Genomic DNA, 284,365 nt, shown 5'->3' with positions numbered 1-284,365 from the left:
ACTGTCCTCGTGTTCAGGTATTGACATTGAAATATCACCTTTTGCAGTTGCGGAGTTTTCATTATCTGTAGCATTGTTTGTTGGGTAAGGAGTGTTTTCCAGTGGTGTGAGAAATGAAGGTATTGGCTTTGAGCTCTTAGCAGCTGCTTCACTCATTTGTTTTCGCTGTCTCTTTCTTGCACCACTTTCAAATCTCCTCTTCATAGTGATCTATCTGGTCAATCTGTAACCTATCCACACTTGAAATATTCTTCTGTAAATAAGTAGCTTATCTACACTTGAATCTTCTACTGTAAACGTACACAAATACTGATTGGTACACAAAAGCTGAAAAGACTTAAAACGAAGGAATACTAATTAAGAACACAAAATGAAACAGGTTATTATCCTTCTCACTGAATCAAAACTCAAGCACACAAGGTATAATATAACAGGCTGAGCTGAAGACAAAGGGATGACATATATATATATATATATATATATATATATATATATTAAACACAGACACAGATACAGACACAGGGATAATGTCCAAAAATGTAAAACATGTGTCCTCCGAAACTCACTGTTCAAGACTGTCCTCACAAATTTTTACCTTGAAGCTGGGCCTATAGACTTCAAAAGCCTATGATGCTGGCTACCAAGCCCAGGGCTCAACCAACCAACCAGTCACCTCTCTTAGCTACCATATGAAAATAATAATGAGTATTCTCACACACAAATAATTCCTTAGTCAACTAGATGTAAAACTATAAGGACACTAAAATGTAACAATTCTCTACCTTTCAACACTCACTTGATCCAGCACCAGCCACTAGCAGTGGTTTGTTTATATAATCAGCTGATCTGAGAGGACACGTTCATCACGGTCTAACCTTGTGCCATCAGAACCGATATATTTTAATTAATATTTATGAACATTTTTAACTCTTTAATATGACACAATCTATATCAGTTAACAAAATTGTCTTTTACCAAATCACATCTCTTATTTGCTTAAATTTGCAGCTCTGAGCTGTGTATGTGTCACATTTTGGTCCGATAAAGATGGGCATAAAAACAAGTTGTGAAACTTATCAAATGCCAAAAAATTAACAAGTGTCTAAATTTGAGGCCCCCTTTGAGCTTGAGGCCCAGGTCAAATGGCCCTCCTGGCCCCCCCTCTGATTGGCCCTGGATCTATACACCTCAGAAAGACTCTGGCAGTTAGAAATGGGAACAAGTCTCCAAACAAACTGTTGCTTTCTCTATATAGTGATTCACCCTGCGTTAACTCAATCAAATCACTTCCAAACCCATCAGTTGCAAAATCTACCCTGAAGATTTTCCTTTTCATGAATCTTTCTAAGTAACAACTCATTTTTCACAGAAATTCTGCCCTTATCCTTTTCACCTAGGGCTTGCTCTAAAGGAACATTTTCCTGAGCAATAACAGACTACTTCTGGGTTTCACTTAAATCAAGAATCCCTTCTGACCCATCAGTAGGATTTTCACAAAACCCCCTTTCAGGTAAACTGCTCGACTTCGTAGTCAAAAGATTAGAAGTATTCTCTTCCTGTTACAAGTTTCCACGCTGTCAGTGGGTAACATAATCAAATCACCTTCATGTTTTTCTTGTGCCCTGGCTATGATATCACCCTGATCAGGCAAGGTTGTCATATCTTTACCCAGCAACAGGCAAAATAGAAGCACCAGAATCACTTGGTCTCTGGGAGCTATTTATGACCTCAATTGGATGCAACCTAGTTGCAATGTCATCTTCCCTAGCAGACACAAATTCGGGACCACTTCCTTCCTGGGCTTTAGTTGTATCCAGAATCAGGCCTGGGTTAACAGATAAATTTTCAACCATCATAGGCTGACAAACTTTTTCTGTCTGCTCTACAAACAGAAAAGAGATGGAGAAACATTCCCCTTTAACAGACAAAATACCTTGGGATATCCTTTCCTTTGTTCCAGCACACATGGCTGTTCACAGACAATTGCTTGGAGATTAGGGTAGCTCCCTTCATAGGCAAGTCATTACCCCTGACAGACACAGGACCGTTTCCTTCACTGTCACAATTCTCCACAGTGCTAACAGGTAAGGTATAGGGATACTCATGTTCCACTAACCTTGCCAACAATCCATCACTTACCAAGAATGTACCCTTTCCTTCCTCAGTTAGAGCTTTAACCTGATCACCAACTTTAATTTGCTCTAGAGAAACATCTTCCTGAGCCTTATCTAAAGCCAGATTCACTTCTGAGATACCAGACAGACACTCAGAAATTTCTTCCACGTTTGCACTGCTTCTTTGCACAGACAAACATTTGGAGAAACCCTCCATAGGCAAATCCTTGCCCCAGTAGATACAGGTTCAGGAATATTTCTTTCCTGTGACTGATTTATGTTAACCTGACTGAACAAAGCTTTAGTCTCATCCCCAATCAAAAGATCCTTAGGCAATAACTTCCTTACACCAGCTATAACTTCATGTTTAACATGGATTCTGGCTCAAGGCACACTTACAGTAAACTCATAGAGGATTACAATATTCGCACTCTTATCTGGTAAATAATCTTCCTCTTTGGACAAAATCTGTTCTAACAAGAGTGATGTTAGAAGCTGTAATTTGCTCTAAACAGCTTTTTCCATTGACTTTTACATTCTCTGCACAACGTATGGGGTTACCTTCACCTGAGCTCACAGTAAAAGCATTTACATAAAACGTGGCAGCGTTGGGGTAAATTTGGTTACACACAGACGACTGCTTAGAGTCAAACAAGGTACGAACATTCTTACAAACTGGATAGATTCTATCCCCATCTTTGCTGTTGAGAGGAGCTGGCTTTCCAGAATGATACAGTTCCTGTTGTTCCTTTATTCTCTTCAGTTGGTGCTTAAGTCTGTCCACTTTTGCCTTAGCTTCCACTTCCTGAAATCAAATATATGTCATTCTTTGTTCATGTTCAAAACACTGGTGTTCTCTTTCAGCAGGTTCTCCTTCCATATAAGCAATTTTTTCCTCATTTCTGGTTTCTCACTGCAAGCATTTTCGCTGGGTCTGCTTCCTTATCACTGGCAATTAACAGATTTCTCAGTTCCTGCTCTGGGATCTTTTTCTTAAGACAACCCCCTCTGTGAGTACAATTCTTTCAGGCTTTTTCTGTCAGGATCTTGATCATGGGTCACTCACTGTAACTGATTTTTAACCCTTAAACTCTCCAATATCAAAATAATATTTTGACAAACGTGTGGTTCTGATCCAAAAACCTAATTAACCTGTGGTAATGTATATCCAAGCACGACTATGCCACTGTGACCGGGGTCCTAGTGGGGAGCCAGCTGTGGTCAATTAATTAGGGCAAACCCCAAAGAATGGGGCAGACAATCCCCATAAAGCTGGTGGATATTCCAGTACTTAGATTTACCAAGCTAGCATGAAACAGCTTCTTTATTACCTTACTGGTTGCTCAGAAGTCCAAACAACACAGTTCCCTTAAAGTGATCCAGCCTCAGGCCTCCATCCTGGTACCCACATCAAATATGATGAACATTTCTGTAAATTTTATTTCATCATACAAAAGAAAAGGGTCTACCATCCCAAAGGATCAGACACATTACCTCCCAGGTTAATGCATGTTTCAGATCCTACCCAAATACACAACCCAGCCAATTCTTAGTAACTAAACTTAAACATATTAAAAAACAGAGAGAGAGAGTGAGTATGGTTAAAAGGTCAATATACATACAGACATGAGCTCAATTAATTGAGGTGCAGATTCATAGCAAAGATGGTGAGCTTTGTAGTTGCAAAGAGTTCCTTTAGAATTCAGTTCATAGGTTACAGTCCAATGTCCAAATCTCATATTCAGGGCATACCAGCATAACTGGGACCTCAGTCTTGTGACTCAAACTTCCCCTAATGAAGTCTAAGCAGATCTGAGATGACAGAATCAGGACCTGTCACAGACTCACAGGTCGTGTCCACTCTTGGCCTGGGTGGTCCATGGAGGGAACCCCCTTCAGTGGGACAGCCCTTCTCGGGGGTTCACTCTCTCTTGAGGGTTAAGCCCCTCCACCTCCTGGAACTGCACCTCTCTGAGCCTTAGCACGCCTCAGGGAGAGTCCACTCGCTCCAGACCCCCGGGGCCTCCACTCCCAGAGGGAATAATGCAACCCTGTTCTCTAGACTGGAGTGACTCTCAGCCAGCAGAAAACAGCAGGGTTTATTGAGTGTCTGAACACAGCATAGGAAACTCTTGGGCCTGGCCTCCCTCAGCACAGTACATCTAAGTCTCTCCTGCATCCAGGTGGGCTCTGCCTGCTCCCTCTCTTCAGCCAGAGACCCTGCGCTTTCCAGCTGGGCAGATGATATCACCCCCCACAAACCCCACCTCTGTCCATTGTCTTCTATCCAGGTAAACAGAGCCACCTGGGCCTCTTCTCCTCTCAGCCAACCTTTGTCCTCCTTTGGCTGGAACCGGCTGGTCAGGTCACCGGGGTCCTCTCTTCGCAGCCCATTGTCCTCCCACTGGCCAGAACCTGCTGTGAATCCCGAGCTGGGTCACCAGTCACTGGGGTATCCATTCTCCAGGCCGTTGGCCGGGGTCCCAAGTTCAGTCACTGGTCCTCTGTAACAACAAAAAGAAAAGGAGTACTTGTGGCACCTTAGAGACTAACCAATTTATTAGAGCATAAGCTTTCGTGAGCTACAGCTCACTTCCTCAGATGCATATCGTGGGAACTGCAGCAGGCTTTATATATACACAGAGAATATGAAACAGTACCTCCTCCCACCCCACTGTCCTGCTGGTAATAGCTTATCTAAAGTGATCATCAGGTGGGCCATTTCCAGCACAAATCCAGGTTTTCTCACCCTCCACCCCCCCACACAAATTCACTCTCCTGCTGGTGATAGCCCATCCAAAGTGACAACTCTTTACACAATGTGCATGACAATCAAGTTGGGCTATTTCCTGCACAAATCCAGGTAATTAGGATGACTTTGAAGGAGGTCCATCACCGGTACTTAGCTATACGAATTAACATAAGGCCATTTGCTTGTTTGTCCACCATTCACAGTACATTTCAAAGAGAGATGAATACTGAGATGTCCCGTGTTTACAATTCATTTACATGATAGGATGTTCTTTTGACCTCTGAAATATCAGAATACAGCATAGACAGGGACTGTTGATTACATTGTCCACTCAGACATGTAAATACACAAAAATTATCTCCCCACATGTCTTCTGTGGGTTACTTATTTTGCAGGATGTTTAACCCTTTCTTGCCAAGCGTCACACCCACCCAAATCCAACCAGCCAAACATACAGAACCTTCAATCCTTGGGCAGACCAGACAGTGGCTGCTCAGCATTCAGCAATGGAAATTAAACACTCCCTGATCTGATTTTTAAGCGGATGCTGAGCATGGTGGCAGCTGACGGTCTGTTTACTTCCTCCCCCAGAAAACTTTAAAACCACAAGTTCATACTGAAAACAGAAATTGCACCGTGAGCTGCAGCCATGGCAGATGGCAAGACAGGAGGAGCCGGGCAGTTTGCAAAGCAGGTCCAAAAGCGATTTAGCCGAGCCCAAGAGAAGGTACGCTTCACTCATTTGTTACTGCTTTGTGCCTTTGCAAGGAAAGCTCAGAACGTAGCATCCCCTTTCAGTTGTCCAGCTGCTTCGGGAGCTGAGAAATCATGCTATGAAACAAAGTGAGTGAGTGGGAGGTGTGTTCTGAGCACTAGCCTGTGTGTGTGTGTGTCTAATTCCCAGTGCTTTTGCAATCGTTGTGGAATTTGTAATTCAACGGTAGTATGAAAAAATGATGCGCAGAGACAGCTGCTTTGATGATAGCAAGGGTGATGTCCTGCTCCCAGTGAGCTTAACTCTATGTTGACTGGAGCTCTTTGTAACAAAAATAATGAGAGAGAGAGAGAGAGAGAGAGAATTAACTCCGTATCTGTGTACCTGGCTTAACTTCCATGGAGTGCTACCTAACGTTACTAGAGGGGGGCTTCATTCAACCTATCTCCAAAGGTCTCTGAGGAGGTGAGTTGCATTGTTTTCCTCCAAACCTTCCCCCAAACCATCACCTTGTCACCCAAAGTGTGTCTGCCACGGACGATGATGCCGAGTGGCAGTTACCCACAAGTACTGCGTGGCTGAGGGCAGTTCCTTTGGAAGGAGAGCAAGCCCAGAACAAGGCAGAGGGAGGGCTGGCAAGTGGAGTGAACTCCAGAAATGCTAGCTAGCCTAAACTCTCTTTTTATGAACTGTATCAGGAAGAGATGGGGGCTGGGCTCAGGAAGTGGGTAGAAACAGAGCTGGCCTCTGCTAGTTCCTCTAGTCTTGGTATTTCTCCCTTTTTAAGTGCAGCATCTCTGAAAGCAGAGGATTTTTGCCTGTTTTCTCTGGCATAGGATTAACCAAGCTGTCCTCGTCAGGACAGACCAACACCATATCTCTCTTTGACCAAAGCACAGAAATCCTTAGCGGAATCTTTCACCTCCGTGTCACTGATGTTGAATCTCCCCCTTAGGTTGAGTGACATTTGATGGCTGGTGGTGGCCTGGGTGGAAATCAGTTGGGGTGATCTCCAGCTGGTTTCCAGTGGACAACTGTCTTAGAAGAAGTTTCTACGGTGCTCAGCGTTCTGGGGCTCTGACCTGTTAAAGGCTGCTCTAGGTACTACAGCAGTAGAAATTATGGCTTAGCTCTGATTAGCTACCTTGAGCCTCATCCTATCAATCCTCTCATGTGAGCAGCCCTAACTGGCCTCCATCTTTCTATAGTATCTGAGTCTCATTGAATGCGGCCTACTGGTCACAACAGTTTTTCCCAGCTGGTAGTCTCAGTAGGGAGCATGGACCTTAGATGAATTATCCTTCCATTCCAGTGGTCTGTCTACACTGCAATCGGAGGTGTTAAGAGGCAGCAGGTTTCAAACAAACAAAAGGAATATTTCTTCACACAACACACAGTCAACCTGTGGAACTCCTTGCCAGAGGATGTTGTGAAGGCCAAGACTATAACAGGGTTCAAAAAAGAACTAGCTGAGTTCATGGAGGCTAGGTCCATCAATAGCTATTAGCCAGGATGAGCAAGGATGGTGTCCCTAGCCTCTGTTTGCCAGAAGCTGGGAATGGGCGCCGGGGGTGATGATTCCCTGTTCTGTTCATTCCCTCTGGGGCACCTGGCATTGGCCACTGTTGGAAGACAGGATACTGGGCAAGATGGACCTTTGGTCTGACCCAGTCTGGCCGTTCTTACGTTCACTGCAGCACACGTAGACATACCCGAGCTAGCTTGGCTCTAGCTAACTCAGGTACCAATAGCAAGGAAGCCACGGCAGCATGAGCTGTACAAGCCCATCCAGGATCCTGGGTACATAACTTGGGTGACTAGCCCTAACGCATGCTATTATGGCTTCACTGCTATTTGTACCCAAGTTAGCTAGATCAAAGTTAGCTTGAGTATATTGACATGTGCTGCAGTGATATCTCTGATTGCAGTGTCGATCTACCCAAGGTAAGAATAGAGGCAGGGTGGGGAAGGTTGTCCATGCTGTACTTGTTCTCTGAGATAACCAGAAGGCTCCGGTCTCCAGGGCTGTCAATCTGACGCTAAACTGCAACCAGTTTCTAGTGCTAAATTTGCATGCATGCACACATAGGCATCTGGAGCACCGTCTGCAAAGTTATTCTGGGGAAGCGCAGTTTCAGATTTTACCATCCTGTAAATCGCCTTGCCAGCTGGAATGATCTTCATGGCCGTTTGCAACTTTGGGTAGTTGTCGGCCTTAGCTGCTGTTCGTCAGCTACACCCACGTAGCGTTGGCTCTGCGCCTCCAGAATTCAGATGTGTGAACATGCAGAAAGGCGTTTGCCCTTGTCTGACCACAAACGCAGGCAAGAAACTTTTGAGCGCGCCAGAAAGTGGTGGTGTGCTTAACTATGAGAACATGGATTTTCATTTGGTATCTAAGAGAAGAGAGAGGAAGTGGTTTGGAAAAGCCTTTGGAGACTAAATTATTGTGTATTGTCCCTTCTTAGCTTCCCTTGAAGTAGATTCCCTGCTCTTCCACAGAAGTCCTGGGTGACTTTTGGCAAGCCCCTTAGTCTCTCTGTGGCTTTAATTCCCCATCAGCAAAACGGGGATGCTAGCACTACTCCTAGGGGTGCTGAGGATAAATACATTAAAAATTGAGGCACTCAGATCATGGAGGCCACATAGGCATCGCAGACGTTTGAATTCTTTCTGTGCTCATTGGCTGGAGCCCTCTTCTCTTGTAGATATTTCATGTAGTTCAATAACCTGGATAGAATTTCTACACATTGCCCAAAACATCCGGGGCCAGCTACCCTCTGAATAATAGGTGCAGATCCTGCTGAAAGGGACTGTCTAGATGTGGTCCCTTCACAGGCTTTCCTGGGGAACCCTCTCTTCCTGATGAGACGCTAGGCACCTACCTGGGGAGCAAATATTTGATAATGGGCCCTTCAGTCTGGCAGAGAAAGGTACAACACAATCCAATGGGTGATGGTGAAGCTAAACAAAGTCAGGCCAGAAATAAGGCATACATTTTTAACAGTGAAGATAATTAACCATTAGAAAGATTGACCAAGGGTCGTGGTGGATTATCCATCACTGGCAATTTCTCAATCAAGACTGGAAGTTTTTTGTAAAAGAGATGCTCTACTTCCAAAGGAATTATTTTGGGGCCGTTCTAGCATAAGTTGTACTTTATCCAGGAGGTCAGACTAGATTATCACAATGGTCCCTTCTGGCCTTGCAATCTACGAAACACACACATCTCTGATGCTTAAAGAAACCAATTTCTGCAGACCAGCCTCCTCCTGTGTTCTGTATTTCAAGCTCCTCACCATTTGGGTTTAATCTCCCAGATCTTCGCTCTTCGTCCAATTGAAGCTATTTGATTTTGGGGCGGGGGGGGGGAGGATTCTTTTCAGGAGGAGGATGATTTTGTGAGTGATGATGGGAAACTCCAGAGGAGAGAAGCTCTGAGGTGCAGATGTTCTCTCAGAGGTTGGGCATGTCACTGACTGGCACATGTTGGCGTGAGGAGAAGTTAGCTGACCTGGACTCCAGATGGGCTGCTTCCCCTTTAGCAAGTACAGAGTGACTAGTTATATCAATTCTTCATGATGTTACCAACCATATTGTCTTCTGAACCATCAGACAACACCGGGCTCAAAATGATTTAAAGAGAAAACTGAGTTACAGAAATGGCAGCCGGTGCTGGATATTTTGCTCTGGCTTGGCCTCAAGTCACGAAAACATCTCTGTTTACCTAAGCACTTACGCACGTGCTTAAGTTCCTATTTCTGAATGTGAAGGCTTAGCCAAGTGCAGTACACGTTCGGCTGAACCCCTGAATTGATTGTCACTGGGCGCAGTGTGCCACGCTGGAATGGACACGTGTTACACACTTCTTTTGGCTGAGGAAGTCCCTTCTGAGCCCCAAGCCAGCTCAAATCTCCCTACAGGCCCCCACTACATCATGCACCTGGGTGGGTTGTCAGTAGCAGGGATCAGACTTGGAACCTCCGGCTCTAAGAGTATGAGTTTCTACTCCCTGAGCTAGCCAAGGCTGCAGCAAACCTCGTCAGTCTCTATGAGTGGCCCGGGGGCGCACAGCACCGCACTGGGCACGGGTTCCATTTGTTTTGGCGTGTCGTCGATGCAAACGGAGGAAAGGGGATTTTGAAATTCCACGGCATGTTGTCTTCCCTGAGTGGCTCAGACCTCAGCGAGTTTAAGCTTTTGCCAAACAGAAGCCTGTTTTTCTTCAAAGATGAACTAATGTTGACCTTTTAAATCTGCATCCTCGGTGAAATTCATTTGGAAAATAATTACACAAGATGAAGATTCAAAATAGGTAGCAGGATCTATTCAGGAAATGCTGGGTAAAATTCTCTGCCTTGTGTTGTACAAAAGATAAGACTAGATCATCCCAATGGTCCTTTCTGGCCTTAATCTATAAACCTACTTGCAGAATTGAAAATTACTAATAGTCGCGTGTTCCAGTTGAAAGGGGACTAATTTTTAAATTATGAACATTCATACACTTAATAGCACTTAGATGCCTCAGCTGAGATCAGGGCCCCTTTGTGCTAGGTGCTGTACATAGAATGAGAGATTACAAGGAAATAGCTTTCAAATGATCAGTAATTGTTGTTAATTACAGTAGTGGCTAGATTCTCCATCCCCCGTTGTACAAGGTGCTGCACATCGCGAGAGATTAAAATGGGAACTTCACAGCACCCCTCGTAGTTTATTAAGAGTTTTTCTCAAGGAGATTTTTTTTTTAAACTTGGTGTCTTTTTCTACCCCCCAGGTGTTGCAGAAACTGGGCAAGACGGTAGAAACCAAAGATGAGCAATTCGAGCAAAGCGCTTACGATTTCCAGCAGCAACAGGTTGGGTCTGACTGAAGGGGGCAGAGGGGAGAGAAGACAAGATCCCGAAAGACATAGGGGCAGAGGGTGGGGGAAGGGTCTTCTAAAATATGGGAGGGGCAGGGACATGGGAAGGTCATCTGAAAAGTGTGGGGGAGGGTCACTGAACATCTGGAGGAGGGGGATTCTCCTGAAATGTGGAGCAAGGAGCGGTGGTGGGGGATCTCCCATATAGCGGAAGGGAAGTAGATCAGGAACTAGCGGGAGAGGGTGTCTGATGAGATATTGGAGAGTGGAAATGGGGCGAGAGAGAGGCTGGTTTTCTTTCAAAGTCACTCTCTGGTGTAACCAGCCACTGCTTGAACTCCAGCAGGGCAGACGCAGCCAGCCCAGGAACTGGAGCATGAAGGTCAAATGGGTAGAAAGGCTCCAACAAAAAGAAATGCAGGTTTCTGATTAGCTAGAAACCTGCTCCATTGTCATGAAAGGTTAGGAACAGGAAATATGCCCCATGAACCCACACCTTCTTTGGAGCCGCTCATGCTTGTACACATACCTGTCTGGATACAATATGCCCTGCCCTGCCCTGTCCAGCTCTAACTCATCTGCAAGGTTTACCTTATCCCATCTTCTTGGTTTCTCCCACCACCACCATCCGATGCCCCTTGATTACAAGGAGGAGGGAGAGAAATCGTTCTCCTTAACGTCTGAGGATAGGACAAGAAGCAATGGGCTTAAATTACAGCAAGGGCAGTTTAGGTTGGACTTTAGGAAAAACTTCCTGTCAGGGTGGTTAAGCACTGGAATAATTGTCTAGTGTGGAATCTCCATCATTGAAGATTTTTAAGAGCAGGTTGGACGAACACCTGTCAGGGATGGTCTAGATAATACTTAGTCCTGCCATGAGTGCAGGGGACTGAACTAGACGACCTCTCAAGGTCCCTTCCAGGACAATTCCATGATTAGAACTGGCTGGAAACTGGATTTTCCGTTTTGTGGGAAATCCCGCCATTTTGAATTTTTTCCTGTTCTGAAGTGGAATGAAAACCCAAAAAAATTTCAAAATTTCCTCATGAAACAAAATTTCAAATAAAACCAAATAAAATCATGTCAGGTGCATCAAAAGGGTTTGCGTTGCCGATATTGAAACATTTCATTCCGGTTGCCACCTTTTAAAACCTTTTCATTGGAAATGTTGGAACAGGACAAAGCCGCATGTGACGACAGCATCCAAACGCTTTGTTTTGGGGGTTTTCTTCAATGAAATTTGGTTGAAATTGACATGTTCTGATCTCTACGATAATGGCATATTTTTTGTCTGAGGAAACCGTTTTGACAAATGTCCAGCCGTCTCTACCCTTGATTCTTCGCTGGATTTCTTTGAGCCTACTCGCACCCTTTGCTCCATTCACCTTCCCCACTGTGGCTGATGTGGCGCATTTCTGCCTCTGGCTGTTTTGTAATAGAAGTGCAGAGTAGAACGCCAGCTGCTGACGCAAACCCTGGCTGTTGCTCTTCTTTGCTTTACAGATTGAAGGCCAGAAACTCTACAAGGACCTTAAGGCTTTCCTCAGCGCTGTGAAAGGTATGAGACCCCAGTTCCTTCTTCAAACTTACCTTTTGCTGCTTGGTTCCCTGCCACATCGCGACTGACGCGCTATGTGGCCAACCTCGAGCCTTGAAAAATCATCAGACTGGCCGAAAAATCGTGAGAATTAAAAAAAAAAAAAAATTGAGGTTTTATTTAGCTTCTGAATCTCTAGAGCCATGCTTGGATCACATTGTCAAGCCTTTCTCTGCAACCATGAGGTCTCAGAACATGCTTATTTTATTTTATTTTTGAGATTTACACCTAACCACATGACTCCAGGAGCTGGGGCTTTAGGGAAAATATCAAATAACTCAGGACCTGAGATAAAATTGCAAGAGTTGGCAACACTTCGGTGCCTCATTTGTGTTAGTCAGATAACTGTGACAGTTTTTTTTAAGCTCTCCAAACCAGGTCTGGGAGCCAGGCCACCACCCTGTTCTAATCCAACCTTTTATACTAGCTCCCTCTGTGGCTTTGGACAGTTGTTTCTCTTCACTGACCCTCTCTGTAAAATGGGTATCTATCTAAGTTTTTATATGGCCCCCATCAATGTAGTTTCTGAGTGTTTCACTGCCCTTAATAGGCTTTATCTTCCGAGTTCCCCTATGAGGTAGAGCAGTGCTATCCTCTGCATTTTACAAATGGGAAACTGAGGCACAGAGAGACTAAGTGTCTTGCCTGAGCTGGGTGTACCTAAGTCTCCTGAGTCCCAATTCCACTACCAGACCACCCTTCCTACCTGTATTTGCCAGACCTCCCAGTGTTGGAAGGCTACGGTCTTGGGGCTAAAAGAAAAGGAGTACTTGTGGCACCTTAGAGACGAACCAATTTATTTTAGCACTAATGAGCTGTAGCTCACGAAAGCTGATGCTCAAATAAATTGGTTCGTCTCTAAGGTGCCACAAGTCCTCTTTTTCTTTTTGCGAATACAGACTAACACGGCTGTTACTCTGAAACCGGTCTTGGAGCTGAAATTTTCAAAGCCTCCCTAGGGGATTTAGCCACACATCCCATTCATTTCAGTGTGGAACTGTGCATCTCAGTTCCCTGGGAGGCTTAGAAAAGCTCAGCGTTTAGAAGAAGAATTTTAAACCATTGGCATTGATTCTTGAAGCTCCCTGCTATCCAGTGGCCTCCCACCATCCAGTGTCTCTGTCCGAGACTGGAGAAGTCACTCCTGGATCCAGTCAGACAGCTTTCCCCTTATCCCAGACTTGCTGGCTCACCACGTTCACCTTGGGTTTTATTCTCTTGGGTGCCTGACTTCTGTTAATGTCCTGGTCTTTTATGCCTACGGGATGTGTGTAGGTTTCACAGGGAGACTCCAATGGTAGCTCTAAACCTTAATGATGCAGCCGGGAAGTTGGCTTAAGGGGTGCTAATGACTCTGAGGTGGTAGCAGGTTTGCCACATGTTGGGTTGTCTCTTCCAGTGATGCACGAAAGTTCCAGGAAAGTGGCGGAAACCCTGCACGAAATTTACCATGTGGAATGGGATGGACACGGGGACTTGAAAGCCATTGCAGAGGTAAGAGATGGGATGAAATCTCCCTTGGGCAAGAAACACTAACTAGAAAATCTTCATTCAGCTGAAGGGTGGAGTAAGAAGACAGCTCGTCCAGTTAGGGCACTAGCCTGTATTTTGGGAGAACCAGGTTCAAGTCCTTGCTCTGCCACAGACTTCCTGGGTGACCTTGAGCAAGTCACTTAACCTCTTCTGTGTCTGTTACCTGTCTATCCCCATCTTTGCTGTTGAGAGGAGCTGGCTTTCCAGAATGATACAGTTCCTGTTGTTCCTTTATTCTCTTCAGTTGATGCTTAAGTCTGTCCACTTTTGCCTTAGCTTCCACTTCCTGAAATCAAATATATGTCATTCTTTGTTCATGTTCAAAACACTGGTGTTCTCTTTCAGCAGGTTCTCCTTCCATATAAGCAATTTTTTCCTCATTTCTGGTTTCTCACTGCAAGCATTTTTGCTGGGTCTGCTTCCTTATCACTGGCAATTAACAGATTTCTCAGTTCCTGCTCTGGGATCTTTTTCTTAAGACAACCCCCTCTGTGAGTACAATTCTTCCAGGCTTTTTCTGTCAGGATCTTGATCTTGGGTCACTCACTGTAACTGATTTTTTTAAACTCTCCAATATCAAAATAAAATTTTGCCAAGTGTGTGGTTCTGATCCAAAAAACCCTTAACCTGTGGTAATGTGTATCCAAGCACGACTATGCCACTGTGACCGGGGTCCTAGTGGGGAGCCAACTGTCCTCACTCAATCAGGGTGAACTGCAAAGAATGGGGAAGCCAAACCTTAAAAAGCTGGTGGATATTCCAATACTTGATTTACCAAGCCAGCATAAAACAGCTTCTTTATTACCTTACTTTCTTACCTTACCTTACTACCTTTATTACCATACAGGCCTCCATCCAGGTACCCACGTCAAATATGATGAAAATTTCTGTAAATCTTATTTCATCATATAAAAGAAAAGACTCTACCAATCCCAAAGGATCGGACACATTACCTCCCAGGTTAACGAATGTTTCAGATCTTACCCAAATACATGCTACAGCTAATTCTTATTAACTAAACTAAAATGTATTACAAAAACAAGAGAGAGAGAGGATGGTTAAAAGATCAATATACATATAGAGTTCAATTCATTGAGGTGCAGATTCATAGCAGAGATGGTGCGCTTTGTGGTTGCAAAGAGTTCTTTCAGAAATAGTTCATAGTTTATAGTCCAATGTCCAAATTTCATTTTCAGGGCGCACCAGCATAACTGGGACCTCAGTCTTGGGACTCAAACTTCCCCTGACTACACCTAAGCAGATCAGAGATGACAGAATCAGGGCCCAAGGCTCTTTTATACAATGTCCTGTCTTTTGACGAGTTGGAATTCCTCAGGGAACAAAAGGTCATTAGGATGACTTTGAAGGAGATCCATCACTGGTACTTAACTTTACAAATTAACATAAGGCCATTTGATTGTTCCTCCACCATTCACAGTATGTTTCAAAGAGAGATGAATACTGAGATATCCCATATTACATGAAAGGATGTTCTTTTGACCTCTGAATTATCAGAATACAGCACAGACAGGGACTGTTGATTACATTGTCCACTCTATGCAGACATATGTAAATACACAACAATTATCTCCCCACATGTCTTCTGTGGGTTACTTATTTTGCAGGATGTTTAACCCTTTGAAGCCATGCATCACAAGGGATAATAGCTCTGCTCTGCCTCCCAGGTGGGTTGTGAGGGGAAAAAGTACATCAAAGAGCTTGAGATGCTCAACTGATAATGGGGGGGGGGGGATATAAGTACCTAAGATTTATAGAAAAGGAATAATAGGCAACTTTCACTTTGTTCTGGACTTTCCCTAAGGTAGCTGCATGTGGATGGAGGCATGGGTGGTGATGGCTTATGCAGTGACGTAAATTATTATATTTATATTGCAATAGCCTATCAAAGCCACACTCAGAGTGAGTCTTGTTGTGGTAGGAGCTGACTAGACAGGCGGTGGATGTTACAGATAAGTGATTAGAGAGACAAAGTGGGTGAGGGGGATCTCTTTTATTGGGCCCTCTTCTGTTGGTGAGAGAGGGGAGCTTCTGGGCTGACACAGGGCTGAAGGGGGAAAAAGCCTCTTTTTCTTCAGCTCTGTGTCAGCTCGGAAGCTCCCCTCTCTCACCAACAGAAGCGGGTCCAATAAAAGAGATCCCCTCGCACATCGTGTGTGTGTGTGTCATATCCTGGGAGCAACATGGCTGCCCCAACGCTGCGTGAGACCAGGGGCTGTCCTTTTCAAAGCCAACTCCGAGGCTTAACATGAATAGAAGCTCTGTGGCTGGAGCCTCCAAATCCGCCTGGAACATCTCGCCAAGTTTCTGTGCTCTAACGGGTTTACTGACAAATTGAAAACACAAATGGGCACACAGACCAAACACCTGCGCATCATTTGGAAGGATAATAGTTTGTTTTATAATGAAGCCTTCAGTGATCCACTGACTCGAAAGAAGAGCCTGAGGCATTAATTGTATCTAGTCGTACTTACGATCACTCGTCACTCCAGTACCCGAGCCATCTTTAAGGTATTTATCCTCACAACGCCTCTGGGAGGTAGGCAACCGCCACTCAGCTCACGTGTAAAACTGAAGCACAGAGATGCTAAGTGACTTGCTCAAGGTCACACAGCCTGTGGCAAACAAGGGGACTGAACCTGGGTCTCACAAATCCCAGCCTAGCGCCCCTCCCCAACTGCTGAACCATCCTGACCCGGACCAGTCTAGGGAATGAAGCGTGGAGGCATGAGTCTAGGGACACAGCAGCCCTTCAAATGTCCCCCATGTGTGTGTTTCCAGAGCAATGACCTCCTGTGGGAAGACTACGAGGAAAAACTAGCTGACCAGGCGGTGAGAACCATGGAGAACTACATGGCTCAGTTTGGTGAAATCAAGGTACCGGCAAGTGGAAACATAGGCTGTATTTTCAGAAAGCCGCACCCCAACCCCACTACAAAATAAAGTAGGGGGCTTTGCGTTTATGGTAAGCGGCACGGGATAGGCCCTGGGCAGCGATGCAAACAGATACCGCTCAGATTACTGAGTACACAACACTCTGGTAAGGGCAATGCACCGTGTGCTAGACACAAGCTACATTGCACATGGGGTGTCCCAGGGGTTCAAGGTACAGTATGACTGGGTGACGTGTGCAGCTATAGGATACAACACCCTTGAGCAGGGCTGTGGGTTGATTCGAAGGTACAGAACACCCTGCTAAGGGCCCTCTCCTCCTGAACTAACTCACCTTCCATGCGTTTGGTTTCTGACCAGGAGCGAATTGCTAAGCGGGGGCGGAAGGTGGTGGATTATGACAGCGCCAGGCATCACCTGGAGGCGCTGCAGAATGCCAAGAAGAAAGATGAAGCTAAGATTGCAAAGGTAAAGGCTAACTGTGCCGAACAGAACCTAGGAGGGCCCATGGTTTTTGCGCCTTCAATGCCGAATACTGGGTTAAGTCCCCGATAAGCACCTCACGGGGCCTTAAAGCGGGGCTGTTGCCAGTCTCTGAGACTGGGGATTGGCTCTAGCTGTCCAAGTGACTTCCAATTACCTAGCATATCTGGAGCGCCTGTGTGCAAAGATTCTTGCAGCTCCGAGTTCGGATCTCACCTCAACAGCTCAGCTCGTCTGTTTTGTTAATGCCTCCTTCACATTGCTGTGTCTGAAGACAGCTGTCCCCTTCCGTCACGCAGGCTGAAGAGGAATTCTACAAAGCGCAGGCTGTGTTTGAGGATCTTAACAAAGAACTTCGAGAGGAGCTCCCGGTTCTTTATAACAGGTAACGTCACATCCCCACCGGCTAAACCAGCCGGAAAATCACTCCGTTTTAAAAAGCAGCATAAAAAGGGCAAGTTAAATCTAGGAGAACTTGCATGTAGTCAGGAGGACTCTGGGGAGCCAAAATGTTCATTTCCATGGCACAACAGAGCATCTTATTCTTAATTCACAAGCAAAATGCAGCCTGCCACTGCCCTGTGCTATGGCAGAGACAGGTCATAGCAAGGGTGCAGAATGGCAGAGAAACCTAACTGGGGAATGAGCTCCTTTATGCCACTGGTATATTTGCCTGATAGGCAATAGGGTTTAGTGTTAATATCTAGATTGGAGGAAAGTATGAGTAAATCTTTGACCTATACGCTAAACTCCTTCAATTCCGAGGTTCTTGCTGGGAATTAAGAAAGGCAGAGTAACTTGTCTACAAAAAAAAAAAAAATTAATCTGATGTGAGTTAAAAACCTGGAGTTCTAATCAGTATGGGTCCTTGTTATCCTCCTAGCTTCTAACCCTCAGCTTCTCAAATCTTCCCTGTTAAAACCACATCCTCTCTTTCCACCCCACAGATAGCTGAACTGGGTGGAGGGTGTTAATCACAGTTCTGGCTGCTGCCTGTTTTGGGGTCAGGGTGGATGGGGGAGACTAGATGAAGCAATTCCACAGCCAACGCTAGTTAACGTCTTGTCAAGCCATGGAACAGTGTGATATACAATCCAATTCAACAAAGTTGTACACACAAGCAAATATCTCCTCTTGCTTTAACAAATAATTGTGTCCGAAGGAAAGATACTGGCCAAAATGTTGCACTCTGAGGCTAGACACTGAACTCTGCATTAAGACTCTTAAAATTAAGTGTTCCAAAACAGAAAACCAAAATTCACGGCCAAATTTGGAAAATGTTCCCTTAACCTCACCTTCCTTTATCCCACTGTAGTGGGAATAATAAGACACAGAGCGCCCTCCCATGACAGTGCTTTGAGAGCTGGGCCTGAAAAATTCCGATGATTAATGACCAAAAGATGGCAGTAGAGGTTCACAAACAAGAATAAGAGGAGGAGGACTTGTGGCACCTTAGAGACTAACCAATTTATTTGAGCATAAGCTTTCGTGAGCTACAGCTCACTTCATCGGATGCATACTGTGGAAACTGCAGAAGACATTATATACACTGAGACCATGAAACAATACCTCCTCCCACCCCACTCTCCTGCTGGTAATAGTTTATCTAAAGTGATCACTCTCCTTACAATGTGTATGATAATCAAGTTGGGCCATTTCCAGCACAAATCCAGGTTTTCTCACCCTCCGCCCCCCCCAACACAAACTCACTCTCCTGCTGGTAATAGCCCATCCAAAGTGATCACTCTCTTTACAAGGTGTGCTGGAAATGGCCCAACTTGATTATCATACAAATCCAGGTTTTCTCACCCCCCCTCCAAAAAAAAACACACACACACACAAACTCACTCTCCTGCTGGTAATAGCTTATCCAAAGGAGAGTGAGTGTGTGTGTGTGTGTGTGGTTTTTTTTTGGGGGGGGGCGGAGGGAGAAAACCTGGATTTGTGCTGGAAATGGCCCAACTTGATTATCATACACGTTGTAAGGAGAGTGATCACTTTAGATAAGCTATTACCAGCAGGAGAGTGGGGTGGGGGGAGGTATTTTTTCATGCTTTGTGTGTATAAAAAGATCTTCTACACTTTCCACAGTATGCATCCGATGAAGTGAGCTGTAGCTCACGAAAGCTTATGCTCAAATAAATTGGTTAGTCTCTAAGGTGCCACAAGTACTCCTTTTCTTTTTGCAAATACAGACTAACACGGCTGTTACTCTGAAACAAACAAGAATGTGGCCGATGTACTGTGTAATAATACTATGAATTACATTTGTATGTTTCAGAGTAACAGCCGTGTTAGTCTGTATTCGCAAAAAGAAAAGGAGTACTTGTGGCACCTTAGAGACTAACCAATTTATTTGAGCATGAGCTTTTGCGAGCTATAGCTCACTTCATCGGATGCATACCGTGGAAAATACAGATCTTCTGTATTTTCAAATAAATTGGTTAGTCTCTAAGGTGCCACAAGTATTCCTTTTCTATTTGTATGTTTCTTTGTTTGAAAGGGGGACAATAAAAGGTTACGCAAACTGGAGCGAAACCATATGATCTATCAGTTAGCAAGAGCTCTTGTGCGAGCCCCCTGTCATCCTGCAGTGCCTTTTTGATACCCAACTCCCTGCCATAACAATGACTTTTAGAAATTATATTAATTTACCGACATGTTTTACTCATTTTAATTTGCAAGCAGTTTGTATTGGAATAGAACCAGGGCAAGAGCAGTTGTTAATGCTAGTTTCTATCATGGTCTTATAGTTAAGACACTGCACTACGTCTCAGACACTCTATTCCGTATAAGTTCTTATATTGTGCTCAGATGTTACAATGATGAGCACTGTATCAGAACCTATATAGAATAGAAATCCCAGTATTCTGGAGAATGACCATTCCATTTCATAACAACTTTCAAGGTTCCGAAATTTTGGGTTTTGCCCCACAGTGGAACAAAAAGAAAACCTTTCAAACATGTTTGTGACAACGGAATTGGGTTGAAATGTCCATTTGGGATCCAAAAAAAGTAAGGTTCTGTCTCTCTTCTCCCCTGCGTCAGAAAGTCCACTCTGAACCTGAGCAGCCATTCCGTCGAAGGCCAGTCGAAATCATGGTGTTTTCACAAAAATGTTTTGGCTGCAACAAAATTTCATTTTTTTGACCAAATTTTTTTTTTTTAATTGACAAAATTTTCCAGCCAGGTTCTATTCCTGGCTCTGCTATAGACTTCCTGTATGCCCTTGGGCAAATCACTTAACTGCTCTGTGCCTCGGTTTCCCTACCAGCAAAAGGGGAAGGATGATATCTGTGATCTATATTCTTAGATTGGGGGCCATCCCCATACTATGTGAGTACTTCAATAACATATCCGCACACCATCCCTGTCAGGGAAATATGGTAATTCCCATTTTACAGATGGGGAACTGAGCACTGTTACATGCAGTGTTGGTGAAGCCGTGCCAGTCGCAGCACATTCAAGAGACAAGGTGGAGCAGATAAAAGATATTACCCAGATATTACCTCACCCAGCTTCTCTCTCACAGTGGACCAGTCAGATGTGCCATTTTACTTCTGCCTACCAACCAGTTCCACTGTAGCTTTTGCAACAGTGCTCTGCTCAGACAATCTGCCAGTTCTCCAGCTCAATTCATTAAGTCACATGGAGGACATACCCAGCTCATGTAGAACCAAGTCAGCTGGGAAAGCCGGTATACTCGAGGGGTTAATTTAATGGACAGGGAATCAGGATTCCTGTTCTCTATTCTTAGCTCTGCCATACACCCACAAGACATGTCATCTCTCTGTACCCCAATCTATAAAATGGCTACAGTAAAGCTGAAGCTTCATAGTGCTCTGGATGTAAAGTGATGTGAAATCTCGCACAAAAAGGATCGACAGCTGTGCAGAGTGATTAGCATTCCTAGCCATAGATTTAAAAGCCAGAAGGGATCATTCTGACATCAGGTCTGACCTCCTGCATACCCCAGGCCAAGGAACCTCACCCAGTAACTTCTGCATTCACTCAAACAGAAGTTAGGGTCTTAAAGCATCTCTTTTTAAAAAGAGACCGTCTTGATCTCTAGACTTCAGGTTATGGAGACTCCATCACAGCCTAAGGTAAGTTGTTCCGATCCTCGATTACCCAATCGTTATTCCAGCCTATTCTCTTCATTTCTTCACCTTCTGTTCCTTTCATTGCATGGCATGATTCAATTTGCTATTTATTTATTTTTGGTTTATTTCTGAACAGCCGCATTGCTTGCTACGTGACCATCTTCCAGAATATTTCCAATTTAAGAGACATCTTCTACAAGGAGATGAGTAAGGTGAGAGACTGGCCCTTAAAATATAAGCCTGTTAAATGACGCACAGAAGATGTGTTTTCCTAGTAATGGGGTCTCAATTGCTTTAAAAACTGTTCCTTTGAGCATTAGCAATAATTGCCCACTGCTGCCACCTAGAGGACAGTTAGGAAGGTTAAAAAAAATAATCCACCCACCACCGGTCCTTTGTTTCCCCTCCTCCCGCCATGACTGGAAAGGTCTTAACAGACCACTTCAACTTGCATGGTTATTTGAAATATGAAATATTCTACCTTGTATTTAGCTGCGACACTCTGAGTACCTTTCCCAGACCTGAAGAAGAGCTCTGTGTAAGCTCAAAAGCCTGTCTCTCTCACAAACAGAGGTCGGTCCAATACAAGAGATTCCCTCACCCGCCTTGTCAGATTATCCAAGGAATTTGTGTTCCCTTGAAATGTAATTTTAAGGGAATCCATCTAATGTTGCTCTCTTGTTGGTCGGACGACCTGTGTTAACCAGACTAGTCCCTAGCATATCCCAGTGCTGCCAGAAGAGCCTTGTGAGCTGGGTTTTTATAGATAAAGTCATAGATTTTTAAAGGGACTCTTAGATCGTCAGTGTTTCCAACCTTTCCAGACTCCTGTCCCCCTTTCAGGAGTCTTATTTGTCTTGCTTACCCCCAAGTTTCACCTCACTTAAAAACTACTTCTTACAAAGTCGGACATAAAAATACAGAAGTGTCACAGAGCGCTCGTACTGGAAAACGGCTGATGTTCTCATTTTCACCATATAATGATCAAACAAATTGACTGGGATATAAATAGTGTACGTACATTTCAGCGTGGTACTTGAACCTGTTTTTCACTTGTGAGCCTTGTCTGAAGCCCAAGCCCACCACCCGAGGCTGAAACATGTAACTTAGTTTCGTATGGCTCCCTCTGCCCTGGGGACCAGGAGCAACTGCCTTGCTTGCCAACCCTTAACACCAGACCAGTACTTGTAACGCGCTCCCCACCCCCACCCCCCAAACCTGTCCCATGACCCCATCCGAGATGCAACCCCCAGGGTGAGAAACACCAATCTAGATCAGTTGAGTATCCCCTGGAAGACCGCTGCATCTCCCCAGGGGTACACGTACCCCTGGCTGAGAACCACAGGCCTGACTCCTGCATTGCACAAGCCAGAGAGTTTCACCCAGTTACCCCTGTACTGAGCCCAATAACTTGTTTGACTAAAGCATCTCAGAAAGACATCCAGTCTTGATCTGAAGACCTTGAGATACCACTTCCTTGAGTAGTTTCTTCCAATGGTACGATCACCCTCACCGTTAAAAATTTCTGCCTGATTTCCAATTTTAAATTGTCTGGCTTTAACGTCCAATCATTGGTTCTTGTTATGACCTGGTTAAAGGGAAGATTTGGAGAATGTGGGGGGCAGGAAATGCAGCCCCAAATGAAGGGAAGGGAGAAACACAGAGGGCTTCTCATGGGCGGCGAGTGAACCCTGGGCTTGGGGAGGCTAGCCCCCAGCCCGCCCTGCCCCTCCTGCCTGAGGTCACGCCCCTCCCGCCCCAGCCCAGAGAGCCCCCAAGCACCCCCAGGCCTGGAGCGCCGAGTGTGGTGGTGGGCAGATGACACAGCCCCCCCCACCTAGGAGTGCAGTACTGGGAAGGAGGGGGTCTGGGGGCAGATCATGGACAGGGCCATGCAGGGATGTTTGGGGAGGCTCAGCCTCCCCCAGCCTTTGATACCCACCCATGGGGCTCCTCCAGAAGCGACTTCCTGTCTTGAGTCATGTAGATCAGTGTTTCTCAACTACCGGTCAGCGGCAGTCTCCTTGCCAGTCTTTGAGATTTCCCTGAGACAGTTTAGGAAGGCAGTAAGCCAGTCCCTGGTATCAAAAAGTTGAGAAACGCTGGTCTAGATAGTCCATGTTACAGTGGTTCAGACAGTGGGTGAGCAGAAGTCCATGCTCACAGGGCTGTGAAGAGAAACCATGTGAACTAATTCTCCCTGATAAAAGAAGAGAAAGCTGTGAAGTATCATCTCATTGTAGGTTCTGATGTTTGCTTCTCTCCCATTGTTTTCAGCTGAACCACGACTTGTATGAGGTGATGAGCAAACTGGAAAAGCAGCACTCCAGCAAAGTCTTTATCATTAAAGGGGTGCCGAGGTAAATGGCTTTCCAGTTCTCATGGTAGATAAGCTCTAGAGGGATGCTAAATCTCAAACAGGGGGAGCGCTGGGTGCCATGTTAGATCACGGAACATTTCAAAAGTACCTCAGTGAGTCAAGTCCCTATTTCCCATTGACTTTTTCGATGGACCTTAAGCTTCTAAGTCTCTAATGCATCTACGCTGCCTCTCTGCTGACCCATCAACGTCAAATTAAATGCTATGCCTCTTGCAGAGGTGGAGTAATTAAGGCGACATTACAGGAGTGTTAGGTTGGCAGAAGGCAGCTGGTAGCGTAGAGACATGTTATTAGTTCAACTTAAGGTGGCTTCCGTCGGCCTAAATTTGTAGCGTAGACCAGGCCTTAGGAGCTATGGAGAATGTTCTCCTATGCCTTCAAGCCCTGATTCTCTGAGGTTTCCTGTTTCTTTAAATGAATGTAAATAAAATGCAGTGAATCAGAAAATAATGACGTGAACGTAAAGTTGACTCTGACCAAGATTTTCAAATCTGACTATGGATTGTGGGAGGTGCCTCAACCCTCAGAAGTCTGGGCTGAGGTTCCTCAATGGGGCCCGATTTTCAAACTGTGCTGAGTGCCTCGTCTCTGAAAATCAGAGCCCATAAATGTGTCTCAAATGTTGGCACCTTGGAATCATTAGTTTACTTTTTTTTTTACTCACCTCCTCTGTCTCTGGAGCAGCCTCCTCAGAACCCCTGGCTAAGATACCCTTGGGTGGAACTCCTGGCCGGTTGTACTTTGGTCAACGTGTGGGTTTTTGATACTGGTTTTTTATTCCTTTATCGCTGGGAGTGAAGAGAAATCTAACTGGGTATAGTCATTGCCTCAGTGAGTCTTGGAGTATTTAAAATCCAGCCTCCCCAGGAGGGCAATCTCACAAATTTCAGCCAATATAACCCACTGGTTAATGTGTGATTTAGACCTCACACCCCTACCCTGGGCCTGACCCAGAGAGAATGAGTCTGCTGCAGTTCAAAACTAGGGAAGTTCGTCCTTTAGCTCAGGCTATAGAGGCTCATGCTTTAGCTGTGGAGATCCCTGGTTCAATCCCTGGTGAAGGCCAAACTGACCGTCACTACACTGGGATTAGTTAAAGACGTCTGGTATCTAGGAAACACGCATTTGGTTGTTGCAGTCTGTCTGTCTGGAGCCTATGGCCAGTCGTACTCTTGCTGGGATTGTATGTATTGGGGGGATTAACGTTGGGTGGAGTAGGTGCAAAGTACTTAGATAGGTGACGTGTGTCACAGAGAGAACACCCTATGCAAGTAAAAGCACTGTCTTCTTTAATGCAGTAACAGGCGCTCACTGGTCATCTCCTCCCCGGTGAGTAGTCCTCCTGTCGTTTTCACATCACTGGGAAATTCTGCAGATGGGACCTCTGAGCTGCCTCCTAACAATTCAACGTGTCATGCGAGAGAATCTGTTTCTTCAGCAGCAGAGGGGGAGGCCGCATCCTCCGGTGGCAGCGAAATCCAGGATGAGCGGCCGGCATCTCCTGCTGCTGTTTTGACCCCCGACAAGAGAGAGTCCATGTCAGCAGCAGAGGTGCAGTCCGGGTCCTCTGGTGCCAGTGAAATCCAGGATGAGACACCCACCTCTCCTGCTGTTCTGATGCATGACAAGAGAGAGTCCATGTCAGCAGCAGAGGTGCAGTCCGGGTCCTCTGGTGCCAGTGAAATCCAGGATGAGACACCCACCTCTCCTGCTGTTCCGATGCATGACAAGAGAGAGTCCCTGTCAGCAGCAGAGGTGGAGTCTGTGTCCTCTGGTGCCAGTGAAATCCAGAATGAGAATCAGACTGGGACTCTGGAGGAACCCAGCCGAGTGACAGAGAGGTCATACCGGGGAGTTGAAGATATTGCAGCAGCTACGGCTGCAGAGATTCTATCTGCCGCTATAGCTGAGGCTGTGAGCAAAGCCAAAACGTCTCTGCCGCCCTCTGATGGTGCATCAGCCCAAACCCAGACTCCAGGAAGCCTGGAGGCCGATGCTAGAGACCTGCAGGGGGGAAATGAATGCTCTGTACTCCATGCGAGCAATGAAATCCCATCTCTGCAAGCACCCCCTTCACCTGACTTGAGAGAGGAGACCAACCCATCAGGAGATACCCAACCCACAGCTTCCCAGCAAGAATCAAGTCAGCCAGGAAACGGGATGCCCCTCGGTGAGGTTTTAGATTGCCCTGAAAATGCCACGTACCCTCCTGATGAAGACACTTCCCCTCCCACCCCAGTCCATGAAGTCCATCAAGACCCAGCCAGCACCCGTGGCTCCAGTCCACCCAAAGCAGAGGAATGGGCCAATGGCCAGAAGCAGCCACAGACAGAGACTGAGCGGACCATTTGCCAGCCAAGCCGGGAGGCCGAAGAGGACCGGGGCAGCGAGGGGAGCATGGAAGAACTAAACATTTCCCCAACGGTGACTGAAACGCAGGTAAGAGACAACAGAATGAATGTGGGACAAGGGTTTGGCTGCTGACCAGTGGCCTGAAGCAAAGTCATTGCAGGTATCTGCTGTAACATGGGAATAACAAGCAAGCGGGTGCATTGAGGAGATGAAAGGGGGGCTACTGGAGAAGCGGGGCGGCAGGTGCTAGGACCCAGAGAAGAGACCTGCTTGAATTGTACTTGTCCTTGCCAGAAATGTTACTGACAACCAGGGCCTTTACCTGGGTCTGTTGCCTACACGAACCTTTGCAGCTGAAAAGCAATTTGCTCGTGGCAAAATATATTGCAAGTTTTCCAACTTCCAATGAACTTGCAGGGCAGTGGGGGGGAGGAGAGCAGTTCCCAGCAGCGAGGAATTGGTCACTCCATGGAGAATGCTCTCCATGATGTGGTTTGCTTTTTCACTGGGGATGAATAGGAAACTATTTGCTGAATAAGACTCGTTTCCTCCTCCTTTTGTTCCAAACCCAGTTGTGTTTGGATAGTCATTAAGGTGTGTCTGAAAAACCCAACTTCAACCAAGAAACTGCAGGGACAGCAGTTAGTGTTCATCATTATTTCGACTGCCGCAGGAGGGTGCATCGCATTTTCCGAATAGTTGCTCTTCTGCACGCCCAGCTTTTGCCACTCTAACGCTGGGACTTGTTTCTCACACACCGATACGTTCTCTGTGGCTCCCTTATATGCCTCCAGCCCTCCCAAATGGGAGGTTTTTCCCACATCCAGAAGTGCTCACAAGTGCCCTGAAGATCAATGTGTATTTTTAGCCTCTCCCTCACCCATCCATTTCCCAGGCTCATAGAATATCAGGGTTGGAAGAGACCTCAGGAGGTCATCTAGTCCAACCCCCTGCTCAAAGCAGAACCAACCCCAACTAAATCATCCCAGCCAGGGCTTTGTCAAGCCGGGCCTTAAAAACCTCTAAGGAAAGAGATTCCACCACCTCCCTAGGGAACCCATTCCAGTGCTTCACCACCCTCCTAGTGTTTCCTAATATCCAACCTAGACCTCCCGCACTGCAACTTGAGACCATTGCTGCTTGTTCTGTCATCTGCCACCACTGAGCTCCATCCTCTTTGGAAACCCCCTTCAGGTAGTCGAAGGTTGCTATCAAATTTTGTTGCATGGTAAGGCTGGGATTTTCACAGGAGCCTAAGGGATTTAGGCACCCAACTGCTGCTGGGTTTGTGCACCTCTTGTCCCAAAACCACAGCAAAAGGCGTTTCCAGTCAGCACGCGTTTAGAAACAAGCATGCTTGTTTGGCATGGTCGTGCTCCTTGTCATCAGCCATGAAAAGGGGAGAGCCTATCTGGGAGGAAACAAACTGCATCCAGTCGCTGTCATTGTACAGCACCTTGCGCAGTGGAGTTCTGGCCCATGACTGGGGCTCCTAGGCACTATTTCAGTACGAGTGATATGATGATGATAAAGCAAAGTTTAACCAAAGTTTGTGGCTTTCCCCATGAGGGGCAAGTGAGTCGTGCTGTGTGCAAAGCTCCTCCTATGGACATGAAGCTGCTTAGCGTTCTCTATTAGTGATCTGCACCTGTGAATCTCTTCCTTGATAGGAGGTGACTGAGTTAATAGAGTGGAAATGTTGAAGGGTCAGCTTGTCCTATCCTGACACGCAATTGTTAGTGCTTCACTCTGGGTGTAGTCCAGGAGGGCTGCTGGCCGTGTCAGAGTAGCAGCATCTGGATCTAAATCAGAAGATCTGGGAATCCACTGAAGGAAGCAGGGACTCTGGGCTGAAAGGCCGGATTAGTTCCGGTTCCCAACTATAGTCCTACATTGTATTTTCTAAAAACTATTTTGCAACGTTGCTTTCTGTGTAGTCTGTGATGCCACCAGCAGCCCGAGGGCCAGCCAAAGGGATAGTTCTGTGCATGGGCAAAGAAGCTAGAGTAACCGGACCCATCAAATGTCCTTCTGATTTCAGATGATGATTGGCTTCACTCCAAATGGTGAAACAGGCAGCAGCAGCCATGAGCTGCCTGTGGGCTTCCTCTTCAAGGTAAGAAGACAACTAAGGGGGGATATGATTGAGGTCTATAAAATCATGACTGGTGTGAAGATCATAAATAAGGAGGTGTCATTTACTCCTTCTCGTAACACGAGAACCAGGGGTCACCAAATGAAATTAATAGGCAGCAGGTTTAAAACAAACAAAAGGAAGTATTTCTTCACACAACAGTCAACCTGTGAAACTCCTTGCCAGAGGATGTTGTGAAGGTCAAGACTCTAAAAGGGTTCAAAAAAGAACTAGGTAAGTTCATGGAGGATCGGTCCATCAATGGCTATTAGCCAGGATGGCCGGGGATGGTGTCCCTAGCCTGTTTGCCAGAAGCTAGGAATGAGCGACAGGCGATGGATCACTTGAGGATTACTTGTTCTGTTCATTCCCTCTGGGACACCTGGCACTGGCCACTGTCAGAAGACAGGATACTGGGCTAGATGGACCTTTAGTCTGACCCTGTATGGCCGTTCTTATATTCTAAGAAACGCCAACTACCTGCTGTACCATAAGGCTGAGCAGAGGTGGCCTAGTGGCTAGGACACTGGCTGGGGAGTTGGGAGACCAGGAATTCTGTTCATTGACCTGATGTGTGACCTTGGGCAAGTTGCTTCTTGTCTCTGTTTCCCCTCCCATCCTTTGTCTTATTTATTTACACCGTATATTCTTCATGGACCATTTCTTCCTATGGGTGTGAACAGCAGCTTGCACAGCGGGGTCCTAATCCCAGTTGGTCCTAAGTGCTCCTCTAATACGAATTCCCAATAATGACACAGCTGGGGTTGATTCAAAGGCCGACCTTGAGCAAAAGAATTTTGCGTTTCGCTGGTACCAGAGGGCTTGTTGACACTACACAGGCTATACCAGCAGTGCCTCCTAGTGGAGACACTGCTTATACCAGCAAGAGGAGTTAGTATAGTTAAACTGCAACAACAGAAGCCATACCAGCAAAAGGACCCTCTTTCTGGTACTGTATAGCTGCATGTAGATGGGAGGTTTTGCCGGCATAACTGTGTCAGTCAAGGGTGTGGTTTTTTCACACCTCTGAATGACAGAACCATGCTGACAAAACTCTGTAGTGTAGTCCTGGCCTCTGTCAATATTAATACTTACTATGATTAATCATGCATGAATAAGTGCCTAGGGATCCAGCCGAGACTGGGGCCCCATTGTGGGAGGTGCTGTACAAACACAAAATAGTGTCTGCCAGGAAGAGCTGATAATTCTAGACAATGCAGATGACAGATAGGGGAAAGCGACACCACACACAAGCAGAGTGAACAATGTGATAGCAATCAGCTGTTTGATACAATCAGCAATTGCTGGAGGGGAGGTGGTTGTCCTCCTGAGATGTCACCAGTAGCAGCCCTTTGCGTTCACATTTTAGGGACACACAAACTTTGGATTTGCAGGCAGGATAATCCCAGGGGATCCACGTTCTTTTCTTGCCTGCCTATTCCATCGCTACTTTAAAAAAATAGGTCCCAAGGGCCAAATTCTGCCTTCAGATGCATACTTCTTTGGCTTCAGTGCCCTAAATAATGTAAAGCAGCAGTTCCGAGCAGTATTCCCAGTCTGGGTCTATGAGCTGCTCCCTGGGGTGTCATCTGAAAGGGACCTGCTAATTAAGCAATGACACATGGTATGGAATGTGGCTATCAAGAGACAATTGCACCATTCTGACAGAACCTGTGTATCCGAATTCCACCATGTACCATCCCATCCTGCTGGTGGGGAAAGAGTCAGTGATTCCAAGGAAAGTAACTTCTCACTAATCCCATCTTCACATTCCAGGCTCAAGCAATCCAGACTCACATATCAGACGATGAAAATCATCTGCAGTTCAGGGAAGGGGAGATAATTCTGGTGGTAACCAACTCTCAGGCCCAGGTAACAGCGAGCCACCATCTCTCATTCCCGAGCGGGGAGGTGGTTTGTGGGATTTCTGACGCTTCCAAAATTTGGGTGAAAAATTGGTAAAAAAAAAAAAAAAAAAAAATACGAATAATTGCTTTTGTAAAACCCGGGAAAGTTTCAGTAAAAGTCGATAAAAACTGAAAACAAAGAGCCTGACTATTTGGTAATGGGGGATGGGATGTCTTGGCAATTTCCTGTTGCTGCATACTATGTAGGTAGGACCTGATATGATCCTGTTGCAGTCTCTTCTCTCAGTATGTAAGGGCTTGTCTACGTGGGAAAGCTTCACACAGTCTAACTTTAAATTGTATCCGGTTTTTAAAAAAAAGACAATTTAACTGGTACAAAAGGTGGTGTACAGATGCTTTTATTTTGGTTTAATTAAACCTGTTTCTAATTGATGAAAGCCAGATCTACACTGAAAACTTTTGCTGGCATAGCAATGTCAGTCGGAGATGTGGTTTGTGACCAATACAGCCAGCAAAAGCCCCTAGTGTAGCTACAGTAATACCAGCCAAACTGCCCTTTTCTCTCACTGGGGTGGAGCGGGGAGGGGGCACTGGAATAAGTTACACTGGTGAAACCAAAGTTTTGTTGCATCCACTCTAGGAGCACTTTGCCCGTCTAGTATATTGGTACAGCTAGAGCAGCAAAGCCTTCAAGTGTAGAGCTAGCATGGAGCTAAACAGAAGTAAACCACTCTTAAACTGGATTAAGGGTTTATCTACACACAGACAAGATGTACTGCTTTAACTATACTGGTATAATTAAAGGAATACGACTCCCGTTAGGGTGAGTGCAGGTATACTGTACAGGAAGAGGAATAAACCATATTGATAGAACTGTAAGTCCACACTAGGGGTCGTACTGGTAGAACTTTGGGTAAAAAACAAAAAAAATCCTCCACACCTCTAAGAGACGTCATTTTCCTAGTAAAAGAACTGTGTAGACCAAGTCTAAAAGTGTCTGTACAGTGTTTGCGCCGATTTAAATTCACACCTTCAGTTATACAAGTGCAACTTTCCCATGAGCACAAGGCCTAATAAAATGCAGGCATAGTGCCTGCAATACACATGTGTCTGTTTATCATTTCTCTTTCACCTTAAGTAGACCTTCAGTCAATCATTAACTGATCTCCCAGCTCCTTTCTCCTCTTGCTAAACTATTTCCTTGGTGCTGACAAGTCACTTCCTGTTGCTGAAGAGATTTAGAGGCAAATTGGTAGAGCAAGCTGGGAATTGTCTGATGAAATGTTTTTTCCATCAGAAAATGCTGGTTCACAGAAACAAATTTTTCATGGGAAAAGGTTGGTTTTGACAAATCTAATTAGAAAATTTTGTGGGGGAAACTTTAAAATTGTTAAAATGACCTGTTTCAGTGTTTTCTAAATTAAGTGTTTTGTTTTCTGGTTCAAAATAACTTTTCGTTTTGAAATTTTCGTTAGCTTTTACTAAAAGCTTTTTTATTTTTAAAGTCGAAATCTAAATTAAACATTTTAATGGACTTGATGGAAAAAAATTTTTGGACTATCAGGTTGCAAAAATTTGAGCTTTTGACTTTTCAGCCTGATTTGAGGCAGGAAAAAATATCAAAACCTCAAACTCACAAGATAGGAAAACCATTTCCCACCCAGCTCGTCAGTTGGTTCCTTCATCTGCACACTTGAATCTGTGTACTGTCTCTGTGATGAAGATGCTGTCACAAGAGGGTAAACCTAAGGAGAGGTGCAATATTAAAGCTGAGATTTTTTCAGAGCTGTCTAATAGACGCAGATACCCCAGTTAGAATTAGCGGGAACTGGGTTTCCACACCTGCTAGGTGACTTTAAAGCAAAGAACTCCTCTTTGAATCATGAAATGGAAAAGACTGGATAGGTTCCACCCAGTCCATCTCTCTGGACCCAATGCAGGATTGTTCTGTACTGCTGCATCTAATCTAGTTTTAAATGTCCCAAGCCATGTCTCCACCCTGCAACCTTTGGGAAACTTTCACAGTCCAACAGCTCTCACTGTCAGGAACATTTTCCTGCTACTCAGCCTTAGAAATCCCTTTCCACTCTTCCTACTGGTCCTGACCCAGGTTTGTTTTTTCTCCCCAGGAAGAAGGATTTCTGACCGGCTTCAAAGAGAGTGATTGGAAGGTGAACCGGGATCTCCTACAGAAGAGAGCTTTCCCCCAAGATCTCATCAGACCCATCTCCTCCAAATGAGTCTAGCGCATCAAAGCGGCTGGAATGGAGTGGGAGGGAAACAGGATCTATTTATGACAGGTTTCAGAGTAGCAGCCGTGTTAGTCTGTATTCGCAAAAAGAAAAGGAGTACTTGTGGCACCTTAGAGACGAACAAATTTATTTGAGCATAAGCTTTCGTGAGCTACAGCTAACTTAATCCGAAAGCAGTAACATTGCCGTTGTAACCAAAGAGTGCTTTGCCACATCCATCCGATTCAGAATGTCAAACTGCAACGGGACATGTGGGGACAGGAGACAAAACCTGTCACGTTCATTTTGTTTTGAGAAAGTGGGAATTAATGGAGCTGCACCTTACTGGCTGGTATATGAACAAGCTTCAGTTTGATTCCACAGTGCCTGCTGCATGCCCCTTAGAAAAAGCACAGAAATCTGGTTTCAGAGTAACAGCCGTGTTAGTCTGTATTCGCAAAAAGAAAAGGAGGACTTGTGGCACCTTAGAGACGAACCAATTTATTTGAGCATAAGCTTTCGTGAGCTACAGCTCACTTCATCCGATGAAGTGAGCTGTAGCTCACGAAAGCTTATGCTCAAATAAATTGGTTCATCTCTAAGGTGCCCCAAGTACTCCTTTTCTTTTTTCACAGAAATCTGAACACCCCCCCCCGCCATAAATATCAGGGAATTTGCTGTCACAAATTGTTTGGCAAAACCAAAAGTGAAGCATTGGTAGAAGACACTGCAGCCTAGTTGGGGGTGTTTATCCCTATGCTTCAATCCCCCTGCATTTACGCTCGGTGAAGGCCAGGTTCCACAGAGCACATGGTTAACTTTAAGCACCTGAGTAATCCCAATGGAAATGTCTGCAGCTACTCATGTGCTTAGCTTTAAGCATGGGCTTCTGTGCTTTGGTGGATCAGGGCCTTAATCCCTTAGCAACTAGGTTCCATGAGACCCTCCATCCAGCTCCTTCCTGTAGACCAGGTGAGCCCTTGGAAAGGCCCAGCTGCCTTGGGGATGCTTTTCAGGTAGGGGGCTGGCTCTGTCCACTCGGGTTTGGAATCTGGAGGGGCGGGAGTTATTTTGTGGCTCTGCTGGTCATGGGTGGCACGTAGCATCAGCTGGGGAAGGCTGTGCCTCCCCAAACAGCCTGGCGTGGCCCCACCCTCACTCCTCCCTGAAGCCCTGTTTGGCCCCAGTGCAGGCAGGCTGCTCCTCTTTAGGGAAGCAGCATGCTGGGGCTAGGGGGGGCGCTCAGGGGTGGGAGACAGGAGGGACTGGGGCTGCCCTCCCATGTTTGGGGACCCGGGGGGGGGGCACATGCCCAGTGCTCCAGGGCTTGGGGGGGGCTCTGGCAGGGGATGTGGGGGCAGGGTCAGCTGGGGGCTAGTCTCCCACAGCCAGTGGTTCACCCGCCACCCATGTTGCTGGTCCTGTAAATGCACCATTCACTGGGGCTGAATCCACAAAAGATTTGCTTCCCTCACTTCCTTGGCAACGCTGTGACTTCTGTCTGCCACCTGCATGGTTACTGGTGATTGTCCCCAAGGCACATGATGGTGACCAGTGCCGTTGTTAGCCCACTGGGGGCCCTAAACCAGAATATTTTTGCCCTTCCCCCAATACTAAAAAGCTAATGGGGGGGCTCCTTGAGCTGCCTATGCCTAGCACGGGCTCTGACGTGACAAGGGTTGATCCCTGGGGTTGGCCTCAATATCCTGTTATTCCAGGAAAGGCGTTTCACTGGCCCTCCCCAGAGAGGAAATAGCAATAAATAACTCATGGCATCTTCTTATCACTAGAAATTTGGCCACCGTTTTAAATCCCAAGATATTTCAATAAAGACACCGTGCTGAATAATTCCTAACCCTTGCATATGTATCTATCACTTGGTGAGAAGGTCTCACAACTGTGGCCTCTCTTATTTGGTCTGTTTCTCGCCTGCCAACGAAGAGTTAACAAGGGCAAGGCATTTGGCTGACTATGCCTTTTATCATCAATGTGGGGAAACTGGAAAGGTGAGGCGGAAGGGAACGCCTTAGCCTCCCAGCGATTTCAGGACCTGTGTGAGAATAGATGGTGGAAGGGAACTCTGCAAACACCTCATGCTGCTGGAGCGTTTTACTCTGATGACAGGTAAGGCGGGGTGGGGGGTGGGGGGGGGAGGGTTTCCCCCGGCAGCACAGTGCTGTTTTGGGGATAGAGACTTACTTTCACAGTCACCACTGGTTCTGATCCACTTTACAACCCATGTCCGCTCATCTGGGGTGTCTATCAACTCCCAATCCAGCCCTACAGCTGAATATGGTCTGTGGCGTAAGGGAGAGACAAACCAGGGAGACCCTGCTGAAGGCTTGGTTGGGGTGGATTAACTCCAAACCCCACAGGGACAGTTTTTTGAAAGAGCTTAGCTCCCATTTAGGCCCCTCAGTGAGAGTTGCTGGGTGCTTAAACACTTATGAGAATCTGGCCCATTGGGTCAAATCCTGACTGGTTACTGCCCTTGCTGGTGCTTACAGGAGCTCAGCACATGACCGGTCCAGGCCCAGAGTCAGAGAGAGGGTTTTTAACTTCTGGACTGCATTGGCAGCAGAGGGAGGATGCAAAAGCCAAAATGCTGCCCCCCTTTGTCTCTATTCCTCTTTCAGAGTTTCCCTTTAGAAGTTGCCTCGGCATCCGTGCTTTCAGCAAGGCGCTGTGTTTTCATTTGAGTTTAAATTCAGCAGACTCGTAAAAGCCTCTCGAAGGTGCGGTTGAATTGTCAACTGGCCTTCCCTAGGAAGGCGCAGGAAGTGAAAAATCCTCCCCAAATAAACAGATGAAACAGAGCACGCAGACTACAAAGCAGACACGAGAACCAAGCCAGAATATGATGGGCTTGTTAGAGTCAACTCTTTAGAGGGAAGGAGGACTTGTGGCACCTTAGAGACTAACCGATTTATTTGAGCATGAGCTCTTTAGAGGGGAGACCCAGCTGTCTAGTGTCATTGGCAGCGAGAGATTGAGCCTTTAGGTCACTGGTTGGAATCTAGCTTAGGTTTGATCATCACATTGCTGTTACAAACTGAATTCTGGGGGTCTCCATCCCACCCCTACTGTGCGGGCATCCCTGACTGTGGCAGTGTGACTTGGCTGGTAAGCTCTTTGGGATAGGGACCATCTTTTGGTTCTGAGTTTGTACAGCACCTTGCACAATGTGTCCTGGGGCAAGACTGGGGCCCCAGCTGCTTCTGCAATACAAATGGGGCTAGCAAGAGAAAATGACGCTCTGGGATGTGGAAGGCCTGAGTTCCAGCCCCTCCTCCAAGGAAAAATCTATCGATATAAAGTGGAACAGCTTCAACAGAAGAAAGAGATTGAAACCCCCACCACAACATGCCCTATACCCAGATGGTTCAGACACTCATGTGGGAGGCTGGGTTCAAAGTCCCTGCTTCAGAACGGATTCAAACATGTGTCTTCTATGTCCCAGGTCGGTGCATGCTCTAAGCACTGGGGTAATGGTTATGAGGCGTTAGCACCATCATCCTTCCCTTTGTGAATGATTGCCTTTGCTTTGATTTTAAAAATGCCTGAAAACTAAGTGTTTTGGGTCAAATGAAACATTTCATTCAAACCCAAGATGACTTTTTTTTTTTTTTTCACTTTTTCAATTGCAAAAAATGTTGGTTTCTTTTTCACAATGGCCAGTGCACCAAAACCTTGGTTCCATGCACAGCTATTTGCAATGCCATGTCGCTTTAAAAACACTTACAGATGAGTAAATATCCAGTGTGTTAGGGAAGTGAGTCACTGGCTGGGGAACTACACCCAATCAGCAAGGAGGCTGGAGAGGAACCAAGCATTAGAGACTAGAGCCTCCCAATATCAGAACTGGATTCCCAAAGGAGTTGGTGGTGGTGTTCGTCCTTTCCGAGACTGGCCCTAAATTAGGACTCAAGTGCCTAGTCCCACTGATGTCAAGGGTGAGGGTGCTCCGCACCTTGCAGGACTGCAGCTTCAGAGAGGCCTGTCTGAGTCAGCACCTTTGTAAGGTAAACCCCTTGCTGGGCCTCTGCTTTGCAACACACTCTCTTGCCTTCTATAGCACTTTTCTCTTCCCTCCAGTGCTTGGACTGAGGTTCACGGCCCAGCCAGCAAGCTGGCAGCATGCTCTCCTCACTGGGGTTCTCGTTCCACTCCTACAGCAAGGGTGGGCAAACTATGGTGCGCGGACTGGGCCATTTTAAGCCAGCTTGCAAGCTCCCACTTGGGAGCAGGGTCTGGGGCTTGCCCCGCTCCAGCGCTCCAGCCAGGGCGCCGGTTCATGGGGTGCTCCACGTGGCTCCTGGAAGCCGCAGCATGGCCCCATTCCGGGTCCTACGCACTCCAATGGGAACTGCAGGGGCGGTGCCTGCAGATGGGGCAGCGTGCAGAGCCGCCTGGCTGTGCCTCCACATAGGAGCCGGAGAAGGGACATGCTGCTGCTTCCGGGAGCCAATTGAGGTAAGCCTGCCCCTGAACCTCTCCCCACGCCCCACCCCTGATCCCCCCCACCCGCTCTCCAAACCCCTCAATCCCAGCCTGTAGCACCCTCCTGCACCCCAAACCTCTCATCCCCACCCCACCCAAGAGCCCGTCCCCCCAGCCAGAACCTGCACCCCTTCCCGCACCCCAACCCCAATTTTGTGAGCATTCAAGTCCTGACATACGATTTCTATTTCCCGATGTGGCCCTCGGGCCAAAACGTTTGCTCACCCCTGCCTTACACTGACTTCATTATACACTGTCACTCCTAACTTTCCTGGTTCACCTAGGCATCATGCTCCAGTACTGCCTTGTAGCATCTGAAGGCAATGGGTTCAATGGAAGAGAAAGTATACAGGCTTCGTTCACGGATTCACCCTGTTTTTGCAGGCACGGTGTACTTACCTTTAACTGCTGTCTGACTGTCATTCTGGAGGTAGAATTTCTTTCCAGCCTCTCACTATGGCATTAGTGTTTGCAGATCACAGTGACTCCTGGATTGCTCTGTAGCCGAGTTTTGTGTCTGTTGTAGCTAGGTGAGTTTTGTGCTCACATTTCAGTGTGCAGCTCAATACGGTCCAAGCAAAATGCCCATCATGCAGGAGTAAAATTATAACCAACTGTTCCATACTTTGTTGTAACCACTCCACTGCATCATGCTCCAGCCTTTGCTAACCATCATCATATTAACCAGTGCTTCCTCTTCCTCTCTGAAATCCCTAAATCAGGTTGCCCCCAAAATCATCTGACTGCCGCTGAAATGCCCTTACTCACTGCATTCCTCCATGCTAAACACCATCTTTAAAATCCACTAAGACACCATGACTGAAAGCACAGTTGACAATTTCTTTACAAACCCTGCGAGGCTTGTAAAATCACAAGCTACCTTTCCTGGCTTTCACAGGGGCAATTATCTTCAGGAAGTCGGTCACTTTCCCGTTGCTTGCTCAGGTGCACGCTCACATTCTGAACATCCAGGGATGACATTTTACCTTCATATAACTTGGCATCACACTAGGGAAACACTTCTAAAGCCATATTGTCGAGTGACTTAGACTCAGATACTGACATCAAAAACCTTTTTACAAAAGGTATGACTATAGCAATGTTTTCATGAATCCAATTCACTAGAAAGGCTTTTTAGTTGGATTTCAAACCTTTGCTCTGTACCGTTTGCAGCTCTAGGTGGCAGCACTTAGCACATGGTGGTGAGTGCAGTATAAAAGCTTACAAAGTGGTAGGCGTGTTACTCTGTATCAGCAAAAATGACGAGGAGTTCTTGTGGCACCTTAGAGACTAAACATTTATTTGAGCATAAGCTTTCTTGTGCTACAACCCACTTCATCAGATGCATGGAGTGTATTTTCACTCCATGCATCTGATGAAGTGGGTTTTAGCCTACAAAAGCTTATGCCTAAATAAATGTGTTAGTCTCTAAGGTGCCATAAGGACTCCTCGTTTTTATAAAAGCTTAGCAAGAAATGATAGTGTCAGTGACACTATGACCAGTCTATTTCTCGTGTTCAAATTAAGGAAGTGTGTTGTCTCACAATTTGGCCTGTGTAAGACAGTGTGGCGCTCTAAGAGCAGATCATGGGACAAACTGTGACTCAGAGTCACAGTTCACTGGTTCCCCTTTTCTCTAAGAAGTAATCTGCTACTGGGTTAGACCAGCAGTGGATTACTTCCCGGCTCAGCTAGAACGCATTTTTGGAAGGGAAGAAGGGGCGGGGGGGGGGGGTTCCAAATGAAGTTTCTGCCCCTGCCTGCCTACCTATCTACAGGGGTATGAGAGAAGCTACTGGTCTTCACTGTGCCCTGCGCTGGGGGTTGTCTTCCTCTCCTTTACTCCCCTGCATGGCTGTGCAGCCTCCCATTAGGTGTTACAGTAAGATCTAAGAAAGAACAGTAAGATCCCTGAGTGATTGTACGAGGCACTGTACAAACATGTAGCAAAAAGGCAGGACCTACCTGGACAGCTTAAAATGCAGGTCTAAAAATGAGAGAGAACAGGTGGACATAACACATATGGAGAGAACATAAGTTGATAATGAGCTGGTTAAAAAGAAGATACCATCTGGCCCTAAGTCAACCACAGACTAAATTGGAGTGTAAATAGTGGAAACTAATTTGGATCTTTCAGTTTCAGTAGAGAACATCTGGGTTTACAGCCTTACACTGTGCCATATGCTCTTAAGTTAACAAGATGCTTTTAAATACAGAGACTGATACTGAAGTAGAAACTGTAGGACACTTCTCTGACCCCATTTGTGTGTTGTTGAACTGCTGTTTTAAAATTTATTTTAGCCTGACACCTAGTGGTCAGTTTCTGCACAGCAGCTGAGGCACTTGATTGGAGTAGGGAAGCTGCTGCTAATTTTATTGCAAGTACTTGGGTGAGTCATTTGCTATGAGGCAGGCAGCCTTGGGAACAAGGGGTGTGAGGCAGAGCCCTGCCTAATAAAATCCACAGAGATCTAACTGCAACTGCCATTAAAACCAGAGATGCAGATATGAGGGCGGGTCCACTGACAATGTAGCTGAGAAGAATCTTTACAAGAGTGTGGAAGTAATGCATGCAGCCTTTTCCACATGTTTAATCATTGAGATCCTGTTTTTAAGTGTGGGGGGGTGGCAATGTGAATGCCGGGCATTACTACTTTGATAAGCAAGACATTTGGACTTAAGCAACACGAACTGCCATGTAGCAGAATGAGGTGAGACATCTCCGCTTGCTTGGGGTAGAGCCAGTTGTCTCGAACTCTTTATTTTCTCTCATGTTAAAGGCTTTATTGTTCCTGTTCAGAGTTTGCTTATGCATGGAGATTCAGAGTTATTAGATTTTAGAAACCAATCAAGTCTATTAATAGAGCAAGATCACACAAAACCCCTGTCAAATTACGTGCTCTTGTAATTTGAGTCTAGAAGTTCTCACCTAACTCTTCAGTCTCTTTGTATACATGTACTTAGCCACTAGGGTTACCAGCTGGCTGGTATTTGACCAGCCTGGCCATTTTTTTTAGTGGATTTGCTAGTTGCCAGAAAAATTTACTCTGCCGGGTTTTTTTACAAGGGTCTAAAGATTTGCATTATCACCATCATATACTGGAATACCTAATGTTAAAAATTTGCATCCCACTAAAGATGCTGCAGTGGTCCCCACTTCCACAGTTTACATGGGAACAGATCAGACCTGTTGAAAATACAGCAGCTGACTGACTGCCCACCAACACACAAGCACACTTAGGGTGACCGGATGTCCCAATATATGGGGCTTTTTCTTATATAGGTGCCTATTACCCCCCCACCTCCTGTCCCAGTTTTTCAGATTTTCTATCTGGTCACCCTAAGCACACTGCATGCATGTGAGAGAGGGTTTGAGTCCCGGGAGAGTGAGGAGACCTGCAATATTATCAATCTTACCCACCCAGACAGCTCCATAAGAGTGCTCCTGATCAGAAGAGTGATGGCAAAGGTCAAATTGAAAACAGGAATCCTTAAGTCTAGCAGTATGAACATAGGCCCAGAAATTCTAAACTGATACTTGAATCCAAAGTTTTCAAAATAGCCTCCAATTGAGGGTGCCCATCTAGCTACACTGGGGGCCTTTTTTTCAGAGGGCTGAGCACCGACCACTCCCAATGAAGTCAGCAGAAGGTGTGGCTGTGCCCAGGACCCTGGAAAATCAGGTCCCGTGTGGCTGATGGGAAGCACTCAAAACTCAAGCCCCCAAAATCAAAGGCCACCTTTAGACATTCTGGCCTTAAGATATCTGTGCCTCACTGTCCCCTTTTATGACAAAGAAAATTATATGCATAACACAGAAGTTGTAAGGACTTACTAATTAGAGTGCATGGAAAGCATTGTGAAGGTGTAAAGTGTCATGTGCTTAAACTGAATCAGAGAACAAATGGCACGTCTAGAGACAATTCCCCACTTCATCATTGGTCTGCTCTGATCCTGGCTTAACAAACAAATAGAACAGGACCTGCTTGAAGATGCTGGATAGTCACCTAGGCTTTCCAATCCCTGCTTTTCTTAAGTTGCTCCTGCATTGACCCTGGGCTCAACTATTCCAATCAGGTCTGCACAAATTAGACTGTTTTGTTTTCTTCTCAAAGTAAGTGCTGCTTTTGATGGTGGGTGACTGATCACAAGTTCAGATTCTACCATAACTAAGCATGAGGGTAATTAGCTGAGTTGCACTCTCCCTTGTGAGACACTAATAAATCTAACATCACTTTTCTGGCTGTTTTTGTAGTTCTAAAAGATCCCAAAATTTAAAGTGGAAGGATAAAAACACCTGCAACTCAGCTAGATCCATGGCAGCTACTCCACCACCTCTGCTACCTACAGGTAAGAAGCGCTTGAAAGTTTGGCAGGTCGCAGACCTGGTAAGGAGTCAGTAAATCACAGCTTGGTTTACTAGCTGGCAAGGAAAAGCAGCACCTCTTGCATGATACAAAATGAAGAGGCAGGTTTATATGTGGCCTCATCTGCCTCTCCTGCTAAGATGTTGTATTGTAAGAAGTTTATAGTAAGCCAAACTGTAGAAGCATTTGTGAATGCAAGTTTGTTAATGCTGAAGACATTGCAGGAAAAACACATGCTTCTATTTTTTTCCTGGTTTCCCCTATCCAAAAGGCTCCTTTATAACTGTCCCACATGAAGACAAACCCACATCCCTAAACAAATAATCCCATCCACTCTTGAAGCAAAACATAGCCAGAAGAAATGGTCTCAGATTGAGAACCTGTAAGACATTTGTAACAGAGCTACTGCCAGACCATTCCTGCTGGTAGCACGGCAGCTTTTTATAACACGATGTGCAAGGAGACAGCCGATTCCATAATGCCATTGAATGATGGGAAAGATGCTGTTAAACCAGGTCTTGGAGTCTTGAATTGAGCAAAACTCACGGATTCCAATAGGCATGTTGCACCATTAAAGTCCACAGATTTGGCCAAAAGTGTCAATTGCCTCTAGGCTGCTAATGAAGGCCACTGCTCTAATCATTTAATTAAGGGGACAGCTGAGCAGCTGCATTACTCCAGCAGCTGCTACACATTGAAACCACATGTTGGTTTCAAAGTTTCCAGACTTCACTCTCATTCGAGGGTTCATCTGTGGTAAACGACAGAATTGGTCGGAAAACTGATTTTCCATGCTGTGAGAAACTGAAATTTCAGAACAAAACATTTTGACTCAAATTGGGACAAATCCAAAATTTCAAAAAAAAAAAAAAAAATCAAAATGACCTGGAAAAAAAAAAATTATTTCAGGTCTATCAAAACATTTAATTTGGATTTCAACCGTTTTTAAAAAAATCTCATGAAGTAAGCTTCAAACCAGTCATTTTGCCAAGAAAAAATCAAAAAACTTTGTTCTAAAAAAGTGTCACACTGGATTGTGTTTACATTTTTGAAACTATTTTTTCTAAACAAAATTGTCAGTACAATTTCACTACCAAAAAAAAAAAAAAACTGGTTTTGCCAAAAGGGCATTTTCATAAGAACAGCCATCCTGTCCATCTAGCCCAGTATCCTGTCTTCCGACAGTGGCCAATGCCAGGTGCCCCAGAAGGAATGAACAGAACAGGGAATCATCAAGTGATCCATCCCCTGCTGCCCATTCCCAGCTGCTGGCAAACAGAGGCTAGGGACACCATCCCTGCCCATCCTGGCTAATAGCCATTGATGGACTTATCCTCCATGAACTTATCTAGTTCTTTTTTGAACCCTGTTATAGTCTTGGCCTTTACAACATCCTCTAGCAAAGAGTTCCACGGCCTGATTGTGCGTTGTGTGAAGAAACACTTCCTTTTTGTTTTAAGCCTGTTTCCAAACCCAAAACTGTTTCAATGAAAAATTTTCAACCAACGCTACTAAACAAGTCTTAGCATAAGACCTATTCTTGTGTAATTAAGTGCCTTGAAGATGCTTCAATAACAGTGTCACTTACATTCATTCCTTCCCTGCCGTTCTAAAGAAGAGCTGACCACCCCTTTTCTGAAGAGGATAAATACGCCGTCTCTCCAAGAGGAAGCCAGTGTGGGTGTCATCGCAGGTAGGACATTACTATCGTTGCATATTGATCCCAAGCAGCACATAGGCCATCACTCTGCTCTGTACCGTGATACATAGGGATATAGACACTTTCTGGGGAAAGCTCAGAGCCTAATCAAAGTAGCTCACTGTACAGGACCTACTCATCTTTCTTCCACGCTGAGGCGTTAATGGTTCTTTTCATTGCTGCGAGGGGCCATCTGGCAACTTGGATGACCTTGGCAGTTCCCAGCTAACACACAAAATTTCAGCACTGACCTCGGTAAATATGCACGCCAGGAATGCACCATACCGAGGGGTTATAACAGCGCCTGAAGCTAGGTCACTTTTATCCAGCTGACAGCTGCTGAACTTTTCCAGGCGGAGGAGTTTAGTAGCCTCGCAGTCCCTTTTTACTGAGAACAATTCTAGATTGACCCCCACAGAGATGGCCTACATGAAGCTAAAGCAACAGTGAATTTCACCCAGCCCAGGTTCTAAGCAGAGAGGAGACAAAAGAGATAGTGTGGATTTTCCCCCAGCCCTGAACTAAGAGAAAGAAGAGAAAATGGGTATAGAAAAAAAAAAAAAAAATCTATGGATTATATAGCTACTGACCCAACCAAATCAATGCCACCTCCATCTCTGTCCATGCACATAAGGTTAGTCTTGCCTCTTAGCCAGTCTCCAAGCCTTGTCATAGGCTGCTTCGATAACCTTATTTCCAGGTGTGACACTTTACTACAGGTGCTGTTGTCTGAAGCATCTCTTCAGGGTATACTGTGTTGCTGGTTAAGAGCGATCTGCCTGCTAATGGCTGAATTTCCCATAACAAAGAAACCAGTAGCCAGTATTACTGCTGATAAACTGCTTTTTCTATCACCTTAGCATACATCTCAGCTGCTTTACTAATATTCCATAAGCTATTCTATTTAAAGATTAGGAAAAAGAGGAGCATCCTAGATCATTTCTAGACACGACAAATCCATCTTGCTTCTGAAGTTCTCAAACATCAATTGTTTAAGCTTCTCAACAGCAAGGGAGATATTACTGTTATTTTATGGGTAGGGAACTGAGGTACAGAAAAGAGGAGTGGCAAGTCCAAGACCACAAGTCAGGCACAGAGCCAGACATGAAACCCACATCTTTTCCTGTGCAGTCCTTGCCACACTGCTTCCCCAAATTCATGCATGAATATAGTAAATGATATTACAGTACTATATGGTCCCCATCAGCATAGTATCTGAGCCTCTCACACTCTTAACATATTAATTCACACAACACCTGATGAGGTCGTACTTTCCTATTCTCTCTATTTTAGAGATGAGGAACTGAGGCATACAGACCAAGGGATAGATTTTTAAAAGGTATTTAAGTGCCTAAAGATTGTGGCAAAATGGCTGATGTTGGGATCTGTGCTTTTCTTGGCAGGGAGGCTAGACGCCACCCCTTGCCCCTGTTCTTGGGGCACCGAGGGCCCCGCTAGTGGCCCGGAAAGGTGGTAGAGGAGGGAAGCGGGGAAGGGGTCTGGGTTTGCTCTGCACTCTGAGCCCCAGCCCATGTGGGTTTCTTACCCTCTTCGCCCTTGGGTAGGGTTACCCTTGGTCCTTGATGTTGGGGCAGGGTGTCCCTTCCTCCAGTTCTCTGGTCTTTGAAATCTCAGCAACACACCTCTAAATCCCAGTCTTCTCTCTTTCCTTGCACCATGCTGTCTGCCTCAAGCAGGGTGTTTTTATTAGTTTCCTGACAGGGCCTTAATTGACTACAGGTGCTCCAATTAACCTGCAGTAACCTTCCCTAGTCTACAGGGAACCACACCTTAATTAGCCTTGGGTTTATATATCTCCCCTCTCCCACTGCTCCCTGGCCCTGCTGTATGACAAGATAGGGACCTAGTGGGATTTTCAATCTGCATCTTTAGGAGCCAAAATGCTTTTAAAAATCTGGCCCCAGAGAAGGGAACGGAATCTAGACTTAAATCCCAGGCTAGCGCTGTACCACTCTGTACCTCTTCCTTGCCCCCTACAGTGAGTTATTTTTTAATATACACTCTTGTACTGTTTTCCCAGTTTGAAATAAATATAGACCTGCTAGCATCCCATTTTGTTCTGCTGCTCTTCAGACCAATGCTAGTATTATTACAGATCAAGCAAGCTTTCTAAGTGAGCAGCTAGAGGCTGACCTGGGCAAGGCTATATCCTAATCTGGCTTTCTTCTTCTTCTTCTTCGGAAGGCGTCATCACGGTGGTTTTCATCACACTACTGACAGTCCTGGTAATCATCATCACATACCTGTACAAGAATAAAGGTAGCTACCATACCTATGAGCAACCAGAAGCAGATGTGTCTGTAGAGATGGAGAACCTCCCTTCGAAAGGAGAAAAGGAAGAATATTTTATATAACCCATTCAGTGTGGCTAACAGCTTCTACACCATACTCAGGTTTGACGCTAAGTTACCCGTATTTCCTGGACTCAGGATCTAGAGACTTTTTCCCCCTAATTTATGAAGTTAATCCAAGAAGGAAAAGTGTAATACGTGCACAGTGCTAACCTCAACCATCATTCCACGGCGTAGAATTCTGGTTAAACTGAAGGCAAGGATCTCCAGCTTAATAAAAGTGATTGGGTTGGAAGCACTACACTGTAAAAGGTGCTATCATCCCAGCTAGCAACTTCTTTGTCTGGTTTGTAAAATGGACTGCCGAACATCTACAGTTTCTCTCCTCAAGCAAAGAATGTTGGGGGGGGGGGGGGGAGAGACACAGATTAAAGGCCAAAGTTAATCAAGTTGTTATTTGTGTTACAATAAAGCCTAGAGGCCTCTATCATGCTAGGCTCTAATACAATTGCCTAGTGAGTCCCTGCCCCAAAGAATTTAGTTTAAAGGGCCACCAAGCAGGAGGGGAACTGGAAGCACAGACAGGGGCAGTGACTTGCCTAAGGTCATACAGCAAGTCAGTGGTAGAGCTGGAAGAGAACCCAGGGCTCCTGATCCCAGCCCAGTGTCTTAACCCTTGGAGCACACTGCCTCTCAAAATGAGGACAGCCATTAGCTGACAGAGGCCAATTAAAGAAACTTGCCTTAGGAGTTGATTATTCAGTGTTGTCCACTACAGGGTTTCTTGCACTTTGAGGTGTTGCATGTGGCACTGGCCAGTGTCTGAGACCAGACAGATCCATGCTCTAATAAAGCACAATAATTCCTATTACGTCCTTACAAGCGGTGAGGCTAGCAGCTTATTTCATGTAACCAAAAGTCACTCAGCATAATAAAGTCATGCCTCTTTGTGGTGTAGGCTGTTGTATCACTGTTCTGCACAGTGCCTTAGTCTGGTGTCACTAGTGCCACCACCAAAAGGAAAAACACCCATATTTAGGGCAAGTTACGTGATCTTAGGCTGAATCAAGCACTAAAATTCAAAGCTCTTTACCTCGATCAGCAATAATTCCCTGTTAGGGATGGAAAAAAGGTGCCTGAAACTACATTGCCCTTATGTTTGCTGTAGGCCATCAGCGTTAAATGACTGAGCCCCTCTAGTCTAGATGACTCAACATGCCCTGTGTTGCTTAGCTTCTGAAGCAGTATGCCAGTGTCCAAGAGACTAAAAATCCTTCAGTTTGGCATGACCCTCTATTGTACCGCAAGTCCACTTACCCATCATGCCATTCTGTGATATCCTCACACAGCAACAGAACAATCTACTCAAATTTCCTTTCATCCTTCCCTGTGTTAGGTTAAACTAGTGTGAAATGCTCTCAGGAGATCTACAGGGTTCTCCTCACCTCTTAAGAAAAGTTCCCCTTTCACAAAACCTGTTTAAGATGAAGTTTGCAAGAAGGCAGGAAAGATGCAAGCCTTTAAAACAAAAACAAAAAAAAACAACTAACGACTGAGCTGAGTAACAGTCAGGAGTTCTTTGTGAGGTCTAATGCAACTTTGTCACTTTATTCAAATTTTCAAAATAGTCTTTATTCTACTTTTTTTAGTATAAAAAAAAATCCACAAGTTAAGTGCACCACAGTGTATACAGAGAGAGACATAATGCTGAACTTCCAGAACAGTCAGTTGTACGGTTGAACACAACATAGAATACAGAGATTTAGATTCAACTGAAACCTCAAGATAAAATATATTCACCAAATCTGATTTTTTTCTTCATAAAACAAAAACCAAAAGATTGAGGATCCCTGAAATATTCTTCTTAACCCTAATAAGACTTCATTATACTCAAGTCATTTTTAAAAGGATGCATTCATAAAACAAGCCATTCACCAAGCTAACCTGTGTTGATTGACAGTTGCTACACACTCAAGCACAGATGGAAACCCATCTCTCTGTTCTGAGTAATATCCTTAAGTTTTGCTGTCAAGACACCAAGTTGCTTTTAAAAATGTGATTTTGTTATTAAGCTGTAGTTTTAAAAGTCTAGTTTGCATTTAATGAAACGTTCGAACAGGAGTTGCACTGTGTTTCAGGCACCAAAGCATGGCTTTGATTAGACTCAACGTGCAAAGGAGTCCCAACGCTACTGGGAATGTATCAAAAGAACATCCCATGTCATACCCAAGCTGCATACCTTCCTGGAGAAAAATGAAGAGTGAATGTGAGCACAGAGAGTGCTTCAAGGGATCCATTCTACTGTGAAGTCGCGAGGGAAAAAAAAGCCCTATTTGGCCACCAGAGAAATTAATGTGCTGGCTTTCTATCCAGCACCATTGATTCTATGGAAGGAGAAAGAGGATGCATGAATCTCACTCCTATTGATAAGCAATAGATTTGAGATTGAGCTGCAAGAATTATAGTTTGATACTTTGAAGTCAGATTTCTTTCCGACCCTTCTCCTCCCACCCCCCACAAGTTATAGACAGTTGATTAATAAAAGCCAAGAGACAGTGCTGCAGTATTACTCCAGTGGAATTAAAGGAAGATCTGTGGGGCTGCTTAGCTCACATTCATTTCATGAATTAACCCCTCTTTAATAGAGGCACTGCTACCATTACATGGTTTCTTATTAAATTTTAAAAGTGCCTGAAGGGTTGGGCACCAGGAAGACACCCCACCGTTATGTGTCTAAACTGCAACTTCAGGTTAATATGACTAAAGCAGTTACATTGTGAGAAGTGCTGACAGTATGTGATGTCTTTCCTTACACAAACATCGCCTCTGTGTTCACCAGATAGTGTAGCCACCATCCGAGCCCCCCATGAAGTAGCTTCCCTTCCGTTGCGTCACTAACACATTGGCACCCTGCATGGCTGCCAGCTGAGCTGCATTGGGAGGGCAGCCAGGAGGGGGTGGCTGAAAAACAAAGAGAGGATTACGTAAGAGGATCAGAGGGCAACCTCCATGTCTTGGATTACAGTGAACCAGGCACTCCCTTTTGTAACACAGAATAATAATTACCATCAGTGCACCCACAGTTATCTACTTAACTGCGATCACCCGTAATAGTACACAAACAGATGGGCAACACCCTGATCACCTGGTTTGAACCAGTAGAGGAGTCGTCGCTGCTCCATTCATAGAAGGACAGAATGGGTGAGGCAACGGGACAGGACAGAATTAAAACTATGAATGCCGCCTTGGCTTTTTTTATCCACCCGAAAGCCAAGTAGAGGCGTGATGGCAGAAAAAGACGGCAGCAGAACATCACGAGCTCTACAAGCACAGGTCGCTCACACCGGTTCTGTCCTAGTAGCTGATTGTTCCTAAACAGGGACACAAGCACCTTCTGATAAATGCTTAGAGGTTGAGGAATAGCCTCTATTGCCTATGCTGTCAGCCTCCCATGTGACTCTGAAAGTGAGACATACAGGGTTTCCACAATACATTTATACTTACAGGAACACTACCAGTAGCACCAGCCCCAAACCTTGCTCCGGCATCAAAACCACCTTCAACAAGGACAGTTGACCCAGGAGGGTAGACGGGACCGACAGGATAATATGCCATTGGAACTGAAGAGCCCATTGGGCCAACAGCCACAGACTGTGCCATGGGTAGGTACAGAGAAGTACCAGGATATGCAGCAGACACAGTAGGTACAGTGGCAGCCCCTGGATGCACAAAGCTTGGACGATAGAGCTAGAACAAGAAACACAAGGAAGTTACAAGATTTTCCTCGCCCCAGAACCATTTATGCAGATTCTCTCTCAAAGCTCTGATAGTATGTCATAGGGCTGCCACCCTCCCCCAAGTACAGAGGTAGTCCCATTCCCTTCCCTGAAAGCACAACTCCATCTGGAAGGAGAGAGGAGTTTGTTCAGATTATGCCACTTTGAGGCACAGTGCTTCTCGATTGTCTGCCAGAATCGGTCCAGGAGAACCATCTTATTGGCTTTTGCCTACGCAGGTTAGCTCTAGTGGCAACTCCAAGGGAAGCTTTGACTAAAGTTTCTGGCATTTTAAATGGATTTGGGAAAGGAAATGTTATTTGTGGATTTCAGCCAGATCACAAAACAAGTATTTTTTCCCATTTCAGAACAGACATGTTGTTTGTATCCATACATGAAGCCTCTGTCAGACAGCAATGTCGATTCGTTTTTACTCAATGTTATGCTTGAGCATTTAGCCAAAGCTATTATCTAATGCTTTACTGATTTCTGAAGGTGGGGGAGAGAGAGAGAGAGAGAGAGAGAAGGATTTTGAAACCTGAAACAGCTTCCAAAGTGCATAGAGCATGCTTTTCTAATTAGTAGTCAGAATGGCATGCCCTAACTCAGCAGATTTCTCACTAGACAGAGCTGCCAGACTGATTGCTGCCCAGTCTTGGGAGGTGCAAATGGTCATTCCAGGCTAACAAATGCAGGTATTAAGTATTCATTTGTAACCAGTTCAAGTTTACTTTTCAGGTGCAGAGCAAGAACACAAAAGGAACATCTTGCGTACCTCAGAGTAAGCAGGAGGTGCATCAGTATAAGGTGGCGCTTGAGGAAGAGGTATTGTCTGTGGGTACACAGAAGGATTACCAGGAGGTTGCACTGGGTAGGATGGCTGTGTCGGATATTGACCTAAGAAGCAGAAGAGAATTAAGAGAATGTTAACTGAATTGCCATTATGGAAATGGGACAGGAAGTTGAGTTTATGGAAAGCCCCTTCTTTAGGGATCAGAGAGAGGGGACCACAAGGGATTGAAATCATGGATGTTTTTACACACATAGCCAGAGGCAGAGGACGTAAGAGGGAAGGGAATGCAGCTGTGTCAGGTACTGAGTAAAGTCCACTCAGTCATGTTCAGGCAATACTTGCACTCTGGTCAGAATTTAAAGCAAAAAATAATTTCTGTACTATTAAAATCCTTTAAAGGAACGAGGCTACTGCAAAGTTAAATTACCTTCCTGTGCAGAGTTGCTTATTCAGAGTTGGGCATTCCACTCCTTAGACTAGCATCACAAAATTTTGACTCTCTGCCACAGATCTACGACAATTACTGGGACATCAACAGTACTAGATCCTGTATCATTTGAAGCTAGTGATAGGTTGTTATAAGTGCAATTTCCAGAGAGCATCTATTAATTATCTTAATGTTTACAATTAAACACTGTCACTCCATGTGCCTCAAGTCGCAGAAAGCAGAGTTCACAGAAAAGATAACTTGGTTTCAACAAAAGAGAGGGGGCATAATACACACTGAAGTGAGAAACGGATATTGTCCCCAGAATAAGAGAGGGCCTGCTCCCAATCCCAGGCTCTCCTACGCTAATTACTCTTCCTTACCCCTTTATTAATTCATTCAAAAGTTGACATTCCATTAAAGCGACATGCATCTTAATGTATCAAAAGTAAGTAGTTGTACAGTAGCATTGCTCTTAAAGTGAAGGCCAATAGGAAGTCCTGCTTAATATCTTGGTGAAATTTTGAAGGAATTACTATTAATCTTTACCGCAGTTAGCTCTACAGTTTGTTTTTCTCATCAGGTCAACATCATGTGTTTAAGATAAATAATTTCTGTGTGTTTTTCCAGCTGCATGTAAGATAGCTAGCAATGGAAAGGAGATGTGGCTTTAAGGCGTCACCATCAGGTCAAAGCAGGACTCTTGTAATGATTGTTAAAAGCTCTATCACACCTAATGCCAATATCAATGTTTCTATGAGAGTTACAGATTCAACACAGCATTAAAGAGGGGGGGAAATATAGGGACCTTGGAGGGTTTGTAACTTGAGTTCTAGTCAAGCTTTTATAAGATGCTCATCCCCAGAGTGCCCCAGCCCCAGGAGAGCATCCAAAACTAGAGGGAGCCACTGCCCCAAGGAAAATTCAGAGAAAAGAAGAAGCTTTGTTAATGGCAAGTAACCAAGATTCTTGAAGCGATTTAAAGATTGTGATCCCTTGGGAAAAGCCAGAGCAGCTCACATTACTCGAGGCAAATTATGAACCCGATCAACTGGAGTTATACAAATGTGCATTAACCCCTAAAGTGACACCCATCAATGGCGTAGACCCCACCACGACCCCCAACAGCCTCCCTCCCCCATGACTGGCATATCCACCTCCAGGATGCTGCCCTGGCACAGCGCCATCCCGCAGACACTGCAGCTCTCTTACAGGAAGCGTCTAAAGGGAGACCTCGTGACACAGTTTAGGGATTCCGAGTTAGCAAATCAAGGTTCAGGCACTGAACTGTTGAGCTAACCGTTAAATATAGGCCTTCCACCAACGCCTCAGGCTCCCTGCTTCTTCAAGACGACAAGGAGCCGCCACAACTGCCCTCACCCTCTTGTCCCAACCACCTCCAGCCCCCACCCGCCCCTGGTGCCCTCACAACTGCCCTACCTTGATCCATGACTACCGGCTCCTACAGCTACCACCACTGCCACTTAGCTGGGACAGGCATCCACCTCCCAAAAAAAACACCACCCCTCCCCCTCCTCATGGGGCACATCCCTCCCCCTTGGAGAGCACCCCTTCTCCTCCTCCTCCTCCCCCCTGCACCCCTTCCTCTCCTCCCCCTCCCGTCCCCACGATGCGCACCCCTCCCCCTCCCGTCCCCACGATGCGCACCCCTCCCCCTCCCGTCCCCACGATGCTCTCACCCTCCCCACTCACGCCAGCCGCCCCCCCCGCCTGGGAAGCACCCGGGCCTCGGAGCCCGCCCCCCACACAGCGGCCGCGCGGCACCCAAGGGGTTAACGACTAGGCCCAGGCGTGCGGCGCCATGGAAACCGAGCCCCCGCCCCCCGCCGCGCTCCCACTGGCCAGGACTCCCCGCCCATCACGGGCTCGGCCTCACGGTAACCGACGGCGACGCCCGCTCTGAAGGGGCCGCGGCCCGGGGCCCGGGGCCCGCCGACTGGCGGAGAGGGGCCCCGGGCTCCTCCCCCCGCCCTTGCCTTTGCTGTTCATGGCGGCGCGGGGTTCGGCTCGGGCTCGGGGACTCGCTGCGGCCGGTTCCGGACCCGTCCGCTCCGCTCACTTCCTTGTTATTGTCACTGCGGCGCTGGGAAGGGGGCGGGGGAGAGGAGGGGAGATGACGTCTTACGTTCGCCGCGCGGCGTCATGACGTAACGACGCCGCGCCGGGGGCTGCGGGAGGGAAAGAGAGAGGGGTCATGGGGGGCGTGGCCTGGGCGTGTTTGGGCAGGGGCGGGGCTACCCCCGTTCCGAACGATGAGCCCCTGCTGGGGGAGGGAGTAGTTAGCCCCGCCCCGGACTCCCAAGTTCCTGCGGTGGGGGCTGCTTATCCCAGCCAAGGAGGAGAGGGGGAGCCGGGGGGGGGGCCGCTTATTCCAGCCAAGGAGCCGGGGGGGGGCCGCTTATCCCAGCCAAGGAGGGGAGGGGGAGCCGGGGGGGGGCCGCTTATCCCAGCCAAGGGGGGGGGAGCCGGGGGGGCTGCTTATCCCAGCCGAGGGGAGGGGAGGCGGCGGGGGGAGCTGCTTATCCCAGTCAAGGAGGAGAGGGGGAGCCCGGGGGCGGGGGGGGGCTGCTTATCCCAGCCAAGGAGGGGAGGGGGAGCCGGGGGGGGCTGCTTATCCCAGTCAAGCGGGGGGGGGGGAGGCTGCTTATTCCATGTATGAATGGGGGCTTTGGGCAGGCTGCTTATCCCAGCCAAGTAGTGGAGGGGAGCTGCTTATTCTAGCCAAGAAAAGGAGGGGCAACTTTGGGGGGCTGCTTATCCCAGCCAAGGGTAGGAGTGGGGCAGCCACCTCTTATCCCAGCCAAGGAGGAGAGTGGGGGGTCTTCCTTCTCCCCCTATAAGTACCAACATGTGATAAGATTTTTGATAGTAGAGGGCTCTTTAATCAAGCAGACAAAGGCATAACAAGCTCCAATGGCTAGAAACTGAACCTAGATATTTTCAGGCTAGAATTAAGGTGTACATATTAAATAGGCTAATTAACCATTGGAATAACTTTCCAAGGGAATGAGGCTGATTCTCCATCCGGTGAAGTCTTTAAATCAAGACAGGATGACTCTAAATAATAGGCTCTGGCTCAGCCACAAGATACAGGCTTGATGCAAGAATCACTGGCTGAAATTCTCTGGCCTGTGTTATACAGGAGGTCGGACAAGATGATCGTAAAGATTCTTTCTGGGCTGTATTTTCCACTGAATGCATCCGATGAAGTGAGCTGTAGCTCACGAAAGCTTATGCTATAATAAATTTGTTAGTCTCTAAGGTGCCACAAGTCCTCCTGTTCTTTTTTTCTGGGCTTACAGTCTATGAATTTGTGCTTCGCTTTCCCTATAAGGAGAACAGGGACAGGATCACCGTAAAATGAGGTTATGAAGCGTAATCCTTCAATGTTTGTCAAGAGCTTTGAAGAGGGAAAGTGCTAAATATTGTTACTAATGAATTCTACCCCAATTGGCTAATGCAACCTTTTCATTTACACCCAATCTTGGGGTACTCCTCTTTGGAGCATAGAAAGCCTGAACCCTGGGTATAGAACAGGGCTGTAAACAGGCAGTTGAGCAAATCTGAAAAAAAAATATCCATGTAACCTTCCTTTTTTTTTTTCCTTCTGAATTGGACGTAGAAAAAGCAGCCGTTTCTAAGTTCATGCATAAAAGATCAATGGAAACAGCTGATAACCTCCAAATATTTTTAAATTTAATTAAGGCTTAAGGCTGGTAAAATTTCATCAGGCAGTAAGTTCTGTTCATTAGCACCAGCTAATGCTTTATTAGTTATTTTGTCCTGAGCTTTAGGATATGTTAGTTATTTTAAAACATATCCTCTTCGTTGTTATAACAGGAAGTTGGTTCCCCAGGCGCCTGTCATACACCCTCATGGGACTCACTCAGGAACTGTGACCCCACACACACACACACATAAATGTCCCCAACCCCTCTTTATAAGGTGATTGCAGAACCCAGAGGTGGAACACACTTGCATCAATGTGATCGTACACAGGCAAATTTTTAACTGTGAAGGTAATTAATTATTGGAACAACTTACTTAGGGACATGGTAGTTTCTCCATCCTTTGCAGTCTTTGTCAAGATTGGATGTCTTGCTCAGTGATAAGCTATTGCTCAAGCAGAAGTTATGGGCGTGATGCAGAAATTATTGTGGGAGGTTCTTCTGAGTTATATAGGAGGTCAGACTAGATTATCATAATTGTCCTTTCTGGCCTTATAATCTATGAAATCCTGAATGTTTTGAGGGTGAGCATCCCATGGGAAGCAGCTATTCCCCAGCCAGTCTCTGCCCAGCTATGCCCCTTTATCCACAACAACACAGTCTCAGTAGGGGCCGCTAGGAGATGATGCCTCTTTGATTCACGCCTCCTCTCCGCTTCTCACTAACAACAGGCCCATGTTTGCAGAAATGCAACAATTTTTGGTCCACATTGGAATTTTTCAAAGGGCGGGTCCATCCTACAGCATTAACTGAAACCTTGGATCACTGCCTTCGAGGTAGCCTATCACAAAGGAGAGTGGCCACACTGCAGTATAGCAGTTGAGTTCTGTAGGCGTTGCTTAGATATTCTGCATCCACAGTGGCTCTGAATTCAAGCATTTGGCACCAAGACTTCTGGGGTTATGTACGAGCGTGAGTCAGTGGCCTGGTGGAAAGGAACAATTGGGAGCTGTAATACAAATGATAATCAAATGATCTAGGAGAGAGAAGCTCCTTTCAAATGGTCCCAGATGACCACAGCTATATCATAAGGTCCCTCCAGTTTGGTTTTGTTATAGTCAAGCTAAAGAACTGCAACATGCCAGGAAAGGTGGACTCTCAATACCAACCATTCAGCCAGTTCTTATCTCTTCTCCCAGCTTCCGTGTCCAAAGCCTTGATTATGCACTTGTCTGCATCTCCCAGAAATATCTCTATGTTTTCTTCCATGCTGCTTCTTATGTATGGTCCAGAGCACCCTTGCCGAATTGAATTAGGCCCTCATTCACCAAAGCACTTAAGCACCAGCTGTACTTTGCTGAATTGAGGCCTGAGACCCAGATCCTTTGGTTCTGAGTGCTTAAGGCCTGATCCAGTGCCCACTGAAGTCAATGAATGGACAGAGTCCCAGTTGAGTTCAGTGGGCTTTGGATCAGGTCCTCCTTTATCCATAAGGCTGCTCCTCTTTTGTGCTCCTGATCCAACGAAGCAGTTAAGCACACGCAGAGTCCTGTTACCATCAGTGGGATTCCTCATGTGTTTAAACTTAAACATGCACTTAAATGCTGTCTGTGTTGGGTCTTGATCACACTGAGATGAACCTTGGGACATGAGAAAGCTCAGCACCTTCAAAACCTAGAGAACTGAAACATACCATGTGCTCTGAGGATCAGCTATTGTGCGCCTACCTGTTATCATAACTCTGGTCTGATAGTCACAAAGTCAAAGATGCTAGAACAGAATTTATAGTCAGAGGCCCAGGGGTAGGTGAAATAAAGGGCTTGTAACTATTCTCCCTTAATATGACTATTAGATGCCACAAGTACAAATCTTGATAAGTACAAGATTTTGTACAAGTACAAAAACAGATAAATATTTTATATTGTGGGCATGAGTAAAAAAAATGCCACTTTCTGTCTTGATAAATACAAGATTTTGTACAAGTACAAAAACAGATAAATATTTTATATTTTGGGCATGAGTAAAAAAAATGCCACTTTCTGTCTTGACTCTTATATGCAAACTTTCCTGATGCAGTTTGCTTTGGGGTGAAAGCCCCCACTCCGCCACGCACACACCTTTTATCAAGCTAATTCTTAGGCATCTCAATCAACAATTGCATTGCTTTCTCACTGTTTAAGTGAACTTCTCATGAATAATGTACATGGCTACTGATGAATATGCACATCAGTTGCTATGCCTGTGAGGGCTTTATAAATAATTTATGAGCATAAAATGTTCTTCACCTTGTTACTGTACAGGAACTATAAAAAAATATTTACCCTTTAAAGTGGAGGAGAGATCTGTGTAGATAGCTTGAAAGCTGCCTGTATAAAATAGCCCCAGTTTTACAGTGTTAAAAATGTAAGCGGCAAGAAAGAGCGAGGGCGAAAGAAGGAATGAGCATCTCCATCAGGAGAAGTGGCAGGTCGTTTTCCTTTCGGATACTAGGAAACGGTTTCTGAAATGGTGACTGAGTTCTGTCGTCTCTCTGTGAGGGCCCAATCCTGCAAGGTGCTGATTAGAGTTGAAAGTGATGAGTGCCCCCTATGCACACTGAGATTAGTGAGAGAGCTCATCACCTGGAAGGATCGAACCCCAATTTATTTGAAAGAGCGTATGTTATTAATCCTGTTTCTGCTTGCCAGATTTCATTATACAGGAAAAGGGAAAGCGTGCATTCTTTTGGAGGGGTTTTTGATTTGGTTGGTTTGTTTTGAGTAGCCAAATTGATAAACTTTGAGCCTGATGTTCAGACTCCAACTGATGTCACCCGCCCTATAAATCAGGCCCAAAGGGTTTTGAAAAACTGAAGCACTTAAAATCAGAGTCTACTTTTGAACATTTAGCTGTGTGCCAGAGGACCATGCTTCCTGCCCTGGGTAATTCCAAATGGCAACGGGACAGTTTTCCTAGCACAATGATGATACAATACAAATAAAATGCAAAATAGATGAGTATAGGTTCCGTTTGGTTTTGGCAAAGGATAAGTCCAGACCTGAGCTAGAGTTACTTATCTACTTTACTGGATAATATTTAACACTGGCGAACAGTGACACTGAATTGGACTGTTTCTGTTGTTTCTACTTGAAAGAAAGAAAATCATGCCTGTGAAATCCCTGCCCCTGCAAACAGCCATGAGTGTATCTTTACTCATGTGAGTAGTTGAAGGTTAAAAGGAGTTGAGGATACTCAGTACCATGCAGAATTAGGCCCCTAATTAGTGTAAAAATAATTATAACAATACAAATTAATTGTCCATTGCCTTATGGCACCTCCTACTTCCAAAGGACAAAGGGCAAAATTCTAGCTCCATTTAAATCAGTGGGAGTTTTGTCATTGATGGCAATAGAGTGAGAGTTTCACCGCACATGAGTAAGCTAAGCCTCAAAACCAATGAAGTAGGGAAGTATCTGAAACTGCAGTGCAAAATCCTGATCCTATTTACTGCCCTAGAGGAGAAAACTGAGAAGGGCTTGATTCAGCAAAGCATTAAGCACGTGCTTAACTTGAAGCATCTGCTTAAATCCCTCCCTATCCAGCAAAGCACTGAAGCATGTGCTGAAATAGCAAAAGTGCGTAAACCCATGGGATCTTTGTGTTTTGATAAATCAAACAGAAATGCTGGTTTTCTGTTGCTTGGATTTTGTGCTGGCGGGGAAGGTAGGCCTCCCCAGAACCTCTGAGGGAAATCGGTTTATGGCATGATAGTCATCATTTGTGGAACTGAAGGCCTTTCTGTAGAGAGTGAGATATGTCAGAGACCACATAGTCAGGTGCAAACACTGATCTGGTCCAGTGCTGTGTGTGGATAGGGAAGCTAAATCCTTAAGTCAGCGAGAAAGGAAAAGACAAGAGAGGTAAAATATTAATTTGGTCCTCTGTCATGCGTTCCTGTGGCCAGAGAAGGCACTGGAGGAAAGGGCATTTGACAATGATCAGACAGACAGAATTTTATTCCCGCCAGCTATTCTTATCAAACATATGAATATAATTTTTTTCCCCCTCTAAACAAGCTGTTTTCCAAAGAAATAGTTCTGGAACTCGCAAAATCAATTCATCTTCAAAATAAATTAAAAATGCAATGTGTACCCTTTCCCCATATGTATTATATTAATAGTATGCCAATGTATGTAAATGAGTCTGAAATTCAACTAGATGGAAGTATTTAAATATTCATAATCACGGTACAGCATATGCAAACCAGATTCTCAACAGAATTGTACTGCAGAGTCTCAAATAGCTGTACTGAAGCAGAGCCATTTTAACATAACTGATTTGGTTATTTTAAAAAATGTTGTCACCATTGGTTGTGCATTTGTTAATATCTGTGCATTGGTATTAACATCTGGATCAAGCCTCAATTCAGGAAGCCATGTAAGCGTGTGCTTAATTTTAAATCCATCCTTAACTCCTGTTGAAGTCAATGTATTTAAGTGCTTTCTTGAATCAGGACCTCAGAAAGAATTGCTTACATAATATCATGTTTACTGAGTTCCTCTACAAAACAGATTTGTTACTAATTAGTACTAAATATCATGTTATGCCAGTAGAGATGGGATAGTCTAGTTTAGCTTATTTTCATTCGAGAAACATTTTTGTATACAGAAATAGGATGCAGAATAAAGGGTAGCCCCCAAAAAAATTACAAATAGTATTTACACATTTTAAAAAATGAATGCATCTCTTGTAAGTTGTGATATATATAAATTCACATATATCCTGAAATGTATTTTAGAGGCACAGTTTGAATATCTTATGGTGAACTCAGAAAGGTGCATTTTAAGGCAACAATTTAAAATTAATCCAATAGCTTCTCTGTGAAGAGAAACAGAAGCTGTAATTCTTTCTAATTGATCCTAGATGTGAAAGAATGAGGTAAAAATAATTCTTCATCGGACCATTTGTTGTTTGTTTTTAAGAGGCACCAGCAACTGAGACATGCCTTCTCCCCCTTACTTCTGCTTAAAGATAAGAAAGAACTTATAATTTATCCAATTACACATTTTAAAACATGCACAGTGCAAGATAATAATATACTTTGTGTTCTTTTGTAACGAGTCAAAACTAGCTGTAATTGGTCCATAAGTTGGCTTGTTTTGAAAAACCGCAAATATTGCATCTGTGCTTTTAATGAGGTATTCAGTTAAAAGAGATCTTTGTGTTCCTTTTATCTGCCTCAAAATTGGTAGGTTAGATCTGAAATGGAGGTAGAATTCTTGTACAAAATTTGAAGTGAACTGGACAAAAGTTTCCTGAATGATCACACTCATAAAATACAGGTGCTCAATAGAATCCAGAAAGTCGTCTTTTATATATATATATATATATATATATATATATATATATATATATATATATATATATATATATATATTGCCACTTCAATAAAAGTAATCAGTGCATCACTTTCCTGAGTATGATTATTATCTATTCACTTGATGATGCCCTTGTTGCTGAGCAAAACAAATAAAGACAGTCCCTGCCTCATATAGCATGCAGTCTCAAAGTCAAAATTCACACCTAAATTGAATGACTGTGAAGTAACATTAAGAATGAATTTGGCTCCATGTGGATTAGAGGTAGCTTGCTATTTTACTAAGGTGCTTATATGGTCACCATTACTGTAAACATGCCACAATCTTCAATGTATTACACAATACCTCTGTGAGGTCAGTTACTATTACTGAGGCTCACAGCAAGGAGACTTGCCCAAGGTTACACATAAAGCCTGTAGCAGAGGTGGGTGGATGTTGAACCCAAGTCTCAGGTTTGCAGCCTAAGCACTGGGCTGAGCCAAGCTATAGCAATGCACTGAGTTAACAACCCAATTCCTTATCCCAACAACTATTAATCCCTAGGGTCTAGCTCCAAAATCCTTGAAGTCAATGTGACTCATTCTACTGACTTCAAGAACTTTGTCTCAAGCCCTAGGAGAAAGCAAGTAACCTGGACAGCTAAGGAATGCAGGGTTGTTTGGCAGGCACATGTCATAGAAGCATAGAACTCAAAGTGACCTTGAGAGGTCATCTAGTCCCGTCGCTTACACTCATGGCAGGACTAAGTATTATCTAGACCATCCCTGACAGGTGTTTGTCTAAGCTGCTCTTAAAAATCTGCAACAATGGAGATTCCACAGCCTCCCTAGGCAATTTATTCCAGTGCTTAACCACCCTGACAGTTAAGAAGTTTTTCCTCAAGTCCAACCTAAACCACTCTTGCTGTAATTTAAGCTCATTGCTTCTTGTCCTATCCTCAGAGGTTAAGAAGAGCAATTTTTCTCTCTCCTCCTTGTAACAACCTTTTATGTATTTGAAAACTGTTATCATGTCCCCTCTCAGCCGTCTCTTCTCCAGACTGAACAATCCCAATGATGCACAATGTTTAATTTCCTCGGGACTGCATTGCTTGCGAGGAGTTGATACATTTTATTCTCTTCACCAGGCTTTTTAAGTACACGCACAGATCTCTCCAACAGCACTCGCTGTGTTGGAAATCAAAGCGTGTATGAGCACAGGTCTGCCTCGGGGCATTTAGGCCTGTAGGTAGGTTCAAGAGGCCAGCCAGGATGGCCTTATAAATAATGGTACAACAGTGATACTCAGACAAGGTTGAGGAGCCGCAAGTAGTTCTTTAATGTGTCTCCTGCAGTGCTTTGCAGCATATGATATTAAAACACCCTGTGCTTTAATTATTAACCAATCTAAGTTATTAACCAATCAGGATGTTTTTACTATATTCTTGTTACAGTGTGTATGGTAACACCCATTGTTTCATGTTCTCTGTGTATATAAATCTCCCCACTGTATTTTCCACTGCATGCATCCGATGAAGTGAGCTGTAGCTCATGAAAGGTTACGCGCAAATAAATTGGTTAGTCTCTAAGGTGCCTCAAGTCCTCCTGTTCTTTTTTACTATATTGTTAACCATGTGTAGGATACTTGATCAGTCTATATAAATAGAGAGAGAGCGACTACTGTGGTTCTTTTGGGTAATGATCATGAAGTTGGCTCCAGAACTATAATAGTCAGGCCTTGTAGGGCTCCAAGTGGAGGGACAGCCAGGCCACAAGCTGCTTCTGGTCCCACTAGGGGTCCTCTGATTGACTTCAGGAACGGATGATAAGAACCACAGTTAGTATGGCATGCAGGCTTCTTTGCCTTCTGTGCTTGGAGAGTACTAGTGTTGAGAGTAACAGTACCATTAGCTCTTGCAACATTACTCTTGCAAAGTGCGGAAGGGACCTGCAATAACTGTGCTATTCCTCTCCTAGCCAAACCCCTGCTTTAACGTATATCTTCAAGGTTTCCAGTGCCCTTAACAGACACCCTGACCCCCGACTGCTAACTGGGCTGGCCCCTTGGAACAGTTTTCATGGTACGGTATAGTTTTGCTTTTATAAGAAGGGAGGGAGGGAGGGTTGCTAGCTCTGAGGTACAAAAACCAGGACATCCGGGAAGATCCTGATCCGGTAACGCTGGACTGCTGGCAGTGTGCACTGAGGACCCTGACAGCGGCTGTCAGATTCGAAAAAGGAACGATCCTGGGAACACCTGGATGGGAGGCAACCTTAGTGACGTGCAGATTTCCAGGTCCAAGCTATGCCCCCTGAGAGAGCCAGATAAGGTGAGGAAACAGTCAGAGTCCTTTGTCCTGTCCCCAGGTGGCTCATGTGAATACTATTCTTAATGTATTAATTTATTATTATGAAATGCTGCATTAGGGTTTTGATGAGCTAGTTGAAGGGAGAGGGGGAGGAACGAATCAGCAAGTCAGGCCTACTTCGCCCGGCTCTGCCGGTGGTGACTTGCTGTATGACCTTGATGGGGGGCAGTGGTTTCACACACCCCCCTCCCACCCAGGCCTGAGATTCCCCCCACTGGGCGTCATGAACCAGCTCATGTTTGCCAAGTGCTGGGAGGGGAAACGCAAAGTGTCTGATACCAAAGGGGCACTTTTCAGGTTGGGGTGGTGGTGGTGGTGGGGGGGGGTTATACAGGGAGATTTGGGGGGCGGAGGGAGGGTTGTTACAGGAGGGGGGGTCCCTGCGCCCCCTCGAGGCCGCGGCCAGCTCTGCAGCCTGCGGGATGCGGCAAAGGCCTTTGCATAAATTATGTTCATGACGCAGCAGCTAAAAAAAATCCAAGTAACCAAAAAAATCCCCTTCCCCCGCCGCAACTCCCCCAGCGGGGGCCCGGGGCTGAGGCGGCTGCAAGCGGGGGTGGCCCGGCGCAGAGCCCCGGGGATCTCGGTGCAAGGGCTGGGCTGGGCAGGCGGAGTGGGGGGGCTGCCGCCTCCATCCCCCCCCCTTTGTGTGCAGCAGACTCCGCTCCGCTGCTGTGAGATGAATTGTTAATTATTCCCAGCAAAAAAGCGGCTCGGAGCCCCGGCCCGAGCGGGGGGCGAGCGGCTGCCGGCGCGGTGAGTGCGGGGCCCGGGAGAGGGGGTGCGGTGGGGCGGGCAGGGGGGGCGGGGGGGACCCGGTTCGGTGAATATGCAATGGTCTTAATTAGCATAATTTATATATTTATGATAAAGAGAAAAACCGGGGCCGGGGCCGCTGCAAGCGGAGGAGCCGGGGCCGGGGGAGCCCGGGGAGCCCGGGTCGTGGGGAGACGGGGATTGAGGGGGCTGCTGGGGTTGTGGGGGGGAGACCGAGGAGCCGGGGTTAAGGGGAGCCCGGAGGTCAGGAAGCCGGGGTTGGGAGCCCCGGGGATCGGGGCCCCCAGGGGTCGGGAGCTCAGGGGGTTCTGGGGTTTGGCGGGGAGACCAGGGGAGTCGGGGTGGGGGGGAGCCCCATGGATCGGAGCGACCTGGGCGTCGGGCGCTGAGGGGACCCGGAGATCGGAGGAGCCAGAGGCTGAAGGGGATTGGGGAGCCGGGCTTCGAGAGAGCCCCGGGGGCTGGGGGTGCTCCGGAGATCGGAGGAGACAGGGGTTGGGGGGACCCGGAGATCGGAGCAGCCCCGGGGATCGGGGGCTGGGGGGACCCCCAAGGATCGGAGCCTGGGGGACCCCTGGGGATCGGGGGCTGGGGGGGACCCGGGATTCGGAGCGGATCCGGGGATCGGGGGAGACAAGGGTTGGGGGGCCCCGGAGGTCGGAGCACCCCCGGGGATCGGAGTCTGGGGGACCCCCGGAGATCGGGGGCTGCGGGGACCCGGGGTTCGGAGGGGACCCGGAGATCGGAGCAGCCTCGGGGGCTGGGGGGACCCGGGGATCGGAGGAGCCAGGGGCTGGGGGACCCCCGGGGATCGGGGGCTGGGGCGGACCCGGGGGTCGGAGGAGCCAGGGGCTGGGGGGCAGCGGGGAAGGGACCGCGGTAGGAGCTGCCCGGATCGGGCAGCGGGGGCCGGGCTGTGCCCGCCCCGGGGGGCGCTGTGCTGTAGGCGGCGAGCAGACGGCGGGGCCCGGGGGTGGGGTCTCAGGCTGCACTGGGGGCTGCCGAGGCGCCGGCCTGGGGGAGCAGCTGCCGGGGCCGGGCCATGGGGCTGAGCTGCCTGATTGGGAGGGAGACGCGTTGCAGGGACTGGGGTACCGGGGCTTCTCCTCCCTGCCGGGCTGTGTCTCATGCCTGGCTGGGTGGGGTGGGGCTGCCCCCTGCCTTTGGGCCCTGGAGCCCCCCTGCGCTGGGGGCTGGAGCCCCCTGGGTGGCTGGGGAGGGGCTGCCCCTGAGGCTGAGGAATATGTTACTGGGGCTAATTGCCACAAACTGGGGGTTTGTATTATCTCTGTCCAGGACCCCTTTAAGCATTCCCTGAGCTAAGTGCCCCTGTAGGGAGAGGGGCTTAGAGTCAGAGAGAAGAGTCTCCCGGGGAAGTGCCTCTATGCCTAACTCTGCTACTGCCATGCTGGTGTCCTTCAGCAAGTCATGTCACCTCCCTGCCTCAGTTTCCCTGTCTGTAAAATGGGCACAAACGATACTGACCTCCTTTGTAAAGCACTTTGAGGTCTACTGATGAAAAGCGCTAGATGAAAGGTGAGTATTATTGCTAGTGCTAATTTGCACCAGAGCAATGGAGGATAATGGTGAATTTGATGGCACCCCAAACCCACAGGCTGGCAGGCACCCTGGACAGCAGTGGTCAGCACGACAGACACCCCAGTAGCTAAATATGTGTCCCTGATTTTTTACTGGGGTCTTTAGGCATTACTCCGATACAAATAAATAGGAATTACCAAAGGGAATGGAAACAAAAGATTCTGGAGTTGTCTTAAGGCTGCATTGGCTGGGCTTTGTATAGGGAAAGCGGCGAGCTCCATGTTCTCATCCCCTCAGGATGCTAACCTGATACAACTGCCACTTCTAATGGTAACGATTGTACTTGCTTGTGACAAGGTGTTAAGACGCAGGTTGCCCTTCCCCCAGAGACAGCACTTATATGTTTCAGAGTAACAGCCGTGTTAGTCTGTATATGTTAGAGATGGAAAGAAGGAGCAGGCTGACCCAGAGGCTTATTGAGTAAACGGACTTCTTTATTGCAGTACTTGTTCCCCTCGACCCAGTTGTCGAGTAAGCCCTGAGTTAATCACGTCACACTCTTTTATCTAAGTTCATATGTAAATACCCACGTTTACTACAGCGCCCCCAAAACCTTTATTTAATAATATGAACGCCCATATAATGAATATTAATAGTTATATACTGAATATAATTATACCCTACCCTGTTTACCGTTTACAGCATTAAGCATATTGTACAGACATGTCTTTACCTTGAAGATACCTTTCTTTGCAGTAATTGTAGCCACAAGTTCCCTTAATCAGCACTTCCCGGGGGAGGGAGGAAGAGGTAGGGTGACCAAACAGCAAGTGTGAAAAATCGGGATACGGGGTGGGGGGTAATAGGAGCCTATATAAGAAAAAGACCCAAAAATCGGGACTGTCCGTTTAAAATCGGGACATCTGGTCATCCTGGGAAGGGGCCGTGACCCTGAGCTCGTTTATGTAGCTGGGAGAGGGGAGATAACACTTCTTCACACAAAGATCCTTCAGACAACCATATTTCTCAAGCAACTGCAAGGCTTATCTATCCTTAACAAGCAGAAGGGAAGGGAAAAGGACAGCAGCTTTATCAAGCGAAGAATCAGTGCTTGCATGTGCCTCCCTCCCTATTACCATGATAGCGGCTACCCAGGTCTTTACTTAACCCTTACATACCCCAACATTATATATTAAAGGCTTTAAATACTAATAGACCTTGGTAGTAAGAGTTGCTTGACCAGGAAACACCTGTTGAGACAGATGTCCTGCCAGTGGGGGGTGGGGTGGGGGGGGCGCGATCAGGGCCATGGAAATGCCCGGCAATACCGCATTTGACGCACTGAGCAGTATGACCTTCCATCCTTGTCTCCAAGGAGCTGGCTTTATTCTCTGTCTCACCTTTTGCAGTCAAAGTGACCAAATGTTTTTGGGCATGAAATATTAAGAAGAAACCAGCCGATTTTTCTCATGCATTCCCATCACAATTACGCACATGGTGGTGGTGGTTTTACCACCCGAGCTACATAGGTATTGATTGGGGAGGGAATGTTAGGTTTCTGCAGGATTACTCAGGTGCCACCCTGTTGGAAAGCTGGGAGATGTGCATTTTTTTAGGTTAGGCTTGCTTGGTAAGTGACATATTTTTATGTTGGCAGGACCTGCCGGAATCAATATTATGAACTTCCTTCACAACTGATAGACTGAGTTTATGGTTAATGTACTGGACTGGGATTCAGGAGATCTGAGTTCTGTGCCTGGCGCTGCAGTAGGCTTCTCACCTGACCTTGGGCGATTCACTTAATCTCTCAATACCCTAGCTGTAAAACAAAGATAGTAATACTTCCCGCCCTCTCAGGAGAAAGTAACGAATGTGCGGTCCGGAGATACTTGTAAACAAATACGGCTTCCAAGACCACACTGACCGAATTCAGGAAGATGTCAAGCAAACATATTATTAGGATTTGTATTATAGTAGAACCCTTTGTGCTGAGTGTGGTACGAACCCATAGGGAGAGAGTTTTTGCCCTGAAGAGCTTACAATCAAAATAGACAAAGGGTGGGAGGGAAAACAAGCCACGGGGCAATTAAGTGATTTGCCCCAGGTCATCCAGCAGGTCGAGGACAGAGCTAGGAACAGATCTCCTAATCCAGTGGGTCGCACTGGCTCTCTAATAGAGTATCATCCTTATTTCGAAGGTTGCAGTGATTGTAACAAGGGAAAAGCAGGGAAAACAAACGTTTATTTTAAAGGTACTAACAGGGTTTGGCAAATAACTGGGAGTTAAACCCAGAAATTGGCAGGAGTTATTGAGTCACGTCTGGCTTCTTTGTTTTTTAATGTATTTAGTAAAATGTTCTGGATGCAGATGAAAGCTCCCTGTTCGTTACTCACTGCTCCGCTTGCCTTGAAACGGGAATGGCAAGTGTATCGGTAAAGGGATTGGCAGGTTGTCTCTGGCTTTCCTTGAAGTCCCAGTTATGGCAACAGGTTCTGGAGTCTGCCCATGAGCAATCGACTGCAGGATCAGGGCTAAAAAAACTGCCAACCAACTACTGGCAAATGCAAGTGACCTCTAGTTCCTTTGCACAGATGCCAGTAAGTACGTCAACGTAAAATAAGGTTTCAGAGTAACAGCCGTGTTAGTCTGTATTCTCAAAAAGAAAAGGAGTACTTGTGGCACCTTAGAGACTAACCAATTTATTTGAGCATAAGCTTTCGTGAGCTACAGCTCACTTCATTGGATGTGTGAGCTGTAGCTCACGAAAGCTTATGCTCAAATAAATTGGTTAGTCTCTAAGGTGCCACAAGTACTCCTTTTCTTTTAACGTAAAATAAGGCATTCTTGTGGGTGGGAGGTGCTCTTTAAAGTTTGCAGAAGCTGCACATGCTTTGCAGACATGAATTCCCTCTTGTGATTTCTTCAGTCCTGAAACTCAGCTTGAAGCCGCGGTTCATTACAGGCAGCCCTACGGCCCACTGCTATTTGTCTCAAAGTACATTTAACAGTAACCAATTTGTAATTCTTTCTGCTGACGAAACTGTCATCTTAGGTCAGCAGAGCAGACTGATCTGATGACAGCCCACTTTATAGCAACTCAGTACAGATTTTCATAGCTTTACGGTAACGTTGGAGCGGCTGTCCTTTATGTGTCACAAATGAGTTTTCATTGGCTTGGCTGGTGGAGTTAGCTGGCCCGGCCCAGCCCTGGCACAAGCTTTCCAGGAAAGAGGCTCACTCCTCTTGTAGGAGATAGTAACCAAGAGCTTTGGGGAGCGGCCGTATGTTCCAAAGTTATCCTGGTGGCAGAAATCTCTGTCTTCGAAGATAGTATCAGAGGGGTAGCCGTGTTAGTCTGTGTCCACAAAAACAACAAGGAATCCGGTGGCACCCTAAAGACTAACAGATTTATTTGGGCATAAGCTTTCGTGGGTAAAAAACCCCACTTCTTCAGATGCATGGAATCGAACTCTGATCAGAGGCTGTCTCTGATTTTTCATTACCCCTCCCCCCCATCTTTAGGAGTTTAAAAATAGCCATAAAACTTCACTCTGAAACGTGCCAAGCAGGGTGCATTCCCCGGGGAGCAAATGCACATTTTCAGAAACATTGGATAGGCCATTTTGAAGCTCCCAAGCACAGAACTGAAGTTTCCCCCTATTATATAGAGTGGATTTTGGTTGTGGTTTTATTTTTACCTTCAGAAGGAGGAATCCGGTTTTGTTTCAGCAAACAGTTGGGGGCTGTCCTATGATGGTTACTTGTAGACCAGTTGCACCCTATGTCTGATGCTCAGTTCACTAAGACCACTTTGCACTGTTCTGGTGCAAATGGGGATTTCAAATGAGCATATGTTACATTTACTTGCCTCCTTGGAGAGCCACAGTGATGGGAAGGGGCATTACTGTAAATGAGAATCAAGCCATGCCCGTTGCTCTGGGAATAACTCTTGTGCTACATTAAGGGATGAGTAAGGGTGCTGGAAGTTTGCCCTGCTGTTGTGCCTAGATGTGTGTATGCATGTTTCTAGCCTTTAACCTCTTTGCGAATCCCAGTCCCAGGGCTCTTCTTAATCACGAGTAAACGTGATTTAGAGTAGTTGAGTTGGGCAACATGCTGCAGAGGAAAGGATGGGCATGCTGTCCACTGGTCATATGCTATTCCTGGCTCCGCCACTGGCCTGCTGGGTGACCGCAGGCAAGTCACGTCACTGCCCCCTGCCTCAGCTTTCCCATCTGTAAAATGGAGATAATGATACTGACCTCCTCTGTGAAGTGAAGATCTGCTGATAAAAAGTGCTGCAATATTATCGTTGTTTTATTATATTAGAGTGTGGCTGGAAAGGACTAATTGGATAAGTACCCAAAATGTGATTTCAGTGGGAGCTAGGTGTCTAAATACCTCTGAGAATCTCAGCCTTAAGTGCTGAAGTCACTTTTTAAAAATGGGGCTTGTGCTCCTAAATGACTTAGGAGCTTTGGAAATTGTTGCTCATAAATCCCCATTTATATAGACTGTAACTGACATGAGCATCTGCCTTCGAGCAAGATTGGCTTGTTTATTTTTATGAATATTTATTTAGAATTACACTAAACTGGGATTTAAGACTGAGGTGCTTTTTCTTTTCTATCTGGACACTGCTTCAGACTGTAAGAAACAATGTGTGATTCAGCCATACTAAATGGGGGCCTGTCCTCTTAGGGGTCTGATGCTGTAATTGAATTTTTCTCTCTGGGGACCTGATTCCAGGATCAGAGCCTAGATCAGAACTGTAGGAAGAATGGGCGAGTGGATTGAGAAGGAGCCCAGGGTTTGTGTGCTCCTGAGTGTTAGTGTTCATTCTTCCAGTGATTCACTGTGCGATGCTAGACAAGTTACTCCTTCTGCCTCAGTTTCCCCTTCAGTAAATGCAGTTGGTAATATTTGCCTTCCTCTGAGAACATTGTGACGTTAATTGTGAAGTACTTTGAGATTCCCAGAGGAAAAGGTTTGGTCAAAATGCAAACAAAGGTTTAGTGTTTTGTGGGGGAGGCTGTTGGGGGGAGGAATTAATTGCAAAACCAGGTTGAAATGTCCTTAATATTCTGAAAACGAATATGAATGGAAAAGAGGGAGATTAAACATGAGGCACAACATTTGTGCTTGGACCCATGTGATGATGAATGGCTTTTTATGATTAAATGCAGGGTTTAATTTAATTAAATTGCAGTTTAGACCTTTAGGTAGCTTCATTGGAAAAGCAAATGTTTGTGGTCTTTGTGAGTTCAAGTTTGTCCATTTAATTGATCTCTCAAGAGATACAAGTGCAACCAGTCTGAAAGATACAACAATCCCTGCAGACCACTTAAAGTCTTAAACAGTGAGAATAAGGACTTGTGTACAGGGAGAAACTGACCAGAATAGCTATTGTGACATAAACTACTCTACAAAAGCAGTTGTGGTCAGTTTCCTCTTGTAGACAGGCATTTAGTCACATACATGTGAAGGAGGGGAGGGATAGCTCAGTGGTTTGAGCATTGGCCTCCTAAACCTACGGTTGTGAATTCAATCCTCGAGGGGGCCATTTGGGATCTGGGGCAAAAATTGGGGATTGGTCCTGCTTTGAGCAGGGGGTTGGACTAGATGACCTCCTAAGGTCCCTTCCAATCCTGATACTCTACGATTCTAAGAACCTTTAACTCCATGAATTTTGTGCTGAATGGCTTTACAAATTGGGAATACTGATTTAGTTGGGGATCGGTCCTGCTTTGAGCAGGGGGTGGGACTAGATGACCTCCTGAGGTCCCTTCCAACCCTGATGTTCTATGATTCTATGATACTACAAAAATGAGAGGCAGGTTTTCATTTGGCATGAGTCAGCATAACACCACCCAAGTCCGTGACACAATGTCACCCTGCACCAGCCCTAATATGAGCCTGAGTGACTGCGAAATTGCTTTATGGGCTCGATCCTGCAAGATGTCGAGCACTTTGTTCCCAATCTATCAGAGCGCTTCAGCACATGCTTAACTTTAAGCATATGAAATCACCCGCCTTGCTCAACGTTAAAACCACATGATGTTCTTAAGTGTTTTGCTGTATGGGGACCAGAGTGCATGATTGAACCCCTAACTCTGGATGGCAGAAGTGGGAGGCTCAGCAGTCTCAAAGCTTCTGATGCCTCATGTCTTAGTCTCCTCTTGTGCTATTAACCACTGGTGCAGATATCAGCACTGTAATTTCAGCCTTTTGTAACGGGTAACCTCTTTCCCTAGCCCCCTTAATACTGAGCCCCAGTGCATTGTGGCTGCCCATTTTCCATTCAGTGTGTGCATGATCTAACCCACAGTTGTACTTAGGATACACTCCCTGATGGGTTAGCACTGGTGTAACGGGACAGGAAGTGGTGGTCAGCAATAGGGTAATCACAGTCTTGCCTTGGCCTAGTGAAATGGTGCAGTGTCCCAGAAGGTTGGGGCTAGTTGCCTTACAGTAGAACCCAGGATCCATTTCAGATTGGTAGGGAAGATGGTTCAGATTCTCTATGCCTCAGTTTCCCCATCTGTCAAATGGGGATAATGGTGCTGACTTCCTTTGTAAAGTGCTTCAAAAGCTATGGCTGACAAGAACTATTATCATCATTCGTTACTATTCCCTTTGCTTGCAGGCTCATGGGCCCCTTCCGGTGGGGTCCAAACTTGCTCCCATCGAATCAATGGGAACTTTGTCATTAACTCCAACAGAAACAGAATTTAGTTGGTAATATTGACATTTCTGTGGCACTCCCCACTTTAGTACCTGAGCATATAACACACCTCAGTACAGGAGCCCTCACAGTACTCCAATGAGGATGGGCATTAATTTTTCAAAGGTATTTAAGGCACCTAAAGATGCGGATGGGTGCTTAGTGGGATTTCTAAAAGGCTTATAGCACGTTACTCGTCTAATTCCCATTGATTTCTCTGGGAGTTGGGGGCCCAATTAGCTTAGGCGTTTTTGAAGACAACACTAGGTACCTATCTGTGTCCGTAGATGCCTAAGCACCTTTGAAAATCTGACTCTTCGGACTTCTCACCTGTGGCATGTTTGTTCAAAGTGAGATTCCCACTGGAATGGTATCCAGGCCGTCACATCTCTGACTCATCAACACTAGTAATTAACACATCAGTTATAGTCACAGTGAAAACTGGAGCTTCGTAAATCATCTTCTCCCTCTCTTTTCCAATTCTTTTTTATTATTAGTAGTATAATTTAGTGCATTTCAGTTTCTCGTCACCATCTGTTGTGAAATGGCTGTTTTCGTGCTGCGTGCGCTCAACACCACCATCTGGGCACATGATTTGTCCCATTGATTGCAAAAATGTGCGAAGAAGCAAAATGAAATGGTATGACACACTCGCAGAATATCTGCTCAATGAGCACCAGCCCGTGAGGAAATCCAAGCCATGCCACGGAACTGCACTGAGCTTGACATTATGAAATGTCTGTTTAATCGTCCATCACGCTAATGGGTCTTTTTGCACCACACTGAGAGAGATCTCGGCTTCTCTTCTCTGCCCATTATTTGACTCTGCTGCACTGGGAAGGCCTGAAAAGATGGAAGTATCCTGCTCTGATAAATACAGTAGATAGAACCTGATTAGTGAGTCTTGTTCACTCTTGTTAGACTGTACCTGAGATTCTGAAAGTGGCTCTTCATCTTGTTTTGTTGCTGTAGATCTGTGCAGAGATAAACTTCCCATAAGCCGCAAGTATGTTTCCCGTCTCGAGCTGCTCTTTGCTGCAGTTTTTAGTGTAACTTTGATCAGCAAAACTCCAAGGCTCTGTTGAAAGAGCCCTTTTTTTTTTAATCCTCTGCACACTTTGAAGAAGGCGTCTTGCACTGAACTTCATTCTGATTTACACAAAGGCCATTTTATATCTCTCTGGCAGGGCAAAGGCACCTTAAAGTGTGTGTAACTGTAAAGGCTTATGCTGCTTTTTAAACACTCCATTGTGCCCAGGTGCCTCCTTGGGAAAGCGCATGGGATTTTGTTTGTTTTTCACCGTTTCCTGGAGACGTTCCTAAAATGCACAAACAGGAGGGATGTGACTGGGGAGCAGATGAATAACCTTGGGAGGACCAAGAGAGCTGGGGCATTTTCAGCACCAAGCTTTTTTATTTTGCAGCACAGCGAGTGAAATCATAGAAGCTGATCACGCTGAAGCATTTGCCCAGCTCCCTATGGGAGACAAGTGCACAAAACTCTCCCGACTCGTCCCAAGATTGTGCTTTGCCCAAAGCCGAAAAGCAAATGAGTACCCAGCATTAGAACTCAGAATTTCCTGGGTTCTACTCTTGTGATTTTTCTAACAGACCAGCTAATAACTGCTCAGTCCCATCTCCTGCCAAGAATGACACTCACTCAGTCACTAGAGAGTGTGTTTGGAATTATACCTTTCCTTAAACAGCTGTTCCTGGTGTCAGCGTTCACTGCAAAGGAAAGTTGCAGTGAGGCACAGATGTCTGGCTATTTTTTAAATATGCACTGGCTTTTTAGGAATGTGTCCACTGAATATCAAGCAGTCTCCCTGTGGGTGCTCAACACTGCCGCGATTTTTACCATTTTGTTGTATTTTTAAAATTATAGCAATCTTAAATTTTGAAATGAAAAGTCGTTTTGACAATTTCAGAACTTTTTAGTCGAGTGGAAAAATTTGTCGAGACTGGCCCCCCTTTCCTGTGAAAAGTTTTGGCTTCTTTAAATGGGCAACTTCTGATGAAAACGTTTTCCATCAAAAAATTCCCCATCAGCTTTACTACGCTGTGAGATTCACATTACCTGGCTCTTGATGGCAGACTCCCAGTGAGGGTTCAGCACATGAAGGAAGGCTCACCAGGAATCAGCAGCTGCATTTCTTTAGCCTCTGAGGGGGTGTCTACACTGGTATAATTTCCAGCTCCAGCAGACACCCCTGCACTAGGTCTGATCAAGCTAGTGACCTAACAATAGCAGTGTAGCCGCGGCTGGGAATGGGCTAGCCGCTCTAAATGCATACCTAGGATTTCAGATGGGATTGTACTCAGGGGGCAGCTACACCGCCCACGCAGGTGTGGCTATGCTAAATGCTGTTTTTCCTACGCGAGCTAGATCATAGAATCATAGAATATCAGGGTGGGAAGGGACCTCAGGAGGTCATCTAGTCCAACCCCCTGCTCAAAGCAGGACCAATCCCCAATTTTTGCCCCAGATCCCTAAATGGCCCCCTCAAGGATTGAACTCACAACCCTGGGTTTAGCAGGCCAATGCTCAAACCACTGAGCTATCGTGGGTGCCTCTGGCCAAGCTACAAGTTACATCTCCAGCTGCAGGGCAGACACACAATAAGGGTCAGTCCGCACCCACGTTTTTTACCGATTTAACTGTATCGGTTTAGAAACAGATGTCGTTAAAGCAGTAAAACCCTTTCGTGTGGGCACAGTTATACTGGTCCAAAGGTGCTAAAAAAGGGCTTGTTCAGGCAGAAAAATGATGTGGCTTTATACAGGTATAATTAAAGTGGTACAACCCCCTTAATGTACATGCAGGTCTAGTATAAATGTGTTTCTACCTGTATAGTTGGGTCCCATGCGGGAAGGGAACCGGGAGGCCAGTATACACTACATAAGCTCTGCCGTATAACTGTATTGGCACAGCCTTCTGGATGCAGCTTATACCGGCAAAAGGACACTTGAAACCACCTCCCCAAGAAACATAAACTATACCAGCAAAAGGACACTTACAGAGATGAGCTGCTTTCCACACAGGGGGATTGCTTGTGTGATGTTTTTACAGTCTTAATCAACATAGCTATGACAGCAAAGATCTGTATAATATTATAAAAGATAATATAATATCTGTATAATATTATAAAATATATAATATCTGTATAATATTATAAAAGATAATATAATATCTGTATAATATTATAAAAGATATAATATCTGTATAATATTATAAAAGATCTGTATAATAGGTTATACATACCAGTATATTAATCAGTTTAAAAAAACCAACCCTTAAATGAAGTAGTTAAATCAGTATGCAAACTGTGCGTAGAGCAGACCTAAGGTAAAATGACAGGAGTAAGCTTTACAGGTGTGAGCATCTTTATATTATTTTATGTATTTGTGTTACCATAGCACCTGGAAACCGCAGTCATGGCTCTGGACTCCATTGTGCAAGGTGCTGTACAAACACAGAAGGAAAAAAAGACAGGCTCTGCCCCAAAAGAGCAGACAATCACCAGTATTACCAGATCCCGACCCAGGGATGATCCCACTCTAATGCTGTTGGTGCACAAGCATGCCCCAACTCTAAACAGGGAAACGGGTACGCCTGTATGTACACCAGGCTGAAGTATTGTGGACGGGATTTTTAAAGGCATTCAGCATTGGATGGACCCCGATTCTAATTGAAGTCAGCAGGAAAATTCTCAGTGAGAGCAGGTTGAGTGAATGCTGAAAATTTCCACTCTCTGCTGCTTAGGCTGATGAGGTGATACAACATTTCAGGCTGCTTTTAGAAGGTATTGAACAGAAACCCTCCATAAACAGAATTTGTGCCCGGGCAAACAGTGAACAGCCCAGCTAACAACATCCTTAGCCCTTTTATTTTTCAATAGCTAGCTAGCTAGCTCGATACAGATGTTCCTGCTGAGTTTGTTCAGAAACAGCTTGTTAATTGGTCTCTATACGCAGCAGCCTTGGTATTGCTCATTGCTGTTTATTCACGTCCTGCGTTTGCAAAGCTGGAAGATTTTACTGCAGGTTTCATTATGCCTGTGTGCAAAAGATGTCTCTGTCAAACAGTATTATTTAGTACAGCCGCAGCAGAGAAAGCCGGGACAGGGCTTGTCTTGGGTCTTGTCTGTACGAGCAAGCTGAATCTTTGTAACGAAAGGGGTGAATATCAATCACGTTGATGGTGCCAGTGTAAACCCCTGTGTGGACTGTGATTTTTGGTTGAAAACGGGCTTATTTCGGTTTAGCTTAAAGGAATTTAAGGAGTTTAGACCAAACTGTTATAAACCACTCTGAAACCAAAACCGGAGTGTCCAGTTTAACAAACCAGTTTGAATTTGCGTGTAGACAAGGCCTGATAAAAAAGATCTCTCCAGTGGACATTTCTCTGCCTTGACTACCTCCTGGGACAAACCAAATTCAGCCCTGGTATAAACAGGCTGAGTTTCCATTGATAAGCATGAGAACTGTGCTGAGTTATTCTGTACCGGGACTGAATTTGGTCCGATGCCTTTAAAAACATTGCAGCTTTAGTTATGAAACCTGTTCTCTAATTGACGGGGGGGCCGATGCTGCCCCCCTACTCCAGTCTCTCTATGCCTCTCCAGCAGCATGGAGGGGTTGTGAATGAGCCGCAAAGGGCAGAGGAGAATTCCCCCAGCAAAGAGCTGCCATGTGCATAATTGTGCTGTTCCCCTCTTACCAGCTCAGGTGCAGGAGACAGAAAGGGGAAGGAGCCATAATGCTCAGTGCTAAGGGGATCCCGGGTGGTGGTACCACCTGAGAAAGGCTGCTTGAGGATAGAACAGCCCCTGGGGCTGCTCTAACTTATCCAGAGAGCCTTTTTGTGGGGTCAACGGTTATTTACGATTTGCATTATAGTAGAACCTGGAAACCCCAGGTGAGATAGTGACCCTATTGTGGTAGGGTCTATAAAGTGAAGGATAGTCCCTGCCCCAAAGAGCTTACAGTCTCCTCCCAGAGACACACAGCAGGTCTTACCGCTGCCAGGAGACCAGCAAACCAGTCACTAGCCACCACCCTGTCCAGCTCACAGATCTTCCCTTCCTGCTGGAATGACTGTACATTCGGCTCATCTCGTCTCTTCGTCACAGGAGGTTTTGCAGCTTTAGTTCTCTGCTTTTTCTTTCCACCGGCACGTCCCTGGCGCAGCAAGTGTCCCTCGCTCCAACTTTTCCTGCCGGTTCCTGTGCTCTGGCTGTAGGAGAACTAATTAACTATTAATAACGCCAGATGCATCGAAGAGCTACCTGATGGCCCCTGACTCTGTTCTCTGTTGCACTGGAATAAATTGTTAATTAAAGCAGGCACCGGCATCCCATGGCGTTTGGCTACTCTGAAGTCAAAGCGAGATTTAAAAACTTTTATCAGATATTACAGATCAGTCACTCGGCTGATCTCAATCAGTTCAGTCGCTCAGGCAGCAGGGTCTAAACCTATTAAAAGCCACCGAGCGTAGCGGAGAAGACGGCATTGGTTCTGGGCCGCGCCCCCTGGGATCTGTTTGAATGTTTAGGTTGTGATTCTCAGAGCCAACTAGGGGGATAGTTTTAAAGGGAGCTGGGCAGCTACATTTACAGTTTAGTGTGTGCAGCAGCTAGGAGTTGCGTAGTATCCCTTTAAATAGTTTGTGAGCCTTCTAATGGTGCTCACTGGGTTTTATGTTTCAGAAGCCAACAGACTACTGCCAGTAGCATGTATATGTCTATAGGTTGCTTGTTGTATATAGTTAGTAAACACAGTTACTCGGACTCCGCTGTGTTTCTGTGAGGTTCCTTCCTGCAGTAATAATTCCACACACTGTTTAAAGGGACACTACCCAGTTACTACACACTGCATATTGTAGCGGTGTCATTTTGGCCTCATTGCTGTTAACGGGCCAGGATTTCATCCTATATTATTAAAACATGAGTGCACATCATAATAACATGCACACCCAACGTCTGCTCCAAAGTCCCAGTGCTAATCTTTAAAGCCACCTGCCGATCAGCTGTTTGGTGGGCCCTACCGATCAGCTTCTCCCTTTCCCCCCAGCAGCTCCCGCCTGCTGCCGATCAGTTGTTCGGTGGTGGGCGGGAAGTGCTGGGGAGGAGAGAGAGGTGTGAGGGTGGGAAGAGATGAAGTAAAGGCAGGGCGCAGGCAGGGCGTGCTCAGAGAAGGGGTGGGGCCTCGAGGGGAGGGTGCGGGAAGAGGCGAGCGAGGGTGAGGCTTTGGGAGGAGGAGTGGAGTGGGAGTGGGGCCTCGAAGTGGAGCAGAAGAACATAAGAACGGCCATACTGGGTCAGACCAAAGGTCTATCAAGCCCAGTATCCTGTCCTCTGACAGTGGCCAATGGCAGATGCCCCAAAGGGAATGAACAGACAGGTTATCATCAAGTGATCCATGCTCTGTCACCCAATCCCAGCTGCTGGCAAACAGAGGCTAGGGACACCATTCCTGCCCATCCTGGCTAAGAGCCATTGATGGACCTATCTTCTGTGAACCTATCTAGCTCCCCTTTGAACCCCAGTATAGTATTGGCCTTCACAATGCCCTCTGGCAAGGAGTTCCAGAGGTTGACAGTGCATTGTGTGAAAAAATACTTTCTTATGTTTGTTTTAAACTTGCTACCTATTAATTTCATTTGGTGGCCCCTTGTTCCTGTATTAGGAGAAGGAGTAAATAACACTTCCTTATTTACTTTCTCCACACCAGTCATGATTTTATAGACCTCTACCATATCCCCCCTTAGTCACCTCTTTTCCAAGCTGAGAAGTCCCAGTCTTATTCATCTCTCCTCAAACAGAAGTTGTTCTATACCCCTAAACATTTTTGTTGCCCTTTTCTGAACCTTTTCCAATTCCAATATATCTTTTTTGACATGGGATGACCACATCTGCGCACAGTATTCAAGGTGTGGGTGTACCATGGATTTATATAGAGGCATATATTACATATATTTATAAAAATATGATATTTTCTGTCATATTATCTATCCCTTTCTTGATAATTCCCAACATTCTGTTCGCTTTTTTGACTGCTGCTGCACATTGAGTGGATGTTTTCAGAGAACTGTCCACAATGACTCCATGATCTCTTCCTTGAGTGGTAACAGCAGGAAAAGCTGAAAGTTGGCATCCATGCCGTCTTGGACCGTCTTAAAGGGACCCTGATTTTCAGAAAGTGCTGAAGGCCCCACTTTGGAAAAGAGGACCTTTTTAGGTCTCTCATGTTAGGCACCCAGGAAAAAAAATCACTAGTCCTTTCAAGCCTTGAGGGTCCTGTGCCCAGGGAAGAGGCAGTGTTCTCTTTGGAAACAGCTGCTCTTTAAGGCTGGAATTTTCAGCGGGTTTATGGGAGTTAGACGCATAACCCCCACGGACAGTGGGAGAGGAAAATGCCAGCCTAAAGAAATGTGTTGGCATGAGTCTGGTTTTCCAAGGAGTGGGAGAATGGTTTGATCCTGAGGGGTGAGTTTCGCATTTCTGTTGGTGGATTCTCATCTCCTGGGATGATTTCTCCTCCCAAAATCAGTAGACATTCTTGCACTGATCCATTGCTTCGCTTGGGGTGAGGTGGCGCTGGGTATTTCTAGTGGAATCTCCAACGCCTCTTTCTTCTCTCATTGGCTGTTCAGCCCTTCCACTTTACTAAGTGAATCCCACTCGCGCACAGACACACACGCCTTGTGAGATATGATCAATATTAGCTCACCCGCCTCCCACACCCAGCATAGAGAAGGGGACTCTGACATACCAACCCCTTCCCAAGGAAATTAGTGGTAGAACTGGGAGTAGAACCCAGGAGTCCTGGCTCCAAACCATAGCCGCCAACGGTGTGGGTGCTCCGGGACTCAAGCACCCATCGGGGCCACCGATCAACTGTTGGGCGGCTGGTGAGGAAGCGCTCAGGGGAGGACGGGAGACCTCAAGCAGGGGGCAGAGCCGGGCCTCAGGGAGAGGGGCGGAGTGGGGGTGGGGCCTCAGGGTGGAGCCGGGGGGTGGAGCACCTCCCAGCACTTGACCTTCCATTGCCCTGCGTTTGTTGCAGTCAGTGACCCGTCGCAAAGCGGAACTGGTTCGGAAGAGGAGTGTTTTAACACCCGCTTTGCACGGGTGTGAACGGCTCCACAAGGCGTAGTGGTATGGAGAAGCCAGGCTGCCTGTGTCTCGCTCTGACAGCTGCCCCACCGTGCAAAGGGAGGCTGGTCTCGGGACAGTTCCCGTGCGGCTACGGCGTGTGAAACGCAAGGGTGCATGTTGTTTCAACTCTCCCAAGATTTGACCCCATGGCAGTTGTGACACCGGTTTAGTAGCAGACGCTCTTGTGACCATTGTCTTCTTGCTTGCAGTATGTGGAGAGTCTGAGTCCACCCCACTCCGCCCAGCGCGCAGTGACCAATCATGGACGTGCAGCCCCAGGAAGCTTCCCTGACGGTTAACGAGCAAGTACGTTGGTTTCTTTCCACAGGTTTGTGGCAGCTGAGCCTGGCGTCGGGCTTGGGACTATCCTGCCGTTCTAACACTGCGGGCGTGTGCAGGGCCAGATCCTCAGCGGGTGTAAACCAACATTGGCTCCAGAGGCGCGTCACTGATTTACACCCTTTGGGGCTTCGGCCCATTGATTTCAATATAACGGTGCTGATTCACACCAGTTGAGGGGCTGCCCCGTTGAAGTCAGCAGAGCTATGCCAGCTCACACCAGCTGGAGCTGTGGCCCGGTGACTGATGGAGCTACAGCTGATTTACACCAGCTGAGGATCTGGCCTGGCTGTTTGTGACTAACTGGAATGGTGATGAAAAAGTTACAGCTGAGCCTAGTGTAATTAGACGGACAGACAGATAGATACGGGGGTGGCTGGATAGACAGACAGATGTGTATGGGGATAGATAGAGATAGATAGAGGGGGTGCATGGGTTAGATAGATAGAGGGGGTGCATAGATAAACAGATGTGTATGGCGATGGCTGGATAGATAGATTCGATAGATAGATAGAGGGGGTGCATGGGATAGATAGATAGATTAGACATGGGGATAGTTGGATAGACAGATAGATAGACAGATAGATGATGTGTATGGGCATGGATGGATAGACAGACAGCTATATATGGGGATGGATTATGGATGGATGTGTATAGGGATGGATGGATAGATAGATGGATCCAGTCTAGCTCTGCCTTTTGCTGTGGATGGAGAGTGTGAAGCCCAGAGAATCATGCCTTCTTCTTGTTCGTCTCTTTCAGGGTTTGTGCCCGTTGAGATCTTACTTACGCTTTGCTGTCTGCTTCCAGGTCATTGTGATGTCGAGTCATGAGACTATCCGAGTGCTGGAGGTGGGAGTGGATGCCCCACTTCCAGCAGAGGATGATGGGAAAGCTTTGGAACCAACAGCTGGAGAGGTCGCAAGCAGCTGCCCCGTGGAAACAAGTGAACCAGGAAGAGAAGATGTGCAGGCAAACCTAGAGACCACGTGTGGAGGGACAACTGGTACGAGGTCCTCTACACTGTGCTGTTTCACTGTTCCCCCACCCCACACCCATTGATTAGGGCAAATGATTAGGAAAATGCCCAAGACCTAGAAAACCTCCTGAGTCGGCCAAAAGCTCCCCTGAAAAATATACCCCCAATTTCAATTCACTTTCTAATCCAGTCCCCAGCGGTGGGCAGCCCCAGCCACCCTAGCCCCAGCCCCAGCCTGCTTCTCTGAAGAGGAGCAGCCTGCCTGGGCTGGGGGCAAGGGGGAAGGGCAAGCAGGAGGGGGCTTCTGAGAGGAACATGGGCGGGGCCACGCTGGGCTGTTTGGGGAGGCACAGCCTTCCCCAGCCTATGCGACGTGCCGCCCAGGAATACGTGGGATCAATACACGCTGGTTGTGCAGAAGAAAACACTTCTGCATACGATGCTTGCACCTTCCCAGGTTGCTGCCTGGCTCTTTGTGGAGATCCAAATCCAGTCCACCCCTTTGACAGTAACAGCAAGGAACGCTCCTTGATGTAATCCATAAAAAGGGTTAGAGGGAGTCTCTTTTTCTCCATGTGCCATATTCTTTACCATCCGGACCTTAGAGAGGAGGGTGGGCTGCGGCTTCATCTGCCTCCACACTGCAAAATGACAGGAATTGGACCTGAGTCACAGTGGGACCCAAGCAGCGTCTGCGGAGCTGTCGGTGTCCTGAGGGCTTGCCTGCCCCAACTCACACTGATTTGTGTGTGCACACAAGAGGGGCTTGGGCTCAGACCTGAGTCAGAGCTTGGGCTTAGTATGCAGTGTAGACATACCCAAAGCAAACGGCTGAAGCAGTGTAGGGGTGCGGGATTTTTCTTCCCTGCCTGCCCTAGGATGTTCTGGAGTGTTGATATGTGCTGATAAACAGCTTCTGCGTCCCACCCCAGAGGTGGCTGCCTTTCAGTGGTGGGTGAAGTATTCTTGGGTTTCAGTTTGGTAAGTTATGATTTTGGGCACGGCTGCAAAGATAGTGTTGTTATCCTACAATCGTCAGCTCCTTTGGGCAGAAAATGACTTTGGCCTTAGCGTCCAAGGTGGAGGAGAAGGAGGGTGCATGTAATGTAGCTGTGATGCAGTCTTTCTTACCCAGGGGTAGCAATGGGAGGGTGGTGCTCACTAACGCAGTCTGTGCCAAAAAATGTTGGTGCCTTTTCGGAACTCTACTGCCGTCCCAGGTCACAGAATTGCAATGCCTATGTCTGGCCACAAGGTGTCACCTTGCCTCCATGCACGGCTGAGGTGGCCAGACCAGGGTGGTGGTGACCGAGACTCAGAACAGTGGGTATGTTAGGCATTACCAACTGGGAGGCAGGATGGCCTAGTGGATAGAGCGCCGGCATGGGACTCCGAACGCCTGAGTTCCAGTCCCAGTTCTGCCACTGAGCTCCAGAGTGACCGTGGGCAAGTGGTGTCCCTGCTCTGTGCCTCAGTTTCCCCATCTGCAAAATGGGGGGTAAGGATCCTGATCTGCTTTGTAAAATGAAAACACAAGAGCCAGGGGTCACCTGATCTGAAATTAACAGTCAGCCAGTTTACAACAAACAGAAGGAAGCACTTCTTCACACCACTCATAGTCAGCCTGTGAACCGGGGATGTGGTGAATTCCCAAAAGCATAAGTGGGTTATAGGACAGGTCCATCGATGGCTATTAATCAAGGCGGTTGGGGACCCAACCCATGCTCTGGGTGTCCCTAAACCTCTGACTGCCAGGAGCTGGGACTGGATGACAGAATGGATCACTCGATACATTACCTTGTTCTGTTCATTTACTCCGAAGCACCTGGTACTGGCCACTGTTGGAAGACAAGATACTGGGCTAGCTGTTCTGATGTTCAGCTTCTTTTGGGGTAGGGCAAAGGTTCTCAAACTAGGGGTCGGGACCCCTCGGGGGGCCGCGAGCTTATTATATGGGGGGGTTGCGAGCTGTCAGCCTCCACCCCAAACCCCACTTTGCATCCAGCATTCCACTAATTTGCTAAGTGACCTTGGGCAGGTCATTTCCCTCCCCCCCCCGTGCCTCAGTTTCCCCATTTGTGAAATAAGGGTAATGATGCAGCTCTGGATATCTGTAGTTGAAAAGCCCTATATAATTGTTATTGTCATTACACTTAAGTGACAGGGTCACTTGACGTTGTGTTATTTCCTCCTCTCAAGGTGAAGTAAAGTCACTGCCTGGAATAGCTCCCGCCAGCGTCTCATCTGTCACCACCTTCAGCCCAGCAACGAGCCAGCCGACCCAAACCCTAACTCCCTTGGCAGTGCAAGCCGCGCCACAGGTAACTACCCGGCAGTTACGCGGATGGGCGTGGGAAGGGAGCAAATGCGGACGGCGAGCAGGGGGAAGAGCGCGGGGTATTTCTCCTGTGTCCTACATGTGGGATTCACACACGCTCTTCCAACGCTCCCCGGCGTGTATTGGTTGTTAATGGTCCCTGAAACAGCGCTGTGTGTTTTGCACAGAGACTTGCCCAGTGGGATAGCACCCGGTGGTGGGGTGGAGTTTGAATGAAACAACCCGCCTAGGCATGGAGTGTAGGTTCTGTGTCCTGATCCATCCCTGGCCACTCCTCCGTATAGCGCCCGCCACAGAAGGCCGTGGCGTTGAGCTGCTGCTGGAAATGATTCTGTAGGGTTGCACTAAGGAAAAAAAAAGTCCCCCTCTGGTGGTGATTTGACAACCAGCCTCCCGGGGGGGCTCCACTCAGCTGGAACCCAGCTGCTAAGACGGGAGCGATCCCATGCCCACACATGGCTCAGGCAGGCTCCCCCTGGCTGGGGCAAAGTGTGCCTTTGGAAAGACCGCGTGCGCTCGCTAACGCGGCTGGTGCTGTCTGGAGTGGCGTTGATTTTTTTTTCCTTTTCTTTTTTAAATCTTGTTTACTTTTGCAGGTCTTGACTCAGGAAAACTTAGCAACAGTTGTGACAGGAGTAATGGTTCCAGCAGGGGCAGTTACTCAACCTCTTCTTATCCCCATCAGTATTGCAGGTCAAGTGGCTGGTCAGCAGGGGCTGGCTGTGTGGACATTTCCTACAGCAACGGTCGCTGCCCTTCCCGGACTGACGGCTGCTTCTCCTACAGGGGGAATTTTCAAACCACCTATAGCCAACTTGCAAGGTAACGGCCACTCCTCTGCCTTAGAGCATCCCTGGTCGTGTCAAATGTCATAGAATACCACGGTTGGAAGGGACCTCAGGAGGTCATCTAGTCCAACCCCTTGCTCAAAGCAGGACAAATCCCCAATTTTTGCCCCAGATCCCAAATGGCCCCCTCAAGGATTGAACTCACAACCCTGGGTTTAGCAGGCCAAAGCTCAAACCACTGAGCTATCCCTGTTCCATGGCTTGTGCTGAGTCAAAGTCCACCTGGCCTGGGAACAGTGTAAAGCTGCAAGCCCCGGGCCTGAATCTGCTGTTCTTTTGCAGGCAAAAGCTCCCATTGGCTCCAGCTGGCTTTGCATGCATAAGGACTGCAGGCTCATGCTGGGCAGGGAAGGTTACACTGATTTCTCTGTGTCTGGGAGGAAGCATGGGCCAGTGCTCTTGAGCACAAGGCCAGGATCTGCATTTAAATTCTGAGTCTACTGCTGGGTCGGTGGGGAAGCCATGCTTGCTCTCTGGGTGAAATCCACCGCGCGCAGGGGGCCAGCATGAGGTCTAGGCACCACTTCAGTCCACACGGCTCGTATACCACGTAAGCCAAAAGGCTTCAGCAGTGCCGAGGCCTCATGCTGCCACAGGGGTGAACGGTGCTCTCTTGGTTCATCTGGTGCAGAGCTAGGAGACTAACGCTGACCTGTCTCCTGGTAGAGCCGTGTTTAGCTAATGTGTCTAATTGCTTTGAAGCCCCGAAGGGCTGGCTCCCTCACGCTGCCTAATCCTGCAGTTGGTGCTGTGCGTGTTCTCGGCCCGATGGCCAGTTTGGTTCCCTTTACAGAGTTAAGGGTGGATCCAGATTGGACCTTTCAGGCTCTGGGGTTGTTAGACAGACCAGGGTTTTTGATCTTTGCCAGCTCCCTTCCAAAAAGGGGTGCAGGGGGGACGAATCTGCCTCTCAACAAGAAGCTGCTCCTAAATGATGGTCTGGCAGAGAAGGCAGCAGATGGGGACTCTGCGGAACTGGGTTCACATCCTGGTTCACTCATGGATTTCCTGTGCCTTGGTCCCCCGAACTGTAACATGGGGATAATACCGCTGTCTTCCCTCACAGGGAGTTGTGTGGGTCAGTGTGTTACAGATTGTGAGATGCTCTGACACTAGGCTGTTGAGGGCCATCTGGATGTCTGGACAGGCAGCACAGAGAGAGGGGAGGGTGGCGTGGATCGTACCCAAGCCATATGCCAGTTTTGTTGGCCTTCTAGTCGTTAGAGATTTTTTTTTCCCCTTGTGTTGTGATGGCTGTGGATGGAACTCAGGTGCCCTGCACTCCTGGATATCCGTGCAAGCCCTGCCCATGGTCACGCACAGGCCTCGATACAAGAACTGACTTGTGATATACCTAGAGCATTGGGCTGGGACTCAGGACTCCTTGGTTCTTTTCCTAGCTCGGCCGCTGGTTTTCTGGATGACCATGGGCATGTCACGTCACTGCCCTGTGCCTCAGTTTCCCCATCTGTAAAATGGGGGCGTGATGATCCTGGCCTCCTTTGGGAAATGCTTTGAGACCTACAGTTACAAAGCGCTAGGGATGTTTCCCAGCTTCTCTCTGCAGCCGCGGGGGCTAGAATCATACGTCCAGTTTCTTAGACGAAAGCTGAGATTCTTCCGTAGTTCCGTGACCCCAAGAGCTGGGGCTCCATGGGGTGAATACCCTAAATCATGAGACGGGTGATAAAGCCACCAGAATTGGCAACTGGTCTTCTGCCAGCCCGCCCTGTCCTGGATTCCATGCACCCTTCTCCTTTGTCCACTTCGAGTGCCAGGCATCCAAAGGACGGAACAGAGGCCAGGGCTGGTGGGTGGATAAGAAGGGCTCGCGTGGGACCAGTGGGGGCTCAGTTTAAAGGCTCTGCATGAGGCTATGTATTACGATGATGATTTGTTGCAGGGACGGGCAGTGGGGGTGCAAAGAGAGAGGCATATTACGGCTATTCAGTGTCCCCTGTGTCTGCTCTGCTTTCAGCTGCTGCGGTGCTGAACACGGCAGTGCCAACCCCCGTGCAGCCTGCCCAGCCACTGCAGGCTCCGCAGACGGTCCAGCCGCGGCCCTCCATCCAAACGCAGGCCGTGTTCCAGCCGCAGCCCTCGCTCCAGAGCCCACCGGCCATCCTGCCCCAGCCCGCTGCCGCCCCACCGCCACCCGCGGGAAAGCCGTTGGAGACGCAGACGCAAATCACAGTCCAGCCTGCGGGATTTGCCTTTAACCCTGGCATAGTAAGGAGCTGGTGTGACGCTCCAGAGAACCTCTGGGAGCCGAGCTGTCTGTCCTGCGTGGTCAGGAATCCCTGCCGGCTGGCCTGACGTCGGGCATTCTTTATTGACGGAGCAGCTCACAAAGGGGCCTGATTCTGGCCCCTTGCGTCATCATTTATACCTGCCCAGAACAGGAGGCAGTGTTGCCTAGTGGATAGAACAGTGGACTGGGAGGGAGGAGAGCTGTGTTCCATTCCTGGCTCTGCCACTGACCTGCTGGAGGACCTTGGGCAAGTCGTTTTGCCACTCTGTGCCTCAGTTTCCCCATCTATAAAAGTGGGGCTGATGATACCCCCTTTGTAAAGCACTCTGAGAGCTACTGGTGGTATGAGCCAGGTGTTGTTATTAATCATTCTGACGAGGATTTTTCCCATGCGGGTCGGGAGAAAGGACACGGGCTCTGGTAGGGGAGCAGCTGCTGGGCTGGGCCGGCTGCCGTCACTGACGGAGCAGAGGCAGGCTGGATGGTGAGACCTCCTTGAAGGATGGTACCTGGAAGAGGAAGGATGGTCTAGTGGTTATGGTGCTAGCCTGGGACTTTGCAGGCCTGGGTTCAATTCCTTGCTGGCTCCCAGGCTTCCTGCCTGACTGTGGCTAAGTCCTTGAGGGCACAAATGAAGCGGTGACTGTCAGCGTGCGGAGGTGTCCCTGCGCCAGCTTTGATCTAGCTAGCACAGTAATAGTGACGATGAGGCCGCGTGGCCTAACTGCTGAAGTACAAGCCCGCCGGGAACGCTGGGTACAAATTCAGGTCGCTTGCCAGCCCCAGACTCTGTCCCGCTGCTACGGTTACCCGGGCTAGCTAGCTTAAAGCTAGCCAGGGGTATGCCTCCTTGCGCTACAATTACATCTTCGTTTGTGGTCTCTGGTCTCTCTGCACCTCAGTGCCCCATCTGTAAAGTGAGGATAGTAGCACTGCCCTGCCCCCCAGGGGTTTGTGAAGATGAGCACAATAAAGATTGTGAAGTGTCGAGATACTTCCATAATGGGGGCCAGATAAGTACCTAAGGCAGCTAGACCATTCCTCCCTCTAAGAGGGAGCCAGAGTGGGGTTTCCCCACTGAACGAGGCATGGCTGAGTGCGTGTGTTTAACCTCCGACTCCTGTTTTCTCTACAGATCAGTGCGGCTTCTCTCGGCGGGCAAACCCAGCTCCTCAGCTCGCTGGCCGCCGCCCCGGTGATCGCGAACACCATTCCCAGCGTCCAAGGGATAACGAGTCAGATCCTGACCAATGCCCAGGGACAGGTATGTGGGGACGGGCTCCAGAAGACAACAGGAGGATAACCTTCCCTTGCCACTCGTAAAGCCTTCCTATGGGCACCCTCTCCCTTCCCGAGAGCTGTCACTCAGGATAGAGTTAGTCACAGAGTTCAAGGCCAGAAGGGACCACCAGATCAGCTGGTCTGACCTCTTGTGCATCACAGACCACCCAGCACCCGCACGCTCAACCAGAATTAGATCCACATGTGGCAGCCCACAGGTGACCCAACTGTGCCACCAGTGCCCAGGGCCCATGCGGTGGCGGGGAACCGATTAAGTGAGGTATGCCCAGATGATCCTAGGAAGTGACCGGGCCCCGTGCTGCAGAGGAAGGTGAAATCAAGGTCACCTGGGGGAAATTTCTTCCCGACCCCTCATATGGCCATCAGTTAGACCCTGAGCGTGTGAGCATGAACCAGCCAGCCAAGCCCTTGAAAGAGAAATTCTCAGCACCACCCCAGAGCACTGGCCCACCCCATCCAGTGTCCCGTATCCAGCCTCGGGAGGGGGGAACTCCATCCTGCAGGACGGGAGGTGGGGAAGAGTATTGGTGTGCCACGCACCCAGCTTCCGTTCTTGTCTCCTCTGCAGGTCATTGGGACGCTGCCCTGGGTGGTGAACCCGGCTGGGATCACAACGGCCAGCGCCACCCCAGCTGTTTTGCCAGCCCAGAACCTGCAGGTGCAGGCGGTGACCCCGCAGCTGCTGCTGAACGCCCAAGGGCAAGTCATTGCTACATTAGCCAGCAGCGCCCTCCAGACGGCGGCCATCAGGAAACCCAGCGCCCCAGAGTCCCCAGCAAAGAACGAGGTGAGTTCCGAACAGCGGGTGACGGCTGTCTAACAGGCACCTTCTCGGAGAGCCAGCCGACTGGTGTCTGTGGCTGGCCAGCAGCTCCCAGAAGCCTGGGGAGGTTGGTGACTTGGGCACTGGCCCTTTACAGATCCACGTACTGTGCATTAAACAACGTGTTGAAGCCTCCGCCAGGACCTAGCACCCTGCTGAATTCTCCAGTGCCTCGTTAGGATGTTCAGAGACTGAGCCTGACCTCTCCCCTTGGAAGGAGTCGAGGTGGCAGCTCCATCCAGAGGTTGCCCCAAGGGGGCAGCTCCCGGATCCAATGCCAGAGGTCACTGTTTAGGACACCAATTAGCCAGGTCAGGCGGCCCTGGCATGTTGGAATTGAAGAGACATCTGCTTTGGCTGCAGTTCACTTGTGCAGATTGCCTGTCTACGGGCCAGATTCTGTCCTGCAGCCAAGCTCCATTCAGCCCAGGGGAAGACCGGAGATCCAGTCTGTGCCAGCCGTGACCCTGGCATGAGTTAGAATAGCATGGGGGCAGCTTTACATACGCCACCAATGCATGGGCCATATGCCAACGGGGAATCAGCGTAGCAGAGCTGTGCTCTGCCCCCTATGTGAAGGCAGGGTGGGTGGCCAGGGCTTTACCGCAGCAGAGAGCTTGCCACAACACTCTCCATCCGTCTGGACTATATGCACTTATATGGCCCTCGTCTGAGCCTTGTTTTTTGCTGTGTTACCAGATTCAGCCAATCCAGCCTGCCCCTGCTCTGCCCCAGCCAGCTGTGGTCATCGCAAACCCAGCCCCTGCTGCTAAGCCCTCTTCCGTGCCTGTTCCCATCACTTGCTCGGAGACCCCGACAGTGAGCCAACTCGTTTCCAGTAAGCACCTCTCGGGTCCTGTCCATTTCATGCTGGTTGCGGGGGGGGGAGGGCAGGCAGCTTGCACTCCCTTCGCAGGAATTGGAGAGTGTGTGATGTGACCCCTGAGGTTTATCCCTTCCCGGTGATTGTAGGAGAGGAAGCAGGTTCTAATGGTGAGAGTACAGGACACGGAGTCAGTGTTGTGCGCACACACGCTGGGTTGTTATTGTAGGGTCGCTGGCGTGCTGGGTGAAACTTCCGATTTGTTAATAAAACAAAGCAAAGTGGAAGCATTTATTTTTGGTGGGGAGGAAAAAGCCTTTAAAGAGCGAATCAGACGTTGCGAAGCAGTGCAATGTTAGTATTGTTATTTCTGTAGCGACGCCAGTGCCCTGCATCAGGCAGATCCCAGCCCCGACGAGCTGCTGCACGAGACACAAAGCACTCTGGAACGAGTCAAGTCGCATGTTGGACTTGCTTCCCCTAGCATGGCAGTATGGCCCTGCGGATGTGGTGCTGGTCTGAGCCTTGGGAGACCTGGGTTCTCTTTTAGCCTCCTCTGTGCAAGTCACTTCCCCTCTTTCTGCCTCAGTTTCCCCTTCCACTGCTTGTCTATTTAGACTGTAAGCACCCTGGGGCAGAGACTGTCCGTCAGCCCAGTGGGGCCCTAACCATAGGGTGAGGCTACCAGAATGCCGCCAGTCATGGATAGTGTCTGCTCCCACTTTGAGATCTCCCTGGAGGAGAGAGGAGATGGACTGTGGCTGGAGGTGATGATACAGCACTGCGCTTCATAACGGTATTCCCCTCCCTACCCCAGAGCCTCAAACTCCGAATACGGGCATTGAGGAGGATGGAATCAACCTAGAGGAGATTCGGGAGTTTGCCAAGAACTTTAAGATCCGACGTCTGTCTCTGGGGCTGACGCAGACGCAGGTGGGTCAAGCTTTGACGGCTACGGAAGGACCTGCCTACAGCCAGTCTGCCATCTGCAGGTAGGCGGCTGTGTTCGGTGCCGGCCCTGTTACGGGGCTCAGGTGTTTGGGGCGGACACTGGCTAGGACGCCGCTCGGCTGTGTAGCGTTTAGGTGACTCCCTCCCCTGAAAAAGCAAAGAGGAAACTGAGTCAGCCGAAAGGAGAGAAAGCGTTTCTGAACCCACTGACTTCACTGGGAGAATCCCCTGAGCCAGGACAGCAGCACCCGGCCCTGCCCACCCCAAAACCGGTGTTCATAACACTCTCCTTTCAGCCAAGCACTAATGCCCCCAATAGAGAGGGGAACTAGGCACAGATGGAGTGACTTGTATAGGTCGCCCAAAGCCAGATATAGAACCCAGGAGTCCTGACTCCTGGGCCCCTCTGCCTGCTCTAACCACTATACCCCGCTCCTCTCCCAGGGCTGGGAACAGAACCCAAGAGTTCTGTCTCTCAGTAATCTGTACACCCCAGGCCCCATCCAAAGCTATGAATAGAATCCAGACAGCCTGACTCCCACTCCTTTACCAGTCCTGGCAAATTAACTCAGGATTCACGACTCCCACTCCCCCCTAACCTTTAGATCACACCAGGGATGCTGGGCTGGGGGGGGGCGCCATGGCCCCCTGCTTTTTTCCAGCCATAAGGGCAAGCGACACAGGGAAGAGGGGGCGGAGAGGAGTGTGGGGGAGGGTGGGGTCTTGGGAGAAGAGGCGATGTGGGAGCAGGGCCTCGGGAAGGGGTGGCGCAAGGGATGGGATTCGGGGAGAAGGGGCGGGGTGGGGCCTCGGGGGAAGGGCGGGGTGAAGGCGGGGGATCAGGGAGAAGGGGCAGGGGCATCGGGCAAGGGGCATGGCGTCAGGGGGAAGGGGCGGTTTTGGGGCGTGGCCTCAGGGGGAAGGGGCGGCTAAGGGATAGGGCCACGGTTTGGGTGTCAGTGACCCCACCCCTTCGCAGAGCTGGCAATAGAACCCCGGAGTCCCGAGTCCCCATCCCCACTGCTGTGACCACTCTCCACCCAGAACTGGGGAAAGAGCCCAGGAGTCCAGTCTCCCAGCGCCCTGCTTTGGCCCCTCTTTGTGGGCAGACCTAGATTCCTGAGGATCCCCCAGAACCATGCGTCCATGCCTGCATCCCGTTTCAGAGTCCTCTTTTCTCACTAGCCTCCGTTGTCGTGTTTGTTACCGTACCACCGGCACGTGACCACATAACCGGCTTGATCTTACGCCCCTTCCACCACCCCACAGAGTTTGGTCACTGCTGCTTCTGTCTGTGCCAGACCCCTGGCGCAGGGCGGGACCCTCACGCCTTCTCTCCCTCCCCGCCGCCCTGCCTGCAGGTTTGAGAAGCTGGACATCACCCCCAAGAGCGCCCAGAAGCTGAAGCCCGTGCTGGAGAAGTGGCTGAGCGAGGCCGAGCTGCGGAACCAGGAAGGGCAGCAGAACCTGATGGAGTTTGTGGGCGGCGAGCCCTCCAAGAAACGCAAGCGCCGCACCTCCTTCACGCCCCAGGCCATCGAGGCCCTCAACGCCTACTTCGAGAAGAACGCCCTGCCCACCGGCCAGGAGATCACCGAGATCGCCAAGGAGCTCAACTACGACCGCGAGGTCGTCCGGGTCTGGTTCTGCAACCGCCGACAGACACTCAAAAACACTAGCAAACTCAACGTCTTTCAGATCCCCTAGGGGGGCAGGTGGGAGGAGAGAACCCTGCCCGGCTCAGCCCGGCCACCCCCAGGATCCTGCCGTGAGCACTTTGTGACTAACTGTTCCCTAGGCCTTGCCCCTGCCCACCTCCTCCCCCAGCCCCACTAGCCCAGCTTCGCTGACTGCAGCCGGGCATTATTTCCCCCCCGCCGTATGCATATATCCGTGCCCTTCATCCTCACAGGATCTGACCATGTACACGTCGGCCATCACACGCCTAGCTCCTTCCTTCTCTTGCTCCTGAGTGTAACATGTAGTGAGTGCTAGAGCTGCTCATGTGAGTGTCCCCAGCCCCCCTCTGCCCCCAGGGGCAGAAGTGGGGCAGGGCACAGGGAGTGCTGTGATCCGTGCATTTCTGTGTCACACAAATATGTCAGCCACACGAACGACTTTCTTCTTTTCTAGAATTTCCTGTTTCTCCAAGGTAGCGTCAGGGCCTGCCAGGAGGCCGGTTGGGTCCGGGAACAGGCAGATGTGAAGCCTGCTTCATTTCAGTCCCTTTTTATTTCGGAACCCTGGCTGTCCCGTGTGAGACACAAGCTCTTGGTATCTAACGGTATCTAGGCAGAGTAGCTTAATTTATATCCCCTTCCCTATGAGTACAAAGCACTATCCATCAAAAGACTTTAAAAGGAAGTTTCTGCATATGATTAGCTGCTAGGGCTTGGGATCACGTGTAAAGAGCCAGTAGGTAGCTCTCTTACTAACCTCATTTGCCAGAGGAGAACCGGCCACCTGCGTCCTGGCATCTCCCCTGCCACCCTTGGGAAACGGAAGGTTCAATTGCACTAAATGGGATTGTTTCTAGAGGAAGAAATGGACAGAACCAGCCGGGCCAGGCAGCTTCTTCACCAAAGTGAGGCCTCTGAAGGTGGACAGGGTGTGAGCCCTTTCATTTGCTCCATCCTCTTTCTTTTTTCGCATTGGCTCCTGTTGAAGTCAAGCGTTACACCTTCCCCTGCTAGGGCTCGAGCCTGGGGATCTAAAGCATGGGCCTCTGTTAGCTGGGAGGCACAAACCACTCTAAGTGGTCTCACCAGGAGAGGGGGACCAAAGAGCCATGCCGTGGAGCCGGGGCTCTACAGGGTACATTTACCTTCCTCCTGCAGGGTTCTACGCTTACCTTTTGAGCGTGGCTTTTCTGAAGGGGGTAATCTGGAAAACGAAAGGACGGGCCGACTCTTGCTAAGTGCTGGAAGGGGGATGGGGAAGTGGCAGCAGCTGTAAGAGAAGAGACCATCAGCTGATTGTCTTGTCGACTTGCCAAGTGAAGGGGGGGCCGACTCCAAGCCATCAGCGCCACAGCACTTTCCCTGTGGGAAAGTGGCCAGGCAAAGGACTGAGACTCTTTACAATGGAGACGAACCAGGCCCGGGGTGTGTGTGTGGAAGGAACAGCCTTCAGCTTTGAACTACAAAGTCCCTCCTTGTGCGGCTCAACAATCAGGAGACGCTCTCCAGGGGGCGTCAATGCCTTCTTTAACCAGCAGCCTTTTAGAGCGCGTCGGATGTCGCCTGAACGTGTCGTCCCCTGCCACCGCCTGTGTGGCGTCATGGCAAAGCGCGCCAGAGCCCAGCTCTCAGGCTGGATGCAGGCAGGTGGGATCCGTCCCGAGATCTCTCCCAGGTGCCCTCTTTCTAAGCTGGGTTCAGTGCAAAAGGGGAATAAGTGGAGGAAGCTGTGTGTATTAGGGTCCTTCAGGGAGGGTGGGGCCAGCCTGTTCCTGTCTGTATATGCACTGTGTGTCTTTAACATAAGAAGGGAATGGGAGGTGTGTTTTGATGTCATGTGAAAGCCAAAATATATATATCTATATACAAATGATTTCACAATATCCCTTAACTGTAAACCCAGGAAAAGGTCCTATTTGGTACTGCCTCTTCTGCTTATCTTAAAGAGACAGTGCTGGTTGCCTCGGGCCTAAGCATTTAAAAAAACCAAACCAAACCAAGGTCTAAATTTCAGTCCCAAAGCAGATCATCAGAAAGTAGCTTCTGCTGCTAAGTGGAGTGGGAGGTTCTGTTTGCCTGCATGGTAATGAGAGGTGGTATCAGATCCTGGCACAATTTCATCTGCAGCCAGGGGCCCACCTACGGGCTAGGAAAGCGTCAGGTAGCCCATTAGGATGAGAATCTGGTTTCGGTGTCAGCTGGCCCTATGCTTTATGGGAGCTTCCAGTGTCCCACAAAGTTCTCTTTATCCCAGGAGATATAGGATGGTTATGGGTCTGACATCCTGATCTCCAGGACACATCCCAGAGGCTAGTCGTTATTCCTAGAGGAATCTCAAAAGAGTCTGTGTCCTAGTTCATCGCCCACCTTCCGAATGGCAGCAGGAGTGAGCTTTCTGCTCCGGAAGGGTGGCGCTGGGGGTTCAGCGTAACTCGCTGCCAGGCAAAATGTTTATACGTCACGTTGATTTGGGGACAGCCGACCTGGGCGGGATGGGGGTCAGTTGAGGGTCTTGCTGAACTCAAAAGCTGCTTCGGTTTTACCGGGCAAAGACGGCGTTCCACAGATCTGCCTGCAGGCTGAATGGAGCGCGAGTGTCACCAGCCCAGGACCATGAGACTCAGCCGGGAGAGGAGGAACAGGGGAAAGACTAAGCAGATTAATTTGGAAGCAGCTGCTGCCCCCACAAGCAGACTTCAGTCCCAGCATCAGCAGGGCGATTCTGCTGTGCAGTAGAATTTCTTGGCACCTTCCCCTTCCAATCAGGCTTTCGCTAGCATGTTTGGGTGGTCCCCTGCCCTGAGTTGATGCTGCTGTTCCCAAGATGCTACAAGCAAAGCTAGCCATTCCGTTGGCTGCCTGGTGTGGGGGGTGATACCAATGCCACACTGGCATTGCTGATTCCCCAAACCTCTGCCCCGTTCAGAGCAGAACGGGGTGCTCGAGGGGCGCATCTGAATCTGTCCAAAGAAGGTTTCTTAGAGGGAGGGTTGTGATTTTTTGTTTTTCAGGAAGTACCTTTCCGGATCTGCTGTCCCTCCACCTCCGTTTGGAATAGCTAGGGCAGGGTTGGCAGGCAAATTCCTCCCTAATAAAGGTGATCCATCTCCCTCTTTCCCTGCCCTAAGAGATGAGTGTTTCAGTGATTTCCAGACACAGCCAGAGTGGTGGGCAGGACTGGGAGCAAAAGCGGTTTCATTATCATCCTTGTAGCAGGAGGTGGTTTAAATGCCGCCGCCCCGGGTCAATCAGAACCCAGCATGCTATCACCAGTCCTGTGTCTCCAGCTTCCAATCTCCAGGGCTCCCCGCACTAAGCCAGTCCTCATTGGGCGGGCCATTCCCCTTTGCCTCAGTTAACACCACTGCCTAGTTTCAAGAGAAGCTGGTGGATTTCACAGAGTGCCGTGTGAGGTGGTGTAAGTTGTACAAGGAGGGAGGGACAGGCTCCACGGGGGTGGGGAGCCGGTCTGGGGTCTGGCTGTCTTGCTCCGTTAGACTGATGCACTTGATGTAGTTGTGTGAAATAAACAGTATTTTTTCTTTTTCTTTTTTCACTTTCTTTTGTAAAAACGTGTCGTGTGGCTCCCGGACGGTTTATTTATTTGCAATCTCAGGGGAGGAGAAGGGGCATGCGAGGGCGGTCCAGGTGAGGACTGCATGGAGCAACTTCCAGCCATGCTGAGCTTCTTCTGCATCTGCCAGGGTGAGGTAATTGGTTCCTACCTGCTCGGTCCAGGCTGTGATGCCCAGCTCACTGCAACTCCTACCACCTGGGATAGCAGAAGTCAATTCCCAGTTCAGCCAGCTAGTTGGTCAAGAAACCCATGAATGCTGAGTGAGTCCTCAGTCAACTTATGGAGCCAATCTCCATTCTGTCCTCTAACCACAGGCATAACTCTTCAAGGAGTTAGGGTATGTCTACACTATGAAATTAGGTCGATTTTATAGAAGTCAATCTTTAGAAATCAATTTTATACAGTCGATTGTGTATGTCCCCATGAAGCGCATTAAGTTGGCGGAGTGCGTCCTCACTACCGTGGCTAGCATCGACTCACAGAGCGATGCACTGTGGGTAGCTATCCCAGAGTTCCCACAGTCTCCGCTGCCCATTGGAATTCTGGGTTAAGCTCCCAATGCCTGATGGGGCAAAAACATTGTCGTGGAGGGTTTGGGGTACATGTCGTCAGTCTCCCCTCCCTCCATGAAAGCAACGGCAGACAATTGTTTCACACCTTTTTTCCTGGGTTACCCATGCAGATGCCATAGCATGGCAAGCATGGAGCCCGCTCAGCTCACTGCTGCTGTTGTGAGCATTGTAAACACCTTGCGCATTATCCTCCAGTATGTGTAGAACCTGGCTAAGAGACGCCAGCACGAGGACGATTGTGAGGAGGACATGGACACAGACGTTCCTGAAAGCACGGGCTGTGGCAATTGGGACATCATGGCGGCAGTGGGGCTGGTTGATACAGTGGAACGCCGATTCTGGGCCTGGCAAACAAGCACAGCCTGGTGGGACTGCATAGTGTTGCAGATATGGGATGATTCACAGTGGCTGCAAAACTTTCGCATGCATATGGCCACTTTCCTTGAACTTTGTGAGTTGCTTTCCCCCACCCTGAAGCATAGGAGTACCAAGATGAGAGCTGCCCTGACAGTTGAGAAGCGAGTGGCGATAGCCCTGTGGAAGCTTGCAAGGCCTGACTGCTACCCGTCAGTAGGGAATCAATTTGGAGTGGGCAAATCTACTGTGGGGACTGCTGTGATCCAAGTAGCCAATGCAATCACTGACATTCTCTTATCAAGGGTAGTGACTCTGGGAAATGTGCAGGTCATACTGGATGGCTTTGCTGCAATGGGGTTCCCTAACTGTGATGGGGTGATAGACGGAACGGATATCCCTATCTTGGCACTAGATCACCTTGCCCACCAGTACGTAAACCACAAGGAGTACTTCACAAGAGGTGCTGCAACCACTGGTGGATCACAAGGGATGTTTCACCAACATCAACGAGGGATGGCCGGGAAAGGTGCATGACGCTCGCATCTTTAGGAACTCCGGGCTTTTCAAGCAGCTGCAATAAGGGCCTTACTTCTCAGACCAGAAAATAACATTGGGGATGTTGAAATGCCAATAGTTATCCTTGGGGACCCAGTCTACCCCTTGCTCCCATGGCTCATGAAGTCTTACACAGGCAGCCTGGACAGTAGTAAGGAGCAGTTCAACTATAGGCTGAGCAAGTGCAGAATGGTGGTAGAATGTGCCTTTGGACGTTTAAAAGCTCGCTGGTGCTGTTTGCTGACTAGGTTAGACCTCAGCGCAACCAACATTCCCATTCTTATTGCTGCTTGCTGTGTGCTCCATAATATCTGTGAGAGTAAGGGGGAGACGTTTATGGTGGGGTGGGAGGTTGAAGCAAATCGTCTGGTGGCCGATTTTGAGCAGCCAGACATCAGGGCGATTAGAAGAGCACAGCTAGGTGTGCTGCGCATCAGAGAGGCTTTGAAAACCAGTTTCATGACTGGCCAGGCTATGATGTGACAGTTGTGTGTGTTTCTCCTTGCTGGAAACCCACCCCCTTTGTTGATTTTAATTCCCTGTAAACCAACCACCCTCCCCCCTTTGATCACAGCTGGCAAAGGAAATAAAGTAACTATTGTTTTGAAATCATGCATTCTTTATTAATTAAAAAAGAAAGTGAGATAACTGACAAGGTAGCCTGGGTGGGGTGGGGGAGGAGGGAAGGACAAGGCCACATTGCTTATTGTAGCCACACTACAAATCAAAACTGTTTGAATGACAGCCTTCTGTTGCTTGGGCCATCCTCCGGAGTGGAGTGGCTGCTTGCCTGGAGCCACCCCACCATGTTCTTGTGTGTCTGGGTGAGGAGGATATGGAACTTGGGGAGGAGGGCAGGTGGTTATACAATGGATGCAGCGGGGGTCTGTGCTCTTGTTGGCTCTCCTGCAGCTCCACCAGACGCCTCATCATATCCATTTGCTTCCCCATTAGCCTCAGCATCGTCTCCTGCCTCTGCTCTTCGCGCTCACTTAATGCTTTCCTGGCCTCTGCCACTGAATGCCTCCATGCATTCAGCTGTGCCCTATAAGTGCAGGAGGACTGCATGAGCTAGAAAAACATGTCATCGCGAGTGTGGTTTTTTTTGCCTTCTAATCTGCGATAACCTCAGGGAAGGAGATGATGGGAGAGCACAGAAACTTTTGCACCTGTGGGGGGATAAAAAGGGAGAGTAAAAGTTAAGATGATCCTTTTCTTCTCAGAAATGTGAGACTCTTTCACAGTGAATCAAGCAATTCACAGCAGACAGCACATGGGCTTTAGGTACAAGGTCGCATTTTGCCTTTTATATTGAGCGCCTGCCAGTATGGTGACACATCACACATGGCTGGGCAACAGAATTCGGTTTCTAGGCAGCCATGGTAAGCCAAAGGCTATGCGGGTTTGGGTTCTAATGCCTTCATAACTTGTGGGAATGTTTTCAAACTGCAGTGCCCTCCTTTCCCATAGCAAGCACTGGCGGTTGGGTTTGCCATTTAAAAGGAGCGGGGTGCAGTTTTCGGGTGGATGTGCAGCACACATCTCCCCGCACCCTTCCGTGTGGCTGTTTGGGATGATCCCTTCACCCTTCCGTGTGGCTGTTCTCAGGGATGATCCCTTTTAGCCAAGTGCAAACAGCAGCATGAACGGGGTCCTTTTACTGTTCCCTTACAAAAATTCCCCTATTTCAACCAGGTGACCATGAATGATATCACTCCCCTGAGGCTAACACAGAAAGATATAGACCGAATGTTGCTTGAACGTGACCAAAACCCAGGACCATTCGCTGCCATGCTTTGTGCTGCAATGATTCCAGACTACTTGCTACTGACTTGGCATGATAAAGTGTCCTACTGTGGAGGAGGAAATAAGGCAGCCCTCCCCAGAAACCTTCTGCAAAGGCTTTCAGAGTACCTCCAGGAGAGCTTCATGGAGTTGTCCCTGGAGGATTCCTGCTCCATCCCCAGACACGTTAACAGACTTTTCCAGTAGCTGTACTGGCCACGAATGCATCCCAAGTCTTAAGGGCAAATTAAACACGATTGCTTTTAAACCCTGTACTGTAGTTACAAGTGTGCACTCACCAGAGGTGCCTTCTCCGCCTTCAGGGTCGGGGATCCCGCCTTGGGAGGCTATTGGCTGCAGGGTGAGGGAAAGGTCCTGGCTGCCGAGAACAGATTTCACCGCTTGCCTGCTGTGCATTCTCCTCCTCCTCTTCCTCATCCACAAAATCCTCTTCCGTGTTGTGTGAGACTCCCCCCTTGCAGGTGTCCACGGTCAGTGGTGGGGTAGTGGTAGGGTCCCCCCTAGAATGCCATGCAGCTGATCATAGAAGCGGCATGTCTGGGGCTCTGACCCAGAGCGACTGTTTGCCTCCTTTGTCTTTTGGTAGGCTTGCCTGAGCTCTTTGACTTTCACGCGGCACTGCTGTGTGTCCCTGTTGTAGCCTCTGTCCATCATGCCCTGTGCAATTTTGGCATCTATATTAGCATTTCTTCTTTTTGATCGGAGTTTGGCCTGCACAGATTCTTCTCCCCATACAGCAGTCAGATCCAGCGTCTCCCGTTCACTCCATGCTGGAGCTCGTTTGCGATTCTGGGGGACTGCATGGTCACCTGTGCTGCTGAGCTCGCCACGCTGACCAAACGGGAAATGAAATTCAAAATTTCCCAAGGCTTTTCCTGTGTACCTGGCTAGTGCCTCAGAGCTGAAAGTGCTGTCCAGAGCTGTCACATTGGAGCACTCTGAGATAGTTCCTGGAGGCCAACAACGTCGATTTGTGTCCACACTACCCAAAATTCGACCCAGCAAGGTCGATTTTAGCGCTACTCCCCTCGCCGAAGAGGAGGATTTTAGGAGAACAGAAGTTGATTTTAAGAGCCCTTTAGGTCGACGGAACGGGATTGCTTGTGTGGACGCATTCATTATAAAATCAACCTCATGCGGCTAAATTCGACCTAACCCTGTAGTGTAGACCAGGGCGCAGACACACCCTGTCCCTGTCTTCAGAGCACAATCTGCCAGCGAAGAGCTCTTTAGACCCCTTCTGCTGAAGCATGGAACTGGGCGCGGGGGGTCCACAGTCTTATTTTTCATAAGACTTGCCAGTGGGCCAGGGGGCACAGACAGTGAGTGGTTTGTGCCGTACTATCTCCCCATGCTAGCTTATCCAGTAGGCTCCCAACTCTCAACACATACACATACCGGTCAAGAGAATACTAGAGATGACAGATGTTTGAGATAAAATTGACAGCAGGAACACAGCTGCTTTTGCTGAAATGTATGAGGAAGACCCAAAGAGCCATAGTACCACAAACATAAAGAATCCAAGGGGGAGGTTGATTCTGGATTCAGAGCCTGCCGTCTAAAGGCAAAATGCCCCTGAATTGCCTACCTGGAGCGGTGCTGGATCATTGCTGTTTCTAAAAAACAAACAAAAAACACATACATTAATGTAGATTTGAGGGTGAAATTTGATCTCCTGGTGCTGACAGACAGCACAATGCCTATGGACCACTTAAATTCACCGAACAAACAGGCCAGCATGCCTAAATTTCACCTGAGGGGAATTAATTTGCTGATCTTTCTGCCAAGGAAGGTGTCGCTGTGGTCCAGAGATGCACACGCAACATTGGCACAAACCAGGCAGCAGGATTTTGGAACCTGCTTTTTTATTTCAGAGTCCACTGATGATTTCCAAGCCTTTCTGACTGCAGAGCCTGGTGGCCGCCAGGTGGCATTGTTTCCCAAATCCTGCAGCTGCAAGTTGCATAATGGATATAAAATTAGGCCCCCATAAACACCAATTAGGAAGGGCTGGACCGGGAGGGGGAGAAGAGTTTGCACTTGCTTGATGGTTCATAGGCTAGGAGGGCCATGGGCCAGCTACTTTTAAGCAGTGGTACTGTACTAAATATGTCAGAGGGCTGCCTCCAGGAACTATCTGAATTGGTGCCACTGATTGAAAAGTTCAAAATGTTCTACCATTAAGAACACAAAATGTTTTCCCCGAAGCTGCCGGGAATAGGGCTCAGGCAGTGTGTAAGGGAAATAATATGTGCTAATCCTCTCCTGCATCTGGATGAGAGAGGTGCAAGCCCCATTTTTCTGGGAAGAATACGGCCCAAAATAATGGGGAACGAATTCTGCAGGGAGAGAAACTTTTATTGTAAAGGATGGAAAAATAGACAGGTTGAGAGCGGAGCTAATGTGAGCACATGACTGACTGTAAATGCTTTGGTCCAAGGAGTGTCTTTTTGCTCAGTGTTTGTACTGCACCTTGCACAGTGGGGTCGTAGTCTGCGGCTCGGGCTCATAGGTGCTATGGCAATACCAATCATAAATAATAGGTAGGAATTTCCAATGCATATTAATTTTATTTACTCTAGGAAAATAATACAGATGGCGTTAATCATATGTTCCTCCAGTTGGGGCTGAAAACTGATTACTAATGTAAACAAGCCTGACCCCATTTCCAGCAGACATTGGGCTGAGTTTTCATTGCAGCAGGGCTCTCGCCCACTTCCTAGAACAGCAATGCCGGCAGCCATTGGAAATCCACCCTATGAAAACAAGCCCCCCACCCCAGCTTGAATCTATCAGTGCTGATGGTTCCTGGGAAAGAAACTGCCACGCAAATTGTAGGGCAGCAGCCAGCCTGCCATAGTGGTGGGAATGCCAGGCCCCCCATCTGCATGCTGAGGGCTGTGTTGATGGAAGATTCTGTCTGTAGCATCTGATGGAGTGGGGGAACATTTCAGTCAAAGCCTTACTTTTCTCATTTGAAAAAAAACCAAGGAGTACTTGTGACTAATAAATTTATTTGGGCACAAGCTTTCATGGGCTAAAACCCACTTCATTGGATGCATGCAGTGTTTGAGATGCATTTGAGTTCTAGATCTACCCTGAAAAGGGCATCCAGCAGCCATATCACCTGGAGAGGACCAGCAGGGTGGGGTGGCGGGGGGAAGCTATGCACAAAGCTGGAGTTCTCCTCTGTTTGCTACAAACACTCAGCTAGCTCCAGGGTTATGTTAAGGCTTAATTGATCCATCTGCAAAGTTGGTGTGTCGGACTGGAAGGATTTTGTCAGGTTTGTACTAAGTTATTTTAAGAAACTCGCTATTGGTTTACACTGGTTTTGCTTTTCCAGCCCATTGGCTGCAAAAACTCAGCAGCTGTTCAGTACATATTTATTGTAATGCATGAAATAAGCAAGTGCACTATTTGCCTTTGCTCCTCACTCAAACCCTCTATTTTTCTTGGAGTCCTCCAGCTCCGCCAATGCCCTTTAGATCTCACCTGGCATTCTCCCTTCCTGCTAATGCCCCCTCAGTCCTTACTTGCAGCCCCCTGCTATCCCAGCCCTGGGCTCATCCCCCAGGACGGTTCTGCCACTGCCCTTCAATCCCAATCCACGCCCCCCACTATCTCTGCCCCCTCCCTCCAGGTCTGCCATTGCTCTCATTCCCGACCCAGAGCCCCCCTGCCATTATCCAGTCCCCTAAGATCCAGGCTGAGTTCACCCCAACTCATTGCACTTAATAGCCAGGGTCAGGAATCGAACCCACAGCCCTCAGAAGCACTGGCCTGAGCCAATTCCTACAACGGGAGAGGGAGAGGAATCCGGACTGTACCACGCCGAGCGGTTCCTGCGCCTTAACCCCGCTAGTCCCGCCCCGTCCGGCGCGCTCAGCCTATCGCAAGGGTGCTGCCGAGGCGACGGGCCCGCCGGTGAGAAGTGATTGGCTGGCGCTCGTTTCGGGTCTGGAGGGGTCTGGGAGCCGCTATTGGCCGCGAGTGAGTGAGGGGGCGGGGCTTGTTCCCGGCTGGGCTGGAGGAGGGGGCTGCGGCGCTGCCGCCGCCTCCATATTGCGGGGCCGGACGACGAGGTGGTGGGGTCGTGGGTCGCGCTCGGGGCCGGGCAGCCGAGGGGGCCTAGGTGCCGCTGAGCGGGAAGGGGCGGGGCGGGGCTCTGGGCGAGGGGGGTCTCTTGGGGGGGTGCTGTCCCCTGGGAGGGGGGGACTCTGGGCGAGGGGTCCCCTGGGGGGGTGCTGTCCTCTGGGAGGGGGGACTCTGGGCGAGGGGTCCCCTGGGGGGGGTGCTGTCCCCTGGGAGGGGGGACTCTGGGCGAGGGGTCCCCTGGGGGGGGTGCTGTCCTCTGGGCGAGGGGTCCCCTGGGGGGGTGCTGTCCTCTGGGAGGGGGGGACTCTGGGGGGTGCTGTCCTCTGGGAGGGGGGACTCTGGGCGAGGGGTCCCCTGGGGGGGTGCTGTCCTCTGGGAGGGGGGGACTCTGGGGGTGCTGTCCTCTGGGAGGGGGGGACTCTGGGCGAGGGGTCCCCTGGGGGGGTGCTGTCCCCTGGGAGGGGGGACTCTGGGCGAGGGGTCCCCTGGGGGGGTGCTGTCCCCTGGGAGGGGGGGACTCTGGGTGAGGGGTCCCCTGGGGGGGTGCTGTCCCCTGGGAGGGGGGGACTCTGGGTGAGGGGTCCCCTGGGGGGGTGCTGTCCCCTGGGAGGGGGGACTCTGGGTGAGGGGTCCCCTGGGGGGGGGGACTCTGGTGAGGGGTCCCCTGGGGGGGTGCTGTCCTCTGGGAGGGGGGACTCTGGGTGAGGGGTCCCCTGGGGGGGTGCTGTCCTCTGGGAGGGGGGACTCTGGGTGGGGGGGTCCCCTGGGGGGTGCTGTCCTCTGGGAGGGGGGACTCTGGGTGAGGGGGTCCCCTGGGGGGTGCTGCCCCCTGTGAGGGAGTGACTCTGGGTGAGGGGGTTGCTGGGGGGTGCTGTCCCTGGGGAGGGGTGACTCTGGGTGTTGGGGTTCCTAGAGGTTAGTATCCCCTGGAAGGGGGTGACTCTGGCTCTTGGGGTCCTTGGGATGTGCGGGAGTAGTGGCCCCTGGAAAGAGAGTGTCTGTGGGTGTTGAGGTCTCAGGGAGATAGTATCCCTTGGAAGGGGGTGACTGTGTGTTGAGCCCTCTGGGAGTTGGAAATTGTGGGTCCCTGGTGGGGAAGCAGCCCCTGGAGGGAGCTCCCTCACTATTAGGGTACTATAGGGGGAGATTGTGGGTTTTGGGTGTGCCTGGGGTATTTCTCCTGGAAAGGGTGACTCTGTAGTGAGTACCCTGCTTCCCACTGATCTTGGAGGGGGTGGGGGGTTGTACATTTGCCACGGGGCCTGAGCCACAAGCCACTGGGTGAGGATGGCGTGGGCTCTGAAGCTGCCGCTGGCGGACGAGGTGATCGAATCGGGGCTGGTGCAAGATTTTGATGCCAGCCTCTCAGGCATTGGGCAGGAGCTGGGCGCTGGCGCCTACAGCATGAGGTAGGTGAGAGCCTCCTGAACATCTTGTCCTACACCATGAATTGAGAAGGGTGATGAGAGTAGAATATGGAGGTTGTGTTTGGACCACCGCGGGCTGGGAGACTGCAGAGTCCAGGAGTAGTTGGATATTCCATTGGGCTGGGCTGAACAGACAGCACAGTGTATCACAGGTCTTGCATTTAAGGGCAGATGACTTTCTGGTGGGCTGATTGAAGCCATCACTAGGTTGGAGCAGATCAAGGGGCCATTTAGTGCAGTATCCTGTCTTCAGTTGTGATCCGTAATGGGAGTAATGTAAGTAACGGGAGGACACCTTCCCCCTTGTTTGCTCTGCATGCTGCATTTTTGAATATGAAAGATGAAGTGAAACCAGTGGCTGGGAGATTTGGACAGCAGTATAAAACGCGAAGATAAGGTAGAATTTAGAAACAAGATGAAAGTGTGTCACTCCCTTCATGAAGTTGGCTTGAGGAGTTAGTGGTTGCTGGGAGTCAGAGTTAAAATTTAGCCACAGAACTCAACAGTCAAGAAGGATAGTTTTATGAGTTTTGTAAATCCTAAAATGGGAGTAATGGGGACTCTGTGCTTGAGAGCATCATCTAAACTCAGGGTCAGGAAGAATTTACAACACCTGCCTTTCAGCGTTGCACAGCTGGTTAGATTTGGGGCAGTTCACCCCCTCTAAAAATCAGGTATTGGCCATGGTGGGAGGCAGGTTCTCAGGTGGTATGGACTGTTCAGCTAAAGGGGATATAGCAAATCCATTCCTCTGGAATTTGTCCTCCTGCTGTTGTCAAGTTATGGATAAATCATCCAGACTTAGGGTATGTATATGCATACAGTGCTGCTGTACTGTTCTAATACAGCTACAACATGTCTGGTGAAGATGCTATATACTGACTGGAGAGAGCTCTTCCGTGGGCATAAACAAACCACCTCAGTGAGCAGCATAAGTTATGTTGGCGGAAGCAGCTCTCCCACCAACATAGCACTGTGCACATGAATGCTTATTGCAATGTAATTTATGTCGCTCCGGGGGAATATTCACACCCCTGAGCAACATAAGTTTTGCCCTAGTGTAGATATAGTCTAAATCCTGTGCCTCCCATCTGTTGCTGATTAGGAGAGTCTGTTCCATGCTTCTTTGTTCTATGCTCCGTCAACTAATCAGGCCAAGAGTCTCTCTTCCTTAATCTTGCCCCGAATAATCATGCCCAAGGGGTAGGAGAAGCACCTTCAGCTCTCTGTGATCTGAGTGCAGGCATTAGTATCTTAATACTTTAATTCAAGAAGGAGGTTGATGAAGTGGAGACGGTTCAGAGAAGAGCCACGAAAATGAATAAAGGATTAGAAAACCTGCCTTAGGGTTGGTCTACGCAGGAAAATTACATCAGCATGGCTATGTCTCTTGAGGTGTGAAAAATTCACACCCCTAAGGGATGTAGCTAAACCTTCGGTGTAGACAGGGCTAGGTTGACAGAAGAATTCTTCTGTTGACCTAGCTGCCACCTCTTGGAACTCTTCCCATTGGTGTAGGTCATGGCTACACTGACCTGTACAGCTTTTCAAGTATAGATGAGCCCTTGTAGTGATAGTCTCAAAGAGCTCATTCTCTTTCACTTAACAAAGAGAAGGTTAAAGGGTGACTTGATTACAGCCTATAAGTATCTACATGGGGAACGAATATTTAATAATGGGTTCTTCAGTCTAGCGAAGAAGAATCTAATATGGTCCAGTGGCTGGAAGCTGAAGCAGGCTGGAAATAAGGTGTAAAATTTTGACCGTGAGGCTAATTAACCACTGGAACCGTTTACGAAGGGTTGTGGTGGATTCTCAATTTTACAGCAAGATTGGATGTTTTTCTTAAAACATCTGGTCCAGGAATTATTTAGGGGACATTCTGTGCCCTGTGTTGTGCTCATGGTCTGACTAATCACAGTGTTCCTTTCTGGCCTTGGAATCTACGCTTCTCTGAGATTCTGGCTCTCTTCCTTTCTGTGGCCTCGGGGGAAGTCGCTTTCCCTACTTTGCACTGGGGGCTGGGAGGGAGTTTAAGGATCATACGGTTAATATTAAAGTGCCTAATTAATACTTGTATTATGATTGTGACCAACAGCCCTGCTCAGGATCAGGACCTCATTGTGCTGGACACTGTACTGACCTGTTCTTGCTTAGAAGAGTTTGTGTTAACCCACTGCTGAGTGTCTCCTTGGTCCCTCTCTGTACCTGATCTGTAGGGGATAAGAGACGGTCACAGCCCCAGCTAAGCTATAGCAGCTCATGCTTTCAGCTCTAGAGGTCCTCAGTTCAATCCCTGGTGTGGTGGTCATCACCCTTGCAATCAAAGATGACATATGACATGCTGTGTCAGGGAGAATTTAATAGACACATATAGGTTGGCAGTCTGTTTCCCCTCCCCCGCCCAATAATTCAAATATATAAAGTACCACCTATTTCCCTCTGTCTCTCCAGCCATTATTGACTGGCTGACTTGATGTGGCATTGAGAGGTGATCTGAAGATGATGAGGGTGGTGGCCTCACTTGTCGGGAAGGCATAATACTTAATAAAGCGCTTTGAGATCTACAGATGAAAAGTGCAGTATCCGAGCTCGTATCATGTCATGGATAAGGGGTGGCATGGAAGAAGGTGCAAATGAATCTGGCACTTTTTAGCCCCATGGAGGAGATGGACAGGAGGACATTACAGTAAGGCAGTGGCAGGGAGGCGCGGAACTGTGAGGGACCTTGATGGGCAGGTTGGTGATGGAACAGGGGGAGCCAGTGGAGAGGTTTAGTTAAGGGGGTGTTGTGGTCAGTGTATGGGCAAAGAGGCATTCTAGAGATCTTAGGGTTGGTCTGCATGAGAAAGTTGCACTGGTTTAACTTAAGGTGTGATTTTTATTTTAAACTGGTGAAAAAGTGTGTGTGTGTGTGTACATTCCTGTTTCGACTGAAACCGGGCTTCTTTCGGTCAATCCTAATCAACTGAAGCTGAATCAAAACAAAGCTGGTTTGAAATACAATGGAGGGGAGGGGTGCAAGATGTCTCTTGATTACAGACAGGAGTGCCTGGGAGGATGGTGGAGTTGCCGACAGTGATGGGGGAGACAGCTTGGCAGGAAAGTTCCGGAGTTTGGCCACCTTAAACTTAACCTCTGGGAGGGGATGTTGGAGAGACAGGCCAAGGGGTGGTGTAGGGTGGAGGGAGATGGGTCAGGACTGGAGAGGTAGAGTGGAGTCACCTGTGGAAAGATCGTGATCAAAACTGTCAGTGGAAGCAATCACCCAGAGGGCGGGCGTAATGGGATATGAGTGGGCCAAGGATGAAGTCCTGTCGAAACACTGCCCACAGAGTGACAGAGATGAGGCGGACCATTTGAATGTGACCCTGAAGGGCTAATCAGAGAGATGGGAGGAGAAGACAGGACAAGATTTAAAGGAACTGTGTGTGATCAGTGGTGTCATAAGCAGCCGGGAACTGAAGGAAGCTGACGGTGGAGCAGGAAACTTGATGAGAGCGGTTTTGGAGAAGTGAAAATGGAGGAAGCCAGACTGGCAGGACACCCAGGATAGAGTTTGAGGAGAGGATTGTGAGGTGGGGAGAGATGGGGCAATAATTGGCAGTGTCCACGGTTTCAAGGACATGTTTGTATTTTGAGGAGAACTGGCCAGAAGAGAGCAAAAGGAGAGAGGGAGGAGGGGGAAAGCAAGCTTTTTTTTTTCTCCAGGAAGAGCTTCTCCCAGGATAGGTTGACATGAAACTTCACCACCACTAAGTTGTTGCCATCTTAATGCCAGCATTTAAACCATCCCATTGGGTAGAGGTGCACTGTGAAAAGTTCAAGCAGGGGACACATAAGGTGGAGTTTGAAATGTGCTAAAAGTTAAATGACATTTCCTGGAGGAGGACGTGTGCAAATGCCAAGGTGCTTTAAATGCAACAGGCTCGCGTTAATCTAACACACTACAGTTTGTCGGCATAATTTATATTCCTCAGGGGCGTGAATAAACCACCCTCCCCCATAGCGACATAAATTACACTGACCTAAGCGTTGGTGTGGCCAGTGCCATGCTGGGGGGAGAAGTTCTCCCATAGCTACCGCCGCTCTCGGAGGTGGTTTTATTCTGCTGACGGGAGAGGTATGCACTGTATGTGTTGACATGCCCTTAATCCAGTGGTTCTCACCCCGTGGCAGTGGGCCGCTTGCGGCCAATCAGCACACAGCTGCAGCCTATGTGACATCCTCAGGTCCATACTGGTAGTATATATATTGTGTGGATGGAGCCCACATAACACACACACAGCTGCATATGCAGCCCACAATGGTAATAGGTGGAGAACCACTGCCTTAGTCCATTGTCAACAAGCAGTGAAGGGCTCCTTGCTTTCTGGTACTTCATCTCCTTTAGGGGACAGATGGTGTTAAATAGCAGCTGTTACTGTTCAGGCCTGGTCTTTTATTTAACCAGGTGATGGGGATAGCTAGAGCCTTCTCCTGGTTGCCTCTGGGTGTATGACTGAGACTACTATCAAGGCTATACAACACCAACTTATTCTTGTGGCGTGTCTTACGTGCAAACGGTACCTGCTCTGTTTCAAGCATCCGGGACACGCTCACGTTTATCATATATAACTCTTAAAACCAACTCCTTTAACTATTTTACTGATAACGCCTTCAAATATTAAAATTAGATTGTAAGTTCTTTGGCGCAGGGACTGTCTTTGTTCTGTTTGTACAGCGCCTGGTGTAATGGGGTTCTTATCCATGGCTGCGGCTCCTAGGTGCTACCGCAATCCAAAAAAAAACCCCAAAACCAACCTTACAACGAGGTAACATTAGTTGGTGAGTGTGGCTTATTATTTATTTATATTAATTTGTATTCCCATAGTGCCTACAGACCACAGTCCAGGCTCAGAACCCCTTTGAGCTATCAGCTACACAGGTACATAACTGAAAGATGCTTCCTAACCCAAAGAGCTTACAGGCAAAGTCATGATGCAACATCAAGGGGATTACAACAGACAGACATGGAACGCAAAGCAAACAGATAATTTGTGATGAACATAATAAGCAGCAGTTACAGCACTCCCACTTTCCTAGCTATTATCAAGTGTTTCAGAGCTAAATGACCTGTCTCCTCCTGAGAGGAAATGCAAGCAGTGAAAATAGACTGGTCAGGTTTGCTGTAGCTCTTTGCCATAAGTTTGGGCTTCAGACTTACAAACTAACACTTCGCTTATTTTATTTTTGCAAAAACGCTAGGTCTGAGCTACCTACTGTTGTTTAGTATTCAGAGTGACTGAGAGGGAGAGAAATGGAGAGGTGTTAGCAAATGGGGAGATGTTTTCAGTTAAAACTTGAAGTGAGATAGAGGAATCCTGTCCTAAGTGGCAGGAATGTTCTGGCACCAACACTCCCCTGCAGTGCACAAGGAAGGCCGAGCCTAGATAGCTGGTGGAGATGGATGAGATTGGGGAGTGGGGGCGGCAAGGGGCCTGACTCCATTGCCCTGCATCTTGTGGCACCAGTGCAAAGTGCTGCTGATCTGACCTGGTAATGTCTTGCACTTCAGTGGTGGAAACAATGGTACAAGGCGTGGTGCGGTGGAGAATTGGGCCTGAGGGCTGTGAAGTCAGCTGAGCAAGTGCACAGAGCATTTTAAGAATGACAGACTTTGAGCTGGCTCCTGGAATGAACAGCCAGCCAGGATAGGGGTTTGAGAATTGGGAGTGACAGGCTTATACTTCCTACATGTCAGAGGGTGGGCAGCAGTGTATCTTGCCCATATTGAAAGTGGAGTATTGTCTGTGTCTTATCCCCCTTCAGATAGTGGACTTCGTAGGACTATTCCCACCCTCCCATCTGTGAAGGAACATAAATGGCTATTCTGAATTGTAGACAAATTGGAGGTGTCCACAAGAATGTAGAACTCCAGCATTACAGGATCAGGTCTGACGATGCCCAGATGAGATACAGCGTGGTCCAGTGGCTAGAGTGCTGGTCTGGGAGCTGGGTTCTGGTTTTGCCTCCATTACTGACTTGCAGTGCGACCTTGGAAAAGTCACTTCCCTTCTCTGGGCCCCTTTTCCCCCTCCCGCCCCTCTGTCTGTCTTATCTATTTAAATTGTAAAAATCTGGAGGCAGAGATTCTCTCTCGCTATGGGTTTGTGCTGTTAGGAGCATAATGGAGCTCTTTGCCTTGGTTGTGCTCTCTTGGTGCCACGTCCTGCTATTACTACTACTTCCTTTATAATCCCCAGTCATCCTCCTCTTTCTGTTCAGTTCAGATGCGTGCCTTTGGTTTATGTGCTTTGTCATCATGCTGCTCGGTTTATGGAGTCATATCCAAATTGTGATGTAGTTTCCAAACAGACGGTTCTGAACCTATTTCAGAGTAACAGCCGTGTTAGTCTGTATTTGCAAAAAGAAAAGGAGGACTTGTGGCACCTTAGAGACTAACCAATTTATTTGAGCATAAGCTTTCGTGAGCTACAGCTCACTTCATCGGATTAGGTTCTAAACCTAATTTGTCAGCCAGAGTGAAAAGAGGCTGGACATGAGGCTCCGGAACCAAACTCTGTGACTACGTTTCAGCTCTTGTAATCTGGCAGTGCAGGCAGGCCCCCTCCCTTGTAATAGCAGGTGTTTTTTCCAAAACAGAAACGCAGATAAATTAATATATTCAAGTGAAACCCTGTTGGCTGCATTTCAGAGCTTGCATTCCATAAAGGCGGCTTCGGTTAGCTTGCAAAGAAATGTGGGGGGGGCGGATTTTACATCCTTAACTTGTAAAATGACCTTGGTGAAATGGCTTGTCTTCTCCTTCCTCTGTAAACTCAGCTGTACACTTGATAAAAGCAGGGCAATAGTGCTGAATACCAGCAGTCTGAATGGAGTTTTCCCCAGGAAATAGCTACCCAGAATACCTGGCTCTTCCATACCCTCCCAGCAACACGCACCAACCAGAGGCAGAGCTCTGCTACTGAAATATTACCTACAACTCCAGGGTAAAGAGCATTTAAACACCAAAAAGTTTTCATACCACGTAATAGTAATTGACTTAAGCAAACTCAACTCCCTTCTCCTCCGTGGAAAGCATTCCATGCCTTAGGTCTGAACTCTGTTGGCCTCCTGAAACCTAACTCTCTTTCCCTGACATTTGTTGACCTAAGCTGAACATAAATAGTGCCTGTCCCAATGTAGGTAAATGCCTTCCTGACATCTGACATTTTCTCCTGTGTCATGGCAGTTCCACACGCCAGTCACAGGGAGGAAAGACTTCCATGGCCATTTTGTTTCCTCGCTTGTGGTCGTTTTTCCCCTCCACCACTCCTTGTGGTTTTCAGTTGCTCTTTAATCTCACTATGGAAGAGGCACCATGCTACCCTGGGAATGTACATTGGTAGGTGGGTGTGGAGATGATCTTCATCCTCGGAGATGGACAGTCTCGGCTTTACCTTATGGACATTCTGCAGTATAGGATCAGAGGATGTATTTCTAGGTATACTAAATCCTGCCTTGAAGCAAGGGGATGGAAGGCCTAGATGACTGCCTGAGATTGTCCCTTTCAGCTGAACATTTCTATGGTTTTGCTAGTGGATGCAATCATTGGTGTTACTGGTAGCTTTATATAACAAAGCAGTTCTTAAGAGGTCAGAGACAGCTTTGAAAGATTTCATTAGTAACTGACCATACATTTCCCTTTGAAGAATTCCTGGAACTCTCTGTTGCTTGTTTGACTCTGTCAACTGTACAAGAGGGTCTCAGTTGTGAATCACTAGTTGTCTAGGAGCCGTTAATGGGAAGTATAAATTGGCTAATGGGGAATATAATTGTATGTTAGAGTAGTGGTTCTCAAACTTTTGTACTGGTGACCCCTTTCACATAGGAAGCCTCTGAGTGCAACCCCCCGTTATAAATTAAAAACACTTTTTAAAATATGTTTAACTCCATTATAAATGCAGGAGGCAAAGCGGGGTTTGGAGTGGAGGCTGACAGCTCGTGACTCCACATGTAATAACCTTGCAACCCCCTGACGGGTCCGGAGCACAGTTTGAGAACCTCTGTGTTAGAGCTTCTCGATTTTACCAAAATAAAACTTACAACTCATCATCTTCCTGAACTGAGCAGATGAATGGTGACATGAAAGGTCAGAGCATGAGAAGATGGGACTTGGCAGTGTACTGTGTCTTAAAGAAGGCTGGAGATAACACATGAGGTCACAACCTCTTGCTATCTCTTGGTAAGTCATTAAGAGTTTCCACTGGAGATGCTAGTTGTGAGTCCAAGCATTTTTGAGGACCTGTTGAGCTCTTTAAGCTCTGGCTGTCTTAATGATACCATTCCTATAAATATTTAAACTTTTTATTACACCATACAACATGTAAAGCTGACTCTACTACCCGGGTTGCATAGCACAGGAACGTAATGGCCTTTAAATGATTAGAACTCCCAGCCTAGGGGCTCTTAACATAATCCATGACTGCTGTGACTGAGAGATGAAGAAAATTGCTTTCTTTGGATGCTGTTTGTGATCTTTCTAGTGAGGATAACTCCATGCAGTTAACTATATCAGTATGATCACTGGACCAGAATGCCTGTCTGTATGTTCAGTTAGTAATCAAAGGCTCAGAAGGAGCTGTGCTTCTGTAACCTATACAGCCTTGTTAGTAGCTATTAGAGAGCGCACTTATCTTTGGTAGTGATGTATTGCTTGTTTTACACTTAGCTAACAAGTGGGTAACTAGGAATTCTGTGCTTGATTAGACTAATTCTACCAATATGGCAGTACAGTGGTCCAGAACTGACTCTGTGTAGCACCTGTTGGGATGTGTAATATTTCTAACAGAAATTCAGAGTCCAGGTTAAGTAGGGCCCCAAATAGCTGGGGTCCTAACAGCTTTGTCAGCTGCTAAATCGGATCTGTAGCTATTATAGACTTGCTAAATATTTGATGCTGTGAAAAGCAGTCTGTGACGTAACAGCGAACTGCTTTACTGTCTCTTAACCTGATGTTAGTTCCAAGTTGTTATATAGAACTCCAGATGTTTTCCATCTGTTCTAATGCAGTGATGACTGGATGTTCGTTATGTAGTGGTAAGGCTGGTGTTCTCAAGGTAGGATGGTTGCATCCAGGGGAATTCTAGCTCAGGGTATCTTTCTGTAGGAAAAATAGCCATCACTGTTTTCTAATGGGATGCCTGAGCTATAGCAAAGATCGGTTCTTCATCTGTCCGTTCTGCAGAGAAACATCAAGCCAAGTCTTTTAACTGGATTATGTAACATGCCCAATTGTGTAAATTCTCTTGCACATTCCTTGATGCAGTAATGCTGTGTTTCCAGCACCCAGGCGTCTCCCTGGTATGTCTAGCTGGTTGTGTGGGGGCAGATGTCTGCCACAGCAATATATCCAACAGTTGATGATGATGTGGCATAAGTTTCTTATATACACTGGGTGTGAGAGAGCCCCTAAAATCTAAGAATTTACTGTAATGTCTTGTGCATGTTCCTGGCTCTGTTTTTCCCTGGTGCTGCTCCCCCATCCCCTTGGCTTTCTAGTGATACTAAGTACCTTTCATTGTCTTTCTACTTTGTTTCAATGTGAGGGTTAGTATGTATGTTCTATTGGTGTTTGGTATATTCCTGTTTTCAGTTCTCCCCTGATGCACTTACTAGGAGTGTGAGTCCATGAACAAATAGGCACCTGCCCAAGTTAGTTCCATAGTTGACTGGCATCGTTAAATATTATTTGCTTCCCTAAAATTGTCATCCTTTGGGGTTTAATGAGCTGCAAGCTTCTGCGGTCTCATGCTGTAGGGCTGACTCTTGGCACCAAGAGATGGGCTTGTAGCTGTTGGTCTGTAGCAGAAATATGTAATCTATACATATAGGGCCATACCAAATTCACGGCCATAAAAAACTCATCACAGAAATCTGGTCTCCCCCCCCCGGGAAATCTGGTCTTTTGTCCGCTTTTACCCTGTACTGTGTAGATTTCACGGGAAGACCAGCATTTCTCAAACTGGGGGGCCCTGACCCTGGGGGGGGGGTGGCCTCAAGGTTATTTTAGGGGAGGTGCGGTATTGCCACCCTTACTTCTACATTGCCTTCAGATCTGGGCAGCTGACGAACGGCGGCTGTTGGTTGGGTGTCCAGCTCTGAAGGCAGCGCCCCGCCAGCAGCGGTGCAGAAGTGTGGGTCACAGTGCCGTACCACGCCATCCTTCCTTCTGCGCTGCTGCTGGCTGCAGCTCTGCCTTCAGAGCTGGGCTCCCGGCCAGCAGCCACCGCTCTCCAGCTGCCCAGCTCTGAAGGCAGCGGTGACAGTGCAGAAGGAAGGGTAGCAGTACCGCAACCCCTCCCCACAATAACCTTGTGACACCACCCCCCCCGAACTTCTTTTTGGGTCAGGACCTCTACAATTACAACACTGTGAAATTTCAGATTTAAATAGCTAAAATAATGAAATTTACAATTTTTAAAATCCTATGACTGTGAAATTGACCAAAATGGACTGTGGATGTCTAACTATATACTTTGCTACATGGCCCTTGACTCTGTAGTATGTGAACATCTAGTGGAAGGCAGGGATGGTGATGCATGTAGAATGGATGATAGAAATCAGGGCATTTAAAAGAAATAAAGATAAGATGTCAATGCATCTTATAGTGAGGGGTGGCTGCAGCCAGCAACTGCCCAACTTGCCTTCTGCATGGGTTTCTCTCTTTAAAAGCAGCCACTTCCTGTTATGATAATGATGGAATCAGATGGCGACTGGTTACTTTTGCAGCATTTTGGGGGGGGAGGGGAGCCCATGAATATTTCATCTCCTGAAATCAAAGGGTTAAAACTTTGCTCAGGGGGCAAAACGGTAAATGTTTGACTAGTCCAGTTCTCCCTCAGCAGACTTAATGTTCAGCAAAAAAAAAACCAACAAAAAACATGTTGACCTTTAAGGGTCTGGCTTAACCCTCCTTCTCTACCTTTCTTCCCCATACCCCCTACGTTCCCCTAAAGTAGTTGAAAAGTAAAGTAGTTGAAAGGGGTGTCAAGCAAAACTTAATGTGCTTTTAAACTGTTTTTAAATGAACTCCCAGTGTGGTGGAAAATTTCTCAGCCTCTCCAAAGCAAGGTCTGCAGTGGTGTTAAAATCTCTGCTCTAGAGCAGGGCAGCCCCCACCGACATCGATCTGTGTGTGTTGGGCATGGTGGAAATGTATGCCACAATGTTCCTTCACTCCTCCTCCAGGCTCCGTTTTTGTCAACAGGGCACAGGGTGAAACTCTAGCTCACGAAAGCTTCTGCCCTAAATGCATCCGATGAAGTGAGCTGTAGCTCACGAAAGCTTATGCTCAAATAAATTTTAGTTTCTAAGGTGCCACAAGTCCTCCTTTTCTTTTTGCAAATACAGACTAACACGGCTGCTACTCTGAAACCAAATAAATTTGTTAGTCTCTAAGGTGCCACATGGACACTTTTTTTTTTTTTTTTTTTTTTGCTGGTACAGACTAACAGGCTACCACTGAAACCTGTCAAAAAGTCTCCTATCTTACAACCTGCCACATGACCAAACCTGAGATAGGATGGTTCAAAACAATCAGAGCTTATCTCCTGAAAGCAACACATCGTCCCCAAAATCTCCTGTTCCACTAATAAGTAACACTGACTGTTAAATTGGATTAGTGACATTTTTTTAAAAAAAGAAGTAACTCAACTCTCAGGCCCAGATCCTCAGAGGGATTTAGGTGCCTAACTCCAATTGAAATCAGTAGGAGTTAGGTGCCTGAAATACCTTTTGAGTATCTGGGTTTCAGACTCTTTGAAAAGTACAATGTTACATATGATTGGAAGGAACCTCCTGGCTCACTGAGTTGAGTCCCCTGCTTATCGCAGGCAACCCCATCATACAATCCCAATAATAAATTTACCAAGCCCTGTGTTAAAACAAGCTAGCTTGTTGGCCTCCACACCTGTGTTCTGTTAAGTACAATGACTTCCCTCTAAGAAGAAAAGGAGGACTTGTGGCACCTTAGAGACTAACCAATTTATTTGAGCTAAGGCTGTAGATATTTCTAAGAGCTGACGTGCTCATTGCGGTATGAGAAACAAATAAAGTAGAGCTCTGTGTAAGATCAAAAGCTTGTCTCTCTCACCCACAGACGTTGGTCCAACAAAAGATATTACCTCACCCACCTTGTCTCTAATATCCTGGGACCGACGCCGCTACAGCGACACTACGTACATGAGAACCAAACAGTCAGTCTGCCTCAAAGAAGTTGTAAGCTGAGATGCAGAGATAAGAGGAGATGTACTGGGAGACCGAAAGGAGGTTTAACTACGGCTGTATGCATAGACTTTTTTTGTCACTGGTCTCAAATGTAATGTTATCGTGGAGAAGGCACTTTGACTTGCATAGGTTCGTGGCTTGTCAAATTTGTCAGTAACTTAAATTATTTGAGCTGTCTCCCTGCCAGTGCAGGATTGTTCCCTAGGGTACAAATTCTGGTGTTCTTGAACTGTAGACTGGACAAAAGTTACAGTAGCATCAGATGATAGATTCACATAGTGCACTGGAGATGAGATACAGGACACTGAGCTGGACCGATGCAAATGGCTGGGCTTTGCCTTGGGTTTATTTTGATTTCACTAGCTTTGTATGCTACAGCTGCAATCTCTTAATGTGGGATTTGTTTGTGCCCAACGTAATCATCCTCCAGCCAAGGTAGGAAGTCTGTGCTAAGAGGTGGCGTGTGTGTTTCATGTTTGTGGTCAACAGCATGCTAGGCAAACTGGAAAGAAGCATTAAATAATAAAAACTGTTGCATCCCCCAAGGCATAAGGAAAGTGTGTGAGCCATTGCACGGTCTCAATATTTGCATGGAAGCAAAGTTTTGGAAACTCTCAAATACAACTTAATTCAAAGGAAGAGGTGCATCTGACAGTGGGGCTTCTACAGATGAGCTGCCGTGTGGCCCAGTGGGCATTGGCGTGGGTCTGAGACAACCTTAGTTTTCATCTTGGCTCTGACATTGACTGTGCGACCCTGAGCAAGTCACTTCTCTTCTTTCTGCCTCAGTTTCCCCCAATCCACCCCAACCTTTATCTTGTCTGTTTAGATTGTAAATTCTCTGGGGCAGACTGTCTTACTATGTGTTTATACAATGCCTAGTACAGTGAGGGGCCTTGACCTCGGTTGGATAGCTAGGCATTTCTGGAATTCAAATAATGGACAAAGGAGAGAAGCAAATAAGGGCAATCCATCCAAGATTTTTACACTGGAAAAACTCTCATCCCCAAGTTTGTCTGTGTGAATGTGACATATATTTTAATACCCAAAATACTTTGCTTAACCAGGAAATGGACTCTCTGTGTGTGCGTGTGTATGTGGTGGTTGTTCGCTCTGAACTGTCTAGACTATTTTCCCCCCCCATGTTTGTAATGGTATTGGTGACCTTAGTCTGAATAGGGCCTCGCATTCCATTCAATCTTACCCTTAGGGGCAAAGTAGTTTCTGGTTACTTTGCTAATCTAGCAAGTTAAAATTCCCTTGTCTCATCCAGTGCTAGGTGTGACGGGTTTGTCTGTTTATGCAACACTGCCGCCCCGTCTTGTGAGCAGAGCTCTGCTTCTTTCATTGTTTGGTAAGACTTGACTTCCTCTGACCCATAGAACATTCTTTCTTGAGCCCTGCCTATGCAAGGACATTTTCTGGAAGAGCTATTGTGGAATGCGTGACTTTTTTTTTTTTTTTTTTTTTTGCCAGAATGAAGTATTCCCCACTTGGTACTGTTCCAGAACAGTTTATTCTGCACTAGCTATGCTGGTTGAGGACTCCGTATAGACAAGGCTTTGAGCAGCTGCTGCCTCAATTGCAGTATCTCCTCTGTAAGGTGCTATTCCTGGAGATACCAGTGTATCGCATGGTGGGCAGCTGGTGTTTGGCGGAGGGCTTGAGTGGCAGAACTGAACTGAAGGGGGGAAACGTCTTTTCATTTAAAAAAAAAAAAGTCCCACCGTTATAGCTGCACTTCAGCGCCCTCCACCTCGAATGCACCATGGTGTGTGTGTGTGTCAGTAACAGTCACGTATTGGCAAAGAATGGTCAGGCTTCTCCAGCAAAGCGCTGTATCAGATTCTGAAACCAGGTCTCCAGAGCGCCCCTCCTGTCAGTGCTATGGACCGCTGATGAAGTCTGAGAGACTTTTAGCGACATCCGCTGGGATTTTCTAGAAGTGCTGAAAGCCTGGTTTACACCCCAGGTTTTTGTAGTGGTAGAACTCTTTCCATTAAGGGCGTATTTCCCCCCCACACCACACACCAACTGACGATAATTCTACCAGTACAACCCCTAGTGTGAATGCAGTTTTACCAATATAGCTTATTCCCATGTGGGAAAGGGAGTAAGCTATACCAGTTTACCAGCACTTTGATAGCAGTATAACTGCATCCCTGCTAGGGGCACATATGCTGCTGGAGTTCACTCTCCTTACAGTGTGTACGATAACACCCTTTCATGTTGTGTGTGTATCTAAATCTCCTCACTGTATTTTCTACTGGATGCATCCGACGAAGTGGGCTGTAGCTCACGAAAGCTCATGCTCAAATAAATGGGTTCGTCTCTAAGGGGCCACAAGTCCTGCTTTTCTTTTTGCGAATACAGACTGACACGGCTGCTCCTCTGAAACCTGCAGTTAAAGTGATACACCTTTTGTGTGCTGACAAGGCCTTAGGGCAGCAATTTTCAAACTTTTTTTCTGGAGACCCAGTTGAAGAAAATGGTTGATGCCCATGACCCAACAGAGCTGGGGTGAGGGCTGCGGGGTAGGGCCAGGAATGAGGGGTTCAGGGTGTGGGCTGGGACTCTGGGCTGGTGCAGGCTCTGGGGTGGGGCTGGGGATGAGGGATTTGGGGTGCAGGGAGGGCTCCGGCTTTAGGGGGTGCTCAGGGCTGGGGCAGGGGATTGGGGCACGGGCTTATCTCGGGCAGCTCCCAGTCAGTGACACAGCAGGGGTGTTGAGGCAGATTTCCTGCCTGTCATGGCACCATGGACCACACTGCATCCTGGAAGCAGCTAGCAGCAGGTCCAGCTCCTAGCTGCTCTCGCCTGCAGGCACCGTGACCCCTCCCCCCTCATCTCCTGTTGGCCGGGAACCGGAGTGCGGAGCCGGTGCTCGAGGTGGGGGCAACACGCAGAGCCCCATGTGTTCCCCCCCCCCCCACACACACACACCAGGAGCTGCTGCTGCCCACTTCCAGGGCACAGTGTGGTGTCAGAACAGGTAGGGACTAGCCTGCCTTAGCCAGGCAGTGCTACTGGCAGGACTTTCAACGACCCGGTCGGCGGTGCTGACCAGAGCCGCCATGACCCAGTGCCTTCCATTCCACGACCCAGTACTGGGTGGTGACTCGCAGTTTGAAAACCACTGCCATAGGGAGTTGGCCTGTTTAAATTCATTGGGACTTGGGATACTTACCTTGGTATCCCTTCTGGGGTCCTACTTGAAATTATTATTGTTTTTTGGGGGGGGGGGGAATCCCTGGCTTATTGTAAATCTGACAGGTCAGTGATGTACCCAGATGATATGTTGTGGTACTGTTGGAAAAGGTCACTAGCGCGTGTTGCTTTAGACCCTTCAATGACCCAGCCCCTCGCAGTGGCATCTGAGGCAAACCAGATTTGTAAACGGCCAGTGACAAATGAGGTGTAGAAATCGATGGTCTAATAATGATTTACTGGTAATTTCTACTAATTGGAGTTTAAATCTTCTCTATTGGAGTTAAGGGTGCTGAGAAATGTCACTAGCTAATGCAAGGTGCTGTAGTTTTGTTTTTTGTTTCCTTTTTAAGGTCAAAAGGAACCATTGTGTTGGTTTAGTCTGACCACCTGTGTAACAAAGGCCATAGGATTTCTTTGTAAATTAATTCCTGCTTCAGGTTCAATATGCTTTGGTTCAAGCACAGCTATCTCTTTGAAAAAACATCAGTTGGTTTTTGAAATTTCTTGTGATGGAGAATCCACCACAACCCTTGGTAATTTGTTCCAAAGATTGATTATCGTTACTGTGGAAAAATCTGCCCGTTATTTCTAATACGAAGGAATGTCTGGTTGGGTTGCCATCCTCAATTCCATAAAAGCTGCTCCATCTCCATGGCAGCTCGGTGGGAGGATCTTCTCTTCTAGTGACTCCTGGACATGCTTGCTTGCCTAGATGTAGGAGTTCAAATGCCTAGAGCCCTGCAAATCTGCAGAGATCTTCTTTATATCCGTGGACCATGTTTGTGGATCGGATGTGGGTACAAATTTTGTCTCCGCGCAGGACTCTACAAATGTCCAAAGCTCCCACAAGCATGATGGTACCATTCACTCACATGGCTGGCTAGTTGGCGAAGATGGGTTGGTGATTTGTTGTGCAGCATTTATATTGTTGAGTGCTCCCAGTAGATCCAGATTGGGGCTTTGTGCTAGGTGCTCTACAAACTCAGGCGTGGTCCCTGCTCCAAGGAGTACGTTCTAGGGGTTGTATTCATGTTACCATAGCTCTTGTTGGCTGTTCGTTGTTTGAACATAGCAGTGATGGCTCTGAATTTGAAAGGGATTGACTTGACTCAGCTCTCCCAGTGAGGGGGCAGAGAGGGATGAGAAGGGGTTCAAAGACGGTAGGCCCTGAGGGAAAGGCAAGGTGAATCATCCCTGCCCTTCCCATCCCTCCCACCCCCAAGGTAACCTAGCAAACTGTCTAGCTTTTGAAAAAATGCTGCCTGCAGCAGATGTCCGTGTTGAGGAGTGGTTTGTGACCAAGCGCGACTCCTTTACGACCTGTCTGCACATTCTTCCTTGAAAAATGTGATGGCGCGTGACAAGTGAGTTCAGTTCTCAGCCTGTCCGATGGAGACAGCTGTCTGTATGCACAGACTGAACACAGAAGCAAGAATTTATCTAACTTTTTGAGCTAATGGAAGGAGCAAAGTTGATACTGGAGCTATGACATACCTCACTTCTGTGAAGGTTAATGGTTTGCTATAGGACGTGCCTTTTGCATGTACGCTATACGTTTTAAAATAAAAAATCAGAATAGATAAAAATCGGTTATCTTTTTAAAAAAATTAAATTTAAATACACTTTTCTTTTTAAAAGAAAACCTGTTTAAAATTGAAATTGCCAATCTGTATTCAAGCTTTAAATTTGCTGTAAACTATTAATTATTCGAATGATATTCAAGCAGTATGTGTTTGGTGCTGAAGTTTCACTGAACTGGTGGTAGTTTGAGTGCTAAACTAGCTGTAGGCAGCAGTGGCCTCTTCTGCAGGTGCAGAGAGAGTATTTTCTCCCCTTCGGATTATTCAGCTAGTTCAGTTCAATGACTAGTTTGTTCTTGGTTGAGAAACCAACTGGGAGTTGAAAAAGCAGGGAAGCTTGTTTTCCTCTTCCAATCTATGACTAGAAACAAGGTGTGAAAGGATGAGATCTACTAGTTTTAAGATCTTAAAAAACATGGTGATCAGAAACAATTCAGTTCACTAACTACAGATACTTATTCTGTTTAATAAATCAGTTTGTTTTAAGTGCAAAACATATTTGGATAAAACTTTTTCTTGCCTATCTAACACATTTAAAGTAGTCTTATTTAATTAATAAAAACAAGTTTAGAATTCAAATAAAAATGCTCCCAAAAATATAATTTCCATCTAAATGAAGTTAGACACTAATCAGTTGGTAAACTGTGAATGGTGCATTTCTTATTTTCTAATGCTATAAAAATGTAAAAACTTCAAAATTTAAATGTATGTTAAGCTACACAGGTGCTTAATAAATGTGTATAGCTTGTGGTGTTCTCCTGGTTAGCAAAAAGTACCAAATATAGTTTGAAGGCTTTATTTAGTTACAAATCAATACAGTGTAGTGGTTACCAACCAATGAGAATCAGTTTTGTCTTTAGGAAAGTTATTAAAAAGTACAACTGCAAAACAAGATTAAAATGGGTTGAAATCGAGGTTTCCTGGTTGCTGATTTTTGAATCTGTGATTGGAATCGGATTTAAATCAGCCCAACCTGAGATACACGTATATGTCTGTACATAGTTCTTGTTTTAAACAGGGATCAGCACAAAGTGACCTTTCCAGGAGCAGCATGCTGAGGCATTACCAGTGATTGCTCCCTTGAAGCTCATGAAAGCTCAGCGTTAACAAATTAGTTTGGTGGTATGAGCTCTTGCACCACAGCTTATAAAACAAACCAGTCACTGGAAGCTGGTGCAATTGGAGACCCAGTTTGGGTTGTGGATAGCTGCACGGGTGGATGTTGCAGCTGTGGAGGTGGTTACCTATGGCTCCTGAGGGTCAAGAGGGTGACTGGCCATTTTTTGCAGTATGACATTAATGTCTCTGTTCACTTACCCAACCTCCCATCTTGGAGAATGTGCGCTGCAATGTTGGTTGTGTGCCATGGGGTATAAAGGTAGTAAAATAGGTCTGCTGTTAAAGGGGATATCTCTGCATTTAAGCCACACGCTGATGATGATTGAAGCAGGGAATTGATCGTATTTAGAAGGGCAGGGAGGATAATAATAATAAAAAAACTTGCAAGAATCAGTCTTTGGGTGCTGTTCAGAATAGTTTGCTTCATGCCCTTTTTGTACAGGCTGAAGATGGGTGTGAGATGGAGGGAGGCGTGAGGTGTGAAATTGACATCTCTGTGCAGTTGGAGCCAAAACCAACCTGACTGACAAATCTCTGTTGCAGTGATGTTCTAGCCCTGCCCATATTCAAACAGGAAGAATCAAGTTTGCCTCCCGACAACGAAAACAAGATCCTGCCTTTTCAATACGTTCTGTGTGCAGCCACATCCCCTGCAGTGAAACTCCATGACGAAACACTCACCTATCTCAATCAAGGTGAGGCTATTCTGTGGGGGCAGGTGGAAATCGGCTCATTGGCTCACATATATTTATTTATTAAGGGTCTGACTTTCATAACATACTCTTAAAAACTTTCTCTCTTCACATGTGAACCATCTTTGTACTAAAACCCAAGCTGCTTCGAGGCTTCCGGCCTTTTCACCTCATTTCTCTCTACCCCAGCAGGTGTGGGATTAGCTGGTTTCCCCAAGGTTCCACCAGAACCAAAAGTCCTAAGGAAAACTGAGCCATCCAACCCTCCCCAGCCTGATTGGCAGAGAATCTACTGCTAACCTTTGTGGTTCTTAGACCAAGGCTAGCATAGGACTGGTTAGTGTCTATAGCAACAAATACACTACATCTTACAGGCATTATAGACAATCTTCATAACCTAAAGTAGACTGTGCTACAGATGCATCTCCTGATCCTACTTGATGCATCAGAAGCATGCCCCTTTCTCCTTACTAGGACTTTGCTCACCTGGCTGCCAGCACATGTTCTTGTGACTGGCTATAAGAGGAAGTAAGTTAGAGCAAGCATATTATTGGGGATAGGAAATTCTTCAACATGTGTATTCTCTTGGAGGAGTGGGTGAGGTTTTGTGGCCTGTAATGCGCAGGAGGTCAGACTAGATGATCATGATGGTCCCTTCTGACCTTACAGTCCGAGTCTATAAATTCCAATCACCTCCATAGGTGGGATTTTGGAAAGATCAGGATAGCTGCTGGTAACCCAATTAAGTCAACGTAATGGGTTTCTTCTCATATTCTTAGTTTGCAAGTAGATGAGCTTTGTTAGTGTGGGCAATTCCTAGAAAGCTACATCTTGGTTCACAAGGAAGGACAGGAGCTAACATCCCGACAGGGCCCTCTCCCTTGGACAGTGTTCATCCAGTCCCTGATCAACATGTCACTTACACTTCTTGCCACTTCTTTGGCATTTAATTTGCCATCTAATACAAGAGTGACAGAAGAGCAGAACGCATGTGCGGCTAACGGTTGTTAGGCCTCTTCCCTAGGTCAATCGTATGAGATCCGGATGCTAGATAACAGGAAAATCGGGGAGCTGCCTGAGATAAATGGGAAACTGGTAAAGGTAAGTGAACGAGAATGAGAGTGTCCTTTTTATACAGACATCCTCACACAGGGCACCCTGCCAATGCAGCAAAACACCAGGCAGTCTGCACGGAAAGGTCCTCTGGGCATAGGGATTGATAGGTGCTTTCAGGCACTCAATGCCACCAACCTGCACAAGGTGCTCCCCAGCAGGTGTGGGCTTAACTGGTCTCCCCAAGGCTCCACCAGAACCAAAGGCCCTACGGAAAATTGAGCCAGCTAGACTCCTCCACCTCCTTGGCAGAGAATCTGCTGTTAACGCTTGAGGATCTCAGGTCCAGACTAAGGTACGACAGTTCAGTGCCAAGAAAAGAGAATGTGGTGGTTACACACATCTCCTGTGGGGTATAGAGGTGAGGGAGAACTTTGTATTGTGCAAAAGGACTCCCTTTCCCCCACAGCTAATGCTTCACCTCATTCCATCTTTGGATGGATCTTTGAATCATTCCCCACAAGCACCCTGATAGGGAAGAGCTGGGATGAGAGGAAATGCTGACTTGGTGGCTTGTCACTCACCTCACAGGGCCTAGTTTAACTCCTTCTTTTGCCCCTCCAGCTTCTGTGTATGGCTCTAGATCTCCCGTATTCTCCCTCCCTGCTCTTTCACTGAGCTGGGGAACCCTACCGCCTGAGCCGCTTAGCGACGGTTGCGGGGCGGGACACACGGTGATTCTCTGTTCCCTCTAGAGTATATTTCGAGTGGTGTTTCATGACCGGCGGCTGCAATACACGGAGCATCAGCAGCTTGAGGGCTGGAGATGGAACAGGCCCGGGGACAGGATATTGGATATAGGTGAGTGCCTGCAGCAGCCCGGATAGGGCATGAAGAACAGATTTGCACGTAGTTTGTCTTAACTGATGCAATTCCCACTGATCCAAACCTCTTCTGTGCTCTAAGTAACCCAAGAATTATTTTATAGGCAAGAAGAGGGAATAAGAATGCTTTGCTGCTCCTAAAATAGAGGGTAAATTATTACATTTAGTACTGACTCATGGCTTTAGCTGGCAGTTCTGTTTTGACTATGACCTCCCTCGCCCTTAGCCCTTCAGGAAAAAAAGTGACTAACTCATCATTGTAGGTATTAAAGGGTTTAAAAACATTCAGTATCCCTTGTTCCACGTCCCCTGCACAACAGGAGCCTTCACACCACTGTAATACACGTCTTCACCAAGCTGTGGCCGCCATAGTGCTCTGTCTCCCTTGCCACCGCTACGTGGCAGGCTAGGATTGAGGTGCATTATCGAGGCTGGGAGTGGGGAAGCTTGCACAGCATCTGCCTGAACTATGTGGAGCTCTAGCCAAACTCCTCGATCCCTTGATTTCTTGCACACTGAACTTCCTCAAGAAATTCACTCCGCTCTGGTTCCTGCAGGGCAAGTGAAATGGAGACGTTGCCTCTGTCACTGTCCTAGTGCTAATACATCCAGAGAGTCAGAGACTCTTTCTGCCTTGTGCTTGCCCTCCAAGTGTGTGTTGTGCTTCCACAGATATCCCGATGTCTGTGGGTATAATTGACCCCAGGGCAAATCCAACACAACTAAATACAGTGGAGTTTCTCTGGGATCCTTCAAAGAGGACTTCAGTGTTCATCCAGGTAAGACAGGAGTTGCGGGGAACACCCAGCTCCTGCTGCTCCTTTGCAGCAACCCAGGGAAGGGGAGAAGTTGTCCTAGGAAAAGGGGCTCTTTCCTGGGTCAATACTCAGAAACAGCAGCCAGCTGGGTTTTACAGGAGCTGGGGGAGGATCTGCACAAGAGCTCCCCCTAGAGCAATGCATGAGGGTGGCATTGTCTTGTTACAGTATGAAATAGGAAGTGCCTCTAACTAGCTATAAAACAGTGAAATTACCTGTGCATTTGGGCCAAATTGTCAAGGGTATTTAGGCACCGAGTGGGATTTTTGAAAGCACGTAAGCTAGTTGCTAATTTCCTATTGAAATCAGTAGGACTTGAGTGCTTAACTTGCTTAGCCACTTTGAAAATCCCAGTGGGTGCCTAAATATATTTGAAAATCTGGTCCTTTGGGCCTAGAAGGAATAAACTGGAAAAAGTGTGGGTGGGGTTTGCAGTCTGCTTTCAGTTTTAGTGATCTTGGAGCGTCATTTGTAACAATAGTAGGTTGGAAATCTTGTAGGCAGAAAGTGAATTAAACACACACCCCACACACACACACTTTAACGCCTTAATGCTCGTGCTATCCGAAGCATTTCCATCTCAGCCCTGCACTGCACGCATCTCACTGGGATGTGTCCAGCTGAGTGTGAGACTTTAGGGGGAACATTTGGCTTTGAATGTTTACCAGGCATGTTCTCGTTACTAATGATGCCCCTCCTGGGTGACTCTCCTCAGGTGCACTGTATCAGCACAGAGTTCACCATGAGAAAACATGGCGGCGAAAAGGGAGTGCCCTTCCGAGTCCAGATCGACACCTTTAAAGAGAATGAGAATGGGGAGTACACGGAGCACCTGCATTCTGCCAGCTGCCAGATTAAAGTCTTCAAGGTACCATGTGCGCTGTGGGCACATCCTGCTAAAGAGCTAGAACCAGACACACACGTCCCACAGGTGAAACAATCGGGGAGCAGCCCCCAGCTGACTCGGCTGCCTCAATGAACTGCAGGGACAGGGCCTTGCCTTTGTATGCCACAGAAGTATCTCCTTGCCTGTCGTGATTGGCTCCCTATAAATACCAGTATATAGGCAGCAAAACTCGTAGGCTGGGAGTAACGTAATGTCACCCAAGTGGACTTTGCCTGTGCCCTCCTAGGCCAAGATATGGAGCCCTCGGGTAGCTTTCTCTGTTTTAGCTTCTAGTTATTGTGGGATAGGTGCTAAAAAATTTGTTATAAATCTAGTCCCTCTCTAGCCCCTGGGTTAGTGCAGGCATGAGTGAAGTGTGTGAATGTAATACGAGGTAAGGATCGGATCAGAGGTTTAATGTCAACATAAGCCTGGGGTGTGACTATCTGATCTGTTCTTAACTTTTGTGGGGGGGTAGGTAAAAGATCACAGCCTAGGGATAGCCCTAGAGGAAAGGCTGCTTGCCAGCAGAACTGCTTGGGTCTGGAATAGATGACCGATGGCACCCCCAGGATGTTTGTGACAAGTGATACCGTCTTAGACAATTTTTGCTCCCGCATAATAATGCAAAACCCTGGGCAACTTCCCTGGCTCCTTTCCAGCTCCAAAGGGGAGCCCAGCACAGAGAGCTGTCAGAATGGCTTGGTCTAGTGGCCTGGGTGCTGCACTAGGAGAGGAGAACAGAGGTTCTGGGCCCAACCCTGCCACTGACTTGCTGTGTGCCTTTGGGTGAGTCACTTCACCTCTCTGTGCTTGTTTCTCCCCCTACCTCTGATCTGTCTTGCCTGTTTAGATTGTGAGAGCTTTAGGGCAGGGACTGTTTCCTAGGCTACGTGTACACTACAGCCTGTGTCAGCAAAACGTATGTCACTCGGGGGGTGAATATTCCAACCCCCTGAGCGACCTAGGTTACAGCAACCTAATCGTTTGCGTGCACAACTCTGTGTCAGCAGGGGAAGCTCATAAGCTTATCGCTTTTGCCATGCACGAAGGTGGGTTTTTTAAGTGCCGACAGGAGAGCTCTCTCCCATCAGCACAGAGCGTCTTTACCACACCATACACTGTACGTATAGACATGGCCTATGCTTTGGAACAGTGCCCAGCACAATGGGACCCTGATCTCAGTTGGGTCTTCTGGGTGCTACTTTAGTACAAATATATAAGGTAAATGTAACCTCTAGCATCCTGAGCTGTGATATGATGGCCTATTGGCCAGCTCACTCTCAAGAGCAGGATTGCCACTCTCTGGTATTTTTTGCATCTGTTGCCATGTTTCCTGGTGTTAGAAACAGAAGCTGTGCAGAAGTTCAAATTCCCTTTGAAAACAGAGGAAGAACCACTCAGCTATTCAGAAGTAAAGTCCTGCTTGCCAGGCTTCAAGCTGGTACATGTAAGGACAGAGGCATAAACCCTTTCAGAAGGGTTGGCTGGTAGGTAGATCTGGGGGCATCTCCATCTAGTGTCAGAATGATTCATGATCTTCGTGCACTTGTTGCATCCACTCTTACTGACTGTGTGAAAAGCTGTTACCTTGCAACAGGACTTCTAGCTGTTTATCCTACAGGCAATCTTTATATGCTCTGTTTGGGTTCCTGGTGGAAGTAGCTGCTCCCATTTTGAAGTGTAAATAACCCTTCCCTCTCAAGAGCTGATGGGTGACAGAGATCACAGGAAACTCTTTTGAGCTCCGAGTGGCTGAGAGCTTGGCAGGGATTCCTGACTACATGGAACCAGGTTAATCTGAAACCTGTCACTAGATACAGCCACTGCAGCTGTAGCACAAGCCCTGTTTGGGCTGCAGATAACATCAGTGCCTGGGGTAAATCTGTGTGCAATCCTTTCACTGCAGGAGATTCTCAGGACATTCTTACCCACAGGCGTAGTATCGACTGTGGGAGTAGAAGTCCAGTGTGGCTGTGTTTTTGAAAGTGGCTTGTGAGGGCTTTTATCAGGTCTTTCCCCGTGTGGAGTTTGGATCGTCTTCCCAAACCTTTGCAGAGACACTTGACACAGACCCAAACTGAAATATGGGGCAGAGCAGGGACGCAGGTTCTGTTTTGAACCAGCTGATGTCCTCTTTAAAGGGCCTTGTTGCTCTAGTCACTGTTTCTAAGCCAGGGAGGGGAATCTGCTCTGCAGGCTTAACACTTGGGCAGGAAAGAAACTCCAGCTTCGCATTTCAGATCCTTGGTTTTGAGGAGTCTGGGGGAAAGCATGGCGCTCCATATGTCTGCGTTAAGGAATCTGGTACCATTGTAACTACGTCATTGCAAACCGTCCGGCCAGGTCTACACTACAGACTTATGTCAGTTTAACTACATTGTTCAGGGGTAGCAAAATATTTATACCAACATAACCCCCTGTCTAGAGAGCCTCTCATGGAGGTGGATTAACTCTGCCAACGAGAGAAGCTCTCCCGCTGGCATAGGAGCGTCTTCACTTAAGTGCTTTTAAGTGTAGACCTGCCCTTTGTGTAGACATGTAGCAGGGTTTACACCTGTGCAGCTTACTCTTGTATAGGCCTCGCTTTGCACTGTTGCAGCACGTCTACATTCGGGGTTTGCATCAATGCAACTATATTGGTGTAGTTGGGCCAGAACAAATTTCATTAATGCAGAAATGGCCTGAGGGCCATAGTCCTGGGAAGCACATTAAAGAACCTCCGAATGCAAAGGCAGTTTCTTCAGAATCCTGAACGGGAATTCCAGCCTTCATTTACAGACAGCTTGAGTTATGTTGTCTAACAACTTACACTGAGCTGTGAAAGGGTGTGTGCGCCGCTAACCAGATTACATAGATGAAAATCTAGCAAGGACTTTCACAAAGTGCAAGAGGTGCGATAAAACAAGTTATTTGAAGGCTTAAAAGCAAGCATGGAAAAAGAGATGAACTGAAATAGTCTGTGAAATGTTGCAGGGAAGAGCTTTGTAGCCAAAAGAACTTGGTGACCCTTTCAGTTCACTGCTGATACTGAGCTTATACCAGCACCCTTGCGAAATACCGAAGTGTTGGAAAAAGTACTCTGGGTGTTAGCATGCAGAACCCAATTCACTGCATGCATCTGATGAAGTGAGCTGTAGCTCACGAAAGCTTATGCTCAAATAAATCTGTTAGTCTCTAAAGTGCCACAAGTCCTCCTTTTCTTTTTGCAGATACAGACTAACACGGCTGCTACTCTGAAACAATTCTCCATCATCTCCCTTCCTTGATCATTGTCAGCTAGTCTATGCCAAGGAGCCAACACAGAATTATTCCCTACAGTAATTGCAAATCTAGCTTTAAATCTCTCCAGAGGTGAGGTAGAAGGGGAATGGGGAATCTTACTAGTCTCCTAAAGGAATAGTCTCCCTGAAGCCCTAAATCATAATCCCTAACTCTTTAGTGCTTTTCATCAGGTCTTAGAGCACTTTACAAAGCAGGTCAGTTCCATTATTCCATTTTACAGATGGGGAAACTGAGGTATAGGATGGTGAAGTGACTTGCCCAATGTCGCCCAGCAGGCCAGTGGCAGAGCTTGGAATAGAATCTAGGTGGTCTGATTCACCACCCAGGGTTCTTTCCCTTATGCTGCAGCAGACTTAACCCAGAACAAATCTGCCACCACACCACACCCCCCATGTCTTTGCCCTGTTAGAGCTCATTGGCGTGGCATAGCATCCTGGTCTGTGCCTAATTACTTTCTGAAAGATTTTTCACTTTCTAGTTAGGATCTTTTGAAATCTTTTCCTGGGGGAGGGCAGATCGGGTTAGTAGGGATAACAACTAGTAATACGAAGATCTGTCACAGAGAGAGCATTATTCTCTAATTCTCTGTCCATACCAGCCGGGCTACCTTCCCCTAAGGCAGCAGTTTGGAATCTGTCCCCCAGCTCAGTAACTTGAAAGGTTCCCAAGCTCTCTGTCAGCTTTTCTATTCTGTTCCAGTTTCCATCTGTCTCTTTGTGCAGCCAGTGTGAATCTAACTCTCCTTCCTGCATTTGGCTAACTCCCTTCCAAGATGCCAGGCATTTGTGATCTAATAAAAATGTTGGACTTCCAGCCCAAAGGAGCAGATCGAAAACAGAAGACGGACCGAGAGAAAATGGAGAAACGAACTCCTCATGAGAAGGAGAAATACCAGCCTTCCTATGAGACCACAATACTCACAGAGGTAAAACATCCTGGAGGTGCATTTGGCTGCTGAAATCTGTGTCTTAGCAAATCAGCTTGGCTGCGGGTGACCATATCATTCCATCTCTTGAAGGGTCATTAAATTGTTCGGCTCTTGAGCCCAGATGGTGTGTGTGATAAATAGCTAACCCTATCAATAAGAGGCAGCTCTCTCATTCTTTGGACCCCCATGCTAAACTGATTCTATATCCCTTGGGAAGTGCTTCAGTAGAACAGTTTGAGTATTTGATCTGGTTAGAGTAAATTCTGGGGTATTCCTCAATTTCTAAATTCAGTAACAGGCTGCTTGATGTGTGTGCACGCTCTGCAGCTGGCACAGTGGGAGAATATTAAGCAAACATATAAAATGCCCAGGAGATCTGACTCCAATCCAAGAGCTCACTGTTTTGAATATTGTAATTTGAAGACTGTCCAGTGTTTCACAGGGTCTGTACTACCCCTATAAATTGTAATGCAGCAGTAAACTAGCTCTTCAGAGTAAAGCTGCTTTTGCAGACAACTGCTATAGTTTGCATTAAACAGAGCAGATAACAATTTTGCCCTAGTTCATAGAAGCCAGCTTAAAGCTAAATCTAGAGGAAACTGTTTGTAAAAGTTAAAAACAATACTGTGACTTTCCTGGGGATCTCACAGTTGGCTTTTCATTTCTAGTGTTCTCCGTGGCCAGAGATCACTTACGTCAACAATGCACCATCTCCTGGCTTTAACAGCTCCCACAGCAGCTTTTCCATTGGTGAGGGGTAAGTGTGGGCAGTGAGAACTGCTTGGCTGGCTGTCATCCTCTTCTGACTTCCCTGAGGGATGGAAACATTTGAATTGTCTGTTGACCTTATCCTAAATGATTTCCTAGCATTTGAGAACCAGCAGCTAGAGCATCCTATTTAAAAAGCGCCAATGGCAGCAAAAATGGCAGCTCCTGGAGATCTAGACTGTTGTTCATTTTGATCACTAACAAGTACAGCCATCTTTGCCCCTGAAATGAGAACTGAATGTGCATTTGTGTAGCTGTTCTGTCTGCGTTCCGCCATCAGCCTTCCCCTGGCATATCCATTTGCTCACATAGTGCCGTTCGTTGTTCTGCGGGATATTTCATTTCCCTGGCAATGATATTGACGTGGTCACGTTGCTACTTGCAACCAGCCATGCCTACAGGTTTCTGAGCCCACTTTCTAAAACACACTGGGTGCCAGTCATTGTGAATCGTGATTCGCAATAGAATACGTGACACCTTTTGTCAGTGTATTTTAAAGGCATCAGACTGGGAGGTGGGGAAGAGCAGATTCCAACCATGTTTTTTTTTTTTTGGTTCTTTCTCAAAATCTAGAAATGGCTCTCCAAATCACCAACCCGAGCCACCTCCTCCAATCACAGATGTAAGTCCCACCTCAAATCTTATGCTTGTGGTAAGGATGGTGTTAATCCTATTTTCTAAATTTACTGTTGGAAGTTTGTGGGTTTCTAGGTGTCTATGTTCAGGAGCTTGCTGGTATGCTGCAGTATGGGGTCTCTGGGCTTGTCTACACAAGAAAGTTAATCCGGAATAAGGTAGGGTTTAACTTTAAAGTGGTTTAACTATTCCTGGTTAGCTCCATCTGTGGACACTCTTACTCCAAATTAATTTAATCCACTTTCAGATAATTTGGAATAAAATGCTCTGATTCCAGAATAAGAGCATCCAGATGTTAATCAGGAATAGTTATTCCAGAATAATTCCCCATGTAGACAAGTCATCTGTCTCTGGGCTGTCCAGACTTCCCTTGAGAATAAATTTCATAGACCATTTTAAAGCCAGAAGGGGCTGTTATCATCTAGTCTGACCTCAAAAACACCGGCCAAAGAAGCTCACTAAGTAACTTCTACATTAAGCCCATAACTTCTTCCTCAATGGCTCCTACTTGGCGAGAGAGGCTCTAAAGTGAAAACTCTCTGAAGCCATACAAAAACTTTGACAGTGGTTGAGCAGCTGGCATGCTGTGACCTCTGCTCTGTTTTGCTGACCAGCATTATCTCATTGTGGTGCTTCTGCCCTCTTACCTGCCCCCCCGCCCCCCAAGTCTGTCTGTGTATTTTACCTGCTGTCTCTAGTTTTATACTGAAATTGTAAGCTCTTTGGGATAAGGACTATCTTCATTCTATGTTTGTAGAGAGCCCTGATCCATGCCTTGGGGTCCTAGATGTTACCATATTACAGTAGTAATCTAGCTGACCTGTGCTATACTTTGAATGCAAGTGGCTTGTGTGTTACCTAGTCTAAGGAAAGTAACCATTTTGTTCCCGTGCCACAGAACCTTCTGCCAACGACAACGCCTCAGGAAGCCCAGCAATGGCTGCATCGAAACCGCTTTTCCACGTTCTCCCGGCTCTTCACGAATTTCTCAGGTTGGTGATGAAAGCCCATCTCTGCTCATTCCTCGCCTCAATAGGCTCCTGCTGCATTCCCTCCTGAGGAGGTATCAATTGCTGGCAGTATTATAGTCTGTGCAAACTCCGCTGTGATGCGTTGTATGAAATTTACCTCCATCTTCTTTAAATAAACCATTCCTACTCTTCTTCCCCCCCCCCCCCCCCCCCATGGTGATCTGTTGGCTCCTTGTTTTAAATTCCAGGTGCAGACTTACTGAAGCTAACCAGGGAAGATGTTATCCAGATCTGTGGCCCTGCAGATGGCATCAGGCTCTTTAATGCATTAAAGGGACGGTGCGTATACTTGTAAAAGCTGAGAATGAGTGATGATTTTTATACCCCACAGAGCAATGGCCATGGGATGTCTGCTTCTCTATCACTCTTGTAGTTCTGGGCCTTATCGACCCTAGAAAAGGTTGTCAGTATAGCTGTAGTCTTAGTGGAACCCAGTGATAATGGAGATGCAGTTTCTCCCAGCAAACGGACTCTTTTACCAATATAACTACATCTGTATTAGGGCTCTTGCCAGCCTAGCTATGATGGTCACAAATCCCACCTCATCGCAACCCTGACTGATAGACTAATCCAGCAAAACTTAAGTGTAGACTGGGCCTCTGGCTCATCAGTGCATTGCTGTCATGATGCCTAGTGCCTCCGTAAACCCAAGACAAAGGAGGACTTCTGTGGCATGACAGGAAAATGTTGTGGCAGGTTAGAAATGTCAGGGCTGACCTTATTCCAAAAACTTGCAGGAAAAAGCCAGGGATTCCATGGATTTGTTGAAAAGCCTAGCACAGTTAAAAGCAAAATCCTCCTTCAGGATCTGGCCTTAGAGTGATAATCATCCAGTTCAGCAAAAGCAAAGACAATGCAGCTTGAAAGCCAAAGTTAAGTTACTGCTGATGCTTGGGAGCTAGAAGGTCCAGAATTCAGATCTAGGCACTTGTGAATTGCTTGTGACAGAAAGAGGAAACCTGCAAGAAAATTGGTAGGTCATCTGGATGAGTGGGGAGGAAAGGATTAGGAATGATGACAGTGTTCCAGAGGAACTCGATGAGTTCTTTGCATCAGTTTTGGGGTATCATTGAGCAGTCTGCCCTGGATAGAACAAAAACAGAAGGGGTCCAAAGACAGGCAGTGAAAATGATTAGACGGGTCGCTTCCAGGTGAGGAAAGGTTGGGTTTTGTTAAGAGAGGACAACAAGGGGATGCAAGGTGAGTAAAACCTATGGAGTAGAGAAGCTAAACTGGATGCTTATCACTCCTTGTAACATAAAAACTTGAGGGCATTCGGTGACATTGCAAAGCAACCAGTGCATAATAGCTGATGGAAAATAGTTATACATTTTGGAAAATTAACTCCTGGAACTCTCTGCCACAAAATACCATCGAGGGCAAGAGCGTAGCAGGGCTCAGAAGAGGATTAGATGCTTCTAAGGGCATGTCTACACTACTGCGCTACATTGGTGCAGCTGCACTGACGAAGCTGTGCCTCTGTAGCACATCTGGAGAAGAGGCGGTGGGCCGACAGGAGAGCGTTCTCCCGTCGGCATAATTACTGTATCTCCGCAAAAGGCGGAAGCTACATCAGCGGGACAGCATCTCCCGCCGACATAGTGCTGGTGTGGACAGCACTTAGGTCGATGTAAAGGCTCGGGGGTGTCATTTTTCACTGCCCTGAGCGACGTAAGTTACGTTGGCTCAAGTGGTAGTGTAGACCAGCCCTAAAAAATACTTTGTCATATTTTTAGAGCATAAGGCCAACCAATAAGGGTCCAGATTTTCAAGAGCTCTGCATATTGGGCGCTGAGCAATTCTGAGACTCCAGACCTTTGTTGAGGTGCCTGAATAAGAGCCGAGCTCTCTAGAAAATCTGGACCGGATCATTAGTGCTGGACAGTCGCAAAATCTGGCCTCAGGTGACAGGGGTAAAAAGAAACTTCTCTTGTGGGCAAGTTCCTCCGTTAGGGAGCTTTCCTTGCATCTCCATGTGAAGCCTCTGGTATTAGCTTGCAGTTCCAATCACCCTGTGCCTGAGATGGAGGATCAGCTAGGGGAGAAACTGTTGCAGGAATTGCAACCAGGCAGATAAGCATAGAGCCACCAGGAGTGTATTAATATCGGTGTGTGTTTTGGGAGAGCTTGGATTTCTGATAAGGGACGGCAAGAGTCGGTGGTAGTGTGAGCATTCCAGGGAATTAATGTACCAATTCCGATGACTGGTGAGATAGCACTAAAACGTTGTCGCAGCTTTGCATGGGGGTGGGGGACCAGACATTAGTCATCTCATAGGTCACTCAATTCAGAAAATGCTGTGACAAGCTTCATCTGTTTCTTATGCCAGTGTTCTCCGCTGTTCTTGCTGCAGCCTAGCGACCCCTGGTTTAAACCCCAGCCCATCTACTCTCAGTTGCTATTAATCCCACTTAGGAGGGCTGAATGGGATACTTAGCAGCCAGTTGTCACCCCCCCCCCCCCAGTCTGAATGCTGCCTGATTCCTCCCCCCCGCCCCCGCCCCCACCCCCGCCTCCTTTTGTGTGTGTTGTCTCCATGAAACAAAACTTGCTGTGATCTCCCTCTTATTTCTGCCTGAAGACAGGCCTGTGTGTCTGGTCTTCTGCATCAAGGAGCATGGGACCTGAGCATCAGGGAAACTGGAAACATGCTCATGGTAAACTCTCAGTGGTATTCACCTGTCCCACCCTCCCTCCCACAGGATGGTACGGCCCAGGCTGACCATCTACGTGTGCCAGGAGCCTCAGCAGCTGAGGGACCAGCAGAAGCATGAGGATGGGGAGCTGGCAAACAGTACTTTCTTTGGTAAGTTTCCAGAAGGGGTGATGTGCTTCCTCCCTTAACAGGCTGCGTTCATGGCTTAGTGCTGTGGGGTCTCTACAAAAGCAGTAAACAGGGTACCAGTTATCTCAGAGGAGAAGCAACATGGTCCAGTGGATAGAGAATGGGACAGGGACTCCGATGATCTGAGTTCTAATCCTGGTTCTTCCCCTTTGGGCAAGTCCCTTCCCTGCTGATGCTCTGTTTGTCTATTTTAAGCTTTTTAGGGCTTGATATTCTCTCAATATGTGTACAGTGCCTAGTAAAATGGGACTTCAGGCTCAGCTGGTGCCTCCAGCCGTTACCATAATGCACATAATCTCACATAGAGGCATACAAGAATCTTATGCAAGCTTGCCTCCATTTTCGGCTGCCCTTGCTTATGCTAGCCTTCATCATTCTTGCTTTTCTTTTGCTGCCAGAAGGTGGAAGGCTTCCATGGAAGATAACCCAGCATCAGCCTGAAGGCAACAGGGCTCACACAGCCAGCACTTGGGGGAAGGTTGAGTGGGGTTGGAAGGAGGGCTCTGTGCTGACCTGCCATTGTTCCAGTCTGCTGGTTTTTTCCTCCCCAACTAAAACTGTGGCTGCGGCATCTCATTGTTGGCACAGTGCCTGTGCTGGGCTGATAAATTATAGCTCGTGTGAGAATCCAGTGTGGCCTAGACACACTGACTGACCTACTTTCTGGAGCGGCTTGATGCCAGTACGTCCACTTTCTGCGTTCTGGGAGGAGACTGCAAAGCCAGTGGGCTCTGTCCTCCCTTCTTGTTACGACTCCATAACCCGTATGCTTCCCCTAGTCCCCTCCTAGGCGATGGCATTGGTATTCCAAGGGGGCTCGTCAGTTGCACTTTGATTTCTTTTGGCGGAGTGGAAATAGCTGGGAATGGTGCGGGGTCACATTTGGCCACTAGTACTGAGACTGGAAGCTCTTTGGGGTAAGAAGTGTCATTCCGTTCTGTTTATACAGCACCTAGCACAGTGGGGCCCTGTTCCATGACTGGGGTGCTTAAGCACTACCATAATATTTACAGTATTCAGGCAGCTCAGACTCCGTCACAACAGATGATTTGGAAGCTAACTGTAATTGCTCTTGTCCCTGTTGCAGTATATCATGCTATCTATCTGGAAGAGCTGACTGCAGTGGAACTGACAGAAAAAATAGCCCAGCTCTTCAGTATCTCCGCCCGACAGATCAGCCATATCTACAAACAAGGCCCTACAGGAATACACGTGCTGATCAGCGATGAGGTAAGTGCCTCTTGGCACTTAGCCTGGAGGGATCTTCAAGTCCATGGTGGCTCAACTACTTTAAGTCTGTTGCAAACCTGGTCTGGTTCTGTGATCTCTGACATGGGGAAACGTGCTAAGGATTCCAAATGGACAGGGGTGGTTTGAATATTAGCCCTTTCCAGGTAAACGGCTTAGGGGCCCTACGTGCCTGTCTGTGGAGCCCAAGGGGCTTGATTTTACAGTTGTTTATGCTCTCACCTGTACTACTTGTTGTGTTCCTCAGCTTCAAAACGTTAATCATGAACCACCCAGCCCCATGAGGCAGGTATTATCCCCATTTTACAGTTGCCAAAACTGTGCCCAAGGCCACAGAATTGGCATCAGGGCCCAAATAAGGCCCTCAAGGGAATCCGGGCTCCCAGTTCTGTGCTTAGGCCATGGCACTTAAGATCTGAGCCACCCAATGTTGTCTGTTTTAAAGGGAAAGTTGGAATTACTCATTTAGAGTGGGCTTCCCAGATTGCTTTGTGTGCAGGGGGCCCAAGTCTTAGTGTAAATAAGACCCCTTTTGTACCACTCACGCAATGTAAAGGAGCCTTAAAGTTGGGCACCTTTATATTGCTAGAGAGCTGGGAAGGAGCCGTGGTGTAAATGAGAATCAGGCCCACTAATTCACCTAATATCTGGCCATTCTGTCTATGGGCAAAGTCCTGGATGATCGCCTAGGTCTCTCTAACTCCTGTGGGATCCATATAACCCTCACTTCCCAGTGCAACTGAACTGCTAGGAGAGGCAGTTAGCTGCAGCATGTGTGTGTCCAGCTGCAAGTCCGCTTGAGAAGAAGGGAAGTGAGATGTCCAGCCTCCCAGAGGGGCTTGTCGCCTGCTCAGCCCACTCATCTAGTACTGGCACAAACTGGTGGGGTAGGTGCTGCGACTCCTGCCATAAAGGTTGCAGAGAGGCCTCTAGAAAGGCAAACAAAGCTTTTAGTAATAGCCTCTATGCTGGCTACTGGGACTTGACTTCAGGAACGTGCCACAGGAAACAGAGCCTCTGCCTTGAATCTAAAAATAAATGCAAACGTCCTGATCAAACACTGCCCGTACGGGATGTAACAATATTGCTACTAACGCTTAATTATAACCAGACTGTCACAGGGTGTCTGGCCCCTAATGGGGAGATGAGCCTCAGTCCATCTGCGACCAGCTTGTCTCGCCTCTCCAGGTGTGGACAGAGGGACGTGGGACACAATGAGGCACTGCTGGTCACTGGGGCGGGAAGGGCGCTCGAATGGGAGTGCTGGCTGCAGTTTCTTAGGCTTCTGCCGTAGGCTTTTTCCACAGCTAGGGAGGCAAGTTAAGATGGGGGCCTATCTTTTCTTAAGGGGCCAGCCACCCTCTGAACTGTGCGCTCTCGCTCGCTCTCTCACATTTGAGGATTTGGGAAGGGGCTTCAATATCTGAGGCAGGAGTCCTAAAATCTGTTCTTTTGTTTGATTGGGTGGGAGGGAGGAATAATTATTCCAGGTGGTGCATTCTATACATCCCAAAGCACTGTAGTGTGGCTGAATAGCTTCCAGCTCTTTCAGTGGGCCATGACTAACTCCACCATTGATTGACTAATTCCTATATGAAATTGAGCCTCGGTCCAAAACTTAAACACTCACTAATGGATTCAACTGATCTCATGGCTTCTTTCAGATGATACAGAACTTCCAAGACGAATCGTGTTTTGTTCTGGACACAATGAAAGGTAACTGCATTCATTCAATGGGCCTTTATAAACAGTGTGTGCTCCCCTCTCCTCTTTGTCTTCCTTCCCCCCCAACCACTTGTTTGGCAGTCTTGAGAACTCTTGTATAGAAAGAGGCATGTTGAATTTCAGCTGCTCTCCTTGCGGTTGGGGATGTCTGACGCTGCTCTGCTTTCTTTGCAGCTGAAACCAACGATAGCTACCACATCATCTTAAAATAAGAGGGAACTGGACTAGGAGAGAGCCCGTAGCCACTTCTCGTCTCACACAAAGACCCATCGCCTGTTGCACAAGGATGCAAGCAGAGATCAGAAATTCATGGGAGGCTTCTGTAAAGATCCTGATCTTTGTTGTTACTGCGCTGTACCTTCTGGCAGGTGACCCCCCCCCCCCTTCCCTCCTTCCTTCCTCCCTCCCCCCCACCCCTGCCCCGGTAGCTCTTCTGGCATGCAGCCTGCTGATGATGCTAGCGCACTGCTTAACCTCTGGAGTTTAAAATGGAAGTAGTTGCAGATGTGAGGCTAAACTTGCCAGGCTGTGTTGTCCTTCGCTATTGATAGAAACTTGCCTTTGTGTCTTGGGAGCTGCGTATGGTTTAATGATAAGTGTGTTGGCTCCTGTGTTGTGCTGGAGACTTGCAAGTGAACATCTGTTCTAATAACTCAACCCAGCAACCTCTCTGGCATACACGGCAACCTCTCAAACACGCCACACCCCCCCGCCCCCCCAAAATACACCTTCCAACTGCACTGATGGAACTGGGGGAAAGCATTATTTTTTAAGCTTCTCCTTGATGTTGTCGGACAGCTGCATTGTAAAGGTGTTATTCTCATTCTCACAATCCTTGTTGGTTTAGTTCCTGTGTGTGTGTGAGAGAGAGAGAGAGAGAGTGACTGATTGATCGTAGTTCTGTCCTCCAGGTCAGTGTCAAGACTGTCAGGAACTAACTCCAGTCTCATGGATTTATAAGGTCACCGTCTATATGGACAAATGTGGCTTTACTCTCAAAACTCACGTGACTTTGACAAAAAATGAAATTTGATGAACTAGCTAACTGATGATATGGTCTGTTTCCTGTATGATTTCTTTTTTTTTAAAGAACTAAAATTCTTTGGGGTGGAGGGGAAGTGAAAAGCTTCGGCTGTACCTTCAGTGTAAACATGGGTGGCATTTTATTGGCATGTTGACTTTTATGTCTCATTGGCCTGAAACTCACTTTTGGAGCTGGAACGGTATGGGACCAGCACGGAGAGAGATTTACATAGCAAGAGCCTGCAGGCCGTGCTTAAAGCTACTGAAAACGCCATGGCGACAAAAGGGCCTCCATACAGATTTCCAGGACTGCAGCTGTTGGGTCTCTTGGGGGTGTAAAAAAAAAAAAAAAAAAAAAATCGGCTTTCTAAACCAGATGCCTGAGCATGTCCCCTCTTTGCGAGAGCAGGTATTATAGCCTGAAAGAAGATGTCCTAAATAAAAAGCATCTTATAATAAAACGAGGCCTGGATTTATATTTGCCCAGAACGTGAGGTTCTTGGGTAAACAGATGGTTTTTATAAACATACATGAAATACTTTTACAAGAAACATAATACAAAGCAGCTGTGTTCAAATGATTAGGTTGTGACAGTAACCAACACAAGGCAGGAAATGCCAGGTTCTGAGTTGGAGCAGGAAAGGCCTAGCTGGGGTGGGGAGTAAGGCTGTGTATGTGACAGTCTGACAATCATATCTCCATAGTTCTAAACAGCTGGTAAGATACTGAATGCTCCTCTTCTAACCCTAAGAGGACGTGTATGAACTCCCCTCTGCCTCCAATTCATTGGAAAGCCCTGAAGATGGCAACCATTATGTATCTATTCCAATCTCTCTCCCCCCGCCCCCCAAAGATGAGGGCTTCTGTAGATGCTATTTAGTGATGCGTCTGAGAGCCTTTCACCTCTAGATTGGATTTGAAATGATGAAATAACTCCGTGACGGCGCAAGAGTTGTTGGCCATTTGATGGCCGCTTGGTAGCCCCTGCGTGAAAGGTGATGGAAATCCTTGCCCCCCAGTTCCCTAGCAAAGGCCTGTCAATGCCATATCATTGGCATCATTGTGGGTGGAGAACTGAGTGAGCCAGAGCTAGAAATAGCCCCTCTGGGTTGATGGTGAGTAATGTTTTGCTGGACAATGTGGGAATGTGCTGTGCTGCTTTGTACCTGTTCTGGGCATAAATAGAGGACTTCAGGACAGCCTCTTCTATCCAGTTTTGTTACCCAGGGCTGAATTTGCTTCAGTGCCAAAGCAGTTGTTTTTTCCTGGGTTTTGCTTAAAAAGACTCTGAAAGCCCCTTTGTATCACAGCCTGATTTGTGGGCAGCAACCTGCCTTGTCCCTCTACCTGGCTTTTTGATGGCTTGTGTCATAAGTTGTCACATTTGAATCTTGAACTGAGATATAAACACTCTGAAATTGCTGTGGCTCTATGTTCTTTCGTGGATCTTCGCCTAATAAACGTGGAGGCCTCGGCCGCTTAAATTGATGGGGCTAAAGATGCCAAGAAAAGCCTTAGAAAAAGCTGGAGCGATTTCACCTGCTTTCCCTGCTGAAGAACCATGTGCGCTATTGGTGAATTGACAGGACTATGAACTCTGCATACAGAGGTGCTATTCTTTTGGCAGCTGGCCTTTTGTATCTGTTTTACTACATCAGCAATAGATTGGGAAGATACCTGTATTTTAATCTGGGGGGGCCGGGTTCTCAGTATGCAAGAGGCGTAATAGAAAATGTACAATAGTGACAGACTTGTTGAATTTTTTGTATCCATGTTTCTGGGTGCGTACAGATTCTTAATGAATCCATTGTTTGGAAACATAAACTTACTTGTGCGTCTGTGTTGTTGATCTACAACTGCTCGTTAAACAGTCCCTCAGAGAAGGGTTAGAGGGCAGAACAGCCAGAGGTTCACCTCTCCTCCCCCTGAAACTTAATGGCCAGTACTGGAAATAAAAGATAAAATAAAGGGGAAACAGAAATCCTTTTGATCAACTGCTGCTTTGCCTAAACAGCTTTACTAAAGAAATCACTTGACTTCCTTATTATCTAATGTAATGGAGACGAAGACTCTCCCTTTGAATTGATGCCCAAATTTGGATTTTTAGAACAACAATTGTTTGGTAGTTCCATTCCCATCATCAGCTGGTCGAGGTAAGTGACAAAGTTATTGAATATGTGGAAAAAGCTGGTGGCAGGCTGTGTAGAAAATGCCTTAATTGAAACTGGGCTCTTGCTTGCCTCCTGGGTCCTGTCTAATTGCACTTCACATTTATATTGTGAAAAGTTTTCATACAGCACCTTTCAGACCGATTCCTACTGGATGGAAAACAGTGCTGCATGTTGTCTTTCTGCCTGCCCTTTTCAGAGCAAGCATTAGTAGTGTACTTAACAAGCAGAGCTGGAAACAGGATCCCTGGGGACAGAATACAGTAGATGTTAAGTGAACGGCCAGTAATTGAAACTTGCCCCATATAAAGCTGTGGATTGAAAAGAAACTGAATTTAACATGAGAATTGAAATCTGTTGGAAAGCTTTCTGTACTCTATAAACTGCTTCTTGCTTGATTTTTAGCTAGTCTGGGGCTTGGATTTTCCAACTGCTTTTTGACTCAGTTGCCCTTTGACCCCCTACATCAGGCTGCAGCTGCTCACTATTTCTAAAATAAGGTGGTTTTGCCTGTTCCTGCTGGTTCTGGCCTTTCTAATCTCTTGTCTAGACTCCTCTGTAATTCCACTTCTGGCCACCTTATTTCTTCCATCTGGAGCTGTTTACACCCAGAGCTCAGCAGTTGGGCTTCTTCACTGCGGACATTGCACTTATCCCATTACTACCCTTACTAACAATCCAACCTGGAGTTCTGTTGATAACATATGGTGGTGGCTTATCTTAGTGTAAGTGCCGATCTGGGGATTTGTTAACTGGGAGTCCTCTTATCTATCTTTCTAAGTTGATTTTTGCTGGTCTTGTTAGAACTCTTCAATGGGTGGACTGATTCCATCATCACTATGAGGTTTATGCTTAAAAGTTTTGTGGAGTTACTGTTTGAAATTTCAAACTTTCTCTTCCTTAGATCTGGCTAATCCAGCTGTTGTTTCTCAATTCTTCTTTCTTTTTGTAACTGGTTCATAATTGCCTTGGGGTTTAAACTGTAAAGATTATGTTTAATGATCTGTAAGGCTTGGCGATTGCTGTACATGAGAAAATCGTTTCCATCCTGGAGACCTCAATGACTGAAAATGCACAGAGGCTCCAAGGACCCTTCTGCTAAATGCATCTTTATTGCACATACTCCATCCAGTGGTGATCCAGGATATTACATTACTCAACATTTGTACTCTTTGTAATTGAAGGGTGAGTAATAATATTAAAGCAAAGCTAAAAACCTTTGCAATAAAGGGAATTCATTTTGCAGTGCTGGAGACCACACCAGCCTTATTCCTAGCAGCTGTCCGTGCAAGCTCTTTCTGCAGGCAAACAAAGAGCTGTGTGATGCAGAAGATGAGTACTCAAGGACACAAAGCAGGTAGTGGGGGGGGGGGCAGCAGAGGTAGTGTATATTTGGTGGGTTAGTTTTTGCCCAAATTCCTCCCTTGTTGCCTGCCCTTTTGATACTTTAAATGTGTGGAATAGCAAAAGCTTCACCTTAGTCCTCCCTAGGACCTGCTCTGTGTTGCAAACTTTCACACTATGTGATGTTAAAACTGCAGCTGTGTGTGTGTTATGAATGTGACCGTTTACTTTTAGAAAAGCTTATGCGTCTCGCTTTTGCTTTTTAAACAAACAAAACAACCCAAAGCTCCTAGCTGTGGAGCAACTGGAGAAAAGCCTGACCCTGTTCCTCTCAGGGCTCCACTAGCAGAAGGCAAAAAGCAGCGGTGGCTCTTTTACAAAAGGCATCTCTTCCCCCAAGCTCCTCACTGGCCAGCTGGGCAACCTGATTTTCCCTTACAGCTGGGAAGCCTTCTGTCTCCCAGGCTTATCCCCCTTGCTTGAGGGCTAAGCATTGGCCTACACCTCCTCGCAAGCTCCTCCTTCCGGACTCCATTTCCCAGCGGCCATTGCGCGAGCAGGGCCCTCAGGACTCCGTTGCCCAGGCTGCGCGGGCGGGGGAGAAGGTCACGTGCTCCGGGCTATATAAGGGGAGGCGCTGCGCCGGCAGCCCCATTGTTATCGCCGAGCCGAGCCGGGGCGGGTGTGTCCGGTTAGAGCCCGAGAGCGCCGAGCCGCCTCCGCCCCGCTCCGCCCGGCCGGACCCTCCCCCCCGCTCCCCGTGGCGCGGAACCGCCCGGGAGCCCGGGCCTCGCCCTGCAGCCCCGGCCCGCGCGGCGGGGAGGAGGGAGCGGCGGGGAGGGACCCGCAGCCGGTGAGTGACGCGGGGGCAGTCGCCGCTTCCCGCCCGGGGGGTGGGGGGAGGCGACTGGGGGCCCCCTTGACTCCTACTGGGGGCGGGTGGAGCATGGAGGCTCTTGCCCTCACGTCTCCGGCGGGGGGGAGGGGCGAATATTGGGGGGCTCTTTCCCTCAGTCTCATTAGGGGGGCGAATATAGGGGGGCTCTTTCCCTCAGTCTCATGGGGGGGGGTTCTCACATCTCTGGGGGGGCTCTTTCCCTCACGTCTCCGGCGGGGGGGAGGGGCGAATATTGGGGGGCTCTTTCCCTCAGTCTCATTAGGGGGGCGAATATTGGGGGGCTCTTTCCCTCAGTCTCATGGGGGGGGTTCTCACATCTCTGGGGGGGGCTCTTTCCCTCACGTCTCCGGCGGGGGGGAGGGGCGAATATTGGGGGGCTCTTTCCCTCAGTCTCATTGGGGGGTGAATATTGGGGGGCTCTTTCCCTCAGTCTCATTGGGGGGGGTTCTCACATCTCCTGGGGGGGCTCTTTCCCTCACGTCTCCGGGGGGGGCGAATATGGGGGGTCTCCTCCCCTCAGTCTCCTGGGGGGGTCTCCTCACATCTCCTGGGCGGGATTGGGGCATTTTCCACGTGGGTGGGGAGGCGTATTGGGGGGGGCAGAAAGGGCATCCGCTCCCCCTCGGGTGGGGTGGTCGAATAGTGTTGGAGGATAGGTGGGGTAACCCTGCTCCCTTGGGTGTTGGTATGGGGGCTGCATAATGGGGGGCGTCCCCTCTGCCTGGGATGGGAGGGGGGCAGGTAGACCATCCCCTTCACCGCTGAATGTTCATGGGGGGGGGGCTGTCTTATGGGATTACCACTGGAGGGGAAATGTGGGGCTGTGGGGAACGTATCTGGAGGGGCAGGTGAGGCAGCGCCTCTCCTTGGATGGGGTGTTGTGCTGAGGGTTGCAGTGGGGGGCTTTTGGGGCGGGGAGGACATTTGGGTTATGCTGCTTGAGTTGGGAGCTGGGAGCGATGAGCTGTAGGGGTTATTGTGGAGCATTCCCTGGCCCAGCCTTACTAGAGACATTGTGGGGGGGGGGATATAGGGGGGAGGGGCAGGATGGATGGAAGGTTGTGACTTTCCCCCCTCAGGGAAGGAGGTTGGAGGTATTAAAGCATCCCACAACGGGCTCTTGGTGATGTGATGGACCCATTCTCTTGTAGGAGGTGCTGGAAAGCATGTTTCCTCACAGGCATCCAGGCCAAGGGGTCAGTGTGGCATAGCATGCTCCCCTCCCCCACCCCCATTTATAGTAGGAGTTAAGGTCACAGAGGGGATAGAGCTGGCCCCGCTGGAGTCTTGCAGAGCCATGGTAACCTCCATGTGCCCCCTCTTTCCTTCTTACTGACATTATCAGGGGCGAGCTGCCCCCTCAGCTTCACGCTACTCTTTCCACCTCTGTCTGAGTGTGAAATCTTTCCCTTTTAAACCAGGTGAGGAAAACATCAGTAAAGCCAAGCAGAGCTAGCGCAGTTTCTGACTCTGTGACCTTACGCCTGTCCTGTTTGAAGCTTGGCTGGAAAGAAGGTCATGGATGAGTATGGATTTCCCTATCATGTTATCCAGCAGTAACCCTAATATCATCAAAGTCTTTGGAACATGACCTTGATGCCCATCAAGTCACCATTGGTGACTTGGGGCTGATCAAGCCTTAAAGGCCTGATTCTGATATTAAACGGGCCTCTATGAGCATCAGCATGTATTGGGGTTGCACTTTTTGCAGATGAGCTTAGCTGTGCAGAGGAGGTTCGGTAAGAGCTTTAAAAGGTTTGTCTAGCTGTAGCGTTTGTGAAAGATAGTATTTTAGGGTGCATCTACACTAGGAAAATTCAGGCTATGTTTACCTCTGGTGGTAGCAACCATATAAGCTGTAGTGTAGATGTGGGACAGGTATTTCTACCACTGTCATTTTGATACAGTGGTGAATATAAATAAACATGTCTCTTGAGTATGCTATAACTTTCACCATTGCTACCACTGGTGGAGAATGGAGGGTCTGTATCTTCCATGATCTGATGTGAATCTTGTGGCTCACCTGTTGTTTTAATGAACAGACAGACTGAGCCCTGATCTCTGGCATGTCAGCCCTACTAGAGTTAGAGCATTGTGTGTGAAATAAAATAGCCACAAATCTGAATGGCTGACAAAGGATGATAGCTGAACCCAGTGGGAAATCCTTACTGGTTTGTAAACAGCCTGGGCAATAACTGCTGAACTCTTGACATTTACCAAGAAGCTGTCACTTTGTGCATTTTCTTAGGGGTTGTCCCATCACAGTGGCAAGTCTCTAATCTGGTGTGTAATTAACCTATATTCTGTGGCTTGCTGACATGGGTTTTTGATGACACTGCCCTAGTCAGCTATATAGAAGCTATTTGAGGTCTTGACTGGGTTCTCTCTGCTCTCACTACACTTCAGAGGTGAAACTCATGGATATGCATCCAATCAGATGGTGATGGGAACCTTACTGGTTATTCACATTCTTGTTGCCAGCCTCTAGTTTGATACTCTCAACTTCTGGAACCTGCGCAGAGCTTTTCATGCTTTATTCCTCCTCGCCTCCCCCAGTTGAAATGGTTACCAAACACACTGTTCTAGCCCTAGCTAGTGAAATAGAAGTTGATGATTGTACTTCATGAAGCAGTTCCCTCAATCAAACCCAATGCAAATCCCTTTACCATGTGTATATCAAATACATTCCACAGGCTTCTTATTAGGATGCATGCCCTTGTAAAAGGGGTGGGGTGCTTCACTTGCCTTTAGGAGGAATGGTCGACATCGGGTTAGATTCTTTGTGGTTGCTATTTCTTCTCTGGCATTATAATCATTTCATGGTGTTTGTTGTGTTCGGTATTGTGCCTTGGAGTGTTGTATAATCTAGACTCCCTGGTGTGCTGGAGATGTGTAGACCACACACACTTGTCTGGCATTCGCCGAAGCAAGCTACTTTACATTTATTCTGAAACAGTTTAGAATATCGACTACTCTGCATGCTGGCACAGGTATAGAATTGTTCGTTTTATATCTAATGCATCTACTGACACCTGGCCAGTGAGAGCAGCTGTAGTAAGGGCTGCTCTAGTGTAGGTGTTGCTTTGTGGCTTTCCCTGGTGTTTGTGGAGGTCTCTAGATGTCGAGTAGTAGGTATTTACGGCTCTTTCCCAGACCCTCAGCATGTTTCACTGTTCTGTCTCTGACATCACCTTACATCAGTGGGGTGTGTTGCTCTGCAGTGATGGTGCCGTGTCATTCTGGGCAATGTTATTCCTGCTGCATAATTGGTAACAAGTGAGATCGTAGTCTGAGATCTTGGGTGAGATTAGCCCACAGCAGAGGGGTGTGAACCCCTTTCTCTGGAGGCTTCAACTTGGAGGAATGTGAGCCTCCCTCACCCATTTGTTTTAAAAAAAAAAAAAAAATCCTCCCCCTTAAAATAGCTGCTGGGAGCAGCCTTGCTTCTCTCAAGTAAATGTGAAAGCGCAGGCTAGTTCCTGTTCTTATTGACTATTCCTCATGTCTTAAAGCTGCCTTGACTGAAGAAAATTGGAGTTTAACACTTCACAGCATAAAATGGGGCCTTTCTGAATTTCTGGACTGACCTGATTGAGCATGATCCATTCTTAAAGGTGCCCTGTACCACCTAGAGCAGGAGTGTGGAGTTCATTCTGTGGATAGGGATGAATCCCACATCTAATTATGGTCTGTATACCAGACTAAACATTGAGGCCTGTGTGTTGTCCTTGAGCCACAATGGGGCTGCCACTGATGTCAATGGCAGTATGCACAACAATATGGAACTAAAAGTTTAGTTGTCATTTTATTGTTCAGTACCTTATTATCATAGAGAGCATCACCCTGTGGGAGACTGTGCTCCCCTTAAGATCCCTGCAATTTCTCTTTTCTTCCTCTTCCTTTCTCTTCTTCTCATCCTCTTCAGGGAACTCATCATTTCTTCCCCCTTCCCCATCCATCTGCTAAAATGACCAGTAATGAAATAAAGTGCTGTCAGCACTGGCCTAGTTAACACTCCTGTGAGACCACTGCAGGGCAGGGAGTTCACACTTCTCTGAATCATTATTTCTTCTTCAAGTGATTGGTCCCTATATGTATTCCAAACATGGGTGCCCATGTGCACAATACACCGGAATCAGGTGGTTTTCTTAGCAGTGTCCATTGACACACCCCCTCCCACCCCCCAGTGTCCCCTCATGCTCACAGCCGAGGGTATAATAGGCCGTACTGGTCGACGCCTCTTCAGTTCCCTCTTACCACCGTATGGCCGGAGTCTTAGCTTGCTAAGAGAGTGATCTGCTTTCTGTTTCCTGTATATAGTTGTACATAGCTGTTTTAGTGGTTTAGAGTTCTTCTTAGATAGTGTAGGTTTTCTCCCCGTTTGGGGAAACGGGCTTTAAGAACCGTGCCTCTTGCCCATGCTCATTTTCTGTGAGCGACAAGCACCAGAGTTGCCTCTACTGCCTTGGCAAGGCTTATATCACAGCCCGCTGTGCTGTTTGTAAGTCCTTTGCACCTTGAATATGGGAGGCTCGAGAGCTTAGCCTCTGGAAATTAATGGAAGAACCCATGCATCCCAGGGCGCACTCAGATCTGGGACCCGCAGAACCACCGGTACAGAGACCATCACAGCTGGTGAGTACCTTCTGAGCACCTTCCAAGCTCTGGATCCATTGGTACTGAAGGTGATGGGCAAGCCTGCCATGAGGGTAAAAAGCATGGACACGGGCATAAGAGCAGATCCCCGTCCTGGATTGCCCAGCGGTTCCTCCCCGAACCCCGCCAGGTCAGGTGAGAGGTTGCATGTGGATCTGGCTGGACCAGCTTCCAAGCTGCACCACATTGAGAGCAAGGCAAAGCGCAAGTGGGATCTGGTCGTACCGACAACTGTCTCGATACCCCCGCCGGCACCCTCACCAGCATGCACACTGTCCATCATGCCAGTGCTTCTAGGCTTATCGGATCAAGCAGCACCACTGATGCTGTCTGGGCCCTCTGCCATGTCCAGGGGGACACCATGCTCTCCTGGGCAGTTGGAGCCTCTGCTCTTGATGGAGGAGCTGCTCCTCTATACCTACTTTCTCCGCTCCTCTCTGGACCCCCACTTGCCACGGTACTTCCCTCTCCGGCAGATGAACCTTTGCTGCCACTGGAGAAGCATGTCCCGTTGCTATATCACAGCCCTCTGATACCAACAGTCCACCACAACCACCTGCTTGACCCAACCCAGCAGCAGTTGAAACAGCAGTTTTGACATGCAGGTCGAGAACTGCAAAGCTCCCCCAATATCTCCTGTGGTACCCCCTATTGTCATTGCGGGCCATCTTCCCCTATTTGCCCACAATTGGGGCAAGCTCACATGGACAGTTGGGTACTGGAGATCATCCATCGTGGATACTCCATAGAATTCTTATTATTTCCCCCTCATCATTCTCCACCCAGGACTTCCCCTGGGAACCCATCCCTTCAGCGCATCCTCCCACAAGAAGCAGACACTCTGCTTCTCACTGTACTTCCTCATCCCGAAGAAGGGTGGAGGGTAGCACCCCATTATAGATCTTTGAGCACTCAATGCCTTTATCAGGAAATCCAAATTCCATATGGTGATGCTGACATTGATTATCCCAATGTCTGGGGCCTGGTTTGCGGTTATCAATGTGAAAGATGCCTACTTCCATGTTGGCAGTCACCTGACCCACCGGAAATTTCTCTGCTTCTGCGTGGGCCACCACCATTACCAATTCTGAGTCCTCTTCCTCATCATAGAGACTGCTCCATGAGTCATCACCAAAGTCTTTGCCGTAGTAGCAGCACAAATGCGCTGCCTTGGCTATTCGGTGTATCCCTACCTAAACGACTAGCTCCTTTGTCATGCTGTCCTGACAAGAACTCAACTCTGCCATCCTTGCCCTTTGTGCTCTCCTCACATCTCTGGGTATTTGCATTAACGAGGAGAAGTCAGATCGACTCCGTCGCAGCACGAGTCTTCACTCTGGAGGACCTCTTTGCAACGCGGACAGCTATGATTGCGGGCCTCTGCCACAGCCCGCACACCATGGTCCACCGTTCTCTCCCTCCTTGGACATGTGGCAGCCTATACCTCCGTGACACCACACACACTTCTACGTATGCGTTGCCTCCAACTGTGGCTCCTCTACAGACCCCAGAAGGACCATTTGGAAGCTGGGGTTGTTGTCCCCCACACGGTTCTGGCCTCCCTTACCTGGTGGGCTTATGGCTCCTCCCTAAGTTCTTCCCAAAGGTGGTGTCAGAATTTCACCTCCGTCAGTGCGTCCACCTCCCTGTCTTCTGTCCTAAACTACACAACTCCCTGCACTCCCACAACGTCCGCTGTGCATTGGCATTCTACCTCCATAGAACCCGTGCCTTTCGTGCATCAATGAATCTGTTTGTAGCCATCGCTGACCAGTCCAAGGGCCAGGCTCTCTCTTCCCAACAAAATCTCCAAATAGGTCTCTAGGTGCATCCGTGAATGCCACATGCTATTCAACATACTGCAACCTGATAGAGTTACAGCACGCTCTATGCGAGCACAAGCAGACACTTCGCCCTGCTTAGCGGACATCTCGTGGCAAGGCACACTTCGCCCTGCTTAGCGGACATCTCGTGGCAAGGCATCTGTTGTGCAGCAACATGGCACTCCATACACACATTCACATCCCACAATGCCACCGCCCCAGGGGCAGCTGTGGATGCTGCAGTGGGCCATGCCATAGTACAGACTGCACTTCCTCTTGTATCCTCACACCCACCTCCACAATGATCACTGCTCACTACTCACCCACATTTGGAATGCATATAGGGACCCTCGGTCGAAGAAGAGGAGGTTGCTTACCTGTAACTGGAGGTTCTGCGAGATGTGTGGTCCTATTTGTATTCCAATACTCGCCCTGCATCCCCTCTACTGCGGACTGGACTACTCAGCAGTAAGAGAGTCACTGGAGAGGCGCCGACCCACAAGGCTAATTCTACTCTCTGCTGCGAGCACGAAGGGATGCACAATGTGTGTGCAGGTCAACGGGCATTGCTAAGAAAACCTTCTGGCACATGGTGTGAATGTGCACCCGCGTTTGGAATACTAGGGACCACACATCTTGAAGAACCTCCACTTACCTGTAAGTAACCTCTCTTTCGGATGCCCGTAGACTCTGAAAGGCAATGCAAGATTTGGGTACACTCGGATCTTGTTTCAAAGGTTTTCTTCTTAGACGTGGGCTAGAAACTGCCTTTTTTTAGTTTTAAAGCTAAAGATCCTGACTACCTCATGCAGCTGACATAAATGCAGCAGGTGGACTGGGTGTTTGACACTCGTGGCCTACAGCAAAGATCTATTCTAGGAGTCATGCGAGAACAGATTTGACTTTTGCCTTTTATCCTTTACAAGCTGCTTATTTAAAGACAAAAAATTAAAAAGACCCAAAGTTGCCATGTTGGTGTGATCAGTGTCTTGTATTCCCACAGGTTTCAGAGTAACAGCCGTGTTAGTCTGTATTCGCAAAAAGTGGTCAGTTTGGATGAGCTATTACCAGCAGGAGAGTGAGTTTGTGTGTGTATGGGGGTGGGGGGGATGTGAGAAAACCTGGATTTGTGCTGGAAATGGCCCACCTTGATTATCATGCACATTGTAGGGAGAATGGTCACTTTGGATGAGCTATTACCAGCAGGATAGTGAGTTTGTGTGTGTGGTTTTTGGGAGGGGGGTGAGGGGGTGAGAGAACCTGGATTTGTGCAGGAAATGGCCCAACTTGATTATCATGCACATTGTGTAAAGAGTTGTCACTTTGGATGGGCTATCACCAGCAGGAGAGTGAATTTGTGTGGGGGGGTGGAGGGTGAGAAAACCTGGATTTGTGCTGGAAATGGCCCACCTGATGATCACTTTAGATAAGCTATTACCAGCAGGACAGTGGGGTGGGAGGAGGTATTGGTTCATATTCTCTGTGTATATATAAAGTCTGCTGCAGTTTCCATGGTATGCATCCAATGAAGTGAACTGTAGCTCACGAAAGCTCATGCTCAAATAAATTGGTTAGTCTCTAAGGTGCCACAAGTACTCCTTTTCTTTTTGTATTCCCACAGCTGCTCTACGTGTAAACATGACCAGGCCAGCCACTGCATTCTGCAGGGTGAAAATCTGCCCTAAGCAAAAAGGTTTTCAAAAATTAAGCTGCTGTGTTTTTGGTTTTGTTTTTTTGTTTTGTTTGTTTTTTTTAAGAAAGAAAGAGATGCTGATACAGTATAAGCTTTCCAGGCAGTTGAGCATGGGGCAACCCCCAGAATCTGAAGCTTAAACAGTCCCTCAGCTGAAACTCTGGACTGAGGGAAGGGAAGAAATAGTAAACTTTTTTTCTGAATTAGGAAGTGGCACTATAGTGAGTAGCCAGATACCAATGAGTAGCAGACTTGAGGGATCTGGCTAAGGCTATTCCTACAGCCAGTGTGTGGGGGAGAGGACCAAATAAAAGATTGGAAATCTATCTGATGAGGAAATAGCGAGCAGAGGTACCCAAAAGGCTTGGGGTTGTAAAGAGTTTCCCTTGAGTCACCCCAGGGGCTTGAAGGTTTGGAGCCTTCATTTCCACTACATGTGGTATGAATGAGATTACTCTGTGGAAGTCTTGACTCAGGCAAAACGAGGTTCAGTGTCTGCCTTATAATGAAGGTTTAGAGAGTCTTACAGCTTGCCTACATAGGGAAATTCACCAGAATAGCTATTGCAGAATAAGCTATTGCTCCCCATGTGGACACACATTTTTATTCCAGAACAGAAAACTTTATTCTGAAGTAATCACTGTGCTTCCAAAGATGAAGCATTGTCCTGAAATAGTTATTTTTATTCTGGTATATTGTTCCCACAAGGGGCACTATTCCAGAGTAGCTTCTTCTGCAGGAGCTATTTTGGTCAATTTCCCCATGGAGACAGACCCCTAAGCAAGTAGGAAACCAGTCTGTAATTGTATCTCAAGTAGATTAGAAGCTCTCAACCCTTTGTTATGGATGTGCCTTTGTTATGGTCCTGGGTGTCAGCTATACCCAGGTCCCTACAGAACTACTCCATTTTGGTTACAGGAAGAATAGTTTCTCATGTGAACATGGGAGATGAAGGAAGCAGGGAGGACTATGGACATGAAGCTGCTTTTCCTCATTAAAGGAGAAAGCGCTCCCAAGTTCATTCTGGTATTTGGTATTCATTCTGGTATTTGGTCCCAGCCAATGGCCTTAAGGAACAATAGTGATGCCTTTTTATGTGGCTAGTGTTGCATCTAAAAGAATTCACTCACCCGCTTTCCTGGGGATTTTTCTGGCATGTGGACCTGAGATCAGTGAGAATGGATGGATTGGGACTTGCTGTCATATATTCCTCCTCAGACATTGCTTGGTGGGAGTGCATTCGGTATTTTCTGTACTGCTTTTGCCCACAGGAAGTCCTTGTGAATGATCTAAGCATTCTTTGACAGCTTTCTGCCTCCAATGGTGATCCGTTGACGGAAGGATTTCTAATTGTGACTGAAAGCTGGAGTCTGGTAATGGGTGCTAAATTTATAATGGATTATGAACAAGTAACTAGGGTCTCCAGCTACAATGTGTTACTGATAGGGCCTCATGGATCTTCTGCTTATTAATCAGCCCAGTACTAACTAGCTTTGAACTGGTAGCCATTAGCTTTCTTGAAGACCTGGGACAAAAGAGATGCCATGAGAAGTTGTGTGCAGCCTTTGGGCATGTTAGCCTCAAACTTCTTCCTGGTATGGACCACATGTTAATGCAGAGGCTACCTTGGAGGCATCCCTGTCCTTGCATTCCTTATCACGCGGACCTCCATCTCCCCTTCTGTTCATGCTAACTACCCTGAGGCAACCACAGCAATTGCTGACATCGAAGACTTAATGTTTTCGGCTTCTTTGTATGCCATTTATTAAATGGAAACAAGAAGAGTTGATATGGTGTGACCAGCCATGGAACACAGTATGGAAACGTTTGTCCTTGGCTGGCTTTTCGTAGTGGAGTTCCCTTGCCAGTTGCCACCTTCAGTGATAGAATTCTTCTCTCATGTTGAATTCACCACCCAAAGAGCAGGCCATGCTCAAAAATCTTGGTGTGCTGGCACTAAGCTTTCCTTCTCCTATCTCTCTGCGCATACCTCCTATCCTCCCCTCCACCCCAAAGTTTATGGACCCCATGCCTTTTAATCTATCTATCTGTGCTCACCATCTTGTCCTGAGTGTCTTAACTACATCAAGGGCATTGTCTTTGGTCCCCCAAAGTCCCTGCTCTGCAGCATTCTGCATCTACCTTCTCTCCAGTGCGAAACGGGACCATTCTCACCCCCGCCTCCGATCTTGCCTTCCACTGGCACTCTTTATTTTCTCCCTCTGAAAACTCTGCATGGATTTGCTCCAGCTGACCTTGTAGGCCTTGGTCTTCCTGTGCTTTCCCGACTGCTCTGCGCTTTCACGCAAGCTCACCACTCTTGTCATAAGGGCCTTCACCATTGCAGCTTTAACTGTATCCAACTCTTAAAGCCGTTTGTCTTGAAAGTTGTTACCTGAGATGACATTTTATATTTTAAAAGCAGTCACTTTTGGGGTATGAATTGTCCCTTCTTGCTTCTGCTGGAAGTAGCACTTGTCCTGCTCTGATAACATACCAAAATCCTAATCCCACTGAATAGCCCTAGTGAATGTGGAACTGGAGTGTCTCCTAATAGAAAGATGCTATGGGAAAGTTTCTTAAATGTTTCCCTGGTGCCAGGTTTTGGCATACGGTACCTGCCAGCCCTGCCTGTGTGCCCATTCCCTGTAGAGAGATTAGCAGGTGCGTGTCTCTTGGGCTCAAAGGCTCCAGAGGTCTCTGTGCGACCTGCCGCGGTGTGTCTCAAATGTTTTTTACAAGTGCATTTTCTGTAAATTCACGTAGTTTGATGCAGTGAATGAATGAAACTGGCTTTTTCCTCTGTCCTGCAGAAAGGATGTGCATGCTGGGCAGGGACAGCTGCCCTCCCCTGCGTACGGGGAAAGGAATTGAGCTGATGAAGAACAAGCTTATCTGGGTAGGATGATTGGCTAGTGTTCCAGGATTAGCTGGAATTCTCTCACTGCTCTCTCATCCTCCCTGGCACCCTCCTCAAATTCATCTTTGCTCCCCCTCCAAAGACATTTACCACCACCACCACCACCCCCCCCACACACAAAGAATCTACTTTGGTTCTGCTGGCCCCTTTGTAAGGAGTCTTTCACTGTTCAGCGCCTGCTGCTCTCTTCTGCCTTTCCCATCAACACTTTGTTCCCAGCACCACGGGGCTATTCAGAAAATACTTGAAATTCCTTCCTGTAATGAGAAGCAGGTGATCTAACCCACCATTGAACCGTGGGTCTCCTTTTTAGGGGACAGCCTTAGAGCCCCCTTCTGTTTCTGCCAGGGTCTGGTGCTGCAGAAGGGTCCAGGGCATATCACATGTGGTTTGCTATATTATTCCTTTTTTTTATTATTATTATTTTTTAAAGGCCCTGTAAGGCGAGTCTTGGAGAATGAGTTGTAGGTTAATCCTCTCCACTGTGCATGGGCTTCTGAGTAAACCAGCAGGACTGCAAACAATGGCGTACCAGGGAGTAGCAGACAGGATGCTGCTGTTGACCTCTTAACCCCTCAGTGGAGAAACTCATTAGGATGAGAACCCAAGTGACTGACTTCTGTCAGGCTGTATGCCGGAGGAGGCAAGCTCCACCTACACTAATGTGTTGCTGAGGGAGGCTAATTCAGAGGTGCACTGGAATCCGGAGATTCAGTGGAGTTTGTTAGTTAAATTCTTGGCCGTTTGCTTTCCTTTCTCCCCTAAGGAGAAATCAGGTCACTTAATACTCAGCCGAGGTAACATGCTAGCGCCAGACGTGAACAGGGCCATGTGCTGCAAAAAAAAGACTCTGTCTCTTTTAGCACTTGTTACCAGGAGCTTCTTTTCTTTCTTTTCCTCCCTGCCACCCATGAAATATTTTTCAGTGTCTCTCGCCTTCTGTGGGTGATGAGTCAAAGCCAGAGTGGAAAAGGAGGAGAGATGCCATTGGGCCCTGAGTACAGTTTCTGCTAGTTGATGGTGAGGAAGGGAGCTTGATCTGCTTCCGCTGTTGTCTTGTCTTGTCCCATGATGATGATACCGGGGCACGAAGTTTGAGAATGAAGTTGGCAGTTCTTACGGCCCCTTTGTAAGATCTCGATCCAAGGTGTCAAATCTGAAGAGCTTCAACTTCCCCAGTATGGTTCTGGATGCCCATTACATACACATGCATGATGTCCTAGGGGGCAGATGCCTATCTGTTGACAGCTCTGCTAGAAACTGTAAAAGGGGATGGGTCAGTTTCCCTGTATGCAGTAGCATCGTGTTTCTGAACCCTCTTCTGCAACTTCGGGTGGGAATATGATTGCCAGAGCCCCATTAGCCAGACATTTCTTCTGGAAACACCTCAGTATCGCAATGAGGTTGGTGATGGATTTTACTGTTGAAGGGAGCTTGTTTCTTGGGGGTGGTGGTGTCCCCCTTCTTCAAACTCCACCTTATGGTTTTGACTTGACTTCCTCTGCCCTTTGCCAATGTGTCTCTTTGCTCCAGCTGTCTCTGTCCTCCACGCATCAGTGTCATTGCCTCTTACTATCTTCTCCTTGCCCTGTTCCTCTCATTTCCCTTCCTTTCAATGTCCCTTCTTCATTCACTTTCCTTTCCATTTACCCCCCCCCCCCAAAAAAAAAAACTGTGGCACTAACATGCTGTTTGGTGCCATCCCATTGTTCAGTCTGCTGTGTTGTTCTACCCCTTCCCCCACCTCATTTCTGTCTTGTCTATTTAGACTGTGAGATCCTTGGCAGGGACTGTCTACTACTCTGTGCAGTGCCTAGCACGGTGGGGCCCCTGTTCTTAGTTGCTTCTTAAGCACTACTGTAATAAAGAAGATGAAAAATAATTTACCAAATTTGATCACACCCAAGGTCCATCTAGCTTGGTGTTCTGTCTGCCAGCAGTGGCCAGTGCCGTAATTTTCAGAGGCAGGCATAAATACCGCCAGATGTGGGATAATTTGCTCCCCCTCACACACTCCACATGACCTCTAATAGAGATTGGCTCAAGCCCTGAAGCATGATACTTAATATCCCTTCCAACATTTTTGTTGTCATTAAGTAAGATAACACTGGAAATTCTCGTAATCCATATAAATTGTATCTCAATAGGCAATATGGCAGGAGTAAGATTTTTGGGAGGGACCTGACTGAGATGGAGGTGGCTTGAAGGGGATGGAAGAAATTTCCTGTGTTGGTGAGAAGATGACGAGGGGGGTACTGAGGCAGGCATCGTTAGCATTGCAAAGGGAGGTGGGAATGTGAAAGAAGATCAGGTCAGATGTAGGCAGGAGCTTTGAGATGCAGAGCTTTGGAGGCAAAGGCTGACCATGTGAAGGGGATGCGCAGTGCAAAGGGGAATGGGTGGAGCATCTCCAAGGGGAGAGGTGATATTCTGGTCAAACAGGTGAGCAGGATGCCTTTGGCGGCAGCAGCAGCAATTTGGAGGGGTTCAGTAGTCCCTTGGAAGCATCTGGACCTCAGTCCAGTTAAATCAGTGCAAACCCTTGTGTAGACACTGAGTTTTGGTTGAAGAAGGGCTTATTTCAGTTTAGCTTAAACCAGTTCCTAATCAGTTTCAGCTAAAATGAAATAAGCTGGTTTAAATCAAATAAGAGCATCCCAGCAGCCTTCGGCGCTGGGTTAACTAAATCAGTTTAACATCCCACCTCTTCAACTGGTGTAACTCTGCTTATAGGCAAACCTGAGGATGCTACTGCTCAGCCTCCTGGGAGTAATTTGATATTTGCAAAGTGCTCATTGACTTCATAGCTTCTCCTTTTCTGCTGTGTCAGCTGTATGAGAATCGCAGGTTTTTACTCCGCTTGTTTTTGGGGCGGGGGAGCAGTCTCATTTCCTCTTGATTTTTGAAGAGGTTGGAGGCCCCCAGAACCCTGGAGCAAATCCATGCGCTTTTAACCGTTCAGTGCAGGGAAGAGTCCAAAGCTGGAGGCTAAGGGGTGGGGCTGCTCCCCATTTTGTTTGAAGGAATTGAGCGTGGACTCGTTTGATTCCCCCAGGAAGCTCCATCCTGCAGTCAGAAGCCTCTTGCCTCTCCTGCAGTCAGCTGACATGTTTTTCAAACCCATTTGTTCGACTTGTTGTCATGGGAACAGTTGCTAGCTTGTTGAAGGGAATAGACAAGTGCAGAGAAGACTGAGGGGAGGGGAAGGCTGGGTGGGTGGGTGTTGGGCTCAGGATCCCAACCCTGATCTCGGAGAAATTAGTTTAAAAACTATCCTGAACATGTGCAATGGTCTGGGCAAGGTATAAAGGGTAAGATCACTCTCCTTGGCTTGTTCTGATACAGTTGTGTTATGGTTTGAATGGCACTTCCTATAAACTCCAGCCTGACTCTCTGAGGAGGAGATCTCAGCATTTGGCTGGCCTTATCACATTCTCCTGCCCGTCAGACCACTTCCCCATCAGACCGCACCTCTGAAGACAAAGGTCTGTATGTCTGGGTCTCTCTCTCTTGGCCCTGGCAAAGATGCCTTTTTAAAAAGCATAAAGACTGTCTCTCCTATCTAGCTCTGAGGAGACTGTCTGCTGCCCCAGGTTTCCCCGGGGTATTCTGTATTCATCTGCCTCTGAAGAAGGGCACAGATCAAAGTCATTCTGGTCCAAATCATCTGTATCTTGGTGACCCATGCCTCTAAACATCAGGCACAAGAGAAAGGATGCCTGTTTCACACTGCTCTGCTGTATCTTGACTTGGCAAGTGAGCACTGCTTTATAATGAATGTCTCTCTGCTTGAAGTGGGGATGAGGAGAGAACTACCCACTTTGAGTCAGTATCTTCTCCCCACTGAGTTTCTGAAGTGCCCGGTTTGTTAACGAGGCTGGGTGTGTGGCCTTTCCAGGCTTCGCATAGCCTGGGTCCTGTGCCCTCCTGTTAGGGCATGCTGGTGGGAAGATGAGGGGGGAAACATGCATGAACCTTTTTTTGGAGCAGAAGAAATACAGCCTCCTGTAGGCTCAACATCTTTCAACTCCTAGGATTTGGACAGAGCAGCTGATCTGACTGGAATTAGTTTAGGCCGCACTCTATTATAGGCAGGACTAGTTAGTGATTTGTTCCTAGAACAGTCCCCAGCTCTGCTTTTAGTGTGGAAATCAGCTAGGAAGACCGCGCTGAAGCTGAGAACAATGCTGCTGATAGCAGCTGGTTCTAATTTTTTCTGTGTTCAACTCTAGTCCTAGTGTTAATAGCAAATACAGTATAAACCTGTGACCTGTTACACTGGTCTTCTCATGAGAGCACTGGATCCTAAAACGAGAACTTGATATAATCATGGCTGCTTTTGTGTATAGGAGCCCCCGGCTTCCTGTGATGCCACTTCTAAACTAAGGCCTTGTCTACATGAGAGAATTGAATGTGTTTTACCTTAAAGGGGGTGATTTTAAACCAGTGTAGTTAAACTGGCACAAATGGCTGTGCGGACTCTTGTATTTTGATTTCAGCCAGACTTATTTTCATTAGGTTATGTCAATTAGGAATTGGCTTAAACTAAACCAATATAAGTCGCTCACTCTTAAACTGAAATAAGAGGGTCTATGCAGGGATTTGTACCAGTTTAAATAGGTTTGACAACTGATCTAAACTTATATATAGGTGTGACTTTCTTACATGTACATCATGAGAAGAGTCACTCCAATTGCAGTAAGTTATTACATAGCTCATGATGTGTGCTGGGAATTGTGTTCTTGGGTATAGTAGAATCACGGTTTATCTATTTTTTTTTTTTGAACGCCAATCTTATATACAACCAGTTATATGAACCATTTTTCCCAATGGGGGGAAAAATCACATAATGAAAGGGACGTCAGTGAAGAACAAGTTGACATCCCTTCACATCCCAGTGCCTTCAGTGCATTGGAAATTGCTGTGCAGTGGTTTGAAGGACAAGAAGAAAACAATGCAGTGCACCAGATGGCAACTTATGCACTAAACCTATTGTAATTTTGAGATGTCCAATTCCATGAACTCCTCAATCCCCAATTATTTAGTAAAATAGGGGCTCTGTTGTATTTGTGGAGGCTACGGGCTCTTATCTATGGGCTTGATATTCAGCTAAACATGTGCCATATGAACATAAGAACCGCCATACTGGGTCAGACCAAAGGTCCATCTAGCCCAGTATCCTGTTTTTCGACAGTGACCAATGCCAAGTGCCCCAGAGGGAATGAACAGAACAGATAATCATCAAGTGATCCATTCCCGGTTGCCCATTCCCAATTTCTGGCAAACAGAGGCTAAGGACACCATTCCTATTCATCCTAGCTAATGGCCATTGATGAACCTATCCTCCGTGAACTTATCTAGTTCTAAGCCTTTGCCATATGTCTTTCTTTCTACTGTGGGACTCATGTAACGCTCCATTTTTGTGTTAGCTTCATGCTTACAGTCTTCCCCTAGGCCTTGTTTTAAGAGTGAGATTCTCCCATAGTTACAGAGCAGAATAGACAGAGATGGTTAGATAAGAATAGGAAGAATACCTGGGCAGGGTTTGTTGATCCGGTTACCTCTTTTGTGGAATACTTTGAAGTCTTTATAGCTTGTATTTCTCCATATGTGGTAAACATTGTTCACAGTCTAACATATTAGTCACTATTATGTAAAAGCTAGGTGACAGGTCCCTTCTCTCTGTGACAGTCAATGCAGAAACTGAGTAGTCCTAAAGTTAAGAACATAAGAGTGGCCATATTGGATCGGACCAATGGTCCATCTAGCTCAGTATCCTGTCTTCCGACAGTGGCCAATGCCAGGTGCTTCAGAGGGAATGAACAGAACTGGTAATCATCAAGTGATCCAGTGATGGGTGGGTTAGTGCTACAATATGTCGAAGTCTCTTCTGAACCCTTCTTGATATGGTTCCTCTGTGCTAATTTGGCCACCAGTTACATTCCATCACCCCAGTGGCTTAGGTCCAGCTGATTCTAAGTATGGAACCTGTTTGATTTAGGCTTCCGGTCCAGCTTCCTTTGGTGGTTTGTGGGCATGCGTTTTTCCTCATCATATCTTCATATGCTACACATAAAGCAGGAACAGACTTTTCTCCCACTCAGCTGAGTGTATGGGACCACGTGTCTGACATGTAACATGTTGAGGAATAGAAAACCCAGCTGGCATCTAAAAGTGTAAATAACTTAAACTCCATGCAGGACTTCTGTCTTGGCAAGTCTGTAGCAAAGGAGGCATTCAACCCTCCCACGGTTCTGTTATGACAACTCTGTATGAGCTTTAGTGTAGTCCTCCCTCTCAGGCCAAGAACAAGTGGTGTGTCGATGGCCCAAATGGTCCCTGTGGGCAGCAGAGTTTGCTGGAGTCCTGGCACAGAGAGTTCTCTTAAGCCAACACCCAAGGCAATAGAAAAGGCTAATAATTTAATGCATAAACATCACTGTAGCACTAAGGGTTTGCTACTGCTGCTTCTCAAACAGTGTGCTGTTACTGGGGCTTGTAACAGCAAGTTTTGGGGGTCTCGATGCCCCAACTTGGAAGAGCAACTGCTAGGAACTCAGCCCAGTACCCCCTTTCCAAGAAGGCGTTTGGCAGCCGTGCATGCTGTGGAGATATGGGGCCTGCTGTACAACAGCCTATAGATGCATCAGTGTAAGCTCAGGGCTGTAGTAATGCAGACAGAAGCGTGGCTTGGTGCTGGTGGATTGCTGACTTTCTCTCCCCTATGCTCCCTGTTTATCCCCAGGTACCCGCTGAGCCTCTGCGATAGCCCTGGGGCTGGTGTTGGAGTTCTTGCAGCTGACCTCTCCTTTTTTATGCTCTTTGGCTCTCCATGCGAGCCAGAGACAAATGGATGCAATCGCCAGCAGCAGCCTCAAGAGGAAGTTCGAAGATGTGGATGTGGGTTCGCCCATCTCCAACTCGGACGATGAGATCTCCAACAGCGACAGCGCCGACAGCTGCGATAGCCTCAACCCGCCAAGCACCATGGGTTTCATACGTGAGTGGCTGAGCTGGTAGTCTGGGGGGTGTTTCTGCAGAGCCGCTCTGTGGCGTTTTGTTTGTCTGACCTCACGGGTGGACCCAGCATATGGCTCGTTTCACGTCACACAGTTTGGTCTCACCAGCGTGAGACAAGTGCAAATCACACCCAGGGGAATGCTGGTGTCCATGCTTTGTGGGCTGAAAAATAGTCAAATGGGTTCTGTCTGGACAGATCTGGTCTCTGCCCTTTCATCTTCTCACACTTGGCTCAGATAGATGACCTTGCCTGAAATTGGACTGCATGGATGCTAACAAATGGTGTGGGGGGAAGCATGGATTGCGTGACCAACTGTCTCCAACCAAGAGCACAGTTGAGATGCTTTTTTTAATTTCCTTGTGCAGCTAACTCTCTTCCCTGAGACTCTCTAGGGATGCTTTAACATTCAGCATGGAAGCTTACCAACCTGACCCTAAAAGATGATCCCTGCTTAGTGCTCCAGAGGAAAGTGATAATGCTAGGAGTATTGTCAATTACCCACTGGTGGTCGGGAAGGATCGGAGGAAGTAGACATTCATAATTCCCCATTAACCCCAAATTTACCATCCCTTTAAAGAAATCACTATCAATTTAGCTTATTTTAACACTAACTTTAAAAAAAAATAGTTTGGATTAGAAATTCGCTTGCCCTGAATTATTATTAAAAAAAATTGATTTTTAAAGAAATTTGGAAGGGATTTTTCTGTTTCCCCCCATTTGGAAAGATCTCCTGGAGGGGCCCAAAAGCCAAGCCATCAAGCCTGTTTGGCCTTGGCTCTCCCCTCTCTTCAGTTTCAGCCTTGCTGTTCCCAGTGGTAAACCCCTTGCAGTGTCAGAGAAGAGGGGCGTGCTGTCAAAAAAAAAAAAAGCCTGGTGGTTCTGACTATGGATGAAGTAAATAAACTGATAAATATGAGCAAGAGTGAATGAGTGTTTCCAGTAAAAGGAATTTTAGGGCTTACTTGCCAGAAATCTTCAAATGGAAATGTGATTTTTCCCCTTGACACGCTCCCTCTAACCCTATCAGACATTTACAGCCAGAGAGAGGGTCAGTATCCCTGGGACTGGCCTCCCTTCCCCCACTCCCCAAATAGGGTCCTCTTGCAAAGCCCTAGGGGAGGGTAAGGCATTTCCACGCATGAATTCCTCCTCCGTGAGGTCCAGGGTATGGCCTGCTCTGGAAGTTGGCAGCCAGTCCTGATGGACGCAGACATCCCACTTATCCCTCTCCCTCCCGTCCTTGTACCTCTAATCAGCCTTTTCAGGGGCCTGTGCATCAGCAACTCAGAGCAAACCCGCAAGGGTTCATGCGTCTGCTGTGTCATGGAAGAGCTGGGGGTGGTCGTGGCATGAGTAGGGTCCATCCAGAATCCCATGCGCTCGCCCTGTGTCTGACGCTTCCTTCTCTCTGCTCTCAGCCACATCCATCTTGAAGAGGCAGAAGCAGCTGCGCAGGAAGAATGTGCGTTTCGACCAGGTGACCGTGTACTATTTCGCCAGGCGCCAGGGCTTCACCAGTGTGCCCAGCCAAGGGGGCAGCTCCCTGGGCATGGCCCAGCGCCACAACTCCGTCCGCAGGTACACGCTGTGCGAGTTCGCCCAGGAGCAGGAGGTGAATCATCGGGAGATCCTCCGGGAGCACCTCAAGGAGGAGAAACTCCATGCCAAGAAAATGAAGGTATCACTGACAAAGGGGGGGGAGTGGGAGGGGTAAAGGCGCCTAAGAACTCAGTGACTGCTGTGAGAATCCTCAGTCCAGGATCCTCTGTCTGGCCAATAGCAGCTGCTTTGACGGATGGTGCCTGAAACCCAGCAGCTGGGCAGGCATGTGATAAGTAGCCCCCAGAGGAAGTGTCTTCCTAACCCGCCCCCCACCCCGGTAGCATGAGGGCTTGACTTAAATCCTGAAGTAGGAGGGCTTAGATTCCTGCCAGAGATCTTTTAGTACTTACTCTTATAACTCCGGATATTCCTGTCACTGTAAATGTGCACTCCTTTTTTAATCCAATTTGAGCTCATGGTGTCAATGGCATCTGATTGGAAGGGAGATCCACCAGCTGCGTGTGGTGTGAACAGGATTTATTTCGACCTCATTTTAAAGTATGCTGTCTTCCGCCATCACTTGTCTCTTGTCCTCACGTTCTGAGAGCGGGCGGATAGAGGCGCCTGGTTGCCCTTCTCCAGACCATGCTTGATCCTGCGTTGTTCCGTTGCTATTGGCATAGAGAAGGCAGATCGGACGTTGCTATTCACCCCTTCTTGGAATGCAACTGCCCGGTGGGGGGTGGATCTGTGACAGCCAGTTCTGGAGGGATTGGGACCCAAGTTGGGAAGAGCGAGATGCGGGGACGGGGATGATGACTGAGCTTCTTAAGGAGCAGCCAGAGGTAATTTTTTGTCTCAAGTCATCTACTTTTCTCTGTTGTGGGTATTGACCAGAGTGAACAAATCTGTGATGGGGCATGGCCTGCGGCCTGGCAGAGTTCTACCAGTGGTGCGGCTGCAGCCTGGCATGCTAAGAGACAAGATCCTGGCTGGAGCTAAATGTCCTCACTCAGCCTGGCACTAGGTTTTCTGAAAATTTGCCCAATTTCCATCCAGCTTCTAGAGATGAGGCACAAAGGAGACTTGATCAGTGGGGCATGCTATCCCCAATGGATGGGTACCTGGCCTGTGCCCTGGGGGAAGGAGGATTTGCCTAGAGACTGGACTTCCCTTACTGAATGGACGTGTCTGTCTGCAAAGCTAGCCTTTCAAATCAGCCTCTTGCTGCCATGGCAACCTGCTTGGCAAACGGTCACATATCCATCCAGCCTTTAAAGTGCACGCCTCAAACTAGGGCTTTCCCTTACTGGGGCATGTGGCTGCAGGGTGGCTTATGTGGGGCAGATAAACAGGTGCAGAGAGACAGGGCAAATGGTGAGTTGGGGTCTGCAAAGCACCTGCAGCCAATGCAGTCACGAGCAAGAAGCAAGTGGACTTACTGCCACGGGACTTGAACCAGACCCCTGTCCCTTGCCCCAATGCAGCTGCTGTCCCAGGAAAAAGGACTGTGATCCTGGGGGCCTGGCATGAGCCATCAGTGGGCAAGGGGCAATGTCAGCACTTCCCCAGTGGCAAGCAGGGCTATAGAATTGCCGTCTGTTGCAGGGAACCTCCTGGATTGCGGAGAATGAAGGTGGAGTTGCTCTGACTTCCATGGCTCCTGAAATGAGCATTATTAAGCTGGAGTTATTGCATCATGTCTCTCTCAGGAATTTTCCTTCTGCCTCCGCAAACCTGTGGCTTGTCTGATGAAAGCAGCAGCCTCTAGTGTATTGTCATGTATTCCAGCAGCAGCTTCTCCATCATGCCTACATTAGGAACTCTGATTCTTTGCATTTAAAATATAAATGGGGAGGAAAAAAGCCCCGGCTGTAAGAACACACTGTATTGTCGGTTTCCAAGGGTTTGGGGAGCAGAAGGAATGAAAGAGAAGCTGCTGCTCGGCTCTGTATTCCTGTCGGCCCGATCAGGGAGCGTCCTTCATTTCTGTAATGGAAGAGGATTGGGGGCAGAGGGTTCAGGTTTTCTTCAGCTGCTCTGGGGGACAGGCCTGGTGTGTGGGTGGGGCCCGCGGCAGTCCAGGAGCCTTATCTGTAAGTCAGTTGCCCTGCTGAAGCCACTCACGTTGATATTCCTTTAGGATCCCGAGTGCCAGGTCGTGGCACCTTAGCTGCTTTTCAACCACAGCAAGCTGGGAGAGACTTCACTTGCCTGCTCTCCAACAGACGATGCCATGTATGCTGCATCTTGCCCATGGGGGTGCTGCTGCTGCTCCACTCTGTTCCTCTCCTGAGGGGCCAGATATTTTAAGACACGGCAGCCTCCTTTTATCTCCCCACTTGCAGAGGGTGGGGAAGGGCAGCCCGTCTCCTCTGACCTGAGTACAAATTCCTTCCCCAGCACATCTCCAGTGGGTCAGCACAGATGGTGCCCTGCAGGCTATCATAAGCTGAAGGGTTGAAAGCTGGCCTGGCCTAGCAAGGAGCTGAGGAGGGGAAAACCTGGGGCCTGGTGGAGAATCCACTTGCGCGCGGCAGCTTGTTTGTTCATGCTGACTGGTCGCTCAGATCCCCCTGTGAAGCTGATGTCATGTGGAGGGCTGAGTCCCCTGCCTCCTGCTCCAGTTGTGTTGGACAGCTGAGTGAAATGGCATTTTGGCTGTAATGACCTTGGGGCGAAGGGGAGGGGGGGTGCAGGCCCAGCGGTACAAGAGGCCTCTGCGTGGGTGGGGATGAGGCAGTAGGTGACTGGGTCAGATGATGCTATGCAGGGGGAAATTGGGAGGAAAAATCTTTCTCAGCATCTGCTGCTGCTGTTGAAGGTCCCTAGGTGCGTGGTCCCAACTGAGTCTCCCCTTTCCTGGCAGATCGCTTCTCCAAGAGGTAATGCTAGCGGGTGTCTCACCAGGCATATGCTGGGGTAGAGCGCCAGGCCTTGTGCCCAGGGCCCAAGCCAAGGACTAACTCTGCCCGTGTCTCCCCAGCTGACGAAGAATGGCACAGTGGAGTCGGAGGAGGCGGACGGCCTGACCCTGGAGGATGTGTCAGACGACGACATTGACGTGGAGAATGTGGAAGTGGACGACTATTTCTTTCTGCAGCCGCTGCCCACCAAGCGGCGCCGAGCCCTGCTCCGGGCCTCCGGGGTTCACCGCATCGATGCTGAGGAGAAGCAGGAACTGCGCGCCATCCGCCTGTCACGAGAGGAATGCGGCTGTGACTGCCGCCTGTACTGCGATCCTGAAGCCTGCGCTTGCAGCCAAGCTGGAATTAAATGCCAGGTCTGTTGGGGCAGCTCTAGGTAGCACCTGGGTCTGGGCTGATCTGTGCTGGATTGCGTTGGTGCATCTCTCTGGCTTGGTTTGTCTCTAGGCTCAAAGGCTGTGGGTTCAGTTTCTGTGCCAGGTCTCTGGCTTATCCCCAGTGCTGAGCTTGCAGGGCAGGATGGCAGCTACCCTTCAGAGAAGACCTGCATCTGCGTGGTTCTGGGGGCTGCTGTGCAGGGCAGCTCCCAAACTGAAGGTGGTAACAGCCCCTTCTTGCAAATCAGAGGCATCCCAGGGTGTGGGGGAGCTCTTAGGTCTGCAGCATTGGCCTGCACTGAGCGCCTCCCTGCCCTGGAAAGAGCTCTGGGGACCTTAGAGGAATAACACGTCAAATACCTACTCTGGTTAGGTGGGAAGAAGATTCCCCATTAGCTGGGGTGCCGTCCCTTCCCTTCCCTGCCGCCCCCGCCCATGGAGATGAACCCCCTGTTCAGTCTGACAGAGATGATGGCTGCAGCAAAGAGCCAGTAATCAGATCCTGATGGTGTCTGCCGGGTTGAGATCTGGGTTTGGGACCAGAGACTGCCCAGGTATGTGGCAGGAACTGTGGACTGCACTGGCTCCCCCTGCTGGCTGACTCATGTAGCACACCGATGGCGCCTTCTGGATAGAGGGGAAACCAAAGCAGTGGGGGTGGGGTGGGCAGTTTGGCATTTAAGGGTCAGAAATGGGGACAAGGGAGTAAGAGTGGAGTGACCTCCCGCTCTCCCCATCACCACCAAACAATTGGGGTCCTTGCATCAAAGCAGGGATCCCCTGAATATACTCATGAGAATCCAGGGGTAAGGAGCCAGACCTGCTGTTAGGGTGGCCTGGCCCCTCCTGCTCACTGGGCATTTGAATCTCTGGTTGTTCCCATGATGGTGAGACACAGGGGGGTTGTTCCTGGTTAGCCACACTGTCCTTGGCTGGGTGCATGGGGAGCGGTGCTGGCCATTGTCCACTGATCCCTCCCGTCTGATGAGAGCCACAGCAATGTGCCCTCCTCTCCCCACCCCCGTCACCTGCCAGCCCCTCTTAGCCACGTGCTCAGGTGGGAAGAGGCAGGCAGATGCTGCAGGGTCACCTCACACTCCCCAGGTTTGGCTGGGGATGTGGAGCTCCGAGAAGGACCAGGCTCTGGCAAGGTTAATGGGGGCTGCACTTATGGGCTAGTTAATGGTTTGTTGTAGTGTGGTGGCAGACACAACCCTGTGCATGTTTCCTTCAGCTGAGGTCTGAGCCCGAGTGCTTTCCCTGGAGAGGTGCTCATGCCATGTCACCCTGTTGTTGTCAGCTGCGGTCTCACTGCTCTTCCCTTTACTCCCAGGTGGATCGCATGTCCTTCCCATGTGGCTGCTCCAGGGACGGCTGTGGGAACATGGCCGGGCGAATAGAATTTAATCCCATCCGGGTGCGGACTCACTATCTCCACACCATCATGAAGCTGGAGCTGGAGAACAAGCGGCAGGTGAGCCGGCCCCAGGCCCTGGAGGAGGAGTCTCTGCACGGCTCCAGCAACGACTGGCTGGGAACACAGCCCTCGGAGACGCAAGACTTCCAGGAGTTCATGGCGGAGAACGAGACAGCCGTCATGCATCTGCAGACGGCGGAGGAGCTGGAGAGGCTGAAGGCTGAGGAAGACTCCAGTGGTGCCAACATAGAGAGCTTGGGAGTGTGCATCCTTGAGGAGCCTCTGGCTGTGCCCGAGGGGTTGTGCCCAGGCCTACCCACGCCAATCCTCATTCAAGCCCAGCTCCCGCCGGGCTCGTCTGTCCTGTGCTTCGCAGACAGCACCGAGCAGGCAGCCTCGGCTGTGGCCAACCAGTCCTACTTGAACAATGGGCCGGTGGTGTACTACCAGGTGGACCAAAGGTCCGTGCTGGGGGTGAAGGGCGAGAGTGGCACGGAGGAGTCGGAGGTGCCCTCTCCTTACACAAATGAGAAAGATCTGAGTGTCTTCTCCGTCCCCGTAGCCTCGCTGGTGCCTTGCAGCAGAGCCGTGGCCCCGAGCAAGACGGAGACGGGGAAGGTAGCCGCCTTGTCTCTGGAGCCCTCCCTGCCCCACGAGAGCTGCAGGGCAGCCGCGTCTCCTCCGTTCCGTACAAACGCTCCGTCATCTGGACCAGAGCAGGCCCCAGAGAGAGCGTGTGAGCTGCCTTCCCCGGAGGAGCGCTCCCTAGGGCCCGCCCTGGCCGTGTGACCCAGCCCCTGGCCCCTCCACGTGCTTTCTCTGATGTCTATTTATTGACAGATATTTTATCGAGTGGCAGTGGCCGCTGAGGATTATTTAAGTGGGGTGGGGTGGGGTGGGGGAGCCGGGCTGCTTTGTACATATGATTTAAAAGAAAACCAATGAAACCAAGCGCTTGTGGCAGACTCTTGAGAGGGTGGGGCATCACGTCTAACGCTGGAGGTGCTGCTCCATGTGCCAGATGAGGGAGGAGGTTCAGCTGAGCTCCCTCCCATTTGTGGAACTGGGTGTCTCCCCTCCCCCCACCCCCACAGGGACCATCCTATGTGAATCTGTGTCCGTCTCCTATAAGCAATAGTGCGAAGCTGCCTCTTGTTCCTCCCCTTCGAGCACCGGACTTGGTCTGTGGGGCAGCAGGGATGCCTTTCCATGGTTGCTTCCCCCCCTGATCTTGAACGTGTTTGTGTGGCAGAGTCTCATCCTGCTTCTCATCCCAGGTGAAACTGACAACATTCCTACAGTACCGTCTGCTTCAGCACTTGCCCTTGGAACCTCCTGTCTGGACCCCTCTCCAGCAGCGGAACAGTCTGGGCTCTCCGCTCTCTCCCCTGGTATCTGCCACCCTTACCTTGCCCCGAAAAGATGGCTTTCTATGGATCAATCATCCTCCACGACTAGTTACGTTTACTCTTTCGGCATGCAACCATTTTATAAACTAACACCAGCTTAGAGTCTCCTGCTTCTCAGTAGCTTTGTCCTGGCCCCGCCCTTACTGCCTCCCAGCCCTGCATCACCTGCCCGTTATGGGCTTGATGGAATCCATTCTTTTTTTTTTTTTTTTTTTTTTTTTAAATGTGCTGAATGTTTACTGAGCCATTCTGTGACCCATTGCCTGTAACTGATACTACAGTCCCTGTGCTGGGCTGTAGGCTCCCTTCCCTATGGCAAAGAAGGGAGCTCCCTCTTTGGACCTGGACTACTCCAATGGAATTGATCTTTGTGGAAGTATGAAGGTTGGATGGTAAAGACTGGTAACCTGGTGGAGACAGACGGGAGGATGCCACCTGACTGTTTCCTAATCAAGTCCATGTTTTCTGTTTTAAGTGCACAGGAAGTGGAGTGGGGAGGGGGAAGACCAACAACATGATCCACATGCTCACCTAAAAAAAAGCTTCCTGCCACCCCGTCGCTTAATAGTGATCCTCTGTCCTGGCTCGGTCTAAACTGGAGGGCGAGAGGTTTGCATGCAATGGAATTGCAGCTTTGGGTGACTGGGTGAGCAGCAAATATTTCCACTCCTGAAAGAAATCGGCCCTTTCCCTACTAGGGCTGTCTGTGAATTCAGCAGAGATTGCAAAGGTGCAATACGTTGGTGGCAGAGAAGGTGCTGTGCTCTGGGCTTGCATCCCAGCCTGGTGCAGGGAGGCACATAGTCATCATTCTAATAAGCCACAGCATATTCCCAAGACTCTAGGGGAAAGGCGAAATCTTCTCAAAACTGCCACAATTCCTGTCCTAACAGCCCATGAACCCTGCCTTCCAGGCAGGTAGCAAAAGCACTTTTCTCCCTAGCCTCACAGGCATCTTCCTTTCTGTGGCAAAAAGCTGGTACAGACCCCGTCCCCTGAGTCCCCTCATTCTCCTGGCCCAAGGAGAACACATCCAGGACCCAGTTGTATTGCTCTGCACTGTACTTTCTGAAAGACCAGGACCCAGCACAACTGCAGTACTAAACTTCTGCGAAGAGCAGAAATACCTTTCCCTTCTCTTTCAGACTCATGGAACCTGCCGGGCTGCCGAAACAATCTCGTCCATTTCACTTTTCCATTACAGATTTCTCCCATAGTAAGTAGCTACAGCACTTATTTGTGCTGGAAGGATACTAAGCAGTTGGTGGTGGGTCAGCTACATGTTAACGCCTTGCTGGATTTCTAGGGTGAACAGAGCTGTGTTTTGGTGACTGGTATTTAAAATCCCCTTGCTGCCTGACTTCTTCCTGGCGCAGTGAGCAGTTAGAAGTGAATGTTGTGTTCAGCAAACTAGCTTTTCCTCTTTGGTTTAGACTGTGAACCTCCTCTGGCCTCAGTGGCCATGTATCCTTAAACATCGAACACCCAGGCCCATCACCTGCCTGCTGGGGCTATGGCCACAACCCCATCAACATGACTGTGAGAAATGGACAACAGCTCACACTGGTGCAGGTGATGTTTCTTCTCTCCCCCATTTGTTATGGGGCACAAATGAAATCACTAAATTCCCTATTTCCAAATTCCACACTCTGAGCTATAAAGCTGGGTGCTGTAGAATAGATAGATGTCCGGCCCACCCCCAGGGCAGCTGTCTTTTCAAAAGTGGGTCCCTACACAGGATGCTGAATCTTGCACTTGGTGCAGCCACAGCTGGGCATCTCCTGTAAACAGCCCAAACACGCTCCCTGCATTTTTGTTGCCTTAATTCCACAGCCAATCCCCTTCTTCTGGGACAGCAAGAAGCATAAAGGCTTTAAAAGTCATTCTTGCAGTAGGACAGCAACAGAGCGTGTGCTACTGAGCACTTTAAGCTTCACCCCTCGGCCGAACTGTAACCAGCAGAATGTGTGCTTGAGACTGGAATTAACCATTCACACCTTTTCCTAGCAGATCCCTTTGAAGCCTTTAGCAGGGGGAATTCTCCCCCCAACATTCCAAGATGGTGCTGCCAGTGAGTAGGAAGAGGCTAGTTGAACCCACAGGTAAAGTCTAAAGCTCTTCTCCTCCTCCCCCCCCCCATCCCCCATGGAATAATGGTCACCTGTGCCAGTAGGATGATAACTCCCTCCACTTCGCACAGTTAGCTGACCCGGCTGCGTGTGTTGATCAGGTGTTGAGTAACTGGATTGGCCATTTGCCAGACTGACACCGTGTATCCATAAGGGCTTTGGGCACACGGTCTGCTCCTATGCGAAACAGGGCAGCTCTCCTTTGCGAGGGAAAGCAAGTGAGTGGTTCTGCCTGGTGACATTTAATAGGTAAAATCTTCCCTTCTTGATTCGTATCCCAGCCCTTCGATGCTATGGAAGCGAATGAAACTAGGCTGGGGCCTTCTGGTGATGTGTGGAAATACACAGGCTGACCAGAGGCTGGACTGCTTTAAATGAAATTACAGAAGAATCCTAGGGCAGCAGTTAGGCTGGGGGCTCTCACACTAAACAAAGAACTAACAGGATTTACTCTATTTTTACAAAGATAACTATGCTGTTAATAGTGCATTTTGGCCTTTTCCCTCCCCCCTTCCCCACACACACTTTGTGACACTAATGCTGGTACCGCACTGTCTCCTCCTAAACCACTTCTGTGAGCCATGTAGTAAACCCAACAGCCCATCTCACTTCTGGTGCTATTGAGCTGTTGCCTGTTCCCGATCTGAGACATTTTGGTTCTAGCCCTGCTCCTTTTCCTATTTAAATAGTGACTTCGCTACTTCTTAACTTCTCCGGTCTCCTCTCACACACTGTATACAGGTGGAATTTTCAATGTGAATCCAAAGCTTGTCAGGTCCTCTGCATTTTTTTTTTTTTTTTTTTTTTGGCCTTTTAGGTTCTTTTCATTGTGATAATGCTGTATTTAAAGAGAATATTTAAGTGTAAAAATAAAGAAATGCTCAAACTTGCATCCTGTGCCTTGTGTTCTCATCTCAAAGGGGATAAAAGCATATGGTTTAAGCTAGTTAGGGTGAGGTTACCTCTGTGCCACGGGGTAGGAACTCCTGTTGTGGCCTGTTAGACCCTAATTCAAGCAGATTAGAGAAGTGAGGTCTATTTGTGAAGTAACCATTGCACACCTCTGGAGATTGCAGTGTGGTCTGGGTCTATGGTGAAGGCATAAACAAACAAAGGCTGTTTACTCAGACTGCAGCTTAATATCCTCTGGTTGAATAGTGGGGCTTTAACAGCTCGCTTGATCCTCTGGGTTAGTCCTCCTAGACATGCCGTCGTCCTGCTTTAAAATCTGAGAGCAGGGCTCCAGTCTCAGCAATCTTAATCAGAGTTCCAGGTGCTGGGAGACTAATTGGACACCTCACACAGGATCTAATTTTAAAAATACACCAGAGACCTTTCCTTAGCTGTTGTCTTTAATGGAATATTTATGTAAGGATACCACAGATTTAAGACAGACATTTCATGCATTTTTACTGCCATAAATAACTTAAGACATTAGTTATAAGTAACTTTTTTTAAAAAATCCCTTAAACTCAACTTGCAGCCTCTGCCATGAGACATTCAGGTGCACAGGGATGGAGCTCCTGTTGACCAAACTCCTGGCTCCCAAATCCTCACACTGAGCAAAAAGTTCAGGTCTAAAAACTGATTAGGCAGAACTTAAATCACTTCATTGACAAAATGAAGCTGAGACTACGTCCTTAACAGGTAAGTGCTGTTTAGCATTTATTTCTACGGCAATAGGCTCTAGGCCAGGATTTTCAGATTGGGGTACCAAACAAAGTGACCTGAACTCAGCTCCTACTGATTTCAGAGGAAGCTGCAGATGCTCGGAAACTGAAAATCAAGCTAACTTACAGTGGAGCCAAGTTTGAAAGTGGGAACTGTTCCTATCTGGCCTGTATCTCTTTCCAGCAGTCAGCTAGGGCAGAGAGGAACAGCCACAGTTCAAGCACTAACAGGGCACTGCTGTGAACTAAAAAGACAACTGAACAAATACATGGATCCTCAACATTAAGGCATATCACTGGCCAAAGGGGCAAGGTCACTTACTAAGCCCCAGGCAATTAGGGTGCTCTACTCACAACCCCTCCTAGTAAAATTCACCTTATTCCTAAAACAACATAGTAAATAAAGCTTAACAACTTAACAGGAAAAACAGCAAAGAGCACTGCTCCAGACAGGTGTCTCTTCACAGGTCCTGGAGAACAAGGAACCTAGCTGGCTAATGCCCACTGCTGTAAGTTACCAGTGGGAGCCTCCCGGGGAAGCTTACAAATCCAGGGGAGACTAGCTTTCTCCACTGGACAGGATTACATTTAAAGTGCCACAGTTTGAGGCTATAATAGCAAAGCCAGGTCTCCTGGCTGCGTGCCAACATGGTCTCTTCTGGAAAATGACAGGGAAGAGCATAGACATCTGCATGGCTCAGAATTGCAGAATCACTCCCAACCCCAGCAAGGGCCACTCTTACACATTCAAAAAACATGGAATCTACCACCTAGTGACTGGGAGCCACAGCAGGTTCTTGCTCTCAGGGACTTGACGATGTATCTTAGGTAAATGAGCTTGCAGCTCTCATCGCTGGCAGGGCTGAGGAGGGGTTTTACTCTTCTATGCTGTACTGTTTAGAGGTGGATCGGCAGGCAAAAAGCAAGGTGTTTCTCGCTAAAGTCCAGCCCCCCTCCTGCAATGCAAGCAAAAAACTCTACCCTGCTGCAACCACCAGCACTAGAAATAGGTCGACAGTTGAAGTCGGTGCCTGTACCGTCACTCCTTGGCCCCGAGGTAGTTGGTGGACATTAAGACCATGCTGTGTGCCAAGAGCGAGACCTCCGAATCTGAAAACACAAAGTCACGTTTACCTGACACCTCCAGAACCAGCAAGTGGGAGTCCCCATCTTGAGCGTGCTACTGGTGGCAGGCACCCCCTGGCCCCAGCAGAAGGCATTTCCAGAGGTGAGAGGAAACAGTGGCAGGCGCCAGCTAAAGTAGCCAGCCCTTTTATCCTTCATTTACCACAAAGGCTCACTGGACGGCTGGCAGACTGGGACGCAGCAGCAGCAGTTAGCAGTGTAGGCTCACACTTCACCCAGGCCACAGCACCATCAAGAAGGTCTGAATACAAGTTCTCCTGACATCCGGCTCTGGGCTGTACACCTGTTCTGTAATGACCCCTACTACACCCATGAACAATGCAGGGGCTGGAAGGTCAGCCTCCTGTTTCACCAGCACTATCTGGGCAGAGACAAATCCCTAGTTGGTTCTCGCATCAAATCCTCGAAAGAGGGAAGGGTAACACCTACACAGTGCAGTGATCACAAACCTGCAGCCAGGACAATCCCCCTCCCCACCCACGCCACCCATTTAGAACAGTGCTGGGGACTAGCTGGGAGGAAGAAGCAGCATGTTTGACAAAAGCAAGAGTTGCCTACACCTGCAGTAGCCCAAGGAGAGAACTGCAACCTCCACCATGGCATCTGGGCCACAGATGTATGCCAGGGACTCCACAGGTTTGCCCTGTAAATCTGCAGCGGGACCAGCTGACAGCACTCATGTTAAGCTTTTCTGTGCCATTCTCTGAGTGACAATCCTTGGCCAAGCTGTCTGTCATCTGGCAGCCTTTTTGGACACAGTAGCTCAGTTTTGCCCTGAAGAGAAGCTCTGTATCACCATGATACAGAGTCCTAAACCCTTTGCTCGAGGTTTTATAATTCCAGCTCTGCTCCCCAGAGACCTGACAGGTTGTGAGGGGGGAGCTGGCAGCAGGTAACTGGGATTGGCAAACTCCAGCTGCCAGGATGCTGATCAGGGGCCAACAAGAATCAAATGATTCCAGAAGAAAAGCTGTTCATTTCTTCGCAGAGATTTCATGGGTTGAGATACTCGCTAGCCAGCAGTCCTGTCAGAATTTAGTATTTTAACTAAAGCCACCAGTGACACTCAGGACAGGCACGGGGGAGGGGAAATGTCAATCTCGTTTTTGGAAGCCAGGGCAGAGGCCAGCTCCTCTCCAGCTAGTTGTGAGAAGAGAAAGTGAGAGGTTAGAAGCTCCACCGAATGGGCTGATCCCAACCCATTAACTGTGGGGGATGCGGTTCCCCCAGGGAGCCAGCCTGGGAACATACTCCATTTAAACAGCTGTTTTTTAGGTTAGAGACTGCAGTGCTTTTGGCCATGTGCTCCATCGCCGCTCAGCCTCCCTAGCACGCATCTCGGCCAAATAAGCCCAGAAGCTGCAGCTAATGCACTGGCCTGGCCCAATTGGAGCTGTTTGAATGTTTATGTCTCTTCGTATACTGAGAAACTCTTCTTTGGATATCTGTTCCTCTTTCCCCATGTACCTGCACTCAATCAACAGTGCCAAGAGGACACGAGATGGCAATACTATGATCTGCCTCTGAGGGTCCTGCAGCGTGAACTCTTTTTTTCTCTGTTAAAACACACGCATAACCTGGGCTCTCCCAAGCCCAAGGATTTCAGTAAGGTCCCACTTCCAGGACACCAGAGCAAGACCATAACCTTACGGAAGGACTCCGTGCTCAAGGTTCAGACAGACCAGCCAGAACTTGGTTCAAGGTCTCACCTAAAAGTAAATGGCTCAGAAATCAGCTTATCCACCTCCAAATGCAGAAGGGCTGGAATGTGAACCTGTGGCTGCAGGGAACCTAGGCATTTCAGACCTGAGGTTTGGACCATTATGCCCGCCCCTCCCTATTGTGGGCATCTGTAGGGCTGCCATTCAGAAAGCCCTGAAGCTCCATTTGTTTTGAAATGTATAACCCTGTGTGACACGTAAGTACAGCTTTGATGTTCACAACCTCGGGTGCATTGCCTGAGGTCAGCCCTACGGGATCTGCACCGCACACAAGAGGAAGAAGCAGCCAAGAGGTGGCCAGCTGGCTGAGCTCTGCCAGTCTTACCTTTCAGTTCACAGGAGAGCTTCACCCACTGCTTCAGCCATTTTTGGCATTCCGATGGGCTGAGGTGGGTGGAGTTCAGGCCCCGGACATAACAAGCCTAACGACCACAGAAGAGAGAGAAGCAAGTGTCAGGGCAGGTGCGTGCAGACTAATGAGCTTTCATTTCAGTGGGGATCACTGAACACAAGGGGCTGGAATCTGGACTGAGACTCCCACGAAGTGCAGCCCAGGAAAGAGGGGACAAAAGTAGCTTTAAACCATGGGCTGCCTTGGTCCCCTGTTTAAGTTAGAGCAGCCCCATTGCTGCTCCACAGCCTAGAATCACCAGAGTACTCCATCTGCTTCCCTTTTACCCCCAGCATGCCCCTACACTGGAAAGTGAGGTGCAGGAATAGCACAGGGCCATGTAATCCAACCCTACTCTGGACCTCCACTAGAAGTGTTCCCCCAGTGGCTGCTTTATACTCCCTCTATTCTGCTGGAAGTGAAGCTCAAACATTCACACTAAGGCAATCTCTTGTGCAGGAAGGATTGCAACTCTAGACCCCTTTAAAGTATATTCAGAGCACTAGTCAATTTCAGAGCAATACACAGGTGTTACTCCTATGTCCCCTGTACACTAAATCTCTTGAATCCTGACTCCCTGCTGGAAGGTGTATTCACAAGGCAGCTCGTTTATTTCTGATGGGAAGAAACAGGCTTAATTCTCTGGCTCAGTTACTTTTGGGGGGCATTTGGATAAATACAGCTTTAAATGGACCAAAACACCATGTAGTTTCTCTAGTGCAATTGCTTCACACATGAGATGGCATGGGAGAAGTTTCCCCCTCCCCCCAGGAAACATATATAACCCTGCCTCTCACCTCAAATCCCTGCCCACTCCCTCTGCTGAGGAAGGCTTATTTGTGTGGCCCAGGCATGGCCTAGCTATCCTCCCCCATACATACACTTCAAGCAGGGAAAGTCACTGATTCATGCATTTCTTCTTAGCTCATTGTACATCTCTGGAGCTGAGCAATTTAAACTCAGTGACCCGCTTTCCTCTTTTCCCCAGCCCTAGCTAAGCAGCAGAACAAACAACAGGGCCTAAGCCTGCAATCCTCCCTTGACTTCAACGGGCATTTTGTCTGAGTCAGGAGTGCAGGATCAAGCCCCAAGTTATCGGCCAGGATCTGAGCCTGAATAGTATTTCTTTGATGTAGACACAACAGGAGAAACCGTGACCGGTTCATAACACAGCAAATCATATTCCACCACAGAGACGCTGTCACACAAGGCTTTTTGCTCACGAGTGAGAGAAAAAACCAACTGTGTATCTAGTTCTCCCCAACAGGATTCTGGGAGTCTCGTATTTTTCTAAGCTAGCCGGCACAACATGAAAGGGGAGGACTCAGTCTTACCATTTTCACTTCCTCTTCAGTTAGTTCGCTCACTCCCAGCTTCAGCATGGCTCGGTCCAGATGCTGTAACTCCAACATATGGCTCCGCAGCCGGTATCTCAGGAAGAAGATTGGCAAGTGAGGAGTAAGGAACAGGATACGGCTCAAGGCTTTCTGTGGCAGGGAGTGAAAAGCAGGGCAAGGAAAATCTGTGAAGTCTCAAGGAAACCTGCTAAGATTCAAGGAGAGTATATGGGATAGTGGGCAGAGCCCAGAGAACCCAGGGATCTAATCCAGGCTGAGCTATTGGCGATGATCGTCCCTGATGGGTTCAGACTTGGAGGTGAGGTTAGCCTTGGGTAACAGCATCTCCCTTGAGAAGGCCTTCAGCAAGCAGTGGGCAGAGGGCATCGTGAAACAGCCGCCGGCTGCTTCGTGACCATTCAGAGTTCAATGAACTGCCTCCATCCTCAGCACTCAGCTGTACGTACAATCCCGGCTATCTCCTTAATCACTAGCACAGACAGCCTCTGCAGGGAGAGGCACTTACCACTTGCCAAACGCGCAGCCTTTGCAGGCCCAGGGGATGTCCCGTAAACAAGCTTCTCACGGCCAAAAGTTTTGCCACCTCTGGATGGGAACCGCTCTGCACCTTGGAGAGCCAGATTTTTTTTGCTCATGATACTTCCCACAAACAGATGACTCGTCTGACCCCAGCTACTGAGGACTCAGCAGGACCCCTGGAAATCCATCTGTGCCCAACAGGTAAGTCGCTAACCTTGTTCCCTCAGCATTTCTAAGTGCCAGGTGTTGTGGCATTAGCATGCTGTGTGGTGCCATATTACTCTCAGCCTACACCAAAGCAGAAATGCCTCTCTGCTTGGATGGTCTCCACTGAATTCCTTTGGACCAGCAACTCTGGGTAACCACACCCCCTCTCCCATCACCGAGGGTTTTCTCGCCAAGCTGATGCAACCTGGGCACTTTTTTGCTTGTCATAAGAGGGTTTTACTACTTCCACCTCCCAGACTGGTTCCTACCTACCTATTAGCACAAGGACAGCCTTTCTGCCTCTTAAAGACCTTTGGATTCATCTCTGTAACTGCCTCGGGTGGAACAGATCGAGACTGTTTCCTTTTTATGAGGTTAGAACAATGAAAATTCAGGGGAATTTGTCTGCCCATGGACAGCCAATGAAGCTGAGGAAGCTTGGAGGGCAAGAAATGAGGGATCAGCCCTTCTTTAAAAGGATTTGAGACTTAGGATGACCCACAAGCATAGGCTCAATCCCCATCAGAGACAGAATCCTAGACCCGCTGGATGGGATTCCTATTCTAGCAGACAAACTCAACGTTTCAGATGTAAACAGTCCCTCCAAAACTACGGGCCAAATCCCCCTCTGACCCCAGTGGGGTTACACAGTGTGCAGTTCAGCATACAATTTGATCCCATGTGCCAACCAGGTTAGCTCAGCAGTCAGTAAGGCTATAACCTAATGATGAGACGCTGCTGACCCTACGGTGTCCCCGAGGAGCCGTCCCCATGGGGGCAAGGAGGCCCTGTGTTACTTACCTGGGTGCAGAGCTCTTGCATCTGACTTCGGAGCTGCTGATCCGCTACAAAACGAGTCACCTGCTCTAAGCCATCAATGAGTTCTGGGTACACCTCTCTCCGCATACCATGATAAATGTTCAGAAACTCAGACTGCTGCTTTGGGGTCCAGAAGTGGCGTATCAACAGTTGCCTTGGGAACAAGTACCTTGGAAAGAAAAGGTCATCCAGAGGTAACACACTGAGCTTCACAAGCAGGGACACTGCAGCTACACAAAATCCAACACTCCGCAGTCACAGGCCAGGCTCGTGGCCTAGCAATAGTGCCTTGCCTGTCAAACCGGAGACACGCTGTGAGTGTTCTGGGACCTGGCCCCATGGTTACTGCTCTGCCTGTGATGTGGCAAACCAGGGCTTGATTCCCAGTTCCTTCTGTCCAGATCTGGGAGCTCCACAGAAGTGGGACGCTCAGACCCTTGCACAGGGAACAGCCTCCCCTTCTGGCCAGTTAAGGGGCAGCATCGATGAGCTCCAACTAGTCCCATCTAGCCCTCGGCTGTGACCCAGGACCACCAGTATGCAGGTATAAAGATCTCCAGAGCGCCGATGATGCAGAAACCTCACTGATAATAAGTCCTTAGTTTCCATTAAGATACTAGATAAATAATCTGTCAGTCATTTAGCTGTATCAATTAACCCACAGAGCACAACATAGTCTAGTCAGGGCTGTGCAAGGAGCTTGGAGGGGCATTCCAGGTGCTTGGGGGTGGAGGGTAGCATCCGGGAAGGGAACTGGATCACTTATCTGGATGGGGTAGCTGGGAAAGAAGTATGGACACATGTGAGGAGGCCACTTTTACAGTCAAGTGTCCACCGGACTGTTTACTGAAGACATACTCAGATGCTACAGTGATAAGCACCATATAAATGCCAATAAATATAAAGTTTTCACTGTTCTTAGGGTTAGAAAGAAGGATCTAATGGCATGGGGAGGTACCTAGAATGCAGCAGAAATCTCCTCAGACAAAATCAATGCTGTTTGGTTTGTTCATCTGGATTTCCTTTTTGCTATAAGGGGGCCCAGAACACGCACTAATATAGTGAGAGCAGAATGTCCCAAGAGATCCAAGACACTGGATTTTTACAGAGGTTAGTACAGAAATGGGAACTTTAATCTGAACAGAAGGGAGAAATCAGTTCGGATAGAAAACATTCAGATTCCATCTAGTTCATGACGTCTAGGTGATGAGTTGTCTGCAGACAAACAAGAAGTTAATGATTCTTCCCTCTTGCGCTTACTCAATTTAGACAACTGGAAAACTACATCGGAAAAAACGAATCAGGCCCAGAATCATCATTTTCCATGAATATGAGTGTAGCTTTAACTGCTACAAAAAATAGTCTCCAGAGGAACAAATACAGCTGTTCTGTAGCAAACCCTCTCATCAGACAGCCAGGAATAGTACAAATGTCAGCTGAGAGACGAGAGAAGAAAGGAGCCCAAAGAGAAAGATCAGCTCCACTGACTAATCGCTTCAGTTACCATCTGAGCCTCTGCATGGTGACTATTCAGGGCAAGGACTTGGCAACAAGATGTTCAACAATGTTTTAAAGGCTCGGTAAAAGACATACTTACATCAGCAAAAAGACGAAGTAGTTGGCAAAAGGTGGAAGGGAGAGAAGCCCAATAGGAATGGCCTTGATCAGGTCCCTGCGAAACTGACCAAAAATTAAAACAACACAGTTATGACTTGATAGCAAGTTACAGCAATGCAGTTGAAAACTGATTGATAGACTGTCTCAGATCAGCCAGCAGCATTCTAATCCTGCTCTCAATAAGAAATGCTCTGTAAGTGCCAGGAACATTATAGGCCAGAGCAAACTGCCAGGCTGCCTTGGGTTAAATACCCAACTTTGTAAAGCCACCATGCTATGGTGGCAGGTTCTTTAAAGTGTGTATCTTGACCGTCCCTTCACAGAAAGGATAGAGAGTCTACCCAGTGACAACAGCAGACCCACCCTCTAAAAGCAGGGCACTCTCTCTCTGTCATGGAATCACAAGAGGTGTAAGTCACTAAACAAGGTTGCCAGTTGCATGGGACAGTGTAGTAAAATGCTTGATCGTTTGAGAAATTCAGCATAACTTACAGATACCAGAGTAAGAAACAGGAACCTGAAAGGTGGCCCCCACCTGTCTTAATCTTTCCATCTCCCTGTATGGAAGCTGATGAAAATCGATCTTTTGAAGGGACATGTTTAACTTTATTCTTCTTATTTCTTTTGCTTCCGAAAACAATGTCCGAAATCCTGTACAGAATACAGATGTTATCTTCAGGCCTGGAGCTGTGCTCTGCCCCAGAGATCCCTTGACAATGTCCTTCACAACCCCTTACATCCTTATTTAGTTTGGCTACTGAGCAGCAGAGTGCAGTACAACACAACTTGATGCATTGTAGATTGTCTCATATAGGCTGTTCTCCACATAGAGTTATTCAGAGAACAGAAGAAGCTGAGAGTGAAACAAGAATAGAGGCTGGAACATGTAGAATCTAACTCAAGCCATCAAAATTTCAACAGCTCTTCCAACTGTTGCAGCCATCTGCAGAATGCGAGAGCAGTTTACCTGACTGATCCAAAACCTTTAGTAGCACAGGCTGCAGACTGGAATAGCCCATCAAGCTGTATTACAGGATTTTTTGGAGGGATGTGCATGAGGAGGGAGGGCAGTTAGACACAATTACCTGCTTCCTCGGTACACATAAAATTCTGACTTCAAATCAAAACAGGAAGTGCCAGAGTAGATCAAACCAGTGGTCTATCCAATCTGATCTCCTGTTCCTGAGTCAGCTGGGGACAGATGTTTCAGAGGAAGGTACAAAACCCACAGAATGGACACTTCTGCATTAAGGATTCAAGCATCCGAGAAGTTTCTTCCTCTGCTCTAAAACATGAGGGCTAATATCCCTTACGGGCAAGATTTTTCAAAAGTGCCTAAGGATCTATGTCCCTTCGTCCCTTTAAAAAGCCCACCCTGTACACTCATCCTAGAACAGTAGGCATTCATTATCCATATAAATGTTGAATTGTTTTTTTTGGAATCCTACTAAGCTCTTGGCCTTAGTCTATTATGGCAATGACTTACATGGGTGAATTATGCGTTTTGTGAAGGCCATTAAAAGTATTAATTTTAAATCCGTTGCTTTTCAGGTAAAGAGGCTGACCCCTTCGTCTTGTATGGAGAATAAATAAGCTTACAAAACTTATCTAATATCTGTCTATTATGTCAGCTTTTTTCTGTCTGCTCTCTAAGTAGTCTGAACCTTTTTATTCTTCCCCATATGGAATTGTCACTTTTGTTCCCCATCACTGAACCTTTCTATTTCTGCTTTATCCTTTTAGTGATAGGGTGACTAAAACTGGATCTTTTGCAAGGGGAGGGAGCCTCCTTATCACCTCTGACTTGGATATACAAGAGGTCTTTAAATCTCATAGTTAATATCTATTCCCAGTACGCTGGTCCAGCCTTTACAAACAACATATCATAGAGAAGCCCAGAAGGTGACTATTGTGATCATCTTGTATGACACAAGCCATAGAATTTCCTTGAATTAACTCCTGTTTAAACTAGAGCACATCTTTCAGAAAAATATCCAATCTTGATTTAAAAATTGCCTGAGCTGGTGTATCTACTGCAACCCTCTGTAAATTGTTCAAATGGTTAATTACCCTCACTGTTAAAAAAGTGTGCCTTATTACCTGTCTGAATTTGTCTAGCTTCAACTTCCAGTCACTGGCTCTACATTGGATGTTATTGGATATAGAGCAGTTTTCAAAGCAACGTTGTCTGGCAGTTCAGATTTAGATTTTGTGAGAAAAGATTTTACAGAGCTTAATAGAAAAGTTTTCATGGTTTTAAGAAGTTTTTCGGGTTTTTTTTAAACATTTGTCTGGAAAGTGTTAATTACCCAAACAGCCTGACCCAACAGAGTGAAACTAGCTAGTCTATTTTCATTGTCCAAACTGAATGAAATGCAAAAAAAAGCCAACACCCATCGTAAGTGATAAGTTAATGCTATGTTACGGCTGAGACTTTCAGTCAATTGCTTAAGGGACTTGAAAAATTGGCTTTGAAAATCCCACCCTAAAAATTCTTTCATGTGCAAAATTCTGAGACTATTCATAAAACACAGAAAAAAATAAGCAATTTTTAGTCTTACAGTGTCCCTTTAGCTAACAAAAAATAGGCTACAATTATTGAGCCTGCCTTTTCTATAATCAGTCAAAGAAACCAGTTCTCCCACTCAAAACCTACCTTTCAGAAAAGTCGAATACAATAGATAGAAGCGGGGGAATGTCCTTTCCAAAAAGCTCTCATATTTCCCATTGGCATATTTGAATTGTGATATGACAGCAGCAAGGAGGGCTTTGGGGTTTGTCTTTGTAGAGAGGCAGCATGCTGGGTGCCTGTAACAAAAAGTAACTCACAGAAAAATCTTATAGGAAGCAGGTGATCTTTCCATACCCTGCACAGTGAGGCTGTAAAGAGGAAAGTACATGCACTCCAGCCAACCAGCAAAGCCTTGTGGGGATGTAGGGCTTGAGCTGAAGTGATTTGATTGGATGCAAAGCCTGAGTAGCTGTGAGGGAGGGCGGGGGGTGGAAAAAACCACCACTCACAATGAGGAAGATGGGACAAAACTCTACAGGGATTTCATTTTTGAAGTATGCTGGTAACAAAGGTTCTGCAGGCCAAATTCCATTCTCAGATGAACCTATGTACCACCACTGCCTTCAGAGTCTGTCTTGTTAAATTTGTGCAATGAGGGCAGAATTTAGCCCAATAATCACACCTTAGTTAACAATTCTGTTACTGATGCCAGAGCCAGAATGGAGTCCAACTCTCTTTTTATACGGTCTTGGCCACTGCAGGGCCAACAAAAAGAATCAGATACTTCTGATTTACACTAATGTGAGTGAGAGAAGAGTCGGATCCATTGTGTCTGAGATGGAAACTTAAGGAGATCATGTTACAAAAGAGTCTCAGGAAGCTTCAATAGCTCCTAAATGTGTTGGCTGAGGTGCTCATCTCCACAAAGTAGCCCTGAGCTAGCTAATGAGCATCCAGCAGCAGCCGCAGGGAGATGCAGCCAAGCACGAGGCCAAGTCACCTCCAGAATCACCTGGAAAAAAAACCCTGACATCCAAAGATTCAGACAATATCCGCGGCCCAACCCTCCCCTACCACCACAACCGGACCCCAGGGTAAACAGGCACCACTGGTGTGAAAAGGCAGGAGCACAGCTGCACTGGCAACAAGGATCCTCTACAACAGGTGTAGCCGAGCTGACAGTGGGGGGCTGTCCGCACAGAGGAGGAAGGAGTCAGTGGGCGCAGCTGGCGTGGGGAGGGGGGCTGGGCAACAGAGGAGGACTGGTCAGTAGGCACAGGTGCCACTAGGAGCCATGCAGGGGGCACAGAGGGGGAAGGTCCCCATGGGCCCGGCTGGCAGGGGACAGAGGGGGAAGGGCCCATGGGCATGGCTGGCACTAGGACGCACGGCGGGGACGGCTGAGCGGTCACCATGGAGACCAGCAGGAGGCGGGGAAAGGCCAACGGATGCAGCGAGCACCCGCGCGGGGGGGGGGGGTCAACGGCCACAACGGGTAGCGGGGGGAGGGGCCAACGGACACATCTTCTGTCACCGGGGGAAGCGGCGGGGGGAGGGGCCAACGGCCACGGCTCCCGTCCCTGAAGGGGGGGTTGCGGCCCCCGCGCCTGCCCCCGACACCCGGGGGCCGCGCGCACCTCAGCGCCCTCCAGGCGGGGGCCGGCTCGGGAGCGCGCAGGACCCGGCGCAGGCAGCTGGCGGGGACGGTTACGGGCCCGACGCCCAGGAGCCCGCCGTGCAGACCTCCCCGGCAACAGCCCAGCCTGGACAGCGCCATCTTGGCAACGGCGCTAAGGTCATCACTAAGGGCCAAAGGGCAAAGGTTATCGCGCGGCTGGAGTGGCGGGGCGAGGGACAGGCCCGAGGGCTGATTGGCTGGAACTCCCGAGCAGGCGGGTTCTCCCCATCGCTTCACACGTGACTATAGGCGGATGTGCTCCCGTGCAGGTCGGGCATGTGACTATAGGCGGAAGTGAGAATTGGGCGGGGCTAGGTCTGTGCCTGGGCCGGCAGCGGAGCCTGGGGATGAGCCACTACCCGCGAGAGGGAGGGAGTAGGAGGAAAGGTGAGGCAGGCCCTTCCCCGGCCATGAAGCAGGAGCTGGGGCTGAGCCACCCTCCCAGGAAAGGTGATCCAGGCCCTTCCCCAGCTGTGGGGTGGGGGTGGGAGTAGTGAGGCAGGATGTGCCCCCCAGCAGGGGGAGGGGTCAGCCAGACGTGGAGCAGAGGGGTAGGGGGATATAGCCAGGCAAGGCCTTGCTCCCCGCGCCCTCTCATCCTACACAGCAGGAGGAAGGGTGAGAGCAAGGCAAGCCCCGCCCTTGGCATGGGGATGGGTGAGGTGTTCCGGCCCGTGTCCCCTCCCAAGACAGGAGGAGCACGAGCCGAGCTCCCTCCAGCATATGTGGGACCTGCTGCAGCAGATATTACCCCTGCTGAGTGAAGTGCCAGTCGCTTTCATTCACACGACCCTGGGGTGCATTTGGGAAGAACCAGTCGCTGCCAAAGGGGCAGTGATAGCCTCCTGCCTGCGCATGGATCAGGATGCTCTTGTTGCCGGCACCCAGGGCCGAGAGGCAAAACAACAGCAGGGGTTCGTTACCCGGTGTGCGTCATCCAATAATCACAACGCGGTGGAGAAGCAGAAAAGTTTATTTGCAGCTGCAAACAAGGTCCAGGGAGAATAGAATCTCAAATCCTGCACCCAGAGCAGGAAGTTACACAGGCTTTTATACATCCTTCAGCATACTTATCCAATAGCAAGCTGCCCTAAGTATCCATATAGCCAGCCAATCCAGTTCCCAGCTAGTTCCCTGATTCTCTGTATCATTTGTTAAACTATACATAAAGCTGCTTTATTCAGCATTGTTCTTCCATATCTGCCCTGTTTGGCCTTGTTTAGTTTCAGGCAGTCTGACTCTGCAACATATTGTTGCCGATCCTCAGCATAACTGCTGCAAGTGCCTCCAGGTGGGGGGGGGGCTAGTACGCAGAGCTGCTGCAAGTGCCTCCAGGCGGGGGGGCAAGGACGCTTGGGCCTAGTGTGAGGGGGCTTCATCGACACTCGTGGTCTTCCATCCCCACGAGTTACCTAGTGGCCATGCCCCAGTGTCCTCAACAACTCCCTCCTTTGAGAACACTCAACAGCCTTGGCTCTGAGTTTTTTCACTTGGGCTATTTATTTCTTTACAGTAGGACTTTGCATAAGCACTTTGTGATAGCCCTGAAGAGAATGACTTATTAACTTTTGCAAAAGGGCCCTGACATATGATACTGCACAGCATAATACCATTAATACAAGCAATACAGGAAAGAGAAGTTTCAATAACAGGCTAAATAAACCACCAAGCCAAAACGACAAACCCCAGCCTGAAAACAAGGTTTGCAACCAATTGCTCTCTGGGGCAGTATAGGCAACCTGTGCTCCGGCTCGGGCATGGGCCTCAGCCTGTACCACCTTTTCATAGATCTCATAACTGCTATCATTTACATATACACAACATCGGGGCCCGACGAGGGCACAAACCCCTCCTTGGGATGCCAAGAGATAGTCCAAAGCCAGCCTGTTTTGGAGGGAAAAGGTCCTGAGCTGCTGTACCTCTTTATTTAATGTTTTTACTGCTGATCCTAAATCACTAACCGAGTCCTCTAACTCTAAGGCCACTTTCTCAAGTACCATTTGCAGCCTTACAGTATAGCGGCCTATGCATGCCATGGCTGGCCTGGTAAACAGTGGCACTATTCCCAGTACAGAGCACCCTACAAGCTTCTCGGTTGTGAGGGAATTTTTCATATTGCCCTCCAATGCCGTAGTCAGTCGCCACAGGGTCTTTTCTTGTGACTCAACAGAAGTGTCTTGGGCATTTCTAATCTTTCCTTTGGGCAATGTGGCAGTTATGGACAGATGAGGAACTCCATGAGCTATATAACAGCTACCTGTCCAGTTGGCTGGCAGCACCTTGTAAGCCTTTCAGCCACATACAAAATAGTGACCCTGTAGGGCCCAGTAAGGACTGTTTCTTAAGGGGATTCCTGGGATATTTAAGGCTGCTTTTCCAAACAGTTCATATGCCCCTAAGGGGGCATCCCATCCTCCTGATTGGGTACAAGTGGGGGCATTTCTAATTGTGCCGTTCAAATTACACTCGCCATAGGGACCACTACAAACCCACCATTGGCTTGCTACGTTGGAGATATTAACTGGACGGCAAGTTATATTTCCAAACCTTTCTTTTGTGGTAAGATTATTTGTAAGAGTTTCCCTAAAAGGGGAGGAACCATTACACCCACACTGCTGGCCTCCCCTTTTGGTCTTTATCCAATACCCCTCAGCCCACTGTGTAATAACACAGGACCTGTTTCCCACAGGACGCCCATAGTGATCAGATTGCGTAAAACATAACACTCCCTCAGTGAGTACTGCAACTGAATACTCCTGGTCCTATAGGTGGCTTGCTGTAAAGAGGTCTTATTTCAGAACGGCAAGTCCGTTCTTTTCTGCTCTTTGGTGGCGTCTAATTCTGCTAAGGTCAGGGGAAGTACGTCAAGGGGCATTCCCGTTTTGGGGGGCAGTGGAGTTGGAGCACATACCCAGCAATCAGTCTGGTTTGTTAAAGTAGCAACATGGTGCGCAAGCAAAACAAAGGAGTTATGCTCCCGATATGCACAGTTTGGAAATACCAATACAGAGAATAACAATGTTACCCAATTAATTATCACCAGAGTCTTCCCAACCCAGGGTCTCCAATACCTGGGTGGGCCCATTTTAGCATTAAGGTGCCCGCTATTTGTGTCCTTTAAACAGTAGCTTTAGCCCGAGATCGTCACTAGATGAGGAGTCAGCAGGCTGGACGGTCCACTGTCCTGCTGACGAGGGGGCGGGTACTGCCTTCAGACGAGAGTGATGGATCCAGTTCTTGTGTCCCTCGATCTTTGCCGCTGTATGGGAGATCAGCAGGATGGTATAGGGTCCTTTCCACTTTTCCTGGAGAGGCTTGTCTTTCCAGGTACGAACAAGTACGGAGTCACCGGGCTGTAAGGAGTGGACGGGAGAGTCCAAGGGGAGAGGCTGGGAATCCTTCGTATACCTGTGAAGAGACAAGAGAACAGCAGACAGGGAACACATACACTGTGACAAAAAACCATTACCCAACTCCCATTCCCCTGACAGAACCGGGGTGCCATTCATAGGCCATGCCCTTCCAAACATAATTTCAAAGGGACTAAGCCCTAATCTACTCTTTGGGAGAACAAATACGAAGTAGGACGAGGGGCAAAGCATCAGGCCATCGCAGTGAGGCTTCCTGGCACACTTTTGAGAGATGCCGTTTAAGGGTCTGATTGGTCCGCTCCACTACCCCACTGGCTTGCAGTCTCCAGGGCGTATGGAGTTTCCAGGGGATCTGTAAGGCATGTGAGATGCTTTGAATGATTTTTGAAGTGAAGTGTGTCCCGTTGTCAGATTCCATCCACAGGGGGAGTCCAAAGCGAGGAATGATCTCCTTAACAAACTTGAGGGCCACTGTTCTGGCAGTGCAGTTACGGCATGGGAAGGCTTCTGGCCATCCGCTGAACCGATCCACTATGACAAGGAGATGTTTGAACCCTTGGGTCCGGGGAAACTCAGTAAAGTCTATTTGCTACACTTGTCCGGGGCCCGGAGTGGGTTCTAGGGCAGCTGGTGGCACAGGATGTCCCGGTCGGGGGTTATTCTTTTGGCAGACTAAGCAGTCCACTTGTACCTGGGCTTCTATGAGCCAGAGGATTTGGGGCCCATACTTGACTGGGGAGCCTTGGGCTGTCAGCATTCCCCTTTGCTTCCATAGGCCAGCATGAGCATGCAGCACACCAAAAGCATACTTTGAATCAGTAAAAATGTTGACCCACTTTCCTTTTGACCGTTCAAGTGCACGGGTCAGGGCTATTAGTTTGGCAAGCTGGGTAGAGGTCCCAGCAGGAAAACCTTCAGCTTCCACAATGTCATGGAGGGTCACAACAGCATAACCCGCCCTCCTTTGCCCATCTATTACAGTACTGCTACCATCAGTGTACCACCCATAATCTGCATTTGGGAGGGGTACATCCTTTAAATCCGAACGGCTGGAGTACTGGGCATCTATGATCTCTAAACAGTCATATTTTTGTTCCTCTGTTTCTGGCAAGAGGGTGGCTGGGTTAAGGGAAGGGCAAGGCTATAAGGTGACTTCAGAGTTCTCTAACAGCTTAGCCTGGTACTGAGCAATCCGAGCCTGGGTGAGCCAAAGCCCTCCCTTTGCATCCAATAAGGCTCGGACCATATGGGGAGTATAGATTTGCATAACTCCTCCCAATGTTAGCTTCTTGGCTTTCTCAAGCACTAGGGCAGTAGCTGCGACCGCCCGTAAACATGCCAGCCAACTCTTTGCAACCTGATCCAGTTGCTTAGAAAAATAAGCCACGGGACGTCTCCATGCTCCTAACAGCTGTGTGAGCACTCCTAAGGCCACCCCCTTTCGTTCATGTACATACAACTGAAACGGCTTAGAGAGATCCGGCAGGCCCAGAGCCGGGGCTTCCATCAACTTCCTTTTCAAGATTTTAAATGCCCTGTCAGCCTCTGGGGTCCAATAGAAGGGGTCATGATCTGCTCCTTTTACACAGTCGTACAGGGGTTTAGCCCACAGTCCAAACTCTGGGATCCATATCCTGCAAAAGACTGCCATACCCAGAAATGCCCTGAGCCGCTTACGATTACTTGGGGCAGGAACTTGACAGATAGCTTCCTTTCTTTTTTTTTTTTTTTCCGCTTGAAAGCTGAAGCTCCCCTTGCCTTAGCTGTAACCTGATTCCGCTCTACCTCAGACAACAGGGTTCTCAGGAGGATATTACAGTCGTCTCTATGATTCAATCCGGCTTGTGACTACTGAGGCACCCCTCAAAGACTGAAATAAACCTGCTTGGGTTCATGGAGAATTCCCCAGCCTGTGTTTTAAAAGCTGCTAGGTCTATTGGATTGAATGGCACATGGGTGTAAACTTGCACAGTGGTAGCCTGACGTCCGTCTGCCCCTGGGCAAGCCACAACAGTCTCGGTAATCAAAGGATAGAGTCCCACCGAGGGGGCAATCTCTGTAACCCGAGGCATCCTACCCTTATAAGGTGGGGGTGTGGGGGCCGAAGGGGACACCGGCTCTGCCATTACAGTGGGGGTGGGGGTCTGGGGACTAACATTAGCTACTACCGAACCAGTTGGAGTCAGATTACAGCTCTGCAGAATTACAGCTCTGTTCTGTTTCTTAAAGCCATAAATGCTTGTGCATACAAATGTTCATTCCATTTACCCATTCACTGACAAAACAAAACTAATTGGAGGATCGTGTTGTAATTAATTGACCCTCCTGGTGGCCACCACTCCTGGTCCTCTAGTTGATATTGAGGCCAGTCAACTGTACAGAATCGTTTTAATTGGCTCTTAGTCATGGGATCCGCACCAAATACCTTCCAATTTGCTAGAATGCATTCTAGGGGCATACACTGTGCCCTAACCCCCGAGCTCTGTCCCTGTCCCATACCTACAGGGTAACTCTGGGTGTCCCCAGTTCCAACAGAGCATACAATCCGGATTTCAAAAGGTTCCTTCCTACCTCATCCAAGGGACCGGTTCCTCACCGTCGCCTGCAGCTGCTCCTCCCCTATGTCCAAGGGACCGGTTCCTCACCGTTGCCCATAGCTGCTTCTCCACTATATGAGTGCGTTGCACTGTTGTGCCCTCCAGGGTTGATCAAATCACGTCTCCTCCGAGGTCCCTGATGAACTCACCGGTGCGCAGTGGGCGTCGGTTCTCGCCGCAATCCTCGACCTCCAGGAGGAGTCCAGGCAAGGCTAAATAGCAGCCTCATCGCCCACCCAGGGACGCCAAAAGCTGTTGCCGGCACCCAGTGCCGAGAGGCAAAACAACAGCAGGGTGGGGTTTGCTACCCGGTGTGCGTCACCCAATAATCACAACGGGGTGGAGAAGCAGAAAAGTTTATTTGCAGCTGCAAACAAGGTCCAGGGAGAATAGAATCTCAAATCCTGCACCCAGAGCAGGAAGTTACACAGGCTTTTATACATCCTTTTTCCCAGCATACCTATCCAATAGCAAGCTGCCCTAAGTATCCATATAGCCAGCCAATCCAGTTACCAGCTAGTTCCCTTGTTTTTTGTATCATTTATTAAACTATACATAAAGCTGCTTTATTCAGCATTGTTCTTCCATATCTGCCCTGTTTGGCCTTGTTTAGTTTCAGGCAGTCTGACTCCGCAACATATTGTTGCAGATCCTCAGCATAACTGCTACGAGTGCCTCCAGGTGGGGGGGGCCAAGGACACTTGGGCCTAGTGCGAGGGGGCTTCATCGACACTTGTGGTCTTCCATCCCCTCGAGTTACCTAATGGCCATGCCCCAGTGTCCCCAACACTCTGAGCTCTCCTGTACCCTGATTGCCACCCTGCAATTTTGCTGATGTCAGACTGTGAACACCTCAGGGCAGATGCTGTCTCCTGAATGTTCTGGAAGATGTCCTGCATAAACCCATTCCTAATTTAGGCTTAAATAGAGACTGGGAGTGGCTAAGTCATTATGCAAGGTAGCCTGTTTCCTCTTGTTTTTTCCTACCCCCCCCCCCCAGATGTTCTGGTTTAACTTGGATTTAAACTTGAAGAGTGGTCAGTTTGGATGAGCTATTACCAGCAGGAGAGTGAGTTTGTATGTGTATGGGGGTCGGGGGGATGTGAGAAAACCTGGATTTGTGCAGGAAATAGCCCAACTTGATTGTCATGCACATTGTGTAAAGAGTTGTCACTTTGGATGGGCTATCACCAGCAGGAGAGTGAATTTGTGTGGGGGGGTGGAGGGTGAGAAAACCTGGATTTGTGCTGGAAATGGCCCACCTGATGATCACTTTAGATAAGCTATTACCAGCAGGACAGTGGGGTGGGAGGAGGTATTGTTTCATATTCTCTGTGTATATATAAAGCCTGCTGCAGTTTCCACGATATGCATCCGATGAAGTGAGCTGTAGCTCACGAAAGCTCATGCTCTAATAAATTGGTTAGTCTCTAAGGTGCCACAAGTCCTCCTTTTCTTTTTGCGAATACAGACTAACACGGCTGTTACTCTGAAACCTGCCATTCCTATGTGTGCGGAGACCCAAGGCTTCTGTCCTCTCTGGACTTTGCCAGCACTTGTACAGCCATCCAGGCCAAGAGATAACTCATGATTTATGCCTGTGCCACCTGAAGCCACTAGAGGGGGTTATTCCTAGTGTTGTCTTGTAGTGGGATCTTTACACACCATTCCCCTGCCTTCAAAAGATATGTTCTGTCACATCCACATAGGGTGACCAGACATCCTGGCATTAGGGGCTTTGTTTTATATATGCAACTATACCCACCTCACCAAAAAAAAAAAAAAGTGTCCCAACTTTTCACACTTGCTATCTGGTCACCCTATGCCCACATAAGGGCGTGAGACTTTCCTCTCTTGGCACTGGGTGTGATACTGTAAGAACTGCTGAGCTAAATAAAATCTCCAGGAATTTCTGAGACATGTGAGATCTTTCCACTGTCTAACAATTTCCAACCCACCTGTCAAACTCTCTGTTCTCTGGTTTCAGAGTAGCAGCCGTGTTAGTCTGTATCCACAGAAAGAAAAGGAGGACTTGTGGCATCTTAGAGTGCTGTAGCTCACAAAAGCTTATGCTCAAATAAATTTGTTAGTCTCTAAGGTGCCACAAGTCCTCCTTTTCTCTCTTCTCTGTTTCTCCATGAGTCCCTCTTCCTGTCCAATTGTGCCTGTCCCTCCCTCCCTCTTTCTCGCACCCTTCCACCTTCCCTCGTTTCTGCCAGGACTCCTCGGTTACCTTAACTCTCTTTAGATGTGATTTTCTTGTTCCCTAAAGTGCCAATAAAGGGAATGGCTAAATGCAGTGGTACAAGTGCCTTGCCTGTAGTTGATGCTATGCAAATAATAACTGTATATCTTACCCACCAAACTTACAAATGTCTTGATGGACAGCTCCTGCTTTTTTCAAATGGGGTAGATTGTGCTGTTCTTGTACAATATCGTTTGACCTGTTAGTACAGTTTTCAGGAACAAACTTGGAAGTGGCATCATGGGAAGAGTTTGGCTTTATTTCTTTTTGCATCATTGTTCTGGGATAGTATTCTTAATATCAATTAATTAGCACTTCAATAATATTTTGTTTTATCTTCAGTGAGCTTTACATTCACTAAGCAATTCACAGACTTCCGGCAAAGTTAGAGAGTGTTCTCCCCATTTTACAAGGCCGAGAGGGGAAATATCTTGTCTGTGGTCACAGAAGAGAATCAATATCAGAGCCAGATGTCACAATTTCAGAGTAACTGTGCCTGGAACTCCCAATCAGGTCTCCAGCCATCACCTGTTTCTTGTCCCATTCCTCACTGACCCCGGGGGTTTTAAGGCTGTATTGCTCTCTGCCTTACTCTGTGATATCCCCGGCATGTCAGTCTGCCTAGAGACCAGCACCTATGCTTTGCTTTTTCTCTGAGTGTCATCACACAGCCCTTTCCAAGCAAGCACATTCATTCTTAAGTTAAAAGTATTATAGAGAAAATATAAAAAAACAATCAGCGTTCCTATATGCTAAAAGCTTACCAGAGGTCACCATCAGTTTTCTGGGGCACTAGTAGATCAAAGTCCTTCCAATCCTTCCCCAGGGTTGCCCCAACCGTTGGACAGAAGGTCCTGTCTGTTTGCTGGATCAGAAAGAAGGCCCTGTGTCAGTTCAAGCCAATCTTTTTATAGAAAAAGGCCCTTTCTTTGTCTCCTAATCTATGGAAAACTTAGCTTGAGCCCGTGCATGAGGGCTGATCCCTCTCTAGAGTTGTTTAGTCTCAGTGATTTACCTTAGTGTTTTTTAGCTCTTGGAAGAGCTAAGATTACTCGCCCACATGAAGTAGAACACAATCAGACATCAACCATTCATAAATTTAATACAATGTGGTATATTCATCGACTGATAAATTCAGTCTTTATGAAACTTTCAGATCAGCATTGATCAATGACACTTTGTATCATGAAAAGAAAAGGAGGACTTGTGGCACCTTAGAGACTAACCAATTTATTAGAGCATAAGCTTTCGTGAGCTACAGCTCACTTCCTCAGATGCATATTGTGGAAACTGCAGCAGGCTTTATATATACACAGAGAATATGAAACAATACCTCCTCCCACCCCACTGTCCTGCTGGTAATAGCTTATCTAAAGTGATCATCAGGTGGGCCATTTCCAGCACAAATCCAGGTTTTCTCACCCTCCACCCCCCCACACAAATTCACTCTCCTGCTGGTGATAGCCCATCCAAAGTGACAACTCTTTACACAATGTGCATGACAATCAAGTTGGGCTATTTCCTGCACAGATCCAGGTTTTCTCACATACACATACACCACCCCCATACACACACAAACTCACCACCCCCATACACACACAAACTCACTCTCCTGCTGGTAATAGCTCATCCAAACTGACTACTCTTCAAGTTTAAATCCAAGTTAAACCAGAACATCTGGGGGGGGGGGGGGGTTAAGGAAAAACAAGAGGAAACAGGCTACCTTGCATAATGACTTAGCCACTCCCAGTCTCTATTTAAGCCTAAATTAATAGTATCCAATTTGCAAATGAATTCCAATTCAGCAGTTTCTCGCTGGAGTCTGGATTTGAAGTTTTTTTGTTTTTTGTTTTTTGTTTTAAGATAGCGATCCCCGATAATGTCACGGCTAACCTGGTAGCTGAACTTTGTGACTTTGTCCTTACCCATAACTACTTCACATTTGGGGACAATGTATACCTTCAGATCAGCAGCACTGCTATGGGTACCCGCATGGCCCCACAGTATGCCAACATTTTTATGGCTGATTTAGAACAACGCTTCCTCAGCTCTCGTCCCCTAAAGCCCCTACTCTACTTGCGCTATATTGATGACATCTTCATCATCTGGACCCATGGAAAAGAAGCCCTTGAGGAATTCCACCAGGATTTCAACAATTTCCATCCCACCACCAACCTCAGCCTGGTCCAGTCCACACAAGAGATCCACTTCCTGGACACTACAGTGCTAATAAACAATGGTCACATAAACACCACCCTATACCGGAAACCTACTGACCGCTATTCCTACCTGCATGCCTCCAGCTTTCACCCTGACCACACCACACGATCCATCGTCTACAGCCAAGCTCTGCGATACAACCGCATTTGCTCCAACCCCTCAGACAGAGACAAACACCTACAAGATCTCTGTCAAGCTTTCTTACAACTACAATACCCACCTGCGGAAGTAAAGAAACAGATTGATAGAGCCAGAAGAGTTCCCAGAAGTTACCTACTACAGGACAGGCCTAACAAAGAAAATAACAGAACGCCACTAGCCGTCACCTTCAGCCCCCAACTAAAACCCCTCCAACGCATTATTAAGGATCTACAACCTATCCTAAAGGATGACCCAACACTCTCACAAATCTTGGGAGACAGGCCAGTCCTTGCCTACAGACAGCCCCGCAACCTGAAGCAAATACTCACCAACAACCACATACCACACAACAGAACCACTAACCCAGGAACTTATCCTTGCAACAAAGCCCGTTGCCAATTGTGCCCACATATCTATTCAGGGGACACCATCACAGGGCCTAATAACATCAGCCACACTATCAGAGGCTCGTTCACCTGCACATCCACCAATGTGATATATGCCATCATGTGCCAGCAATGCCCCTCTGCCATGTACATTGGTCAAACTGGACAGTCTCTACGTAAAAGAATAAATGGACACAAATCAGATGTCAAGAATTATAACATTCATAAACCAGTCGGAGAACACTTCAATCTCTCTGGTCACGCAATCACAGACATGAAGGTCGCTATCTTAAAACAAAAAAACTTCAAATCCAGACTCCAGCGAGAAACTGCTGAATTGGAATTCATTTGCAAATTGGATACTATTAATTTAGGCTTAAATAGAGACTGGGAGTGGCTAAGTCATTATGCAAGGTAGCCTGTTTCCTCTTGTTTTTCCCTACCCCCCCCCCCAGATGTTCTGGTTTAACTTGGATTTAAACTTGAAGAGTGGTCAGTTTGGATGAGCTATTACCAGCAGGAGAGTGAGTTTGTGTGTGTATGGGGGTCGGGGGGATGTGAGAAAACCTGGATTTGTGCAGGAAATAGCCCAACTTGATTGTCATGCACATTGTGTAAAGAGTTGTCACTTTGGATGGGCTATCACCAGCAGGAGAGTGAATTTGTGTGGGGGGGTGGAGGGTGAGAAAACCTGGATTTGTGCTGGAAATGGCCCACCTGATGATCACTTTAGATAAGCTATTACCAGCAGGACAGTGGGGTGGGAATAGGTATTGTTTCATATTCTCTGTGTATATATAAAGCCTGCTGCAGTTTCCACGATATGCATCTGAGGAAGTGAGCTGTAGCTCACGAAAGCTTATGCTCTAATAAATTGGTTAGTCTCTAAGGTGCCACAAGTACTCCTTTTCTTTTTGCGAATACAGACTAACACGGCTGCTACTCTGAAACTTTGTATCATATTTACCCAGCTGATGCCCTATCAGCGCTGCAAGTACCGTGACACAGCAATGCCCGTTCTGGTTCTAAGCTGTGGGGAAAATGGCCCTGTCAGACCAGAGTCCAGCGTGTCTTATGCATTTAATTGCCAGAGAGCTGCATAACGTTCTCCCAAACGGCTTTTTGATTTAGTTCCCCATATTGATAACATTTGTTATCAATACAATGCCAATATCTGTCACAAGGCTCCTGGCTCCCTTTCCTATACTCAAGCCACTAAACAATGATGTCTGAAAGGCTTTACTGAAACTGAAGGATGTTGGTTTAGTTTCTGTAATTTACAGTGGTTGTCACCCTCCCCTCTCCAAAAATTATTAATGGTAGACTGTTGGGTGTGATAGGAACATGCCCAACTATTGAGAAGGGGAAGTAAGAAAGGGAATGATCAATATTGCGTCATTCCATCTGTGACATTATCTGATTAAAATATGACCATGCAGATCATTGTTACTATCACTGTTATATAATTGCAACAAATCTTGTCCAAAGTATGTCAAGTACAGTGTCTATAGAAAGGTTATGATTTGCTGAATATGATTATGCTATTTGTATGCATGTATCATTTTTGTATCTGAAGTTATGAATATTAACTATGCACCTGTATTTCAAATGTTTGCTCCTGTGGTAACAACAAGGTGTTTAGCCAGCACATTGTGAAGGAGCTATTCAAGTTGGATGGCCCATCAATGAACACTTAATTCACAAAAAGAAAAGGAGTACTTGTGGCACCTTAGAGACTAACAAATTTATTTGAGCATAAGATTTCGTGAGCTACAGCTCACTTCATCGGATGCATGCAGGCTTAACATTTGGGCAGGAAAGAAACTCCAGCTTCGCATTTCAGATCCTCAGTTTTGAGGAGTCTGGGGGAAAGCATGGTGCTCCATATGTCTGCATTAAGGAATCTGGTACCATTGTAACTACATCATTGCAAACCGTCCGGCCAGGTCTACACTACAGACTTATATCAGTTTAACTACGTTGCTCAGGGGTAGCAACATATTTATACCAACATAACCCCCTGTCTAGAGAGCCTCTCATGGAGGTGGATTAACTCTGCCAACGGGAGAAGCTCTCCCGCTGGCATAGGAGCGTCTTCACTTAAGTGCTTTTAAGTGTAGACCTGCCCTTTGTGTAGACATGTAGCAGGGTTTACACCTGTGCAGCTTACTCTTGTATAGGCCTCGCTTTGCACTGTTGCAGCACGTCTACATTCGGGGTTTGCATCAATGCAACTATATTGGTGTAGTTGGGCCAGAACAAATTTCATTAATGCAGAAATGGCCTGAGGGCCATAGTCCTGGGAAGCACATTAAAGAACCTCCGAATGCAAAGGCGGTTTCTTCAGAATCCTGATCAGGAATTCCAGCCTTCATTTACAGACAGCTTGAGTTATGTTGTCTAACAACTTACACTGAGCTGTGAAAGGGTGTGTGCGCCGCTAACCAGATTACATAGATGAAAATCTAGCAAGGACTTTCACAAAGTCCAGGCAGGAGGTGCGATAAAACAAGTTATTTGAAGGCTTAAAAGCAAGCATGGAAAAAGAGATGAACTGAAATAGTCTGTGAAATGTTGCAGGGAAGAGCTTTGTAGCCAAAAGAACTTGGTGACCCTTTCAGTTCACTGCTGATACTGAGCTTATACCAGCACCCTTGCGAAATACCGAAGTGTTGGAAAAAGTACTCTGGGTGTTAGCATGCAGAACCCAATTCACTGCATGCATCTGATGAAGTGAGCTGTAGCTCACGAAAGCTTATGCTCAAATAAATCTGTTAGTCTCTAAAGTGCCACGAGTCCTCCTTTTCTTTTTGCAGATACAGACTAACACGGCTGCTACTCTGAAACTTAACTCACAAAGGAGCATGGAAAATGCCTATCCACATGTAATGGACTTTCCTGTGAACGTTCTAACTGTAGCATTATGGGATGGCTTCTGCTATGACTAAGCGAAATCATACACGGACATGTGACTTGGCCATGTGACTCCAAACACCATCTTGTTACTTGTGGTTTTCCACAAACTAGAACAACAGGTTTCCCCTTCACTTGGTAAAAGCTATAAAAGGCCCTGGAGACATCTCCATTTTGCCTCTTTCCTGCTCAAATCTCTGGACAATGAACTTATACTAATGGGAGCATTCTAACCAAGGGACTGCAGACCTTCCAAGGATTTGGAAGCAACCAGAGACTTAACAAGCCAGCAGTTTATTCCATCGCTGCTACAAGCCTGAACCAAGAACTTTGCAATTATTGTATGTATTTGATTCCTTTAGCCAATTTTAATTCTCACCTTTCTTTCTTTTTCTTTTTATACATAAACCTTCAGATTTTAGATAGTAAAGGACTGGCAACAGCATGATTTTTGGGTATGTGGCATGTCCTTTGGGATCAGAAGAACCCTTTTGTTTGATTAAACTGGTTTTAAATAACCACTCATTCATTAAATCTAGTGTTTTTGGTGGCGATACAAGGACTGGAATGCCTAAGGAGACTGCTTCTTGTTAGTCAGTTTGGTGAAACGGAAGTTTACTTTTGTTGCTGGTTTGGTATATCTTATGGGAGAATAACCCACCAGTTTTGGGGTGTGCTTGCTCTATTTCTCAGCGGTTTGTCCTGAATTGGTATTCGCAGTCGTGACCCACAGAGGCACGGTCATACCATCCTATCCTTTCAGAAGGCCTGGTGGCTGCTTCACAGTCATCATGAGCCAAATACATTTATGTATTCTACCACCTTTGGGGAAAGGCTGAGGTGGCACGATACCTCCCATGCCCTGTTGGGTGATAAGCCTGTCAAATGAGTATATGGCAGCTCACGTTCTGCATGTTCAGCTTTTGCTTATCAGAAGAAATGCACAGAAGCTTTTATAGGCTTTACTGATAGCTTCCAGGTAATCGATTGATACATTCAATCTTTACAAAACTTTCAGATCAGCATCGATCCATGATACTTTGTATCGTATTTACTCAGCTGATGCCCTATGAGCGCTGCATGTACTGCGACACAGCAATGCCCGTTCTGCTTCTAATCTGTCGGAAAAATGGCCCTGTCAGAGCAGAGTCCAGCGTGTCTCACGCACTTAATTGCCAGAGAGCTGCATAAAGTTCTACCAAATGGCTTTTTGATTTAGCACTCCATATTGATAACATTTGTTCAGGGGAGTGGATAAGCCACAGCCACTTGAACTAGGGAAAGTCCTCTGGATCAAGGTTTCTGATACCCAATTAATGACCCATGAATAACCCCCCTGTCAGTTCTTTTCACAATGATAAGAGGAAAGCCGGGTTAATTGTGTTTGGAAAACAACATTCCAATTGGTTTCTTAAGCTTCTTTCAAGTAGCTCTGCCCAATGCCAGCCAATTCCTGGGCATATCTGAAGTACCGTTATCTTATCGGAGGGGGGACACTTGTATAAAGACAAGAGCAGAGTGGGCTCCGCTGCTGTGTCCCAGGAGCTGTGGGATAAGTGGCAAACACCGCTTCGGCATAATGACTAAGAAATATATTCTGGACCAGAGTTCTCCGATCAGCGAGCTGGGTAAGTAATCTGAAGAGAGGGGAAGAGCTAGGAAATCCATTCCTAATTATTGGTTTCCTTAACTCAGAGGAGAGTCAAGCTTCCTTGCTATGTTTCGCACCTGTAGAGGTGTTTATTTTCTCAAAGCAATGGAGCATTGTTCAAGTAATAAAGTGTTTCTGTCGCCCTTCCTAGGCACTGTCAATAGCAGACGTTGTCTCATGGGCAGCACCCACATGTTGATCTTTAACAAGGCTACTGGCAGCTAGGTCAGATTATCAAAACACAAAGCAACCCAAGAGTTTTGGAAGCAATATAAATCTTCCTGTTCCAGGGCATAAATTATTGGGGGTCTAGGAAAAATTTTTCCCTGGGGGTAGGCTACCCCATTACCGCCACTGCGGGGCTTCTAGTACCTTTCTCTGAAGCAACTGGTGTTAGCCACTGTGGGAGACAGGATGCTAAACTAGATGACCTCGGGCCTGATTCAGCATGATCAACCATCTATTCCTAAAAAGAAAAGGAGTACTTGTGGCACCTTAGAGACTAACCAATTTATTTGAGCATAAGCTTTCGTGAGCTACAGCTCACTTCATCATATGCATCCGATGAAGTGAGCTGTAGCTCACGAAAGCTTATGCTCAAATAAATTGGTTAGTCTCTAAGGTGCCACAAGTCCTCCTTTTCTTTTTGCAAATACAGTCTAACATGGCTGTTACTCTGAAACCCATCTATTCCTAGCAGCTACAACTTCCAGCTCAGTTTGATGATGTCATTTTCAACCTGCCGGAAGGGGGATTTATCTTTCAGGGTTGCAGACATACAGGGGAATTTTTCACTCCGTTGGAAATGCACAATTTGCCCTTTAGCCCAGAGACAACCACAGGGAAACAAAAAGCTCCACACATTCACTGCCTGGTTATCTGTGCTGGATTCAGTGGTTTTGTTTCCCTGATAACATGTGTAATTATTTTGCTCCTATGTGTTTTAAACAAAAGGAAAGCAGCATTGCAAAACTTGTCTGCTTGTGAAAAGTTGAAGCTTTGGACAAATATAATGAACTTTATTCTCCCCAAGCCCCTACAGACATTAACTAAAAGCCAAAGATTAGTCTTGCTTGCTTGTCTACAAAGCTCTCTCCTATTCCAGGAGTACAAGCAAGCATATGCTATGTGCACTGTGGCATATAGTTTAATTTGTTGAGGGTGACATTTCTTATGGTGACTGGCAAGATTTTCTCTTCTTCATCTGCCCTTAACACATAGCTTGATCTATTTGTCTTGCATTCCCTGATGTGTCAGGGTGAAACAGCATGTCTGTTTCGGTGGATTATAATGAAATTGTGGGGTGGGGAAACAGAGATAGGGGAACATGTTGTGTGTTGTGGACTTTTTAAATGGCCACAGTGATGCACCAGCCACAGCCCAATTCTGTTCTGACTGTATCACAAACTTGGGTGACAAAGGTGACAACATTTCTTTCTTTATTTTTGCATTATAGTTTTCAGAAAATAATTATTTCAAATATTTGATCTCTAGGTTTCCCTAGCCAAAAGTCATTGTGGAGCTGTGTGGGAACCAGAATTTGCCTCCCAAATAAAAGTTTTCATTTCTGAATAAAAATGTCCTTCTGTATTGCAACAAAAAGTCAGACATAGGAAATTTTCCATCGGAGGGACATTTAAAAAAAAAATCCCTTTGGGAAGAACTGAAATGGAACTTATTCAAAATTTCTGGTCCCGTCTCCCCAGGTGAGCTGCCGAGGATCCAGGGAGGGGCAGGAAACCTGCTGGTTTCCATCTAAATTGATACATTATTGCAGCATTTTTTGACAGAAAAATGTTCTGTTGGAAATTTTCCGACCATCTCTAGAGAACAGAGCACTCAAGCTGAACAGTCTATTTAATAAGGGGGGAAATCACTTATACTTTATGGAGTTAAGTAATAAACCAGTGAAGGATAAAACAGACTTTTACATCATGGAATGGATTTTTAATATGTTTTATAAGAACTAGAGAATTCTCCATTAGCCAATCTATATAAAATCCTTGTAGATTTTCTAAAAAAAGCAAAGTCCAGGATACTGCTATAAGCACATATTATAATAGGTAGGAGTAGAACCTAGGAGTCTTGACTTCCAAAGTTCCTGCTCTAACCATTGGACTCCATATTTGTTATTCGGAGAGGCAGTGAGATCCAGTGATTGGGGTACTGGATTGCAAGCTGGGAGCTCTGGGTTCGATAGCCACCTTTGCCACTGACTTGTTGCATGGCCTTGGGAAAGGCATTACCTCTTTCTGTGCCTTAGTTTCCCCCTTCCATCCTCCTCTAAGTGTGAGCTCTTCTCAGGGATTGTCTGCCTGGCATGCTGGGGGCCCACATCTCGGTCGGAGCCTCTTGATGCTACTGTAATACAAATAATCAAGCTAATATAAATATAATCACTTCTCAGTATTTCTCAAGATACTACTGGAACTTAAACAATAATGACATTCTTTTCAGTTCCACGCAGTGTAGTAGTCGGCAATAACGTCAATCTCATAAAAAAATTCTGCACAGAAGCCCCATTGCTTTGGAAGCAGCTAGGTCAGGGGTGGGCAAACTTTTTGGCCCAAGGGCCACATTGGGGTTGCAAAACTGTATGGAGGGCTGGGTAGGGAAGGCTGTGCCTCCCCAAACAGCCTGGCCCCCTATCCGCCCCCTCCCACTTCCTGCCCCCCTCAGAACCTCCGACCCATCCAACCCCCCTGTTCCTTGTCCCCTGACTGCCCCCTCCTGGGACCCCCGCCCCTAACCGCCCCCCGGGATCCCACCCCCATCCAACCCCCCTGCTCCCAGTCCCCCAACTCCTATCCACACACCCCGCCCCCTGACAGGCCCCCCAGGACCCCGTGCCTATCCAACCCCCGCCCCCGTTCCCTGTCCCCTGACCGCCCCCGCCCCCCTGCAGAACCTCCGCCCCCTGCTCCCTGTCCCCTGACTGCCCCCCGAGACCCCTCGCCCCTTATCCAACCCCCAGCCCCCTTACCATGCCACTCAGAGCAGCATGTCTGGCAGCCGCACCGCCCACCTGGAGCTAGACACGCTGCCGCTCTGCTCGGCAGGAGCGCACAACCCCGCCGCCCAGAGCGCTGCCCACGCAGCGGTGTAGCTGCGGGAGAGGGGGGACAGCAGGGAAGGGGCTGGGGGCAAGCCTCCCCGGCCAGGAAGGACGGTCCTGCAGGCTGTAGTTTGCCCACCTCTGAGCTAGGTCCTAAAGATCATGCACCAAGTTGTCTTGATCAAATTGTCTGTCTACAATAAAACAGAAGGTTTATTGGACAACAGGAACACAGTCCAAAACAGAGCTTGTGGGTACAACCAGGACCCCAGTCAAGGCCTTCTGGGGGAGCAGGGAGCTTAGACCCCAGCCCTGGGGTCCCCTGTGTTCCTCCACCCAGCCCCAAACTGAAACTAACCCCCCCCCCGCAGCAGGTTCCCTTCTGCAGCCTGTCTTCACATTCCTGGGCAGAGGTGTTACCTCCCCCTCCCCCTCCTGGCTCAGGTGACAGGCTCTCAGGTCTCCCATCCCCAGGGCACATTCCCAGGTCAACACTCCCCCCTCCCTGCTGCTTCACATCCTCACAATCATGCACCAAGTTGTTTTGATCAAATTGTCTGTCTGACCCCTGAGTTCTCACATGAAGAAGGAGGATTCTGTTTATCAAGGTACTTACATAGGTCCCATCATAGTATCTGAGTGTCTCCCAAATATGTAAATGAGCATTAGGCGACTAGAGACCTCTGAAGATCTGGGCCTTTATTCTCACAGCTCTCTGGGACGTAGGGAAGTATTATCCCATTTTACAGATGGGGAAAGTGAGGCATGGAGAAATTGAACCACATTTTTTTCAAAAGTGGCCACTGATTTTAGGTCCCCAACTTGACATACTAAGGTGAAGATCCTCGAAAGTATTTAGGCATCTAACTTGCATTGATTTCAACCTTTGAGGAGGAAAACGGCCTGTGTGCTTGTGTACCCTCTGCTATCACCATGCTCTCGGATGAACTCTCACAGAAAAAAAGATAAATGATAAAAGACAAAAACACCGTATTACCCATGGGTGAACACTTCACAAAGCCAGGTTTCAGAGTAGCAGCCTGTTAGTCTGTATCCACAAAAAGAAAAGGAGGACTTGTGGCACCTTAGAAACTAACCAATTTAGTTGAGCATAAGCTTTTGTGACCAACAGCTCACTTCATCGGATGCATGCAGTGGAAAATACAGTGGGGAGATTTTATATACACAGAGAACATGAAACAATGGGTGTTACCATACACACTGTAACCAGAGTGATCAGATAAGGTGAGCTATTACCAGTGGGGGGGGTCAGGACCTTTTGTAGTGATAATCAAGGTGGGCTATTTCCAGCAGTTGACAAGAACGTGTGAGGAACAGTAGGGGAGGAAAATACATGGGGAAATAGTTTTACTTTGTGTAATGACACATCCACTCCCAGTCTTTATTCAAGCCTAATTTAATGGTGTCCAGTTTGTAAATTAATTTCAATTCAGCAGTCTCTCATTGGAGTCTATCTTTGAAGTTTTTTTGTTGAAGAATTGCAACTTTTAGGTCTGTAATCGTGTGACCAGAGAGATTGAAGTGTTCTCCGACTGGTTTTTGAATGTTATAATGCTTGACATCTGATTTGTGTCCATTTATTCTTTTACGTAGACACTGTCCGGTTTGGCCACTGTACATGGCAGAGGGGCATTGCTGGCACATGATGACATATATCACATTGGTAGATGTGCAGGTGAACGAGCCTCTGATAGTGTGACTGATGTGATTAGGCCCTATGATGGTGTCCCCTGAATAGATATGTGGACACAGTCGGCAACGGGCTTTGTTGCAAGGATAGGTTCCTGGGTTAGTGTTTTTGTTGTGTGGTGTGTGGTTGCTGGTGAGTATTTGCTTCAGGTTGGAGGGCTGTCTGTAAGCAAGGACTGGCCTGTCTCCCAAGATCCGTGAGAGTGATGGGTCGTCCTTTAGGATAGGTTGTAGATCCTTGATGATGCGCTGGAGAGGTTTTAGTTGGGGGCTGAAAGTTTTCACTTCTGAATAAAAATGTCCTTCTGTATTGCAACAAAAAGTCAGACATAGGAAATTTTCCTAGTTTAGTTAGCTAGTGGCGTTCTGTTGTTTTCTCTGTTGGGCCTGTCCTGTAGTAGGTAACTTCTGGCTGCTCTTCTGGCTCTGTCAATCTGTTTCTTCACTTCAGCAGGTCGGTATTGTAGTAGTAAGAACACTTGATAGAGATCTTGTAGGTGTTTGTCTCTGTCTGAGGGGTTGGAGCAAATGCGGTTGTATCGTAGAGCTTGGCTGGAGACAGTGGATCGTGTGGTGTGGTCTGGATGAAAGCTGGAGGCATGTAGGTAAGTATAGTGGTCAGTAGGTTTCCGGTATAGGGTGGTGTTTATTTGAGCATCGCTTATTAGCACTGTAGTGTCCAGGAAGTGGATCTCCTGTGTGGACTGGTCCAGGCTGAGGTTGATGGTGGGATGGAAATTGTTGAAATCATGGTGGAATCCCTCAAGGGCTTCTTTTCTATGGGTCCAGATGATGAAGATGTCATCAATGTAGTGTAAGTAGAGTAGGGGCGTTAGGGGACGAGAGCTGAGGAAGCATTGTTCTAAGTCAGCCATAAAAATGTTGGCATACTGTGGGGCCATGCGGGTACCCATAGCAGTGCTGCTGATTTGAAGGTATACATTGTCCCCAAATATGAAATAGTTATGGGTGAGGACAAAGTCACAAAGTTCAGCCACCAGGTTTGCCGTGACATTATCGGGGATACTGTTCCTGACGGCTTGTAGTCCATCTTTGTGTGGAATGTTGGTGTAGAGGGCTTCTACATCCATAGTGGCCGGGATGGTGTTTTCAGGAAGATCACTGATGAATTGTAGTTTCCTCAGGAAGTCAGTGGTATCTCAAAGATAGCTGGGAGTGCTGGTAGCGTAGGGCCTGAGGAGGGAGTCTACATAGGCAGACAATCCTGCTGTCAGGGTGCCAATGCCTGAGATGATGGGGCATCCAGGATTTCCAGGTTTATGGATCTTGGGTAGCAGATAGAATACCCCTGCTTGGGGTTCTAGGGGTGTGTCTGTGCGGATTTGTTCTTGTCGTTTTTCAGGGAGTTTCTTGAGCAGATGGTGTAGTTTCTTTTGGTAACCCTCAGTGGGATTAGAGGGTAATGGCTTGTAGAATTTTGATCTATCAGTCCTCATCCTCAAAGGAAACCTGTCCAATACTTTCAAAAGATGAGCCTGGGAGCTTAATTTCATAACTGTTAGACACTAAAAATCATGACCTTAATAAAGACACTGGATTCATGGCTTATTTAAAAATTGTATTAAGAGGATGTTAAAATAAAAAGAAAACAGTAAAGAATTTAAGAATAGAAGTTTCTGTTTATCAGGGAATAATGTACAGATTATCAAGGGGTGTGAAGTTCGGTTTAGGATTGTATGGCGTAAGGAATACATAATCTGCAATATCCCCAATTGGGGGTAAAATGTTAACGGGTCTATTACAACAACCTGTAACCCACTAACCCCCCTTTTTGTCTTACAACTACAGGGGTGTTAATTGGCCACTTCACCTTGAATGGTCCCTTAGAATATGTGCTAACTACTTATGCTAAACAATCTGTTTGATCTTGTATTTAGCAGGTTTTCATAGACTCATAGACATTAAAGTCAGAAGGGACCATTATGATCATCTAGTGTGACACTCTGGTAAGGCCGGATTAAGACCTTTAGAAGCCCTAAACACTGAAAAGATTATGGTCCCCCACCCCCTATGTAATTCAAAATAAAAACAATACTATACCGTAAAATAAAATTTTATTTTTTGAAATGACATAAAACTTACATGTATGCTGAAATTAAAATAGCTTCTTTCTAGATTTTCTGATTGCAAAATTCTGGATAAGTTCATCAAAGCTTACTCGACAAAGCATGTCCGCTTTCATACACAATAGGGAAAGTGAATCAAGTCTGCCCTGACACATTGTTGTTCCCTGAGGGTTTTTTTCAGCTGAGAAAAAGAGCATTCTGCGGAGAAGTTAGTAATCATCAATGTTAGAAAAGTACGTAGTGCAATCTCTACATTTGGAAATACACATTGTATTCCCAAAAAGAAAAGGAGCATCTGATGAAGTGAGCTGTAGCTCACGAAAGCTTATGCTCTAATAAATTGGTTAGTCTCTAAGGTGCCACAAGTACTCCTTTTCTTTTTGCGAATACAGACTAACACGGCTGTTACTCTGAAACCTGTGGCACCTTGGAGACTAACAATTAACTGGATACAATTAATTTAGGCTTGAATAGAGACTGGGAGTGGATGGGTCATTACACAAAGTAAAACTATTTCCCCATGTTTATTCCCCCACCCCCCACTGTTCCTCAGATGTTCTTGTCAACTGCTGGAAATGGCCCACCTTGATTATCACTACAAAAGGTTCCCCCCCCTCCACTCTCCTCCTGGTAATAGCTCACCTTAAGTGATCACTCTCCTTACAGTGTGTATGGTAACACCCATTGTTTCATGTTCTCTATGTATATAAATCTCCCCACTGTATTTTCCACTGAATGCATCCAATGAAGTGAGCTGTAGCTCATGAAAGCTTATGCTCAAATAAATTTGTTAGTCTCTAAGGTGGTGCCACAAGTACTCCTTTTCTTATAACAGTGGAACTGCCGTACTTCTCCACACAGATTCATGTTCAAGTCAACAGGGTATGAATCAACTAGCTTTTGGGAACTTTGTGACTATTATTCATCAGATAAGTCCATATCGTTTAGAAAAGAAAATCTACTTGCTACGTCTTTGTACACTTTACCTCTCCTCTTCATATGAAATTCAAGTGTATCAATTATAGCGTAGGTTTCAGAGTAACAGCCGTGTTAGTCTGTATTCGCAAAAAGAAAAGGAGTACTTGTGGCACCTTAGAAACTAACCAATTTATTTGAGCATGAGCTTTCGTGAGCTACAGCTCACTTCATCGGATGCATACCGTGGAAACTGCAGCAGACTTTAGTAAGTAGATACGCGAAATTTGTCTCTAGGATTCAATGCTGTTTCTGTTGCACTGCTATCATTTGCTTGTTTTTTCCTGATTCGCTTGCGGGACTGGGCTTCTTTGTAGTTAGTATCAGGCAAGATATCTTTTGATATGTCTTCAAATCTTTCGAAATCGTTCCTCAAAGTGTGTAAGTGGTCTGCTAATGGTTGACAGAGGTCTGCACATGTTTGCAAAGCCAATTCTTTTTCTTGGAGAGCTTGACTTGTGTGGTAAAAGTGTTGTAAAATTTCATTCCACATGGTCAACATGAATACAAACTCTAGCTGTTGCATCTTGTTTGCAATGTTTTCTGCTTTGCAGATAGTTTCTCCCTTTTGTGATTGATCTTCAGCTATACTTGCTAATGCATCCACAATCTTTGAGTAGGACTCCAGAATTGCACTTGTTGCCACTGCGTGTGCCTCCCAGCAAGTATTAGAAAGAGATTTCAACACACAGTCATTGCCCAAATATGTTTTAAGAACTGCCCATCGGTGTGTTGAGGCAGAGAAAAATGTATAAACTGGACTGTTGAGAAAAAACTTACTGCCACCGGGTAACAATCAACAGCACTGCGGCCAACAAGATTGAGAGAGTGTGCAGCATATGGCATATTTGTTCTGTTCTAAAAGCTTTTTCTGCATTCCTTGATAATGCCCTGACGTGTCATAAGATTGACCTCTGTACTTTGATCTATTTTGCAAACTTGGCACAGATAATGCAGTACTGGATTTGCCATTTCTTCACCAGTGTGGCTTTTCAAATTGAGGAATGTTATAAATCGTTCACTTGTTTTCCAACTGTGGGGGAGACATATCTTAGTACAATACTCAATTGACCAATATGTGAAAGATCAGGTGTAGAGTCGACAGATAAACTGAAGTACCCACTTATTTCATCCACAATAGCTGAATGAACTTTGTCACTCATTAGACCAATGAGTTCATCACATATTGTCCTGGGTAAGTATGATGGGTTACTGTACACAAGTAGTCTGTATTCGCAAAAAGAAAAGGAGTACTTTGGCACCTTAGAGACTAACAAATTTATTTGAGCATAAGCTTTCGTGAGCTACAGCTCACTTCATGGAAGCTTATGCTCAAATAAATTTGTTAGTCTCTAAGGTGCCACAAGTACTCCTTTTCATTTTTTTTGGTGCCCCCTACTTTGCTGGTGACCTAAGCATGTGGCTTAGTCTGCCTATTGGGTAATCCAGCCCTGCACTCTGGGTACATTTCCCAAACCTGAAGAGGCGCTCTATGTAGCTCAAAAGCTTGTCTCACTCACCAGGAAAAGTTGGTTCCATAAAAGATATGGGATTTACCCGCCTTGTCTCTCTACTATGGAAGTCAGCAGCAGCAGCGAGCACGGTGAGTGCCTTTGAAAGTCAGGCCAAGGCCCTTCTCGTGGGGTTCCCAAAAGACAGGCAGCAGTTACCTCAAGTCCACCCTCCTATCCCTTAGGGGTGAATGCTGCTCTGTTGGTTACTTCAGATTTTCTGCTCACAGGGAGGCCTGAGTAATATTTTTTTCCTGAAAGGGGGCAGAGCTTTCAGGGAATGTCCCGCCACCCTGTGGTCTGATTAGGCTGTGAACTTCCCAGGGCAGAGATCCGTCTTCCTCTGCGATCGGGGTGGGACCAAAAAGGGGTTACAGTCCCCTCCTCCCTCGAGAGCTCCCCCTCTCATCGATCTCTGGGGATCACTAGGGCCAAAATGCTGCTGGGCTGCGTCTCAGGCGACCTGGGTTCCAGTTTCTGCGCCACCGCTGCCCTGCTGGGCATTCTTGGAGAAGCCAGGGCTCTCCGCCTCAGTTTCCCCAGGGCACTAGAAAGCCTTTTGCCCCCAGCACGGAGCGGCACTGGGCGAGGTCCCCGTCCCCACCACGGACCGTGCGGCTCCAGCGCAGAATGGTACCAAGGGGCCCTGCGTCCCCACGGTGGAGCCGCACCGGGAGGCCCTGCGTCCCGGCCGCCGCAGCGGCGCGGCGCGGCGCGGCGCGGCGCGGCTCGGCTCCCCGCAGGCGCGCGCGCCCCCGCCCGTCTCAGTTTGACGGGCGAGCGGCGTCAGCGTAACCCCGCTACGTCAGCACGCAGCGTCGGGGGTCAGCCCCCGCGGGGGACAAAGGGGCGGGGAGCAGGGGCGGGGCCTGGCGGCCAGGGGGCGGGGCCGAGGGCCGGGGCCGGGTCGGCGGCGCCGCGGCCTGGAGCTGGGCGGCATGGGGCCGGGGCGGCCAGCGGGGCCGGGCGGCGGCGGCGGCTCAGGAGCGGGGCGGTGAGCGCCGGAGCGGGCGAGGAGTGGGGCGGAGGCGGCTGGTACCGGGGTGGGGAGCAGAGTATGGGGCGGGGGGAGAGTAGCCAGAGCGGGTGGGACCCGGGAGCTGCCTCTGGGGGGAGGCGGACAGAGGCCGACAGAGGCCTGCGGTGGTTGAGACACTAGCGGGGGGGGGGGGAGGTGCCTGGCGGGAGGGAGGAGCTGGCGGGGGGGGGCAGAGGTGTCTGGGGGGGCAGAGAGGAGCTGGCCTGGGGGGGCAGAGGTGCCTGGGGGAGGGGAGAGAGGAGCTGGCCTGGGGGGGCAGAGGTGCCTGGCGGGAGTGGGAGAGGAGCTGGCCTGGGGGGGCAGAGGTGCCTGGCGGGAGTGGGAGAGGAGCTGGCCTGGGGGGGCAGAGGTGCCTGGGGGAGGGGAGAGAGGAGCTGGCCTGGGGGGGCAGAGGTGCCTGGGGGAGGGGAGAGAGGAGCTGGCCTGGGGGGGCAGAGGTGCCTGGGGGGGAAGAGAGGAGCTGGCCTGGGGGGGCAGAGGTGCCTGGGGGGGAAGAGAGGAGCTGGCCTGGGGGGGCAGAGGTGCCTGGCGGGAGTGGGAGAGGAGCTGGCCTGGGGGGGCAGAGGTGTCTGGGGGGGAAGAGAGGAGCTGGCCTGGGGGGGCAGAGGTGTCTGGGGGGGAAGAGAGGAGCTGGCCTGGGGGGGCAGAGGTGCCTGGCGGGAGTGGGAGAGGAGCTGGCATGGGGGGGCAGAGGTGCCTGGGGGGGGGCAGAGGTGTCTGGGGGGGAAGAGAGGAGCTGGCCTGGGGGGGCAGAGGTGTCTGGGAGGGAAGAGAGGAGCTGGCTTGGGGGGGCAGAGGTGTCTGGGGGAGAAGAGAGGAGCTGGCCTGGGGGGGCAGAGGTGTCTGGGAGGGAAGAGAGGAGCTGGCCTGGGGGGGCAGAGGTGTCTGGGAGGGAAGAGAGGAGCTGGCCTGGGGGGGCAGAGGTGTCTGGGAGGGAAGAGAGGAGCTGGCCTGGGGGGGCAGAGGTGTCTGGGAGGGAAGAGAGGAGCTGGCCTGGGGGGGCAGAGGTGTCTGGGGGGGAAGAGAGGAGCTGGCCTGGGGGGGCAGAGGTGCCTGGTGGAGGGGAGAGAGGAGCTGGCCTGGGGGGGCAGAGGTGCCTGGCGGGAGTGGGAGAGGAGCTGGCATGGGGGGGGCAGAGGTGCCTGGGGGGGCGGTATTGGTACCAAGAGAGTAGAGGATTCTAGTGGGGAGTGAAGCTGGCAATGGGGGAGGGCCAGGATCCCGGGTGTGTGTGTGGGGGGGTGGGGGCTGAGGTATTAACTGTCACTGCAGGGGCCTCTGGAGTGGTGCATGTGCCCTGGGAGAGGGAGGTCGGTGGGGGGGTGGGGGAGCAGAGGTCACTGGCTAGGGGGATTTGGTGCAAATCCCTGGGATGGGGAAGCAGGTAGCAGCGCACTGGTGTTGGGGGGATGATGTACCCCCCCTGAGGGAGTGAGGAGGTGACACCCTGGGGGGTGCAGGGGCTTTTGGAGGAATTGTGGGTGGGTTGAGGGGGTTGCCTACCCGTGTGGGGTTTGGTTAATGTATACACAGGCCATTGTCGCAGGAGGCTTCCACTGCTGTTGCAGCAGCCATATGAGGGGAGGAGGAGGAAGGTGACTTGTGACTCAAGTCTGTACAGCAGGATATATTATATTCATCTCATTCTTATGCTCTCTTCTTAGGGCAGTGCCCCTTTGTGGTTTGCTGCATTCAGAACACCAGACACTGACCTTGCATAACAGGACGATGGCAATGCATGCATGGCCTGGCATTCCCCTACGTGCTCTATGACCTTGTGGTGTCCCAGAGCCTGTGGTGGTGTTTGGGTTTATGGAGTTTGAATCTTGCAGCCTGCTTTTTTGTTGTTGGTGGGGGTTTTTTTAAAGTGCCTAAAGTCTGCTTTGTGCTTTAAAGGCCATGGCAGAGAGAAGATTCCTGGCCCAATGAGTTTATAATCTAAATAGCGTTAATTCTTACGTGCTATGGTAATAAGCACTGTACAAAGCCCTTAGGGCCAGGCTGATGATATACAGAGAAATGTGTGCAACACAATATCAGTGACTGTGCCCTGCCCTTCTCCCCAGAATTTTTAATTTGGATCATAATTTGATGTAAGATAAATAATTTTGCATCTCTTTCTTGGTCTAATCTTCTTTCTCCCCGCCCTCTTTACTTCACTTCAAGTGACTCTGCTGTGAAAATTCCTCCTTCCCTTGTTTGCCCTCCCTTACACTACTAATCCATCCTGGCTGAGTCAATATTAACTTTATTTTACAGATGGAGAAACTGAGGTACAGTGGGGATGTGGCTTGCTAAAGTTGTTTGCAGGGATTCAAAGGCAATGATAGAATCCAGGAGTCCTGACTCCAAATTTCTCCTGCTCTGACCACCACTCCTCTCCTAGTGGTAGAATAGAAACCCAGAAGGCTCCTAGTCACCTGTTCACACCTCCCCTGTTTGTTTTTAAATGTTTGATTACATTGTAAATCAAATGCAGCTTAAACTGTTTCGACTAGCACAAAGACAGCCACATGGAAACTGCTCTTCAATTGTTCTTGCTGCGGTTGCAGTTGATGCCTCTGTTCTGTGAGAAGGCCGCTGCTACTAGGAAACTCGTTCTGATTCTAATAAAAAGTATTTACGTGCTATACAACTGGTATCTTGTGGCAGGAGAAAGGCTCTCTTGAGAGGTGACTTCCCAGGATCCTATGCTTAGCTTGCAGGGCAAAATGTGCTTAGATAGGCAAGGGTTGGTGCTATATAAATACCTTTGTATTAAAACTGGACACACTGTTTAGGGACACTGAGTAAAACCGTTGATCATGAAACACAGGGGTAGTCAATAGGAAGACCACGGGCCAAATCTGGACCGTCAAACGCTTTTGAATGGACTGCAGCATCTTTTTATTTACTTATTATCATTATTGTCCTTGCAATGTGAAAAACGTTTCTCTGCAATCTGGACCTTGACCAAGAAATCTGGACCGTGAAAAACAATAATTAACTACTCCTGATGTAATACTTTGTTTGAAATGTGGTGACATCATGTATCTCTGTGCCTGTCTTCGCCATGAAACATGGACTATTATTTGACTTAGTATTATCACAAAGCCACATCACGTGTCCAGGAGTCCAAACTCCAGTGTTCACTATGTGTGATGCAAAGTGGGACGAAAAGTGACATCCGTCTCCTAGTGCAGTACTTTTTGGCTAACACAATACAGCATAATGCCAGGCTCAGCCCAGGACAGGTCATTGTAATCCTTCAAAAGTTTATATCCACATCTGGAACTCCTGTGCCTAACCTTCAAGAGCAAATAGTGAAGGTTCAGGTATAAGCAGAACTTTTGGGTGGAGCATTCCCATAGTGAAACCAACACAGGACTCCCACTAAGATCCAGATGCTTGTTGAAAGGATACTAAGATCAGAGAAAGAAAAGGAGTACTTGTGGCACCTTAGAGATGAACCAATTTATTTGAGCATAAATAAAAAACTTATGCTCAAATAAATTGGTTAGTCTCTAAGGTGCCACAAGTACTCCTTTTCTTTTTGCGAATACAGACTAACACGGCTGCTCCTCTGAAATAAGATCAGAGTGGTTTAACCTCTCCCTAAGTCCTTTTGGAACACACCTGGAGCAGGAGACATGCTCTCATTCATTTCCTGATCTCCTTGCTCAACAGATCAGCATCTATGTTTTTCTTCCAAAGCAGCCTGCAATCCTAAAATGAGCGACTCTAAACATAGGATGAGTTCTGGGTTATAACGACAGTTGAATCTGTATGAAGAAGCAGATGTTTAAAGCAGAAGAGATGCATGCATCATGTCTTCAAATACATCAAATGGTGGCCATGACTTTGTAGCTCTCTTAGTGATGAATACTGAAACCATTGTTGAAAAGAGGGTTTCATAATTTAGTTCAGTGAGGGCATTTGCAGTGGGAGGGGCTTTCAACACAACTAAAAGGAAAGGCTAAATCTTAAAATTATATGTCATTACCCACTGTTCTTTTGAGACACGCTAGAGACCTGAGTGCAGAAAGGGTTTGGGATCATTGTGTCTGTGTCTCCCAAGGGGTGTGTGTGTGAGGGATGGATGGCCATTCCCCCCTCTTTGCCCCGCTGAGCCTGGGTGAAGGGAGGCGTTCTGCTCTGTTGGTGCTGAAATATCTAAAAAGGGATGATAATGGAAAGTGGGTTTCATTCTCCTATAACTAAAATACTACTCAAGATAGTTAAGTCCTAGGCAGTGTGCGAAGATCTACAAAGGGATCTCTCAAAACTGGGTGACTGGGCAACAAAATGGCGGATGAAATTCAGTGTTGATAAATGCAAATTAATACACATTGGAAAACATAATCCCAACTTTCAGAGTAGCAGCCATGTTAGTCTGTATTCACAAAAAGAAAAGGAGTACTTGTGGCACCTTAGAGACTAACCAATTTATTTGAGCATAAACTTTCGTGAGCTACAGCTCACTTCATCGGATGCATACTGTGGAAAATACAGAAGATGTTTTTATACACACAAACAATGAAAAAATGGGTGTTTCTCACTACAAGATTTTCTCTCCCCCCACCCTACTCTCCTGCTGGTAATAGCTTATCTAAAGTGATCACTCTCCTTACAATGTGTATGATAATCAAGGTGGGCCATTTCCAGCACAAATCTAGGGTTTAACAAGAATGTCTGGGGGGGGGGGGCGAAGGAATAAACAAGGGGAAATAGGTTACTTTTTATAACTCAACCATTCCCAGTCTCTATTCAAGCCTAAGTTAATTGTATCCAATTTGCAAATTAATTCCAATTCAGCAGTCTCTCGGTGGAGTCTGTTTTTGAAGTTTTTTGTTGAAGGATAGTCACTTTGAGATCAGAAACCGAGTGACCCGAGAGATTGAAGTGTTCTCCGACTGGTTTTTGAATGTTATAATTCTTGACATCTGATTTGTCCATTTATTCTTTTACGTAGAGACTGTCCAGTTTGCCCAATGTACATGGCAGAGGGGCATTGCTGGCACATGATGGCATATATCACATTGGTGGATGTGCAGGTGAACGAGCCTTTGATAGTGTGGCTGATGTGATTAGGCCCTATGATGGTGTCCCCTGAATAGAAATGTGGACACAGTTGGCAACGGGCTTTGTTGCAAGGATAGGTTCCTGGGTTAGTGGTTCTGTTGTGTGGTATGTGGTTGCTGGTGAGTATTCGCTTCAGGTTGGGGGGCTATCTGTAGGCAAGGACTGACCTGTCTCCCAAGATTTGTGAGAGTGTTGGGTTATCCTTCAGGATAGGTTGTAGATCCTTGATAATGCGTTGGAGGGGTTTTAGTTGGGGGCTGAAGGTGACTGCTAGTGGCGTTCTGTTATTTTCTTTGTTAGGCCTGCCCTGTAGTAGGTAACTTCTGGGAACTCTTCTGGCTCTATCAATCTGTTACGATACATATAAAATGATGGGGTCTAAATTATCTGTTACCACTCAAGAAAGAGATCTTGGAGTCATTGTGGATAGTTCTCTGAAAATATCCACTCAATGTGCAGCAGCAGTCAAAAAAGCTAACAATGTTGAGAATCATTAAGAAAGGGATAGATAATAAGATTGAAAATACCATATTGCCTCTATATAAATCCATGGTATGCCCATCTGAATACTGCGTGCAGATGTGGTCGCCCCATCTCAAAAAATATATATATTAGAATTGGAAAAGGTTCAGAAAAGGGCAACAAAAATTATTAGGGGTATGGAACAGCTTCCATAGGATGAATAAGGAGGACATATGAGGAGAGATGAATAAAACTGGGACTTTTCAGCTTGGAAAAGAGACAACTAGGGGGGGATATGATAGAGGTCTATAAAATCATGACTGGTGTGGAGAAAGTAAATAAGGAAGTGTTGTTTACTCCTCATAACACAAGAACTAGCGGGTCACCAAATGAAATTAATAGACAGCAGGTTTAAAACAAACAAAAGGAAGTATTTCTTCACACAACGCACAGTGAAAAGAAAAGGAGGACTTGTGGCACCTTAGAGACTAACCAATTTATTAGAGCATAAGCTTTCGTGAGCTACAGCTCACTTCCTCAGATGCATATCGTGGAAACAACGCACAGTCAATCTGTGGAACTCTTAGCCAGAGAATGTTGTGAAAGCCAAGACTATTAATGGTTAAAAAAGAACTAGATAAATTCATGGAGGATAGGTCCATCAATGGCTATTAGCCAGGGTGGGCAAGGATGGTGTCCCTAGGCTCGGTTTGCCAGAAGCTGGGAATGGGCAACAGGGGATGGATCACTTAATGATTACCTGTTCTGTTCATTCCCTCTGGGGCACCTGGCATTGACCACTGTTGGAAGACAGGATACTGGGGAAGATGGACCTTTGGTCTGACCCAGTATGGGCGTTCTTATGACTGGTAACAGTTAGCTGGGAGATTAACTGGCTGTGTGGCCTCATATCATAATTAAGGCTGAGAGTCTGTCACGGAAGTCACGGATTCCGTGACTTTCCAGGACCTCGGTGTCTTCTGCAGTGGTCAGTGAGGCTGGTCCAGGGGCCGCCCGGGCTACTGTGCTCCCTTTCCCCTAGCAGCATCCTAATATTATTATTTGTATTGTATTTGTTGTGAACTGGGACCCCATTGTGTTACAGGCTCTACAAACACAGAACAGTCTCATAGGGGCAGCTGCAGACTACTCTGCTGAGTGCTAAAACCTGGTGGGTTCTGATTTCACGTAGAGAGAAACAGGTATTTTTTAAAATAGTCTCTATCTTTCTTTCTGCAATAAAAGCACAATTTGGTTAGAACAATGATGAGCAAAATCTGGAACTACAATACAATAATCCCAGCCTAGGGGCTGGGTTGCCCCTTCGCATGGGGCCCATTGGTAACTAACTTATAGTTGTGGTGTTAATAGAAGAGCTCAGAGACCCTTGCTGTCATGGCCTTTGCTCTGAACTGGAAATGGTAGATGGTATTGGCAGTATTTTAAGAAGTGATGTAACTGCCAGGGATGAGGTTAATTTAACCCCCTCAAGGGCAATTTAAGCCACTTGTTCAGGAGAAGCTGATTTTACCCATAGTCAGCTGCCTAGCTGCCTTGCTGAATCATCTTTTCCACTCCACTCCCCCTTATCTCTGGTCATCAGAATGTCTTTGTGTGTTGAAACTGCCCAGATAACAAGGGGGAATGCTATAAAGAAACTGCTTTGGGAGGGCAAAAGCTTTCACAGAGAGGAAAGAGACAGTTCTGTCGTCCGGACATTGACTCTCTCACTTGGTCAAGAAGAACTGACTAGTGAAAACTTCTAGTGATGTAGCAGTGTCAGTCACAGGACATTAGAGAGACAAGGTGGGTGAAGTAATATCTATTATTGGACCAACTTCTGTTGGTGAGAGAGACAAGCTTACGCAGAGCTCTTCTTCAGGTGGTAACTGGCACAGAAAGTTGTAGGTGCTGGGAAGTCCCAGGAGGGCTGGAGAGGGTCACGCTATGGGGGGCTAGCTGTATAATGGAGGGTGAACAGCTAACTGGATATACCAGAGGGATTCGACTGTAAACTTTTGGGGACAGGGACCAGGAATTTTCCTCCAGGGCAGATTGGAAGAGGCCCTGGAAGTTTTTCGCCTTCCTCTGTAGCATGGGGCACGGGTCACTTGCTGCTCCTTGAAGTCTTTAAACCACGATTTGAGGACTTCAATAGCTCAGACAGAGGTGAGAGTCTTTTCGCAGGAGTGGGTGGGTGAGATTCCGTGGCCTGCGTTGTGCAGGAGGTCAAACTAGATGATCATAATGGTCCCTTCTGACCTTAGTATCTATGAATCTATGTTTTGGTCCTATGTTTGGACAGGGCCTAGTACAGTGGAGTCCATGACTGGGGCTCTTAGCTGCTCCCACAGTACAAATAATGAGCTGTAAAGAAGTATAGCTGTTTCCCCCATATAAGTGTGTAATGATGCTGAAAGATGGTGGGATACCACTGTGGGTGAGCACTGTATAAATGCCCAGATAGGATGACCAGTGAGCAAGTGGTTTAAAATCGGGACAGGGGATGGGGGGAATAATAGGTACTTACATAAGAAAAAGCCCCGAATATCGGGGCTGTCCCTATAAAATCGGGACATCTGGTCACCCTACAGATATGGGTAAAATAACCATATGGCCCTGCTCAGAGTTCGGAGGAGGGATCCTCCATTCTGGCTGAAGCCATCTTAAAAACCAGTAACTGCTCCAGCATCGAGAGGTCACATGGCCAGCGGAAAGCCAGGAAAGATCAAATTCCAGCACCAACTGCAAGAGCCTCTGTAACCCTACATGCTTTTGGTATGTTACTAGACCGGGTTCCCCCTTGTCTAATATACATCCCCATCTTATGATAATGACTGGCTAGCAGTCATCAGCTATTCATGATTTCCAGTTCACTGCTGTTGGGAAGCAGAATTGCAGAACCCTAGAAATGCCAGTAAAAAGGAAGGACTCGCTGGACTGAAGTATGTAACTTGATAAGTAGTGGTTCAGGATTTGTGCAGGAGAATGGTCTGTTGTTTGCTGAAAGAGGTATTGGATGTCTAAACAAAAGAGGTACTGTATTTGCCTTGTGGACTAGAGCACCTTCAGAGGGTGTGGAGAATAATAATCCAGAGTACGACACACCTTCCAATTACCTGTTGGAACTTTTACAGTTCAAGGAGGCGTGCACACAGAAACTGTTGCTCTTCGCATTCTAGAGCAAGGTAGTTGGGATAAAAAATTATCTGAAGCAGAAATGCCTGATGGAACTGTGTAACCTAGTAATCAGCCTCAAAAATGGATTCCTCCTTTTGAGGGGAGCTACAGGCTCTAAATCTTTCCTTATCCACCTGACACTGCCTTCCCTGTTGTATTGGCATTCACAGGCCTGACTATCCTTTTGATTTAATTCCAGGGAGTTGTGTGTGATCAGCATGTGGATATGTTGCATTACTGGGAATGTCATACACAAAATAAAACCCACAAATTGTTACTCTGACCCAAGAGGGCAAAAACATGGCTTTCCGCAGAGATCCACAGGACATCACTAAGAATTTGGCTGGAGGGGCTTATCTAAACAAACTCATAGATTTTTAAAGCCAGAAGAGACCATTAGATCTTTTATTCTGACCTAAAAAGAAAAGGCGTACTTGTGGCACCTTAGAGACTAACCAATTTATTTGAGCATAAGCTTTCGTGAGCTACAGCTCACTTCATCGGATACATGGGGGGGAGGGATAGCTCAGTGGTTTGAGCATTTGCCTGCTAAACCCAGGATTGTGAGTTCAATCCTTGAGGGGGCCATTTAGGGATCTGGGGCAAAAATTGGGGATTGGTCCTGCTTTGAGCAGGAGATTGGACTAGATGACCTCCTGAGGTCCCTTCCAACCCTGATATTCTATGATTCATTCAGTGGATAGTCTCTAAGGTGCCACAAGTACTCCTTTTTGCGAATACAGACTAACACAGCTGGTACTCTGAAACCTGAAAAGGAGGACTTGTGGCACCTTAGAGACTAACCAATTTATTTGAGCGTGAGCTTTCGTGAGCTCCAGCTCACTTCATCGGATTCTACGTAAAAGAATAAATGGACACAAATCAGATGTCAAGAATTATAACATTCATAAACCAGTCGGAGAACACTTCAATCTCTCTGGTCACGCAATCACAGACATGAAGGTCGCTATCTTAAAACAAAAAAACTTCAAATCCAGACTCCAGCGAGAAACTGCTGAATTGGAATTCATTTGCAAATTGGATACTATTAATTTAGGCTTAAATAGAGACTGGGAGTGGCTAAGTCATTATGCAAGGTAGCCTATTTCCTCTTGTTTTTTCCTACCCCCCCCCCCCCAGATGTTCTGGTTTAACTTGGATTTAAACTCGAAGAGTGGTCAGTTTGGATGAGCTATTACCAGCAGGAGAGTGAGTTTGTGTGTGTATGGGGGTGGGGGGGATGTGAGAAAACCTGGATTTGTGCAGGAAATAGCCCAACTTGATTGTCATGCACATTGTGTAAAGAGTTGTCACTTTGGATGGGCTATCACCAGCAGGAGAGTGAATTTGTGGGGTGGGGGTGGAGGGTGAGAAAACCTGGATTTGTGCTGGAAATGGCCCACCTGGTGATCACTTTAGATAAGCTATTACCAGCAGGACAGTGGGGTGGGAGGAGGTATTGTTTCATATTCTCTGTGTATATATAAAGTCTGCTGCAGTTTCCACGATATGCATCTGATGAAGTGAGCTGTAGCTCACGAAAGCTTATGCTCTAATAAATTGGTTAGTCTCTAAGGTGCCACAAGTACTCCTTTTCTTTTTGCGAATACAGACTAACACGGCTGTTACTCTGAAACCATACACACTGTAACAAGAGTGATCTGGTAAGGTGAGCTATTACCAGCAGGAGGAAACCTTTTGTAGTGATAATCAAGGTGGGTCATTTCCAGCACTTGACAAGAAAGTCTGAGGAACAGTAGGGGAGGAAAATAAACATGGGGAAATAGTTTTACTATTACATCCACTCCCAGTCTTTATTCAAGCTTTATTTAATGGTGTCCAGTTTGTAAATTAATTCCAGTTCAGCAATCTCTCATTGGATTCTGTCTTTGAAGTTTTTTTGTTGAGGAATTGCGACTTTTAGGTCTGTAATCGTGTGACCAGAGAGATTGAAGTGTTCTCCGACTGGTTTTTGAATGTTATAATGCTTGACATCTGATTTGTGTCCATTTATTCTTTTACGTAGAGACTGTCCGGTTTGGCCAATGTACATGGCAGAGGGGCATTGCTGGCACATGATGACATATATCACATTGGTAGATGTGCAGGTGAACGAGCCTCTGATAGTGTGGCTGATGTGATTAGGCCCTATGATGGTGTCCCCTGAATAGATATGTGGACACAGTCGGCAACGGGCTTTGTTGCAAGGATAGGTTCCTGGGTTAGTGTTTTTGTTGTGTGGTGTGTGGTTGCTGGTGAGTATTTGCTTCAGGTTGGAGGGCTGTCTGTAAGCAAGGACTGGCCTGTCTCTCAAGATCCGTGAGAGTGATGGGTCGTCCTTCAGGATAGGTTGTAGATCCTTGATGATGCGCTGGAGAGGTTTTAGTTGGGGGCTGAAGGTGATGGCTAGCGGCGTTCTGTTTTCTCTGTTGGGCCTGTCCTGTAGTAGGTAACTTCTGGCTACTCTTCTGGCTCTGTCAATCTGTTTCTTCACTTCAGCAGGTCGGTATTGTAGTAGTAAGAACACTTGATAGAGATCTTGTAGGTGTTTGTCTCTGTCTGAGGGGTTGGAGCAAATGCGGTTGTATCGTAGAGCTTGGCTGTAGACAATGGATCGTGTGGTATGGTCTGGATGAAAGCTGAAGGCATGTAGGTAAGTATGGCGGTCAGTAGGTTTCCAGTATAGGGTGGTGTTTATTTGAGCATCGCTTATTAGCAGTGTAGTGTCCAGGAAGTGGATTTCCTATGTGGACTGGTCCAGGCTGAGGTTGATGGTGGGATGGAAATTGTTGAAATCATGGTGGAATCCCTCAAGGGCTTCTTTTCTATGGGTCCAGATGATGATGTCATCAATGTAGCGCAAATAGAGTAGGGGCATTAGGGGATGAGAGCTGAGGAAGCGTGGTCAGTGAACAATGCTTTCAAGCTTTCATACTTAAGCATTTGCTGTCTGAACAAAGGAGGACAGGCATAGTGAATGAATGTTTCATGAGAGTTTAAACTGGGCCAGGGTTTGTAGCTTGACAGCAGAGATAGGAGGGAAATGGTTTATCTCACACCCAAAGAGAAATGTGTTTTGCAAGGAGATATTTAGGTCAGTGTCTTTCTGTAACGAATGTTTGTCATGTGATCATCTTCCCTTTTGCCTTTATTAACCTCTCTGAGGCTGGTGTTAATAGAACTTGCTGCAGAAATAAGTAATTTCCTTCTGGGGACCTTGTTTTGAGGGAAACACAATGTATTGAGGAATCCGTTCTATTAGGTTTTAGAATTAAGATTTCATCAGAATGGCTTCTAAAAATAAATCTGTAAAGCTTTAAAATTCAGAGGGAGGATGTGTGAGGATTGTGTTCTGTAAATAGGCTTCTGTAGAGCAATGGATAAAATTTTCAAAAGTTCCCAAGTCTCATTGAAAGTCAGCAAGACTTAGGCTTTTAAGTGCCTAAATTACCTTTGAAAATGGGACTTCAGAAGCACCTAAGTGACTTAGGGAGCCTAACACTTTACCCATAGTGACTACATCTACTCCACTGTAAGGTAAACTGTGCTGAAAGCTGTCTCTACTATCCTGTAGAAAATCAGTCAAGATCTTTCTCCAGCTGGTCTGGATGGTTGACCTGACCTACCTGAGCAACAGCAAGTTTTATACTCTGGTAAATCACATCCATTGTAGTCAGTGACCCTCTCTAAGACAGAACTGTCCTGGCCAGTTTGGGATCACTTGCACATCACACAGTCGCCTGTTTAGCCTCTCTGCCCTGTTCTGGCAAATTACCATGGTATTGGAGTTTTTCAGACTGTTCTGTAGGATGCGCTTGCATTTGTTGCTGGCTTTTGTACACCAGCAAAGAGAATTGTTTTGTCGGTGGTGGCTGCTTAAGATTCAAGTATAAAAATCATTTGCAGCTCTTGTTCTGAAAGAGCAGTAAAGAAGACAAGTCACATGCTCACATAACTAAGGTGGGTAAAACTTTGATCTAGCCTTGAAGATGGGTGTCCATCTAGGAGGGAACTGCTTAGGCAAACTAACAACTAAGTCCAAGGCAGAACTACTGTACTTTTGATCTAAAAGAATCTCTTTGGCATCAAATCTTGCTGATGCTATATCCAATCATTCAGTCTTGGTGGTGCTGTTGAAACTGCTGCAGACTGTGGTAGTTTCCACATCATTGGATCAAGGTGATTATTTCACCTAACTATTTTAATTACCACAACAGCATTCATTTCTGTAACGGATGTGGGTTTCTATGGAATTCTGCTGCTTTTAAGACCACAAGAGTATATTGCACGTGTAACCCACACACCTCCTGAGTGTGGTGTTCTGTCCCATCTAGTGGCACCGAGACCGCTTAGAGAGAGATTGAGTCTGCTCTACAGCCTTAGCTACCAGGCAGTTGGCTTTAGCTCATGCGGTAGAGGCTCATGCACTAAGCTCCAGAGATCCCTGGTTTGATCCTGCCCACGGACGACCGGGGTCTGTCAGCATTACAAAACAATAGCTTTCAAACTAGGATCACCAATTGTCTGGTCCTCTTGTGCCTGCAGAGTTGGAAGAGGTGATGATCCATAGGAGGATTTTTTTTTTCCACTTGCAGAGCAGGTGAAAGCTAAAGCATTGCACCAAAATATTGCAGCCTTTGTACATTGCAAATGAAATCTGAAGTGCTGTGCCAGGCACTGAAACAGACAGTCTGAACTTCTGTAGGCCCTCATCTAAAGTGAGCAAATGTGCTTGCTAGTGACGTGAAGAGCAAACAACTAATTTGTCTAAAGTGGCACTAGCAAATTTCATTGAGAACCGTGAGGTGCATAGAGCTCACAGAACAGTGTTTACTTTGCATTAATCTGTTGTTCTAGAATAAACCATTTAAAATCTTGAGCATACTTGAGTAGATAAATAGTAGGGTTGCCTTTCCTGCAGAAAAGGAACGGAGACATTTCAACTGAGCAAATTGCTGTGAATGAGCTGAAGTCTGTTCTTTTACAACGTCATCTACACATTAGCTGTGCTGGTTTGTTCAGAATGGAATGTATGAACTGTAATTATGCTTTGAACACCTTAACTATGGCACAAATTCACTTAATGTTAACATCCAACTGGCATTTTCCTTGTATGCCCACATTAAGATGGAATTTAGGAAGATAACATTGCCAATATATGGCATTGTCCCAGGAGCAAAAATACCCTGTTACTATATAACAGGCTTTGAGGACATTAAGTGCTTTACATACCATGCTTAGATGTTATCGGGACTTGAATATATCATTGGGATTTTTTTTAAGTTGACATGTTAATATTTAGGGAGGATGCCAGCTTTCATCTGAAACTCTGCACCCAATTCTGGCCTCCTTCTAAATCTCCTACATTTTCATTTTTAAAAATAGGCACAGGAAGAGGTCCTGACTGGCCATTTAGTGCCATTAGAAGAGCATTCTGATGCCATGGTGATGAACGTGATCTCAATCCTTAAACCACAGCCCCATAGCGTAGGATGTGTGGTTGCCAGTTCTACACATAAAGGAATTTCCATTCTTTCCTGCTTCCCTGTTGTGGTTTCATTGTTTGTAAGTGTCACAATTCAGGGCAACCGCTTCTATGTTTCCCTTCTGTGATCCATCAAGTGCACGCATTCTAGGCTTCTGGGTCCTCAGCTGTCACCTCTCTGGGGTGGGTATCCAGGTCTCTCTCCCTCCTGACCAGGGTTTCTCCAGGCTGCACCATTCCCTGCCTACACTGTGACATTCCCAGTAAGCCAGACTGCCTAAAGAGGCCAGTGTCTGCTCTTTACTTTCTGTTTGAAGGCTATGAACAATGTATTGGCCAGCAGTTATGAATTACCACACAGCTCTTTATAAGTAAGCACATTGCTTCTTAAGGTAACAGCATTATAGAGAAAACATTTTTAAAAAAACCAAAACACTACATGCATGCTAATAAGCTTACCAGAGGTCACCCATCAGTCTTATGGAGCCTCTGTAGGCCAAAGTCCTTCCAGACCTTCCCGGGAAGGATTGTGGGCCCCCCTTGAACAGAAGCTCCTGTCTGTTTTCTGGATCAGAAAGAAGGCCTTGAGTCAGTTTAAACTCAGGCTATGTACCCAAAAGTGCTTTCTTTATCTGTTGGTCTCTGGAGAATCTAGTTTGAACTAGTATATGTGAGCCTTTCCAGGAGGTAGTACCCCTCTCTGAGGGGGGTTACAACCTGGTTAAGTTGCCTTAATCACCACCCACTGTTTTAAGTTCTTGTAGGAGCTGTAGTCCCCATATCCCGATGTCTGTACTCTGACCGGTTAAACTTTTCCCCCAGTCGGGGAATTTGCAGATTATTATGTGATCCTTGCTCCACCAGCGCCTAAATCGAATTCTGCACCCCTTGATAATCTGTACCTTATCCCCTGACGACCAGAAACTCCTATGCTTGAACTCTGTACCGTTCCTTATTTCAACATTACCTCAAATAAAATTATTAACTCTCTTCCCCCTCTGCCCCCAACCCCCAGAGTAGAACACACAAGCCATTCATTTAAAACAGTGGACCCCAAAGATGGGGTTGAGATGTCTGTCACAAGCAGCTCTAATCTTGGAGCTGGCACCAGAATCTGCAAGAACTAATGTCCATGTTGATTAGTTTCTCTAGGTGGTCTGCTCACTCCCCCCTCCCATTCTTGTTTTACGTTCCCAAGGGACTTGTTTTCTTTGTTCAAGCAGGCTTTTTCTAAATCAGGTCCACATGAAAACGTCTATTTCTAATATTTGGTGAAGCCCTTTTAAAGCCGGGAAAGGGCTGTATAAATTCTACGCATGCGGCTGTTGTGCTTTAATCTGTCTGTTGGAAGTTGCTAGTTCTATAGTCCATACTGTAGCCTCTCTTTTTTGTTTTTTCTCCTGGATTCATGCAGTCTCTGTTTGATGTGTTCTTGCCCTAACTATGCCTTTTTCCCTTCTTTTTTGCAGTTAATGTGACCTATTCTAAGGATTCCCCCTCCAGTCAGAGGTCTTCCACCATGGCACCTGGCAAGGAGCGGAAAATATTATATGGTAACACTCCACACTCGTGTGCATGTTAGGAACACAGGAATTTCTATACAGGATCAGACCAGTTGTCCATTTAGTTCAATACCTTGTTTCAGGCCAGTGGTTGGTACCAGGCTCCTTAGAGAAAGATACAAGAATTCCCATAATAAACAATAATAAACAATAACCTCAGGCAATTTCCATCCTTCTCCTGTGAACTGGCAAGGTTATAGATTGGAAACCACTTTAAAATGGGAGAACCAAGGCTGGGATTTTTCAAGACCCTAAGGGAAGTAGGTGGCCATATCCCACTAAAATTTCATGGGGTTTGGGTGCTTAACTCTACTAGGCTTTGGAAATCCCCGTGCAAATTCTTCCCTCTCTTAATCAGAAGGAGATTGTGACTGAATCCAGTCTTAATTGTTATTTGCATGCTACTTGCAGTAGAAAGCAACAGGTTTTGAGATTCCATGAAAAGAGTTTAACAAATCTCTAGACGGATAGGACCGTCTGTCCAAGTGGTCTGGTTACCATCTTTCCAGTTGCACCGTCTGCCACTCTCAAAGAATTACAATAGGCAAGAGGGTGCCTGGCTGTGAGCAGGGAGTTTCAGTGTATTGCATAAAATATGTTGAGAGGTTACCTGGGAAACGACAATCTTACTGCAGTGCTAAAGGGGCCCCCTGCATTGTGGATTGAATTTTGGAGGATGACTTCCTCATGCTCCCTTCCCTTGCTGTGCCACACAGAACATCATCGTCTACACTTGGGGAAACTACTTGGTTTCGACCATGGTTGTCCGCTTTGAGGGGGTTTCCTCCGTGAAGACTGTAAGAAAACAAAGTGGATTTCAGCAAATAAATGACAAAGATGGTGAAAACTCAATCAAAGCCCCCACTGTCAAAGAAGGGCAGAAATTGACATTGGTAAAACTTAGTTGGACAGGCTGAGAATTCTGTCCCTGTTTTCAGTTGCTTCAACCCTGGCAGAGAATGATTTGAAGTAGATAGGATAGGGCTGGGGCCTCTACAATCCACTTATTATTTGTATTGTGGTAGCACCTTGGACCAGGGCCCACTTGCTCTAGGCGCCAAGTGAACACGGAACAGAAAGAAAATCCCTGCCCCAGAGTATTCACAATGTAAGATTCATATTCTTTCTTTGGTTGCCTCAGCAGAAGGAAGTAAATCATGCTTAGAATATTGTGTAGGTATATTTAATCTGCCTCAGCACAGGGGGATGGACTAGATGACCTCTTGAGGTTCCTTCCAGCCCTATGTTGGCTGCTGTAGATTGCTGTCCTCTGCGGCTAGCTCGTTCTGTGTGTCATTTCCTTCAAAAGTGGGATGGATACTAGAGCGTCAACACCATAACCTGAGTACTAGTCTAGTCAATGGAAACCAGCCTTTATAGTAGGAAATGGTCACTGTTGAGGCAGGCAGGCCTGCCAAGACCTGTAGTGCTAGTTTTGGCTTGCAGGCTGGCCTGTTCTGGCTCTCCAAGAGCAGTATGTGAAATACAATAACCAGCTCATGGAGGAGAAGAGTGGCTCAGCAGCATTCATGCTTGTATCTGTGCTCACAGAGGAAACACTCGAGACTCATTATTGGTGACTCTCCCGGAACAGGAGCTGGGGTTCTACTGATGTTACAGCTGCTCTGTGGTCTTCAGAATCCGGTTGCTTAAAAATCTAGATGGATTTAACTTTAGTCCTGTCAGCATTGCCTGTGAACCAGTTAGTGAAAGCAGTGGATAAAAGAGGAGAAACCAGACAGTAACTTTAAATCGGTTTCAGAGTAGCAGCCGTGTTAGTCTGTATTTGCAAAAAGAAAAGGAGGACTTGTGGCACCTTAGAGACTAACAAATTTATTTTAGCATAAGCTTTCGTGAGCTACAGCTCACTTCATCGGATGCATTCATACCATTTAAATCCTGCTTCCTTAGTCTAATTAGAGTAACATTGATCTGGGTTTTGTGTAGTACTTGCTTTGGATAGTGACAGTATCACAGTTGGGTGCAATTCACTTTTAACCTTGAGTGTCCCAAAATGCTTCTGGTATTGCGGCTCCCTGCCTAGGACTTACACACAGCCAGCATGCTCTTTGTATGCTGTACAGCTTTGATTCAATCGCTTGGAATCCAGCAGTCTGCCAGCAGTTTTCCCAACCAGTTTTGTCTTTACCAAACTTGGTTAATGTTGGGAGGTGATCACAGCACACCCCTAGTCCCGAAATTCCCTAGACCCATGTGCTCTGCAGCCTCCACCCCTGTTCAAAGGAATAAGATCTGTTTGCTCTTTTAATGAGACAAAACACACCAGTTTGCCCCATTAACTGGAGTTGACATTCACTTTAGTACAGTGCTTTTCAACCTGTGGTCCGCAGACCCCTGGAGGTCTGCAGGCTGTCTAAGATTTCCAAAGGGGTCTGCATCTCCATTCAAAATTTAAGGGTCCGCAAATGAAAAAAGGTTGAAAACCACTGCTGTAGTACAAACACAGTGATATTGGTTTAGATTAATAGTAAAACAAGTTTATTAACAAAAGAAGATAGGATTTGAAGTGAGCTCAAGTATAAGATAAAGTTAGAAATGGTTACAAGCAAATAAAAGTGAAAACACGCACCTAAAAGTCTAAAACTTAATCTAGCAAGTTTTGATTCAAGGCTTTGTTCAAAATGGCCTTTCTCACCCAGAGTTTTCCAGCAAGATGGTGACTGACCCTCTCCTCAGTCAGGTTTCAGAGTAGCAGCCGTGTTAGTCTGTATCCGCAAAAAGAAAAGGAGGACTTGTGGCACCTTAGAGACTAACAAATTTATTTGAGCATAAGCTTTCATGAGCTACAGCTCACTTTTGCTAGTCTCTAAGGTGCCACAAATACTCCTTTTCTTTCTCCTCAGTCAGGATCTCTTCCAGAGGCCTAAAGGTGCTGGTGCCTTTTTCTGCTTAGCTGAAAGAGAACTTGGGGTTCTCTGCCCCTTTCTTTTATAGTCTATTGAATCTTTGAAGTGTATTCTTCTGAAGTAAAGTTTCACTAAGCTCTGAGGAAGGTGACATGGAGTTTGGTAGAGCATGGAGCTTCCTTCACCTTCTTCCCTCCCCACTGTGTTTGCTAATGTGTGGATTGTTCTACTTCCTGCCATCTCCTCCCCTGCTGTCCTGATGATCCTGTTTACTACTTATGTATATATTGAGGTAAACACATTCCTTTGTTTCGGATTGTTCTCTTTGGCAACTTCTGCCCAAGCAGGGCTGTCTAGTTTTGAACATGTGCATCATATGGGGGAATTCATAACTTTCCATATAATGTTGCTATGTATATTTCACGATATTATTGACCAGGGAATTATTAGTTTTTAAATGATACCTCACAAGGCATATTTTGTACAAAGATTGTTACAGTACTTTGTAGGGAGTTACTAAAGGGGTTCTTTGCGTCACTCACAGGTAGAACTAAGACTTTTGCTGGCCTGTTTTGGTATGATTTACACCTTTGAGATTAGCTGTTCCAGATGGATGAAAATTGTGGCTGAAGCCAGTTCTCAGGCTGTCACTTTCCAGCACCATTAAGCAACAGATTGACTGTTCATATAACTTCCTTAGTTTGGTTGAACTGGCTGAGCAAGATATTGTGCAACCAAAGCCACTAGGAAAAGAGACAAACAGGTGCTGTTGCTTTAAATCTATTATATAAACAGATCTGCTGGCAGGCCGGTCAGGTATTTAGGAGGCGGGGAAATGAGGAGGAACAACCAGCTTCAGTTTGCTTTGATGATGCAACTGGAAACTGTGTAAGAGCCCAAACCTTGCTTGTACTTCTCTGGTTATAAATGGTTACTTTTGCCTTTAGCAAAGGAGGCAGGACTAATTTGGATGCTGCTTTTCCTCCTCTGAAACAAAAGCATGCTAGGAGGTGGTAGCCAGAGTGAGTATAACATGGGGGCTGGAATCGGCTTTTTATTCTGGGCCGGTGCTGGGAGGAGTGGAATGGAGTTAAAAGACTTGATGTGAAAGTTGTTGGGAGTTGTAATTCTGTCACTGGACTGACCCTGTTTACCTGACTTACAGCCTAAAATTACATACTGTCCAGAGAATTCAGCCGGACTGGGTGTCTGCTGTGTGCTCTCTTTCAGATCCTGGGAGTCGGGAAAATGATCTTCTAGTCTCCTTTAAAAAGAAAAGGAGTACTTTTGGCACCTCAGAGACTAACAGATTTATTTGAGCATAAGCTTTTGTGAGCTACAGCTCACTTCATCAGATGCATGAAGTGAGCTGTAGCTCACGAAAGCTTATGCTCAAATAAATTGGTTAGTCTCTAAGGTGCCACAAGTACTCCTTTTCTTTTTGCAAATACAGACTAACCCGGCTGCTACTCTGAAACTAGTCTCCTTTAATGTCTCTTACTCCTTGCTTCCAAAGATCTAGCAAACTGTGCATTGTGCCTTCCTGAGGCTGAATTCAGTGCATTAACAGCATCTTCTAGGGGCTTAAACTGAACTTCCAGGCATGCGGCAAAAGATGGTAGGGTTTTTGGACAGGGCTAAGGTTTGTTGAATGAAGGGTGTGGGGAATGCCTGTAGATGTTGGCCCACCTGAGTTGCACTTTCAGCAAAATCCCAGCAGCAGTGAAGTAGTAATTTCATTTATTCTATTGGTAATGATTTGGTAATGAGAGTTTAGGCAGGCATCTTAATATTTGAAATAAAAAATAAACTAAAAAATAAATTTGTCTCGCTCGCATGTGAACACGAGAGCTGGAGAGTGTCAAGTGGAGAACCCAGTCTCATTGCAGTAGCTTCTTTTTGTGGATTTGCTGCTCCACACGTTTCATTCCTCCACATGTTTGAAAAAAAACCTGAAACCCCCAACCAACCAGTCCTGGCAAGGGAAGGCAGAGGGGCTAGAACACTCGCTTTTTGCTTCACCTATGGCACTTGCTAGGAATGTGGCCGGTTTAAAATGGAACTTGCATCATTTCAGCACAATGACTCCTCCCTTGTTTTACACGTGGCTTTTGTAAATCCAGAAGATGTCTCTGAAGACCACGAGGAGGTCATCAGCACGATCTACAACAGCCCGGTCCCGCAGCAGTCTCCGGAGTCCAATGATGAACCATTCACCACCTACTTCGATGAGAAGATCCCTATCCCTGAAGATGAAAAGGTCAGTGCGGCTGGGCCCCAGACTTAGCAAGCTCACCTTGGTGGGGAAATGGCTTTAATGGAAGTGGTAGTAATCTAGATGACTTGTTTCCCTTTGTGGGCGCTGGGTCCCTTTTCAGTTTAAATTGAGGCGCTAGGTAGGAGAGCTGGCTGCTTGTTTCTAACTATGGAGAGCTATGTTGAGAAGGGGGTGAAGTGTCTGCCATGCTTGCATGGGATTCAGTGACCCAACTAAAACAAAACGAGTGACTGTCAGCCAACTAACACAAACCAAGTGACTGCCAGGTTCACTACCTGCTGTGGATGCCAGTTACCCACATGGCTATTGCTGCATTCAGAGTAAACAGGTCAGCTTAATCTGAACAGCAGACGCTCCTCATGCTGCCTCTATCAGAGTTGGCAGACTTTTACAGAACCTTCAAAACAGTTGTCTGTTTCAAGTGAATGCACACTCCTAATGAGGATTGGCGTAGCACTCACCCCAGAGCCACATTGCTTTCTTTAGTTATGTTTCCCAGGACAGCAGTTTCTGCTTCTGCTAAAGAGCAGAGAGACGTCTAGTGTGTGATTCCCAGGTGAAAACTGGCTTTGCTCTTACCAAGAAAAGCAAGTCAGAATAGCTGTTTAAATGCTAAGCTGGGCCCATCAGCATAATGGCTGAGCCATATGCCCTTCACAAGGAGCTCTGTAAGGGATGCAGTTGCTGTCCTCTCTGTAAAGAGCAGGCAAGCCAGCACTTTTCAGAGGATTGCATGCAAAGTTAACTTGATATCATCCTGCAGCTAAAGTGCGGGTGACACTGAAGGTCTCGGAATAAAGGGCTGCACTTTGGATTTCAAAATGAAGAGAGACTGATGAGGGAATGGAGAGATCTTGCCAGGGGCTGGTTATTATTTTGCTGGCAGCTAAAAAAAGTTTGTAAGCTCCTCTTACCAATTTTTTTGTCTTAAAAATGGACTGGTTCCTGGAGGCTGAGCTCTGTTTTGTTTGGAACCCACACCAGCCTTTGGTGTAGAGCAGAGTCTTAACCTCTCAATCTTCTCTTCCATTTTAAAGCACTCATGGTTTAGCTTCCGCAAACTCTGGGCGTTCACAGGGCCAGGTTTTCTCATGAGCATCGCCTACCTGGATCCTGGCAACATCGAGTCGGATTTACAGTCAGGCGCTGTCGCAGGGTTTAAGGTCAGTGTGAAGCTTTTTTAGGCTGTACATCCAGGCCCACCACCTCTCCTATCAGGTGCCTAGCACCACTTCCAGATGATAGTGCGGAGCCCGTGTTCAGCTAAGTGCCAAAGGCCTCATCAGTGCTGTTGTGCTGAAAGGTTTGGCCAAACTCCCAACTGCAAGGGGTCTAAAGGTCTGCCCCCTGTGTTGCTTGGAAGTTACCCTCTAAGCTTTTCACTGATGACACATTGACTCCAGGCTGGTGTTATGTGCCTTTGATACTGATGAGGAGTGGGTTTAGCAGATCTTAGGCTTGCAGTATGCCTGAGAGTGAAACTGGGCAACAAAATGGCTTGCAGGTTTATTTGCTTGCAGCCCCTTGTGTATGTCAGTGCCAGGCTTATAAAACCAAGCATGGAATCTCAACAGGACTGCACTTCCAAATGGATCGACTACGTTCCTGGCTCCTATTAACAAGAAGGCCTGTGGAGAGAACTGTAATCTCAGGAGACCCAGATGCTCTCCAGTGCAAGTCCTTGTAATGATGCTGGTTCTGCTGGGACCCAACTGAGAGTGCCAATTCAGGACAAATTGCTTAAAGCAGGGCAGTTACAACCCAAGGCTGGGGTTTCTATGCCCACCAAGGCAAATCAAACCAGCCAAACAGAGAAGACTTTGGTCTTACCCCACTGGCTATACACAAATCACACAAGCAATTCCCTTAGATGCTCCAGTTTCCAAGTATCACCACCAGTGCCACTCGTTATGGGGACAGATGGTTATGAAAACCAATACCCCAGTAAAAGAAAAAAGGTCCCCTCGATCCCAAAGGACCCAAGCCCCAGGCGCAGGTCAATATACAAATCAGATGTTACTCACAAATCACGCTGTTGCCAATCCTTTAGAATCTAAAATCTAAACGTTTATTCATAAAAGGAAAAAGAGATAGACAAGAGCTAGAATTGATTAAATGGAATCAATGACATACAGTGATGGAAAAGTTCTTGGTTCAGGCTTTTAGCAGCAATAGAATAAACTTCAGGTTCAAATCATGTCTCTGGAGGACATCCACAGCTTGTTTCATTCCTTTGTTTAGAGCTTCCGTTTATAGCAAAGTCCCTCCAGAGGTATGAAGCGGGACTGAAGACAAGATGGAGGAGCTGCAGCAGCTTCTTATATTCTCTTGCCATGTGGTCTGTCTTTCTTTGTTCCAAAGTCAAGCTGTCCGTCACATGGCATAGAAAAACATCAGAGTTCTGTCCATAGGCATGTCCCTGCAAACCTTGCTGAGTCACAAGGCGTGTCTGCCTTCTCTCAATGGGTCATTTGTATAGCTGATGGTCCTTAATGGGCCATCAAGCAGGCTAGGCAGAGCTGACACCAACTTGTCTGGGGTGTCACCCACAAGCATAGCACAAGTTTGAAATACAGACGGTATAGAGCCAATTCTTATAACTTTAAATACAAAAATGATACATGCATACAGATCGCATAATCATAACCAGCAAACCATAACCTTGTCTTGGACACCTTATTTGACCCCCGTTATACAGGATTTGGTGCCACTACAGGACCATGGTTGCAACCATATTCTATATGGTCCCAGTTCAAGTCAATAACGTGACAGTCCTGACTTGTTCATCTGCCTCCGAAGCACCTCATTACTCAAGGTTACTTACTGTACATTGTTGCATCTCTTTCAGCTGCTTTGGGTTCTGCTGCTGGCCACTGTCATTGGTCTCCTCCTGCAACGTCTGGCGGCGAGGCTGGGAGTGGTAACAGGACTGCACCTTGCAGAAATGTGTAACCGGCAGTATCAAAAGGTGGGTGACCTAAAGGCCTTTAGATTTGAAATAGTGACTCTGGATGCTGTTCCCATGTACTGGGCTGCTTTGCTCATCTGAGATCTTAGTCGTGTCACTGAAAATAAAGCTTTCTGAATGGCTGGGACCCAGGAATGTTGAGGAATTGAAATTCCAGGAAGGGCTGAGAGGGAGGAGAGCAGACATGGAGCCTCCACTTCCAGACAGTGCCTTCAAAATGGTTCTGAACTGAAGGGCTTGGGGATGGTACAGGTGACACCTCCTTTGGTTTCCACTGTTGGTTCAAAATTGGTGTGAATGGTGCTTCCTCCTTTGTCTGAGAGCTAGTCAGCACTAGAATCGCTACAGTGGCATAGCTTTACCAGTTAAGCTTCAGCGCTGCTTGTGCAGAGACACTGTTCCGACGGGAGCTTAGCTACCACCACTCAGGGAGGTGGAGTAATTAAGCCAATGGGAGAGCTTCTTCCACCGACATAGTGCTGTCCACACCGGCACTTAGATCAGTGTAACTTACGTCGCTCAGGGGGTGGTTTTTCCATACCCTTTAGTGCCTACTTTGGTATAACTTGAATGACTCGTGTGTGCTTAGTCTAGGCACCCTCTTAGGGGACAGATTTTTAAAAAGCCAAATACGTCTCTTTAGGGAAAGAGTTTTTGCTTTTCTGCACGCAAAGCAATAAAGGCCAGTAGAGACACGGTCCATCTCAAAAGCCATTCATTGTGTGTGTGACAACTCTTCCTTTTGTACAGTAAAGCACAATGGGTTCAAAGAAAAGCCTTGCTCATTGGTGGGCAGGGGTGTGTGTGGAAAAGCACCCTTGGTTTCCCAGTGACTAGTCTGAAAGGTGGATTGTTGCTGGGCAGTGGCTGGGGGATGAAAGGAAAGCTTAGACATGAAGCCCTAGGGTAGATTCAGTGCATCCTCTGAAGGGATAACAAAAAGAAAAGGAAAGGGATAACAGTAGTTTAAATGCCCTTGCTGAGTTTACATTGGTCTTACTCCAATTTCTAGCCTTCGTTTTACAAAGAAACTTTCTGACGATCTTGTGGGTATGTGTCAGTTTGTGACTCGTCTCAGGCAGTCTGCACCTCTCTTGTGATTCATGTGAATGTTACTGTTGATCAACATATGTTAAATCAGCCTCTAACGGTGGTGTTTTATTTCTAAAAATAGACTTGTGAAGTTCACTTTTGCATAATGCCCATGTAGCTGAGGATTTCAGGATTGACTTCTGCAATGGCCTGTGGTTGAAAGAACGGCAGGGTTACGTGCTGATACGTGGCAAACAAATGCTAATGTTACCCCGGATTTAGCACTAACAAAGTCTCTGGATCTGGCTCACGCTAGCTTCCTTTGATATAGGCTTTATAATACAACTTTACACATATGTTTGAGGGTGTTGATGTACTTTCCAAACATGAAACCTGACAGCATGCCTGCCTACCATGAGGTTGGAGGTATTGTTCCCATCTAGAAAGGAGAGACTGGGGCACAGACGTTGAATGATTTTCCTGTCGTCTCACAACATTGGCGGAGTCAGGCATAGAACCCAGGATTGTCCTGACTCCCTAGTTTCTGATTCAAACCACTGAATCAGGTTTCCTCTTCAGATGACTGGAGAGATTTAAAACTAGTCTTTGTTTTAAAAAGCACGGGGGGGTGTCATGAAGAAAGAACGCGCATTGCAGTTGGCTGTTGAGGAAATGCTCATGGTTGTGTAAGCATATGGTTATAACTTACTTTTCAGCTGAAAATGAGTAAAGCCATCCAGTGGAAAACATGGATCTCCCCTTAATCAGTATTTCCAGTAATCTTACACAAACCAGTTTAAAGGGACTGAGTCAGACAATCAAGGCCATAAGGTTGGGTTGCCCAAATCTCTCATAAGAAAAGTCATGACAACTTGATTACATTTCTGTTGGGAAGGCATTTTGGGGTGTTGATTTAAACCTGTCACAAATGCACACCTGCCATTCTTGCTGCTCATATGCTGTAGTAAACGCATCTGTCTAGTTTCACTATCCAAACTGAGCAAGAAGCAGAAAATAAACTGTAAAAGCTGACGCGCATAAGGTCTTCAAAACTCGTTAGCAATGCCTGATACAGTATATACTGAAGTCATGGGTGTTTTCCGCTGTCTTCAGTGCTGGAAGAGGAGATGGGTTTCTTAAATGGTGCTGTAAACCTCCATAAATCCGGCAGGAAGTTGGGGAGAAGAAACATCCCCTGTAATAATCTATTCATTATTTCTGGTTTTAATTTCAAGTATCTGAAGCTCAGTGTTTGTATCTAGGTCCCTCGAATTATGTTGTGGCTGATGATTGAACTCGCTATCATTGGGTCGGATATGCAAGAAGTAATTGGCTCTGCAATCGCTATAAACCTCTTGTCTGCTGGGAAGTAAGTTGGCTTTTATCACCTGAGAAACAGGAAATGAATGTCATTCTCCATCTGCTGCCCATAGCCCATTAGAAAACAACACTCTTTATGCCAAAAAGGACCCTTCTATTTCCTGTAGTTGAGAATCTTAGCAGATCACTGCCCTGTTCTGCTCACCAGGGTATGAGCTCCCTCTTTGCATTGTGTATTACGTAAAAAGCGTTTGAGATTAAAGGTTTTTAAATAAAATGGGTATTTCTGAGCCCACAGTTGGCACCAGCCATTGCTGACGTGACACATTGTAGAACTGTAAATAAGCTTCCCTTTGGCTTTTAGGCCTCATGTTAAACCAGAACCTTACTATACATAACACCGGAGGAGCTTCTGTTAAATCCGAACTAAAGCTGGAAGGAAATTGGTGTAGAGCAGGGGTCAGCAACCTATGGCACGTGTGCCAAAGGCAGCACGCGAGATGATTTTGAGTGGCACTCACACTGCCCGGGTCCTGGCCACCAGTCCTGGGAGCTCTGCTGCCAGTCTAGGGTCCTACCACTGGCCCCTGCCACCCAGGGTCCCGTCCGCTGGCTTCCGCTCGGCCTGCTGTCGGCCCTGGTCTCAGGCGCTCTGTTGCCATCCTGGGGTCCCAGCCGCTGGCCCGGGGCTCTGCAGCCGCCCTGAGCTGTGGCCCACTGGCCCCAGCCAGTGAGGCAGTGAGGGGTGCAGACAGGGGCAAGAGGTGGCGCAGCTCAGCACCCTCACCTTAAAAATTGTTCTAGTACCACTATACTGGGATATTTTTAACTCCTGATTTTCTGCTTACATCACTATCACATCACGTGGAACAGCACATTGCTTTTGACATTGTGTGTGCCGTCTGTTGCGATCTTTTTCCCCACTGTAAGTTGAGGGGTACATTTGACAAAATGTCAGCTCCTAAGAAAGCAAAGTTAGATGTCCATTCATTTCACTGCACAGCAACATTTGGTGGCTAAGTCATGGCAAGGCTTTGGTGTGCTTTATAACTGTTTTGATGCAATCAAGGCCTTTTTGTCAGAAAAAGGACAAAACTACCCCGAATTGGATGATGACAAATGGCTGTGTAAGCTCATGTTTCTAAGTGACCTCACCAGTCACCTAAACGAACTCAACCTCCGTCTCCAGGGTGCAGAGCAAATGGTTCTGGATCTTTGTGAAACCTGGAAGGCATTTGTTGTAAAACTAGCAGTTTTTTCTCAGGATATTTGAACTTCAACTTTCCGCTACTTCCAACACATAAAAGAGCTATCAACATGTTGCACGGTCGGTGTCGATGAGATTGGAATGTACATGCAAGAACTGGAATCAGAATTTTCTGACAGATTTCAAGATTTCCAGCGATTTGGCCCAATGCTTTCTTTTCTAATTAAACCTGAAAAGTTCAACGAAAGCGACTTGGATTTGTCTGTATTTCAGTGGATGGATGTTGAAGATTTTGAAATGCAGCTCATTCAGTTAAAAAGCTCAGAATTGCAAGCATCAGTTTTGGAGATCTGCAGAGTGCACTTAAAGCTACCGAGAGAGATCATGGGGCCTCTATTCTGACCTGCTGAACGTCCCTGCCAGTGAAATTTAACTGTTTGTAGAAAATTGCTTTTGCAATGCTTTCAGCATTTGGATCCACATACCTGTGTGAACAGGTATTTTCACACATTAAATCTGTCCCTCTTGGAACTGGTTAACAACTGATCACTCAGAAGCCTGTGTGCTTCTTAAACTATCCAAATACGTGCCAGACATTGGAAAACTCAGCAAGGAAAAGCAAGGGCAAGGATCACACTAAAATGATAAGATCTGCATTTTAATTTAATTTTAAATGAAGCTTCTTAAACATTTTAAAAACCTTATCTACTTTACATATAACAATAGATTAGTTATATATTATAGAGAGAGACCATTTAAAAAACGTTAATATATTACTGGCATGTAAAACCTTAAATTAGACAGGTTTCAGAGTAGCAGCCGTGTTAGTCTGTATCCGCAAAAAGAAAAGGAGGACTTGTGGCACCTTAGAGACTAACACATTTATTTGAGCATAAGCTTTCATGAGCTACAGTGATGAAGTGACCTGTAGCTCATGAAAGCTTACACTCAAATAAATTTGTTAGTCTCTAAGGTGCCACAAGTCCTCCTTAAATTAGAGTGAATAAATAAAGATTTGGCACACCACTTCTGAAAGGTTACCGACCCCTGGTGTAGACTCTTAGCCTGGAAGTCCAGAGCCCAACTGTGTTTTAGCTTGGGTGTTCCCTGCAAGTTAGCCACTTCCACCAGGCAGCATAGAAATGGAAACTTAATCAGAAACTACAGGCTCATTGCCCTACAGTAGATGAGAAGTATGTCTCGCTCCAGAAACTCTTGGCTCGCTGTGCAGAGAAATGTAGGCATGGTTTAAGGTGGAACTCTTATATGAACTGTTTATGTAGAAAACAGAGTTGTCTCTTGTCTTAAGTCACCAAGCAGCTTGTCAGATTACAAATAAAACCTTGAGATAAGTGTTTGATAACAGCACACACAAAGTGGTCATGATCCCTGCCCTGAATATAGGGGAACTTGGACTGACAGGGCTAGAAGAGCTTGTAAAAGCACGATTCTAACTAATCCTTGTTGTTCTGTTGCAGAGTCCCTTTGTGGGGTGGAGTGCTCATCACTATTGCTGACACTTTCATGTTTCTGTTCTTGGACAAGTATGGTAAATTCTTTTATTTTCCTTTTAATTATTTTTAATGTCCCATGAAAGTACATGTAACCGATTAAATCTGACAGCTGCCCCCTCAACATTATGCCTGAGACTTGTCCTCCAGAACTTGCTAATGGCACGTTTCTTCCACAGGCTTGCGAAAACTGGAAGCATTTTTTGGCTTTCTTATTACCATCATGGCGCTTACGTTTGGATATGAGGTAATTCTCACTTGAACATCTTCGAGCTTTGCTTAGCAATTAGAATGACACTTCCTCTCCCCCTTCTTTCTGTTGAACTTGTGTCTTCATTCTCTTCTCTCAAACATTTTAGAAACCAGACAATCTCATTTCTTCCTCTGAGTTTTGTCCTCTTCTGCCAGGCCCTTGTGAAGTCTCCTTCGCCCGTGGCCCCAATTCTGGAAAGTACTTTAAGCCCAGGCTTAAAGATAAGCATATCAGAGCTGATCCAAAAAAAAAAAAAAGTTTTTCCCATGCAGCTTTTTGAGATTTTAGTCAAAAACCGAAAAATTCTGGTTCAAAAAACAAAAATTGCCATGGAAAGCAGTTTCATTGGAAAATTTTAGACCAGTTCTAAAGCACGTGCTTTAATGCTCTCCTAGATTTATTTATTTATTTATTTATTTATTTATTTTGAGGTGGGGCCCACTTTAACTGCCCTGGGGCTCTATTTGCTTCCTGGCTCAAATCTGGTTGGCACTGAAGGTTAGACCTTCCCAATGATTGTTAGCTGTTTATCTGCCTCCAAATAGCTACCTGGGGGCGTACAACACTCCTGTTTCAGTGCTAGTGGGTAACCAATATCTAAGTTTTTTAAAGGTGGAAGCTATTACCAAATTACCGTAATTTTGAGGTGGGGCAAATCTGGGACCTTCCAAGTTGCCCATCTAAGCAACTGAGTGAACTCTGCCAATCCAGAGGTACTAGTGGCTCTCTTGTATCTGTGCGCAGTATGTTACAGTAAAACCGGACCAGGGAAAGCTGCTGAAGGGGATGTTTATACCTTACTGTGACAAGTGCGGTACCCAGCAGCTAGAACAAGCTGTGGGGATCGTGGGAGCGGTAATCATGCCACACAACATGTATCTGCATTCTGCTTTAGTCAAGGTAAGAGAGGACTGAGTCCCATCTCCTTTCTAGTTCACTCTGCAGGGGTACAATGAGACTATTAGGATGTGATCATTAGGGTTGAGAGGAAAGCGTCTTGCAAGGCCTGGTATGTCTGAATTGTTCTGACTGCCCTTTTCAGAGTGGGTGTCATCAAGGAAGTCAGTGGCAAAACTCCCATTGATTTTAAAGGCTGCAGAGTTAGTCCAAAGTCAGTGGGAGTTTTACCTCTGACAAGCGAATGCCAATGCTGAGCACCTTTGAAAATCCCCTCTATAGTAGCAGTCCCTGTAACCTTTGCGGAGAACTCTCCATACTTTGGAATCAGTTCAGTAAGTGGATTCCGATGTTGACTGTTCTGTGTAAGTTTTCAGAATTAGAATATGCCACGTGCACCTGATAAAGAAATACGGTATTTATTACGTAATTAACAGGGTAAATTGAATACATTGGCTGAACACACGTTAACTGGGGTCTAGATTAACACTTGGCAAACCCCTGAAAACATATTTCAGACATCTGAACAGTGCTTCCCAGTCTCTCTGCCTTGTGGGATTCATCCATATTTAATTCTGTTGGGGACAAGATGACCAACCCAGTTTAATTTTAAAGCTGAAGGCCAGCAGTCTGTCCTTGCAAACAAGATAGGCTTTTTTCTCTTTCCCCCTTCCTGCAGCAGCATATGTTTAGAGCTCAGGCTGAGGCCGCCCCTTAACTTACTGTATTTTCCACTGAATGCATCCGATGAAGTGAGCTGTAGCTCACGAAAGCTTATGCTCAAATAAATTGGTTAGTCTCTAAGGTCCCACAAGTCTTCCTTTTCTTTTTGCGAATACAGACTAACACGGCTGCTACTCTGAAACCTTAACTTACTAGCTCCTGTATCTTGGGGCACATCCCAACATTACAGCAGAAGGCTGGGCAGCCTGTGGGAGCCAGGGTAAACTGGGAAGCATGTCCAGCATAGTGACATTTCATTTGGAGCTGCAGTTGACCATGGGGAAATCCAGTCTGCTGAAGCAATGTGCTCAAACGTGTGGTGTTGCGTACCCATCCACAGGATGGGCTAGCTTGTGTGAATGTGGTCAGCCACAGCCCTGCTTCTTGTATGCACCCCACAGCGTTATTGCATTAGCAGCTGCTCTTGGCTAGCTGGTGTCTAATGTCTCATGGTGTTTACTGCTGTTTGTAAGGCCTAACAAGGGATCCAGTCAGGGGCAGGGCTCAGCTCTTAATATTTGCTGTCAGACAGGATAGATGTATTCTGGCCAAAGTTCAATAGCAATCAGAGGAACCACCTGTTGGAGATACAGCTGATTCCATTGACTAGAGGTTCTGAAATATTTTATCATAACTATCTTTAAATGTTTTCCCTCCAGTCGAGGCAGGTGAATCGTGCAGACAAGAGGGAGGTGCAAGAAGCCAATAAGTATTTCTTCATAGAGTCCTGTGTTGCCCTCTTTGTCTCCTTCCTCATTAACGTCTTCGTCGTCTCTGTTTTTGCTGAAGCTTTTTTTGGGAAGACGAATGAACAAGTGGTGAGTCTGTGGGGTTTGTTGGGGGTTGTGTGCTTGTGTTGTGGAGATTCTGGATTACTGGGAGTAATATACACGATGGGTATATCGACACTGCAGTCAGGAGGTGTGATTTCAGCACATGTTGGCCCACCCTTGCTCGAGTAACAATAGCAATGAAGCCAAGGCAGGCAGGCAGCAGCATGGGCTAGCCCTGCCCGCGTGGGACCCCAGGTACCTACTCAGGGCTAACCCATGCTGCCACAGCTTCACTGTTGGTTAATCAAAGCTAGATCAGGTATGTCTACACATACTTCAGTCGCACCTCCCAGCTGCAGTGTAGACACCCTAAAACACTGTGCACCTGGGTTAATAATAGCTACTGTGTTAACAGTGGGCCTGAGTGTTGCATACACTGAGGGCCTGATTCTCATTTACACTAAGGCCCCTTTACAGTGCCCTGGCATGCATAAATGTAGGCACTGATCTCACCCTAGCCTGTAAGATGCACCCAACACATTAATGCTACTGCATTTCATCTGGCCAGCTCCTCTACCCCAAACTCTACCAGCCGTGGTTTCTGCTCTCTGAAATCTGTTTACAAAAATGAAACTTCCTAAACTGTCTTGTCCTCTTCTAGAACAAAGTCTGCACAAACAGCAGCAGCCCTCATGCCGGACTCTTTCCAAATAACAATGAAACCTTGGAAGTGGATATCTACAAGGGGGTGAGTGGCTTTATAGTGAGGCTAGGCAGTGTGGTCTTCTCTGAATGATTTTAACATCCTTGATTGAGTTATATGCAGCTGCTTCTTCTGAATAAATGGAGACTATTCAAGGCTTGAACCTTTAAGACTATAAGAGTTGTCCCGTTGGAACAGAACAGCGTTCCTTCCTGTCTCGGCCCATGATCAGTCTGTTGGAGCAGCTGGCTCCAAGAACTCTGCTTTTGACTGAGCATTTAAATCTAGGATTTAACACCAACTGACTTGTGACTGGAAACCCTCTGTGTTTCAGGGTGTTGTTCTGGGATGTTATTTTGGCCCTGCTGCTCTTTACATCTGGGCAGTTGGGATTCTTGCTGCAGGTCAGAGTTCAACAATGACTGGGACCTACTCTGGGCAGTTTGTCATGGAGGTATGTGACTCTACAGCTGTGCCGGCTTATGTCTTGTTTTCCCCCTTCCCCTTGTAATCCTCTGAAGTTGAGATGGTCAGTGGAGGCCTAGGTTCCTTTCCTGGTCATGTAGTTTGCTGCAGGATCAGACTTTCCTGCTATTGACCCACGTGCCAGACTCTTAAGTCCCCGATTCCCCCTTGGAAAATTCCAGCCTAACTCAGGTTTCTTTAAGAGAAAAAACTCACCCTGTAGTAGATCATTCCCTTTCCCCCTGTTACAGTTTAACTCTGTGGAATGTTGCACTGTAGCAACAGCAGCTCTTCCGTTTCTCTCCTCGAAGGGATTCCTCAACCTGAAGTGGTCACGTTTTGCTCGAGTGATTTTGACCCGCTCCATTGCCATCACTCCAACCCTGCTGGTTGCCATTTTTCAAGATGTTGAACACCTGACTGGGATGAATGACTTCCTAAACGTTCTTCAGAGCTTACAGGTGAGCGGCTGTTAGCTACTAGCAATTCCTCGTTCAGAACCAACCTCTTAGTCACTACTGGTGTTGGGTTTAGGGCCTTCTGTTGGCCCACTTATAAACATTTCTGTAAAGTGGTTGGCTGAGGGGTCGTGAGTGCAGAGAGCTCAAGTATGGAGGGGAGTGGGAGAGACCTGTAAATGGCAGCAGCTGCCATCAGAATTGGGTTTTCCAGCAGCAGTGAATGTAGGATCTGCCCCTGATCTGTAGCTGCTTGTGGACTGTGGCCAACATTGGTTATAGCAGTGGTTCTCAACCAGAGGTCCGGAGCCCTCTAGGGGGCTGTGAGCAGATTTCAGGGGGTCCGCCAAGCATGGCCGGTGTTAGTCACTAGGGGCCCAGGGCAGAAAGCCAAAGTCCTGCTGCATGGGGCTGCAGCCGGGGGCACCAAGCCCCACCACCTGGGGCTGAAGCCAAAGCCTGAACAACTTAGCTTCAGAGTGCCCCCTGTGATGTGGGGCCCCGGGCAATCGCCCTGCTTGCTACCCCCTAATGCCGGGCCTGGGTTTTATATGTAGAAGCACAATTGTTGTGACACAGCTGGGCCATGGAGTTTTTATAGCATGGTGGGAAGGCCTCAGAAAGAAAAAGATTGAGAACCTCTGAGTTATAGAACAGGTAAATTACTTCTCGGCTCTTATATGCCTCTCACTGGATTATCTGAGCACCACTTGAATATTTACAAAGAGCAAGAACCATATTTAAACAGGGTTACATTTATACCTTGCTTATATTTAAAAGTCATAAAAAAATAACAAGTTTCTTGGCTGGTCCAATTCTCCTCAAGTTTCCAGCTCTGCAACAACCTAGATATGTATTTATGGTGCCTTGTTCCCGTTGTAAAATGGGGAATGGGAACTGTCGAATTAAGTTCTCAGAGTAGAAGAATTTTAGCTTCCAATGGTTCTTGTCTGAAACGTGCTCCTCACACTCAAGAATGATACAGTCCATATCCCAGCATAGAAAATAACTCCTATTTCAGCTGGACTATGAAGAGAGAAGGAAAAATACTGTGGGGTCATGCTTCTTTAAATAAAGCTTCTGGATTCTTTCACTGAAGAATCTCTTGTTGAGGGGAGGTGGGAAAGCACCATCTGTGGCTTTAAACTGCTTCCCATTTCTAGTCGTGAGAGGTCTCTTAGGTGACACACTTTCAATAGCTAAAGAGAAAAATTATTGTGTATAAACAAACTTTGGGTGGGTTTTTTACGTGAACAAAGTCCCAGCCCTAATCTCCTGCATCTTGTTGCCTTATTCCAGCTTCCCTTTGCTTTAATCCCAGTCCTCACTTTCACCAGCTTACACCCTGTGATGAATGACTTTGCCAATGGACTGTAAGTATGAAAAGAATCCCACCTGCCTGACCTTTTCCTGATTTAAAACCATTTGATTTAGCCCTGAATACTGATGTCTATCTTGGGTGCTTGGTCCCAACAAATGTGATATCCGACCCCAATCTTTAATGTATTTATCCTCGCAACACCCTCTGAGGTGGGGGGAGTTTTATCCCCACTTTACATATGGGGAATTGAGAGGCTAAGTGACTTGCCCAAGGTCACATGGGAACTTTGTGGCAAAGTAGAAGAACCAAGTCTCCCAAGTCCAGGCTGGCACCCTAACCACTAGGCCTTTCTTCCTCACTCAGTTCAGTTAAGCAGAGTTAGCTGTTCACAAAAACGTGTGAATTGTTTTTATTCCCCAAACAGTATTAGAGTTTTTCTACTTCTAAGCTTCTTCTACATAGCCCAGTCTCCCCAAGACCTGTTTGACAACTCACTCTCCTTGGAGTGGTGCCCGATATGTCACTGCTAGAAACTGGTGTGTGTTTGTTGCTTCCTGAGCTCTGTCTTTACATCTTTTCTTGTCCCTTTATCTAGTCTGTGTTTTGAGTCTAAAAGTAGCAACCCTATTAGAAAAGTGTCAGTGCCGTTCAATGAAAGTTTCTATTCTGGTGACTTTATTTTCAGAGTCTTGGCATTTACATTAGAAGAAGTGTTCCCTCCAAACACCATGGAAAATAGAAACATCCCTCTCCCCCCAAATGCCCCTGTAATCCCGTTTCTTTTGGCTTCCCTTTCAGAGGCTGGAAGATCGCTGGCGGTGTGCTCATTCTCATTGTCTGCTCCATTAACATGTATTTTGTGGTGGTCTATGTCAGCGCATTGGGACACCTTGCCTTGTATGTGGTTGCAGCCATTGTCTGTGTTGCCTACCTGTGCTTTGTTGCATATTTGGTAAGTATTGTTCTTCCACACTCTTTGGCAAGACCACTGCTGTATAAAATTGTGATTCCAGTAATTATTGGGCTGAGGCAGCTTGTAGGCAGGATTGAGACAATGAACTTGCTTTCCCAGGAGCTGGAAACTTTTTTGTTTATAAACCATAGAACTCTTACAAACACTAAGTAATCCTTACCATCCACGGGGTGCATAATTTCAGATATGTGCCTCAGTTTCCCATAAGTCAAGACCCGCTCAAACTCCACTCAGCCAGGAATTTGTCTCCCCATTCTGTGCTCAGTCCACCACTCCTTGCAACTTCCTCCATCCCAGTTCCTTTTGTGACTCATCTAATAATCTGATGGGGAGAGACCTTCAGAATCATGCAGAATTCCAGATCTGTTTGTGTGTATTCAAATGGTAAGAGGAGACAGTTATGCATTTGTTTAAAAAAAAAAAAGGGGGGGGGGGAAATGTCTGTCAACGTGCAGTTTGACTTTCCTTCCTGTGACTGCTCCTGTATCTCCAAGTTTCTGCTGATTGTGAAAAGGTGTGCCAAAGTTTAGAACAGCTTATAACCATGCTCAACAATCTATTTAATAGCTTTCACAATCTCAGCAGGCTTAATGTTCTTTAACATTAACATTAACGTCCTTAACGTTCTCTGTAGAACTCATTATGAAGAGATTTGGTAACTTGACTTTTGAGTAATTATTGAAAAATAGCACCTAGTAATCCCTCCATGTTTCCATTCAATAATGTGTGGCTGCTAAAAAGATTGTAACTTGCAGCAATGTTTCTCATAGTCCACTCCTTCTTCTTTAATTCCAGAGCTGGCTGTGTCTGATTGCTCTTGGGATCTCTTTCCTGGCCTGTGGGCAAACGGTAAGCATCACTAGAACAGGGCTTACTGAAGAACCGCCTGTCACTCAAATTAACTAAACACTGGGTCTGTCTGCACACAACAGGTAGCCATCAGAGCCAGTGTGTTTCTATGGTTTACTGTGTGAACATATCCAAATGTATGTGCAATTTGCACAGAGAATACTTGTGTAAATTTGTTGTATAAAAGCTCAGATGTACGTACTGGGAAATATTTTGTTGCTAAGGTAACTAAAGAGATGAGTAAGTTTCCTTGCTGACCCCCTCTAATCACAAACATAGTGTTACCTTGCTGCTGGAATGTAGGAACTGCCTGTAATTTACCTATTACCCAGACACTAACCAGTTTAACAGACTGGCAAAGAGACACTATGTTCCAAAATGACACTTCCATTTAGCTAGTTCTCTGCCTCTGAAGTCTTCCAGTAAATCTGTAATACAAGCTAGTAAACAGAAATCAAGCTGCTTGGACAGTATCTGAAGTATTAATCCTCCTTCTCACAATTAGACAAGCAACGTGTAAAGTCTGTGACACTAAGTGATACAATCTACCTCCAAAGATCAGAACTCCATTGTATTCTGTAATCTCAAATTGACCCTGTTTATCTCACACTCTAAATGCATTAGAAAATAGTTACTGGTTTCAGTTAATCAGAATGAATTTGGGGTGCAGAAATTCCTTCCCAGAGGTGGGAATTGTGTTGGAGAAATCCTAGCACACAAACACTAGAAGTCTAAGCATTAGAGCTGTCATGTTTTTTTCCTACCTAGTATGTGATTCTGGTGATCAGCAAAGGAAAAAAATAAATCCGTGTTTACAGGTTGTTTGATTCTGTGATTTATTTTGTATGTATGGCATTAACAGAAATGTTCTCTGTATTTTCTGCAATTTGCTGTATCATGATTCATGGAGTGTAACGTAACGGAATGTGCTAAAAGCCTTTCATGATTTGGGTCTCCATTTTTTTTAAACTTGCTTACTTTCACTTCCCGTCTGGCCCTTTTATACTCCAAAAACTTTCCCCATTGTACCTCCTGCTTCTTCCACCTCCCAAGGCAGTCTTAAATCTAGTATTGCAAAGGTCACAGTGAGAAACATGCATTCCTTTTCTCTGTTTGGAAAAGACTGCACATTTTGTCCTAATTTTATCATGAATCAAGTGGTTATATCCTTGAGGATATAATATTGTTTTTAGGGGAGGGGGCGGGGGGAATGTGTGTTCATGAGTGGATCCTGTAAAGTGACCCTGTAGGGAAACTGAAGTTCTGGATCTTATTGAGTAAGATTTTTCTTCTGTTACTACTTGATGAAGTTTTAGCTGATAACTCTGTGTGTAAGCATTTGTGTTTGCGTTGAGGTATTTTGGTAGGTATTTTCACTAGAATTCAAATGATCTCAGTTCTGTCCTTCATCTCATGTGCCCATCAGATATTTTGATCTTTACTAAATTTTAGTTTGTGCATTAGTTTTTTCACCTTTTTAAGAGAACTGGGTTCAAATCCTGACATGGGTCACAAGTGAAAGTGGCTTCCAAAGGACTTCTCAATCCCCCTGTGTGAACCTCCCAAAAGCATGGCATGATTGCAGTCTGCTCAACAGAGGCTAGGGACTGGAATAGCCAGGGTATTACAAGTCAGGATTGGGGTCCCCTGGAAGATCTGTGTGGGTTGCACAACATCTCCCCTTGCTTTGCCTGACTTAACCCATGCTATTAGTCCTCCACTCTCCTGATCTCTAAAATTAGTCCTCTTTTTTTTTTTTTAAGTGGGAATATTTTATTGAGAATGGCTAATGTAGGTATGTTTTCAAGCTTAGTTTCTGTAGTTCTAACTGGAGACAAGGCTTTCTCAGGTAATTCATTGTCTTAGCGTTTATCATGCTCACCACAAGAGAGGTGATTCTTCTGTGCAGATGAAGGGGGTTATCCATGGCTTTCAGAGGGTTGGAGAGACAGATTTCACAATGGAATGGTAGCTTTTTCTTTTTATTGTAATGCCTCTTGTTTGGACAAACTTCAGACTGTAAGGGACATCCATCAGATTGATGGGAGGTGAAAGATATGTCCAGACTAAGTGTGGAGAATGCCTTTAAATATTTTCCTGTATGGAAATAGGATGTGGTTCTCACTAGGTGGTGTGAGAACATTCAGTTTAGTTCGGGCTTGACCACTTCCATCTTCCTGTCTGTTGTAGCAGTCAGAAACAGATACTGAATGTTACAATTGCTGTCTTGCCAAAGCAAAGGCATACAGCCAGATTCTCCCATTGCCCTGTGACTTGCTGTAGTCCATTATATCTACTTTGCACTGGGGTCAATATGCTACAGAATCAGAACAGTAGAAATTTACAACTGCTTTGCCCTAGACTGCACAAGGTGCAGGACAATGGAGAGTCTAGCCCATTGTCTCAAATTGCTAGAGTAAAGCATAAGCCTCACGGTTTCTCATAGTAGTAAAGAACACCTACATGTGCGGCTCCTGTTATGCTAATAAGTGCAGACGTACAGGAAAGAAGAAACTCCCAAGTGTATAAATGAGTTGGTATCATAAATTTGGTAAGGAATTCAGTGTTAGGAAGGCTGTAACTGTGAGCAAGAGACACGATGAATTTGTGATGGCAAAAATTAAAGCTGCTAATCTTTTTTTAATGATCGTTTTGACTAAGCCTACAAAGTTGGCTAATGTACTCTTCGTTAAGATAACTGACAAAACATACTTGACTTAAATATTAATGCTTGATATAAAGAAAAAAATTATTTCACTTAGGGTTTTAGTTCAAAATTCCAGCTAGAAATCCTGAGTATGCATCCTACTTACTGCCAGGGTTTGTAGTTTTATATCTAATTCCGCTGATTTGTGTGTTAATCTGTCTTCCTTTGGCAACAAAATTATATAGACTGTCTAATCAAAGGCATGTTTTATGATCTAGAACTGCTGTTAGGCTTGAATCTAGCTGGTTTCATTCATTTATAAATTCCTGTAGTTTAATTTATATGCCTTAAATTTTCATGCATTTTAAAAATTTCTGGTTTGTAAAAGTGTCAAAAATGCACGACCACTGTGAACATGCATGACTGTCACTGTTGGATATGATGTGAACTGTATATCAACATCACAGCTGTATGCAGGAGCTTCTGTATAAAGTCCTCTTAGTGTGCTATAATTTAGCACCTATTCTATTCTTTGTGAAACTTAATTTTTTTAATTGACCATGAATCAATTTGTATTTACTACATTTTCAATTAAAAGGATAGACACTTTTTCAACTTGGTTTCTTGGGTCTTTTTTTTTAAAATTGCGACACCCAGTATGTTGCTTTAAAAGAAACTCATATTGATGCCCAAATGATTGAGATGCTCACCTTAAGTGATCACTCTCGTTACAGTGTGTATGGTAACACCCATTGTTTCATGTTCTCTATGTATATAAATCTCTCCACTGTATTTTCCTCTGAATGCATCCGATGAAGTGAGCTGTAGCTCACAAAAGCTTATGCTCAAATAAATTTGTTAGTCTCTAAGGTGCCACAAGTACTCCTTTTCTTTTTGTGAATACAGACTAACCCGGCTGCTACTCTGAAACCTATAGAGTTATTGGCCCTGTACACTAGATTGCATGCAAAGCTTAGTATTTCTATACTAACTCTCTCCAAGCTGTGCATAGTAACGTCTCATTAACTGCTGGTGCCAGAAATTGTTACTACTACAGTCCTTGTTCGTGCAAGACATTCAACCAAGAAGCTATCTTTGCTTGATATTCTCCACTCCCTTCAGGGCAGTATTGAGTGCTTCTGCTCCCAGCAATAGCGAAGGATTGATATGCTATTAGTTTATGCAGCCTGACTACCTGAAAAAATTATTGCTAGGGTTCAGTTGAGCATTTTTATAGGTGTCTTTGGGTGGCTCTATATGGAAGACAAACTTACCATTCTACATTTAGACCACTTACTGCTATATTTCTGCATGTCTTTTCACTTCCTGATCCTCAGTCAAAATAGCAAATGCACTAAAACAATCTGGTTTTAGGCTATCTCGCCTACCCACTTACTAACAAAACGAATCAAATGCCAACATGTTTTGGCCAGGAACAACCTTAATAGGGGATAAACTCGGCTTAGTTAGAATAGGAATACAGGTAATTGGGTGAAATTCTGTGGCCTGATCTTACTCAGTTCAGACTCGGTGATCTAATGGTCCCATCTGGCCTTAAAATCTATTTGGGAGTGGGGAGGGAATTCTGATAGAAGCAGGCATTGCACACTCCTTTCTTTTTTTTTTTTTTTAACAAGCCTGAACTTTTGCTTCTGTTTAGAAATTGATCTTTGTGATATGGGAACTTTCTTTCCCGTTTTTTATTACAAGCTTTCCCTATCTGCTTTAAGTGAACTGGAAGCTGTAAGTAATGCATATTATTTATTTCTCTTAGAGGAAACACTGAATTTGTAAGCTCACTACAGGCCTTTAATTAAATTAATACCTATTTAGTTTCTTTGTTTCTACCTTGTAAGAAACACTTTTGGTAAGTTTCAGTCCATTGAAAATTCTTGTCTTGCCTTTTGATTTCTAACTGAATTTAACAAATTTTGAATAATTAAGCATGAACTTAAGAGTCACAGAGGAGAATAACTATCTCCTATATACATGGAATCAGTCAAACTTGCATGTTGATGTAACAGGAAATTGTAACTGAGAAAAATACCATCCAGAGTCCCCCCAACAGAAACAGTAACAGGATATTTCATCTGTATCCCTTACATGTTTTTGTAATATGTATTGATGTGAAGTATTGTGTCTATTAAAAAAAACTTAACAGCCATTGCTCTCATAAGCTAACTTGTAAATCGGACACAAATCCCTTTTAAAGAGAGTCCTCAAACTACTACAGCTGAGACATAAACTGGATACAAAACAGGATTTTATAAAGATGTAACTCTTGGGTCCTAGAGCATAGCAGCGTATTCTTTGGCTGGCCACTAACAACTGAAGCCTGTTCCGATATAAGATAAATTATTATCTCTGGCTAATTGAGAGTGCACCCTGGCATAGGAAACCTGGTGCACTGAAACAACTTCCACTGTTTGGTTAACTAAACTTTCTGTAACAAATCCACACTACTTGAAAAGGGTGAATCCTGTGTTCTGATAAGTGGAGACTGGGTTTTCCTGTTGGATCACACTCTGCTCCTACTAGTAATTAATGTACAAGATCTACTGAAATAAGTGATAATCAGCATGGAAAGAAGCAAAAATTTGTCTCCTGTCTGTTCTACCAGCTGAATCACTTTTGTTTTTTAATCAGCTCCATGTTGCTTCAATCATTCCAATAACACTTCTTCAGATTAATCAAAATAACTTTAATAAATCTGTTAATTATGGTACAGTATTTATTTATCAGATTTATAACAAGTCAGACTTAGTGCTGCTGATTAAAGAATAAAAATTGATTTAATGCTTTGGTTTTAACATCTAACAGCCTCACAAAACTTGATTTTATTTTATTTTGTATAAGGAAAGTGGCAGGACCAAAGAATCAGTCACCTGTGTTAAATACGATTCTTACCTATCAGATTATGGTTTAGATGACCTTATGAGCTACAGTAGAACATCAGAGTTATGAACATCTTGGGAATGGAGGTGGTTCGTAACTCTGAAATGTTGACTCTGAAATGTTCAGATGCATCTGAAGAATGGGGGGTTTTACCCACAAAAGCTTATGCCCAAATAAGTCTGTTAGTCTTTAAGGTGCCACCGGACTCGTTGTTTTTGTGGATGCAGACTAACACGGCTACCCCCTTATATCTGAAATGTTTGTAACTCTGAACAAAATGTTAGTTCTTTCCAAAGCTTACAGCTAAACATTGCCTTAATAGAGCTTTGAAACTTTACTGTGCAGAAGAAAAATCCTGCTTTTAACCATCTTAATTTAAATGAAACAAGCACAGAAACAGTTTCCTTATTTTGTCAAATATTCTTTAAATTTTGCCTTTTTTTTTTTTTAGTGTTTACATTTAACACAGTACTGTACCGTATTCACTTTTTTGTCTCTGCTACTGCCTGATTGCATACTTCCAGTTCCAAATGAGGTGTGTGATTGACCGGTCAGTTCACAACTTTGGTGTTCGTAACTCTGAGGTTCTACTGTACTGTGTGGCTTGGAGCTACTTGGCCTTCTGGCAGTACCAGTTCCTAAGGGCTTGTCTATATTGCACTAACTAGCCACAAAGCCCCTGCTTCCGCGCACTAAAAATTCCATAGTGTGATTTGACATACTGCTGTTTCATACTGGCTTGCTGTGCACTAAATCACGGTGTAGGCAAGCCCTTAGTGAAATAAAACTGCAGAGTATGTAGCAGTTAGGAGAGAATAGCACTTAACTGCTGGAAAATAACTTGTTCTTGGTCATGCCTAAGTGCCTGTGGCATGCAGTTGTCTCAAAAACTACCTGCCCTGGAGGAGTATTCTCTACATGGACTCCAGGCGAGCCTGCTTGCACTTCTGGATTGTACAAGTCCTATGAAACTCATTGTCTGAACAAAATAAGATGTTTCTGTATTACTTCAGGATTTGAAGCATTGATCAAGGACTTTTTAACAAAGTTTTAGGCTGAAGAAAGCCAAAGCACAAAACCCTCTGTTTAGTGATTTCAACCTAATCATCCTTGATTTCACTGTCTTTGGCTTCTGTTTCAAAGTGGTTTCCCTAATTTTCTTCTTTGCCTTCTCTAGTATCGGCTGGGACTTACTACTCACCCTGAACAATTCCTTCTGAACAATGTTGATGCAGACTCAAATGTGACTAGATGATTCCCTGAACTGCAGTAGCAAGAACAAAAACAATTTTGAAGCCCCTTTGTGCTGCGGAAAAGGATTTTCCTTACTTTTGGTTAGTTCAGAAACGGGTATGGTCAAGCATCAAGAATGATGGAAAGATTTCCTCCAAGAAGGAGCACGGGATAAAACCGACATCTGCAGAGGAGTGTCAGATGGAATCAACAGACATTGCACCTGACATCAGCCATGAAGGTTCTCATAGGACCAATGAAGAGCCAGAGTCAAACCAGTTCATAATATCACACACCCTATGGGTTTGTCTTCCCTTTAGGTACTCAAAATATTTTCTTTAATCCTTTTTTTAATTGTAAATTATTTGGGGAGTAAATTATAGATATTTTAATATCTTATTGATTTAGATCTAAACTTATTCCGCTTGGTGTTTCTTAGGCCAACTAAATGATGGGACACTAACATGTTTTCCAGCTTTTGGAAGATTGTCCAAATGAGTAATATTAAGATTTTACATTTGATTTTGAATCTCATTTATGAAGTACACTAAGGAGACTACACAATGAGGAATAATTAACTCAAAAGCATGGGCAGATTCTGAAGTGTAAATCCATTGGAGCCTAAGGAAGAAGCGTACAAAGCTTCTGTAAAATGCAGAGTATGTTCTGGGCATTCTCTTCCATTTCTGCTTCCTTCTCTCTAGAAACACCCTCCCTATCTGTCCAGGTACTTAGGTGCTTGGTTACTATAGCAATGAGTCCTATCATCTCAAACCTCTGTAGCCTCCACTGTGGCTATCTCAAGAGGTCTCCTACCAAGAGCATGGCAATCCTCACTTCCCTGCCCACCTCTTCTAAGCATCTGGCCAGCTCTTCAATAATGAGCTACTACTCTAGGATTTTATTTCAAGTGCTTGCCTTGCCCCCCCCCCCACAACTACATTGCTGACTGCTGCTTAGGAGATGGTAACTAAAGTGTAACTAAAATGGGAGGATAAAAAGAGTTTGTGCATTCAGTCTAACTTTGTTTTCTTTGTTATCGCATCCCAGCTTTTATTTGACTGACTGTGTTGAATTGCTTAATTCTCAATTTCAAAATGAGGCAATGCAAGTTTAGGTTTTACTCCTGACATCAGAGGTGGGGATCTATAGAATCCTTGGTTTAAGTACCTGTCTATACAGTTATAGGAGTGGACACTGCTCTTTTAAGAGTGCTCACCATGGAAAGTGCCTGTTAACTATTAAGTCCTGAAGAGGGACTGTGAAGAAATTCTTCATGTAGTTCTTCCAGCCATAAATGCAACTGAATAAATCCAAAAAACACAGAATGGGGGTAACTGTTCCTGGGACTAGCTTTTATCTGCTTATCTCAAATGGCATTGAACACGAGCTTTGCATTTTCCTGCCATTTCAAGAAGTCTTGAATGATTAGGATAATTTCTGAGAATTGGATGGTTCCAAACTCAGAGCTTGAGGCCATGATATTCTGGGTGGGAAAGTGTTTTGTTTTTTGTTTTTAAAAGGATAAATCTTTTGCAGTTGTGCTAAGAACCCTGAGGCAGGAACTGCCTTCACATGGAAGATGCCCTGAATTATATTTTTATATATGTCTATGTGGGCTCAGTTCTGAGGCATCTTATTTCTGTTTTTTAATTAAATCTCTTACCCATGAAGCATTTCTGTCCCTGTGTATTTGGCACTAATTTATTAAATATATTGATTACACTTTAACTTGAGCAAGAAGTTGCTCAGGTACATGATGGGGTGACTCCCTCCCTTCTCATCCTCCTGCATTAACACTGCCCCCAGTCCTCTGTCTGAGGTGTTGGTGAACACCATAAAGGGCTTGTCAAAGTCTGGGTTTGCCAGAACTGGGCCACTGAGCAGAGATGAACATGATGGAAGTCCAGACTGTCAAATAAATGTGTCAAATTCACTTTAGCTTTTTCTGTTCAGGCTTCATTTGCTTAAGAAATAATGCTGATATTCTTCAGATCAGATTACCCAGAAAGTTAATAACTTTCACTGGCTGTTTTCTGTACAAGAACAGACTGTACAGTATGAACAACTGCAAAAACTTGTGGCTATTACATGCGAGGGAAGTAAAACGCCCCCAGTGTGAGTACTGAATGCAATACACCAGAGGATATTCTCTGGCTCCAAACTGTAGAGAGACCCTAAAGTTTGGATTGAAGTGTAGCATGGGCAATGGTGTCCAAGTTTCCACCAGTTAATGTGGAAACACATGCTGTAAATGTTTTTGCAAAATGAGTCTTATTCGGATACTCTCTCTCACACTAAAGTTTTGTCTACACTACCACTTTTGTCAGTAAAACTTTTGTTGGTCAGGAGTGTGTAGAAGAAAAACCACACACCCCTGACCAACATCAGTTTCACTGGCAAAAGTGCTGGTGTGGACAGCACTATGTCAGCAGGAGAGCCTCTCCTGACAACATAGCTAATGCTGCTCATTGTGGGTGGTTTAATTATGCCAGCTGAAGAGCTGTCTCCTGCTGGCAAAGCACAGCTACACAGGAGACCTTACCGCTTGTACAGCAATGCCGCTGTAAGGCCTGTAGTGTAGACATAGCCTAAGTCTATTGCAGGTGGTACTTGCTTTTGTTTTTAGTAAATCCCATTACAATGTTACCCTTGGCCAGTGTGGATTAGGCATCTAGCAAGCTGGCCTAGTGTCATTTAGATACTGGGCTTCTGCTTGCTGCTGTAGCTACATACAAGGGACACTAAGGAACTTGGTTTAAGGCTGAGGAATAGTACCTCCTCAGCTGATTCCTTCTATAGGCAGGCTGGCTCTAGCCTTGGTCTCTACCCCAGTTGGTGCTAGCTGTAATTTGTTGCCATCTTTCCGTGTCAGGCAAGTCTCAGCCTGTACAGTAACTGAACCAGGAGTCCCTCTAATGTGTTATCTCTGGGGAGTTTTTAAATAGCTGCCAGAGCTTTTGTTTGCAAACACTTGCTTTAGTTGGAAGGAAGAGGCTCTTGTTGTAATCTCATTACTTGTATCACGTTAATCACTGCTGTGGTTTAGAGAGCATCTTTGTTAAACTGAGTCCGGCAGGTGAAGGTCTCAACAGCAATGACATGAAATATGCAGCAGGCCAAAGAGTAGTGACCCAGTATTTCATGGTGAGCACCTGTTCAAAATCTACTTATTGTAACTAAAACCATTGGCTTAAGCAAGTTGAAACATGAGTATTTTATTGTAACCAAGTGGGTTACACTATATATAAAGATTTAATAAATAAAACAGCATAAACAAACAGCAGCCTACTAAATATATTCGTACGAAACATTTAGACAACCAGCAGTGGTACAAGACATTCGACTATTCAGGTCTTCTGTTAACTGTCTACTGCCAACCCCAAAGAACAATCTTGTAATGCTCTCTTACCATACTGTAGCCCTCTTTCCTAACTAGGCTGCATGGGAGGAGTACTGCAACATTCTGAGCTTGATGTAGGTCGATGGCTGCCTCTGCCCTAGATAACAGGTCTCCTCCTTGCACAGTACTCTAGCTGGCAGGAAATGCTGAAACATTGATACTGACTGTGCTGTCAGTCACGATGAGTCTATTGCCTCTAGCATCATAGACATAGATATTGTGAGTTTAGGTATTGATCCCAACAGTTGGCTTTAGCATAGAGCAGCCATTCAATGGCAGAGCTAACAGAAGTCCTGGTGGTGATTACTTAAAATTTTTACAATGTTTACAGAGAGAAATTCTAAATAAATAATTCTGAACATATGCTTTCCTCTCCTGCTTGGTCCTATGGAGTTGGTTCACTTTTTGGCCCCATTCTTGATCTGAGGTTTAACGTAATCCTTATACATAGAGAAGAGAACACCTAACAAAAGAGAGCAGATACTGTTATCTATTGGTGTTTTTCATATGAAAGATAGTTCAGCAATTACTCTTCATGCAAACAGTTTTGCTTCTTTTCATTTAATTATAATGTCTGCAAAGAAGCACAGGTAAAATTATTCAGCAGTAAAAATGTCTTCTCTAAATATCCTAAAAAATAAGTGGTGCAAGGAGGTAACAGCTGGACATTAAATGGTCCAAGACATCCCAGTTTGAATACCTATATCATGAATCATGAGCTATAGTGATTTACAGAAGATATAGCTGTGAGCTTTGAAATGGGAGAATACTTGCTGAAAGTAGAGGTTAGTCAAGCAGCCTACGAGTAGGCTCACTACAATATGGGCAGAAGACTAACCCATCCACCCCTCAGAAAGAGGCTCAGCTATGGCAAAGGTATCTTAAAAAGGTCTCTGCACAAATCAGTATCTTACCTATTGTTATTGCTCCTACTACAAAGCCTTGTGCTGCAACTCTCATGTGAATGAGATGGACTGACATTTTCTGATCTCCTCTGTGTTTTAGCTTGTAGAGACCGTAGCCCACGACAGCAACAAAGCCTGCCATCCCTATGCATTCAGAAGGAGGGGGAAGTTCAATAAATTTGTACAACCAGAAAATGTAACTTTGGCTTAAAGAATGTCAGATATTATTCTAAGTAATACATGCCTTAAGCTAAAATCTACCAAATAGTGCATAGGGTGAGGAATCAGCATATTAAGGTTTGCAGAATCTGCCCCTTCTGACTTAAAAAACTAGTGTTTACCAAATGCTAAATTAGACATGCTGTTTGAACAAAGCATCCAACTTTCTGTACCAGGAAATGGTGGTTTTGTTCCCAAAACCATCTAGTATAGCTATAACCACACTCATATTATCTGACTTCTTTTCTTTCTGAAGTAGGGAAGGAAGCATCAGTTAGAGGTTTAATTTTATCTCTACCTTTTTTGCTTTTGAAGTGAAGTCAGGGCCTATAAATCACTTTCAATTACTTTTGTTATTTGGTATATAAATTGAACAACAATTATTCTTTTATCTTTCAATTAATCACCCCCACACTCTGCAAAAAAGCAAGCTGTATCATCGCAACCTGCTAAATTGACAACAGTGTATACAGATTATCCTGTGTTCATTTAGTCTGGTACATACAAATCACTTTACGGTTTAGAAGAGCTTCTGTTCTGACAGTCCTGCTGTTGCTGCTAAATGTTAGGGAAGCCTAATGAAGTTTGATGGATGAAACTTTGCCAGGCTTCTCCTTGCCTTTCCAGGTCTGCACAGTTCCTGAAAACCTAGTTTGTAGAAGGTACTATAGGAAGCTGCACAATTACACCTTTTAAAAAGACACCTTTTAAATGAAGGTTATAACAGACTTCCATCAGACTACTGATAAAGTAACAGCCACTTTTGCAACACATCTATACTCCAGTCTAGCCATCCTATTAGGATAGAGTACGATAGGCGACAGTGGAAGGAGAAAAACCTTTTCACACTATCAATTTTGCTGTTCCATGTTTAACTAGTGTAAATTTTAGCTATTTCTGGAAAAAATCCATTAATCTCCATTAATAACTGAAGAGATTATTTCTGAGGAAAAACAGGCCAGAATTATTACAATAAAACCCTGTCCACAGCACTCTGTGTGCACAGAAAGATTCAACTCACCTACAGGAACAAATGGAGAGTCTCTGGCTTTCCGTGTCAGTTTAGATACTTGACTGTCTTCTTCCTCCGCAGACCAGTGATCATCAGAAGACATTTCTCACGTCTAAAAACAAAACGGGGCTGACAATTCAAATCCAGAGATTCTTTCCTTCTCCGGTGTTTATTTGCTAAGGCACCACTTACTTATGAGACTCCCAGGTGTCAGAGCAGCTAACTTGCAAACTGATCGTGGTCGTACGTAAGCAGATTCCCTTTTTCTAGTTGTCGTTCATTTAATGCAATATCATCTGCTGCTTAATTTCATTTTAGAGGCCCTCTGGTTCCCTGTTAAGGGTTTTATTTTGGCATTACAATTGGGCTGGGTGAAGTTTGTCACTTATACCTGCTCAGTTCTCCAAAGGATAATTCAGCAGGACCTGCTCGGAAATGAAGTTTCCCCTTCGTAGCTGTATCTGTGGAATAAACACATACTTCATTCAAAAAAAAAATTGGATGTTCTAGAGACCCATTTCCCCTTCCCTAGAGAAGAAGAAAGGGGCAAATATAGTACCTAGCTGTAAAAAAGGGAATAAGGACAACCCAGGGACTTATAGACCAGTCAGCTCATATTCTGTATCTGGAAAAATAATGCAGGAAACAATCAATCAATTTGTAAGCATCTAGAAGAAAACAAGGTATCAGTTAACATGGATTTGTCAAGAACAAATTGAATCAAAATGAACTTAATATCTTTCTTTGACAGGGTAACAAGCCACGGGGAAGGAGTAGATGATACCTTGACTTTAGTAAGGTTTTTGATACTGTCGCTTGACCTTCTAATAAACAAACTAGAGAAATATAGCCTTGACAAACCTATGAGGTGGGTGCACAACTGGTTGGAAAATCGACTCAGGGAATAGTTATCAGTGTTTTCACAACCAGGCTGGAAGGGCATATCAAGTGGAGTCCTACAGAGATCTGTCCCAGGTCCAATTCTATTCAATATCTTCATAAATGATATTACTAATGAGATAGAAAGTACACTGATAAAGTTTGTGGACAATACCAAGGTGGGAGAGGTTGCAAGTACTTTGGAGGGCATGATTAGAATTCAAAATTATATTGACAAACTAGAGAAATGGTCTGACATAAACAGGATGAAATTCAATAGGCATAACTGCACAGTATCCCTGTTAGGAAGGAATAATCAATTGCACAAATAAAAAATGGGAAATGACTGTCTAGGAAGGAGTAGGGCAGAAAAGGATGAGTGGTTATAGTGGATCACAAAGTAAATAAGTCAACAATGTAATACTGTTGCAACAAACAAAACAAAAAAACATTGTAAGCAGTACATAAGAAGTAGTTCTTCCACTCCATTCCACACTGATAAGGCCTCAACTGCGGTATTCTGTCCAGTTCTGAGCACCACAGTTTGGGAAAGATGTGGACACAGTGGAGAAAGCCCATAGGAGAGCAACAAAAAATATTAAAGATCTAGAAAACATGACCTATAAGGAAAGACTGAAAAAATTGGATTGGTTTTGAAAAGAGAAGATGGGGGAGGGGAGGGAATGATAATTTTCAAGTAGGTAAAAGGTTGTTATGAAAAGGAGGGTGATAAATTGTTCTCATTATCCATTTAGGACAGGACAAGAAGGAATGGTCTTAAACTGAGCAAGGGAGATTTAGTTTAAACATTAGGAAATCTTCCTGTCAGGGTAGTGGAACAAATTACCTAGGGAGGTTAGATTTCAAGAACAGGTGAGACAAACACATGTCAGGGATGGTCCACATAATACTTAGTCCTATCTTAGTGCAGGGGCCTGAACCAGATGACTTATTGAGGCCCCCAGTACCCTCCCCCTATTGCCCTTCCCCCCTACAGCCACCCAGCATTCTCCCCCTCCCCACATTGCCCCTTCCCCTATAGCCCCTACCCCGTACAGCCCCCCCAGTATCCTCCTCCCCCCATTGCTGTCCCCCTTTACAACCCCCCAGTACCCTCCCACTATTCCCCCTTAGTACCACCCCCCTCCCCCATTGCTCTTTCCCCCTGTACAGCACCCCCAGTTCCCTCCCCCTATTGCCCCTACTGCCCACCAGCACCATCCCCTCCCTCTATTGCCCCTACAGCCCCCCCAGTATCCTCCCCCTCCCCCATTGCTCTGTCCCCCTGTACAGCCCCCCCAGTTCCCTCCCCCTATTGCCCCTACTGCCCACCAGCACCATCCCCTCCCTCTATTGCCCCTACAGCCCCCCCAGTATCCTCCCCCATTGCTCTGTCCCCCTGTACAGCCCCCCCAGTTCCCTCCCCTATTGCCCCTACCGCCCACCAGCACCATCCCCTCCCTCTATTGCCCCTACAGCCCCCCCAGTATCCTCCCCCTCCCCCAGTATCCTCCCCCTCCCCCATTGCTCTGTCCCCCTGTACAGCCCCCCCAGTTCCCTCCCCCTATTGCCCCTACTGCCCACCAGCACCATCCCCTCCCTCTATTGCCCCTACAGCCCCCCCAGTATCCTCCCCCTCCCCCATTGCTCTGGCCCCCTGTACAGCCCCCCCAGTTTCCTCCCCCTATTGCCCCTACTGCCCACCAGCACCATCCCCTCCCTCTATTGCCCCTACAGCCCCCCCAGTATCCTCCCCCATTGCTCTTTCCCCCTGTACAGCCCCCCCAGTTCCCTCCCCTATTGCCCCTACCTCCCACCAGCACCATCCCCTCCCTCTATTGCCCCTACAGCCCCCCATTGCTCTGTCCCCCTTTATAGCCCCTCTCGTACCCTCCCCCTCCCTCCATTCCTCTGCCCCCCTTTACAGGCCCCCCCCCTTGTTCTTTCCCCTCCCCCCGGGACCATCCTACACGCCACCCCAGCCCCGCCCCATTTCGCCGTTCCCCTGGCCCCGCCCACCAGCCGCACGAGCATGACTCAACCTCCGGCCAGCCGGCCGCACCTCCGGGCCAAAGCCGCACCCGCTTTGGCGTACGTCACACGAGGGCAGCCAATGGCCAGCGAGGCGGGGGAAGGGGGCGACGGGCGCTGTCGGGCGGCCACGGCTCGCGCTGCCTCAGAAACGGCGGGAAAGGCCGAGCCGCGCGCTGGCGTGGGCTCTGCCCGCGCGAGCGCGGGGCGGCGGGTGCGCCCCGGGGCTGCCCCCGCCCTAAGGCTAATAATCGAAGCTGCCCTAGTCAGGGGCCTCCCCTACCCCGGGCAGCTCGTCACGGGGCAGGGCTGCGCTGGCCAGGCCCACCTGAGAGCTAGACTAGGAGCCCCCCCGCCCTGTTATAAGGCCTGGCCCAGCTGCGACCTCACACAGACAGCAGCAGCTCGTGCAGTCAGGGTGACCAAACAGCAAGTGTGAAAAATCAGGACAGGGGGTGGGGCGGTAGCAGGAGCCTACATAAGAAAAAGACCCCAAAATCGGGAAGGTCCCTATAAAATCGGGACATCTGGTCACCCTACATGGAGTCCTCAGCTTAATTTCAGGACCCATTTCTCCCCCAGCCGATCACTAGGGTTTTTTTATGTCACAAAAACCGGCTCCTGTTATGGAAGATATTTATAGGCCCTCCCTCCCATGGCTGTAGGAGCTGAGAGTCTCGCTGTCCCCAATGCATTTAATCTCACAATGCCCCTAGGATGTAAAAAAGTGCTGATTTCACAGGTGGGAAACTGAGGCACGGGAAGACTGGAGCAGCTTGCTTAAGGTGAGGCAGGAAGTCTGTCCAGGCAGGGAACTGAAAATAAGCCTCCCAAGTCCTCTGCTTGCGCCCTAACCACTGGGCTGTTCTCCCTTCCAACCCTGAATGACTTCCACCTGGCTCAGCTGTTTCCTTGTCTGCAGGGAGAGCAGGGCTTGTATTGAGCTAGTGCCCTGTACCCATGCTCACCACCGGTGCCTGCAATTTTCTTTTGCGGGCCCTGTGGGAAGAAGGTAAGGAAGCAGGCACTTTTGTGGCTCCCGTGGCATCCCTGAGATTGGCTAAAAGGCTGTAAATATGCAGTGGTTGGAGCATCCTTCCATCAGGCAGAAAACATCTGTGTATGGTGCCTGGAAAAAGTGTGATTTTCAAAAATGGATATGGGTTTTTTTAAGGGGGGGGGGATGACAGTTTGGTTGTGGGGAAGAATAATAAAAATAACAGGAGGAAGGGAGCGTTTGAGCTGATTGCGGCTCTGTTGTATGGGTCAGGCTGCAAAAGATGCGGGGCTTTTTTGTTTGACCAAAGAAACCATTTCATGTGATGGGAACCTTTAATGAGAGGGACACAGCCCCCAAAATAACACAGCAGGGAGCTTGAAATGAGCTTTGTTGTACACCAGGCAATGTGGGCTACCTGTTAATAGTGAGAACATCTCCCCTCTCAACACCATCCCATTTGCAGTCAGGCATCAGCCCTGTGCAACTACTATAATAGCTTATGTGGAAAAGTAAAATGAGGAAAGTATTGAGGTAGAGTTAATATCTTTAATGCAATGCACGTTTGTTTTTTGTTTTTTGTTTTTTAAACCGATCACACCGCAGTTTTCGCTCTACGCTTCTCCCTTTCTCTCACCTCTGGTACCTGGCATATGATTTTCTGTAATCAGGTCCCTTTCTTCTCCACTCCTCTGCACCAGCTGCCCGATTCCCTTCTGCTTTGAACATTCCTTCCCCTGTGGAGGTTTCTGGTCCCATTGGCAACTCCTAGTTCCACTCCTGATGGTGGCTTGTGACTCCCCTTTCATCTCATCCTTCTCCTATGTAGCAGCCTCTCCTAATAGAGATGGCTAGGCTGGCTCCTCCTCCTTGTTTAAGCTGCTTTTATAGGCATTCAGGCAATGGGAAACGAGGAAAAGCCAGCACCCTGTGACTTTCCAACTCTCCGCAGACTACCAGCATGGACATACTCCATTTTACTTAACCAGTTTCACCATCATGTTCTGTAATAAACAGTGTGATATAAACACTAGGGTAGGAGTGTGTGGGGTAGAAGTAAATTTGATTATGATTGAGAGATCAAGCCTGTCTGGCTTAAATGTAGCTTTAGCCCATTCTTCACTGTCACTGATGATCCAAATTGTTGTTAAGGATAAATTTGGGTGATACTATGCCTGGTTTTACTGTTAGTGCACCTCCAGCAGGACACACATCAGTCACTAAAGAAAGCCCATTCACAGTGCTGTTCCAGCTGATACTTAAATGTCTGACTGATGTATTTAAAATGTTAACATGAACAAGATGACAGCAGTACAAGGAACATTCTGCCAGTAGTGATGACGGGATAATTAGCAATAACTCAGCAACCCAGAAGCAAAAAAACAACCACCCCCCGAATTTATTTTATTTAAAAGGTCTGAAAATGTTATCACTCCATATATATATATAGATATATATATATAGAGAGAGAGATACAATAATTAAATATTATTGAAGAACATTCACTGAATCAGGAAAGATGAGTTTGTCTGACACCTTTGGGAGTTCTCAGATTTAAGTACCACTCTAGATATATCCAAACACAGCAGCTGAAAGCACAGAAGTTATCCATATTTTACAACGATAAACGTATTGCAGAAAGGAAGATGTCCAGGAGGGGGAGCAGTTGACAAAGAATAGAGAGAAGAACATACATAGAAGAGAATCCTCACCTATGATTAATGAAATATTTATTCTCTGCCTGTGAACCATATGCTCGCACAGCTTCATCCTCAGAAAGCAGAGGAATTTGGTAGTGCAGATACTAAGAGGAGTTCTCTCTGTTATTATGACTTCCTAGAAAGTATTTCTGGCATAACTAAACACCTGCTGCTGTACCACCTCATACTGTGATTTTGTCTGCTCTTACAAGCGCTATCTTCCTCAAGGATAATGCTGCAGGAAGTGGGACTGGTGATTCAGTAGGTGTCAGTCTTCCCTCTGAGTGAGTACTGACCCAATGTCTCACCATGATGTTAGGGGACAATGCACTACTGGATATGCTGTTTTGGGTATGATGAACACTCAAGATCCTGATCGTTTGTTGTCATTAAAGATGACATGGCACATTTTTTTTACAGGAGCAGGTATGTGAACCCCGATGTCTTGTCTAAATTCCAGTGCAGCTAATTGAGAACATAAGAACGGCTATACTGGGTCAGACCAAAGGTCCATATAGCCCGGTATCCTGTCTTCCGACGGTAGCCAATGACGAGTGCTTCAGAGGGAATGAACAGATGAGGTAATCATCAAGTGATCCATCCCCTGCCGCCCATTCCCAGCTTCTGGCAAAGAGGCTAGGGACATAATCCCTTCCCATACTGACTAATAATTACATTCTGCCTGCCTAAATTTCTCTTGCAGTTTAGAGTAATGGCATTAGAATCAGACCCATAGGTATTTCACCCAATACACTGATGAATGATATAAGAAACTGCACCAGCCACATGGTCACATACATTTCCTTTAATCAAGGGCATTTTGTGCTCTTGTGCCAATGGATTTGGACTGCAAATATCTGAACCATGAGGGGAATCAGTTGCTGGATGCCAAATATCTGAACCATGTGGGTGGGGTTTAGAGGGATGTGTTGTTTTCCATCGGAACTAAATATGGTCTCACAGCGGAAACACTACATTGTGCCCCTAGAAGGACTGAACCTGTGATCACAGCTGAAGTTTCTGTTGAGTTTGAAGACATGAAAATATGAGTAGTAATAATTTTAGAGAAAAATATCTGAAATCTGCCAGTCAGGTTAGAGGTGGCTAGGTGGTAGAGTGGAAATTATTTGAATACCCCTTTTAAAAGATTTTACAACAGGTGCCCAGCAGGTGGCATCATCTCCTCAAACAGACTATAAAAAAATGGAATGTCAATCTGTTTTATTTACCCAAGTGCTGCTTTGTTGGTGGTATTTTATGTAATTCCCCTCGTGTTCTAATAAACTGGTTAATGAGAAGAGAAAAGTAATGGCTTTGGATCTTTAGGTTGTTAACCAGAGAATGAGTAGAAAAGGGTTACTGAAGCAAGCAGTACATGATTAAAATACAAGTGTAAAAAAAATCTCAGAGCATTAGAAATCTCTAATTTCTTAAACTCCATGTGTTGATCCAAAAGAAAATATGTAATCGTTTTGTAATAGCTGGGACTGACACCTGCCAGAAGCCACAACACACATCTGAACAGGTAAGGCACAGATTCCATATCCAACCCCCAAGGCTCTAGGGAATGAAATAGAAATACAGTAGTTCCAGATTGCTGGCGTGGCCCCTCCTGGACTTTTATCTCTGTTACACCACCACCAGATTGATGTGCTGGATTTGGCAACCTCTCTGCAAGGGAGGCCCAGAATGGGAAGGGTAGAGATGTTACAAATCAGGAGGAGAGGGGGCTCAGAAAGCTTTGTTAAATGCTGACTCTGCCTAATCTGCATCAGACCATACCAAATACAGTGTAATTGTAGCTGTGTCAGTACCTCACCCTTCTTGTCTCTCTCATACCAAATACAACACAGTCAAGCCAAAACTTCTTTGAGCGCTAAGATAAACAACAAGAAACTCAAGAAGGATAAAGAGGAGGAGAGGAGAAAGGTTTGAGAAACCTTTTTGTCCTACTTAGCTACATACCGAGGCTTTATTAGGCAATTGGACTAAAATCTAAAACAGGTACGTAAATCTGAATGAGACAGAATTCCAAAAAGGATAACTTTATTTCAGTTTCAGTAACACCCAGGAACCACAACCAAGATTGGGACCCCCAGTGCTAGGTGTTTGATCAACACATGAGGTCAGGATCCCCATCCCAAAAAGCTAACAGTGTAAGAAAACTAGCAAAATATGAAGGGGGGGAGGGATACAGTCAAATTGTTGTAAAGTGGGCTATCTGATTTGATTTTGACAGCCAGTCACTGCGGTGGTGTTGGGGTTTTTTCTTTCTAAGATACTGTTAAGGTGTGGAAGGGCCAGAATTTCCCACATCTATTATTTTTGTCTGTCAACAATCTATTCTAATCAAGTTCTTATAGGGTCCCAGTTATTACCATTGTATGAGAGTGGCTGTGTATAGTATGCATATAATTATTTTATTCAAAATAAGTACTTGAGTACTTATTTTAAAATACAGTGCCAGCATTCCAGCACAAAAAGCAGTCCCCAAATTAAAAAGGTGCATATCCCAGCACTCCTGAGTTACCGTATAGCCACGAACCAATGTGTGCAGCCCAACACTCAAGCAACCCTGCAACAGCAAACCAGTTTGTACAACTCGAATGCTTATAAGCTATCATGAAGTAACAAATCACTGTGCTTATGCAGCTGAAAGAAGCTTTTGTAAGGAAGGGTTTCAGTTTCAAATTTGCAGGTGGTGTTATAAATGAGGAACATTTATTTAAAAATTATGAACAGTAACATGACCATGCCTTTTTAAGTATGGCCGTGTCAACTGTACATCTGCGCATATTTCCTCTAAACTAGTGCGCGCACACACAAAAAGACTGTGTGAATGAAAAATAAGTTCAGCATTTCAAAAATGCTTACTAAAGAAGGGGGACGAGGGAAATGCCTAATCCTTTAGAGAAAATGTAAAACACTAAATCCCAGTTTGCTAGTCTGTTTTAAAAAAAAGTGTATATGCAATGCTGATGAAGCTATACTTGTTACACTGTTCTGGGGAACTAGCATGTGAATATGATCTGGCTTGAGTTTCATCTGATTTTACATTAAAATATGAAAATGTGGAAGGTGTGTTGCTATTTTTATGAGAAGTTTTTAATTTTATGCCCTTATTTGACAGGATAAACACAGCTGCTGAAAAATAATGTAATTGCATACTGCTTCAGTGACATGTACTGATACAGGCAAAGCAAAATCAACTGCCGCTTGCACACTGCCAAACCCTGTCATTGCTATGCACAGCTCCACTCAGGTCAGCCATAAGCCCTTCCTTCCCAGAATAAACAAGTCTCTTCACACTCACATTCCTGCCCACTTGTGCACATGCACAAATACACAGGCACACACACCATTGTCTCTACCACAGACACAGTCCATTCCTGCCACGTGCACCACACTTACATGCCTTCCCTCACATAGCAACACAATAATTTCCCCTGCATACACATATGCACTACTTCTCCCATGCACAGAACACACTCAACACCATTTCCTTCCACATAGAGATTTGCAGCACTCTCCCCCATAGACCCACATGCTCTCACTGCCCTCCTCTGCTGTTACCACATCGCTCATAAGTTCACATCACTTGCTATTAGTTCAGTTGATACTGACGTGCCTAGTCCTTCCCTGAGAAGCAATCTACACCCTACCCTACGAACCTTAGAAGATAAATTTAAAGTCAAATAGAACAGACTGACATCCCAAGATTTACCAAGATTTATCAACAGATTCCAAGGCACTGCAATAAATTACTGTATTTATTGGGACTGCCATATTCTTTTCTGGTGTAACTCATCTGATTTAGTGGAATTACACCAGAGAAGAATTTGGTCCAAGGTGTCCTAGTATGAGATTCGTCACAGGTAATTTTTAAATCCAACAACAGTATATCAGTTTGGGTCAGTCCTGACCTTGCTGTTGGGGTGTTTGTAGTGCCTGTATTACCCGGTATTCTTTCTATTGATACTACACTTGTGAATCAAGGCTACTTACCCCTTCCACGCCCACCACACTACTACTGTGGGGGCTGACACCTCTAAAATTTACAAGATACCGTGTTCACAACTGACAGCAACTCTGGCATGCTGGTGGAGATGGTGGTTGCCTAGGAACAGCAAAATATTTGGTGACTTTCTTTCAGAGAATTGTAAGCGGATGGACCCCCTTCAGTGTGCATATGGAAAACAAACAAAAATAACAAAACTGTTCATAGCTTTCCAAAGAAGTAGTTCTAGGAGTAAAGGTGGAACTAGAAAGTTTAAATGGGTTTAAAATGCACTTGATCAGAATCTCCCATCCCTAATTAAAATTTTGGTATTTTCCACTTGCAAATGACCTCTATCTGTTTGAGTGAACAAGTAATCCATCAAAGCAGTCTTGATGCAGACGCTATCATAGAACTGCCCCTGTCAGCAACAGAGTGATGAGTGCACATGATTGTGCTTTTCCCCAATCCACAGGAAGTTTCGCCTTGTAGGAGCAGGATATTCTTTATGGCAAATACTTGCAGCATGTGGCATTGTGTATATAATCTTCCTGACAGCATTGATGCTATTACGATATAGAGATCTGAGTCCACATTCAGCCCAAGTAAGCAGGTGTAATTTCAGTGAAGCCAATAGAGTCTTCCTACTCCAGGACTGAACTTGACCCAGAATTTTTATGTCTGCTACCTGAATGATGATGTAACAAAGAACAAAAGAGGAAATACTTGTGGGAGGAAAAGGTTTTATATCCCATGTTTTTAGAGTGTTATGAACTTTTATATCTGTGGAAGGATTTTAGCCATTTGAAAAGTCCTGTTTCTCTCTGTCCCTTTTCAGCTTGCTGATTTCCCCCCTCCCCTCCTCCCAGGTAATACAATGTTCTGTGAAGCCCAGCTGCTTCATTATTAGTGTCAGACATTGTGAAGTGTTGCATAAAATAATTCATTATCTCAAGCATCTTGCTGGTTTTAATTCAGTACAGTTACAAATGATATACATTCACCTTATACTGATATATACAAATTAGTTTCCACTAGGGCTGTCAAGCGATTAAAAAAAATAATCGCGCAATTAATCGCACTGTTAATAATAGAATACCATTTATTTAAATTTTTTGATGTTTTCTATATTTTCAAATATATTTCAATTACAACACAATACAAAGTGTACAGTGCTTACTTTATATTTATTTTTATTACAAATATTTGCACTGTAAAGAACAAAAGAAATAGTATTTTCCATTCACCTAATATAAGTACTGTAATCTCTTTATCATGAAATGTGAACTTACAAATGTAGAATTGTGTACAAAAAAAAACTATATTCAAAAATAAAACAATGTAAAACATTAGAGCTGATTTTCTTGTTTGGTGGTTTGGGTTCTGTAGTTTCCACATCTGAGTGTTGCTCTTTTTAGACTTCTGAAGGCATGCTCCACACCTCGTCCCTCTCAGATTTTGGATGGCACTTCAGATTCTTAAACCTTGGGTTGAGTGCTGTAGCTATTTTTAGAAATCCACATTGGTACCTTCTTTGCATTTTGTCAGATCTGCAGTGACAGTGTTCGTAAATTAAACAACATGTGCTGGGTCATCATCCGAGACTGCTATAACATGAAATATATGGCAGAATGCGGGTAAAACAGAGCAGAGGACATACAATTCTCCTGCAAGGAGTTCAGTCACAAATTTAATGAGCACATTATTTTTTTAACAAACATCATCAGCATGGAAGCATGTCCTCTGGAATGGTGGCTGAAGCCTGAAGGGGCATACAAAAGTTTAGCATATCTGGCACGTAAATACATTGCAACACCAGCTACAAAAGTGCCTTATGAACACCTCTCCTCACTTTCAGGTGACGCTGTAAATAAGAAGCAGGCAGCAGTATCTCCCGTAAATGTAAACAAACTTGTTTGTCTTAGTGATTGCTGAACAAGAAGTAGGACTGAGTGGACTTGTAGGCGCTAAAGTTTTACATTGTTTTGTTTTTGAGCTCAGTTATGTAATTAAAAAATCTACATTTGTAAGTTACACTTTCAGGATAGAGATTGCACTACAGTACTTGTATGAGGTGAATTGAAACATACTATTTCTTTTGTTTATAATTTTTACAGTGCAAATATTTGTAATCAAAAATAATATAAAGTGAGCACTGTACACTTTCTATTCTGTGTTGTAATAGAAATCAATATATTTGAAAATGTAGAAAAACATCCACAAATATTTAATAAATTTCAATTGGTATTCTATTGTTTAACAGTGTGATTAATCGAGATTAATTTTTTTAATAGCAGTTAATTTTTTTGAGTTAATCATGTGAGTTAACTGCAATTAATCGACAGCCCTAGTTTCAACATTAGCACCCCCTCCTTAAAATATATAACTCCCCTATCCACCCAAAAAAAAAACTTTGATGAAAAAATACTTCAGCTTTTAAAGAAATATTTTTCTGCAAATGTTAAAGTTTGTCCATTTCCTCTCAGTTTCTGCTTTGTTTCTATGAAAGAAATTAGCACTTGCTCCTCATTTTATTTGTGACAACACAGCATTCACTGGAATGTGGTCTGAAATGCACAACATGACAAATGGAGAAACAGTCTTCTGGCTTCCCATGGTTGCCTCTTCCTAAGTGAGTCCACTCATCTATAAGTCTGCATAGGATGGAAGGAGATCTTAGCACTAATATAGGTGTGTCATACAGAATGAAGGGTAGTTGGAAAACTTCCTAGGACAAGAGGCAGAGATTTATCTGTCTTCTAAAACAGCCACTGGAGACTGAAATGAACATCACAGGTGACACCCTTTGCTCTTCCTCACAAAATCACCTTCAGAGTGCTTTCCAAAATTCGAGCCAGCTTGCCAACTCTTTCTATAGAATGGTTATTTGCACGTACCTTACTTTTGTAGATAATAGCTTTCTAGGTTTGCTATTTGAGACAAGTTCCTGTTTCTTTTTAATAATTTCTTTATCAGTGGAAGCTGAATGTAACCTCCGGACGAATGTAACCATCAGATTTGATATATCTGTGCTCCTCTGGCTGGATTGACTCACCACTTTATTCTTCCATGGTAGATAAACTTGAGTTTCATTCACTTCACTGGTTTCAGAGTAACAGCCATGTTAGTCTGTATTCGCAAAAAGAAAAGGAGTACTTGTGGCACCTTAGAGACTAACCAATTTATTTGAGCATAAGCTTTCGTGAGCTACAGCTCACTTCTTGGAGACTAACCAATTTATTTGAGCATAAGCTTTCATGAGCTACAGCTCACTGCATCGGGTGCATCCGATGAAGTGAGCTGTAGCTCATGAAAGCTTATGCTCAAATAAATTGGTTAGTCTCTAAGGTGCCACAAGTACTCCTTTTCTTTATTCACTTCACTGTACATGGGTCTCAAAAATCAAGGCGTTGCCTGCTTTAGGTTGACTTTAAAGATCCTGTGGTGCTTTCTTTGAAGGAAAATGTTTGCCTCAGTTGCCAAAATTTCCTTTAGCTGGTGTTGTGCAGCGTGTAGTTCCCTAACTGTTGGCTTTCACCACAGTTGTGGCTGCATTTCAATGAAGTTGTATATATAGAGCTTATGGCATGCCCTGGGATGTGTGTATTTTTTATTATCATGGCTGTGTCCTCTCCTTGCATCAGAAAGTGGAATCTACTGACTTATTCTAATACTGATAAAAGGATCTTAAGGACCTCTCTCCCTGTATATGTGTGTGACACCAGGACTGAGGCCTGTCTTTGAAATGGCCGAACAAGACTCTTCCCTGAAAAAGAGACCCTGTGCCTTTAAATCCCCAGCAAATGGAGAAAAACAAGCTGTGATTTATATAAGCTGGGTAATCATGTGATTTGCAGGAAAGCTCTATCCCTCTGCCCCCTCCCCTTCCCTGTTTCCCCTCCCCACACTGGCCTCCAACTGGCATGCAGCGCAGTTCCAAGAAAGAGGCACCAGCATTGGGGCCTGAGCAGGGGGCGGAAAGGGGAATGGGGGGGTTCATTCAGAAAGAGAGAAAGCAAAACAAACAGAAGAGAGGCGGGAAAGAAGAAGGAGGGGAGGCGGGAAACGGGGGCGGGAGGGGGGGATAGGGGCCTCCGCATTGTTTTCATTTCTGCAATTCTTCGCCCTCCATAGAACTACATATGGGCTATCAGAAAAGCTGGTTTTCCGTCTCTCAGGCATTTACCACAACTCCAAGCCCAATTCACAAACTGATCCCACCAGCAGGTTATTTATATTCATGCTAGCAGGGGTAAAAAAAAATAAATCTTAGACTGTTTACAGTATTCTGGTAGTATCCAGCACCCGTACAATGCAAAAACATCTCAGCTACCAGCCGTGAAGAAAGGAGAGACATCTTCATGTCTTCTGCATGCCAGCATTCATGTGTGTGTATATGTGTAAATATCCCATATTTACCCTTCGATTTATTTTATTCATTGAGGCCCAGAGACATTTTATGTCATTTAGTAAAGATAAAAAACCCAACTCCTTGTGACCAAGAGCCAAAGCAAGTAGTAGATAATTTTGTACTGAAAAGTAGGAAGAAGTGGCCATTTATAGAGCAGAAAAGACGATGTTGTTCTCTTTTGTGATTAGCACATAGAGTTTAGCTTCTGGTGAATTGAGCATGGCCTTTTAGATCAGTGCCAAGAACAACAGAAACTCAGATTTTTAGATGTCATTAGCTAAAGGGATCGAACAACCCTTTGTTTTACGCCAGCAGTTCTGGTTGGGCAGAATAAAATCTACATATTTCCTGCAACATTTTAGCTCATCTCAAGCACACTTTGGGCTTTTGTTTTTAATTTTCTCTCCCCAAAACTCTCAAGATGCATTTGGTGATGAGAATGAAGTACGTGGCAATGACCTGGGGAGGTATCACTGCGTGATATGCTATCAGGAGATGCTGTACCATCAAAATGTCTCTCAGTCTCGTGCCTTTTTTACCCATTGGAAACACAAGCTCAAGTGAGATGATAAAATGTCTGTGAAATTCACAGAAGTATCCCCACGTTTGTAAATGGCCTACCAATTTAGCATCAGGAAATGCAGCGTATGTACAGGTTTCAGAGTGGTAGCCGTGTTAGTCTGTATCAGCAAAAAGAACGAGGAGTACTTGTGGCACCTTCGAGACTAACAAATTTATTTGGGCATAAGCTTTCGTGGGCTAAAACCCGCTTCATGGGTTTTAGCCCATGAGAGTATGTACAGCGGGGGTCCCCAACGCAGTGCCCGCAGGCGCAATGGCGCCTGCCAGGGCAGTTGTGTGCACCTGCAGGATACTGCGCCGCCGAAATGCCGCCGCTGAGCACGGCCACTGGAGAACCGCCCGCCAAAATGCTGCCAAGAAGCATTGCTGTTTCTCGGCGGCATTTTGGTGGCGACGCTTCTTGCTGCTGCCGCTTCTCAGCGGCATTTTGGCGGCGACGCTTCTTGCTGCTGCCGCTTCTCAGCAGCATTTCGGCGGCCGGGTGTCTGGCACCCGCCACAGTCTTCTGGGAATAGGAATGTGCTATTCCCACAGAAAGGTTGGGGACCACTGATGTACAGTATGCCTCACTTGGTGGGTACACTGACTCATTGCAGGGAATTAGTATTGCTAGTTTCTCAGTTCTTTAGAGAGAGAGCAAGTGTCTTTTTTCTTCCGGTTTGTTTCTGCGAACCTTGTAGGAAAGAAAGAAAGTGAGTAAGGGGGAAATCCCTAAATATAGAAAAACAGAGCTGCTGATTGCTTATCGGAGGCTACTCTGAGACATGTTTTGCAGGGCTCCCATCTGCTTCAGTCTGTTACTTTAAGCCCTTGCATTTTGTTTTGCCCTCAGGCCCGTAGGGCAGCCACATCATAGATGTCTTTCCCTCTCTCACTTCAGGGGCCATTTTTCACTCATCTTGGAGTTTGCTGCTGCATATGTTTGTTGTGTTCTGCCAAGAGCTGTCCTGCCAGTTTGCTTTGTCCTGCCAGAAGTTCCATCCCTCAAACTGTTATTTTTTTAGGTGTAAGCAGCATGACTAAGGGCCCAGCATGGGAGATTGGGGAGGGGTGGGGGGATAAAAGCATGTAGAAAATTAGTATTACGGCTCAGGAAAAATATGGGGGGTGCTTGAGGTTCTGGGACAAAGCGGCTCCCCCCTTTTATCTTTTTACTCATGTAACAGGAGGAAGCACAATCCATAATTAGCCTTCAGTGACCTCCATTTGAAAAGCAACAGTAAGAGCACAGCTGTAATGTGATACATAAGCAGACTGGTTACTCCTCTCCTAACAGTAGTTGAACTGAAAATCTCATGGCGAGGTACAAGGCCTTTTAGAAAATTCCAGACAGATGGTTCTTTCCCTTCCTACCCCCCACGGTTTGTAACAATTAGGGGTCTTTCCTCCTCCTCATACCTGACTTCAAAGAAATACCCACAGCCGCTTTTCCTGTTGCATTGCTCAGAGATTTGCAAAGGCCAAGAGCATGAGGCCTTCTTGGCCAGTACATGGCGTACACTTCAGAAGCCTCCAGGGCTACAGACAGCTCAATAATGGAAACCATAGACCAGTGAGAACACTGTCAGAGATCACCTTTTCTTTTGGATATGGGGCACTACCAAGTGGAACTAGAGCAGGTACGCCAGCCTAAATACTGCCTAGCCATGAATCACATTAGCAACTTGCCAGGAGCCTAAGGACCGCACCTAACTGGTATAAATGAAGGAGATTGGAGCCGCAGGAGAACTGGTGAAATTAGGCATGTAGGAAGGAGTTGCCAATTTGAATCAGACCACTGGTCCACTTAGTCTGTTATCCTGCCTCCAACAATGGATTGTGCCTGATGTTTCTGAGGACAGAGAACCCCCCATAATACATTGTTATTGGTTCAGTGTTATACATGGAAGGTGGAGGAATGTGGATTCTTTTCTGCTCCTTGAAGGTGATCAGCTGATGTCTTGAAGCAGAATAGTTGATTACTCTTATCATTATCTTAGCATGCACATTTATAAATGTTATTAATGCTCATCCAATTATTCAGCCCTAATAGAAAGTTAGAGACAATAGAAGTTTCTTTGCTCCACCCCCTACTTGCACCTCTTGCTGCTGCTGTTGGATGCATTCTCCTGAATGGAGAAACGTTTTCTTCTGCCACATGAAAGTGTTTCACCCAGAATACACTCCTGCTCTGAGAGGAGTTTGTAAAGAGACAATGAACATGTTCAGAGTAGGCTGTCAGTAAATGACAGGAGAGAATTCTGTCAAAACAACACTCAAAGAGAAATAGAGAAGTGTGCAAAGAGGTTCAGAGCTCTAGCAAAGCACAGTGGAGTCAGGTGTCTAGTGACACTGCCATGTCAGCCAGCCTCACACAAGGAACACAGCTCTGCCTCCTGCCAACTTTTTCTTGCATCTTTACTTTTATATTTTACAGTTTCTTTTATCCTTGATTTCTTAGCTTGAATTTTCCTCTTCTCCCAGATAGCCATGTCAGAGAAGCAAGGAATTAGTAAATGCTGGATAGGACTCTGGAACTAAATGGCACAAGTGAACTGTTAATGCACTGGCCTTTCACCTTTCAAGGGAACTCTCGCATTTGGGTGAGGTTACAACTGAGATGAGTTTAGGGGTCCTCCATTGAATCCCTAGATTTGAGTAAAAAAAAAACATTACACAAAAAGCACAGTTAGCAGTTTCTGAGTTTTTATCAGTTCCCTAAAAATACAAGAAAATAGTTCCAGTGATTTGGCTGTTTGCTTCACAAATCCTTTTCAGCTGGAATCCACAGCAAATACCCAGCCACATGAAATACCCCTAAATCCAACATTTTTACAAAACAAAAAAGAAAATATTAGCAACCCATCTCCAATGTTTGGTAGCTCACATAATCATTAGTGCAAAAATTAGGTGGTGTATTAACATTGGGAACTATGTTTAAAGCACCCCCTTTATGTTTTGGTTTGTGTCTCTCTCCCTTTCCCCTTCTCCCATGCATATCTATTCTCCTTCTCTCTTTCTCCAGTTAACTGGAAAAAAGCAAGCAGTTGCACATTTTAGCCTGCTCCCATCTTGGGCAGGTTCCAGTTTACTAATCTTGGCCATTTGATTTAGGGTTAAGAATTGTACAGGAAGTACTTCTGTTTAGATCAGGCCGCTCTCAGTCTTCTCTCTTGTGGCACCTCTCCTTGTTTACCTTGAATCCAACTGTGCCGTTTTACCATTTTTAACTTTTATTCAGCAACCTGCTTCTCCAGCATGTATTTTACAGGAAAACCAAATGACCAATCTAGGACAGCGTGTTTTTCCCATTAATTGTATAGGAGAATAAAACAATGTCTGTGCGATGTATGGAACTAAATGTTTAAGCCTTATCGGTGGTCTGGAAGCTCACCCCCAAAGCATCAGGTGTGACATGACACAGAAGGAAAATTTTAAAAATGTCCAAAATGTTGTGGGTTATTTGCGTCTGTGAAAACCTGAGTCCGATTGCACAAGCAGCACTTGCAAGCACTGTCTGGATACAGCAGTGCCATTTGTGCACTCAGAGTCAAGCTTTTCAAAGTACATGTTGTGGATTCAAATTTGGAGTTTGGTTTGAGGCCTCTTTGAAAATTTGGTGCAATGTGTAGAATTGACCCTTTTCACTGTTGAAGTCATTTAGCTTTTTATCCACAAGAAAAGAAAATGTGTAAGAATACCATTACTGCAACAGCTATTGGTTCCATAATTCCCTGAAAGAGAATCAAAAGTCACCCAGAAATTAATGGTACACTTAAGCTTCTACTGTTCAGCAGTTTAACAGGTTTCAGAGTAACAGCCGTTGTAGTCTGTATTCGCAAAAAGAAAAGGAGTACTTGTGGCACCTTAGAGACTAACCAACCTATTTCCCCTTGTTTTTTCCTGCCCCCCCCCACCCTCCTTCAGACGTTCTTGTTAAACCCAGGATTTGTGCTGGAAATGGCCTACCTTCATTATCATACACATTGTAAGGAGAGTGGTCACTTTAGATAAGCTATTACCAACAGGAGAGTGGGTTTGTGGGGGGGGTGGGGGGTGGATTTGTGCTGGAAATGGCCCACCTTGATTATCATACACGTTGTAAGGAGAGTGATCACTTTAGATAAGCTATTACCAGCAGGAGAGTGGGGTGGGGGGAGGTATTTTTTCATGCTTTGTGTGTATAAAAAGATCTTCTACACTTTCCACAGTATGCATCCGATGAAGTGAGCTGTAGCTCACGAAAGCTTATGCTCAAATAAATTGGTTAGTCTCTAAGGTGCCACAAGTCCTCCTTTTCTTTTAGCAGTTTAACAGTTCACTTGGGTGTACAGTAGTTCTACAACATATACAAGGGAGAGACTATGCAATTCTATTTTAACAAAGTACCTTTGGGAAGCAAAGTGTTCTGGTCTATTTTAAAGCTATTGAAACTTAGGATCCACATCTGGTGACATGCTGTGCTGCAAATTTGTTTTGGGTATTAGAGCAAGTAAAGTTTAGGTAATACAGATCATCAAAGGCAAAATAGCAATGCTTAAGTAGCCAGAGAGATTCTGTAGATTGTAAATATACCAAAGACTCCTTAGGTCAACTAGCACTGATGGAACAGTCTAGTTCATGAAGGATATGCCATCTTGGAAGAAAAACAGGCTTTAAAATCTTTACAATTCTGCTTTGTTTTAGTTACCTTCCTTCTTCCCACCCCCAGGCCAAACAACTCAATGCCACTCCCGGAGAGTGGGTAGACAAATTCTGGTTTGTCCCTGCTAGGAAGAGGGCTAATTCTTGGAGGGAGAAGGTTGCTAGTGGTAAAGGCTATTTAACCACAGTGTTTTCTAAAATTTCTCCTTGTTTTCTCTCTTCAGTGTGTAAAAGTAAAATGTGTGGTAATTCCAGAGCTTCAAGAGATGAAACTAAACATCTAACTCCCTTGTAGCAAAGGGGCCCTCAAGAGGTAAAGCTGCTCCAAGCTCAGGACAGAGAGTCACTCACTAATTCCCAGGGGAACACTCTTGTTTCACAGCAACCCCTGAAGAATTTCCAAAGCTTTTAACCAGAAGAATCGTGAATCGAATATCTGCCAATCTCCTCTGCTGCACCAAGAAAGCCTCTCATTATTGGTGTTTGGTGACTGCAAAATACATCCTCTTTCCCCTGCCCAATGTTCCTTTCTGGATAAGCAGTAAGGAGAGACGAAGCCACTAGTGAAGACTGGACTTTGGCCGAACCCAAACACACATTCAGTGTATATTATTTCACCTCTATCGTCCATGGAAGAGACATGATCTATTAGGTCTCTTCCATCTCTAGTTTCTTTCAGTTGATTAACTGATTTCAGCTCAGAGCTTTAGGCAGGCAAGTAAAGTTTAACTAGTTTTAAAGTACATCTCTGCAGTGCCAGATTCCACATAAACTTTGCCCAGCTTCTCTGCCAAGCTGCATAGGCTACCTGGTGTTCCAACTGGGCAGTATTCTGACTGAAGATGCCCATACATTCCTGAGAATTAGAAATACAAGGGCTGATGTTCAACTGGCAACGTTTGCCTGCCATCCGTCCATTTGAAATATATCTGCTAAAATTATCTTCCTGGTCCATTGAGCTGAACTTGCCACTCCCGCTCTTTGGATCCCTCCATTGGCTTACGCTTGCATCCGATGAAGTGAGCTGTAGCTCACGAAAGCTCATGCTCAAATAAATTGGTTAGTCTCTAAGGTGCCACAAGTACTCCTTTTCTTTTTGCTTGGACACTGCATCAAGTTCAAGCATCTCTATTCTGATTTGATGATGTTTTTGCATCCCTTCATGCTCGAGTAAACAGGTACACAAGGAGCAGAGCTACAGAAAATCAGGTCCCCCATCGTCTCTGTGTCTCTGACTGTGTCTGTGTGACTGTGAGCTCTTCAGGGCAAGGACTGTCTTTGTGTCTTGCACAGTGAGGAGCACAGTCAGTGCTTAACTACTAATAAAATACTGATTGACAATAATTACTCACCATAATCACTACATCTTATTGAAAATATCACTGAATATAGGTAACAGTCATGTAGAATATTTTATAAGTTAAATAAGGCTCTGCTTCCTTCCTCGTCTCTCTCCCTTTTTGTCTCAGTGTTATTTCACAGCTCTCAGCAGCTGATTACAGCAACATTACTGTAGAATTTGTACTTGGCTCAGAAAAGCTATAAATCTTTGGCATTTGAGTGGCTATTGGCCTTCTTACTCACCCTCTCCCCGGCTCACATTTTAAAGAATATTTGCTTTGATAGTTGTTAATTCCTTTAATCATAAAAATTATACATAGGTAAATAAATGAATAAACTGATCCTCAAACTGAGATTCTATTAAACGGTTTTGCCATCCAGATGTCCAGAGAAGGAATATTTAACATACAGCTGAAAAGCAGAGGATTCTTTCTAACATAGCTGTTGACATGATGGTAAATTTTGCTGCTGCTGTAATTAATATTTCACATTCAGCTGCCATTTTGTTTTTCCTAAATTATCCAGAAATGCAGAACATAACAATGAATAATTAATAAAATGTAATGTGGGTGCTGAGGCTTGGCAAGCCTGTAAAAAATGTCTGCTTCAGTCACAGGTTCTCTGAATCTATCAATCTGTCATAACTCAGGTATGGGCTAGTTGACAAAGCATTCCTCAGATAGTTTTCACATGAGCAGCTCACCCAGCCAAACCCTGTCTACTCCAGCACATCCTTGCAAGCACTGCACACCTGTGTGAGTCCTGTACATCTGAGCAATTACTGTACAGCACGACAAGCCCTGCCCACTCAGTCAGACCCTACAGAATTGGTCAAATTCCAAAGACCCGTGCAAGCCCTCCCTACAAGGTTTTTCCCTAAACTGCAGGGAGAGATGATGACTAAACCCATACTCAAAGTGCTTTACATGAGAGTGGTAATGAGAGATTTGTGTTTGACTCTTCCTGAGGTTGGCAGTCTGCCATTTTTTTCCCAATTACATGTATAGTTGCTTAATGATCCCCTTTTGTACAGTAGAGGTGCAAGGGGGTGGGAAAGGGGAGGGACAGAGGGAAGGGACCTCCATTGTCTTTTGAAGGATTAAGTAAAGAAATATTTAAGGGCATCAAGTTTTCTTTGTGTAGTTTCCTGCGCTCCAGTGGCAGAAAACACAGATGTCAAGGCTGTGCATGACACAGACAGTCCTAGTGTCTCTCTGATGTAATCAGACTGAATAAACAGCCCTGTTTTTCCTCTCACACCATGGTGTTCTCTGTCCTTAGCATTTTCATGTGTTCATGGAGCTGAATCTAAATCTGATGTGTTATTTCAGGATCCTCAAAAGAAATGCTGAGTTCACTACAGATGGTTTGACATACACATTGAGCCGTGTTCAATTTGGACCATGGCTTCTGGCAAACGTTAACAAAATTGAGGTGCCACTGATCTGTCCTAGGTTGGGGGGCAACCCTGTTGCATGGCACTGCATTACTCCTTCCAGTGCTTTCTGAGGCACTTTGTATTGCTTTCATCAGTGGGGTCTAGTGGATAGAGCACTGGACTGGAACTCAGGAAACCTGGCTGCTATTCCTGCCTCTGCGACTGTCCTTCTGAGTGACCAAAGTTCAGTTGAAATGAAATTAATTGGCAGCAAGTTTAAAACAAACGAAAGGAAGTATTTCTCCACACAACACACAGTCAACCTGTGGAACTCTTTGCCAGAGGATGTTGTGAAGCCCAGCACTATAGCAGGGTTCAAAAAAGAACTAGATACATTCATGGAGGATAGGTCCATCAATGGCTATTAGCCAGGATGGGCAGGGATGGTGTCCCTAGCCTCTGTTTGCCAGAAGCTCGGAATGCGCGACAAGGAATGGATCACTTGATGATTACCTGATCTGTTCATTCCTCTGGGGCACCTGGCATTGGCCATTGTCAGAAGACAGGATACTGGGTTAGATGGACCTTTAGTCTGACCCAGTATGGCCGTTCTTAAGACCTTGGGCAAGTCACTTTCCCTCCACGTGCCTCAGTTTCTCCATCTGTAAAATGGGGATAATGATACTGACCTTACTTCATAAAGCACTTTGTGATCTACTGTTGAAAAAAAGGCTATATGAAAGCTAGGTGTTATTGTTTATCACTATTCCTTGGCACTTTTATAAGGCAATAGCAGATGAATCTGCAAGTTTAGAGTTAGAGATTTTAGCTCTAGCTCAGGCTTGAAAAACCACTCTAGAAATTTTACAAGGCCAGGGTTTTTTCCTTTGGTATTACTGAAAATAATTGCTTTTTAATAAGGAGTTTCTCCATTACTGTATAAGATCTGCAGAGGGCGACTCCCAGCTGAGACAAGCTACATATAATTCTTACCAGCAAGCTGATAGAGCTCGGCACAGCACCTAATAGCTCAACCCGGGAAGGTGATTTCCAATAAAGACCAGTTCAACACAACTCCTTCCTGTTCAGCTAGAGATATGTGACTCCCACCTGAATGCAAGGCCAGTAGGGGGTGACTTCCAGAGGAGACTATCTTGTTCCAGCTTCTACCAGCTCAGGCAAGGATACACTGCCTTCTGGATTACTTCCTATAGCTGCTCCATACAGACCCACACCAGGGTCCCAGTTTGAGTCTTGGCTGTGGTAACACAAAGGCCTCAATCCTCCAAGTCCTTACAGGTTGTGCAAAGTTGTTGGGCTGTGGCACAAGTGTAAGTGGACGCTATGCATGAGCACAGGTAAGGTGAGGTGATGTGCATAGTCCTTCATACAGACAGGAATTCAGTCCCAAGTCCACTCCCTCATTCTCAAGAATGCAGAGTATATAACATGCAGGGTGTGGAGAAGCTATGGGCTTAAATGCAGTTCTCTTAAGTGTGAGTTACACACTCCCATCTTTTACCTTGCACTTGTGCAAGCAACAGTCTGAAATTGTGATGGATGAAGCCCACAGTGGACTGGTCCTCCAGATTAGATAGGGGACTCTATTGGTTGGTTGTCTGCTCTAGCATTTGACAACCCTCTGGCAATATAGCATTTTCACAGCCCACCTCGCCTGAAATCCTGCACTGAAGTAATAATCATCACAGCTGGGAAATGATTGTGATGTGAAAAATTCAGTAGCACGATGTTGCCTTCAGGGTCAAACAAGAAGAGCAGAAGGCAGCCTGAGTTCAAGCCTACTTGAATCATAGTCACATGACTGGGTAAAAAGATAATGAAAAGGGGAAGGTTTACACTTAGATTCGACCAGTTAGAAAGTTTTCTCCAGTATGCAAAAAGAAAAGGAGTACTAGTGGCACCTTGGAGACTAACCAATTTATTTGAGCATAAGCTTTCGTGAGCTACAGCTCACTTCATCGGATGCATTCAGTGGAAAATACAGTGAGGAGATTTATATACACACACAACATGAAAAATGGGTGTTATCATACGCATTGTAAGGAGAGTGATCACTTAAGATGAGAACCAATTTATTTGTGCATAAGCTTTCATGTCAGCTCATCTTAAGTGATCACTCTCCTTACAATGTGTATGATAACACCCATTTTTTCATGTTCTGTGTGTATATATAAATCTCCTCACTGTATTTTCCACTGAATGCATCCGATGAAGTGAGCTGTAGCTCACGACAGCTTATGCTCAAATAAATTGGTTAGTCTCCAAGGTGCCACTAGGACTCCTTTTCTTTTTGCGAATACAGACTAACACGGCTGCTACCTTGAAACTTCTCCAGCATGGAAGCACTTTAAAAAACAACAACAACAAACACTTGTTTTCTGTAATTTTCAGTATTGTAATATCAGCCTCCAGTAAGGGGTAATTCAGTATCATTGGATCAGCTTTTCAACAATGAACCATCCCCTGCACTGACGCTCGTTCTTTTTGGAGATGGTGTATCTGGGATTGACATTCCAGTCTGGCCAGGGTGTTACCCGCTGTGACAAAGTTCCTCCCCTACCTTGGTGGGTCCTGCACTTATTGGTGGATTTTGCTCGCCTCAGAGATTCACGGCAGCCCTCAGTTTGGCCACTTGCATGGCTCAAATCTGCCGT

General features: G+C 46.6%; 9 protein-coding genes and 1 long non-coding RNA gene across 25 annotated transcripts; 6 read left to right on the top strand and 4 right to left on the bottom strand.

Moving 5' to 3' along the window:
- Positions 1 to 5,489: 5,489 nt before the first annotated feature.
- Positions 5,490 to 32,167, top strand: BIN2 (bridging integrator 2). The gene is made up of 13 exons (XM_084610461.1): positions 5,490 to 5,593; positions 10,356 to 10,436; positions 11,946 to 12,000; positions 13,439 to 13,533; positions 16,372 to 16,467; positions 16,843 to 16,950; positions 17,265 to 17,350; positions 21,205 to 21,280; positions 23,346 to 23,428; positions 24,747 to 25,887; positions 27,842 to 27,916; positions 29,711 to 29,806; positions 31,932 to 32,167. The coding sequence occupies exons 1-13, from the start codon at positions 5,516 to 5,518 to the stop codon at positions 32,040 to 32,042; spliced, it is 2,181 nt and encodes a 726-aa protein (XP_084466587.1). The 5' UTR covers positions 5,490 to 5,515; the 3' UTR covers positions 32,043 to 32,167.
- A 1,223-nt stretch (positions 32,168 to 33,390) lies between these two features.
- On the top strand, positions 33,391 to 45,245 carry SMAGP (small cell adhesion glycoprotein). Of its 7 annotated transcripts, none has more exons than XM_084610464.1 (4): positions 33,391 to 34,157; positions 40,789 to 40,883; positions 42,519 to 42,593; positions 44,805 to 45,245. In XM_084610464.1, exons 1-4 carry the CDS (start codon positions 34,021 to 34,023, stop codon positions 44,972 to 44,974), a joined length of 477 nt encoding a protein of 158 aa, XP_084466590.1. In that variant the 5' UTR covers positions 33,391 to 34,020; the 3' UTR covers positions 44,975 to 45,245. The 7 variants fall into 7 exon arrangements, with proteins under 7 accessions (XP_084466590.1, XP_084466589.1, XP_084466593.1 ...); XM_084610463.1 differs by having other exon boundaries at positions 42,516 to 42,593; XM_084610467.1 differs by lacking the exon at positions 33,391 to 34,157 and adding an exon at positions 35,749 to 36,050 and having other exon boundaries at positions 42,516 to 42,593.
- A 1,224-nt stretch (positions 45,246 to 46,469) lies between these two features.
- On the bottom strand, positions 46,470 to 52,061 carry DAZAP2 (DAZ associated protein 2). Its single transcript, XM_084610635.1, has 4 exons — positions 51,905 to 52,061; positions 49,463 to 49,584; positions 48,416 to 48,658; positions 46,470 to 47,872 (listed from the first exon to the last, which is right to left on the bottom strand). The coding sequence occupies exons 1-4, from the start codon at positions 51,915 to 51,917 to the stop codon at positions 47,744 to 47,746; spliced, it is 507 nt and encodes a 168-aa protein (XP_084466761.1). The 5' UTR covers positions 51,918 to 52,061; the 3' UTR covers positions 46,470 to 47,743.
- Positions 52,062 to 61,806: 9,745 nt separating this feature from the next.
- Positions 61,807 to 94,380, top strand: POU6F1 (POU class 6 homeobox 1). Its single transcript, XM_084609892.1, has 11 exons — positions 61,807 to 62,056; positions 78,710 to 78,806; positions 79,650 to 79,845; positions 82,018 to 82,139; positions 82,753 to 82,978; positions 84,983 to 85,233; positions 86,391 to 86,519; positions 87,126 to 87,344; positions 88,080 to 88,218; positions 89,021 to 89,195; positions 90,516 to 94,380. Exons 2-11 carry the CDS (start codon positions 78,762 to 78,764, stop codon positions 90,859 to 90,861), a joined length of 1,848 nt encoding a protein of 615 aa, XP_084466018.1. The 5' UTR covers positions 61,807 to 62,056; positions 78,710 to 78,761; the 3' UTR covers positions 90,862 to 94,380.
- Positions 94,381 to 102,669: 8,289 nt separating this feature from the next.
- On the top strand, positions 102,670 to 141,050 carry TFCP2 (transcription factor CP2). Of its 3 annotated transcripts, none has more exons than XM_084610633.1 (15): positions 102,670 to 103,207; positions 121,948 to 122,099; positions 123,121 to 123,197; positions 123,905 to 124,010; positions 124,706 to 124,812; positions 125,567 to 125,719; positions 129,837 to 129,947; positions 130,619 to 130,707; positions 131,292 to 131,340; positions 132,253 to 132,346; positions 132,574 to 132,664; positions 135,088 to 135,191; positions 136,318 to 136,460; positions 138,143 to 138,194; positions 138,378 to 141,050. In XM_084610633.1, the coding sequence occupies exons 1-15, from the start codon at positions 103,086 to 103,088 to the stop codon at positions 138,413 to 138,415; spliced, it is 1,488 nt and encodes a 495-aa protein (XP_084466759.1). In that variant the 5' UTR covers positions 102,670 to 103,085; the 3' UTR covers positions 138,416 to 141,050. The 3 variants fall into 3 exon arrangements, with proteins under 3 accessions (XP_084466759.1, XP_084466758.1, XP_084466760.1); XM_084610632.1 differs by having other exon boundaries at positions 131,292 to 131,370; XM_084610634.1 differs by having other exon boundaries at positions 103,090 to 103,211; positions 131,292 to 131,370.
- A 2,365-nt stretch (positions 141,051 to 143,415) lies between these two features.
- On the top strand, positions 143,416 to 172,442 carry CSRNP2 (cysteine and serine rich nuclear protein 2). The gene is made up of 5 exons (XM_084609970.1): positions 143,416 to 143,591; positions 161,474 to 161,728; positions 163,168 to 163,427; positions 166,278 to 166,574; positions 167,929 to 172,442. The coding sequence occupies exons 2-5, from the start codon at positions 161,578 to 161,580 to the stop codon at positions 168,799 to 168,801; spliced, it is 1,581 nt and encodes a 526-aa protein (XP_084466096.1). The 5' UTR covers positions 143,416 to 143,591; positions 161,474 to 161,577; the 3' UTR covers positions 168,802 to 172,442.
- A 434-nt stretch (positions 172,443 to 172,876) lies between these two features.
- On the bottom strand, positions 172,877 to 185,417 carry LETMD1 (LETM1 domain containing 1; the record flags this gene model as incomplete). The annotated part of the gene is given in 10 exon segments (XM_084610154.1): positions 172,877 to 174,330; positions 176,413 to 176,509; positions 177,813 to 177,965; positions 178,342 to 178,443; positions 179,364 to 179,550; positions 180,979 to 181,061; positions 181,534 to 181,649; positions 183,655 to 183,806; positions 185,148 to 185,360; positions 185,362 to 185,417. Coding segments are annotated over 10 exon segments (1,230 nt in total). The 3' UTR covers positions 172,877 to 174,259.
- A 732-nt stretch (positions 185,418 to 186,149) lies between these two features.
- LOC311510419 lies at positions 186,150 to 210,682 on the bottom strand. Its single transcript, XR_014709087.1, has 4 exons — positions 210,060 to 210,682; positions 202,959 to 203,073; positions 194,166 to 194,266; positions 186,150 to 191,523 (listed from the first exon to the last, which is right to left on the bottom strand). It is a non-coding gene; the product is annotated as an uncharacterized lncRNA (long non-coding RNA).
- A 269-nt stretch (positions 210,683 to 210,951) lies between these two features.
- SLC11A2 (solute carrier family 11 member 2) lies at positions 210,952 to 255,228 on the top strand. Of its 4 annotated transcripts, none has more exons than XM_084610034.1 (17): positions 210,952 to 211,044; positions 226,747 to 226,830; positions 231,833 to 231,966; positions 233,022 to 233,147; positions 234,833 to 234,952; positions 237,247 to 237,353; positions 239,990 to 240,060; positions 240,202 to 240,269; positions 241,020 to 241,175; positions 242,555 to 242,713; positions 243,330 to 243,416; positions 243,706 to 243,825; positions 244,148 to 244,297; positions 245,594 to 245,667; positions 246,414 to 246,567; positions 247,384 to 247,437; positions 254,157 to 255,228. In XM_084610034.1, exons 2-17 carry the CDS (start codon positions 226,797 to 226,799, stop codon positions 254,232 to 254,234), a joined length of 1,692 nt encoding a protein of 563 aa, XP_084466160.1. In that variant the 5' UTR covers positions 210,952 to 211,044; positions 226,747 to 226,796; the 3' UTR covers positions 254,235 to 255,228. The 4 variants fall into 4 exon arrangements, with proteins under 4 accessions (XP_084466160.1, XP_084466157.1, XP_084466159.1 ...); XM_084610031.1 differs by having other exon boundaries at positions 231,830 to 231,966; XM_084610033.1 differs by lacking the exon at positions 210,952 to 211,044 and adding an exon at positions 218,400 to 218,418 and having other exon boundaries at positions 231,830 to 231,966.
- An 800-nt stretch (positions 255,229 to 256,028) lies between these two features.
- HIGD1C (HIG1 hypoxia inducible domain family member 1C) lies at positions 256,029 to 262,798 on the bottom strand. 5 transcript variants are annotated; one of them, XM_084610070.1, is made up of 5 exons: positions 262,673 to 262,798; positions 260,143 to 260,212; positions 259,761 to 259,863; positions 258,530 to 258,664; positions 256,029 to 258,078 (listed from the first exon to the last, which is right to left on the bottom strand). In XM_084610070.1, exons 3-5 carry the CDS (start codon positions 259,852 to 259,854, stop codon positions 258,014 to 258,016), a joined length of 294 nt encoding a protein of 97 aa, XP_084466196.1. In that variant the 5' UTR covers positions 259,855 to 259,863; positions 260,143 to 260,212; positions 262,673 to 262,798; the 3' UTR covers positions 256,029 to 258,013. The 5 variants fall into 5 exon arrangements, with proteins under 5 accessions (XP_084466196.1, XP_084466198.1, XP_084466197.1 ...); XM_084610072.1 differs by having other exon boundaries at positions 262,693 to 262,768; XM_084610071.1 differs by having other exon boundaries at positions 262,650 to 262,759.
- Positions 262,799 to 284,365: the final 21,567 nt, after the last annotated feature.

Source organism: Lepidochelys olivacea (genome assembly GCF_965140295.1).
Source record: "Lepidochelys olivacea isolate rLepOli2 genome assembly, chromosome: 20".
NCBI classification, from domain to species: domain Eukaryota; kingdom Metazoa; phylum Chordata; order Testudines; family Cheloniidae; genus Lepidochelys; species Lepidochelys olivacea.
This window is presented reverse-complemented; position numbering and strand designations above follow the sequence as displayed.

Bases quoted from the DNA above. Each gene is read 5' to 3' on its own strand.
- POU6F1 (XM_084609892.1), top strand. From the start codon at position 78,762: ATGGACGTGCAGCCCCAGGAAGCTTCCCTGACGGTTAACGAGCAA. The intron at 79,846-82,017 runs GTACGAGGTCCT...CCTCCTCTCAAG, and splicing joins CACGTGTGGAGGGACAACTG to GTGAAGTAAAGTCACTGCCT. The intron at 82,140-82,752 runs GTAACTACCCGG...TTACTTTTGCAG, and splicing joins CAGTGCAAGCCGCGCCACAG to GTCTTGACTCAGGAAAACTT.
- TFCP2 (XM_084610632.1), top strand. From the start codon at position 103,086: ATGGCGTGGGCTCTGAAGCTGCCGCTGGCGGACGAGGTGATCGAATCG. The intron at 130,708-131,291 runs GTAAGTGTGGGC...CTCAAAATCTAG, and splicing joins AGCTTTTCCATTGGTGAGGG to AAATGGCTCTCCAAATCACC. The intron at 136,461-138,142 runs GTAAGTGCCTCT...GGCTTCTTTCAG, and splicing joins ACGTGCTGATCAGCGATGAG to ATGATACAGAACTTCCAAGA.
- SMAGP (XM_084610463.1), top strand. From the start codon at position 34,021: ATGTGGGGAAACTGGAAAGGTGAGGCGGAAGGGAACGCCTTAGCCTCC. The intron at 40,884-42,515 runs GTAAGAAGCGCT...GCCGTTCTAAAG, and splicing joins ACCACCTCTGCTACCTACAG to AAGAGCTGACCACCCCTTTT. The intron at 42,594-44,804 runs GTAGGACATTAC...CTTCTTCGGAAG, and splicing joins CAGTGTGGGTGTCATCGCAG to GCGTCATCACGGTGGTTTTC.
- BIN2 (XM_084610461.1), top strand. From the start codon at position 5,516: ATGGCAGATGGCAAGACAGGAGGAGCCGGGCAGTTTGCAAAGCAGGTC. The intron at 23,429-24,746 runs GTAAATGGCTTT...TCTTTAATGCAG, and splicing joins ATCATTAAAGGGGTGCCGAG to TAACAGGCGCTCACTGGTCA. The intron at 27,917-29,710 runs GTAAGAAGACAA...TTCACATTCCAG, and splicing joins CTGTGGGCTTCCTCTTCAAG to GCTCAAGCAATCCAGACTCA.
- CSRNP2 (XM_084609970.1), top strand. From the start codon at position 161,578: ATGGATGCAATCGCCAGCAGCAGCCTCAAGAGGAAGTTCGAAGATGTG. The intron at 163,428-166,277 runs GTATCACTGACA...GTGTCTCCCCAG, and splicing joins TCCATGCCAAGAAAATGAAG to CTGACGAAGAATGGCACAGT. The intron at 166,575-167,928 runs GTCTGTTGGGGC...CTTTACTCCCAG, and splicing joins AAGCTGGAATTAAATGCCAG to GTGGATCGCATGTCCTTCCC.
- SLC11A2 (XM_084610031.1), top strand. From the start codon at position 226,797: ATGGCACCTGGCAAGGAGCGGAAAATATTATATG. The intron at 240,270-241,019 runs GTAATTCTCACT...ATCTGTGCGCAG, and splicing joins CGCTTACGTTTGGATATGAG to TATGTTACAGTAAAACCGGA. The intron at 247,438-254,156 runs GTAAGCATCACT...TGCCTTCTCTAG, and splicing joins TCCTGGCCTGTGGGCAAACG to TATCGGCTGGGACTTACTAC.
- HIGD1C (XM_084610070.1), bottom strand. From the start codon at position 259,854: ATGTCTTCTGATGATCACTGGTCTGCGGAGGAAGAAGACAGTCAAGTA. The intron at 258,665-259,760 runs GTGAGTTGAATC...CTGAATGCATAG, and splicing joins CTCTCCATTTGTTCCTGTAG to GGATGGCAGGCTTTGTTGCT. The intron at 258,079-258,529 runs GTAAGATACTGA...CTCTTTTGTTAG, and splicing joins AGTAGGAGCAATAACAATAG to GTGTTCTCTTCTCTATGTAT.
- DAZAP2 (XM_084610635.1), bottom strand. The intron at 48,659-49,462 runs GTACGCAAGATG...TTCTTGTTCTAG, and splicing joins CACCTCCTGCTTACTCTGAG to CTCTATCGTCCAAGCTTTGT. The intron at 47,873-48,415 runs GTAAGTATAAAT...TTTGTTTTTCAG, and splicing joins GTGCTACTGGTAGTGTTCCT to CCACCCCCTCCTGGCTGCCC.